At 45.9% G+C, this 270,000-nt stretch overlaps 10 protein-coding genes across 18 annotated transcripts in view; 6 read left to right on the top strand and 4 right to left on the bottom strand.

Moving 5' to 3' along the window:
- The window catches only part of rtf1 (RTF1 homolog, Paf1/RNA polymerase II complex component), a 66,093-nt gene extending 31,460 nt beyond the window's left edge, over positions 1–34,633 (top strand). The window contains exons 4-18 of one of the 2 annotated variants that reach the window (XM_055640921.1): positions 6,726–6,930; positions 9,180–9,291; positions 12,124–12,235; positions 14,955–15,090; positions 17,487–17,664; positions 18,421–18,503; positions 20,260–20,347; positions 20,585–20,692; positions 22,754–22,831; positions 25,297–25,418; positions 27,712–27,769; positions 28,338–28,415; positions 28,765–28,863; positions 29,905–30,022; positions 33,038–34,633. In XM_055640921.1, the coding sequence (XP_055496896.1) occupies positions 6,726–6,930; positions 9,180–9,291; positions 12,124–12,235; positions 14,955–15,090; positions 17,487–17,664; positions 18,421–18,503; positions 20,260–20,347; positions 20,585–20,692; positions 22,754–22,831; positions 25,297–25,418; positions 27,712–27,769; positions 28,338–28,415; positions 28,765–28,863; positions 29,905–30,022; positions 33,038–33,144 (1,682 nt within the window). In that variant the 3' untranslated portion in view covers positions 33,145–34,633. Of the gene's footprint in view, positions 1–6,725; positions 6,931–9,179; positions 9,292–12,123; positions 12,236–14,954; positions 15,091–17,486; positions 17,665–18,420; positions 18,504–20,259; positions 20,348–20,584; positions 20,693–22,753; positions 22,832–25,296; positions 25,419–27,711; positions 27,770–28,337; positions 28,416–28,764; positions 28,864–29,901; positions 30,023–33,037 lie in introns of both variants that reach the window. The other variant, XM_055640920.1, reaches the window with a different exon arrangement.
- Positions 34,634–37,788: 3,155 nt separating this feature from the next.
- Positions 37,789–77,235, top strand: heatr4 (HEAT repeat containing 4). Its single transcript, XM_055640918.1, has 17 exons — positions 37,789–37,990; positions 42,675–43,536; positions 45,588–45,769; positions 50,485–50,646; positions 51,880–52,074; positions 54,368–54,502; positions 56,947–57,135; positions 58,270–58,430; positions 61,859–61,963; positions 63,478–63,596; positions 65,477–65,657; positions 67,986–68,055; positions 70,466–70,655; positions 72,111–72,189; positions 72,406–72,571; positions 75,068–75,132; positions 76,227–77,235. Exons 1-17 carry the CDS (start codon positions 37,804–37,806, stop codon positions 76,374–76,376), a joined length of 3,198 nt encoding a protein of 1,065 aa, XP_055496893.1. The 5' UTR covers positions 37,789–37,803; the 3' UTR covers positions 76,377–77,235.
- A 131-nt stretch (positions 77,236–77,366) lies between these two features.
- On the bottom strand, positions 77,367–130,317 carry znf106a (zinc finger protein 106a). Of its 2 annotated transcripts, none has more exons than XM_055640915.1 (22): positions 130,143–130,317; positions 122,938–123,022; positions 118,825–118,886; positions 112,490–112,690; positions 103,136–105,340; positions 101,085–101,760; positions 100,617–100,686; positions 98,099–98,253; positions 97,029–97,089; positions 95,796–96,140; positions 92,651–93,425; positions 91,625–91,680; positions 90,914–91,059; positions 88,828–88,962; positions 87,712–87,828; positions 84,884–85,075; positions 84,497–84,559; positions 82,053–82,172; positions 81,717–81,788; positions 79,541–79,612; positions 79,192–79,338; positions 77,367–78,541 (listed from the first exon to the last, which is right to left on the bottom strand). In XM_055640915.1, exons 1-22 carry the CDS (start codon positions 130,292–130,294, stop codon positions 78,485–78,487), a joined length of 5,964 nt encoding a protein of 1,987 aa, XP_055496890.1. In that variant the 5' UTR covers positions 130,295–130,317; the 3' UTR covers positions 77,367–78,484. The 2 variants fall into 2 exon arrangements, with proteins under 2 accessions (XP_055496890.1, XP_055496891.1); XM_055640916.1 differs by having other exon boundaries at positions 90,914–91,056.
- Positions 130,318–130,345: 28 nt separating this feature from the next.
- On the top strand, positions 130,346–154,710 carry LOC129700439 (synaptosomal-associated protein 23-like). The gene is made up of 8 exons (XM_055640928.1): positions 130,346–130,430; positions 139,788–139,858; positions 141,337–141,378; positions 142,664–142,712; positions 143,179–143,296; positions 148,096–148,251; positions 148,533–148,677; positions 153,625–154,710. The coding sequence occupies exons 2-8, from the start codon at positions 139,802–139,804 to the stop codon at positions 153,688–153,690; spliced, it is 633 nt and encodes a 210-aa protein (XP_055496903.1). The 5' UTR covers positions 130,346–130,430; positions 139,788–139,801; the 3' UTR covers positions 153,691–154,710.
- On the bottom strand, positions 154,627–161,843 carry lrrc57 (leucine rich repeat containing 57). 3 transcript variants are annotated; one of them, XM_055640923.1, is made up of 6 exons: positions 161,707–161,843; positions 160,711–160,896; positions 158,956–159,091; positions 157,739–158,007; positions 156,077–156,262; positions 154,627–155,426 (listed from the first exon to the last, which is right to left on the bottom strand). In XM_055640923.1, exons 2-6 carry the CDS (start codon positions 160,843–160,845, stop codon positions 155,385–155,387), a joined length of 768 nt encoding a protein of 255 aa, XP_055496898.1. In that variant the 5' UTR covers positions 160,846–160,896; positions 161,707–161,843; the 3' UTR covers positions 154,627–155,384. The 3 variants fall into 3 exon arrangements, with proteins under 3 accessions (XP_055496898.1, XP_055496897.1, XP_055496899.1); XM_055640922.1 differs by having other exon boundaries at positions 161,634–161,785; XM_055640924.1 differs by having other exon boundaries at positions 154,627–156,262; positions 161,634–161,786.
- Positions 161,844–161,953: 110 nt separating this feature from the next.
- haus2 (HAUS augmin like complex subunit 2) lies at positions 161,954–173,563 on the top strand. 2 transcript variants are annotated; one of them, XM_055640927.1, is made up of 7 exons: positions 161,954–162,100; positions 162,437–162,544; positions 164,284–164,388; positions 167,278–167,347; positions 169,660–169,792; positions 171,427–171,535; positions 172,723–173,563. In XM_055640927.1, exons 2-7 carry the CDS (start codon positions 162,455–162,457, stop codon positions 172,834–172,836), a joined length of 621 nt encoding a protein of 206 aa, XP_055496902.1. In that variant the 5' UTR covers positions 161,954–162,100; positions 162,437–162,454; the 3' UTR covers positions 172,837–173,563. The 2 variants fall into 2 exon arrangements, with proteins under 2 accessions (XP_055496902.1, XP_055496901.1); XM_055640926.1 differs by lacking the exon at positions 161,954–162,100 and having other exon boundaries at positions 162,386–162,544.
- Positions 173,564–174,921: 1,358 nt separating this feature from the next.
- vps18 (VPS18 core subunit of CORVET and HOPS complexes) lies at positions 174,922–182,618 on the bottom strand. Its single transcript, XM_055640919.1, has 5 exons — positions 182,449–182,618; positions 181,780–181,921; positions 180,953–181,044; positions 178,437–180,307; positions 174,922–176,081 (listed from the first exon to the last, which is right to left on the bottom strand). The coding sequence occupies exons 1-5, from the start codon at positions 182,558–182,560 to the stop codon at positions 175,362–175,364; spliced, it is 2,937 nt and encodes a 978-aa protein (XP_055496894.1). The 5' UTR covers positions 182,561–182,618; the 3' UTR covers positions 174,922–175,361.
- Positions 182,619–195,600: 12,982 nt separating this feature from the next.
- On the bottom strand, positions 195,601–202,540 carry LOC129700432 (EEF1A lysine methyltransferase 3-like). The gene is made up of 3 exons (XM_055640914.1): positions 202,044–202,540; positions 198,838–198,949; positions 195,601–197,076 (listed from the first exon to the last, which is right to left on the bottom strand). Exons 1-3 carry the CDS (start codon positions 202,209–202,211, stop codon positions 196,658–196,660), a joined length of 699 nt encoding a protein of 232 aa, XP_055496889.1. The 5' UTR covers positions 202,212–202,540; the 3' UTR covers positions 195,601–196,657.
- psen1 (presenilin 1) lies at positions 196,716–254,126 on the top strand. Of its 4 annotated transcripts, none has more exons than XM_055640913.1 (11): positions 196,716–196,828; positions 220,063–220,209; positions 229,404–229,636; positions 233,362–233,503; positions 238,623–238,690; positions 238,953–239,173; positions 245,444–245,542; positions 245,625–245,711; positions 248,820–248,999; positions 250,001–250,119; positions 253,121–254,126. In XM_055640913.1, the coding sequence occupies exons 2-11, from the start codon at positions 220,123–220,125 to the stop codon at positions 253,274–253,276; spliced, it is 1,392 nt and encodes a 463-aa protein (XP_055496888.1). In that variant the 5' UTR covers positions 196,716–196,828; positions 220,063–220,122; the 3' UTR covers positions 253,277–254,126. The 4 variants fall into 4 exon arrangements, with proteins under 4 accessions (XP_055496888.1, XP_055496886.1, XP_055496887.1 ...); XM_055640911.1 differs by lacking the exon at positions 196,716–196,828 and adding an exon at positions 214,596–214,719; XM_055640912.1 differs by lacking the exon at positions 196,716–196,828 and adding an exon at positions 214,612–214,727.
- Positions 254,127–263,760: 9,634 nt separating this feature from the next.
- The window catches only part of LOC129700429 (papilin-like), a 56,488-nt gene continuing 50,248 nt past the window's right edge, over positions 263,761–270,000 (top strand). The window contains 1 exon segment of the mRNA XM_055640902.1: positions 263,761–263,912. Within this exon segment, the coding sequence (XP_055496877.1) occupies positions 263,850–263,912 (63 nt within the window). The 5' untranslated portion in view covers positions 263,761–263,849.

The following is a 270,000-nucleotide window of genomic DNA, read 5'->3' as shown; positions in this document are numbered from 1 at the left end:
TCTCCGACATTTTATATCTGTGCCGTCCACTCCCCTGACATCAGTCTGAAAAAGGATCTCGACTCAAAAAGTCACCCTTTCCTTCTCTCCAGAGATGCTGCCTATCCTGCTGAGTTACTCCAGCATTTTGTGTCTATATTTGGTATAAATGGGGCTTAGCGCCCCCGGTTTCAGTTGTAAGTCCTCAATTATTTATGATTTCCATAAATGACCTGGGAAAGGACACAAGTTGCAAGGATCCAAGCGTCTCGAGATGTGAAAAAGAGAGGAGCGGGTATATTGAGGTGATCATATGCCATAATGGAGGCAGATATAGTTACAGGTGTTTGGATAGGTACTTGGATGGGGAAGGCATAGTGGCATACAGTCCTTGTGGGAAAAAGATTTGCATGATGATCTTCATGGATGTGGTGAGCTCCATGATCTCAGAACATATACTGTCTTTCTGGTATTAACAGGGCCGACGTCCTTTTTATTCCAATTACTTTAATAATATACTAAAGTATTTTGGGATTTTCTTTAGTGATATTTAATGCTTTCTCATTTAGTACCCCTCTTCATTTTATAGATTCCTAAAGTGCTGCGTTTCTCTGAACCTGCCAAGTGGCTTTTCTCTTTATCCAGCCCCTGACATTCGGGGTTTCTTGCAGTTGGTGTCCATACTTTTCACTCGTATGAGAATATATTTGCCCTAACCTAACCTGCCATTCTTTCACTTTTCAATGACTTCCATTTGTCCAGAGTGAACATTTTTCCTTATTTACTAAGGGATATAGTAGAGTTTAGAATGAACCAGCATTCAAGTGCCTGTCCCTGATTGCCCTTGAGCAGGGAGGACTTTGTTGAACCACTGCAGTTCTGAGTTATAGGTAGACACAATGCTGCCGGGAGGGAATTCCAAGATTTTGCCATAATGATAGTGAAGGATTGACAATATATTTCCAGGTCAGGATAGCGTGTGACTTCCAGTGATAGTGTTCCTATTCTTTTGCTGCCTTTGTCCTTCTGGCTGGCAGAGGTGCTAGGTTTTGATGCTGGTGTCCAAGGATCCTCTGGGATGGTACATACTGCTACAACTGTCGGTGTTGGAGTGAGTGAATAGTTGTGGATACGGTGCCTATCAAATGAGCTACACTATTCTGTATGGTGTTGAGCTTCTTTAGCATTGAAGCTGTACTCATTCGGGCAGGTGGTGAGTTACTCCCTGCTGGATGCGTAGCCTCTGATCTGCTCTGGTGTTCAGTTTCTTGATAGTTACCACAAGAATATTACTCATAGGGATTCAGTGGTAATAATCCCATTCAATTACCTAGAACCATTGCAATCATCTTTCATGTGCTGGTTTTGATTCCAAGCAGAAGAGGTCTTTTTACCAGTTTTTGACTGATTGACCTGTTTAGCCAGGGCACCTTGGTGTCATATTCGATCGAATGCTGTCTTTATATCGAGGGAAGTAACTCTCACTTTACCTCTGGAGTTCGGTCTTTTTGTCATGTTTGGGGGTTGGACAAGCTAGATACAGGAAGATTGTTCCCGATGTTGGGGAAGTCCAGAACAAGGGGTCACAGTTTAAGTATAAGGGGGAAATCTTTTAGGACCGAGATGAGAAAAACATTTTTCACACAGAGAGTGGTGAATCTCTGGAATTCTCTGCCACAGAATGTAGTTGAGGCCGGTTCATTGGCTATATTTAAGAGAGAGTTCGATGTGGCCCTTGTGGCTAAAGGGATCAGGGGGTATGGAGAGAAGGCAGGTACAGGATACTGAGTTGGATGATCAGCCATGATCATATTGAATGACGGTGCAGGCTCGAAGGGCTGAATGGCCTACTCCTTCACCTATTTTCTATGTTTCATATCCCTCCATTCCCTCCGTATCCATGTGCCTATCTAAAACCTATTGCTAAGCAAGTGCTGCTTGAAAGCTTTGTCAATGGTCCCTTCCATCACTTGGATGATGATTGAGAGCAGACTATTGAGGCAGTAGTTGGTATGGTTGGATTTGTCCTGCTTGTGGACAGGAGATATCTGGGCAATGTTTCACATTTTCTGGTAAATGTCGGTGTTATAGTTGTAGTGGAGCATTTGATGACGGGTGAGGCAGGTTCTGGAGCACAAGTCTTCAGTACGATTCCCAGAATTTTGTCAGGGCCAGCAGCCTTTTCTGTATTCCATGTCTTCTATTGTGCTGGGGACCACTTAGGAAGCCAGGATGGATCATCCATGTGGCAATTCTGTCTGAAAATATTTGCTAATGCTTCAATTTTACGACTGAATATGGCAGGACTGCAGAGCTTGGATCGGATCTGTTGGTGAAAGGATTGTCTAGGTCTTTCTCTTGCAAGCTGGTTATGTTGTTAACATGCACGTCATCCTGTCCTTCACCAGATTGATCCCTCATTCTGGGGTATGCCTGGTGCTTGCATGCTATGTTCATTACACTAGGATTGTTCTCCTGTTTTAATGGGGATGGTAGAGATGGGAGATAGGCCACGAGGTTACAGATTGTGCTTGAGCACTAATGGCCTGTGGCCCCTAATGAATGCTCAGTCCTGAGTTGCTAGGTCTGTTCATAGCAATAGCGTAGTTTTTGTATGTGTTGTTTCTGATGCTTGGTTGATTCCAGGCGATCCATTCATTTTTTGTTTCTTCAAGAATCAAGAGTATTTTACTGTGATATGTCCCGGATGGGACAATGAAAACCTTACTTGCTGCAGCATAACAGAATATGTGAATATGTAAACATAGTACATAACGGGGGAAGAGAAAAAAAAAGTTCAATAAATAACAAATATAGTGCAGTTCTTTTGCAGTTCGGAGCTTGTTTGTTGGTGTGTTTAATAGCCTGATGAATGTAGGGAAGAAGCTGTTCCTGAACCTGGATGTTACAGTTTTCAGGTTCCTGGACCTTCTTCCTGATGGCAATTGATGAAATGATGGTGTGACCAGGATGGTGTGGGTATTTGATGATTTTGACTGCCGATTTTGAGGCAGACACTACATTAGATCCCTTCGACGATGGGGAGGTCAAAGCCGGTGATGGACTGGGCAGTGGTCACAACTTTTTGTAGTCTTTTCCACTCTAGGAAGTTCAAGTTGCCAAACCAGGCCACGATGCAACTAGTCAGAATGCTCTCTACCGTGCACCTGTGGAAGTTTAGAAGAATCCTCTTCGACATGCCAAATTTCCGTAATATTCTCAGGAAGTAGAGTTGCTGATGTGCCTTCTTTTTAAGTGTGCTGGGTCCAGGAAAGATCTTCGGAAATATGCACGCCCAAGAATTTGAAGTTTTTGAGCCACTCCACTATCGTCCCATTGATGTGAACAGGATTGTGAGTCCTCATCCTTCCCCTGCCAAAGTCCACAATCAGTTCCTTGGTCTTACTGATGTTGAGAGGCAGGTTGTTGTTCTGGCACCATTTGGTCAGTCGGTCAATCTCACTTCTATACTCTGACTGGTCCCCATCTGTGATTCGTCCAACAACAGTTGTGTCATCGGCGAACTTGATGATGGAGTTCGCACAATGTATGGTTATGCAGTCATGGGTATAGATTGAGTGAAGCAGGGAGGCTGAGCACGCATCCTTGAGGTGCTCCAATACTATTTATTACTGAGGATGAAGTGTGATGCGCAGAGATCCAGTTCCGTGAGCTTGGTAACCAGCTTGGAAGGGATGATGGTATTGAACGCCGAGCTGTAGTCTATAAACAACAGCCTGACGTAAGTGTTTTAATTGTCCAAGTGGTCCAATGCAGAGTGGAGAGCCAATGAAATTGCATCCTCCGTTGACCTGTTGTGGTGGTATGCGAACTGTAGTGGGTCAATGTTCTTGTCGACGTAGGAGTTGATGTGCACCATAACCAACCTCTCAAAGCACTTCCTCGCCACAGACGTTAGTGCCGCTGGTCGATAGTCATTGAGGCACGTCACCTTATTCTTCTTTGGCACCGGTATTATTGATGCCCTCTTAAAGCAGGTGGGAACTTCAGACCTCTGAAGTGAGAGGTTGAAAATATCCACAAAAGCTCTGCGCAGTTGATCTGCGCAGGTCTTGAAAACTCGACCGGGTATACCATCAGGTCCAGGCGCTTTCCGATGGTTCACCCCCCTGAAGGGTCATCAGACGTTGGCCTCTGTGACTAACACCGTCAGGGCGAAAGGGGCTCGGGAAGGCACATCAGTGTTCTCCCTATTGAACCGTGCATAGAACGCAAAGACATCGTCAGGGAGTGATGCATCGCTGTCGTTTGAGCTGCCTCCTTATTTCGCCTTGTAGGAGGTAATGGCATTCAAGTCCTGCCACAGTTGCCGAACATTCGTCTCATCCTCCAGCTTGAAGCGGAAGTCCCTTTTGGTCTTTTTGATGGCCTTACCTAGGTCGTATCTGGACTTGACTGTACTGCCAGACCTGAATGCCCGGGATCTGGTCTTCAGAAGCATGCAGATCTCATGGTTCATCCAAGGCTTCTGGTTAGGATACACTCGGAAGGTTTTTGTTGGGATGCAGTCCTCCACACATTTCCTTATGAAGTCTGTAACCACTGTGGCGTATTCATCCAGGTCTGTTGCCGAGTCCTTGAACATTGCCCAGTCTACCGACTCCAAGCAGTCCTGGAGTTGTTTCTCTGCCTCCCCCGACCAGCTCTGTACAGTCCTCACCTCTGGGGGTGCTTTCTTCAATTGCTGCCTGTAGGCAGGAAGAAGCAGCACCGCTGAATGGTCGGATTTTCCGAAGTGAGGACGAGGGATAGAGCGATAGGCATCTTTGATGGTCGTGTAGCAGTGGTCAAGGGTGTTTGATCCTCTGGTGCTGCAGGAGACATGTTGGTGGAAGTTAGGGAGCGATTTCTTCAGGTTGGCTTTTTAACGTCCCCAGCAATGGTGGTAAACTCCTCGGGGTAAGACGTCTGGTGCTTGTTCACCATGGCGTGCAGCTCCTCCAGTGCCAAAGGACTTCTGCCTGGGGTGGGATGTAGACTGCGGTCAGGATGATGGAGGTGAATTCCCTCGGTAGGTAGAAGGGGCGGCACTTCACCGTCAGATGTTCGAGGTGCGGAGAGCAGGAGTTAGATAGGACTGCCACGTCTGAGCACCACACATAGTTGACCATGAGGCAGACGCCACCTCCTCTCCCTTTCCCAGTTACCAGTGAACGGTCCATGCGATGGATGGAGAAACCTTCAGGCTGGACTGCCGAGTCTGGGGAGCTGAGGGAGAGCCATGTCTCTGTGAAACAGAACACAGAGCATTCCCTCAGCTCCCTTTGGTAAAGCAGCCTTGGCTTTAAGTCTTCCACTTTATTTTTAAGGGATTGTGCATTGGTTACTAGGATGGTAAGGAGAGTGTGTCGTAGTTCACTGCGCTTCAGTCTTGGCGTGTAGTCCTGCCCGACGGCCACGCTTCCGGACACCATGGAAGTCTCCTCGGTGTTTCCAGGTACTGTATTTACTGTACCTGCTGTTTCTGCGAGCCTGCGCTGGGACGGGGATTCCCTCACAGTCGGCAGCTCCAGCTCCGTTGCGATCGGGAGTTCCTTCACAGTCGGCAGCTCCAGCTCCGTTGCTACTGGAAGATCCTGCCCGTCGGCTCCGGAGGTCTCCCCTGTGTTTCCAGATACAGTACCTGTGATCCTCAGCCGGGTTGGGTATTCTCCAGTGATCGAGGGAGCTCTTACAGCTGGCACCTCCCGCACCTGCAGGAGATCGCGATCGCCATTAGATGCACTAGCAGCTTGTCCGTTACAGCGCTGATTTCCGCCGTTTCTTTGATCCAGGCAAGCTGTGAAAAACTGTATTTTATTCTGTTCTGTTGCGCTGCTGGCAAAATGTCACCACAGGCAGGTGCCACCTTAAGGTAGGATTTCTTTGTGGCTTTCTAATGGTTTATTACAACTGAAAGGCTTGCTGGGGCATTTCAGGGGCCGGTTAAGAGTCAGCAGGTTGTGGTTGTTCTGGAGTTGCATGTAGTTCCAATAAAGATTCTGTACACTTAAAATTTCCCTTTTAAATGTCCTCCATTTCTCTTCTACATCCTTCCCATAAAACAAAATGTCCTAGTTCACTCCTTTTAAATCATTTCGCATCTCATCAAAGTTAGCCTTTCTCCAATCAAAAATCTCAACCCTAGGTCCAGTTCTGACCCTCTCCATAATTATATTGAAACTAATGGTATTGTGATCACTGGACCCGAAGTGCTCCCCAACGCATACCTCCGCTACCTGTCCCGTCTCATTTCCTAACAGGAGGTCCAGCACTGCCCCTCCTCTAGTAGGTACCTCTATGTATTGCTGCAAAAAACTATCCTGTAGAACTATTGAGGGCACTGTATTATTTTCATGGTCGTAATTAGATTTTTTAATTCCGTAGTTCAAATTTATCTCCATCTACTATAGTGGTATTTACAATATTTTGTATATGTAATCGTATGCAGGACTTTGCCCTGGGTATCTATATTTTTAATCCACTGGTAATATCTCTGTGCCATTAGTTGCTCTAAGTCTACTTTTGCCAAGTCCTATTTTATGATATTGAAATCATCTTTTCTGCACCCCAATCCATGCTCTGAAGCACCTGAACAAATCTCTTTGGGCCTTTTAACGCCAGGAGATAAAAATTGTGTTTTTATTCATTAATGGAATGATTTTAAAAAATACCAGCCAGCACACCCTTGTTGCCCTTGTATGGCTAATATACTTTGTGAATAACTAACATGTTTACATTTTCAGGTGAAGTTTCAGACTCTGAAAGGAGTAGCTCATCTTCAAGTTCCGAGTCTTCATCCTCATCGGAAGAGGAGGAGTTCCATGATGGCTATGATGATGACCTAATGGGCGATGAGGAGGACAGAGCAAGGTTGGAGCAAATGACAGAGAAGGAACGGGAGCAAGAACTCTACAACCGGATAGAGAAGAGAGAGGTACTGAGGAGGAGGTAAGATGCTGAACTGAGGATATATTGGCTGAAGCATATTAGAGGCAGCTTTAATCCATGGTCGAGTCACTACCTTCCACAGGTAGCAGTTAGACACTCAAGTTTTTTTAAATGCCCCCGAGCCAAGGAAGTAACATTTGAAGAATTACAGAATTACAGATTGAAGATGTATGTCAAAATGTTCAAAATAACTGCTTTCTTTCGTGTGTCGTCAGTTGTAATTTGGAGTGGTACAATGGCTCGCTAGTTAAACTGCTGTACATCTCCAGCGACCAGTGTCTGAACCTCTAGTAAATTATCCCAAGTGTCTAGCTGAGTGAGAGAATCTGGGGGAGTGTGAAGAAAATATAATGGGTTAGGCAAGAATTTGTGTAAATGGCTGGGTGGTGGTCGATGCGGGTCCGGTGAGCCATAGGCCTGTTTCGGTGCTATTTCACTCTTTGACTCTATCCAAATGCTTCACAGGAGTTTTGTCAATCAAAATTTGTTATTTTCAGAAGCAGGGCAGTTGACCCAAATCTCAGCAAGAAGTAGGTTTTAAAATGCTACAGAGTAAGAAAGGCAGATATTTAGAACATAAATTCTAGAGCTGGGTGTCATGTGGGTGAATGTATAACCAACATTAGTGTGCAGGGAATTTAAGGTGCAGGGATTGTCTGAGAGTAGTAGACTTGGAGGAGGTTAGGTACTTTTAGTGATTCATGCACCAGAACAACTAGATCTCTCTATCCTTCATTCATTTGCAGTTTCCCTTCATTTAGATAATTTGTTGTTTCATTTCTCTTGTCAAATTGCATGACACCTCTCCACATTAATCTCTATTTCCCAGTATTTTGTTGATTCACTCAATCTATTCCATTATAATATCATTGACAAACTTGAATAAGACTAATTAATTCACCCTATCTATTCCTCCCAATATTCTACACACCTCTATACGATCAGCCCTTAGCCTCCTTTGCCCCAAGGAAGAAAGTCGTGCCTAACAGCTCTCCTTAGCTTAACATCATAAATCTTCTCCGCACTCTTTCCAGTTTAATGTCATTTTTTACATAGCAGGGTGACCAAAATTGAACACAATACTCCCAAGTGCAGCCTCAGCAAATTGGCCACTAGCCCACTTTGTATGCTCTGCTTTTTGATTTAATGTTATCTTTGATTTCCTTTTGTCGACTGCAAATTGTGTTTCTTTCTCATGGAGTCTCATAGTTGGGATAATCTTTTGCTCAGCAATACAGACCTGTGGTTTGAATATCTTCCACTGTCTTTATGACCGAGCTTATTTATATTGTACAATCATCCCATGTACAATTAGAGTTGCCCTTATTTAAATTGAAGACACTGATTATGGACCTATTGTGTTCATCCTCAAGCTACTTTTAGTATTCCATCATATTGTCACTAACTCCTATGGGGATCTTTAACAAGATCCCTTATAAATGTTACCACATTATGTAGAGACCAAATCTCAAATAGATCTCTGAGTAGATTGTTGTAAAAGCTGTAAATTTAACAACTGCAATGTACAGTTCTAAAAAGTCATCTATAGCACTGCACAAATTCCTCTATACTCTTGCCGGTTTGGTTTATCCAATCAACTGTATTATATGTTCAAATTCAAAGCATGGCAGGTTCAGCTCTGCTATGTAAACTTGCAATGATGATGTTGTGAAAAGCATAATGTTGGTTCTGGTATGCAAGCAGTATTTTAAGTGACACCGTTTTGTGGAAGAAATTGGCGGGGGGGGAAGACAGACCGGGAGAATAAGTCAACAGGTAACAACACAAGTTCAGTAACAAACACAACCCAACAGGTAACAACACACTGAATATTTCAGTCTAGATGAGGCAGGGGCAGTTGTGCATTGTCAGGATGGTGGAGGGGGGTGTCTAGAGTTGGTACCAGTACAGCGTTTACAACAAACTTTACAAAGTAGGAACCTGCCAAGTTAACTTGACTCAGTTATATACATAATGATGCGACCCAAGGGTCAATGGTGAACTACCTTTGACAAGGTGTGTTAGCTTATAAATAACAATGTAAAATGTGGCTAAAGATTAACAATGTCAGAATGAAACTGCAAGGGAGAGGGGAAAGTGTGGGAGAGCATTGCCATGTTGACTGCCGTTGAGATCAGTATCTTTCTGTGCAGTGTGTAGTGCAGAATTATTTGATTCGCCTCAGGGTGAATTTGAAAATTGAGCTGAATTTCAGGTGCTACTCAAAGGATTTCTCTGATCTTTGGCAGATTTGAAATTGAAAAGAAGCTAAAGGCAGCAAAGAAAAAGGAAAAGAAAGAGAAGAAGAAGAAACTGGTGGAAGAACGTGAGAAGAAGATGCAACAGGTTCAGGAGTTGCCGGTATACTGTTTTTCCTCTTTTGAGGGTGTGCTTCCTACCAGCTGTTGCAGAGTCAGTTTGGCATTTACACCGAGATTTATTTTATAATAATCTGGTCTTTAGCTGAGCAGTGTTAAAATTCTCAATAGTGTGTAATTGTGCTACATGAAAGAGCACTTTCTTCCCTGTCTCCTCCGAACTGAAATAGAAAAGAGATTGCAGTAAACCATCGTTATTATGGATCTCTTTGTAACTGATTTCAGTCATAGCGGATGGATCTACCGACCTTCATCGCTGGGCTGCCGACCCCACCGGCCCTCACCACCTCCCCAGCTACTTCCAGGCTGGACCTATTGCCACCACTGCCCACACAGCACCCTTGGCTTCCTCTAGACTGTGCTTGCCATCGCCGACCCTTACCTCCCACGGCACGCAACCAATGACTGCTGATCCTTGCCTCCACCAGCTGCCAACAGATTAGGGTCATCAACTTGCCTTCATTCCAGGCCCAGTTCCAGATCGAAAATCTGAAGAAGGTTCTCGACCCAACACGTCACCTATCCGTGTTTTCCAGAGATGCTGCCTGACCTGCTGAGTTACTCCAGCACTTTGTGTCTTTTTGTGTATTAGCCAACAAATTAAGTTCTTTGTTTCTGTTACTTATACAATGATACTGTATTGCTTGGTAATCCCTTAATCGGTTATAGCGGACAATCTGCAATAACGGACACCGTTCCCTCTATTACCCATTTTAACGAGGGTTTACAGTCCTCTATCTAATGATCTAGAGATACGTTCAAATACAAAATATAGAAAATCAGGAGCATGACTATGCTAATTGATCCTGGGTGCCCAGCCATTCAATATGATCATGGCTGACCATCTAAACTCAGGAACCTGTTCCAGTTTGCTCCATACATCCATTGATTCATCTCGCCTTAGAAAAATGTCCAGCTCTCTCTTGGATATCTTTAATGATTTGACTTCAGCTTCATTTTGTGGTAGAAAATTCCGCAGGTTCACTGCTCCGCAGAAGAATTTTCTCACCTGAGCCTTAAATGGTTTTGGTCCTGAGACTCCTGGTCCTGGACTACCTGCCAATGGGAACATCTCACTGACATGTTCCCATTGACCAGTTGCCTACATGGAGCTAGTCCTGCCCCTTCTTCGATCTATGTACTGACATAAAAATGTCATCCCTCTACACCATTCACACAAAAATAATCCTAGTTAATATTTGACAAGTTGAAATCCCTACTACTGTAAACTGTTCTAAACTGTCCTGCTATAACACGTATTTCAATCACATGTTGGATATAATGTAAGTGACATGTTAGATAATGCTATTTTCATTGTGGGGGCTGATCAGGTAAAGTGATTTCGGTCAAGAACTAGAGAACCACTGAAAAGTTACTTTGGGAATCGAGCTGAAAACAAAAGCTGTCTTACCAAAGAAAACTGTTTCCCTTAGTGACCAGGTACCATTATCTCTTCAGAGCACAGCTGCTAGTTTAACTTCCAGTGGCCATTGAAAATGGACAAGCAATCACTTTTATCAACATTTGTGCAACAATAGTTGATTAAACAATGGACATGAGTTTAGTTTGTTGTCCCGTGTACCGAGGTACCGGGAACATAGAGCCTATGGTATGTTTAGCCTGCAATGACTAAAAAACAATAAGCATTTGAAAATACCTTTTTTTTTAAATCCTGCAGGTGAAATAACTTTTTTATTGTGAGTCAAAACATTTCTGGCCCTTTCCACTCATTTACACCATTGCTTTTATATTTTTCTTTAATTCAAGGTTTCTTGGGTACAGAACCATCAGTAGTACCAGTAGTCAAACTACACTCCCACTTAGACCCTGTACAATTTCCTGATTAGTAAGGGTGTCAAAGCTTACGGGGTGAAGGCAGTAGAATAAGGTTGAGAGGGAAAGATAGATCAGCCATGGTTGAATGGCAGAATAGACTTGATGGGCCGAAGGGCCTAATTCTGCTCCTCTGTCTTATGAACATGAATTGTACCTAAACACCCCACTCCTGACATTGGCCCAACCATATACAATAATGTTCAATGGCATTACTGTCACTGAGTCCTCCACCATTGACTTCCTGGAGGCTCACACTTGATCAATGATTTAGCTGGATGGGGACGATTTTTCTTCCATTTTTCAGTCACTAATGCCTCGACAAGAGCAGGACAGGAGCTAGGAAATCTAGCAGTGGGTAATGTGCCTCCTGAATGCCCAAAGCCTTTCCATCATCTGCAGGGTAAGTTAGGAGAGTAATGGAATGCTCTCCACTCACCTGGATGAGTACAACAAGAGTTAGGAAGCTGCACCTTCAAGGGCAAAGCAGGTGACGATGGGAGGAGCCTCCATAGACATGTTGAACTCCTTCAAACGTTTAAATAGCTGCTGCAAACCATGTAATCTTAACCTCATGTTATGTCCATGGCTTTGCTGCCTGGCTGGGAGTTGGTTTCAGGTGAATTTCATGTTGCTGTAGAGGTAGTAATGATGGTCTTCAGGGAGCAGAACACTAAAGCCTTGGCTCATACATTTGCTTGAGGCTCACACACCTCATGAGCTTTGCATAATGCAAGGCAGCGCAAGCCTGAAACATTTTTCTTTCATCGCAGATGCTGTGGCCTGCTGAATATTATTAACATTTTCTGAAAATATCCTAAGCAACCCTTAAAAATAACAAATGAATGCTGGCCTTTCTTTGTTTGGAATCAATTTGTTATTTTTTAGGGGTTGCTGTTGATATATAATTGGGTTTTAAAGTTATAACTGCTGGATTGAGTACAAATCCCTGGCCAGGCTGATATGTTTTGTCACTGTGCAGGTGATGTCTCACAACAAAGAGCGGCGATCAAGAAGGGATGAGAAACAGGACAAGAAGTCTCAGGCTATGGAGGAGTTGAAGGCTGAAAGGGAAAAGAAGAAAAACAAAACGGGTAAGAAACAAAGGTTGCGGGTGGACAGTTTTTGTTCCCAGGATGATATTTGTATGTCCTTAACTTTCATGAAAGTTAAACAGTTGTATCTTTTTGTAGTGACTTGGGAAGTGTTGTTGCAAATTAGTCATAGTGCTGTGCAACACTGAGCTAGTTACACTTGCCTGTGCCAGGCCCACATGCCACCAAGCCTTTCCTATCCACATACCTGTCCAAGTTATTGTCATATTGTACATGCCTCTACTACTTCCTCTTCAACTCAGTCCATGCAACTGCCACCCTCTGTGTGAAACGTCGCCTCTAGAATCCTTTCAGCAGTGGGTGATATGCTTTTCTGTCTTATGAACTTGAATTGCACCTAGACACCCTGCTCCTGACAAGATATTGTCCCTTTAGAATCTCTTTCCTTAAAACCTATGCCTTCTAGTTTTAGCGTCCCCATACCCTGGGGAAACAACTGGGTATTCGCCTTTTCTATGCCCCCTCATGATTTTGTATACCTCCAAGGTCACCCATCACCCCTCAGGCCTCCTATGCTCCAGGAATAAAAGATCCAGCCTCTCCTTATAGCTCCAACCCTCCACAGCCAGTAATATCCTGATAATTATTTTTGATTTAAAACAAAATTAAGCTACTTTCCAATTTAATGACGTGTTCGGCTGCACAGTCAGGGGTATGGAGTGGATGGACCAGAGGGCTGAGCACACAGTCTTGAGATACCCAAATGCTAATAATTATCAAACAGGCAGTGTTTTTGGCAATTTATACCAATTTCTTTTGATGAGGAAGTCGAGGATCCAGTTGCTAAAGTCCATGTGAACAATGTGTACTGCCTTGCCTTCAACCATCTTCTTGGTCGCTTCCTCAAAAAACAGAATCAAATTGTTAAGGCTTGACTTCTCATGCACAAAACCATGTTGACTATACCTAATTATTCTTGCTTTCCAAATGTGTGTAGTTTCTATCTCTCAAAACTCCCTCCATTATCTTGCCCATCACTGATGTACATCTCAAGGGACTGTAGTTTCTTGAGCAAAGGCACATCAATAGCCAAGCTCTAGTCTTCCAGTACCTCACCTATTTATGGCGCAGATTTCTGCTCTGGCCCCACAATTCCTGCTCTAGCTCCCCACAATGTCTTAGAATACTCTTGATCAGGTCCAGGTATTTATCCATCATTGTGTTTTAAGAAATCCAGTGCCACCTTTTCTTTAATGTGGACCACTATGATCTTCCCTGAGTTCCCTCGCATCCATGCCATTCTCCACAATAAATGCAGATGAATAATATACATGTAACACCTCACCCTTCTCCTGGGTCTTCATAATCTCTGATTAAGCAAGTCCTTCTCGTGTTTCCATCCTGCCCATTCTAATTGCTCATTTTCATGTGCCTAGTTTCCCTTAATTTTCAGGCTGTCAGTTCATCCGTTCCCCCACTCTCTACACGCTCTCCCTTTAGTTATTCACTTTTCTAAGCAGAGTGGAAGATGAGGGCAACAGATTGATATTTATCATCGAGAGTATGAGGTTTTGTTGTGTCGCAGTTGATAGAAAGCAACGCTGAAAATGTTGGTGTTGACAGGTGGTTGGGGCTAGGAGAGCAACTTGGAGGATGAAGTGCCAGATGAATAAGAATGAGACCATGGTGTATTGGGTACTACACTGCCTGCCGTCATCTTATGGGTGAGGGACATTGCATTATGATGCTCTGAGACTTTGTGGTATTTTTCTATAGCATGGTCACTGGCTTAAGATTCAAATGAAGAATACAAGGTTTGCCACTTTTCAATTATCTTTTAATCACACAAAGTGTATTGGTGCGAGAACCTATGTTGTGGCAGCATGTATATTAAGAGTGATCAGAAATGCAGAGAAAGCCAACTATCTTTGGTGTGGCTGAAAAGAAGACCAATAGAAACAGCGTTGGAAAATATAGATCCTTGCAAGTGTGATCAATGGCATGGTTGTGTGCAAGGAAAAGTAAATAACTTGAATGGATACAGAACATGCCAGCGTGGCATGGTCGCTAGTTGTATAGGTGGTGGTGATAAGCCTAAGAGGAGAGCAGGAAATTGTTATGTGACTGAGGAACATGTGATCACGAGGGGGAAAAACATTACATTTGAAGAGAATGTACAACACATAAACAGCCCTTAAGCTTACCAAGCACCTATTTATTGTCGGTTGACTATCGAGTATGATGATATCCATGAGGTGTTACACAGAACCTAGGTGATAGAGATTAAGGTGGAACAGCCCCACTTTCTTGGCTGTTGGCATGATGAGGTGTTACCATGGGTAACTTTGACTGCAGTGGGTGGCCAGTACTTTTTCCCTGCCTGGATGCAACCGTTGCATTCCACACTGCACTACAGGGCCGTCTTTCTGGTTGGTGATTTCCTCTGCATAATCTGTCGGAACAATCTTAACATGTTGGATGAGCAAGTCCCTATTTCATTGATGGTTTGAGTCCCATCAACTACACTCAGCTGGTTTAAGCCTTTGCCTGGGTGTGGGTGCTGTGTAATGCAAACAGCATCTTGAAGCTCAGGTGAGAGCTAAGTATCAGGTGGGGATCGATGGTAGACAAGCAGTCCTGATAAAGGAATGGTAAGCTTCTCAACTAAAGGTACTACCCTTACCTGAGTACCCCATTTGTTCCTATATATATCAACGTGCAAATAGCTAGTTTGGGAATTGAATGTTGTTTCTTTCAGCGGAACTATTGGCCAGAAAGCAGCCTCTAAAAGCCAGCGAAGTTTATTCTGATGATGAAGAGGAGGAAGAGGAGGAGCAGTCAAGTGTGAAGAGTGATCGATCGTCCAGGTCTTCATCTTCTGATGAAGAAGAAGAGTAAGTTCTTGGATGAATGCAGCTGTGACCTATCCACGTTGACTAGCTGGTGGTAATTAGGATTATGTTGTATTTAGCTTTAAAAAATTTGGCAAATAGAATAAATCTATGCTAAAATCTCAGCGACGTCGGCAGTGAGCGGCCATTGAGCGGGAACCCTCCGAGTAATATGGATTAGGAAAAGCTGCTAAATGCTTCCACAGATGTCTAGCAGCATGTTGAAATCTGCTCTCGATGAAAGGGAAGCAATGGTGAATTAGAGGGGGTGCGTTGTTGAACCTTTTAGAGGAGACTAGACCAAGTGCAGACCCGTTGGGTCTGCTCCCCCAATGGTGTGATCCCCCAACCCAATATTCCACCATGCACCCGTCTCCTCCAATGGAACTGAAGCCGTTCCCAAAAGTAAGATTCCAGCACTGCCCTGCCTCTTTAAAAAAAAATCCAATGGCACCTCCCCTGCCTGCTGCAGCAGTGAAAAGTTCAGTGTTCCTGTCTTGCAACTTTGTTTCGAAGTGTGTTGAAAGCTGACATGTAAATGGAGAAGCCAGTTTATTTTTGAAATACTTGGGGGTGGGGGGGAGAAGGATTTGATTAAAAACGTGTACTTCAACACGACGAAATGAAATGAGGAGTGGATACTTAGAAAGAAAAGCGAAATCTCTACCGAAATGGAAAAGATCTCGGAGATTGAGCGTCTGGATAGGGCGTGGCAATGAATCAAAAGAAGAAATGCAGCCGGCAGCCGTACATACAAATGAATCCATTCCGATTGGACATCTGCGAGCATCGGCCATTCCGATTGGACATCTGCGAGCATCGGGCACGAATCGAAAGGCAGGAAGGGCGCCGGATGGCAGTCGGTCGGATGGCCCCAGAGTTTTATAGATATATAGATAGATAGATAACAGTATATTGATGAGGGCAGTGTAGTAGAAGTGGTTGACATGGACGTCAAAGTCCCATATGGGAGATTGGCCCAAAACATTAGAGCTCCTGGGACCCAGGGCAGGTTAGCCAATTAGATCAATGATTGACTTGGCAATAGGAGACAGCCCTGCTACAGGGTTTTTTGTGATTGAAAAAGCTGTAATCATTGGTGCACTACACAGATTGGTGCTGGGACCCTTGTTGTTTGCAACGTGGATGTAGGAGGCGTGATCAATGAAATTGACTATTACATGCAGATTGGTGGAGATGTTAACAGTGTGGAGGGTGGTCTTGGGCTACAGAGTACTGGCTGCAGTTCTAGCACCACTAGAGAGGGCACAGTAAAGATTTGCCACAGTGTTACCTGGAATGGAATAGTTCATTTATGAGGAGAGACTGGAGAGGCTGTCTGTTCGCCTTGGATTGAAGATGAGGAGGGTCATGATTGAGTTGTATAAAATTGAAGACTGCAAGAACCATTTGCCTATATCAGAGGTAAATAAAACTAGAGGATGAATATTTTAGGGCAAGCGATTTAAGGAGGTCTGAGAGGGACTATTTTCACCAAGTACCTAAAATGCTTGAGTGAGTGGCGGAAACTAATGGCATTTAAGGAGCAAGCGCTTGAATTGCCTTGGCATAAAAATCTACAGGACAAGTGCAAGAAGATGGGATTAATATAGATGGGTGCCCACTGGTAAGAGTGGGCATGGTGGGCAGAATGGACTGTTTTCATGCTTCTGATTCTGCTTCTCGAGTGGAAGAAAGCATAGCAAATGCGACTTAAGCCTGTGTATTTTAAGAAATAACACAAGCAAGAGCAGGACTTTTACCCTTCTAATATTGCTCAGCATTCATTAAGATCGTGGATGGGACAGGTTTGGAGGGATAAGGACCAAATTTTGGCAGGTGGGACTAGTGTAGCTGGGACATATTGGCCTGCATGGGCAAGTTGAGCTGAAGGGCCTGTTTCCATGCTGTATCACTCTATGACTATCATGGTTGATCTTCTCAGTGTAATTTTTCTGTACTACACCTGTATCCCTTGATTCCGTTGATGTCTGGAAATCTATTGTCTGTTTCGAATGAACACAGCCTCCACGGTCCCATGGAACAGAGTTTGAAAGAGATACCACCTTCCACAGTCATTTCTCCTCAACTTAGTCCTAACTGACCTGACCTTTTTCTGTTAGAAAGAGCGCTAATCTTGTGTTAACATTGTTACAAACTTGGAGAAGTTATGATGATGATTTTAATCAAAGATTGTAGTTTTGTACATTGTCGATTGGCAATTACTGTTAGGTTAAGTTTGTTTGCAACAAATTGAAGATGAGTCCTAATACTGGTTTTGACTCATGCATTTAGTACATTTGTGGATTGCAATTAAAAGCGGCCCGTGGCTGTTTTGATATTGTTTGTTATCTTGTGCTTTATTGCAAGATTAATTTGGGCTATTTTTACTTGGACAGAAAAGAGGAAGTTCCAGCCAAGTCACTGCCTGTCACTTTGCCAGAGGACCTCAACAAAATCAGGCTTTCAAGGTATAAACTGGAGCGATGGTGTCACATGCCATTTTTTTCCAAAACGGCAGTCGGTTGCTTTGTCCGAATTGGCATTGGAAACAGCAATGGGAAGCCAGTGTACAGGGTAAGTGTGGAGCCATGATTGTAGATGTTTGGGGTTGGTGTGGAGGTGACCATCCATTGCTTATCATTAATGTCAGGGTGAATCGCTGAGAATTGATCATGGGTGATGTACTTCCTATCACTTGGATAATTAACACTTTGAAACAAATTCCTTACCTAAGGTCGATACACTTGCCATAGAGCGGTCATGTTCAAATTTATCCTGTCATTCATTGATACATTTCTGGGCATTAAGGGAATTGAGGAATAATGCAGGGAGATGGTGATGGGGCATAACATCTTCGTGAAGTATGATTGAGAAGGCTCAAAAGGAATCAAATGGTCTCCTCTTGCTTCCACAATGGTTGCAACTTAACCATGTTTCCATCTCTTGAAGCTCCTCTCTTAGTTTGCACCTCCCTCTTTGCTAGTTTGTTTGAATGGTCAATTCTTGTTTAACTCCACCTAAGACTTGGCCACTTCTGTAGGGAATGTGTTGGAATAGCCCTACAGCTTTCACCCTGCTGTGTGCCCATGATTGCTGTCCTTGTATCGGTGCTTCTCTGATTGCAGAGAATTTACTTCACTTTTGTAGAACTCAAAATTAAATAACTATAAAAAATGATTCCCTTGATGTCGATTCATGATGTTGTGTGTCTTACCGTTCCTAGATTTGGTGTCCCACACTGCAGCGCTTCCATGTTGTTGTCACTGTGCCTCTGAGATTCTATCCGATTTGTGTGGCTGGCTATTCTTAATAATTGCTCTTAACTTCCAGGTTGCAGAGATCACCGGTGTTGTAGAGACTGGAAAAGTTTATCAGCTGGGTACTTCCAGGACAAACAAAGGCCTGCAGTTACGGTAGGTAGCAGAGAATAAGGATTCTAGCATTGCATCCATCCGTCAAACAAGATAGTGCTACTGACTTCAGGAGAGCAAATTTAGGCAATCCTGAGAAATTAGCTGGTGAAATGAAAGTCTTCATGTGGTATTGCACTCAGCTGGAGAGGAGGAGATGGATTATTCTCTTTACAGCAGCATTTGGCAACCACTGTGAAAAGGTTATCTTTTAACTTAATGAACGGTTGACTTTTTAATAAACAGCCAACTCACAATACGGTTTGGTAGACAAATTCAAAACGTTACTAATTATCGGCCGATGGAAATGGCAAGGAAAACCCCAGCCAAGTGAGCAACACGGACTCTTGGCTGTCCTCTCTCCACTTCCCTGAACACAGAATTAAATGGTATTGTATACTGTTCTTTTGACACCTAAGCACATTCTAAAGATGTTAGTCATGGTCAGAGGTACAGTGAATACACATTACTAAGGATGCTTCTGACTTTGTCTCTTGTCAATCATCAGTCGCACCAAATGCATCCTGTCATTTGGTACATGGCTGTTGCATCAAAGGCATCGGTCATTTGGTTCAAGGCAGTCACATATCAAAGGCATCTTGTCACTACAAGCTTCAAAGGCATCGGACATTGTCTCAATACACAGCAACCTGGGGCAAGTCTGGGCTTACCTTTCTGTATCAATCTACTGGAGAAAAGCCTGCTTTGAGACTAAATAGAAGTGTAATCTAGCCCAGGAATCCATTTAATATTTTTAACATCATTCAGCCTTATCAACTGTGCTGCGAATGACTGATATTTATGCAGTGGAGTTGTATGCGACTGGTCTCCACACTGCATTTTACAAGTAAAATTGCCCTTCGCATGTTAGAAGTTGCAGCAGTTTTGCTATTCCCTGAACAGGTTTGTTTGCTAAATCTTTTAAAAGCCATATTTGACCTCCTTTCTTTCTCGTACACTACTTTCTCCTTGAATGCATCTGTGTTGTCTACCCAAGTGAAATGAGAGTGCACTTCACACAAACAAGCCTCTGAGTTCTCATTCCTTTGTTGCAAAGCACATCTTGCATTGAAAGGGGAAAGGAGAGGAAGGTGCCTGTGTGGTTTGTGGAAAAACCCAGTCGGAAGCGAGCTCTCCATTTTAGGTACTCTCTGGACAAGTTTCTCCAAATTCCCCACTAGAATAATTAGTGGCAATTTTGTATTCAGTCTGAAGAAGGGTTTCGACCCGAAACGTTGCCTATTTCCTTCGCTCCATAGATGCTGCCTCACACGATGAGTTTCTCCAGCATTTTTGTCTACCTTTGTATTTATGACCCTAGTTTTGGTGTTTGTGTAGAAAATTCATTGTTTTTCTCCATGAAAACGATGATCCTTCCAGTGATATAACATCTTTGAGATAAGGGGGGATTTTAGTACTTTTTTTGTAATATGTGATTGGAGTGGGAGTCAAATCATATGCAGCAAGCAGGTGTGTTATGGTGCAGCAGTCAAGAATTGGTTTCACCCTTTCCTTTCACTTGTCTTTGGAGGTCAATGTGATGCATCTGTGGCCTTGGGCTCCATCCAAGAATCTGAACTTGGGGCTTGTTCATTTCTCTGGATGATTGGCTAATGCTCATGAGAGAGAATTGAAAAAAAATGGACTTTGGGATATGCAGCGCTCAAACATTTCTGGAATTAAATATATATATTTAGTTTCATTTTTATATCTTACATTGTTGTTTTTGAAAACTTTAATACATTTACCTTTTTTTCAGTCATGGTTCAGATGAGCGTGTGTTTCGACTTGAGTTTGTGTCGAACCAGGAGTTCACAGAAACCGAGTTCATGAAGTGGAGAGAAACCGTGAGTTCTGTGGTGAAGCTGTTTTGTCTTTCGAAAAACTGCAAGAAATGTGTTTGCCATCTGGCATCGATGATCTGCAGCCTGGTGTTTTAATCTATGCTCTGCACCTGAAGGATCTGAATACTGAATGTAAATATTTCTAATGTTCCATTGTCACTGCTGAACAGACCAAATGCAAAGTGGCATTAAATTCTTCAGTGTTGTAGATAGTCTAACCCCTGGCTTTCATTGTTTCAGATAATGTTGGGAGGAATGCCGTTACCGACAATGGATGAAGTTAACAAGAAGGAGCAGCAGATCAAGCAGGCACTGGAGTATAAATTCAATGATCGTGACATTGAAGAGGTAAACGATAGAAAGAGTTATATCCCCTTTTTCTTTTCTATATTATGTGGTTTATTTTGTATCTAAACATTCCACTCGGGTGAACACAACAAATCTGTCCTTTATCCCTTTGGAAGAGGCAGAAAGTTATTTCATGAATTCTGCAACACTTACAACTGTGGTAGAGCAGCTGCCTCAGAGCTAGGGGCCAGGACGCAATCCTGACTACGAGTGTTACCTGTGCAGAGTTGGTACATTCTCCCTGTGATTGCGTGGGTTTCCTCCAGGTGCTCCCAGGTGCTCTGGTTTCCTTACACATTCCAAAGACTTGTAGGTTTATTGGTATCTATGAATTGACCCTAGTGTGTAGGATGTAAAAGTGGGATGACACGGAACCATCGTACAGGTGATCGATGGTCGGCATGGAGTTGGTGTGTCGATGAACCTTTTTCCACTCTGTATCTCTAACCTAAATTAAACTGGATAAGAAGCAGAATCTAAAACTGGAGCACATTGCCAGTCCAGAAAAACCTTGTGCCATATTCTGCACCTTCTGCCTTGAGTTAAAGATTTAATTGCCAGTTAGTGGCATTTTCATTGTTTGGACATATCTCTGTGAGCAATTTATTTAATGTTGGTACAGTGTAGCTGTGAACAGTAAATTTTTGCTTTAACCAATTCCATAAGTGAACGGTCTGATACGTAGCCTGATGCCAGGAATAATTTTATAACTCCTTAAATTATGTGTTTTCTTTGCAAGGTTGCCAGTGTTGGGTCAAAATTGAGTAATTCACTGACCATTGCAAAATGTTTAATTTCATTCGGAGCTCAATGAAGATTTCCATGCCTGAATGTGACAATTCCACACAATATTCAGGCATGGGCTACAAAGTGGCAGATAACATCTGTCGCAAATGAGCCATCCAATGACCACCTCCAGTAGGAGCATCTAAACCATGCACTCCACATTCAACGATTTAACTATTGCTGAATCCCCCACCATCACATTCCTGCCAATCGCCATTGACTGTCAAACTGTGGAAAAAGAGCAAATTGAAGTCTGGGTGTCTTGTTGAAAGTGACTCACCACCTGCATAAGTTTATAATGCACAAATCCACTCAAGCTTGCATCAATCTGAGCAAACCAATTTGCTTTATTCCAAAACAACACTGTGCTGGAGTAACTCAGTGGGCCAGCCAGCATCTCTGGAGCACATGGATAGGTTCCAGCAATCTACAGCTCCGTGTATCTACAACTCACTTTAACGTCATCCCATTATAATCATTCACATTCCCTGCCATCTCATTCACAGTTTGCACAGCAGTTACTCACCTAGGCCAGTCCTGTAACCTCCCCCCAAGCCGAGGACCCATGCCACAAGGTTCACCTCCTTCATTAGAATTTTCAAATTAATTCATCAAGTAGAATTGCCATGTGCACAAGTACGATGAGGCACACGTACAAAGAAAATCTTGCGTGTAACAGTGTCATAGATTATGTAGACACAAATAACACACAATACCAAATTAAAGACAAGTTTGACAATTCTGAGAAAAGTGAAAGATCTTGCAAAAATCCAAGACAGTAGTGCAATTAGAGAACAAGTCCTTGCTGAGTGTAAATCATGGAGTTCCTGCCCTAAAGCATTATGAGTGAATCCTTATCAGATGTATTGCAGATGTTCAGGATGAAACTCTCGTCCCAAACAATAGCCTGGAGGGTGGTGGTGGTGGTGGATAAAAATGTTATTTAGGTATGATGCTGAATTATTAAAATACTGGGGAATAAAGATGAAAATACACAGACTACAAACTAGACATGTTACAATGTTGTTGGTCAGCACAAGCACTTCAAAGATGCTAGGTACAAAAACCAAACTGAGGATCAAACATGGGGCCATTCATCTACCTGTGCTGTTGGAGATAAGAGTCCAAATGACATCTGTTCAACATCGTGGGTGCATGTTCATGGCGATTGAGCTGTTTTGTAAAAACTGAACACATTCTCACTTTAAAAGAGTATGTCACCTTAGAATAAAATCTTTGTCATCAATGTTGAGCCGTGCTGTCGTCTTATTGCAGATTGTGAAAGAAAAGGATCGATTCAGGAAAGCACCCTCCAATTACGCCATGAAAAAGACTCAACTCATGAAAGAAAAGGTGGGTGGAAATGTGTGGGTGGTATTCAATTATTAATTTTTGCTTCAGTGCAATTTATTTTTAAGGTGCATGCTATTTTATTTTAAAATGCTTTCACGTTCAATTGTAGACTCATCGGGTTATAGCATAGAATTGGGCCCTTCAGCCCAAATTGTTCACTCTGACCAGGTTGGCATTTTGGGCTGATCATGTTTAACTTTATTTGATCCATACCCTTATAACTCTTCCTATCCATATTTTTGTCCAAATGTCTCATCCTTGAGTTTATCCTCCAGAGAGAACAGATAGTCATTTGTTACAGTTAATTGGAGCCATTAATAATAAAGAACAGGAGCCTTCAATGAATTGTATCCTTTATTAAAATTGCATGATCCTGCAATTTACCTCTAATATAAATACAAGGAATCACAGTGTGCAGTGTCCAGGAGACCTCTATATGGAGTTGTGCCTTATTGACACATGCACTTGGAACAGATCGGTGACTTGCCATAATGGGTTCAAGTTATTTCAGACTGGTCAGCAAAGCTATCCACGGTATTTTCACAGACCACTTTTGATTAGACTAAAAATAATGGAAGTGGATCCCTCTGAAGGTAACAGTGGAGGAAATCTTGATCTATGTACTCAAAAGTGGAGGAGAAGTGTTTGAGATGTTATTGAGGACCTCCATGCCATGTATCTGGCATAGTGGTGGTTGCATGCCAAACCGCACCATAATTGTGGTCTGTTGTTGTTACATTAACATTGAAGTCATCCATAATCAAGAGGGAATGAAAGTCTAAAAGACCTGCAGAAAAAAGAATGTTAACATAATAGGTTGAAGCTGCTTTGTCTGATCTAGTCTCTGGTTTGAAATGTTAACTATTTCTCTTAGGACTGCCTCAAAAAAGGGTTTTGCCCTCGAGGTTGATAATGATGTAGGTAAAGTGAGGTTGTAATGGCATGACTTGAAAAGAAAGTGAAACGGGTGAAAGTTCCGATGCATTCAAGGCAAGGCAGAGTTGGTTTGAACATTTCAAGAAATGTGCACACCTGCAGGAGAGGCAGAAAGAGCAGATGCCATGATGGGAGAACATTTTGCAAGTAAGGTGAAATAAATCGAGGAAGGAAACTAATGTGATAATAAACAAGAATTCAATGTGGACAAGGTGGACTCTTGCACTCAGTTATCGCAAGGTTACAAAACGCTGATTAGACTGCATTTGGAGTATTGTGTGCAGTTCTGGTCACCACTCTGTCAGATGGGCGAGGTTGTGCTGAAGAGAGTGCCGAGAAGATTCACCAGGATACTGCCCCTATGGGAGGACCTTAGTTATGGGAGATCAGATAGGCTGGGCTTGTTTCATTGGAGCAAAGGAGGCTGAATCTTGACCTGGTAGAATTTTTTAAAGATAGAGAGGTGCAGATAAAGTAGATGATTAGAATGTTTTTCCCAAAGTAGAGGCATCAAAAATGAGGGGAAATGTTTAAGGCGAGAAGATAGAACAGGTAAGCACAGGAACAGACCCATTGGCCCACAATATCTTTGCTGACCATGATGCCAAATTAAACTAACTCTATCTTCCTGCACATGATCCATATCCCTCCAACCCTTGCATATTTCTGAGTGTCTAAATGCTGCTTTAATGTCACTAATGTCTGCTTCAACCATTCCCTCGAGTAGCGCTTTCCATCTATCACTCTCTGGAAAAGGAAAGCTTGCCTTGCACATTACCCTGAAACCATCCCTTTGCCCCCCCTTCACCATAAAGGTATGCTTTCTTGTATTTTGCATTTTCACCCTGAGAAAAATACTGTCTGACCTGACTGTGCCTTTCAAAAATACACGTACTTCTGTCATGTCCCCCATCAGCTGCCAACACTACAGAGAAAACAAATCAAGTTTGTTCAACCTCTCCTTCTAGCTAGTACTCTGTAAACTAGGAAAAATGCTGATGAACCCCAACTGCGCCCTCTACAAAGCCTTTACATCCTTTTTGTAATGTGGCGATCAGAACTGCACACTGAAACGAAGGAGTTTTAAAGTGGAGGGGAAAATTGTGGTTGATAATTGGAATGCACTGCCAGACGAGGTGGTGAAATCAGGCACATTTACTAAGTTTGAGACATTGAGACACTTAAATAGGCAAGGCATGGAAGTGTAAGCTAATGGGATTGGTGTAGAATGGTAAACAGATTGTGGTGGGCTGAAGATGCGTTTCAGAATGCAAAAACTTCAGGCTTTGAGGCAATGTGCCAACATTGAATGTAAACTTAACCCTCTGTTACACTGCTACCTGGAAAACCTGAGGGTTTCAAAGAGATATTCAAAAGTTAATCTTGCGACCCTTTAGTCACAGGCTTCCAGTCACTAAAACAACCCTCGGAAACCAATCTTAGATGCAATTTACCAGCATTTGTGTTGCAGAACCCTGTGTCCAATATCTTCTCTCCAGGAATGACTCATTCCCTCTCTTTCCGCTCAGGCAATGGCAGAAGAAGCAGGTGAGCCAGAGAAAGCACGGCAAATCCAGGAACAGCTGAATGAGCTGGAGGAACGGGCAGAGGCCCTGGACAGGCTTCGTACAAAAAACATCTCTGCCATCAGGTGAGGAAAGAAGAGTCTTGCTTTTATATGCAACTTCATTTTAGGATTTCATAGGTGGAAAACTGCAGGCAATTTCTATACAGAAGACCCACAAACAACAACATAAATAAATGGCCAGATAGTCTGATTAAGTGAAAGTTGAGAACTATTGGCTGGAGGCTGGAAGGACCCTTCACATTGCCCTGGAATATTTTACATTGCTCAGAACCAAGAGATGTGGCACCTCAGTTTTATATACACTTTGAAGCATATCTGCCTCAGGAATGTATCTCCTTGCATTGCAGTGACATTTTAGGCAGAATAGACTCTGGAGTATAACTAAGTCACTGGGAGACGTAAGGTACTACAGGTGCTGGAATCTTGAGCAAAACAAGTAATGCTGGGGGAACTTAGCGGATCAGGCGGCATCTGTGGAGGGAATGGCAGAGTTTTGGGTCGGGACTCTTCTTCTGACTGATTCTCTGAGGAGTCAAAAGAGAAGTTGTAATGGCTGAAAACAAGTTCTACCAGGTGGAGGAAAGTGAGTTGAGGGGATCTGATTGCTCTCTGTCCAAGGAAGATCCAGAGGGCCCTGAGACCTTCCTGATGGGGAATGGAGCTGTAAAGGGGCATCTATGTTAAAAATGAAGCAACTAGGTACTACGAATTGAAAGTTACTGAAGTGTTTAAGAGCACGTGAGATTCTGGACTAGGGGGGACTAGAATTGAAGTATGTGTGCAGTAGAACAGGCAGAAACGATGGGTATGCCAGGGTAGTCCTGCTTGTGGATTTGATAAAACAGTGCAGCAGAGGAACAGTCTCCTCAGGAATGAATGAATGAGGTTTGGAGTGAGTAAGGAGACGCTAGGTGAGAGGGAATATATGGAGCAGTTTTTCACACAGTAGCATCTGGAATGATATGCCAGAAAGATGGTAGAGCCAAGAACAATAACGACATTGAAGAGACATTTAACAGGCACTTGAATGAACTGGATATCAAGGGCTGCAGCAACGTAGATTGGAAGCGGGAATTGATCCCTAGCATATGAGGGTTTGTTCTGCATTCTGATAACAGAAGGGAAGGAGTTGTTAGACTACACTTAGAGTATTGTGCTCAATTCTGGTTGCCACACTACAGAAAGGATGTTGTAATATGCAGAATAACATCACAAGGATAGGGCCTTGAAATTAAAGGATGTAGTTAAAGGGAGAATTTGAATAGGCTGGGTTTATTCTCACTGGAACATAGGAGGCTGCGGAGTTTCTTTCAAAGTTTATATAATTATGAGGGGCATTGATAGGATAGAATCTTTCTTCCAGGGCAGCAGTGTCTGGAATTGCACACATGAAAGGTGAGGGGGAACAAGTTTAAAACGATCTGAGAGATAAGGTTGTTTCCCCACTGAGGGTGATGGTTACTTGCCTCTTCCACTTCTGTTGGAGAAAGGGATTGGGGCAAATTGAATTAGTGTAGATAGGCAGCACGGTTGAGCCCAGAGGGTAAACTCTACGACCTCTGATTTGCCAGCCAGGGGTAGAGGTAACAATGGCATGGATGATCTGAGCAGCCATAGTGCTTTCAGACTTGGAGATTTATGAGCTGGTTGTGGCAGGAATGCAATTTTTGAAACCAAAGATCAGCTTGTGATGCTGGTGGTGAAATCTGGCTCTGGATCAAACATCTGCCAGGAGAAAGGAAGAGATTTGTGGATGGAGAATGAAGTTTATGACACTGGTCTTTCAGTTAATTTAGGAAGTGTTTGTCCATCGTTGGTTGGTAAACCAGTATTTCATCTATCACATAACACACATTCATTGTTGAGGTGGATAGCACACTGTGATAGTTAGATGAAGTTGCCCTGGAATTATAAATATAGTGGCATGCAAATACAGAGCATTGGCCATCATAAACACCCCATTTTGAGACTTTAGTTTTTTTTAATGTCTTCAATGAATGATGTAGCCGAGAAGGAACACTTTCAATCATTTCCCTGTTGTGATATTATAATGTATTTTTGTAAAGTACAAAATGCACGATTAGGATGGGAAAGTTCAGCATGTTTTATTTTCCCAAGGTTGGCAGATACTTGAGCATGCAGAATAGCGAAGCAGTTACTTGCTAGACCTGAAGCTCGACAACTGCAGAGACGTTCAGCCCCGTATTTTTGAGGTTGTGTTTGTCATAGGTTGCAAAATCATCTTTCAATCCAACAGAAACATGGCCTGGAAGATGATTGCACTTGCCACAGAGCAGTCAAGTGCATTTTGTTATACAAGTATCTCTACTAAAACCCCATTGTTCCTGTCATTTAGCTACATCAACCAGAGGAACAGGGAATGGAACATTGTTGAGTCCGAGAAGGCTTTACTGGTAAGTATTGTTGCTGGATGGTATTGTTGATTAAATGCATTGAATTGAAATACATTACAGTGTGAGTTCTCAGTAACCACCATGTGCTGAGTTAGTTTATTTTGCAATAGGCATTGATGCCAGTGGGTTGTGAAGAGAAATCAGGAGAGTTCACTTGATTACCTCCAGGGACATGCAGCGTGACTGCCTTCATAACTATTAGTCCTCCGTGGTTTACAGACTTCCCACTCAGAATGAACTGAGGAGAAATTAATATCTGCCATTACCACTCCCGCTGGTAGCTTGTTTCATATAACCATGATCCTCTGTGTGGAAAAATGTGTCCCTCGGATTCTTATTTTGAATCATCCGCCACTCCATCCCCCTTCACCAGCAGTCCGTGCCCTCTAGTGGAGATTCCCCTATGTCCTCTGGAGATTCCAGGAAACCCAACAGGCTTTTGGCTGCACAGACTCCAGCTTTGTAAGCAACTCGCAGTTTATTGCAGTGGAAACATTTTTGAGCATTCCTGGTGCTGCAAAGAAGCTAATATTGCTCATGCTTTTTAAATACAATCTTTTCTTTTTAGGCCGAGGTCCAGAGTGAGAGGACCAAGCAGATGGACCCCTTCACCCGGCGTCAGTGTCAGCCCACCATCGTCTCAAATGTAAGGCCTAGTTAAGGAGCCATCTGTGGTCGAAATTCATAATGCCATTAGTCACATCTTGCAATGCAAAGTCTTTGTCTAAATTCACAACATTCTGACTGCAGTGCCATTCTGTACATGTCTAGCACTTACAATGTGGGTGTTGGGTTTATGTTGCTTTGTCAAGCATACGAAGGAGGATTTGATTTGTAGTTCTGTCTGGGGTGGAGAACTGTTTGTGGTGCTGCACTCTGAGATGGATGGAGGTGTGGATTTTGATCCTGCTGTTGATGTATTTGTTTCTCAGTGGTTTGTACTGACCAAGCGGAGTAGTGTGAGCTGACAATCCTGTCTCTACTTGTCATTTCAGTCCCGGGACCCTGCAGTCCAGGCTGCAATCATCGCTCATCTGAATGCCAAGTATGGATCTGGGTCACAGACAGAGCTACCCCTGGAACTAAGCAAGCAGGTAAGAAATGGCTTTCTAACATGGAACAGTCCAACACAAGAACAATGCCTTCAGCCCATGATGCCCATGCCGATCACGATGCCAAATAACACTAATTTTGTTTGCCTGGACGTGACCCATATCTCTCCAATCCTTGCATATCCATGTGCCTGTCTAAAAACCTCTTAAATGTCACTATCCTATCTGCCTTCACCACCACCCTTGGCAGCATATTCCAGGCATACTCTGATAATATAAAAGTTGCCCTGCACATCTTTAAATGTTGCCCCTTTCACATTAGCCTATGAGATTTCCATCCTGGGAAAAGGTTCTGATAGTCTACGTTATCTCTGCCTATTTTTATATACTTCTCACAGGTTGCCCCATATCCTCCGAAACTCCAGAGGAAACATTCCAAGATTGTACAACCTCTCCGTACAGCTAATAACCTCTAATCCAGGCAGCATTTTGGTAAACCTCTTCTGCACCCTCTCCCAAGCCACCAGCTTCCTTCCTGTAATGGGTAAAGGGGAGTGACAGGAGAACGGAGATTATCACCAAGCACAACTTTGCTCACTATTCTCTGGTATATGTGGTTGCAGCTATAGTAGCCATTTAATCTGCCACTACAGCAGCTGTTATCAGGCCAGTTCTGCTAGTGATTTTGGAGTCAGCGTTTTTCGAGCCTGCTCCAGCATCCCATAAAGTTGTGCTCATGGACAACGTCTGGATTTTCCTGCTATCTCTTTCCTCTTTCCTTCCCGAACCTTCCCAAAAACTTTGTTATCAGGAATATTTTACCCCTTTATGAGCAAAGTTTCTGTTATCACCACCACATTACATTTTGTGGAGGTAGTTCACTCGGATCTATTGGTTTGTATCACTGAAGTTTTCTTCATCTCCTGTGTGGATCTATTGTGGACTAATTTGCTGTGATTAGCTAGTAATTCCGTTTTACTGTAACGTGCCGTTCCCAGAATGGCCAAAGGTGACCTAAATGAGCAGTCTGTTAATTGTTCACTGTTCCTATATTGTAACTATGTGTGTTATTCTTATTAGCAGGAACTGATCAACAGTAAAAAGGAGGACGCCAATAATAAATCTAATTCTGACCTCTCTGAGGATCTTTTCAAGGCTCATGACTTTGATATCAAGATAGATCTGCAAGTGCCCAATGCAGGTAAGTCCTGTGAAACTTGTATATGACGTGGTTGTTCAGTTTAACCCTTCAGTAAGATAGAAATTGTTTAGGTCCATCCCATGCTCCAAATCCTACAACAGTGTGTTGTCATATCATATGACATCTTTCAAATCCGTCTGAGATATGCCATGTCTTAGGTGAAAGACAACACCTCTGACACTACAACAGTCCCCTGGAGCTGAAGTGCTCACTCAGTATTCCAGCTTGGGGTGAAAATATAACGCAGGGCCTGACAAAACTATTTGAATCTTTAAGATTGGGATGTTGAGATGCAACTTAATTGTCTCGTTCATTAGTCTAGTTACATGAATGCTACGTTACTGAGGGTTCAGAAGTCTGTCCTCAATGTCAGATACGGTCAATATGCAGAGCTGCCAAGTCGTACGGGTTTTCTGTATTTTGTACAGAAATGCGCTAAGAATACGTATGTACGGTTTTGCTTTGTTAAATATGGGTGGGGTGGGTTCCCGACTTCCTGTTTCATCTTGCTGCTTAAAAAATGCAAGGATATAAAAAGTCGTACTGTGCCTCTAAAAATTATAGCAGATTAAATCTATTAGTATTTTAAATTTCAAGATCTGGATGATTATTTTTGTTCGCTTTGATCTGCCTGTCCCGCTCCAGGTTTAAACAGCGCTGTCAGTTTAGCGCGTGGGAATTTAAACGAAGAGCTGTCAGCATTTCTAAATATAGTGCTACCAGCTGGAGTTCTATGGCCACAGCGCAATGGGTCACAGACTGTTCGGGGAGGGAGTGAGGGAGAGGGAGGGAATAAGAGAGAGGGAGGGAGAAAAAAGGAAGGAGAGAGGAAGGGAAAGAGAGAGGGAAGGAGGGGAGAGAGGGAGGGAAAGCTTCCAAAATGGCTTCTACATCATAATCTGGTGCTAAAATCAGGAAGCAGCTGTTCAAACAGCAGTATACAATGTGATGGCAATGAATACACTGTCAAGTAAGGTGCGTAGAAGACATGTCAATTGGTAGCAAAGTTATGCATTCTTGTACTCTTAAATGCGGATGACAGCACATAAAAAAATTTCAGCAAAATGGCATTGCGTAAAAATACTGATTTCCTCAGCAAGATATTGATTTTCAGGTACTAGAATACTGAAATGCTCTGACTAAACTTGGCAGCTCTGAATATGGCCCTTAAGGCCTGTGTTTTAGATGTAAAGACTGAGACTCCACAGCCTCGAGGATAGGGTATTCCTAAGATTTCCTACTCTTTAAATGTATGATGACGCTGCAGATGGTGCTAATGAGATTCATCAGATGTCGTTGCGGTGGAGGATTTGTTATGGGGAAAGGCTGTGTCTGTTTTTCGTGGACTGATGAGAGGGATTGTGAAGAGACATATAAAATGGAGGGGTATGTACAAAGTAGATTGCAAGAAACTTTTCTTCTTATCAGAGGTGGTAGATAAAACTAGATATCAAAGGACATTTGGACAGATACAGTTTGGGACATAGATTCATCATTAATTTATTTGCCTCTATACTTCACAATTTGAGATTTGTAATGGAAAAAATCACATGTGGTTAAAGTGCACATTGTCAGATTCTATTAAAGGCCATTTTTATACATTTTGGTTTCATCATGTAGAAATTACAGCTGTGTTTATACATAGTACCCCCATTTGAGGGCACCATAATATTTGGGACGCATAGCTTCACAGGCGTGTTAAAATGCCTCATTAATGCAGGTATAAGAGAGCTCTCAGCACCTGGTCTTCCCATCACCTTTGGAAACTTTTATTGCCGTTTATCAACATGAGGACCAAAGTTGTGCCAATTAAAGTCAAAGACGCCATTATGAGACTGAGAAACAAGAATAAAATCGATAGAGAAATCAGCCACACATTAGGCTTACCAAAATCAACTGTTTAGAACATAATTAAGAAGAAAGAGTGCACTGGTGAGCTTACTAATCGCAAAGGGACCAGTAGGCCAAGGAAGACCTCTACAGCTGATGACAGAAGAATTCTTGCTATAATAAAGAAAAATCCCTAAACACCTGTCTGACAGATCAGAAACATTCTTCGGGAGTCGGGTGTGGATTTGTCAATGACCACTGTCCACTGAAGACTTCATGAACAGAAATACAGAGGCTACACTGCAAGATGCAAATCAGTGGTTGGCCGCAAAAATAGGATGGTCGGATTACAGTTTGCCAAGAAGTACTTAAAAGCAACGACAGTTCTGGAAAAAGGTCTTGTGGACAGATGAGACAAAGAATAACTTATATCAGAGTGATGGCAAGAGCAAAGTATGGAGGAGAGAAGGAACTGCCCAAGATCCAAAGTATACCACATCATCTGTGAAACACGGTGGTGGGGGTGTTATGGCCTGGGCATGTGTGGCTGCTGAAGGTACTGGCTCACTTATCTTCATTGATGATACAGCAGCTGATGGCAGTAGCATAATGAATTCTGAAGTGTATAGACACATCCTTTCTGCTCAAGTTCAAACAAATGCCTCAAAACTAATTGGCCGGCGGTTCATTCTACAGCAAGACAATGATCCCAAACATACTGCTAAAGCAACAAAGGAGTTTTTCAAAACTAAAAAAAGGTCAATTCTTGAGTGGCCAATTCAGCCTTTTATATGCTGAAGAGAAAACTGAAGGGGACTAGCCCCCAAAACAGGCATAAGCAAGAGATGGCTGCAATACAGGCCTGGCAGAGCATCACCAGCGAAGACACCCAGCAACTGGTGATGTCCATGAATCGCAGACTTCAAGCAGTCGTTGCATGCAAAGGATATGTGACAAAATACTAAACATGACTACTTTCATTTACATGACATTGCTGTGTCTCAAACATTATGGTGCCCTGAAATGGGGGGGGGGGGGGGGGAACTATGTATAAACACTGCTGTAATTTCTACATGGTGAAAACAAAATGTATAAAAATGCTTTCATTTATGGAAAGAGTTGATGGAAATAGCTTGCCTGTAGTTGATGCTCAGTCACCACCTCCTCTTTGCCCTTTTGACGCAGAATCCAAGTCGTTGTCAGTGAGCTCGAAAACGCCATCTGTTAAAGACGGAACCCCAAGACGATCCCTAAATCTGGAGGACTACAAAAAGCGCCGGGGATTGATCTGAAGGGTACCACAGTGCTGCTGCAGGTCGTTGCATGTGTTTCACTCACAGTGGACAAGTGCAGCAAGCGGACATTTAAAAGACTGAGTCTGGCCGGCTGTCTCTGTTCAGGCAGGGTGGCTATTGTATAAAAAAAACAATGCCTGGTGATTTTTTTTTTTTTTCCTTTAGTAAAAATAACTTGAGTGCTGCTTTCTGTCATTCTTTAGTGCTTGGCTGCAAAGTGATCCCACTCACTAAGCCTACCGTCTTTTTAAAAAATCTTAACTGGAGATTGAGACAATTTCATTTGAGTGGACAGTTTGATTTATGCATTCAATGAGCCTACTTTGATGCTCTTTCATGAGATCTTGAATACAGGAAACACTTTTTTTCTACGGCTGTGTTTTGTACATGTACACTGTAGTTTAAATGGATAGCAGAAGCAAATGTCTGGTGACCAGCAATGTTGGTGAACAAAGAGCAGGCTGGCCACATCATACCTGTTCTGGCTGTTAGGGTTAGTTCTTCTGGCCTGTTGGCCACTCAAAATGGTGAGTAATTTGTTTTCCGTGTCAAATTCCCTGTCGCCTGGGAAGAGACCCAACTCTATAAGTTACCTGAAAGTTTTCTTTGAGTCGTCTCACTCATTTGGTAAATAAACGTTGATTACGCAGCAGCTAAGGCTCCGAGCAGCAGTCACTGTGGCAGTTTCTGACAAATTGAGAGGACTGGGTGGAACAAGTCGTAAGTTTTACTAGCTACATCTCTTGGCGGTTGACTGTCCTTATCATGCTTCGAAGGTTCAGACTCTGACACCATAACAGCCAAGGGTAGATACACTGTGGGTGTATTTTTTTGTGCTGGTGGTCCAGAGAGAGTTCTCAAAGTTTCACAGATCTGTCTAAGTACTGATCACTTGAGCCGTGTACATATCTCTTTTTTGGTGTAATCAGAGTATCTCAAGCATTAACCCCAACACCGTCCCCGTCTGCTTAAACCCGAAAGGCGTTTTATTTACTTCTGGCCTCTTTTTTTTAAAGAAAACCAAAAGCAGAACTTTTTTTTTTTTAAACTTATCAGCATCTTAAAGAGAAACCCAGAAGTGTGTTTCCAAATGGAGTGAGCGTGGTCCTGCCCAAATCATTATAGCCTTTTCCCCAAGTTATCCACCATTTCCATCAGCATTTCTATTTTTAATTCTACAGCAAACTTCCTCCTTGTGTTTAAACCCCACTGGACTGGAGCTACATTGGTTACTGTAATGGTTGGGGCCGGATGAAGACTGCACTAGGCTCAAGCAGTCCTGGATTAAAAAGCGAGGCCTACTTTCTACTGTTTCAATTTCAGTTGAGGGTAGAGTGTGATCGCTCAATGTTTGCAGGGCAATTGTATTGTGAACGTGCTCCCATCGATTTAACAAACGGCAAGATTTGAAACCGAAACCAGTGTACTCTTGTAGTACTGTATTCCTGCCACTACATGGTAGTGTTGTAATAAAGTGCTAATCCAACATCTGGCTGGTGATTTTACATGAATGTTCGGTCAAATTTTAGCATCACTATGATATCTTTAAATATCAGTTTCCTAAATGAATGGCAAAAATGAATTCTATTTCCACTTTCTTCATTCTAAGAACTGGATGTTTGAGCAAGGCTGACATTCATTAACTATCCTCCGCAGCCATGAGGACAACGGAGTTCTTGAGTTGCTGAAAGGGCTGCTTTTGTTGCAAATCAGTGGAGAGCTTGGCCACTTCGGAAGAGAGTTGATTCAATCAAGTGGGATGGGAACGTAAAAACCAGACCAGGTAATGGCAACTAATTCCCTCAACTGATTCACTATGGTTACTTTCTGGAATTTTTTAAACGGTCTAATAGTTTAATATCCTCTTTTAATCAGTTATTTAAACTAAAGTTTATTCCTTTAATGTTAATAATCGAGCTTTCTGAATTGCAAGTCTAACAATAGAACCTCTGTCACACATTTTGTTTCCTGCAAAATGATACTCCGACCAAGTGAGTTGATTCTCCACAGTTTACCTCACTTGCATATTCTTTCCTGTTTTCAATCCCATGCTTAGTTTTCCTGTAAAAACATCACTGCTATTTGCTTGAAGCACTCAACAAATTCTCGCCGGGCAAAGAAATTTAACCGCAATTGGATTTATTAGATTTGGTTTTACAAACCTCTTTTAAATTCTCTGCACTTAAATATGCAACTTCTAAGTCTCTTGTACAGAAATGTTAATTTTTTTTTAACATCAGTCTTCACAGAAAACACATCAACTACTCCAACGACAACATGTGGGCTGGTTTCAAATTGAATGGGGGAAAAATCTCAATCACAAGAATTGGGGACTTTTGGAATTAGTTGGACTGAAGGCAGACAAGCTATTCAAGGGTTTTAAGGAAATTTGTTCTAGATATGATGGGCTTGTTGGTTTAAACATTTCTAAACTAGCTAAAATCCATGTGCATCTTTGGGATTTGGGAGGAAGCATCCAGAGCACCCAGCAGGTCAGAGTGCGAACATGCCAGGGGTCAGCACTCCCCACAGTAAGGGTTGAACGCAGGTCGCCAAGGAATTCGGCCCTTGTTGTGATTTCATATTTGCATCAGTGCGTTCATTGAAATAATGTTATCTTTTGATGAAAAAGTTCCCTGATGCAGCCCTGGAAATCAAAAGTGTACGAAATGGAAACAGGAGTGGATCTGCTCTACCATTCAAGAAGATCGTCTTGGTATTGGTATAATGTCATGTGCGCCAAGATACAGTGAAAAACTTTGTTTTGCCTGTTATACAGACAGCTTGTTCAATACATCGGGTAGTGCAAAGGAAAGAATAGAATGTAGAATATCTACATCCTTTCCCTGCACTAACCCCATAACCCAGGGAATAGTGAAACAAGTTATTTATAATATTTTGCGGGCCACCAGGTAGTAATAGTGAGTGTGGTAAGAGTTGTGAAATCACAAGTGCAATATAATGCTGATGAAAATCTTCAATCTTTATATAAACTGGCGTGTGGTAAGAATGTAAGAATGAATTTATGAAATGGATAAACGTTGATTTTCTATACACTGGACAAATCAACGGGTGAAAGAGTGACTGCATAGCTGGTCATAGTGCAAACTCCATCATCAAGTTCGCTGACGACACCACTGTTGTGGGACCTATCACTGATGGGGACGAGTCATAGAAAGAGAGACTGACCAAATGGTGCCAGGACAATAACCTGGCCCTCAACACCAGCAAAACCAAGGAACTGATTGTGGGCTTTTAGAAGAGGTAGGATGGGGACCCACAGTCCTGTTTATATCAATGATGGTGGAAAGGGTCAAGAGCTTCAAATTCCTGGGCGTGCACATCTCTGAAGATCTCTCCTGGTCCGAGAAAACTGATGCAATCATAAAGAAAGCACATCAGCGCCTCTATTTCCTGAGAAGATTACGGAGAGTTGGTATATTAAGGAGGACTCTCTCTAACTTCTACGGGTGCACAGTAGAGAGCATGCTGACCGGTTGCATCATGGCTTGATTCGGCAACTTGAGCGCCCAGGAGCGGAAAAGACTACAAAATGTAGTAAACACTGCCCAGTCCATCATCGGCTCTGATCTCCTTACCATCGAGGGGATCCATTGCAGTCGCTGCCTCAAAGGCTGGCAGTATCATCAAGGACCCACACCATCCTGGCCACACACTCATCTCCCCGCTACCTTCAGGTACAGGAGCCTGAAGACTGCAACGTCCAGGTTCAGAAACAGCTACTTCCCCACAGCCATCAGGCTATTGAACTCAACTCAAAGTAAACTCTGAACATTAATAGCCCATTATCTGTTTATTTGTACTTTATCTGTTTTATTTATTGATGCGTGTATATATTTATACAACGGTATATGGACACACTGATCTGTTCTGAATTCATGCCTTCTATATTCTGTTGTGCTGAAGCAAAGCAACAATTTTATTGTCCTATCTGGGACACATGACAATAAACTCTTGAATCTTGATTGATAATCTTATGTCAGAGTAATCGTCATTGCTCACCCAGTTGTAGGGAAGAGGCATAGAAAAATAAGAAAGCATATGTCAGGTATAGGCAGCTTAGATTAAGCGAATCCCGTGACTCTTCAGATCTGATTCAATTTTAATTGTCATTGTCAGTGTACAGTACAGAGACAACGAAATGCATTGTACAGAGACAACGAAATGCATTAGAGACAACGACTCTTTAATATCTGCTAGAATTCATTTAGACGGAAAGTAAAATTATCTGTAAACACAAGGAAGTTACAGAAGTGAGAGGAGTGAGTCGGCTGGGGAGATTAGAGCGCTTCATTAAATGGCCTGATGGGGGAAGACAAGGGCCACATTTTAAACCGTGAATGCAGGAGTTGCAAGAGGTATAGCGAAAACAGAAGGGGGAAGCAATACAAACGCGTCTCACCAGTAATGTGCAACATGTTCCGTCACGGGGTCGATGGGTTATATTTGACAAGTCCTATAAAGTAAGCGCGGAGTGAGTGAGGCTTGGTTGCAGATTGTGAGTGGATGGGTGGTATCGGACTTGGGTGTAGTTGACAATATGTGTATATATATAAATATTAATGATTTAGATGTCCAGGATCAGCCGCCCGTGACTCTACACCGATCCGGTGCTGTTCTTGCACATTCCCACCGATGCCCCGACTCGACCTCTGGTTGCCCGGTGACCATTGCCGGGTCTGTGGTCTGTGTTGCCCGGTGACCATTGCCCAGAGGGTCCGTGTTGCCCGGTCACCGTTGCCGGGATACGCGGCCTGTTTGTCAGCCGGGAAGCCGCCGTCGATTTCGATCCTAATCCCGGTTGTGCCGCACCGGGACCGGGGTGAGAGAGCGGGAAAGGATGAGGGCGGCGGGGAGAGGGGGTGAGGTATAGGGGTGAGGTGATGGGTGGGGGAAGGAGTGATGGGTGGGGGGAGTGTGCAACTGATAGCAGCAGGGGAAGGGAATAGAGAGGGGAGAAGGAGAAAGTGAGGGACATAAAGACAGAGAGGTTGAGAGAGAGAGGGAGCAGGAAGGAAAGAGTGAGGGATAGACGGGGCAAGGGAGAGAGAATATTGGAGGAGAATGAGGGATGAGCTGAGGGGAAAGAGAATGAAGGATAGATGGAGAGATAATGCTAGTTGTATGAGGGGTGGGTGAGGAGAGAGAAAATGCCTCAGGATGGACACTGCCTCTTCTGTAATGTGGATGTGTTTCAGAACATCACTGTTTTTGGCCTAGAATTTCCTAGATTCCATGACCTCCACAGTGAATTCAGACAAGAAGTATTCATTTAAGACCTGACTCATTTCCGGTGGCTCCACACACAGATAACCATGTTAAATCTCAGGGGGGTTTATTTTCTTCCTACTTACCATTTTGCTCTTAATATAATCTCTTATTATTCTCCTTTACCATATCTTCCAAAAAAGCTAATACTTTCTTTTTGCCTTCCTGATTTCCTACTTAAGCAACTCCTTCATACCTTAAACTCCTCATGAGGACTTGCTTGATCCCAGCCGTCTATACCTGACATGTGCCTCCATCGCCCTAACTAGACATTCAGTAATCCTCATCAACCGCGGTTACCTAATCCTGCCAGATTTCCCCTTCACTCTAACAGGATTATACTGGCCTTAAAGTCTCTAAATCTCACTTTTAAAATCTGCCACTTGCCCCTTTATCTCATACCTTTACCTACAAACAGGCTCTCAGAATCGACCTTTGCACTCCACATTGTCTATGTACTTTTTGCAAGGATTTGGACGATGCCCTGAATGGTAGGATAGTCTAGAAACATCAGAGATAGACACTAAATGGTGGGGTAACTCAGCAGGTTAAGTAGCCTCTCAGGTCGAGGCCCTTCTTTAGACTGAGTCAGGGGAGAGTGAAACTAGTGGTATGAAAAGGTACGAAGAACAAACAAATGCAAGGCATGAAAACAACAAATCAAAGCCAGCAATGATAATCATGGAAAGATGGAGCCCACAATGGTCCATTGTTGGCTGTGGTAATGGTGATAACGGGTAGATGCAAATAGGGAAACTAAGCAGGACGACAGTGAAACTAGTCATCACATCAGGGTAAACGACCCAATTGAATACAAAATTAGCTTGGTGGACCAGAGGCAGAGTGTGAGGAGTTGGTTTTCAGATTGGAGGCCTGTGACCAGTGGTGTACCACAGAGATCGGTGTGGGATCCCCTATAGTATGTCATATTAAAGATTTGAATGAGAATGTAGGTGGCATAATTTTGTAAGTTTGCAGAGTACACCAAAATTTGTTATATGATGGACAGCAAAGAAGGTTATCTAAGGTTGTCTATCTCAGTCAAGTTCGAAGTTATACATTTTGGCAGTACCTAAACAGCAAATGTCAAAGCCCTGGGGAGTGTTGTAGACCAGAGCCACCCGGGGGGTACAAGTACATTGTTCCCTGAAAGTGACAACACACATAGACAGGGTAGTGAAGAACATATACAACGTGCTCACTTTCATCGATTGGGTCTTATGCCCCTGTCCCACTTAGGAAACCTGAACGCAAACCTCTGGAGACTTTGTGCCCCACCCAAGGTTTCCGTGAGGTTCCCAGAGGTTTTTGTCAGTCTCCCTACCTGCTTCCATTACCTGCAACCTCCGGGAACCGCACGGAAACCTTGGGTTGGGCGCAAAGTCTCCAGAGGTTTCCGTTCAGGTTTCCTAAATGGGACAGGGGCATAAGTGTTACAACTAAGACTTTGAGACTGCACTGGCAATATTGTGAGCAGATCTGGTTGCAATACAATAGAAAGAATGTGATTAAGCCAGATAGGATGCACAAAAATTTCACAAGGATGCTGTCTGGACTGGAGGGCTAAGGAGTTATAAAGAGAGTCATAGAGCCATAGAATCATACAGAATGGCAACAGGCCCTTCAGTCCAACTTGTCCATACCAACCAGGATGCTGTTCCGATTTGCCCCATACACGTTTACCCATTTCCTGTTCATGTATCTGTCCAAATGTCTTTCGAATGTTATTGTACCTGTCTCAACCACGTAGTGTCATAGAGTGATACAGTGTGGAAACAGGCCCTTTGACCCAACTTGCCCACACCAGCCAACATGTCCCAGCTACATTAGTCCCACCTGCCTGCGCTTGGTCCATATCCCTCCAAATCTGTCCTATCCATGTACCAGTCTAACTGTTTCTTAAACGTTGGGATAGTCCCAGCCTCATCTACACCCTCTGGCAGCTTATTCCATACGGCGACCACCTTTTGTGTGAAAAAGTTGCCCCTCAGATTTATATTAAATGTTTTCCCCTTCACCTCGAACCTATGTCCTCTGGTTTATCCACCTGGATAGGTTGGGAGTGGTTCTGCTGGAGCATTGGAGACTGAAGGGTGAAGATCAGGTGGATGGTTACCATCTTTCTCCAAGGATAGGGGTGACTTAAACAAGAGGGTGGGTGGAAGATTGCAACCTTCATGTGGTCCGCCCTGTTTCGACGAATGCAATCACTGATCAAATAAGATCAAATAGAACAAATTGTCCTACAACTTTAGGCTGTGCACGCCATACGCAAGAAGAAGAAGAAATGAGGGTGCAAGGGAAAAGTGGGGACCTGAGCAACTGATATTTTAGACACAGGGTGGTGGGCACAGGGAGTGAAGTGCAAGAGCAAGATAGAAGTGGATGCAGTAATAACATTTAAAATGTGTTTGGATAAGAAGGTTTAAAGGGACACGGGGAGAGTTGAGGGATGGATAGATAAAGAGAGAGGAACGTGATAGATAGGAGGGGAGTGAGAGAGAGAAGAAAAGTGGTAAATACCGTAGTAACCTGCACCCTTACCCACTCCTACCTGTTCAACTGGATTCCTTCTCCCTTTGTTCAGTTTTCCCATTTCCGTTCAGCCCTTCACCGCACACCTATCCAATGGGGTTTCTTCTCCTGGCTTACCCTCTCCCTCACCTTCACTATCCCTCCGCCACCTACTTTCATAATTATCTCACCCTTATCTGTTTCTACAGCACCTCACTGCTTGTCTCTCTCTACCTTACCCCTCCCTGAGCCTGGCTCTGTCTACCCTTTGTTATTTTAATCTTATCTGCTCCTATCACCCACCAGATTCCTGTCTCTAACCTCTCTCCACCCTCCCTCACCTGACACCATCTCCTCTCTTCAACCCACACCTCACCTGTTCTCATCTATAGAAACATAGAAATTAGGTGCAGGAGTAGGCCATTTGGCCCTTCGAGCCTGCACCGCCATTCAATATGATCATGGCTGATCATCCAACTCAGTATCCCGTACCTGCCTTCTCTCCATACCCCCTGATCCCCTTAGCCACAAGAGCCATATCTAACTCCCTCTTAAATATAGCCAATGAACTGGCCTCAACTACCCTCTGTGGCAGAGTGTTCCAGAGATTCACCACCACTATCACCTATCAGCTCCTGCCACACCTCTCCCTCTCACCTCTATATATCAGCTATCTCCTCTCTACATTCTCAGTCCTGACATAGGGTCTTGACTCGGTCAACAGCCCCCGCCCACTATGAGCATTGTTTAACATGCTGAGCCCCTTCAGTAGCTAGTTTGTTGTTCCATCAGTCTCTTGTGTGCAGGACACAAACTGCTGGAGTAACTCAGCAGGACAGGTAACATCTCTGGAGTTTCTTCTGCAGTATCAATAGATTATGGGCGCGAGGTATTGGTATCATGGGATAGGTATTGGTTTATTATTGTTATATGTACCGGGATACAGTTAAAAGTAGAGTATGCGAAGGAGAAAATGAAAGGAAGAATAGGTGGAGGAATATAGCGAGGAATGGACATGGTGATTTCAGTGGGATAGACCGAGAGACAGAGGGGGAGGGCCTGGGCAAGTGATGGGAGGCATTAGGAACAGTGCAGGAGGGATGGGTAGGTGAGAGAGGGGGATAGATGGAGGAATAAAAAAGGGGAGAGAAGGTGAGCATTGATGAAAGGAGTGTGGGTGTAAGATAGAGCTAAGTGAGGAGAGAGTGCAAGGGATAGATGGAGAAGTAACATACGTTATATGGGGGAGCAAGTGTGATAGAAGAAGGGGTGGTGTTAGAGAGCATGAGAGATAAACAGGGAGATAGTGGTTGGGGGTTGGAGAGGGGGATGAGAGAGAATGAGAAAGAGAGGGGGGAGAATGAGAGAGCTTAATACAAGCAAAAAATAATAATAATTATATATATTTAGGGCAAGAGGGTAACCAGAAAAAAAGAGGGCCCATTGGGAAGTGAAAGGGTCTGTAGGTGAGTCTTCATTACTGTAGGAACAGCACCTCATATTCCGCATGGGTAGTCTACAATCCATCAGCATGAACACCAAATTCTCCAGTTTCAAATGACCCTTCTGTCCTTTTCTCTCTTTTTCTCTCTTTTCCTATCTGCCCAGTGCCAGGAATTGAATGCTGAACATAGGATTAGTGTGGATACAAAAGCAGGAAGGCCCGTGTCCCAATTCACTCCCTGTGCCACAACTTACACCTGTTATCGTCTCTTCTCTTGCAGGGCTGACAGCGATGGACGAGTCGCAAGATGAATCCCACCCGAGCTCCCAGTGCCCCACAACAGATGAACCTGCCGTTCAACCCCTGGAAGCGGAGGCCACTGATCCCAGCCAAGGTCGGGAGACCATCACCCCTCTGACGGACGAAGAGCTTCCGCCCCCCAAGTACAGGCAGCTGCTGCATGAGAGATACGTGAAGAGTGTGGCGCTGAACCTACGCTTCGCCAAAGATGTTGTCAATTCCATGCCGCTTTATGGGCTGCCGCTCAAGGAGAGGAGCGACGGCAACATCTTTGATCTCTTCAAGGCCGTCACACCCCCGGGATCAGTCGCGCCCAGCCAACTAGACCGGAGATCTCACCGCCCAAGGGTCACCAGGCGAAAGTTCAAGCAAGGCGCAGCGAGTGACAGGAACGTGCAGGTTTGCTGTGAGTCGCACAGGGGTTCCGGAGGCAAGCTCAAGGCAGCTGTGCCGTCCACCACACCGGCCCCTTCGGTGAGCAGCAGAAGCCTTGCACTGCCCGACCAAGCAGTGGCTCAGGATCGGGCCTCACCCCTGAAGGCAGCGGAGAGTCCCCTCGGCTCCCAGAAGCAGCCCGAGCAATGGGACGAGTACCTGATGAAGAAGCTGAGCAAGAGGACAGCACAGTGGCTGGTGACCAAGCAGATGCCCGAGGGGCAATCGAAAGCCAGGTTGGAGGGGCTTCTGCACGATCACTATGGCGCTGCCCACGTCTACGCTCTCATAAAAGACGAGACCATGACACCAGACGACTTCAGTCGTTACGAACAAGTCAGACCCCAGGAATCCCAGGCAGCTGTGGTGAGAAAGGTGACCAGAACCCCACTGACCACCTACTACAGGTACTAATGCCACGCTACATGTGTCCAGCTAAAGACAGACCCGTTCTGTACTGCCTTTATCAGGGCACTGAAATCCCCCACAGCTCGTTCAGCAATGGAGGACCAAGAAATTGAGAAAGTGAACTAGGTGATTGTTTTGCTGAGTACCTTTGCTCAGTCCGCCTGGACCTACCCGATCTCCCGGTTGCCAACCACTTTAATTCCCCTTCCCATTCCCACACTGACATTTATGTCCTAGGCCTGCTCTATTGTCAGAGTGAGGCTAATCCCAAATTGGAGGAACAGCATCTTATATTTTGCTTCTCATATTTCAACTAACCCTTGCATCCCCCCCCCCTCTCTCCATCCCTCCCCCACCCGTCACACCAGGTTCCCGTTCTCACCTAGCAAATAGCTAACAATGGCCTGTTTCCATTATCATCATTACTTTCATTCATTTGTTCTATATATCTCTAGATCACAGTCTATATCTCTCGTTTCACTTTCCCCTAACTAGTTTGAAGAAGGGTCTCGACCCAAAACGTTACCCATTCATTCTCTCCAGAGATGCTGCCTGTCCTGCTGAGTTACTCCAGCATTTTGTGTCTATCCAAGGCAAAATAGAATATTGGGTATTGGTGTACTATTGTCACATGTCCTGAGATACAGTGAAAGATGTTAGTTTTTTTAGTGCTTTCTAGGCAGATCATACCACACATGTATTAGGGCAGCGCCAAACATGGGGCAAAATGTGATGTTACAGCTGCAGCGAAAAATGCAAGGGCCGCAATGAGGTTGATTGGAACATCAGGAATTCATCCCTAGCACTTGGGAGGAACACGAGAGGAAACTGACTAGAAACATAAAAATGAAAAGGGGACACCGTTAGGCCCCTTACAATCAGAGAAAGAAGAATTAATGAAGAGGATTAAATAATTTAGTTTTCATAGATGAAGATCACACAAAAAAAACTGATGATCGCACTGGAGGACCAGAGAACAAGTGTGAGGGATTGAAAGGATTCAGTATTAATAAAATTAGACAACTTGATGAGATTAACTGTTGATAAATCCCAACAACCCAATGATGAAACTCCCTGAGTTCTGGATGAGGTGACCACAGAGGTGAACCCTCTTAGAATCTTCCAAAGATCTATGGATTCTGGAATTGTTACTGTAGATTATAGTATAGTATAGTATATCTTTATTGTCATTTTCCTGAGTACTCACATACCCAGAGGAAACAAAAAAACATTGCTCAACCAGTGTCCATTCAGTGTGCAGTAAAAAATAAATAGAAATAAGAATACATATATCATGAACAATCTCTACTAAACATCAACAGGCGTTCCGATCGGCAGCGGCACGACAGTGGCTCTGCTGCAGTGTGTCCAGTTTGGTGGTTGGTGCCCGATACTTTGGCAGGGGGAAAAGTCCGTTTATCAGTCTTATAGCCTGATTAGAGTTCAGCAATTGTGATTCCAGTATTTACGAAAAGAGGGAGAGAAAAATCAGGGAAGAACTGTCCTGAAATGTAAGATTATAACAAAAAATTGAAAATAACACGAGGATTGAGTCGCTAGCTGTCCTTCCTTGTCCTGCAGAGCACATGGCCTCTTGTTTACAGCGTGGTGTGTAGCTGCTGGCCATCTCTCCTCTGTAGTTACTCCTCTGTTAGGAGTATGTGGACGAGAATGGTGGAACCATGGCACCACTCCTCTGCATAACTATCTCTGCCAACCTCACCCCCAGCCCTCAGTCATAACATTTTTGGCCATATGCTAGCACTGCGGGGGAAATTCTGGAGAGTATCTCAGGCACATGGGTCCTTGATGGTCTGGCCAGGAGGGGTGGTAGTCGGACAGTGGTGAGGAATGAGGCAATGCTGAAATGAGTTCAGTGGAGGCAACAGGAGGTCAGCATGGACTCAATGGCACATCTGTTTCATCTGTATGACTAAACTGAAATGGGCACTTGGTGTCAGTGGGTGGGAGCATTTACTCTCATGCAGCAGAACAAAATATTGATTGTCAGCACGTGTTGTTTCACGTCTTTGTCCGATTGTCTCTGCAGGGTTCCGGGACATGAACTGCACAAGGACATTGTGCAGGAGCCTGGAGCAGTAAACTGGACAGCAGCCAACCTGACAGTGAAGCACATGACACCTCCTCCAAAGCCGAAGACCATGCTGACCTCAAAGCTTGGGAAATACGTCTATTACACAGAGAACGTCTTTGAGCAGGAACTTTATGCTGGTAACCAGAGAGGGCAGGCACAGTGCTTATACACCCATTCATAATCTGAAGCACTGCAGGCCCAAACTAGAAATATCAAATTCCCCTTGCAATAGATGATCCAATCCAGTGTGGCCTGTTGGTTATCGTGACCTCATGCCATTTAATGTCTGCAATCCATAATTTAACTGGCCCGTTCTCTCCGTCTACCACTTATGTATTGTTCCACCAGAGGTGTACACCACTTGAGGTGCCTGCAGGCTTGTGTTGGTTGTGTAACAAGGGCTTCCTTCACCAACACTGATTTGGTTGGTTTGAATGTACACAGACAACAGGCTAAAATCTGCAACCTACTTGCACTTCGATTGGAGTGTTGGATTTGTAATCCTGAATTTTGGACTCAAATTCCCAGGACCCATGTTCAAATCTCATTGTACAGTTTAAATGCAGTTAATAATCTGGAGGGGTGCATTACCCATGGTCAGTCATGACCGAGAGGGGCCTACTACATTGGTATGGAGCATTACAGCTACGAGAAAAGACTTCCAATAACAGAGGTAGAAAAAAGGGGATGGGCTGCTGCAATGTTAATATAGGCAGTTAAGAAGAAGGTTAAAACGCAGGACATCAATGGTGGTTATAATCTATGGACTATTCCTGGTGCCACTTGCTAGTGAGGGTGGATAGGGCAGGTGAATGTGTGGATAGATCAGGTGCATGCATGACTGAGGAGCTGGTGCAGGAGGGAGAAATGCAGATTCTTGAATTACTTTGGATCTCTTCTGGAGCAGAGATGACCTGTACAAGAAGGATGGGTTGCTCCTGAACTGAAGGGGGATCAATATCCTGGCAAAGATTTGCAGAAGATGCTCAAAAAGGTTTAATCTCGTCTGATAGTGGAGAGTAATCCAATTCAGCTGTGTGGCAAGTATAGAACTTAAAGCAAGCAAGTTCAGTCGACCTGACAGGCAGGTGCAGGACAGAGAGCAAGGAAGGTCTGGAAGACTAAAAAGCATTGATTTCAATGTGATAAGCTTGACAAGCAGGGCAGAACTCAGGACCTGGATAGATACATGTGACGTATATAGTAGCCAAAACAGAAATATGTCTGAGGAAAGGTTCAGGACTGGCAGCTCAGTGTTCCAGGGTATAGATGCTGCAAGATCGATAGAGGTCACGGTTGCTCAGCGATAGAGTTGCTGCCTTAGAGCAAATGCAGCACCGGAGACCCTGGTGCAATCCCAACTACTAGTGTTATCTGTACATCCCCCCGTGATCTGCGTGACTTTTCCCCGAGATCTTCAGTTTCCTCCCACACTCCAAAGACGTACAGGTTTGTACGTTAATTGGCTTGGTAAATGTAAAAATTGTCCCTAGTGTGTGTCAGATAGTGTTAGTGTGCGGGGATCGTTGGTCGGCATGGACCCAGTGGGCCGAAGGGCCTGTTTCAGCGCTGTATCTCTAAACTAAACTAAAGGTGGAGGTGGGAGAAGACGGGAGTTGGGTGTTTGATTAGGGAAACCATCACGGCCGTACTTAGAGAGGATATTCCTGGGGGTTTGTCCATGGGTGGAACTCGGGGGAAAAAAGCAGGTGATCACCTTGATGGGATTGTACGATGGGCCTCTAACAATCAATGGGAATTATTGGAACAATCACAAATAGTATTGTACAAATAGGTTGTAATAGTATTCTATTTTAATTTCCCAAATATTTCCTGGGACTGCTGTAGTGCTAAGTGCTTGGGTGCGGTTGAATTTGATATGTGTATCCAACAAAGATTTCTCATGTCATCAGTGACAAGAGCAGAATTAAGCCATTCGGCCAATCAAGTCTACTCCACCATCCAATCATGGCTGATCTATCTCTCCTTCTTAACCCCATTTGCCTTCTCCCCATAACCCCTGTCATCCGTACCAATCAAGAATCTATCTATGCCTTAAAAATATCTATGGCAAAGCCTTCTATGGCAAAGAATTCTACGGATTCATCACCCTCTGACTAAAGAAATTCCTCATCTCCTTCCTAACGGAACATCCTTTAATTCTAAGGCTATGACCTCTAGTCCTAGACTCTCCCACTACTGCAAACAACCTCTCCACATCCATTCTATCCAAGCCTTTCACTATTCGGTAAGTTTAAATGAGGTCCCCCGTCATCCATCTAAACTCCAGAGAGTAGATGCCCAGTGCCATGAAATGCTCATCATATGTTAACCCACTCTTTCCTGGCATTATTCTTGTAAACCTCCCCTGGACCCTCTCCGGACCCAGACCATCCTTCCTCAGATATGGTGCCCACAATTGCTCACAATGCTCCATGCAGCCTGACCAGTACCTTTTAGTGCCTCAGCATTATATTTCTGTTTTTGTATTCTAGCCTGCATGAATTAAATGCTAGCATTGCGTTTGCTTACCTTCTCAAGCAATATATGGCTAGCCCCACAGAGGGGAGGTGACACTGGACCTCCTCTTCAGAGGTGAGGCCAGGCAAGTGACTGAAGTGTCAGTGGGAGAGCATTTTGGGACCAGCAACCTATAATAGTATTAGTTTTAAAGTAATTATAGTCAAAAATAGGACAAATCCATAAGGTAAAGGAAATGGGCCCTTTGGGCAAATTCAGCCATGCTGACGGGGTGAAGGAAAGAGTGTCCCCATTCACGGCCCTGTTTCCACCAATATTTCCATCACCACGCACAAGAAGTACAAGAAGCACAAGACAGGCACCATTGTGCAGATGCCGAGAAGTGTGTTTTGCTCTGGCTGAACAACTTCTAATCTTGTGTGTGGACTCGATAAGAAGAAGATCCAGGCTGACCAAGTTGCCTATCTGAGCTGGTCTCATTTGCCGCACATGTCCCATGTCCCTCTAAACCTTTCCTATCCTTGCACCTGTCTAAATGTCTTCTGGAATTGATCATTGCACACAACCTGACCACTTCCATTGGCCGCTCACTCCATGTACCCACCAAACTCTGTGTGAAAAAATTGATCCTCGGGTCTCTCTTCATTTTTTCCCCTTCTCACCTTAAACCAGTGCCCTCTAGTTTAAGACTTCCCAACCCTGGGGAAGTCTAGTTTAAGACTTTATGAATTTGTAAACCTCTATAAGGTCACTGCTCAGCCTCCTGTGCTCCATGGAAACAGCCCCAGCATAATCTTTTTCCCGTGACAGAGTTGGGAGCAAAGTGTCCATTTCACGAGTTTGGTGCCCAGCATGCGAGCAGCATAGCCTGTCCAACGGATATAACCAGGTGGCGTTGTTGCATTTTTTTGGGAAGCATGCTCACCACCAGACTCCTGAAACAAACATTTTATTCCAAGCTCTGCCATGGCAGTACAGCAGGTTGGCTGAAGGAAAGGCTCCCTAAAAAACACAGCGAACCCACCAACTCCAACCTGAAGGTAATTAAAGATTAGATTAGATTCGTTTATTGTCATTCAGACCATTCGGTCTGAACGAAATTCTGTTTCCCTGCAGTCATACATATAATTTAAAAAAAATGACAAAACACATAGTCAACACAAATTTAACATCCACCACAGTGAGTTCACCAAACACCTCCTCACTGTGGTGGAAGGCAAAAACTTAAAGTCTCTGACTCTTCCCTCTATGTTCTCCCTCTGCGCCGAGTTCAGAGGACATTGGGCTGTGGGAATTCTGTGTGCAGTTGGACAGTTGACATATTTTGTCCCATCTAAGCCAGACTGGTCATAGAGTCATACAGCAGTCAAGTCAAAATTGCAATATTTTACAATTGTAGTTTTTATAGTATTCACCATATCTGTGTTTTCTTTTCTTGTTGTCCACTATGGGGGCAGTGGGCAGGTGCTATAGACCTGCACGGGAAGGTAGACGCTCCCACCCCCACAAATCTCAGGCAGATGGGACTTGTCAGCCTGGGAAAGCAGTCCTTCTAGGAGAGGGAAAACTCTGATTTAAAACCTCCGCTGCCTTGTGGCCATATCCAGTCATGGAAAAGGCTCCAGGAGTAAACCTCAAGAAAATCCAGAGTCGGAGCCCCTAAGGCAGTTCGTCGTTGTGTACAACCTCACTCTGGCCGCTCCAACGATGGCGCTGGTGCCAAACTGTAACGGCCCTGCTGTTCCTTTGGATCGATCAGCGACATGGGGAGGGGGGGACGTGTTGCATGGGCAACAGCCTGTCCTCCATATGACATCACCCAGGCTTGCATCCGGCCAGGATGCATCACCCATGATCAATCATGACCGAGAGGGGCCTGCTATGTCCACTATCACCAGTACTGGACCTGTTCCTCTTTCCTTTTTTTGTATTGGAACAGAGCTGGGTTCAAAGTTATGGGTCTGGCCTCATTGACACAGGGAGGACCATTGTGGGGAGATTTTTCAAAGGAAAATGTGAGCTACCAGTGTGGAATGGTTTGGTGTTGTATTGCCTCACTCATCTTGCGTGGATTTCACTGACGTGACCATCGTCATTGAATGAGAGAAAGCTTCACATACTGGGACACCAAGAAATCCTGAACTCCCCAGAGTGCCATGAAGCTGTAGAATGAGGTTAGTGGGTATTGGGGAGAGGGAAAGGACAATGTTAGGGAAGAAGTAGGAACATAGATCTGACTTATTGAACCAGAGTGAATGTACATCGTGTCTTTGTCCCATTCTATTTGAGTGACTAAAGGCAGGAAGGGTTTGGAGAATTGAATTATAGCTGTTCCAATGACTAAATTCGAATCTCTTTTCTTTCATTTTAGGGTCATCAGGAATTGTTCACCACCACGGCGAGAAATACAAAGAGCGAATCATCTTGGACAACCTGTCAGAGTATCAGAAGCAACTCCAGGATCAATTCCCTCCGCTGCCCGGGAAATGGTCAGAGTGCAAAGAGAACCAAGACCAACAGCTCCCACCTCCAGGTTCAAACTACCTCATGTTTAGTCATTCAGAGTATCGGAGTGGCAAAAGGTTCTCAGCTCAATGCTGGAGGACTGAGCAGATAGATCACTTCCGCAGCCTCCATTTTCCAGATGGACTATCCGTAATTGTGTTTATGGACAGACAACATTTTGGGTCGGGACCCTTCTTCAGGTCCATTCCATCCACACATGCTGCTCGACCCACTGAGTTCCTCCAGCACTTTGTTTTACTCAATTCTAGCATCTGCAGTCCCTTGTGTTTCTAGTTCTTTAATGTTATTTAATTAGCCATGATTAGTCCTAATTCCCTTCTCTCTCTCCAGTGTCCTGAATATGTTTCCCCACCATTGCCCCTCCCCCCCTCACCCACCTGTAACTATGTTTAAATTCCCTTTTCAAAGCTCGTGCAGTGCTTTCAATTATAACTTCACCAACCTTTCAACAGGAAGCAAGTCTTCCCTAAAACTTGGTCTCCTTCTTCTTGTGTATGGCGTGCACAGCCTAACGTTGTAGGGCAACTTGTTCTATTTCATCTTACGTGATTGTGCACGCCAGGTTGATTGCATTCATCGAAACAGGGAGGACCACGTGAAGGTTGCAATCTCCCACCCCCCTAAAACATGGTCCTGTGAATTGGACTCGATGTCCGCTGCCTACCTGTGAACAACCCAGTCATTTATGCAGGTTTACATCTCCCATGTAATAATGATGATGGTAGAGTTGCTGTGTTGTCCAGCTTAAGTTAGCAGCAAAGAAGAAGCCAAACTCTATGAGTTACCACAAACCAGGAAAGAAATAAAGGGGATAGGCACAATTAGAAGGGATAGAAGAAGGTCCCGACCCAAAATGTCACCTGTCCCTTCCTTCCACAGATGCTGCCCGAGCCGCTGAGTTCTTCCAGCAGTTAAAGAACTGGCAAGTCGCCTGTGGTTAGACATAAAGTGCTGGAGTAACTCAGCGGGTCAGGCAGCATCTCTGGAGAAAAAGGAACGGGTGACGTTTCGGGTTTGGGCCTTTGTTCAGGTTCGGGTTCATTCAGCACTTTGTGTTTTGCTTGATTCCAGCATCTGCAGTTCCTTGTAATGGGGCTCAGGGTGGTTAGATGGAAGGTTAGTGGTGGAAGGGTTAAAGATATGGAGCAATCTTTGATAAAATGCAACAAAATGTAAATCTTGCCCACTTGTTGCAACCAGAAAGCCAGTACAAACAGCGACTCCATCTTTATCCATGTAGAACCTGCAAAGTTGTTCCGAGGCCTGAGGAGGTGGACAGCCCTGCCCACTATGGCTGATTATACCATGGAGAAAGGACTGAGACCACCAGACTACGGACTCATCGACAAACCAATGAGAAAATCTTTCAAGAAGCATGAAAACCTGCAAATAATACGCAACATGGTCACGGAGTGGATTAAAACTTCACGCATATGTGAGTTTAATGTTCAGAAGGAAGTTGGTGAATTAGCCGACTAATTTACCCCCTTTCATTCACCCCATAGTGTTCATGAGGGAATTAGATATCATACATCCAACAGGCTCCGACTGTTGCTTGGGCTTCACTTCCATTCACCTAGTGTGTGACTGCACCACACAAAATGATGAGAGTGCCCTCAGTGTAATGAAAGTACTGTGGGCCTGGGGTCAGGTATCAGACAGCAAGAATCGGTCTCCAGAGCAAGGGAACCCATTAGATTGTGGCCGTCTCAGTAGCTTCATGGTCTAATGTACTTCACATGGTTCATTTCATTTTAATCCAGATTTATTTAGCTTTTAAATCTAGTTCTGACGTAATCTTCTGGATTAGTAAACTTGAATGTAGGAAATGTTTCAACCCGACTCGTCACCCATTCCTTCCCTCCCGAGATGCTGCCTGTCCCGCTGAGTTACTCCAGCATTTTGTATCTATCTTTGGTTTAAACCAGCATCTGCAGTTCCTTCCTACACAGAACATAATGAGGCTCAGGTTCCTGGAAGGAGGAGGTGAAAGAAGAATGATGGAAATGTTTGCAATGACAGGGGACAACAAGCGAGAGCGTGGGTGATTGAGAGCTCTCTCAACTGTGGTGAAGTCAGGATTAAAAAAGATCATTGTTGGAGTAGAAACGATGGAGAAATGGGGAGAATAGGATGGAGTCCTTAAGAATGAGAGCAGTTGCAGTCAAGGTTGACGGGAAACTCTTGGGCTGACAATGATTTTGGCCACTAAAGGGCCTGTCCCACTTGGGCGTCATTTGAGCGTCACGCAGATGGCGCCCGAAGATTTTGTACATCCCAAAAGTCCTGGGGCGCCGCGCGTGACCGTGCGTCACTGCCTACGTCACCACGCACCATGCACGCATAATGCACACCATGCACGCATAATGCACACCATGCACGCATAATGCACACCATGCACGCATAATGCACACCATGCGCACATCACGTGCGTGTCATGACGCGCGCGTTGTGTGTCGTGACGCATAAATTATGTCGCATAAATGACCCACAAATTACACCCAAGTGGGACAGGCCCTTAAACGTTAATACGGAGACAGAGAAGTCAAGAAAGTCACAGATTCTTGTTGGGGAATAAACTCTAGTGTCCTCAGGAATTAGCATTTGTAAGTATTGAATAACTGGAGTACACTTAGCAGGCCTGACTACTAAACTACAGGTTACCCCAAAAGTCAATTCTCAAGAGGCTGGACAATCCTGGGGCGGGAGGGGGGCATAGATTGTTGAGGGGGGGGTCCCTGGTTAGCACAACCGAAGGTAGACGCAAAATACTGGAGTAACTCAGTGGGACAGGCAGCATCTCTGGAGAGAAGAAGTGGGTGACGTTTCGGGTCGAGATCCTTCTTCAGGATAGCAATTGGCTTAAGAAACATAGGCATTCGGCCTTTCGAGCCAGTACCGCCATTCAACGTGATCATGGCTGATCATCCACTTAGTACCCCTTTCCTGCCTTCTCCTCGTATCCCTTGATTTCTCTCGCCCTAAGAGCTTTATCTAACTCTATTTTGAATGCATCCTTCTGAGGCACAGAATTCCACAAATTCACAACTCTCTGGGTGAAAAAGTTTTTCCTCGCCTCAATTCTAAATGGCCTACCCCTTATTCTTAAACTGTGGCCCCTGGTTCTGGACTCCCCCAACATCAGGATTTGTTTCCTGCATCTAATCCCTTAATAATTTTATATGTCTCTATAATATACCCTCCCATCCTTCTAAATTCCAGTGAATACAAGCCCAGTCATTCCATTCTTTCATCATATGACAGTCCCGCCATTCCGGGAATTAACCTTGGGAGTTAGCCTATGCTGCACTCCCTCAATAGCAAGAATGTCCTTCCACAAATTAGGAGACCAAAACTGCACACAATACTCCAGATGTGGTCTCACCAGGACCATGTACAACTGCAGAAGGACTTCTTTGCTCCTATACTCATACTTTGAGGACTGGTGAAATGCTGAGGTGAAAAACCCACACTCCAGTAAAGATCAATACCCAAGGAACAAATGGTGAAAGTCGGGATACCTGTCCATCAGTAGGGAGTTAGTTAGCTCCTCAGGAATTTATAACCTGATGCAAACCAATACCCATGAAACATGTGAATCTGGATATATTTCTTTCTGTCTTGCTTCTTGACCTTGCTGAGCGTATAACCCCATCACACATGATATGGTGCTAAGGTTCAAGGGTTGTTTTGTAATGTACACTTGTAATATGTGTTCCTGTTCCTAGATTCTCATTGGCGGGACATCACTGTGGAAGAACTGGAAAGAGACCTGAGAGCAATACACAGTCAAGTTCAGCTCAATGCCCTGGCAACGTGTGCATCAGGAGCACTTGAGCGACCAAATCTGGAGCAAGATCCAGGTTTTATTTCACTTGTATATCTAAAAAACTCAAACCATCTAAATTCCATTGCTGTGTTGCATTGTTATAGATGTTTAATGTGTGCCTGTTGATATCCTTGTCTGAGACAACTAACTTGCAATCCTTGGTGTCAATGAGAATGGTAGTTCTGGAATAGGATAAAGTTGGTCCTTGTCCTAAATTGGTGGGGAAGGCTGATCTCAGCATAAGAGAGGACCTGACAAAGTAAATTAGGAGCAGATACTCGCCAATGAAACAGCTGGCAGTGATAGTCTCTTCAAAGTGAATTCTGTAAGAGCTCAGAGCCAGGATATTCTCTAAAAGGTGAAAGGAAAAGAGATTAGGCAACTTTGGATGACAAAGGTTATTGAAGGATTGAATAGGAAAAACAAAGCAAACATATGACATGTGTTGGCCACTAGAATTGAGTGAGTCTCGTGAGAAATAGAAAACATGTGGAAGAGAACTTAAGACAAGATTAGGAAAGCAAAACTGGGCCATGAAATATCTCTCACAGGTAAAAAGATTAAGGAGAATCCCATAATATTGTGCAGAGATTATAGGAAGAAAACGGTAGCTCGGGAAGAGTGGCCCTCTATGTGTGTAGCCGGGAGATATGGTGAGACCCAAATTAATACTTTGTGTATGTATTCAACAAGGAAGTAGAAGGGAGTGGGGGGGGGGGGTTATAAGTCCCAGGGCTAGGTGTGGTTGGTACCAAGTTGCTATGGAAAACAAGGAGAAGGTAACTGAGGGCCTGACAAAGATTTTTGCAGCTTTCTTAGCCACAGCTGATGTACCAGAAAACCGGAGGATAGCTAATGTTGTTGTTTTATTTAAGAAGGGCAGCAGGGATTAGCCAAGTAACTACAGGTCAGTGAACCTTACATCAACGGTAGGGAGATTATTGGAGAAAATGCTGAGATTTGGATTTACGTACATTTGGAAAGCCAGGGATTGATTAAGGAGAGCCAGCAAAACAGTGTAGGGAAAATCCTCTCAATAATTCTAATTGAGTTATTCGAGGCAGTAACTAAGATTGGTGGCATAATCCATGTGGACTTTAGTAAAGCATTTAACAACATCTTGTATGGCAGGCTGGCCCAGATGGATAAGGCATGTTACAGAATCTCTAAGTCCTATTCAATACCATGTGCTCTGTAGGAATAATAGATGGAGCCACTGTGTGACCAAGAGATGCTCAGATGAGCTGGAGTCAACATCAGGGCCTAAGCGTTCTTCAAATAGAAATAGAAAAGGCTGGAAATACTTAGCAGACCAGGCAGCATCTATGGAGAGAGAAACTGACCATTTCTGGTCAATTATATTTCTTCAGATAAAAAGACAATTGCCCTGAAACCTAAACTTGTTTCTCTCTCCACGGATGCTGCTTGACATGTTGAGTGTTTCCAGCATTTCTGCTTTTATTTCAGATTTCCAGCATCTGTAATCTTTTGCTTTCAGATTATTTTGAAATTCTTTAGTGCCAGAGAGTAGATGTGAAAGGGATGGCATCAATAAAGTAGATATCAGTTTACATTCTCCATATTCTGATTCAGAATGTATCATTCGGAAACTTTTAGCTTGTGCCAGATGTCTTCCCAAAGAATCCTTGCCAAAATTGAACCAGTGATTAAAAAAAACCCCAGAACATTTAACTTGTAAAGTTGTGTGCAGCAATTGGAAAGAAAGAAAAAAAAGAACTGCAGAGAATGAGAGATACAAAGCACACTTCAATGTTAATTACATTCCAAAGGGAAAATAAGTGTTCACACTTATAACAATTAAACTTTTGGGAATAGAGAGGTGATTATTAAGGTTTAAGAAACTATTTAAACAATCATTTTGACCTGAGTGTAGCACCCTTAACTTCATTTAAGGGTAATAGAATCATAGAAACATAGAAAATAGGTGCAGGAGGAGGCCATTCGGTCCTTTGAGCCAGCACCGCCATTCATTGTGATCATGGCTGATCGTCCCCTATCAATAACCCGTGCCTGCCTTCTCCCCATATTCCTTGACTCCACTCGCCCCTAGAGCTCTATCTAACTCTCTCTTAAATCAATCCAGTGATTTGGCCTCCACTGCCCTCTGTGGCAGGGAATTCCATAAATTCACAACTCTCTGGGAGAAAAAGTTTTTTTTCTCACCTCAGTCTTAAATGACCTCCCCTTTATTCTAAGGTAAGTAATGAAGCAACCAGGAACTGAAGGCCAAGAGCAACAAAACTATGTATTTCAGTTATTCCCTTATGTATCGATACACTGTAAATGGCATGTTTGTAATCATGTATTGTCTTTCTGCTGACTGGATAGATAGCACGTGACAGAAGCCTTTCACTGTACCTCGGTACACAAGACAATAAATGAAACTAAACTAAACTAAACTAAACGGTGAAAATTTCCAGGCGAACAATTTCTAAAATGCCAATAATTTAATCGTAGATTCTATCCGTCTTTACTCAAGAGTTGATGCTGAAATTAAAGCAGTCCCGGAGAATCTACAGCCACTCATCATTGAAGCTCTCAATAGTGAAAACCAACGTGTGAGGCTGGCTGCAGCAATTTGCCACATCACGATGGAGAGAATGAATGAAACGGTCAAAGAGATTCTTCAGGATGCCCTCCTTCATGGTAAAAAAAACACTATTGCTGTCTGATTTATTATAGGGGGCTATGGGCCAAACGTGGCTTGGTGAGGCTAGTGCAGATGGGGCATCGTGTTCGATATGGTTAAGTTAGGCTGAAGGGCCTGTTTCCACGCTGTTTGTAGACTGTCAGAGACTGTATGTAGACGGTATAACTCCAATAGAGTGTTCGAATTTATCTAGTGCCTTTCCCATCCACTGGTTGTTCAAAAATGACCAACGGCCGATGAAATAGCTCTGACATTTATTGTTGAGAAGGGAATGGGAGGCAGCAGAGCAGAATAAAATCCCACGCAATGCAGGGAATTATAAGCAGATGATTCTTCTGCTAGTATTTGAACTTTTAGGGTATAAATCTAGCCAGGACAGGGGTAGGGACACTGTTGCTCTTTGTCAATGGTGCTGCCTGATCTTCTACATTCACTGAGAGGGGAGATGAGGATTCAGCTGAACAATTCCACCGAATAGTGAAAGGTTTGGATAGAGTGGATGTGGACAGGATGTTTCCACTAGTGGGAGAGTCTAGGACCAGAGGTCGTAGCCTCAGAATTAAAGGGTGTTTGTTTAGGAAGGAGATTATGAGACAATTCTTTAGCCAGAGGGTGGTGAATCTGTGGAATTCATTGCTACAGAAGGCTGTAGAGGCCGTCAATGGATATTTTTAAGGCAGAGATAGATCGATTCTTGATTTATACAGGTGGGGACAGGGCAGGAGAAGGGGGTTAAGAGGGAGAGATAAATCAGCCATGATTGAATGGCGGAGTAGTCTTGATGGGTCGTATGGCCTCATTCTGCTCCTATCATTTATGAACTTCTGACTTTTGGTGTTTCCCCTCTCACTGCACCAGGGGAGGGGCTTGAATTTCTATCCAAGTCCATGGACTGGTCCATCATCTTCCTGACTCTGAGGCTGTCACTGAGTGGAGACTGATGGATGGATGACTGATCGATTCTATCGCCACTCATCCCGTCCACTTCCATGCAGTCCTGGTGGCATAGTGACAGGCTCCACCTCTTCACACACTCGAAGTGGCAAGGTGCTGATCATTGGTTGGCATTGGGTGGGCAGAATTGGGCAGGAGGAGTCTCCAGCCATTCACCTTTTCCTTTTGCATTCCAGGAAGTGAGGTTGACAGCTGGATTGCAGCACAAAGTCTGGCTCTCCATGGCGATGTTAGTTATCCTGTGGTCCACAGAATCATCCAGCATCTTTTCGACAAGCCTGATGCGCAGACCATGAAGCAAGTCTGCCTGATCCTGGGCCCACTCAGTGAGAGGACAGTATGTAAACGTGCCGCCCAGACCATGCTTGCTCCCACTAACATGCTGCTTAACAACCACCCACCCACCAAAGATGCAGAATCTGGGACTAGCTCAATTTTAGAAACTCCCAAGTGGAAAGGTTTGCCTTGTAGGCTGGGAGTTTTTGAAAAAGAGTTAGCAATGAAACATGTTAATGTGAGGATGATTGGACCTGCCACTGAGAGTTTTAGATCCAGAGATGTTAACAGAAGGTAGGGTGGACCTCCAACAAGAGTGTTCGGTCCATTGTTAGAGAAATGGTGAACTAGTACATTCTGGAAAGTAGGTAATAGAGACATGTACGGTTACAATGTTTAACCTGTTCAGTGCCACCCCTGAGTGTACTCGAGTCATGGCCAATAGACTTGGCAGTGAACTGGTTAAAAGACATTTGGACAGGAACTAAGATAGGAAAGAAGTGGAGAGATATAGGCTAATTGTGCAGGGCCGAGAGAGGCACCGTGGCCAGCATGGAAGGTTGGCCTGATAGGACCCATTTATGTGCTGTATAATTCCATGACTCCAGGAACCTACATGGGATATCAAACTACCAACAAGAGTTGTGTTGGAAGGGACTGCAGGCGCTGGTTTACACCAAAGATGGACACAAAATGCTGGAGTAACTCAGCAGGCCAGGCAGCATCTCTGGAGAAAAGGAATAGGTGAAATGTTGGGGTCGAGACCCTTCTTCAGACTGGATAAGAGTTTGTGTGGATTTATCAAGGGTAGGTGCAGGAGCCTGAAAGAACACGGCTGGTGAATAATAAACTAAAGAAACAGCAGATATGTTCAATCAATGTTCACCGTTGAGGACATTGCAGATAACCAGAAGATAACAGATGGGCTAATTTAAAATACAAGGTGGATCTTGTGAAGTCCCAATGACAAGGGATAAAGTATTAAAGAAACTCAGGATTGCTAAGGATGGACAAATCACTGGTACGCATTGGCCTGCTCCTCAGGGCTTCAAAGGAAGTGGCTGCAGGGGTGGTGGAAATTGCTCGAAATATGTTCAGTACTCTCTAAATTCCTGGAGGGTACCAGAAGATTGAAAAATGGCCAAGGTGACTCCCTCGTTCAAAAGAAGAAGCAGATTTAGATTTCCTGAATACATTTGACGTGCCGCCATGTTAGAGCTGGTGCATAAATTAAGAGAACAAGGGTCTTGGAAGAGGTGTTGGCAGTGGACTGAAACTGGCTGTCACATAGAAAACATCTGTGTAGGAAGGAACTGCAGATGCTGGTTTACACCAAAGATAGACACAAAATGCTGGAGCAACTCAGCGGGACAGGGAGCATCTGGAGAAAAGGAATCAATAGACAATAGGTGCAGGAGTAGGCCATTCGACCCATCGAGCCAGCACTGCCATTCAATGTGATCATGGCTGATCATCCCCAATCAGTACCCCATTCCTGCCTTCTCCCCATATCCCCTGACTCCACTATCTTTAAGAGTCCTATCTAGCTCTCTCTTTAAAATATACAGAGAACTGGCCTCCGCCACCCTCTGGGGCAGAGAATTCCACAGATCACAGATTCACAACTCTCTGTGAGAAAAAGTGTTTCCTCGACTCCGTTCTAAATGGCTTACCCCTTATTCTTAAACTGTGGCCCGTGGTTCTGGACTCTCCCAACATCGAAAACATGTTTCCTGCCTCTAGCGTGTCCAAACCCTTAAGAATCTTATATGTTTCAATAAGATTTCCTCTCATCCTTCTAAACTCCAGAGTGTACAACCCCAGCCGCTCCATTCTCTCAGTATATGACTGTCCTGCCATCCCAGGAATTAATCTTGTAAGTCTACGCTGCACTCCCTCAATAGCAAGAATGTCCTTCCTCAAATTAGGGGACCAAAACTGCACACAATACTCCAGGTGATGTTTCAGGTCGAGACCCTTCTTCAGACCAGAGTCGTTGAGTTACTACAGCATTTTGTGTCTAACATAGAAGACAGTTGAAATAAATGGGTCCGTTTCATGTTGTACGCCGGGGATCTCAATTGTTTACCATTTATATTAATGACCTTGGGAAACGAACAAAATATAAGGTTTTTTTGATAATACAATTTTTTTGATGATACAAAAATAGGTGGAAGGTTATGTTATGATGAGAACATTCTGTTTGAGTGAGTGGCCGGATACACGGTAAATGGAGTTTATAGTAGAGAAATCGTACTTCAGTAAGAGGTATCAAAAGGTGATTATTATCTAATTGGAGAGCGATTACCAAAGAGGGATCTAGGCAGCTCCACCAAGTAGCGAAGAAGACAAATGCCATGTTTGGCCTTCATTGTAAAGGGGTTGAAGTTTAATAATAGGGTGGTTTTGTTACAGTCATACAGTGTGATGGTGAGGCCTCTGCGCCTGTTTTGTTCCTCTTACCTGAAACAGAATACAATGGGATTGGGGGTAGTCCAAATGAGATTCACCAACCTAGCACCTGGGATGAGATGGGTGTCTCAGTGGCTGGAACTTGTTTTCCTTGAAGTTTAGAAGAATAGGAGGTATACCCTTCCCTTTCCTGGGACACTTTCCCTTATAACTGTCGGCAAAGCAACACCTGTTCTTTTACCCCTTCCCTTCCCACTATCCAGGGACCCAAATAGTCTTTGCAAGTAAAGCAGCGATTCACTTGAGCTTCTTCTCATGCAGTGTGTTAAATTCAAAATGTGATCACCTCTACATTGGAGAAACTAAACACAGGTTGAGCGATCACTTTGCAGAGCACCTGTGTTCAGTCTGCAAGGATGACCCTGGGGTTTCACTTTGTGGCCTCCTGCACAGTTGCAGTGAGGCCCATTGCAAGCTTGAGGAACAAAACCTAATTTTCCATCTGGACATGTTGCAGCTTTATGGAATTATTATTGAATCCCACAGCTTCTGCTAATTTGATTTCTCGGTCTGTATTGGTCAAACCCTTGTGATATTGGCTCAGCTGTCTGTTTTCTTGTCTTTTTTCACTTCTTTCCAATTTTTCTCCCGGGATTGGATTTAATGCTCAGCCTGACCTGCCGGGCACATTTTCCTCCCCGTATTCCGCAACTCCTATATATTTTTTTTGTCCATATTTTCTCTCTTTAACTGCTACCATTCTTTCGCAGACCAGGTAATCTCATTCACAACTTATCCCCATAGTCAGCTCGGTTTTACCCTGTCAGAGATCTCTCCCTCCCCACCTTCCCTGCATCTTAGCCCTCTTGTGTCTCCTTTCCAATTGTGATGAAGGGTCTTCGACCAGAATCGTTAGCTCTCTTATCTTCCACCAGATGCACCAAGACCTGCTGAGTATTTACAGAGTTCTCTGTTTTTTATTCAAAAACGTTAGCTCGTGCCTTGGTAACATTAGAGAGATCTATCTGCGAAGTGTTTCCTGCTGATGTTTGGATGATGTGCTCTCTCTTTAAACAGACTCTGGTGCACTTTACGGTGGCCGGCCAGCTGAACAGTCGTAATTGGAAGAAAAAGGTGCTGGCGTGCAAGGTCCTGTCCTGCCTGCGTGGATCACTTAACATAGTAGGCTCGAAATCCTATTATAGATTCCAACCTCTTTATTTGTGTTACCTATTTGTATTATCTTGGTTCCGCTCTGAACAGATGCAAGACTGGTTTGTAATGCCTGGTACAACTGGGGTTCCAGGTGCATGAGCAGCATGTTCCAGGTACATATACAGCAGCAATGGTTAAACAACAATCTTGACGGCTTTAATTTGCAAGAAGATGGGACCAAGAAAATTAGCAGGAATAGTGTGAAGAATGAGTTCACAGAATATTTGGGAGATGATTTTCCAAGGCAACAGATTATTTTAATTAGTACTGTATAATGAGAAAGGGTTAATTCAAGATCTGGAAATGAATGGGCCTCAAGGGAACAATGATCGTAATGGGATGATCAAATGTTATATAAAGAATAAAAGTATCAGAAACTGGGATTACGAAGCAAACTAGAAAGATATGAGATTGGAGTTGATCACGGAGGATTGAGAAACTAAAAGTTATCAGGGTCAATCAGAAATAGTTAATATTTAAGGAAGTGAGATTTGGCTTTCAAGCCTTTTAATGAAACAACAAGAAAAGTGATGCAGTTATTGTCAATCAAGAAAAGAAAAATAATATCAAACCAAAGGAAAAGACATAGCATTGCCTTAGATTGGAAACATTTCTAAATTCAGAAGAGGAGGCTCAAGGTGAGGGAAATAAACCGAGCAATAATCTTGCTACCACAACTTTCTGGGGCAGGGAAATACAGTGGCTCACTCACCCTCAGCAAGCAGAAATGTTTACATAGCTCAGATTTAAATGACGGGGTCCCTGATCTTGGAATTTAGACCCCTTGTTTGTGACTCTCCAACCAGTGGAAGCATCTCCACATCTTCCCAGCCACATCTACCCAACAAGCCCCCTCAGGATCTGACATGTTTGAACAAGGTCACCACTGATTCTTCTAAACACCAAGGAATACAGACCTAAACTGCCCAGTCTCTCTTGAAAAGACAATCCTCTCATTCCCAGAGTTAGCCTCGTGAATCTCCGTTGGATTGGCCCTAATGCTACCATATCCTTTCTTAGGTAAGGGGATTAAAACTGTGCAGTTTTCTAGCATGGCCTCACCAACTCCCTGTACACCTGGAACAAACCTTCCCTGTTCTTAAACTGCAACGTCTTGGGCCAGAGATGCGAGCTGATGTATCGCTGGGAAACAAGATTACAATCAGTGTCTGTCCCTTCCACTGAAAGGACAATTGAAGTGCATCCCATTCACACAAGTTCTGAGAGTAGCAATGATCTGTTGATCAGTTTCTGTGCTACACTATACTATTTCCCAGGTTTTTATTGTTTCTTTGAGCACTCTGCTATTTATTTAGACAATGTCCCTGCATTGAATAAGATTTCCCCAGAGCCCGGCTGCCTTTCCAAATGTCTATTTTGCACTGCATTCGGCAGAAATGTCCAGGCTGATGTAAGAGTTTCCTGTGCCATTCCATCTGCAGCAGTGGAATAAAAACGTTTGCCTCTGTCTTGGTGTCCAGGATCTGACCCAGAAGATTGTCAACCTGATGTGGAACGACTGGAACAGCAATGTCCGCCAAGCAGCCACACAATCACTGGGATCCCTGGGGCTGGGGAAGAAAGTCCACGATGAGCTGCGGTGAGTGGTGTTGGGTTGGGTGAGTCTTCAAATGGCCAGAGAGATAATTCCATCTGCCCAGAGGGCAGCGGGCATCCTCTGATCAGCATCTCTGCTCTGCTGCAGCATTGCTGAATTAGTGTGGATTGGTTTTTAGCACCTGGGCTTTTTAAAGCCATTTATTACAACCCATGTTGGCACAGCTCAGTAACTTCATAAAAGCTATGATGGGCAAAGGACAAAGTTCTCTCCTCGTAAGTGTCCCCATAAACCCACAGAGCGGATGGGGTAGGAGGTGGGTGACCAGGGTAAGGGATGGTTGGGAGGTCGGGGGCGGGGAGTGGGTGAGGGGGAGGAGGTTTGTGATGGTGGGTGTGAGGGTAGGGAGTGGGTGTGAGGGTAGGGGGGGTGACAGTGTAGGGGGAGGTGTAGAGAGTGGGTATGAGGGTAGGGGGGGTGACAGTGTAGGGGGTGGGAGTGGCTGGTGGGTGAGGAATGAGGGGTGTGGAGGGGGGTGAATGAGGAGTGGGAGTGGTGCTTGAGGAGTGGCGGGTGGGGGAGGGGTGGATGAGGAGTGCGGGCGGGTGGGGAGGAGTGAGGGGAGGGGGTGGGTTTTGAGGTGGATGGGAAGCCTGTGAACTGTTCCCACACTGACACAGAGCTCCGTGTGCTCCTGATGACATCCTCCTAACTGAGGTATTCCGCTTGAGCTTTCTAAACTGTGCAGCTTAATATCACATCTCCAGTGTGCTTTGTCCTGTTTGCATGCCCAACATCACAGTTGTGTCATGGTCTGTCACGGGAGGAGATCACCACGTGGACAGACAGACAGATTCAAGGATGTGCTCAATGCCTCCTTGAAGGGACAGTTTCATCCCAGCTGCTATAATGCAACTGAATCATCCCACCACAACCAGAGAGCAGTGCTGAACTACCATCTACCTCATTGTTGACTCTCGGACTATCCTTGATCGGTCTTCACTGGCTTTATGTTGCACTTAACGTCATTTCCTTATCATGTATCTGTACACTGTGAATTGCTTGTTTGTAATCTTGTATTGGCCTTCCGCTGACTGCTTCGCATGCAACCAAAGTTTTGCCCTGTACCTCGGTGTACGTTTCACGAAACTGAAACTGAACTGAATACATAAAAGGCACCTCGCCGGCAGTCTGCTGAAAAATCGCCTGTGGGACAGACCCATAAAGGAGGCGTGTGAGAAGTGAAACCAGGGTGTGCCAGGACAGAGTGCGAGTGTTCACACACACACACACACACACACACACACACACACACACACACACACACACACACACACACACACACACACACACACACACACACACACACACACACACACACACACACACACACACACACACACACACACACACACACACACACACACACACACACACACACACACACACACACACACACACACACACACACACACACACACACAGGATTAACAAAGGGACCTGTCTACATTTTGGGAAAATTGTGAGGCCATGGTAAGGTTCATAAGTTCTAGGAGCAGAATCAAGCCATTCGGCCCATCAAGTCTATTCCGCCATTCAATTATGGCTGATCTATCCTTCTTTCTCAACCCCATTCTCCTGCTTTCTCCCCATAACCCCTAACACCCTTACTAATCAAGAATCTGTCAATCTCCATCTTAAAAATATCCACTGACATGGCCTCCACAGCTGTCTGTGGCAATGAATTCCACAGATTCACCACCCCCTGACTAAAGAAATGTTTCCTCATCTCCTTTCTAAAGGTACATCCTTTTATTCTGAGGCTATGGCCTGTGGTCCTAGACTCTCCCACTAGAGGAAACATTTTCATCACATCGACTTTATCCAGGCCTTTCACTGTTCGGGTTGCACTTGTTTTGCAGGAAGAGGCTGGATAAGGGCAACAGCAGAACACGGATTGAAGCGTTGTCGTGCATTGGTCAGCTGGGGGTGATGACAGGAAAGCTAATGCCCAGCTTCCTCAACTGCTTCCAGGATGACTTCATTGGCGTGCGGAGGGAGGCATGTCTCACTGCCGGTTTGCTGAAGTTAAAAGATGAGAAGGTACAGGGAACAAAACTGTGGCACTCTTATTCTGTCCCCACAAAACATTGAGACAGGGAGCAGGAAAATGTGTGGGAAGGAACTGCAGATGCTGGTTTAAACTGAAGATAGACACAAAAAGCTGGAGTAACTCAGCGGGGCAGGCAGCATCTCTGGAGAGAAGTAATAGGTGAAGTCTTGACCCGAAACGTCACCTATTTCTTTTCTACAGAGATGCCGTCTGATCTTCGGGTGCAGGAAACTGTTCTGATGTAATTTTTCTCTCTCCTGCCTGAAAAGAACAGGACAGAACACAAGTTTCACTATTTTGACCTGGTTCAATAGCATATCCCAACTGCCCTATTTGCCATCCCAAATATCCCATCCTAAATTACATACCTAATTTCCTGCATGTACAAGGAGTTGTGAACAGACTTTAAATATGTTAACGTATTGAACTTAAAATCTCATACATAACTCCACATCACAAATTGCCTGTCCTTAATTCCTAGCGAATTGTTGGAAACAAATCCACAAAATCTAAATTTAAAAAAAAAAAGCAAAATTTGAGGCAGTACTGAGATGTTCAATAAACATCAACTGTTTCTTAAATGATGGGATAGTCCCCGCCTCAACTACCTCCTCTTGCAACTTGTTCCATACAACCACCACCCTTTGTGTGAAGAAAGTTACCCCTCTGATTCCTATTAAATCTTCACCAAAGCCTCGCCCCTCCCCGGCCCCATTTGCTGTAGCAGAGTTACTGTGAACGAGGTGGCTTCAAGGCAACTGTGTGACCTAATTGTCACATCAGCCCAAAACCTGGATGTGTTGAGGATCTGGCAGCCTGCGGGCAGGATGATGCAGCTGTGAATTGAATGAAACTCATTACCAATGAAGGGTGATGGACACAAAAAGATGGAGTAACTCAGTGGGACAGAAAGGTCTTGACCCGAAACATCACCCATTCCTTCTCTCCAGAGATGCTGCCTGCCCCGCTGAGTTACTCCAGCTTTTTGTGTCTTATCTTTGGTTTAAACCAGCATCTGCAGTTCCTTCTTGCACACCAGGTTGGGTGGTTGGGAGCTTTGAGGAACTACTCATGCAGTCTGAGGCTTCCAGCAACCACAGCCTTTTTCCTTTGACTGCAATCTCATTCCAACTGATTACATTTTAGCAGTGCTGGTTTCTCAAGTGCTGTTGTCAAATAACACATGAAAGTGGACACAGTTTGTGTCGAAGGTGATCCCACACACGGTAGATTTTCCCGAGTGAACCATGACCTCTGCCTGACACCACTCAGTCCTTATATAGTTGCCCTGCCCGCACCAGTAGCCCAGCCCCCTCAGCTGTACTTTTCATCCCTGTGTTGACGATGGACAAAGGACCAGTCTTTCCAATCAATAGACAATAGGTGCAGAGTAGGCCATTCAGCCCTTCAAACCAGCACCGCCATTCAATGTGATCATGGCTGATCATCCCCAATCAGTACCCCGTTCCTGCCTTCTCCCCATATCCCCTGACTCCGCTTTCTTCAAGAGCCCTATCTAGCTCTCTCTTGAATGTTTCCAGAGAACCGGCCTCCACCTCCCTCTGAGGCAGAGAATTCCACAGACTCACCACTCTGTGTGGAAAAAGTGTTTCATCATCTCTGTTCTAAATGGCTTACCCCTTATTCTTAAACTTCTGGACTCCCACAACATCGGGAACATGTTTCCTGCCTCTAGCGTGTCCAAACCCTTAATAATCTTATGTTTCAATAAGATATCCTCTCATCCTTCTAAATTCCAGAGTATACAAGCCCAGTCGCTCCATTCTATCAACATATGACAGTCCAGCCATCCCGGGAATTAACCATGCAAACCTACGCTGCATTCCCTCAATAGCAAGAATGTCCTTCCTGAAATTTGGAGACTAAAACTGCACACAATGCACCAGGTGTGGTCTCACTAGGGCCCTGTACAACTGCAGAAGGACCTCTGCTCCTATACTCAACTCCTCTTGTAATGAAGACCAATATGCCATTTGCTTTCTTCACTGCCTGCTGTACCTGCATGCTTACTTTCATTGACTGATGTACTGGGACACCCAGATCCTGTTGGACTTCCCCTTTTCCCAACTTGACAACATTTAGATAATAATCTGCCTTCCTGTCAGTGAGGAGCATGACTTCCCACTAGATCCAACTCCACTTATTCCAGCTGGGCAGTTGGAGAGCATACCGTTCCTTGATGGATGTCGGCCAACTTCCACGCTGGCCAGTGGGCCAGAGTCGGTGAGGAAGGTTCGTTGTTTGAGAAAGCTGGGACTGGAGCAGTGAAGTCTGAGTAACCCCTGTGTCACCTCTAGGTTCTTGGTCACCTGCTGCGCCTGATGCAGTCTGACCACATCTGGAAGGTGAGAGCCCACGCCATCAAGGGTAGGTGTAACTGCATCACTCACTATCTATCAACCCAGCTATGCACCAATGCAGCGGCTCCACTTCCCCAGAATGATGGAGCCCAGCCCAGGCTTGTTCCAAACGGAGCGCAGTTCTGGGAGTGGGGAGAGGGGTGGGGCGCAACCTCAGGACAGTGTGTCTCTGAGGGTGAGTGTCTCCAATATATGGACTCGTCTCAATGAGTCTGGATGGCTTGTCAAGAAGACACGTCTGTTGCAATTTTGGTCACCTGGCTGTTGGAAAGATGGCATTCAGCCGGAAAGAATGCAAGGAACATTCACAAGGTTGCTGCCAGGACTCGTGGGTCTGAAATACAGGGAGAGGTTGGGCAGGCTAGGACTTTATTCCTAGGAATGCATGAGGCTGAGAGATGACGTTATAGAGGCGTATAACGTCATGAGATGTATAGATATGGTGAATTCAGAGTATTTTACCCAGAGTAGGGGAATCAAGTAGGGGAACTAGAGGATATAGGTTTAAGGTGGAATGGGAAAGATTTAATAGCAACCTGTGGGGCAAATTCTTCAAACAGAGGCTGGTGTGCATATGGAATGAGCTGCCAAAGTATGTAGAGTGTTCAAGAAGGAACTGCAGATGCTGGAAAATCGAAGGTACACAAAAATGCTGGAGAAACTCAGCGGGTGCAGCAGCATCTATGGAGTGAAGGAGATAGGTATCGTTTCGGGCCGAAACCCTTCTTCAGATGGATCAGTCTGAAGAAGGGTTTCGGCCCGAAACGTTACCTATCTCCTTCGCTCCATAGGTGCTGCTGCACCTGCTGAGTTCCTCCAGCATTTTTGTGTGTCAAAGTATGTAGTTGAGTAAGGTAGTATAACATCTAAAAGACACTTGGAACGTACATGGATAGGAAAGATTAGGGGGATGTGGGTCAAATGCAAGCAAATGGGACTAGCATGAGCATCTTGGTCATCAAGGGTGAGTTGGCAGTGAGGTCTGTTTCTGTGCTGTTTGGCTCTAGGGAAGGGGGTTTGGAAAATGTCACATTAGAGGCTGTTTATTCTTGGGAAGGACAAGCACTCATGTTCAAGGAGCGCAGCTGTAGAGAGAGATGCCACGAGACTCTGGTACACTGGCCTGGCTAAAGGTGTAACACCAGAGCACCTTTGTCTCCACCCACCGGTTAAAACTTGCAGGGACCTCGTATGCACAACATTACTTTGTGCCATGACATCAAATGTACCTGCTTGGGCCCAGCAAAATCTTCTGGTTCAGCGGCCTCCCAGCACAGGCATATACGGCAATATTTACCTGCACACTTCCACCTTGCTCTGACCATGGTCCTGCAGCGCAAGAGCTCCTCTCAGAATCCTATCTCGTAGAGTCATAGAGCATGGAAACAGGTCAATCAGCCCAACTTATCCATCCCAGTCAACATGTCCCATCTACACTAGTCCCACCTACCTGTGTTTGGCCCATATCCCTCTAAATCTGTCTAAACTCCATATCCCTCTAAACGTGTGATAGCCCCTGCCTCAACTACCTCCTCTGGCAGCTAGGTCCATACACATACCACCCATTTTGTGTAAAAGTTACCCTCGGATTCCTATTAAATGTCTCCCACCTCACCTTAAACCTATGTTCTCTGGTTCTCGATTCCCCTACTCTGAGCAGGAGACTCTGCGTTTACCCGATCTATTCAGCTCATGATTTCATACAGCTTTATTTGATCACCCCTCATCCTCCTACACTCCAAGGAGTACAATCCTAGCCTGCTCAATCTCTCCCTATAGCTCAAGCCCTCCATTCCTGGCAACATCATCGTAAATCTTCTCTGTACCCATTCCAGCTTGACAACATCTTTCCAATAACATGGTGCCCGGAAACTGGACACAATACACTAGATGCGACCTCACCAATGTCTTATAGAACTGCAACATGACCTCCCAACTTTGATGTGTAGGAAAGAGCTGCAGATGAAGGTTGACACAAAATGCTGGAGTCACCCAGACTGATCAATCTGAAGAAGGGTCTCTACCTGAAACATCTCCCATTCCTTCTCTCCAGAAATGCTGGCTGTCCCGCTGAGTTACTCCAGCATTTTGTGTCTATCTCCCGACTTCTATATTCAATGCTCTGACCTATGCTCTACAACACTCCCCAGAGCTGTACTGTGCCCTGCCCATATTAATGCACTGAAAATGAAACGGCACCAAATAATTTGTTCCATTTGGTTTACTATTCACACAAAAGTCTTCCACTAACCCTGCCAGTACATCCTCCTATTCCTTTCTACGATAACTATCTTGTGTCCTACTGTCAATTTCTGCAGTGTCTGCATGTTTTCTGGGTGTGCTTTTACTCTGTACTGAAGTCTAGGGTCTGATAATGTTCCATGCTGATTTTGATTACTTGGACGTTGACGGAGAAGCTTTAGGTGCCATTGGACACGTGACTGCGAATCTGAGGGACTTGCTGCTTTGGGCACTTCATTACGAGAACGAGCCTGGGATCCGAATGGAAGCCTGCAACACCATCATGTCCTTGAAGCTTCAGGATCCGAAGGTGCTGGCCCTTTTAAGACAGCAGCTCCTGGTGGAGAACAACCCACAGGTGCAGAAGTAAGTGCGGATGCGGTGTGATCTCAGTCTTAGCAGGGCTCAGCACTCAGTGAGACAGGAACCTTCCAGGGAACTTGCTGATCCAACACAGTCACATTCAGATACACTAGCATTGCTCTACAGCAAGTTAGTTAGTCTGTGTATCTCTCGGCTTGTTCAAGCTGCCATATCTGATGTGCATGTGTGCTTGCATGCCAATGCACTTATGCCTTTGTGGCTTTGGGACCATGTTTGAGTACGGTGTGTTTGTTGTATTAGAACATGATACAGCACCAGATCATTTGATACATTTGGTTTATGAGGGGTGGAAACAGGCTCTTTGGCCCAACTCATCCAACTCAATATTTCCCACACTCCTCGTTTTCTCCTGAAATTGTACTTTAGGCTAGGTCATTCACAAACTGTTTCCCTTCAATACAATCTTCCAAAACCACATTCCCCTCTGGCCCCATCCAGTGATCGAAAGAGGATTTCCTAGTTTACCAAACTAAATGTCCCATTTGGTTCCTCTGCACCTTATTATCTTCCTTCTGAGATGCTCGTCAATCTGAATCAACTCCCACTTTCTTGGCATTATTCGTACCAAACCATTGACAAATTCCATTCCTGAACCCACACCAGCTGATAATTTTAACTTTGCTCTCTTCTTAGTCATTGTCCAACTTCACCAACCAACCATTTTTATTCATTTCAACCCAGACCAGCTACCACAGCCACATTTGTGTTCTTGGTGTTCGTCTGCTCTCCATCTTCTACCTCAATGATTCCGGCTCCGGTTCCTTTTTTTATAACCCAGTTGCTCAACACTTTAACTCCCCCTCCCATTCCCACACTGACGTTTCTGTCCTGGGTCTCCTCCATTGTCAGAGTGAGGCCCAGTGCCAATTGGAGGAACAGCACCTCATATTTCACTTGGGCAGCTTACACCCCAGCGGCATGAACATTGATGTCTCTAACTTCAAGTAAACCTTGTTTTCCCTCTCCCTTCCCAGTTTTCCAACCAGTCTTACTGTCTGACTACATTTTATCTGCTTTGTTGTTACCTTCTCTCAACTAACAATGATCTATTCTACATTCTCCTTGATCTCCATTCCCTTTGTCCTGTTTTCACATCATACACTTCCTTATCTAAATCCTGCCCACTCCCTTGATTCTCAGTCTGAAGGGTCTCGACCCGAAACATCCCCCATTCCTTCTCTCCAGAGATGCTGCCTGACCCGCTGAGTTACTCCAGCATTGTGTCTTTATCTTTATTCCTTTCTGCTCGTGAAGATTACTGTCCTATCTTCGGTCCAAAGTTGATGACCACATTGCCGAATGGGCCCTAAATACTGGAGTAACTAAGCGGGTCAGGCAGCATCTGTGGAGAACATGGACAGGTGACAGGGACAGTGCGAGGGTACTTCATTCAAAGTAATAGCGAGATGTTGACAGCTTTTGTTTCTCTCCCATCAGAGATGTGGCACAAGCACTGCAGAGATTAGGAGACAGTACTGCCGTGGAAGAAGGAATGCTACACAAAATAAAAGAACAGGTAGACTTGCACTTCAGTCAATGGTGCTCTGCCACCCCCACTGCCCTCTGTACTGTATCTGCTTCTGTTAATGGTAGTGCCTGCCACCCCCCACTACCCCTATGCTGCTCCTGTGCGTACAACCGTGTTAAACCTGCTCTGAGTGTTTGAAACTCAGAGCAGGTAAGTACTTGAAATACCCAGCTGACGGCATGTCCTGTTCTTTGCCATGAACAGGTCTGTACACTGTGTGAGAAAAATACTGTGATCTGGAAGCTGTTGCGGTTGGAGAAGTTGAAGACTAACATCGCCCAGCAGATGGAGTGGATCAACCTGAAGACACAGCCGCTGCATCTGAAAGCTCTGACCGAACAGATGCAGCAGCTGCACCAAACCCTGACGGGTGGGGATGAGCAACCGTGGTGCCACGGGTGGGGGTGGCGAGAGAAGACTGGGGGAGGTGGGGGGTTAGGTAGGTGAGACGGAGACGTGGGGGTTGTGGGCGGGTCAGACTATCGGCATGGTAATATCGGCATTAGTAATAATCTTTCAAAACTATTTAGATTCTGGAGTAGTTCCTGAGGATTGGCGGGTAGCAAACGTAACCCCACTTTTTAAGAAGGGAGGGAGAGAGAAAACGGGGAATTACAGACCAGTTAGTCTAACATCGGTAGTGGGGAAACTGCTAGAGTCAGTTATTAAAGATGGGATAGCAGCACATTTGGAAAGTGGTGAAATCATTGGACAAAGTCAGCATGGATTTATGAAAGGTAAATCATGTCTGACGAATCTTATAGAATTTTTCGAGGATGTAACTAGTAGCGTGGATAGGGGAGAACCAGTGGATGTGGTGTATCTGGACTTCCAGAAGGCTTTCGACAAGGTCCCACATGAGATTAGTATGCAAACTTAAAGCACACGGCATTGGGGGTTCAGTATTGTTCTGGATAGAGAACTGGCTGGCAAACAGGAAGCAAAGAGTGGGAGTAAACGGGTCCTTTTCACAATGGCAGGCAGTGACTAGTGGGGTACCGCAAGGCTCAGTGCTAGGACCCCAGCTATTTACAATATATATTAATGATCTGGATGAGGGAATTGAAGGCAATATCTCCAAGTTTGCGGATGACACGAAGCTGGGGGGCAGTGTTAGCTGTGAGGAGGATGCTAGGAGACTGCAAGGTGACTTGGATAGGCTGGGTGAGTGGGCAAATGTTTGGCAGATGCAGTATAATGTGGATAAGTGTGAGGTTATGCATTTTGGTGGCAAAAACAGGAAAGCAGACTATTATCTAAATGGTGGCTGATTGGGAAAGGGGGAGATGCAGCGAGACCTGGGTGTCATGGTACACCAGTCATTGAAAGTAGGCATGCAGGTGCAGCAGGCAGTGAAGAAAGCGAATGGTATGTTAGCTTTCATTGCAAAAGGATTTGAGTATAGGAGCAGGGAGGTTCTACTGCAGTTGTACAGGGTCTTGGTGAGACCACACCTGGAGTATTGCGTACAGTTTTGGTCTCCAAATCTGAGGAAGGACATTATTGCCATAGAGGGAGTGCAGAGAAGGTTCACCAGACTGATTCCTGGGATGTCAGGACTGTCTTAAAAGACAGACTGGATAGACTTGATTTATACTCTCTAGAATTTAGGAGACTGAGAGGGGATCTTATAGAAACTTACAAAATTCTTAAGGGGTTGGGCAGGCTAGATGCAGGAAGATTGCTCCCGATGTTGGGGAAGTCCAGGACAAGGGGTCACAGCTTAAGGATAAGGGGGAAATCCTTTAAAACTGAGATGAGAAGAACTTTTTTCACACAGAGAGTGGTGAATCTCTGGAACTCTCTGCCACAGAGGGTAGTCGAGGCCAGTTCATTGGCTATATTTAAGAGGGAGTTAGATGTGGCCCTTGTGGCTAAGGGGATCAGAGGGTATGGAGAGAAGGCAGGTACGGGATACTGAGTTGGATGAGCAGCCATGATCATATTGAATGGCGGTGCAGGCTCGAAGGGCCGAATGGCCTACTCCTGCACCTAATTTCTATGTTTCTATGTTTCATGGGACGTAGTTTCAAGAGAGTTATAACCATATAACAGTTACAGCACGGAAACAGGCCATCTCGGCCCTACAAGTCCGTGCCGAACAATTATTTTCCCTTAGTCCCACCTGCCTGCACTCATACCATAACCCTCCATTCTCTTCTCATCCATATGCCTATCCAATTTATTTTGAAATGATACCAACGAACCTGCCTCCACCACTTCCACTGGAAGCTCATTCCACACCGCTACCACTCTCTGAGTAAAGAAGTTCCCCCTCATGTTACCCCTAAACTTCTGTCCCTTAATTCTGAAGTTATGTCCTCTTGTTTGAATCTTCCCTATTCTCAAAGGGAAAAAAGCTGGTCCACGTCAACTCTGTCTATCCCTCTCATCATTTTAAAGACCCCTATCAAGTCCCCCTTTAACCTTCTGCGCTCCAGAGAATAAAGACCTAACTTATTCAACCTTTCTCTGTAACTTAGTTGTTGAAACCCAGGCAACATTCTAGTAAATCTCCTCTGTACTCTCTCTATTTTGTTGACATCCTTCCTATAATTGGGCGACCAAAATTGTACACCATACTCCAGATTTGGTCTCACCAATGCCTTATACAATTTTAACATTACATCCCAGCTTCTATACTCAAAGTTAGATTTAGCTCTTAGGGCTAAAGGAATCAAGGGATATGGGTAAAGCCAGGAATAGGGTACTGATTTTAGATGATCAGCCACGATCATATTGAATGGCGGTGCTGGCTCGAAGGGCCGAATGGCCTACTCCTGCACCTATTTTTCTATGTTTCTGGTTAGTGCAGTGAGGGGTGCCTGGCTGAATCAGGCATCAAGATATTTATTCTCTCTTTCAGCTGCCAGTTTCCATCGGATGCAGGGTGATGTGGAGGACGGGCCGGTATGCGGGGCTATGGACCAGGTAACTGGCAGTTATGGTGGTATTCTCTCCAGCCCACGTGGTCCCCGCTGCACACTCCAGCCTGGCACGTCTCATTACTGCCTCTCCAGCATTGCTCTCTGCTCTCCTCCATCTAGGCGTTGCTCATTTCACCAGCGACTTCCCTGATTCTTAGATCAGACGATGCCAGCTGTTAGACCCATGTCTGAGAAAAGGTCCTGAGCCAAAACGTTGCCTAGCCATTCCCTCCACAGATGTTGCCTGAACGAGCTTCTTCAACACTCCTTTGCTGAAGATTCCAGCATCTGCAGTTCCTAGTGTCTCCATTTTACTGCTCCATTGTGAAATCTCAAAGTATGGCCACTTTGAAGATGTTCTCCTCTCTCAGAGGGGAATTCTGAAACCTCTCCTCACTTCTCTTCCTTTGTGACATGTTCTGACCCAGACTACTACTGCCAACATTGTTCATCCTCTTCTCATCTGCCTGGCCCCACGCATTCTAGCCTCTTCCAGCATTTTCTCCCTCTTACCACAATCAGTCTGAAGAAGGGTGCCAGCCCAAAACGTCACCTGGCGAGATGCTGCCTGACCTGCTGAGTTACTCCCACATTGAGGTTTGCAGCTGAAACTCCTGCCGATGTTTACCTTTACCGTGCTGCCTACTGCATTGCCGATCCCTTGATCCCAGCCCAGTTTCTCCTGGCAGTGGCTGTCCCAATCAGTGATCCAGTCTCCCCCTGATGTGGGATGGAATGAAGATTGAGTGGGGGGGTAGGCACTCTTACCATGGACCACCACACCACTGCCTCCTGCCTCCTGCCAACAGGGGCGGCACAGTGGTGCAGCGGGATAGTTGCTGCCTAACAGCACTCGCAGCACTGAGGAACCGGGTAGGATCCCGTCTGTGGGTGCTGTGTACACGGAGCTTGTATGTTCTCCCCGTGACCCGCGGGGTATTCTCTGAGATCATCGGTTTCCGCCCACACTCCAAAGACGTACAGGTCTGTAGGTTAATTAGCCTGGCATAAATGTAAAATTGTCTCTAGTGTGAGGGCCGAAGGGCCTGTTTCCGCGCGGTATCTCTAAGCAAAACAAAATAGTTTCTCGTGTTGCAGCCGGTGGAACGCAGCTCCGGCCCGGCGCAGACCGCCAGGTGTGACAAGCCCCTCAGCGGAGAAGATCTACGTTATTCCAGGATGCTCAGGACAGGCAGCAAGAAGGCCCCGACTCACCAGCAGCCTGGGAGAACCACATTCCCATCTTGACATGGCAAGTGAGGTTTCATCGCTGTACCTGAAATAAAAGCTGATACAAGAAAGGTGCAGAGTGGGGGCAGTTTGTGAACTGAAGGGAGCCCCGCGAGGGCTTCTCTCCACCAGAGTGAATGGAAGACATTGCTTCAGTAATGAGGCGATGCAGTGTCTTGACCTCACTCTGTGGTTGTAGGATTAAAGTGGTCTCTGAAACTGGACCTGCTCAGGATCAAAATCCACAAAGCAAATCGCTTCATGCATACTTTGACTCCATCATGGATATGGGTCAAACAGGATGAGTGTATGTGAACATCGTGCTTGGCATTGGTCAAGTTAGGCCAAAGGGTTTGTTTCCGTGTTGCGTGGTTTTATGAGGGTGGCTGCCATGAATGACTCTTGGCTCTTAATGAAATGGAAGATCTAGATAGTGTACATGAGGGAAGTAACAATGGCAGAGTGTACTGTATACAAGGAAGTTGTTTCCACAAATGCAGCATGGAATTCCTCAGAGACATGTACACAACCCACTCGCCACAGTTACAGGCACAATGCAGAGCAGCAACTCCTAACTCATCAATTAGAGAAGGCACAACATGCCACTGTTGGGAAAGTGAGTTATTTTTAGTTGTGCATTCAGTGAATTGCTGCGTACAGCCTGGTCCCTCCACATGCCACCACTTCACGGCCTCAGGGAAGGACAATGAACAGACATTTTAGTGAGCTTGGCATGTAAGCATTGCAGTACTGAGACTGTGCCCCTCCAATCTGAGGATGAACACAGACTCCCTGGATCTGCTCTGCTGGACAAGACAATGAAGAAGAACGGAGAAATTATTCTCATTCCCCCGTTGTTTGCAGTCACCCACCATCAAGAGTGTGGGAGAGCCAGGCTTTCTGGCTGGAACAGGACTGGTGGACTTTTCCAGTCTATTTATATTAATAAGTTCAGAAAGAAGGGTGAGTGAGGATGTTTGAGAAAAAGACAACATTACGCACCAAATCAACTGTAGAAATACATCCTCTCGGAGTTGCGTTTATTTAGTTCCTTGATTTTTAATTGCTGTAAAATCACTTACTGTAAACAGACTCATTCCATCGCGTTCTCACCCTTTGCAGCCTGATTGCAGATAAAAGATGCCATCTCACAGCTAAGTGTGCTGACAGCCCACACTCTGAATGCTGTACATGAAGCTGCCACAGGCTGCACTGTACATTGTTTCTCTGGCTCACACTCACAACACACAACACACAGAACAGGGCAGGGCCTACAGAACACACACCTCACACCACCAAGCCCGACCCCAAACATTCCTTGTCCACTTTTCTATTTTGAGACATTTTGGCTTAAAAATCTTGAAAATAGAAATCAAACTTTACCTAAAACAAAACTGGGGCACACTCTGGTGAGACTCGCCAATCCACTTCCAATATCAAACCATATTTGTAGTCAAGACCTCAACTTACATCAAGTCGCAAAGCTAGCGGTGGTAATACGCAGCAAACATCACACAGTGAGAGAGAAGCTGAAGGCAATCCAGCCACTGAGGCCGACGAGGCAATCTTACATCGCAGCACTCGGCTTTCAAACTCTTTCCCCTGGAGAGTGTGGCCTTCAACACTGACTCCTACTGCCTCAGCCCCAAATGCACACACACATTTCATCCCAGCCATTAAAAAACACTCAGGACAGAATTAGAAACCACAAGTTTGTTTGCAGCTTGATGTTGAGTTATCAAGTCAACCCAACCCAACACAGAGAAACAAACAGCAGGTGAAATAGTGAAGCAGCCCTTTGCTATCCAGGAATCAGAGGGAAATTCCACAGTCAACTCATCGAACCGGGAAGACCACAATAAGAGTGCTTCATTTAGAAAACCTGGAATTAACACAGACACAGGCTGGGCCCTGCCCACAGGCATGCAGTGACTGCGGTCAGCATCCCCATCAATTTGCTTCTTTCAATCAGCAGACCCGGGCCAGCTGTAGACAATGGCTCAATCCAGAAGTGAACTGCGACGCTGTATTGTCACAGAAACTGTCAATTCAGAATGATGGAATCGCTTCAGGTAAAGACCATCGTGTCGTATTAAACTGCTTCCCAATTTGGGAGGTCACTCATCTCATGGGTCCAGGTGGCTATTCTCCTCGGCATGTTGGCAGAGATGCTTGGGAAAATCCTGGGGAGAGTCGACAGACAAACATCACCACCACACAGACGGGGAACAAGGGAGAATGACAATCCCTCTCGACACACCCCTGACACCATCTTCCACCATGGAATCTCAACTGGTACCAGAGTGCCAGCTGGATAATTTCAGCAGGAAAAAAACACGACGATCTTTCACACACCTCCCCCTGGCCATCCGCACACACCCCACCCCCTCATCCCCTTACCATTACCAACTCCAACACCCAGCCAACCCTAAACCATGCTGCCCCACGAACACCTGGCACATCCACCCCTCCCTCCCTCCCCAATCCCCTCTCCCTTTACTGCTCACTCCCTCAACGCCCCCCCTTCCTGCCCTCACACCCTCCATTTCTCACAGTCCACTACCCTCCTCCATCCCCTTATCCCTCAGCTCTCCGTCTCCCCCCATCGTCTCATTCCCCTCGTAGCTACCATCACTTCCCAACTCCACTCCCTCAATCATGCCTTCCTTCACTCTCCCACCTCCTCCCTGTCCTCACTTCCCCTATACCCACAAATTATCCTTCCTCACCATCTCCCCTCACACTCTCCTCCTTCCCCCTCAGTCCCATCCCCGCACCTTCTTCATTAACTCCCCGTCTCCAACCTCCTCACTCCCCCGTCCCTACCTCTCACCTGTTTGGACCTGTTTCTCACAGTGAAGAACGCATCACAGTTGCGCCAGCGACACTTCTGGGTCTGGGCGGAGGTGCTGTTGTGCTCCATCAGCAAGTGATGCTTCAGGTGGTTCATGACACCGAAGATCAAGGTGCAGCCAGTCCACTGCAGGAGAAGCAGGGGCAGAGTTAGGGTGGGCAGGAGGAGGTGGGTGACAAGCAGACTCATCCTTGAGGTGTGATATTCACTAACATCCGATTCTCATCTCCCTGCACTCAAACATCTGTGAAACACATGACTGGGAGCTGGCAGTGTGAGAAAACGATGCTGATCCCAATGCCTGTGTGGGAGCTCCGTTGTCACTTACCCAGCAGCGATAGTTTTGCAATAGGTTTAGCCGCACTGCCTGGATGCTCCCATCGTAACAGCCCGTGTAGATCTGCAGGAAACAACAGTGACTTCTCAAAAACAAAACCAATTTTAACTTGCTGTGATTCTGGGGGATAAAAAATAATTGAGTCATCCCGCTCAGAGCAAGCCCTTCGACCCATTGCCCATCATAACCATCAACTACCCATCTGTATTAATCCCATTTACCAGTTCTTGGTCCGTGGCTTAGCATGACGCAGCCATTCAAGTGCTCGTCTCGATGCTACTTAAACACGAGTTTCTGCCTCCACCCTCCCACTCAGCTTCTTTACAACTTATTCCACTTTCAGGGAGTTTTAAACTTGGACTCCATGATCCCTCTGTACATCAATTATGTTAAGGGTCTTACCGTCAATTGTATATTTTCCCCTTACATTCCACCTTCAAAAGTGTAGCATCTCATGCTTGCTTGGATTATGCTCTACCTGCCATTATTCCACCCTTCTCTGTAGCGGATTTATATCCCATCTTCCTCACTGTCCACGACCCCAGCAATCTTGGTGTCATCTGCAAACTTAATAACCAATCCATTTATGTTTAAGTTCAAGTATTTTATATATATTAGAAACAGAGGCCCTAGCACAGATCCCTGCGGAACTCCACTGGTAACAGACTTACTATCACAATGTTCTTCCAGCACAACCCTCTATCCTCTATCAGTGAGCCAGTTTTGGATCCATATGACTAGGTCACTGTTAATCATGTGAATCAATGTTCTGGGTCAGCCTAAGATACACAAAATGCTGGAGTAACTCAGCGGGATAGGCAGCATCTCTGGATAGAAGGAATGGGCAATGTTTTGGGTCGAGACTCCAGCCTACTATCCTGCTGGATCAGCCTACCATGAGGGACTTTATCAAATGCGTTACTAAAATCCACGTGGACAACATCCACCGCCCTACCCTCATCGATCACCTTCATCACTTCCTCAAAAAGCTCAATCAATTTAATTATCCTGCTGTAGGAAAATGTCATTAAACTGGGTGTAAAGAAGATATACAAAGAATTAGCTGGTCTGATTGAGTTATAAGGTGACTGGATAGGCTGGGTCTGTGTTCCCCTGGAGTGTACGAAGCTGAGGGGTGACCTTAAAAGGTTTATAAAATTATGAGAAGCGTGAATAAGTTGAAGGGGAGGAGAGTCTAATTTTAGAGGGCTTAGGGTTAAGGTGAGAAGTGAATGATTTAAAGGGGACCTAAGAGAGAACTTTAAAAACACAGGGTGGAGCATACATGGAATGAACTGCCAGAGGAAGTGGAAGAGGTGGGTACAATTACTACATTTAAAAGGCATTTGGACCGGTACATGGATAGGAAAGATTTGGAGAGATATGGAACTACCTTGGTTTGGTGATTTAGCCTGAAGGCCGTCTCCTTGCAATATAATTCCCAGACTATTGCCCAGAATTTCATGCAATAACATTTTAAACATCTTTGTCACCAGAGGTCAGATGATTGAAAGGCAGCAAATATGAATTAAACAGGGCAGCAGAGATAAGCCAGGTAATCAGAGATAGTCAACATGGATTTGTTAGGGGCGATACTGTGACCCATTGGAGTGAATTCTTCAAAGTGTTGATGAGGGTTGAGTGCAGTGTGATAAATGCAACAGTCTACATGGACTTCAACAAGGTGCCAAATGAGAGCTGGTTCTAAAGGTTAGATCCCACAGTATCTAGGATGAATTGGTGAAGTGAATCTAAAACAGGTAACAGGAGACAGAGGTTGATTGTGGAGGGTTGTTTTTGTGATTGGACCTTGTGACCAGTGTGAAACTCCACTGTTTGCCCACAAGGCATTTGAACATGAATGTCAGAGGTATGATTAGTAAGTTTTCAAACGACGTGAAAATCAATGATGTTGATCATGAGGAAGATATAGGTTTAATGGCCAGAACAGATTTTAATCCTAGTTATCAAAAGGTGCTGTACTTTGGTAGGACCATAGGGGGAGCTAAGCATCTGGATGAGCACCTAAATTGCCAAGGTAAACAAGGTTGAAAGATGAGGTTAGTATAGATGGGCTCTTGATGGCCGGCATCGACATGGAGGGTCAAAGGTCTTATGTCTGTGCGGTATGACTCTGGCCTCCTTCTTGAAGTTGTTGCTCACTCACCATGCTGTTGTGTATGACCATACACATCACCATGTCCTTGTGTCCACCGTACACCTGCAAACGATCATGGGACTAGGCAGAACAGAAATGAAATCCCATTAGTCTACCTGTTCCGTAGTTTTCCTAATTACATTAAATATCCGCAGAACACCATCACACGGAAGTGCTCCACAGCAGCAGAGCCACCAGCACAGTAGAGTGCTCACGACTACCTGCCCTGTTAGAGCATCACTGTATATAGGGAGGGCTGGACTGCTGGTTTTGAGTCAGACAAAGATGCCGTCCAGCCCACACATCTGGACACATCTTCACGCTGCAGACACCAGCCGTCCTTACCTGCAGCTCGTAGACGCGCACCAGCTTGTCGAGGCAGGCCGTCACCATCACCTTCCCCAGGATGTTTACCACCGTGACTGCGTGACTGTGACCTTTGTAGATGCGCACCAACTCTCCGGTCTGCAACGGAAGGAAGAGCGATGGGTGGTCACTTCATATCGGATGCACACTAAACCAATTCCTGCAAATCCTTAGAAGTATTGAAAACCATGAGGGGCAGAGATCAGGTGACTGGTCACAGTCTTCCGCAGGGCAGCGGTGTGTAAAACTAGGGGGCATAAGTTTAAGGTGAGGATGAAAGATTTAAAGGGATCCTGAGGGGAAAATCTTTTCACACAGCTGGTGGTGGATATGCGGAAGGAGCTGCCAGATGACGTAGATGAGATGGGTGCAATAACAATATTTAAAATGCATTTGAATAGCTTTAGACTGTTATAGAGATACAGTCCGGAAACAGGCCCTTTGGCCCACCAAGTCCCTGCCGACCAGCCATTACCCGTATGCTAGCATTATCCTACACACTAGAGACAATCGACAACTTTTTACCGAAGCCATTTAACCTACGAAAAACATAGAAACATAGAAATTAGGTGCAGGAGTAGGCCATTCGGCCCTTCAAGCCTGCACCGCCATTCAATATGATCATGGCTGATCATCCAACTCAGTATCCCGTACCTGCCTTCTCTCCATACCCCCTGATTCCCTTAGCCACAAGGGCCACATCTAACTCCCTCTTAAATATAGCCAATGAACTGGCCTCGACTACCCTCTGTGGCAGAGAGTTCCAGAGATTCACCACTCTCTGTGTGAAAAAGGTTCTTCTCATCTCGGTTTTAAAGGATTTTCCCCTTATCCTTAAGCTGTGACCCCTTGTCCTGGACTTCCACAACATCGGGAACAATCTTCCTGCATCTAGCCTGTCCAACCCCTTAAGAATTTTGTAAGTTTCTATAAGATCCCCTCTCAATCTCCTAAATTCTAGAGAGTATAAACCAAGTCTATCCAGTCTTTCTTCATAAGACAGTCCTGCCATCCCAGGAATCAGTCTGGTGAACCGTCTCTGCACTCCCTCTATGGCAATAATGTCCTTCCTCAGATTTGGAGACCAAAACTGTACGCAATATTCCAGGTGTGGTCTCACCAAGACCCTGTACAACTGCAGTAGAACCTCCCTGCTCCTATACTCAAATCCTTTTGCAATGAAAGCTAACATACCATTCGCTTTCTTTACTGCCTGCTGCACCTGCATGCTTACCTTCAATGACTGGTGTACCATGACACCCAGGTCTCGCTGCATCTCCCCCTTTCCCAATCGGCCACCATTTAGATAATAGTCTGCTTTTCCCGTTTTTGCCACCAAAATGGATAACCTCCCATTTATCCACATTATACTGCATCTGCCAAACATTTGCCCACTCACCCAGCCTATCCAAGTCACCTTGCAGTCTCCTAGCATCCTCCTCACAGCTAACACTGCCCCCCAGCTTAGTGTCATCCGCAAACTTGGAGATATTGCCTTCAATTCCCTCATCCAGATCATTAATATATATTGTAAATAGCTGGGGTCTCAGAACTGAGCCTTGCGGTACCCCACTAGTCACTGCCTGCCATTGTGAAAAGGACCCGTTTACTCCTACTCTTTGCTTCCTGTTTGCCAGCCAGTTCTCTATCCACATCAATGCTGAACCCCCAATGCCTTGTGCTTTAAGTTTGTATACTAAAACTGTAAACCTGTACATCTTTGGAGTGAACCCACCAGGTCACAGGTAGAACGTACAAACGCCATACAGACTGCACCTGTAGTCAGGATTGAACCTAGGTCTCTGGTGCTGTAAGGCAGCAACTTTTCCACTGCGCCACTAAGCGTCCTGAAGCATGGATATGCAAGGTTGAGGGAAATGAGCCAAACGCATGTAAATGGGTCTAGCTCAGGCACGGTTAGCATGGATGAGTTGGGCTAAAGGCCCTGTTTCCGTGTTGTAGAACTCTGACTCGATGACCTCATGCCAGAGTTCAATGAGCTCCATTCCACTAGAACAAGTTTATGCCTGGAAGAGGGTGAACAGAGAGAAGCAGCTTTAATTGGATGTTTCAGGCACGAGGGGACGATGGCCACCAGAGCAAAGTGATGACAATTTGGTTGGGTGGCTGCCTTTCCAAGTTGACTTGCAGTAACGTTCCCAGTGCCGGGCTGGGGACACCCACCTGGGTACAAGCTGGTATTACTGTAGCCTCTGCCAGCCATTCCCACCCTACTGCTTCTGACCACAGGCAGGACCCAGACACCAGGTTTGAAAACAGCAGGAACAAGGCTCGAGTTTAAAGGAGAGATCTTGAGGAAATAAAACAGCTAATAATTTATAATAATTCTAGTGAGCCTGACTGAGATCCACTGAGCAGGGAGGGGCAGCTCGGGGAGTTGTGTTCACAGCGGCAACACTCACGTGGATGTTATGTGCGTGCACAGACTGATCACTCGATCCGCTGAAAACCAAGTCGTTTATCACCTGAAAACACAAGGCAACGTCAGCAGCTCCACCCAGACAGACTCCAGACACCCTGCAGGTCCCCCACGATGCACCATGCTGTGTCCACTATCCCTCATCCTCCCCCCCCCGTACAGCTTAGCATCCTCCCCCCCCCCCCCCGTACGCTTAGCATCTCTCTCACCCCCTCCCCCCCCTCTCTCTCCTATCCCCCCGCGCGCCCTCACTCTCCCCCCTCGCTCCCTATCCCCCGCGCGCCCAAGCTCACATTCCCTTCCACCCCCCCACACTCCCGCGCGATCTCTCACACAGCAGGCCTCGCTGGATGCCAGCCCCCGGACGTACCTTCATGCACAGCACGGTCTTGGTGTGTCCCTCCAGTGTTCGGAGCAGGAGGCCGTTCCTGGCGTCGCGCACACTGATGGTGCAGTCGTAGGAGCCCACCAGCAGCAGCCTGCGGGCTCCCTCCTGCGCTGTGGCCAGGCAGCTGACTGCCCGCGGCCCGTGACAGTCAAACACCTCCAGCTGCTTGTTGCTCTGTGACCAGCGGGACATAACACGAGGATCATACCCAGAGTCCACGCTCTCCTGTGCAACCAGCCAGGCAGACCGTCCATCCCACCCCACCCCTCCTCTCTTGGGGCACACAAACCCCACCAACATACCGCTTCATTACCGAGGCAACACCGATTAAGGAGAAGGGACAGGAGCTCAATAGCTTGTTGGCAGGAAGAAAGGTTATTGGGTGACAGGAGGGGAACACAGAGGGCCACATGTACATTGTTTAACGTTGCATTCTGAAAGTGCCTACACAGGTAGACTGCATGGTGTAGGTGGTGGTTGGCATGCTTGCTTTCATCATTCAGGGCATTGAGTATAGGTTGGGATGTCAAATGTACAAGTCACTGGTGAATCCCTGATCACCCTGCTGCAGAGATAATGTCATTACTCTTCCAGCTTCCCCCACACCAACAATCAGTTTGTAGGGTCCTGACCCTAAACAATGATCTATGCATGTTCTCCAGAGACGTTGCCTGACCCACTGAGTTATTCCAGCACACCATGCCCTTGTCCTTTGTAAACCAGCATATGTAGTTCCTTAAATTAACACAGACAAAGGGGATTAATTCAAGTAGACGCCTTGGTTGGCATGGAGGAATAGTTTTTGTGACTCTCTGGGCGAACAGAGGATATAGGTTTATGGTGAGAGGGGAAAGTTACCAGAGGGGTAACTTTTTGACACAAAGGGCGGAGGATGTGTGGTACGAGCTGTTGGAGGAAGTAGTAGTGGCGGGCACTATCACACGTTTAAGAAGCATTTAGATAAATACATGGATAGGACAGGTTTGGAGGGATATGGGCCAACGCCGGCAGGTTGGATGAGTGTAGCTGGGACATGGTGGTCGGTGAGGGCAAGTTGGGCTGAAGAGCCTATTTCCGCGGTGTATGACTTTTGTAATGGTGCATGACAATTGTAGTGGGCACACTTGCTTCTGGTTTACATGTAATCATCCCAGCTCCACAATTACACTCCAGGGCAGTGGAATATCCCTCTGATCCTTTCCTTTCCGTGCACCAGAACGCGTGCCTTTTAAACTCTGTTATTGTAACCATCTCTACCACTTCCTCTGGCAGCTCTTTCCACAAATCCACCATCCTATGTGTGAAAAAGTTGCCCCTCAGGCCCCCTTTAAATCGTCCCCCTCTCACCCTAAACCCAAGCCCTTTCGTTAATAAATGCCATTTCATTCTCCCCATATTCCCTTCAACCTGCTCCAGATTCTACCACTCATCCACACGAGGGGCAGTGTACAGCAGCTAATTAACTGGAGCCACCAGGGGAAACCCAGTCTTGGAGAACGTGCAAATTCCACACAGGCACCACCAGAGGTCAGGATTGAACCCAGGCCTCTGGTGCTGTCAGGCAGTGACTCTACGAGCTGTGACATTGTGTTGCCTCAGGCAGTATTTGATGAAAGGAGGAAGGAAGACCTATTGCAACAGCAGGGGACTGGGTGAGAGCATAATTGGAGTATTGTCTAAAGTTTTAGTCTCCATTACATGCTAAAGGGAATAACCTGGTGCCAGGATGGTGGATCTACTACATGACAAGAGCTGAGTTGTCTGGCTTGTATTCTTGACTTTACAAAAATGAGAGAGGATCTCCTTAAAACCTGCGAAAGAGTGGAGAGGCTCGATGCAGGGAGGATATTTCCTCTCTGAGAGCCAGGGACTAGGAGTACAGTTTGAGAGTAAGGCACTTATTGCACAGCTCCTGCCTTGGTGCAAATCTTCAATGCATTACTTCATGCTTCCCCAGATTACATTCTATTTGTACCCCCTCTGCTGAACAGACTATCAGCACCTGAAGGAACGATCAAGGGGATCAACCTGAAGGAATAGTAGAAGGAGAGGCATGGCTACAGTGTACGGATTAAATAAGTAACCAAAGACCAGTGCCTTACAGAGAGCCAATGTGGGCCAGTGTGGATGAGGAGGCGGGTACAAGAGTTCACAGTACAGTTCTCTTCGCCCAGTTTGCAAATCCTAATAGTTCAGCTTCGAGCCCAGGGCCCCATTCCACATGTTCCCTGTAATCCCATCAATATCCTGCTCTGCACTGTCCATTGAAACTCACTGAGATCCCATTCTTAGCTGTGAGCTCATCAGGACCGTTCCTCACTCTCCCTCTGAATACACGGGGGTTCTGTTCCCATGCTCTCTGTAGATTTAAGACAGACACAAAAAGCTGGAGTAACTCAGCGGGTTCAGGCAGCATCTTTGCAGAAAATAGGTGACGTTTCGGGTTGAGACCCTTCTTCAGATCTGAAATATCACTTTTCTCCAGAGATGCTGCCTGACCCGCTGAATTACTCCAGCTTTCTGTGTCTATCTTTAGTATAATCCAGCACCTGCGGTTCCTTCCTACACTCCCTGCAAACGTATCTGGTTCACTGGAAACTTTATTATACTATACAGGAACATCTGATAAAGCATGAGATTTCAAATAGTGTTGGGCTAAATAATATTTGAGTCTCTGGCAAATCTGCCAGCGTTGCACTAAGGTCCCAAGGTAATGGATTATTGGAGCTCTACCTGTGAATATACCAAGCGGAAGTAAATGACTGTGAGAGTACAGGGGGAGATGCCAGCTCACATACGCAGCAACTGACCTTAACATTGAAGGTGGCCACCATGCCATTCGCGAGCCCAACGTACAGGATTCGCCATCGACAATGCAGGCACAGCACCCGGTCGCTCAGCGTGAACTGGTCCAGGCGTACTTTGCTCTGTTCAAATTGAAAAGTTTGGATGTGATCATGGCAAAATCCAGCAGTTACAGCAGGCCAGGCCACACAAGCAATCCATTACAGGGCAGGTAATATGTCCCTTTCACACCCTCCCGAACATGTCATACAACATAGCCTGAGTCCCATGGTGCCTAGGAGGAAGATGAGCTATGCCTGGAGCAGACTGATTCCTTAAGGCTCCAAAGATAGACACAAAATGCTGTCACTCTACTAAACAACGTAACTCGGTGACTGCCAATCACCCCACCCGGACACTTATTATTTATTTTTTATTCAAATCGTTTGCTATGTCGCTCTTCAAGGGAGATGCTAAATGCATTTCGTTGTCTCTGTACTGTACACTGACAATGACAATTAAAATTGAATCTGAATCTGACTCAGTAGGACAGGCAGCATCTCTGGATAGAAGGTAAAGACCCGAAATGTCACCCATTCCTTCTATCCAGAGATGCTGCCTGACCCCCTGAGTTACTCCAGCCTATTTTCGGTGTAAACCAGCATCTACAGTTCCTTCCTACACATTGCTTATGGTTCCCCTCTCCCTCAGTGCTGGCGCCGTGATTAACCACAGGCTGGACAGACTGTGGGTTGAACTTGCTCGTCTACTCTACAAACGGCAGGAAGGTAGCAGCTTTAGTTCGCTTGGCACGCGGCGAGAGGACAAAACACTGTCTCCTGGCTCACGTGGTTCACGGACCAAGGAGCACTGTTGCTTCTGACACCGTGACTGTGATGCAGTACAACACAGGTCTCACAGTGTTTGCAATCACCACTGCTCTGCAATCACTCCTTTTGAGGGTGCTCTAAATGTGGGTGCCCAAGGAGGAAATTAATTCCTTTGGGACTTCAGAACAGAACAGAGCCTGAAAGCTGGAGCCATGCCACATGTGTAGATTATTTAACTGACTGAGGGGCAGTGCTGAAGGTTAATTATGACTGTAATTCCATTGGCGTTAATGAGATACTGTTACAACCCACCTTGACATCATAACGCCGGACGATATGGTCGCTGGATCCCGTGTACAGGCATGCATTCTTGCCTTGCATTTGTATGATCAGTAGGCAATTCACCTTCGTATTGTTAGCCTCGAAAGTGCCCACACACTGTCGACTCTGAAGTAGTGCAAACACAAAGTCTGGGATCAATCTTGCAATTCGCAAAGTGTTTAGGTGGTGAAGATACCAAGGGCTTCATTTCGACAGTGCAATTCAAAGCCATAACTGGTTCAAGACTGTTGTCAGCCATTTTATCTAAAGCTTTCTGAAATCCCTTCAATCCATTGGGCTACAGTCAAATTTGAGGAAACTGGAGAGTGATACAAGAACAATTGAGATAATGGGTATGAATTGTCTAAAATCTTTTAAAACTTAGATAAGTCCATTCCAGAGGGCGCAGAAGATTCACCAAGGTGTTGCCTGGGATAGGGTGCTTCAGTAAAACAGAAAGACTAAAGAGGTTAGGGTTGTTTTTGTCAGAGTGCAGGTGATGAGGCAACCTGATTGAGGTGTATAAAGTTATGAGGGTTATAGATAGAGGAGATAGTTGAAACATTTTCCCAGAGCACTTCCACTTAAAAATAGAAGGAACAGATGTAGGGCAAAGGATATGAGGTTTAGAAGGGATCAGAGAAATATTTCTGGCACACAGGAGCTGGTTGGAGTTTGGAACACACTGCCTGAGGGGGTGGTGGAAGCACAGACATAGGACAGCACAAGACCAGGCACTTTGGGCAACAATGTCTGTGCTGAACATGATGCCAAATTAAACTAATGCCATCTTCCTACGCTCAGTCTATATCTCTCCATTCCCTGCCTGTTCATGTACCTGTCTAAATGCCTCAAACATTGATGTAGTATATGTTTCCACCAGCTCTGATGGCAGCGTATTGCATGCACCTCTGTGTGAAAAGACGTGCTATGTACATCTCCTTTAAACTTTTCCCGTCCCACCTTAAACCTATGCACTCTACTATTTGACTCTAAGAACATTTAAGTATCTAGACCATCAACTGAATTACCATGGCAAAGGCAACTACGGAGCAGTGCTGGTTTAGTATTAATCCTATTAGGGGGCAACACAGTGGTGGAGCTGGTAGGGCTGACGCATCATAACTTCAGGAACCCGGGTTCAATCCCGACATTGGGTGCTGTCTGTGCGGAGTTTGCACGTTCTCCCTGTGACTGCGTTAGTTTCCTCCGCACATTGGATTTTTACCACATCCCAAAGACGTGCGGGTTTCTATGTTAATACTGCCACTAATGTGGATGCAAACGTGTGATAACATAGCACTATTTGTTTGTATGTATGCGTGTGTGTGTGTGTGTGTGTGTGTGTGTGTGTGTGTGTGTGTATATCTGCGTGTGTGTGTGTGTGTGTGCGTGTGTGTGTGTGTGTGTGTACACACACTGAACCTTTTTTTTCCTTATTTATTATATTGTTTACAGTGTACTATGTTTACATATTCTGTTGTGCTGCTGCAAGTAAGGATTTCATTGTTCTATCCGGGACACATGACAATAAAACACTCTTGACTTGAACTAGTACAAGAACTAGTGTATTCGATGGTCGGCATGTACTCAGCAGAACAAAGGGCCTGCTCAAATGCTGTATCTCTATTTCTAAAAGGTCTTTGACAATGGATTAAGGAGTCTGTTTCAATGCTCTTTGACCCAGACTTGAAACAACACAAATGATGAGACTCTTGAAGATGCACACATTAATTCTTAATAGCAAGGGAATCAGGAGAAGGGGAAGGGGGAAGCTGGAGATGGAGAGCAGTGTGAAGGACTGGATCGATCCATTAATGTAATGGGTACAGGGGGGTGGAACATATGGCTTTTTCCTCAAACCAGCCAACACAACCAATTGCTTCTAGACCCCCCCCCCCCCCCCCCCCCCCACATTAAAATTAATCCTCTGTGTCTTCCATATGTAGTAAACTGTCGGCAGCGCTGAAATTAATCCCCACACAGACAGCAACACAAGTCCTCTTGTGGTCACACCAAGTCTACTGACTTCCAATAAAGCGACAAGTGAACTGGAGTCCTAGTGGCTGTTGCTCACCGTCAGATTGTACACACGCACGGTTTTATCAGCAGAGCAGGTGTAGAGCTGGCCACCATAGATCTGCATGGCATTCACAGCCGCCTGGTGGCCTGTAAACGTGCCCTCAGTCGGATCCTCCTCCTCCCCTTCATCAGAGGACACTTCTAGGAGAGAGGCACATGTCAGCAGCTTGTCACCAAGTTCCCACCTTCCCATTTCTGAAGCCAGTCTGGTCATACGCTTGTCCCTGGAAAGGCGTGTGTCATCCTGATCTGGGGAACTGGGAGCGGCAGTCCCTTGCCACATGCCGCTGGCTATTTCTGGCAGGAATTTAAAGTGGGAGGCTGGAGGCGAGGTATAAGAGGTGACCAGCTCTTAACCTGTTAGGCAGGACGCAGTTATACCTTTGGAGAACTGTCACATCTTTACACAGGTTGATGCTGCTTGGCCGTATATAATACAGTCCCTGGATTTTTACCTGCAGGCAACGCTGAGGTGTAGGATAACCTGCAGATTATGATCAGGCACATGCCTGATGAACAAGTACTATCCCAGCTCTGACACCCACGGGATCCACTGAGCCGGGGATGGATGGAGGTGGGAAGTGGAGGCCGACTATTGTCCTGCTTTAATCCCAGTCCATGTCCATACGATTGAGGAACAGAGGGAAGGAAGGGAATAGTTAGTCACTGTGTGCAGAACAAAGGCAGGGCAGTGATTTGTTGATACCTGACGTATTCCTCGATCCTCTCTGTGAAGACACTGGAGTTTGAGTTTCAGCCACACTAGAAGAGGACAGAAAAGAAACTGTGCATGAGTTTGCCAAGCACTTGGTGAAAGACTTGACCCCACAGCTCACCCTGCCATCAGTGACCATGACAGACATCAGCATGAACGCCCTGCACTGCCCAGCTCACCCCCAACTGTGGGCCGGAGGGGAGGGAGCGGGGCAGGTGGGTTGTGGCGTCGGGGGTGGGGGGGGGGGAAGGGACAGGAGGGTGGGCTTCTGTTGGTGGTGAGGGTTCCAGGGCCTTAAGCCGCAGCTGCTGACAGCTCCACTGCCAGGCCCATTGTCTCCAGTGGTGAGGATGACCGATACTGAAGGAGCGTGGGTGGGCATCGGCAAGGATGGTCAGGGGTACAGCGGGTCACATAGAAACATAGACAATAGGTGCAGGAGTAGGCCATTAGTCCCTTCGAGCCTGCACCGCCATTCAATATGATCATGGCTGATCATCCAACTCAGTATCCTGTACCTGCCTTCTCTCCATACCCCCTGATCCCTTTAGCCACAAGGGCCACATCTAACTCCCTCTTAAATATAGCCAATGAACTGGCCTCAACTACCCTCTGCGGCAGAGTTTCAGAGATTCACCACTCTCTGTGTGAAAAATGTTTTTCTCATCTCAGTCCTAAAGGATTTCCCCTTTATCCTTAAACTGTGACCCCTTGTCCTGGACTTCCCCAACATCGGGAACAATCTTCCTGCATCTAGCCTGTCTAACCCTTTAAGAATTTTGTACGTTTCTATAAGATTTCCCGTCAATCTTCTAAATTCTAGCGGGGTGGGCAGGGATGGAGTGGGTCGGGGTGGGCAGGGGTGGAGTGGGTCTGGGTGGGCAGGGATCGATTGGGGCACGGGGTGGGCAGGGATGGAGTGGGTCTGGGTGGGCATGGAAGGAATGAACGTTGAACAGTCTGCAGTGTGTCCACGTGGGACGCCCCCCTCCACCCTCTCATGGAGCCCGCACTCACCCCCTGGCCGCAGGTTTGGCACAGCTTGTACCGATCTCGCTGGTCGACGTCACCTCGTCGTATGTTGCCTTCAGCAGGTCGGTGACGTTGCCTCGTGCTGCCACCGCCCGCTGCCCCTTGGGCGGGCTGTCGGGCTGCTCGCCAGCCGGTTCCAGCAACTCAGCGGCAACCAGATCACGGTCGGCCTTGTTGACCTGCAGAAGCTGGACGGTGGAGTCGCTGTCCGTGGTGGCACTTCGCATCTCGCTCTCTCCGCGCTGGCAGCCTTTCACCCTGGGCACCAGGGCCCCGTCTGACCCCTGGTGGGTTGAGGTCGTGACCTTTGCCCTGGCCACCTTCTTTGTCCTCAGCTTGCGCTGGGGTCGGACAAGCTCCGTGTCCTGCTCTGTGTCGCTGTTCTCACCCGACCCCGTCACGCGGGGGGTCTTCTTCTTCCTGAACTTTTTCTTCTTCTTGGAGCTGCGACTCTCTGAGGGGGTGATGGAGGACTCCACCTCCTGCTGCAGCTCGCTGCCCTGGCTCTTGACCTCCCTCTGCCCCTTCTGCCTCTTGTCTGCTGGCAGGGAGCCACGCTTCTCTGGCACGGCGAACAGCTCTGGTTGATGAGGCCGCCCGGACTGGCCGGGTGCGGGTGCCCCCATTCTGGCAGCCTTGTCCCCCTTGAGGTCCGGCAACACACCCTGCCCTGCGTGCCCCGCGGAAATAAAGCCCTTGGCCATGGGCTGCAGGCACGGAGGCAGACTGATTAGCGGGTATCCTGTGGGTGTGACTTGGCCTGCAGAAAAGAGATGGATGGGAGACGTCAGGCTGTGAGGAAGCACCAACAGCAACAACCTTCAATCCCCGAGCTGCATTGCACAAATGCCACCTCTCTCTTTCCCATCAGCATTGCATGTTAGGCCGTCATTAGCTGATTCAATGAGCCAGCTCCCTTGGAGCATTACCAGGACACAGATCAGGCAGATTTTAAGGCAATTCTTAGAGTCATATCATGTGGAAACAGGCGCTTCAGCCCAACCTGCCCACACCAGCCAACATGTCCCATCTTCACAAGTCCCACCTGCCCATATCCCTCCAAACCTGTCCTATCCGTGTACCTGTCTAACTGCTTCTTACACGTTGCGGTTGTACCTGCCTCAACTATCTCATATGGTAGCTCCTTCCATACACCCACCACTCTTTGTGTGAAAAAGTTAACCCCTCAGATTCCTATTAAATCTTTTCCACTTCACCTTAAACCCATGTCCTCTGGTCCTCGGCCCCCCTACTCTGTGCAAGAGACTGTGTGCATGTAAAGGACGATCAGGTTCAGGGAGGGAGCCCTTCAGCTCCAGGAGCCACTGCCTCAAAAAGGCAGCCAGTGAAAGACCCCTGGCCATGGTCTCATTTCATACCTGGCATCAGGAAGGTGTAGGAGTGAAAACTGTGGCCACGAGGTTCAAGAATAGCTACTTCCCAACATCAGGCTCTTCAACAAGACGAACCTCAACGTATGAACCTCTATGGTTGCTCCAAGGACTACAGGTTTTTTGCACTACTATTGTGGTTATTAATTAACTGTTTATTTTTAGTTATATATTTTCTGTGTATTGTGTTGACGGACCTATCATGCTGCTACAAGTAGGAGTTCCATTGTCCTGTTGTCAGCTTGCGATGACAATTAACACTCTTGACTCGACTCGTGAGCAAGCTACCACAGCAGCTTAAGACACCTCTGCAATGGGAGCACTGAAACTTGGAACCTCAAACTCAGCCTCATCGTTGCTCCCAGCCACTTGTTTGGGAGATGTGGACATATCTGGGGGGGGGGGGTGCCGCATTTATTGCCCACCGTTAGCTCTCCCTGAGCTGAGGAGATGGCGAAGGGTCGATCGCACAGGCTTGTCATGTCAAGACCGCAACAGGTGCGGGCAGATTTCCTCCCAGGGCACAACAGTAAACTGGTGGGTTTTATGAAAGTCTTGTGCCTCATGGTTGATGGCATTGGCGCAAGCTTATTTTTAGCTTTTTGAATTTTAATCCTCTAAATACTGTAAATGCATTTGCCTTCCTTACCACTGATTCGACTTGCAAATTCACCAGCACTCCCCAGTTGCTTTGCACCTCCGATTTCTGAATTTGCTTCCCATTTAGAAAATAGTCTGCGCCTTTACTGCTACTGCCAAAATGCACGACTCCACACTTTGCTACACTGCATTCCATCTGCCACTTCTCAGCCCATTCTCTCAGCCTGTCCAAATCCTTCTGCAGAGGTCCTGCTTTCTCCACACTACCTGCCCCTCCACCTATCTTTGCAAGGTTATGGGGAAAGCTCATGTGGAAAGGGATGTGGTTTAATTAGGGCTTATCGCCTTTGTTCAGTTCAAAGGCAGCCCTGAGCTTCCAACCACCCTGTCGTTTTAATTCCCCATTCAAGTCTCTGTCTTCAGCTTCCCACATGCTCCATTGATGTCAGGCAAAGTTAAAATAATACTGTAAATGCTGTAAATTTTAAATACAGAAAATGCCGGAAACGCTCAGCATGACAGGCTGTATTGTTGGAAAGAAAAAACGTTGGCATGATCTGTTTCTCTCCCCTGATGCTGCCCAACCCATCGAGCATTTTGATTTCAGATGTCCAATGTAACTATGAGGTAGGTTGAGCTCATTGAAACCCCTGCCATTTCACAGCAAATGTAACTACCCCTCTACTTTTCTCTCCACAGATGTGCCTATACCAGTCTCTGGCTGTTTATTTCCATCCTGTATTTTAAGTAATCGTCACATGGGCTTTGGTCTGCACGTTACCTGCTCCCCCACCTCTTCACAACTTGAAACTCTTCCAGTTCTGATGAAGGATCATTAACCTGGACCTTGATATCTCTCCCCATGGCTGCTGCCTGAATTGCTGAGTGCTTCCAGCATTGCCAGTCTTTGTCAGGGAATGGGACTGACCAAGTTGCTGCAAAGGGCTGGCACGGACTCAATGGGCTGAATGGCTTTGGTCTCACCGTTGACACACATTGCTCATGTAACATTACATTTTCATTGTCATTGAATGTGGAACGCGAGTACAAACTGACTCTCTTGTAAAGTGAGGAAACAACAATAAACTACATCTGAAGTGTGATTGTGGAAGATACTGTATCAAATCTCTGAGAAATACCTTTACAGTGGGAGAGGGCCGATTTGTGACAGTCAGCCAGCATCCGTCCAGTGAAGGGCAGTGGTTCAGAACTCTTCACACCCTTCTCTGTCCTCTTCGGGGAGGTGGGCTCTTGCTTTATAGAGGCGTTTGACACAGCAGGCAGGGACATCGCTGCAGTGGACTGGAATCCTGGAACAGCTTCTGGTCGAGGGCGCAGGTCTGAGCTGGAGCCAGAGCAGGGAACTGGGCTCAGTAATGGTGAGAAGGGGATGTGGAAGTTGAGATCACACGCACCTCTGTGCAGACTGCTGATTTCTGTTGCCGGGCTCTGCATCGATCGCTCTCCAGAAGGATCGTTGGACTCTGGAGAAGACCAAGTGGACACCGTTAACGGAATTCAGAAGATACAGTTGCCAGCTTTCTTTACATACAGTACAAGTAAACGGCAGTAACATCCAAAACAGTTGCATCTAGCCACACCGTTCCGCCCCTGCTTGACCGCATTATCCAGAAGACACTGCCCCAGGATCTTTACTGGGGCAAGAGGAAGCTCAGCGCCTCCTGGCTGAGGAGTGTAGTCAGTCGCTGATCAACTTTCGAACCTCGGCGACTCTCGGCTTTTGGGCTGTGTACAGATTCCTGTCGGTACGGCATCCTCCCAGATGGCATGGCATGGCAAACGGGTACCCTTTCCTTCTAGGTACCACACAAACCCCACAGCTGGCATCAGCTGCAGCACTCTGAGGGAGCTGCCCGCCTTTTACTGGGACATTCTCAGAGCCCAGGAGTAGCCGGGGCAGCCAGAGAGTGGGTGCAGTCACTAGGGTTCATGGGGAAGCAACCAGCAGGCCGGCACGGTGAGCATCGATGGGCTGGTGGAGGAGTATCACTCAGCAGACCCAGCCCCCTAAACCCACTCCAGGAGTTGGTGCCACACTATGGGCTGTGTCTCAGAAATTCCCACGTTGCCACTCAGCGCAGGGCAGAGACCCTTCCCGTACAGGCACTTCACCATTTCCTTATCCTGTCCGTAGTCCAGGCCTGCCTCAGGAACTCTAGGTACCTGTCTGGGACACAAGCTAATGTTCCAGAGTATGATTTGTATTTTTCGATCACTGGACCCAGAGATAGATAGAGTGCTCCTCAATGAAAGCACTCCGCTCTAATGCTGAAGACTGCAACAGATAGCACCTGTAGAATTTTGACCAGATTCTCTGAAAGAAGGGAAACCGGCCTCGAACTGTGACTGACCTTGCAGGCCTTGAAGAATTTCAATTCTCTTGGTCCTTAGTGTGCTCATTTCCAGGGTGATCTGTGTGGAAGACAAAATGGATGGAATGACCACGGCACAGCAACGTTTGCAGATAGCTGTTCTCACAGGAAACCTAACTTCCCCTGGGGAGCGTGGATAATAACTACATTCAAATACATTTAAAGGCTTTTAAATTGAGTAAGGCATTTTTTTAAAGTCATTATCAGATTGGGGGGGGGGGGGGGGGGGGGGGGGGGGGGGGGGGGGGGGGGGGGGGGGGGGGGGGGGAGGGGGTTGGTCATCTCCCTAGCTGATGTTCCCTTTCTACAACAAATGCCACTATACACGGCATTTAAAACCCACTGCGTAGTGGGCGATAGTGTTATATGCAGGCAGACCGTGCAGGGTTGATTGGTGAGCAGGTATGGAGAGACGATAAGACAGATCTTCAAAGAGCGGAGACGGTTTAAAAAAACAAACCACTGGAAGAAAGCGGAACAGGAGCATCTGTGGAGAGAAATGGACAGACAATGTTTCAGGTTAAGAACCTTTCTTCAGACTGATGGGAGAGGAGGGAAGATCGATGGTAGAGAGGTGAGGGGAAGGAGTCCAGCAGGAGCTGGAAAGTGTAGCGAGGAGGGGTTATTTGGCAAATGAGTCAGATGGGGAAGAGAAGGGGAGGGGAATAGCCACAAGGCTGGTGGTTAAGTGGTGAAGACAAAAGGGTGCAGATGGTATAATGTGAGAAGGGAGATGGGGAATGAATCATAGAATGAACCAGAGGGAGGAATGGAACAAGTGGAGGGGGGAGAGGGGTTACGGAAAGTGGGGGACCCAGAGCAGGGAGAGATAAGAGATGAGAAGAGAGGGAAAGGAAAACGGATGATGGGGGCAGAGGGAGTAGAAAGACAGATGTGCACATATCTCATCCAGACCTCATCCCTGTGATGTTATACTCGGATGGCATTTTGGTCAGGCAAATGGGACTAGCTTAGACGGGCAGTTTGGTCAGCATGCACGAGATGGGACAAAGGGCCGGTCTCTGTGCTGTATGACAATGACTCAGTACCTGTTGTTTAAGAAGCAGTAACTTCTGAACCTCCATATATGCAGCTTGGAGAGTAGCACGAGCCTGCAGCAGGTTTCCATCTAACCCTTGGCTTGTTTTATTCAGCTCGTCCTCCCGCAGTGAGATGCTCAGCAACTGGTCCAGCTGGTTCCTTTCTGGAATCAGAGGCAGTACACGATGAGGATACTGGTGTAGCTGAACATTGCACACAGCTTGTCGAGGACACACAAGTAACACTGGCACATAATGAACATCATTTAGCTCAACCCTTCCCCAGTGCCCAGCCCTTCCCCAGTCCCCAGTGCCCAGCCCTTGCCCAGCCCTTCCCCAGTGCCCAGCCCTCCCCAGTGCCCAGCCCTTCCCCAGTGCCCAGCCCTTCCCCAGTGCCCAGCCCTTCCGCAGTGCCCAGCACTTCCCCAGTGCCCAGCCCTTCCCCAGTGCCCAGCCCTTGCCCAGTGCCCAGCCCTTGCCCAGCCCTTCCCCAGTGCCCAGCCCTTCCCCCTTCCCCAGTGCCCAGCCCTTCCCCAGTGCCCAATAGCCCAATGCATAAACAAAGTGAAATATCATTCCCTCTGAACTATTTCTAGTTCTTTAACCAGATCTGCGAGCAATACTCAACTTTCATTCTCCATCCACCAGTAAAGGAATACCATGAAGGTTTGGATATGGACTCCAATGTGTTGCCACTTGTCACTTTCCTGTCATTTATTGTGTTTTACTTCATTGAGCAGGTTTTGGATATTTCCAGCCATTTCTATGGATTGTGAACATAACTCATGTGGAGACAATGGCGAGGGAAGGCAGAACGGGTGATCATTTCTAAAGGCCGGGTTGGAGGTCTTTTTTTGGTAGCGAATAGTTTAAAATCCAGTTTAAATTCCATTTGGAATATTTTGGAGGATCAAGAAACCAAGAATAGAATGCTAAAGACTGGAGGGTGACTAAAGCTGTGCCTTTATTTAAGGGCTGCAAGGATGATCCAGGGGACCTTTGACAAGGTAGGCAGGTATGGAAGGTTAGATCACATGGGATCCAGGGTGAGCTCTCCTGAAGGAGGCAAAATTGGCCCGATGGAAGGAGTCAGAGGGTGGAAGTGGAAAGTGGTTATTTAGATTGGAGTCTTTGACCAGCGGTGTGCTGCAAGGATTGGTGTTGCATCCTCTGTTGCCTCTCATTTATGGATGACAATGCTGTTAACACAATTTGTAAGTTTGTGGAATACACCAAGGCTATCCAAGATTAAAACAAGATACAGATGAACTGGAGAAGTGAGCCAATTAATGGATTTAATTTGGCCAAGTGGGGTGGTTTGCCAAGTTAAATCAGGGCAGGAGTTGCACAGCAAATGGTAGGGTCCTGGAGAGACATGGGGGTGCTGTATATATTTCCCTGAGAGTTGCAACACAGGTAGTCAAGGTGGCGAAGAAAGTGATAGTACACTTGCCTTCAGCTAAGTTCAGCTACATTGGAGCAGGAGCTGACTCTGTCCCTCCCAGTCTGTTCATGTTAAACGTTAGCAGTCGGGATATTGAGTGCAGGAAGTGGGAAGTTGAATTACAGCTGCACAAGACATTGGTGAAACTACATGTGGAATATGGTGTGCAGTTCTGGTTGTCCACCTATAGGAGGCACGTCATTAAGCTGGAAAGGGTATAGAAAAGATTCAAGCGGATGTTGCTGGGAACTTGAGTTAAAATGAGAGGCCTGTTACTCTGGGACTATTTCCGTGGAGTAAAGAAGGTCGAAGGGTGATGTTAGAGATATATAAAATGAAGGGCATAGATAAGGTGCAAAGTCGCAGTCTTTTTCGCAGGATAGGAGAGTTTAAAACAAAAGGGCACAGACTTAAAGTGAGAGGGTAAAGAATTAAAAGGGACCCGAGGGGCAACATTGTCCACACAGAGGATGGTGGATATATGGAACGAGCTGCCAGCAGAAGCTGTAGTGGGTAGAATTACAATAATTAAGTATCACTAAACTAAACTAAAATGACATTTGGACAAGTACATGGTTAGGGAAGGTTTAGAGATCTATGGGTCTAAAGCAGGCAAACAGGACGAGCTCAGATAGATATCTTGGTCAGCATGGGCAAATTTCCATGCTGCATAACTCTATGAAAGCTGGTGGTTCTAAATGCAGAGAATAGCCATTTAAAAGTGGGTAATAATCTAAGCTGGTACAAGGGTCAGGAATGGAAAATGGTTGGTCAGGTCTTTAGTGGAAATGTTCCCAAGGGAGCAAACACTCCTGGCAGATCATTGCGGTGAATGGGAAAGGAAGGATTTACCATAGGAGAAGCTCACGAGTGCGGTCTCACCATTAACAAGATGCACACTGCAAAAGTGCCAGAAGGAGCAGGTGGAGGGGCTGGGAAAAGGGCAAGGATAATATGTATCCCTCACCGTCCGCTCACCTGAGGGGAGGTAAGAGGTGAAAGTCTTGTCATGGGCTCAGGGATCAGATGGCACAGTGGTTGCTGCAACCAAATTGCTGAAACTTGCACTAATAGTCCACTCACCTCTTTTACTTTTGATCTTCCTCCTCTTATTCTTTCTCTCCAAACCAGGGAGCTCTGGAGACAGACCATCCTAGAGAGAGAGACGGGTTGTACAATGATGGAAAAGTTATGTAGCGTCAATCGCTATTTGAGGAAAGAAAACTCGCAAAGAATGGTCTTCCATCAAATGACTGGAAGGATATCTAAATTGGTAATTGGGTGAGAATGCATTTGATACGAAACCCCAAAGTGATTTTACAAATGGGGTGGCACAGGAGAAACAACTTTAGCCAGAGAGTAACCATAAAGTGGAATTTGATGTAATTTAGAACAGAAAGAAAGAACAGCATATTTGCATTTAAGTTTGCGAACACAGACTCTTTGACAGATCCTTGTATCCCTCCTCATGACGTTCTATCAATGTTTATGTGATAGCCGGGCAGTACTGTGTACTGGAAGTGGTGACACAGCATTGAATTAGTTACTTACAGGTGTTGCTCTTCTTTTCTTGCCCAGCACTTGGGTGTCATTGAGTTCACCGCCAGACGTGTAGCTGCTATCGGTGGCACCGTCTGCTGCAACAGGGTCTTGCACAGCTCGGCAGGAACTCTGCTGGGCGTGCGTCTCGCTAGCCCCCTCTGCCTCATGGTTGCCCTGCGGACGAGAGCCCTCGCTGGCAGAGAGGAGGGATGCCTTTCCTCGCCGGCTGCTCTCCACAGGAGTGCTGTCGAATCCAAGGGGCGAGCCGGAGCTTCCTTCTTGCTTCACTGCGGGCAGCGCCTGGGTCGAAGTGTTGTCACCACTGCCGCCAACCTGGAACCTCTCTGCCAGGGCGGTGCTATCGCGTGAAACTCCCTTCACCGGGCAGCTCGACCCGTTTGATCCTAGAGATAATGGAAGCAGCTTGCTGCTTGGAATGGTGGGAGCACGCTCTTTAGCTCTATCCTCCTCCTCGGTCTTCACATCATTGCCAAACAGGTTGTAAATCGACCGCTTGTCCGTGACCACGCTGCTTTCCGAGAGGCTGCGCTTCCGAATGGTTCCAGTGGGAGCATTGGAGATTCCCTCCCACTGGAAGCCTTCCAGAGAAGACAGATTTTCATCTTCATCCAGCTCCGGAGCATCCGAGCTGGTTTGCACTGAGGGAACCATCTCAATCCCAAACCTGGAAAACAGAACCATGGATGCGTCAGGAGAAAGCACAGCCAACTCCACAAGCAGTCTGGTCGGCAGCACCTTTTAACCACGAAAAAAACCCAATCCATCACGGCAATCAATGGCCACATGTAGAGGCACTCTGCTGCGCTGACTAGTCTGGCTTTAACCCAGCAAAAGATCCTCATCACTTACTCTAGACTGGGGCGGGGAAGAAACGGTGGACCCAGCAAGGGGACAGATCAAGAAAGTGAAGGTCAGTGTCCAGTTGGACATCAGCTCACCAAGGTAAAAGCACATCCAAGCTTCCATCGTCCATGCTATCCAGAAACTAGCTGCCCCAACAATAGACAATAGTGTGCAGCTGTAGGCCATGTGGCCCTTCGAGCCAGCAACGCCATTCAATGTGATCATAGCTGATCATGGCACAATCAGTACCCCGTTCCTGCCTTCTCCCCATATCCCCTGACTCCGCTATCTTTAAGAGCCCTATCTAGCTCTCTATGGAAAGTTTCCAGAGAACCGGCCTTCTGTGGAATTTTCTGAGGCAGAGAATTCCACAGACTCACAACTCCCTGTGTGAAAAAGTGTTTCCTCATCTCCGTTCTAAACGGCTTACCCCTTATTCTTAAACTATGGCCCCTGGCTCTGGACTTCCCCAACATCAGGAACATGTTTCCTGCCTCTAGCGTGTCCAAACCCTTAATAATCTAATATGTTTCCATAAGAAGCCCCCTCATCCTTCTAAACTCCAGAATATACAAGCCCAGCTGCTCCATTCTCTCAGCATATGACAGTCCCGCCATCCCAGGAACTAACCTTGTGAACCTACGTTGCACTCCTTCAATAGCAAGAATGTCCTTCCAACCACACTTCTGAACCCTAAATCACTTCCCCCCCACACCGCCACATGCCAAGGGGTCAACGAGTTGGCTTGTCACCTCATCCACATACTTCACGCCTCCTCTTTCTCCATGGGTGTGCAGACAGCATTGACATCTCGTTGTCATCTGCTGCAGCTAATGGCCAGCCAGAGCTCACTTTAGTTGATCTCACTGCACTCAACCAGCAAGCAGTACACTTCACCCTCCCCACATCCACGCCTGGTGTCAATGGAGCTAAACAAGGGATTGCTACCTTGTGGATTATGAGTGTGTCATAGTCGCCCCCAACTCAGAAGACCATGGGTTCAATTCTATTCCAGAGGCCCAACACAAACTTTTCTGCTCACATTCCAATGGAAGGAGGCAGTGGGTGGGAAGAGACGATCCTCAGTAAAATGGTGACAGATTTTAACCCAAGAGCCTAGCTACTCTCAGAGCTGCATAGGAAAGATTCCACGGCACTCTCTCACAAAAAGAAAAATAATTTGTCTCCTTACTGACCTTGGTAAACCCTTTCCAAGTTCCTGCTTCTTTCTAGCAACTTGCTGTATGACTTGATCCCAGTTGACGTGATGACGAGACACATTTAGCAACTGACGCACGGTTGGTTTCAGACCCGATTCCTTTTCCGATTCGCTTTTCCTCTGGTCTCCTATGCTGCGGATCCGCCGAGCAATGTTGAGATTGGGCTCAGGGGCGTGAGTCCCGGGCCTGGACTTGGAGTTGATGTGGCGGGTTAGGTCTCTCTGTACCGAGGTGGGGAGCCCAAGCTTGTTGAGTTCAGACAGGAGATGGTTGCAGCCCTGGGCCCCTCCGTTCTGCAGCTCGGGGTCAGAGGAACAATGATCAAAAGCTTCGGTCATGCTTGGGACCACATTTGGATTTTTGGTTTCCGACAACACAAAGGGGAAGGTGGATGGCAACTGATCGCCTGCTCCTGAAGTCAAGTAGGCCTTTAAATCACATTTTGTTTTGCCGACATCAGCAGCTTCGTCATGCTGAGCATCTAACACAGCTGCTTGCTCTTTTACTGTTTTTGCACTCGGTTGCTTCTGATTTGAATCTGAGTTGGCACAATCTACAACTGTATCTGGGTCCAATTCCTTCTTTGTTGCTTTTGAAGAAGGTTGCCTCTGGCCAGAATGTGTTCCCGCTGAATCTACAACCATCGCTGGGTCTAATTCTTCTGCAATGTCAGTAAGTTCTTGGCTTATTTTCCTGGAGTCCCCTGGTGCAAGCTTTTCATTAGCTTTCTGAATTTTGTTTGTGTTTTTCCAGTTTTCCTTGTTACCTTCCCCGGACTCTTCACCACTCCCTGGCTGACTCTCTTGTCCACATTCAGACTGACTCTGCCTCAGAGCTTCCCTCGCCAGTCTCAGCATCTCGCCCAGACTATTATCCAACTGTGATTTATTGACACCACCTGGCACAGCGAGTGAGGGCTGCAGCGTTGGGTCTGCGGTAGCTTCTGTCGAAAGGCGAGCCTTTGATGCATTCGGTGCATTGTTCAACTGTTGCATGCTCTCAGGCGGTGAAAATCTGTGTGGTTTCAAATTGGATGAGCGCAAACACTTGCCACTTTCCCTACCAAACGAGGGGTCACCTTTCTTGGTGAAGGAATCTGAAGCAGAGGACACACGTTCGTGTGGAGGATGAGGGAACAATTTGGTGTGAGTTGTGGCTGGGAACGGGCTCTTTTCTTCATCTTTACTTTCATCTTCGGCAGAGCAACTAGGTTGGGTGAGAGGTCTTGTGCTGTTATTTCGTTCCTCAGCCACCTTCCCAGAAATGAAACCACTGCCTTTTTGCTGGGCCTTGACGTCTTTCGCTTGCGCAGACTTGCAACTGCTCTCGGAATCGTTGCCGCTCTTGCTTCTCAGGCCAGGGTCCAGGGCCCCTGTGGACTTCTGAGACCGGTAAGGAGTCCAGCGGTGCCTCTTATCCCTTGGGGGGCTGACACTCTTGCCTCCAGTCTGATCACCTTTACTCTGGCCATTGTTGAAGATCAACATCCCTTCGCCCGGGACGTCATCGCTGGTGAAATCCATGCCGTATTCCTGCAAGGCGTAATCGCCCGCGTTCCACCGATCCGATGGAATTCTCCCCATCGCCCCTCGACCGGTGACCGGCCGTCTCCAGCCTTGCATTTTGTTCCAGGAGTATCGATCTCTCAGACCCTCCATTTTATTCAACTTCTGCATTTTCCCCTTACTCCACTGCCTATCGGCCTCCTCCATTGGATCCATCGTGTTGCCAGGTTGGAGCTTGCCGTTCGACCTGCTGCTCTTGTAGTGAGGCATGTTGTCGCCACCGCTGCCGGAATTAGTGCCCCAGTTGGACGGGCCTCCTTTGTTTTTGTAATGACGACTAGCTGCCCCCCCTGGGCCACTGGGATGCCAGCTGCGATTCAAATTCCAGTTAGGTGCTCCTCCTTTGTCTTCGGGCTGCCAGCTCTGAGAGGCCCACAAACCCGTTGAATGCCGGTTTGGGGCACCACCTGAATTGGCCTTCCAGTGGTAAGCATTCGATCTGGAACCTGCATACTCTCGTGGCGCCCAATCCCTCTCTCCTGCACTTCCGTGGTGCCATGCTGCCTGTTTGTATTGGCTCATATGCTCACAGGCCTGCAGATCTTCTCTCATCTTCCGGTACCTCCTGCCCTCACCGTCTGTTGCTCGGTTTCCTTGTTTGGGCACGTCATTCTTTCTACACAAAGAGAAACAAAAGAATCCAACAGAATTTTTAAGAAGGAACTGCAGATGCTGTAAAATCAAAGGTAGACAAAAATACTGGAGAAACTCAGCGGGTGAGGCAGCATCTATGGAACAAGAAGAAGGGTTTTGGCCTGAAACGTTGCCTATTTCCTTCCCTCCATAGATGCTGCCTCAACTGCTGAGTTTCTACAGCATTTTTGTCTACAATCCAACAGAATTATTGAATTTACAGTACAGAAAGGTGCTGTTGGCCATTGTGGTAGTCTAGAGAATAGAAAATCCAAATGACTGCAGGTACAGGAAACCTGAAATGAATAAAGAATGCTGGAGAGACTCAGGAGGTCCGTGGGGACAGGCAATGATTCAAACCTAAAAGGTTCGCTCCACATATGGTGCCTGATCATTTTCTGTTTTATTTTATCTATGCCCGGTCAGCGGCAGCGAGACTCTCAATCGAACTTCCATTCTTTCACTAATATTCAATATATTCTTCAGTATTGGCTACCATCAAATTGCCTTCATATACAAGATGTTGGCAAGGCTGCACCTGGAGTACAGTGTTCAGTTATGCTCACCCTGCTATAGGAAAGATGAACTGAAAAGGGTGCAGAAAAGAATTGAGGGGACCAGAGGGACTGAGTTCTAGGGAGAGGTTTGGTATGCTAGGATAATATTTATTGGGAGAGTAGGCAACTGAGGGGTGATCTTATACAAGTGTAAAAAAATCATCATGGGATAGATAGGGAGAAAGCACATTGCCCTTTCCCAAGGTTTTTGGAATCAAGAAACAGATAGTATAGGTGTAAGTTGAGAAGAGAAATATTTAATAGGAACTCAAGGGATGACGTTTCTCACACAAAAATAGTAGTAGATATGTGGACTGAGCTGCAAGTGGAAGCAGTTGAGGCAGGCCCAATAGTAACATTGAAAAGGCATGTGTACAGGTACATGGATTGGAAAGGAACAGAGGGATATTGCTCAAACGCAGTCCATAGGACTGGCTTAGATGGGTTATGGACAACTTGAGCCTAAAACCATGTTTCTATACTTTTATAGAAAGCATTTCTGAAACCACCTCTTTTGATCCCCATCCACACTCATCGCACTTTCACTCTCACACTTTGGAAACCCTTTGTGGTCCTTTACTCCCCGCTTGCACTCTACTTCTCCTGGATCCATGCATTGATGGTAGAGTCAGCAGTTTAGGCCCAGCCTCTTCCTTTCTCAAAGCACTTGCATTGTTCTAACACCTTTCACATTCATTTCAGCCTTTGCAGATAGTAAACTACTTTAAGTTACCATTTAAAAGGGAGACATTAAAAGGAAGAAATTTAATTGACAGCAAATAAAATTGTAATTTAGGCCAGATGATGTTTTGCTAATTCTGAAAGAGGGATAAATATTTGCAGGACACTGAAGAAGAAATATATCCTGCAATTCAAGAGCATCATGAGGCATCTTACATTCGCCTGTTAATACAGACAGTCACTTGGCTTCATGTTTCTCTCATTAAATGTGATGATATAGTTGGGCCACCATTGTAGGTCAGATTGCTGAACCCATGGAAAGCGACTGGCCCAGATGGCATCCCCAGGTGCATCTTCAAAGCCTGTGCAGGCTAGCTGGCAGGAGTGTTTGCGGACATTTTCAGTGTAACAAAGTATGCAATCATGCACTTTGGCAATCGGAATAAAGGCGTAGACTATTTTCTAAATGGGGAGAGGATTCAGAAATCGGAGATACAAAGGGACTTGGCAGTGCTGGTGCAGGAATCGTAGTAAGCTTGGTTGTAAGGCAGGCAAATGCAATGTTAGCATTTATTTCAAGAGGACTCTAATATAAACTCGGGGATGTAATACTGAGGCTTTATAAGGCACTGGCCAAACCGCATTTGGAGTAATGTGAGCACTTTTGGGCCCCATATCTGAGGACGGAAATGCTGGCATCGGAGAGGGTCCAGAGGAGGTTTATGAGATTTATCCTGGGAAAGATTGGGTGAACAAACGTATGATGAGCGGATGATGGCATTGGGCCTATACTCGCTGGAGTTCAGAAGAATGATTGAAACATCCACCATAATTAATTGCGTTGAGTGTCTGTTCATGGTACACTTTAACTCTAGCCTCTCAGACAGACTTGATCCACTGCAATTCAAATACCACCGCAACAAATCCACAGCAAACGGCATCTCTTTGACCCTACTCTCATTCCTAGAACATCTGAATATCAAGAACACCTACTTATTGACTATAACTTTGCCTTCAACACCACGTTTCCAACAAAATTCATCTCTAATCCCCTTGACCTAAGAGTCAGCAGCTCCTTCTGCCACTGGATCAATGATTTCCTGACCCATAGACAACAGTGAGGACAGGCAGCACATCCTCCACGATGATTCTCAGCACCAATACCATGTAAAGATGCATTCTTAGACCTTTGCTATATTCTTTATGTACTCATGATTATGTGGGCAAATTCTGCTCTAACTCTGTTTACAACGTTGCAGAAGACACCTATAGGCTGTGGGCCGAGGAGCTTTATTCTGCAGTTTCGTGACCCAAGTCACCAAACTACATGAAATTTTCACATATTGCGTAAAATAAAATATATATAAATCACCCCTGAAACTCGATATGAAGAAGACTTGCACATTTTTATTAAATTAGAGAAAAAAAACGGAAAAAATCTTGTCCAATCAAAGCACGTTTAACCTGTCTAGTTGGCCTTTGCGCTATTTATAGGCTTCCATTGCAGTGAGAAATGGTCAGATATCCCTCCGTTTTTCCCCCGTTGTCGGGGTCTGAAACGGCCGCTATAGACAACACCACGCCGCTTATTAATTCCACAAATTCATCTCTAATCCCCTTGACCTAAGAGTCAGCAGCTCCTTCTGCCACTGGATCTATGATTTCCTGACCCATAGACAACAGTGAGGACAGGCAGCACATCCTCCACGATAATTCTCAGCACCAATACCATGTAAAGATGCATTCTTAGACCTTTGCTATATTCTTTATGTACTCATGATTATGTGGGCAAATTCTGCTCTAACTCTGTTTACAATGTTGCAGAAGACACCTATAGGCTGTGGGCCGAGGAGCTTTATTCTGCAGTTTCGTGACCCAAGTCACCAAACTACATGAAATTATAGTGTCCACAGATGGGCTGTAAAATATTTTTCCTTCAATGCATGGATTTTAAACAATATTATATTAAAATTAATACAATAAAATCAATTGTGTAAATGAAAAGATGTCCGAGTCGTTCAGTTTTATTTACAGATGTATTGGTCCGCTTCCAGATCCAATCACCGTCTCTAACTTTTCACAGGAATCGATTCAGTGAGGGTAGACTGAACTCCCGCTCTCCACTCCATCCCCCTCCCGCCCCCATCCCTCCATCTCCACCCCCCCCCACCCTTCTCCCCTCCCCTACTTCTTGCCCCCGCTCCACTCTTCTCCCCCCTGCTCCACTCCCCTCACATCCCTTTTTCCCCCTCTCTCTCCCTTCTCCCAATCTCCAACCCCCACCTTCCCCGACGCCCCCCATTTGTGGCCCCAGCCTGCGACCAGCGATCCCCGCACACTATCCCACACACGCTAGGGACAATTTATACAAACCTGTGCGCCTGGAGTGCGGGAGGAAACCCTAACCCTAACTCTAGGTTGATAAGCTTGGTTTAAGTATAAATTGTCCCTAGCGTGTGTGGGATAGTGTGCGGGGGATCGCTGGTCGGTGCGGACTCGGTGGGCCGAAGGGCACTGTATCTCTGAACTAAATGTGATACAGTGGTTGGACTCGAACCCCCAATGTTCTGCATGGGAACTAAACTGTTGGCCACGAGTTGTCCCAGAGGCAGATATCTCTTCCAATGATCTCTTCAAACCCCCAGAGGCAGCGGGATTTTCAACTGGGTACAGGCAATGTTGTCAATGTACAAGTGCCACCCACCTGCTCTGGCCACTGAGTCTAAATACCCACCACACATTTTGAAGCCAGGCGAGGGGGCGGGGGTGTTCCCAAAGTCTGCATTCATCCAATTGTCAATGTTACTAAAACAGATGATGTGGGCTTTGTGCAGTACTATTAGTGGGATCTAGCTGTCACTGGCTGGGTCCACAAATGGGGGGCGTCAGGGAAAGTAGGGGGGGTTGGAGAGTGGGTGAAGGGATGGAGAGGGAGAGAAGGAAATGTGAGGTATGGGGGGGGGGGGGGGTGGAGAAGGGGGAGAAGAATGGGGCAGGGAGAAGGGAGGTAGAGGGGGGAAGGGAAGAAGGGGGGGGGGGGAAGTGGAGGGGAGAAGGGTGGGGGGGGAATGGAGAAGGAGTGAGGGGGGAAGGGGAGTTCATGGAGGGGAGAGGGGAGTTCAGTCTACACTCACTGAATCCATCCCTGTGAAAAGTTAGAGACGGTGATTGGATCTGGAAGCGGACTAATACATCTGTAAATAAAACTGAACGACTCAGACATCTTTTCATTTGCATAATTGATTTTATTGTATTCATTTTAATATATGAATGTTTAAAATTCATCCATTGAAGGAAGAATATTTTACAGCCCATCTGCAGCCCCTAACCCTAACTCTAACCAGGCATCACCCGCAGGACAGCATACGTCAGCGTGTGACAGGGCGCACGGTATGATGAGACACCCAGGAGTTGCCCCTGGATTTTGAACATTTCAAAATCCTGGTTCGGCAGGGAGACACCGCGCATCACTACATGCGTCACGACCTAACCATGACGCGACCTCTTTTCAGGCTGTCGCCTAAAATGTCGCCCGAGTGGGACAGGCCCTTAAGGCTCTGGAAAATGATTAAGGAAAGTGAGGCATAGAGAGGTGGAGCACACCGAAAGGGGGCGAGTGTGCGTGAATGTGCATGAGAGAGCGTGAGCGCGGCGTGGGCGCAGGGAGCGAGTGCAAGGTTTATTTTGCTAGTGTCACCATGATTTCTCTCTGACCAATCCCCCTTGCATACCACAGGCAACTGTCAAAGGAATGTCACACGACAGTGAGTTTGACATAGTCGAGGCAGGTTTTAGCAAACTAACATATTCCCAAAGGGCAGGCGCTCAGAGAAAGCCAGTCCCATGTGATCCAAGATAGACACAAAATGCTGGAGTAACTCAGTAGGACAGGCAGCATCTCAGGAGAGAAGGAATGGATGACGTTTCGGGTCGAGATCCTTCTCCAGACTCTTGTGCCTTTTATGTCTATCTTCGATTTAACCAGCATCTGCAGTTCTTTCCTACACACCTATGCGATCCATGGGCTGGATCTAAAATGGAGGCGGTAAGAAGCCAAGTTTAGTTTAGAGACACAGACCAAAAGAACCGCCATGTCCATGCCAACCATCAATCACCCGTTTACACTAGTTCTGTGTTACCCCACTGTCTCATCCACTCGCTACAGTAGTAATAATAGTAAAGACTATTCACAGAGGCCAATTAACCTACAAACCCATACATCACGGGGATGGGACTGGAAAATTGTCATTATTAAGTAAGATAGGATGAGCTGGGGTCGACTTCCTTGGAACAAAGGTGCCTGAAGTGCGATTAAATACAGGTGTAAGAGACAAATGACAGAACTACATTTTAAGTAGGAAGGATCCATTTGCCTTAGCAGTGACTTCAAATACTGGGGGAAGGAGGCATTGATGTAAAATAATTGACAGATGGATTAGAAGGATGAGGGAAAGGGAGGGCGATAGCCGTCTGGGCCTCCTGCCCGAGGCCGAGGCTGACAGATAGAAACACTCCTCACATAGCATCAGTCCCTGCCATGTATTTGAAGCATGATCTGCAGGCTGCAGACCAAGTGCCGGGAGGTGGAAGTGAGCAGGTCAGCTCTTATTCTCCAGCAGAGAAAATGGTAAAAACAGTGGATCAAATGGCCAAGTTTCCAATTATTTGCATGTTATCCAGGCAAATCAAAGGTTTTTCAGTGTCTCAACAATGTGACTAATAAACCGATACCAGTCCAGCACCATGTTTCCTCTAAACCCCAGTGGACTGAAAGTTTTTTTACTCGTATTACCACTATCTGAAAGTCATGTGATGAGCAATGAATTTCAGCACGCAATAAACACACCCTGAGAATGAAACAAAATTAGCTGGTAGTTCAGCAAGATCAAAGAAAGGGTGCAAATCTACCTATGGAGAAACTGGTGCTGCAGAGCCATAGGGAAATCTCAGTTCCCACCGGAGCAGTAGCATTTGATTTCTGGACATCAGGCAATGGAACCTAGACTTTGTTTCACCAATGCTGCAGTGCCCTTACTGCATCTGTGGAGGGAAATGGCCATAAGACCTTTCAGGTCAGGATCTTTGTTCTGAAGACCTGAAACATTGGCGACAAGACACAAAAAGCTGGAGTAACTCAGCGGGACAGTTAGCATCTCTGGAGACAAGGAATGGGTGATGTTTCGGGTCAAGACCCTTCTTGAAACATCAGTCGTCCTTTTCTCTCCTCAAATGCTGCCTGACCTGCTGAGTTCCTCCGCCAGTTTGGTTTTTGCTCGGGATTCCAGCATCTGCAGTCTCTCCCCTCTCCACTGTTGCTGCACTGCATGAGACCAGCTAAGGAATGATCCAGAGCTTTCCATGGCTTCAATGCTCATTCCTCAAACCTGCTGAGCCATCAGCAGATATTAAAATGCAGCTCAAAGGAATTCCTCTGGCGGGGGTGGAGAGTGAGACAAGGGTGAGTTCTGATAAGGGGTCCTCGATCTGAAATGTCCCTTTTTACACAGATGCTGCATGACCTGCTGAGCATTTTCTGTTATTTCAGTTTTCCATCATCTGCAGTTGTTTTTTTTAATTCCACTCTCACTTTAACTATTAGGCTCTAATACATAAGCTATATTTTTGTTTATTCTTGCAACAGTTATACCACAGTGACCACAATGAACGCAGAAGTCAATTACAGTTGAGAATTGAATGGCAAATTGGTGGTACAGGTACTTTAACACCAATCAAGCAATGACAACCACCCACTGATCAATTTTTACTGATCTCCAATCCCACCACATCAGAGATAGACATACACCAGCAAAGTTTCAGTAAGACTGTTCCTCAGTCACTCAGCCCCAAGCCATTCTCGTGACAATTCCCACTCTGGTATTCAAGTGCGCTCTTACCTTTTCTGTTCTTTCCGTTGACCAATCAGTTGAATAAGTTCCTTGTCAAAGTATTCTTCTTCTTTGCCGTCATCCTTGCGGTTCTCCTCACTCTCCCCGGTCTCCACCTTCTCTTTGTGGTGCTGGCTGGAGATGTGCTTGGCGTAAGCCGAAAGGCCCACCACTGTCACCCTGCAGACGTTGCATTCGTGCTTGCAGTCCCTGTCGAAGGAGGGAGATAGCGGTGGTTGCACGGTGCTGACAGGCATTTTAGAGGGGGCTCATGCTCAGCATGGAAGAGAGAAGGAAGAGTGGGGGAGGGTGGGGGGGTACGGGGTGGTGTTTACACCATCCCCGGTTCCTTCAGCTTAACATTTATCTGGTGTAGCTGTGGCAGCCCATGCTTCTGCCACTTTCGCCTGCCCTGAGCTCAGTGCACTCCCTTGACTGGGAGCAGAGCAGTGAAAGTCACCTCGGACTCAAGCACATTCTCCACAGGCGGCCTCAGTGGATAATGTTAAGTCAGGTGCTGTGTGGCAGCCCTGGCAACAACGTCCTTATTTAATCACATCTCCTGCTAATTCTGACGGCAGGGATTTGCTACCAATGGCAGGCCTGTAAAAACAGCCAGCCCAGTTTAGCAGCGCTGATCGGAATTTCGAGAGGGTGGATCTGGTGGCAGCTGTCAGGATATGCTCCACGAAGCAATGCTTTATTAGGAGACACCACAGATTTCATTTTTTCTTGCTGATCTTATCCACCAAACGCAGTTGTTGCAGTGTTAACATCTGTTGTACCCCATATGTTCTTTTCCATAGAGCAGCTTCACTTTTTATTGCCTTCTGCAGCTTAGGCATTGTTCATGGCAATTCTAACTGCAAAATAGCAGGCAGCTCGGATAATATGAACAAATCCAATTCATCTCTCAACAAGTATGGGAGGCTGTGTTTGACAAATCTACTGGAGTGCTTTGAGGGTGTATCTAACAGAGTGGATGAGGGGGAACTAGTAGACGTGTTGCTTTTGGATTTTCAGGCAGCTTTCAAACATGTTCCATGTGTAAGATGGGTAAAAGAGGTTGGAGCATGTGGAATTAGGGCGAGTGAGGGGAGAGCTGGCAACAGCGAAGGTGAGGAGCAACGCTGGCAGGAATGTAAACAGGTAGGTCCTTGTGTTTACATTCAAGGTCGGCTTGAGGGTAAACACGGGAGGCACCATCGCGGCACAATGGTGGACAGGCGAGGAGAGGTACGCTGGCTCACCAGGCGATGGAGGCCCGCAGCAGACTGGGGCTCGGCTGGATTGGGCTCTGCTCCATAACACCTAGACTTTGGAAGGGCGCTTAAACCTGGGACCTCTTGCATCTGGTCTCAGTCGACTACTTTTGTACACTTTGCTAATCAGACATTGTGCCTAGGTACGGCAATACTATACTGAACTGTATACAAAAAAATAATTTCACCGTGCATTTACAGATGTGACAATAAAACACCATTGACCATTGAAGTGTAGCCTCACGTTTATAGTAAAATCATTAATCTAATAACTTATCATCTGTGCAACTAGATACATTGGGACAACTTATCTGCTCTTCAAATAACACATTTAACATCAATTTGAGAAGCAGCTCACCTGAAGGAGAGTGCCACGCTATCTCAGTATTTACACCAGTCTCACAGACAGGACTTGGGCTGACAACTCTCTGTATTAAAATCACCTCTACTATTCAATGAGTTGTGCTGTATAAAATAAACACTGAGCATCTATTCCATTGATGTATCTTAGACATTCTTTGCGCTACAGATTCAGCTCCCTTCTACACTATCAAGGTCAGAACTGTTCAATGCTGATCAACTGCAGAATCTAACTGGAGAAAGTAACTACTGCTGGAAGTTTAAAAATACACCACAAAATAATGCAAAGCATAGCAAGTCTTTTTAAGTGTTTGGAATTCTTTGACACAGTGACAAAAAAAAAAATGATTTAATACTATGCTGTAGATGCAAGGGCATTTTTAAGCAGGCAGTCAAATTAAGGATACACAATAGGCTGACAAAATGTAACCATGAAAGTATGTAGTACAGCAGACGGACCTGAGGATTGAATTAAATCACCAACAGGAAGGCCACCAATGGATTAATATGTTTTTCAGACCGGAAGAATGTTTGCAATGATGTTACCCACTGATCATTTTTGTGCGTATCATTCTTTCTTTTTTTTTTTTCAAATCAATCTATTCTTAGGTACAGGAAAAGCAATGCAAAGTTTACAGATGTAGAGCATGTTAGAAAGGGACAAGGATAGTCAAGTATCAAGGATTGTAGGATCACATGGCACAAAAGCAGGCCCTTCAGCCCACTATGTCCATGCTAACCATCAAGTACCCGTCCACATTAATTACATTTCACAGCACTTGGTCTGTAGCCTTCTGGACCTTGGTGTTTCATGTGCTCACCGACATACATTGTGAGCTTTGTGAGTCTCTGATTCCAGCACCTACTCAGGCAGTGTGTTTCAGACGCCAGCCACCCTCTGGGGGAAATGGTTATTCCTCAGATCTCCTCTGTAATGAGGCCTAAAACTATGCCCTCTAATTTCAGACACTTATGCTATGCGGAAAAGCCTCCTATCTGCTCTCTTTATGCCCTTCCTAATTGTGTCCACTTCTCTCAGGTCCTCTCTCAACCTCCTTCGTTCCACACCAAACAAACACAGTCTCTCCTCATAACTGAAACACTTCATCCCAGGCAACATCCTGGGGAATTTCCTCTGCAACCTTTCCAGTGCAATTATGGCCTTCCAACAGTATTGACCTGAACTGCACATGGTACTCCAACCGTGCCCTAACCGAGGTTTCATATAGCTGTACCATGCTCTCCATTCTTCTATATTCTATGCTCCCTATGCCTTGGTCACCATCTTAGTTATCCATAAGACTTCAGATATCCCTATCCCTGTACGTCAAGATCTCGGCACCTCAATACTCCATAGAGTCCAACCATACATCATTGTACGTGTCCTATCTTTATTAGTACAGGTGCACAACCTTTTATCCGACGATCCAAATAACGAAAACCTCCGAATAGCGGCCATTTTTTCGGTCCTTGAAGAAAGGTCCTTGAAAACGTTCACCGAGGGCGACCCGCAGAGGTGACAGCGGAACCTCCAGTCGGTCCTCGAAGAAAGGGGAACTAAATCCCCATTCATAAAAGAGGTGAGGGTATATTGCGCGGGAGGGTTAATAATTGACAATATGCTGCTACCTGCCCGCTGAGTTAAAAAGTTCCCACGGTAGACACGATACACAGTGTATCGTGAGTCTTGCGTGGGAACTTTTTAACTCAGCGTGCAGGCAGCAGCAAATTGTCGCTCCCTTCAGTTTCACCCCACCTACACCCCTCTGCTTCCCGGCCATGTGTGTGACCCCTTCCCTCCCCTCTCCAGCTCCCCGCTCATTGCACCGGCGCGGGGGCTTTGCACTGTCTTCACGTCGCCGATTCTAGCAGCGCAGTGCAGTCACCGGAGACGTCAGGACCAACGGGACACCGACCCCCAGGCCCACCGCAAGCACGGAGATCCCAGAGACCCACAGCCAGCAGCAGCCCAGCCCCGTTCCAACTCCAGAGGAAAACTGCAAACTGGCCGGAGACGTCAGGACCACCAGAAGCCGCTCCCCGATAGGCCGCTACGGCGACAAGTGGCAGTTCGCCCACAGCCCGAGCTGCGCCCTCTCATCAGGACACCGACCCCCAGGCCCACTGCAAGCACGGAGATCCCAGATCAGCAACTCCAGCCCAGCCCCGCTCCACCTTCAGAGGAACACGCAGTGTATGGGCTGAAGCTGATAGTGTGGAAGGTACTTCTTGTTCTTGGGGTCGCGCAGCTCGGGCTGTGGGCGAACTGCCACTTGTCGCCGTAGCGGCCCATCGGGGAGCGGATTCCTCTGGAGTTGGAGGGGGAGGGGGGTATTGTGCTGTTTGATCGCCCCCTACCGAGGGCGGCCCGCAGAAGTGACAGCGGAACCTCCAGTCGGTCCTCGAAGAAAGGGGGACTAAATCCCCATTCATAAAAGAGGTGAGAGTATATTGCGCGGGAGGGTTAATAATTGACAATCTGCTGCTACCTGCCCGCTGAGTTAAAAAGTTCCCACGGTAGACACGATACACAGTGTATCGTGAGTCTTGCGTGGGAACTTTTAAACTCAGCGTGCAGGCAGCAGCAGATTGTCGCTCCCTTCAATTTCACCCCACCTACACCCCTCTGCTTCCCGGCCATGTGTGTGACCCCTTCCCTCCCCTCTCCAGCTCCCCGCTCATTGCACCGGCGTGGGGGCTTTGTACTGTCTTCACGACAGTGATGGCTGCAGGTCAGTGCAGTCACCGGAGACGTCAGGACCAATTGGACGTTGACCACCAGGCCCACCGCAAGCACAGAGATCTCAGAGACCCACAGCCAGCAGCAGCCCAGCCCAGCCCCGCTCCAACTTCTTCTGCCGGGATCAAGGCGCAAACTCGCGACCTTGCGGATATGAGCCGAGCACTCTACCACTGAGCCAGCCATTAAAATCTACGCAAAAAAATTTCCATTCCGAAGACCAACAAATTCTGAATTGCGAAAGGTGTCTGGTCCCAAGGCTTTCGGATAAAAGGTTGTGCACCTGTACTCCCAAAATGCATCACTTTTCACGAGCCGGTATCAATTTTCTTTCTGCCAGTTCTTCACCTATTGTTCCAACTCAATAATTTCATCCGTTAGCCCAACACTATCCTCCTCATTATCAGCACCACTAATATTTGTATCATCGGCATACTCACTAATTATAGCTCTTACATTAAGAGTCAGTGATATACAGCCTGGATACAAACCATTTAACCCAACTTGTCTATGCTGGCCGGGTTTTATAACTGAGCTAGTCCTAAAAACGCCCTCCCTCTCCCCAAGCGTCTTTCCTCTCCCCATGTGCCTATCCAAATGTCTTTTAAATTCCACATTTTTGCCGTGTAGAGAAAACCACAAAGATCCAGCTTGTGGAACTGATCACAAGCTTCCAATCACAAAACCGTCCACCTTCACCCGCTGTCACCTATTACCAGGGCAAGTTTGGATCCAATTTGACAACTTGCATGGGGATCCCATAGGCTTTAAAAAATAATAATAATAATTCAAGGGATGTGGGCTTCTTTGGCTGAGTCAACATTTAATTTCCCATCCCATGAGAAGATAGAGATGAGCTGGAGTATTCAATCGCAGTGGTCCTTGAGGTGCGGATCTACAACAATGCCGTCAGGGAGGCAGTTGCAGGACTCTTTTTATTTATTTATTTATTTATTTTTTTTGTTTATTTTATTAGAAGTTAATACAGTGCAAAACAGTACAGTGGAACCTAATTTTAGGTGCCAACTATGTCATACCGTAATCCATTCTATGTACAACCTCTAGTTTTATGTTATGAGAAGGTAGTAAGTAAGACAAGAAAAAGAAAACAATAGAAAGAGGAAAAAGTGGAAAAATAGATGGTAGAGAGTAGAAAAACGTGAAGTGTATATAAAAAAAAAAATAATAAAAAAATAAAAAGTGGAAAGTAGAAATAGAAGAGAAGGCCTCTTAAAAGAGAATTTTTCAAATCTGTATTCGGAGATGTATATCTATCCATGTCATGAACTGAAATCAGCAATCTTTACGGTACCGCTGCATCACATGACAAAAAGTCGATGAAAGGAGACCAACTCCTTAAGAATTGGTCATATTTATCTATTAGTCAGAGTCTCATTTCTTCAAGGCGTGCTATGTCCAGGACTTTAACCCAACAATGGTGAAGGAACCTTTTGGAGCAGTCTCACACTTGGAAAAGTATGTTGATCTGATGACTTGTGGTTTACAGAGGAGCAGAATACAACAACAAAGTGATTGTAATGAAGCTTCAATGATCACTAGCTTTCCCTCAGCTGAGTCAATGGACAATTCTGGGCACTAACCTTTGATGAAAGATGCAAAGGACTTTGGAATGGTCCAATGGAGATTTACGAGAAAGCTACTAGCAAAAAGAGAAAATGGTGGTGGAATTACATGCCATGAGGAAGAAATGTCCTAATATAAAATTTCAAATGATGGGCTTCGATAGAATAGACAGAAGAAGGTTATTCTGACGAGTGTGAATAAATTAACCAGGGATATAGATTTATAAATCATTGTAGAGAGATTTAGAACAGGGATATGTAACCAGCACTGGCACAGTGGGCCAAATGGCATCTTTCTGAGTTTCTGTGATTAAACGATGTGGATCCTCTGTTCCAGCCACTTTGCTTTCCAGAGTCAGTGCATTACACAAGCTGTGGCCTGCAACATGAAGCATTTACCTTCCTTTAAGGTTCTCAAGCTCCCTGTGGTGCAGCATGCTCCTCATGTGTTCATCCATTTCCTACAATAAACACAAACCAATTATTACTCTCCGTGGCTGTAATTTTTTTTAAATTACAAAGTCTTACAGTTGGGAGGACAAGAGTTTACGCACAAATTAGGCACAAACAAACAACTGACCTCAGATTAACTCCCGGCCAGTGCTGAGTTAACCCATCTCAAAATCACTAAACTCGGAGAAAAAATAAAACCTATCACTTTCTAAAAACTATCTCTGGAAGAGTGTTGGGTGAGGGCAAACTGAGATTCAGTACTGGTAACTCACCAATCTATATCACTAAATGTCTGATCTTGACCACTTCCTGTTGTTCTGTATATTGATTTTAGAAAAAAACGTTGCCACTTACGGCTGTGATTTTTGGCCATCTTACTCAGTCCCCTAAAAGAGTTATTAGTGTTTAAAAAATGTTGAGATTCTCTCTCCTGAAGGCCGCGCCCCTTCCGGAGGGACTATAAAACCCGGAAGTGTTGAGTGCCTCAGTCAGTCTCTGCAAGATGGGGGAAGCGAGAGGGCCACGTCTCTCAGTGAGCTGTGAATAACACTGAACACATGTCTACTAAACTGTGAGTGGTTTTACTGACCTGTCAGTGCCCTTAATGTGGTTTGAAAATATAGTTTGGAAATGCTAAAGCTGTGTTGGCCTTGGTTTGAAAAATGCTAAAGCTGTGTTGCCCTTGGTTTGGATATGCTAAAGCTGTGTTGCCTAATTAAAGTTGCCATGCCTAATTAAAGTTGCCTTGCCCAATTAAAGTTGCCTTGCCCAATTAAAGTTGCCTTGCCCAATTAAAGTTGCCTTGCCCAATTAAAGTTGCCTTGCCCAATTAAAGTTGCCTTGCCTAATTAAAGTTGCCATGTCCTAATTAAAGTTGCCCAGCCTAATTAAAAAGTTGGTTTGAGAATGCCTTGCCTAATTAAAAAGTTGGTTTGAGAATGCTAAAATTGCCTTGCCTAATTGAAAAGTTGATTTGAGAATGCCTTGCCTAATTGAAAAGTTGGTTTGTGAAATGCTAAAGTTGCCTTGCTTAATTGAAAAGTTGGGTTGAGAATACTTTGCCTAATTGAATACTTTGCCTAATTGAAAAGTTGATTTGAGAATGCCTTGCTTAATTGAAAAGTTGGTTTGAGAATGCTAAAGTTGCCTTGCCGTCTATATAATAAAAAATCTAATAGGGAAAAACGCTACCACGTACGGCTGTGATTTTTGGCCCTCTTACTCAGATACCCCCCTCCGCTTATCGGGTGTCGAGGATTTTCCCCATCGATTAAAAATTAAACAGTTATTAGTGTTTAAAAAATGTTGAGATTCTCTCTCCTGTCAATCATGCCATGAAGGCCATGCCCCTTCTGGTGGGAGGGACTATAAAACCCAGAAGTGTGGGCGTGGCTTCTGCAAGATGGAGAGGTCACGACTCGCTGTCTTTAGTGGCCTTGCACCCTGCTTGAAATGGTATGAAACTGCACTTGAATTTGGTGGCCTTGCACCCTGCTTGAAATGGTATGAAACTGCACTTGAATTTGGTGGCCTTGCACCCTGCTTGAAGTGGTAAGAAACTGCACTTGAATTTGGTGGCCTTGCACCCTGCTTGAAATGGAATTTCAAGGAATAGCCGTGTCAACTGCCAGCCCACCAGCCGTGAGTGAGTGAGCTGCCAGCACAACAGGCTTGAGTGACTGAGCGGCGAGCACAAGAATCTATTCGGCCCACAATGTCCATACTAGCCCTCTGGAAACCAGTCCCTTCAGCTCACACCTATACTAGCGCTCCAGAAAGCGCCCCCCCCCCCACCTCACCTCCACTAGCCACCAATATTGGAATTGGTGGAGAGGTGGAATATTGTATTGCGGGACCAACCCTCCCGTGTGATGCTGGGACCCAACGGGTCCCACTTAGTCTAGTAATACCTAAACCCTTTCCAGAAACTACCATAACTACTCCATAACACTGTGAAAGCACTTTTTACAGACCTCTGTTCATTGAGGCAGTTATAAAACACGGAAACATGCTCTTTGGCTCAACTCGTCCATGTCAACTGAGACCTGAGCTAGTCCCATTTACCTGCACGTAGCCTATGTCCCCCTCAACTACTCGTATCCATGTATCTGTCAAAATGTAATAAAAAGTCGTAATTGCACGCACCTCCACCATTTCCTCTGGTAGTTCATTCAACTTTAAGAAAGGCGATGGAAAAGGTAGAAACTGGGAATTGACAGCAGAAACTGCAAGAATTAAGCTCTAAGGCTCAGGGAATCAACCCCTCAGATTTAGATTTCCAATTGAAAGGAATGGTTTCTGAGCTTCCAAACTTGAGGATAGACACAAAAAAAAAGGACGGTCACAGAACTCATCCTATCTCAACAATAAGCGAGTTTGGTATTCTGACTGCACATGCCCGGGTCATAGGTCACTAGCTATAAAACAATCTTGGCAACGGTGGTGCTGCATTGTGTGCAGGCTTGCGTTTTGTCCGTAGACGGGGTTGGCTCTCCATCGCTGCGGATGCTGTTGAGTTGCTATTGGGCTTTCCCCGGCCCCATCCCCTACCCTGTCCCTGTCCGGAGGTGTCCGGTGTGGCCCTGGGTTGGCAGAGCGGCCCAGGACTTGCCTCCGCTGGCTCCAGCTCGGCTCTGCCTGTCCCGCTATGTGGGTCGGCAGCCCTCCACCTCCACCCCCCTCTCCTCAGTCCGACACCAAATTCCTGCTGAAGATGGGCACCCGCCAGGCGACTCGGAGCCGCTGCTGCTGGAGTCGTCCTGGTCAGAGAGAGAGTCTGTGGACGGGCTCCTGCCAGCCATGGGCAGGCCGGGCGACCGCTCGAGCTGCGGGTACTGTTGGTGCTGAAGGCTCAGGGAATCAACCCCTCAGATTCAGATCCCCTTCCCTTGCCCAGCCGCAAGTCCAAAGTCTGGGCCAGCTCCAACTCCAGGTCGGGGCGGGAGAGGTGGAGGTGAGCTGGGGTTGCCGCTTCTCCGCACTGGGCCTGGGAGCCGCTGTCCCTTCAACCGGACGTCTCCGGCCGCACCCCCCGGGCGGGGATGGGACACTCGAGACTGGTGGCGGTTCGGCAGCGCTTGCGGGTCTCCCCCCCACCGCACCTCCCCTGGTCTCCCACTGAAAAAGGGCAAAGAATCAGACCCAAACTATACTCACTGAATCAACAGCACTTAATTCCATTTTTATTAATTGCGTTCTGCCTTTGACAAATCCCATGATTCCTTACGAATTCCGAACTCGCTTATTGCCAGTATGTTTCGCAATCTGGGGTCATGACCTTGGATGAATTTTTCTAAGATTTTTTTCAATTTTAAGCAATGTTTGTTGTTTACCAATTTAAGCTGTATCTATATTAGTGTCGTACAGCACGGAAACCAGCCCTTCGGTCCAACCTAAATAAAAATAGTTTCTTGCAATTTTCAGATCTATTATTTTCATACCATCTGTCTCATACACCATTCTGCATGAACATCCTCTTAACTTGTTCGAAAAGCCCAAGCATCTCAATTCACTTAATATAGCACCACATGTGGCTCTTGTTTGAATCACAACCAATGCCTGAATATATTGATTAGCCAATGAGATGATTTCATCTAAATTGTACCTACTCCTTCGACTTTGAAGTTGAACATTGAAATCTTTGTTGAGTACTATCTATATTGGTTAGGCATGTTGAGTCATTTCCTTAGCCATTTATTGAAAACACATTGGGTTTTTTTTCTAGTATGCTATACTTCATACTTTATCAGCATTAAACTTGCCACTGCTCTGCCCACGTCAGTATTTTGCCACTTATTCTGGGTGCTTTGCTGTCTCTTCATGCTACATGCTGCCAAGTTGAGCATATTCCGCAAATGTGTGGAAATCCACACCTAACCACAGAACTAAAATAAAACACAAATTACTTTTCACATTTCCACCCCCACCGCCATCCCAATTTAGCCTGGAATCACCCCATATCAAATTCTCATCCGTGGACCAAATGTCCCAGTTATGGAAGGAAATAAAAAGTAGATTTTTAGAAAGTGAGTGGCTGCCAAGAAATAGTTTGAAAATTACCCCTTTTGAACTGTAAATGATGTTACACAAGATGCACTTCCTCTCTCTTCCCATGGTGGAGAACTGGACAGCCGTGGATGTACACCTATAAAAACAAGACAAGTTCAATGATACTTCATTGTCACATGTACCTAGGTACAGTGAACATTTTTTTTGCATACTGTTCAGTAACAATTTTACTATACATTAGGCAATATCATACTCGAGTACAAGAGAGTAAGATACTAGATGTCAGAGCTTGTATGCACACTACGGCCAATTCAAATGCTCTTGAAATATAATCCATTATTGTCAAATGTCTCAGCAAAATTGATATACATTAAGTGTACAAAAAAAACATTTTATGGAAAGGAGGTACCTTCACCGATGGACAGAACGCACAGCAAGAGATCTGTAGGTTAATAATCTTCTCCAAATCCTTTTCACACTTCCCTTTCACTGACAAATAATCTTCACCAAGAACCCTCTCGCCAATTCTCCAATTACTGTGCATATCCTCACAAAATTGGGCATAAAATGGAAATTTCTCAATACATGCACGAGCAAATTAAAACAGACCCAAGTGGAGACTGATTACAAAGCTCCACGTGAGTCCTTCGAAGAATCCAAATATCAGCTTGCGTACCAAACTTGCTGTCATTAACGTTTCTTTGGAGTTGTGAAGCCAACAAAGGCTTTATTTTTATATATCTGCCATAAGGGTTAATGCTAGCAATTTTCTGTCAACACTAACTAACAAACATTACACAATGTGAGGAGGCCTTGGTAATGAGCGTTTATAACGAGAGAGAACAATTGTAATTCTATTCATCTAGGTAGATGCCTGCAACCTTGAAGATCACGAGAAAAGAGCTGCAGTTCCATGAAGTTAAAAGGCTAGACTGAAGCAAATAACTTCCTGCCATCAGCTATGTCTCCTTGGCTTTTATTCTTAACTGATTTAATTAATCAATCAAGGTGCAATCAGTAAAGGCAAATGCCCAAACAGAGACAAACAATAGAGACATGTATTGTGGTCTGACAGGCAAGGGCTCATGAGGACAATAAAGAGCGATGGGTTCAAACTATCGTTCTTTGGGGTTAGAAAATATAATTAAAGGAAACATTCAGCCATTAATTTCGTTATGTTTGTGGCACACTTGGAATGAGATTACCAAAAGGAAAAAATTGTTAATAAATCAAGTAAATCAAATCAATTTGGCAGAGTAGACCTTTCTGTGAGTGCAGCGCATGATACCTCACAATCCCAATTCTTTATTACTAGTTTATGTATATGCCTGGTGCTTAAGATTGCAAGATAAAGCATATGAACAAAGCCATCCAACACTGTTATATGAATCTTAAATCTTACATCGTCTCTTGGTTCACATCTGGGGCTCACCGTGCAAGGGTGTTTGTCGGCACTCCCACCACAACAGGAAAATGCACTTTGTGATACTTTCATGGTTACAGGAGTCGGAAAATACAACAAGGATTTAATGTTACAATTCACATGTTTTACCATTGTCTTCACCTGTACTGGTCAGCAAAAAATGCATTCTGGCCTGAGGAGTCTGGAGATAAGCTAAGGAGCGACTGAGGCAGCCCAAACTAAAAGTAATCTACCACTACTATTGCTCTGATCTGTCCACCTGGCCTCCAAGACATTTCCCAACATACCAATGTACACGGAGGGAGGAGGAACAAACAGAAAGAGGTAGGTAAAAGAGGAAGGCAAGATGGTGGGTTACGTATTTGGGATGTAGGAGGAAACTGGAGCACCGGGGGGGGGGGTCTCTTCAGTCTCAGGGGTAACATGCAAACTCCAAACGGACAGCAGGAGAGGTCAGGATTGAAACCGTATCAATGGAACTGCACCACCTGAGTGGCAATAAATACATGCAGAAGAACCACTACACCTTTTCTGTCCAAAGCTGTGAGAGTACACTGCTATTTCACGTGGAGATCAAGATGTGTTCTTGGGACAGCTGGGTACATTATCTGCAGACAGCATTGTCGGATACGTGCTATACAGGCAGACTTACTAGCAGCATAGCCGGGTACATTATATACAACAACACTGCCGGATACATTATTCTAGACAAGCAGACTCACTAACAACACAGTTGGGTACAATCAATATACAGCCAGCATTCTGGATACATAATATACGGGCAGATTCACTGACAGCACTGCCGGGTACATTATATACATACAGTGTCACTAAGTGTGTAGGAAAGAAGGTAAACACAAATCGAAGGTAGACACAAAATGCTGGAGTAACTTAGCAGGACAAGCAGCATCTCCAGAGAGAAGGCATGGGTGATGTTTTGGGGCAAGACCCTTCCTCAGATTTCAGTCTGAAGATGTCCCGCTGAGTTACTCCAGCATGTTGTGTCTACCTGCAGTGTCACTAACATCAGTGCGGGTACATTATATGCAGACTGTTACCGACAGCATTGCCGGGTACATCATATACAGACAATGTCACTGGCAGGGACATTGTACACACATTATGTCATTGACCGCAGTGCAAGTTACATTATATACACATAGTGTTACTGCCAGGGACATTATATACAGACAGTCACTGATAGCATTGCCCGGTACATTATATACAATCAATGTAATGGAGAAAGAGTTTCGGAATAGTGCCCGGGTACATTTGAAACAAGTAATGTTCAATATAATCAACAAAAAGACCCGGCGTAGCCAGGGCATATACTAGTGCCCATGACTATACCTTTGACTTGAAGAAAGTAGGAGTCAAAAGAGATGGTCACGATGAGGATAAGTGATATTAGAGGGAATTGATTGGACAAAAAGATATTATACCTTATAATTAGCTATACTATACCTAATACGATACTGAAGCTCAGAGCTGGCCTTCCCTCCAGCTTTCCACATCTCTAACAAGGAAAACTTCTTTGAATGATCGCAATCAGAATCCTTCAAAGTCATTACATCAACAATCACTTTAAATTTCACTGATATTGCCTTTGCACCATGCATGTTATGCTCTTTGTTCATTTTCTCCCTCTATCTCCATTATCCATGGACCAGAGAGCCTCTATAACTTACCCCCACATCAACACTCTCAGTTCTGATAGAGGGTCCTCAATATAAGATGTTAACAGTTGCTCTTCACACAGATGTTACCTGTCCAGGTAGGCATTTCTAGCATTTTCTCTTTTAGTTATAGCAGCATTGGTACAAAAGAAAAACTCATTGAATGTACAAGAGGCAGCCACCGAGAACAGTACAGGTAGTTCTGCTATATTGTGACAGCTGGATTTCTAAGAAACCTTGTGTTGTAGAAAATCATGTTATAAAGACAACTATATCAATGATGGAAAGGGGGTTAGGGGATGGACAGCTTCAGACATACATTAGTATTTCCCACAGTTTAAAAAAAATATAGGTCTTTTCAATTTTAATTGGTTTAATTTTGTTTCTGCAAGCTAAAAATACTGACGGCTGTATGTTATGTTGCTCAATAGAATATTATTGCACAAGTGCAACAGAAGCGACTGCTTGTCAATTTCCTGGCCGCTCACAATGAAACTTACAGAATGCATTTTTGGGAGACAATGGTGGCTGATTACAGTAGATAGTTACATTTTTGTTCTTTGACTTAAACCAACTCATTGCAAGAATATATCCATCTGCCAGGTCATTACCTATTGCTGGAAGATATGTAGGTGTACAATCACACCAATACCACCATAAACCCAACTACAATGCATGTCACATACTTTCTAATATTTATGTTATCTTCACCTCTAACCAGACATTCACTTACAAAGCTTACTGCTTGCAACCACGGCCTAGCTCTAAGTTCAATTCCACCCATCGTGAGTTGCATCAACTAGATGGATTCAGTCTCAGTATAAAAGGACGTGCCTTTATTACGGAGATGAGGAGGAATTTCTTTTGCTGGAGGGTGGTGAATCTTTGGAATTCTTTGTGACAGACAGCGCTATTGGGTATTTTTAAGCAGAGATTGATAGGTTAGTAAGGGTGTTAAAGATTATGGGGGAAGGCAGAAGAATGGGGTTGTAAAGGAAAAATCGATCAGCCTGATTGAATGATGGAGGGCTTTCTATGGGCCAAATGACCTAATTCTACTCCGATGTATTATGATCTTAAGGACTTCTGATTCTTTACGTAGCACTTCCTCAAGTGGGAGTCAAGGCAATAAGAATCAGCAGACAACAGATCAAGATGTTCATGCCAATTAAGTCCAATTCCATAAGCCCAGAAACTCACTTGGATCAATCACAAGATCTTGTAGCAGCAAGTCAAGGCACCTCAAGCTCAGCCCAGATTCACTCAGCAGAAAAAAAGGAATGCTCCTGGAGGAACACAACTGGGTGTGTTTAAACTGGCTGCTTCCTCTCGACTCCTTCAGTTAAGATGTACTCAACCTGAAATGTCAACTCTCCATTTCTCTCCAAAGATGTTGCCTGACCCACTGAGTTCCTTCAGCAGCTCTTCATTATGCTTAGTGAATTTGGGCTGGTCATAAATGATAGGAGCAGAATTAGGCCATACGGCCCATCAAGTTTACTCCGCCATTCAATCATGGCTGATCTATCTCTCCCTCCTAACCCCATTCTCCTGCCTTCTCCCCATAATATTGGACACCCGTTGAGGTGCCCCTGACTTTGTTTTTCGAGCCGTTTAACTCCTGCAGCTACAAGATCATGTGGTTGCTGGTGTCCAGCATCTGCAGACTCTTGTGCCACCAGATCCACCCAGACCACACCCACACCCTGAGCAGCGTGTCCGGACAAAGTCCAAAGTCCAAATTTTAAAACCATACTATTAATAAAATACTTCCGTACAGGAAGAACTATTTCAGGCCTTTGCAATCTCCAAGCCCAGGCGCTTAAAAATAAAAAAAATCTAAAATGAACCAAGTACCAGAATCAAAGCTCTTCACAAATCGCCTCATTTCTACACCAGTCAGATTGAGCTGCACACAAAGACACACAACCAATCCATTCTGATGGCCTTGTCAACAAGCGAGCACTCGAACTGCGTGGGCTGATCGCATTTAGGTTCTCTCAGACCTGGATGTTCATAAGTTCTGGGAGCAGAATTAGGCCATTTGGCCCATCGTCTAATCTGCCAATCAATCATGGCTGATCTATCTTTCCCTCTCAAACCCATTCTCCTGCCTTCTCCACATAACCTGTTACTCTGACTGATCAAAAATCTGTCCGTCTCTGCCTTAAAAATATCCATTGATTTGGCATCCACAGCCGTCCAACCAAGACACAAGATCAAAGTTGTGGATTGTGTGTAGTTAATATAAGACAGTGCAAGGGAGATTCACAAAGATACACAACATTTTGCTGTCAAGCTTCCAAAATGCCCTCATTCTTCCTGAAGCATGGCTTCCCCTACACCATCCTTGATGAACCCTCACATGCAATTCCTCCATTTCCCACACACCCGCTCTGACACCTTTGATCTACCCAAGAGAATGTCAACGGAGTTCCCTGGTCCTCATTTGGTTTCAACCCTAACCAACTTCCACAGATTCGCCGTAGAAAGCATTTTATTGGGATACATCACAGCACGGTTTGGGAACAGTTCCATCGAAAATCACAAGAAATTGCAGAGTTGTGGACGTAGCCCAGACCATAACGCAAACTAAACTCCCTTCCATTTACTCATCTACATTTCATGCTGCCTTGGCAAGGCCACCAGCGCAATCAAGGACCAGTCTCACCCTGGTCACACCCTCTTCTCCCATCAGGCAAGAGGTACAGATGTTTGAAAATACATACCTTCAAATTCAGGGAATTTCTTCCCAGCTGTTATCAGGCAACTCAACAGTCCTCTCTTCAGCTAGAGTGTGGTCCTGACCTTCCATCTACCTCATTAGAGATCTTTGAACTATCTTTAATCGGACTTTATCTTGCACTTTTGTACCCGATTGTAATCATGTGTAGTCTTTTCTTTGACTGGATGGCATGCAACAGGAGGCTTTTCACTGTGGCTCAGTACATGTGACAATAATAAACAAACTAAACTGGTCCGACCAGCCTCTGTATCCAGTACACTACCCTTCATTATTTTTACCAACTCCAATGTGATCCCATCACCAGTCACAGCTTCCCCTCTCCCTTTCTTTTAAAACACTCTGGTTCGCTCATCCCTCCGTCTCTTGTCTCTGCAATCATTTAACCTGTAACTCTTGCCCCTTTGTCTCCACCCTTACCTCCATCCATCCCAGTCTGGCTGAGAGGGGGGGGGGGAGGAGATGAGGGGGGGGGGGGAGATGATGGGGGGGGGCTGAGGGGGAGGAGATGATGATGGGGGGGGGGGGGGGTGGGATGATGATGGGGGGGAGGAGAGGAGGAGATGATGGGGGGGGGATGGGGGGGGGAGGAGAGATGGGGGGGAAGGAGGAGGAGATGGGGGGGGAGGGGGGGGGAGGAGAGAGGGGGGGGGGGGGGGGGGGGGGGGGGGGGGGGGGGGGGATGGGGGGAGGGAGAGACGGGGGGTAGGGAGAGAGGGGGAGGGAAGGGGGGAGGGGGGGAGGACAGGGGAAAGAAGAGGGAGGGGGAGGAGGAGGGGGAAGGAGGAGATGATGGGGGGAGGAGAGGGGGGGGGGGAGGAGGGGGGAGGAGAGGGGGAAGGAAGGATGATGGGGGGGAGAGGAGATGAGGGGGAAGGAGGAGATGATGGGGGGGGGGAGGAGAGGGGGAGGAGAAGGAGATGATGGGGGGGGGGATGGGGGAGGAGGAGATGGGGGGGAGGAGAGGGGGAAGGAGGAGATGATGGGGGGAGGAGAGGGGGGAAGGAGAGAGATGATGGGGGGGGAGGGGGGAAGGAGGAGACGATGGGGGGGAGGAGAGGGGGAAGGAGACGATGGGGGGAGGAGAGGGGGAGGAGGAGATGATGGGGGGAGGAGAGGGGGAAGAGGAGATGATGGGGGGACGGAGAGGGGGAAGGAGGAGATGTGGGGGGGGGGGAGGAGAGGAGGGATGATGGGGGGAGGAGATGGGAAGGGGGATGGGGGGGGGGGGAGGGGGGAAGGAGATGATGGGGGGGGGGGGACGGAGAGGGGGAGATGGGGAAGAGTCGGATCGGGGGTGGCGCAGAGAGGGACGGTGTCCAGTTGTGGAGAAGGGCAGGAGCGAGGAGTACATGTGCTGGATGTGTTGGGGAGGAGGACTGCGCCTGTGTGAGGGCGCCGTACGGCTGCTCACCTGCGGTGTGGGTGTGGGCCCGGGCCGGCCCCAGACCCAGACCCCGCTCTCAGCCGGGACCGCTCCGCGCCATCATGGCCCGCGCCGGCGTGGGAGGAGCGGCGGGCCCGGGCCAACCGCGCCTGCGCAGTGCGTGCCTGCTCCCGGCACATGACGCCACCACACGCCTGCGCAGTGCGTGCCTGCTCCCGGCACGAACGTCACTGCTCGCAGGACCGACGTCACGGCGCGGTACTGGGCATGCGCAGACGGCGGGGAGCGCTTGACGAGTCGCAGGAAGGATCCACGGTGAGAGCCGGGCCGGGCGCGGTCGGCTGGGAAGGGGAGAGGATAGTGGGGGCACTGGCGGAAGAAAGGGGCACTGGGGAGGAGAGGTAGAAAGGCGCTGTCGGAGTGTGGGCATAGGGGCAAGGAGGGACACTGGGGATAGTGGAGGGTCGGAACGTACCAGCAATGCAGGCACAGATGGAGGAGGGGTAAAGGGGAATTGGGAAAAGGGGGTAGGAAGAAACAAGGAGTGTGGACACGGTGGCGAAGGGGCAGAGGGAAGAGGTGATAGGAAGACATTGTAGGAGTTGGGGACGAGGAGGCAATAGAGACTGAGGGTAGGAGTTGGAAGTGTTGCTAATACAAACTTGAGGAGGTCCCACGATCACCTCCAGGGATCTGTAGGAATACCTAGTGTACAGTGTACTTTGGTAACTATGATAACAATTCCATAAATGTTAAGGTAGCTATGAATAAGGATACATTTGAACCTTGAGGGTATGTACTAAATTGAGGCGTGATTGATTGCGGCACTGTTGGGCAGGAGCTTGTGAGAGTAAATTTGGAGTAGTTGATATTGTGTAAGTCCGCATCTGATGTGGAAGTTGTTTAAAGGCCATCTGATCAGCATTCAAGACTAGTTTGTTCTACCTAGGAGGACGGATAGGAAACCTTGGATAACCAAAGGGATTGTAAATTTGGACCAAATATGAAAGCCGATGTAAGCTTTTGAAATAAATCAGACACCTTTGATGAATATAAAGCGAGCAGTAAAGAACTCAAGTGAGCCAATTAGAAGGATCCAAGGGGACCATGAAATATCACTGACAAGTTGGATCAAAGACAATCCCAAGGTTTTTTATACATGTATTCAAAACAAGAAGGTAATCAAGGAGCAGGTAGGACTGCTCAAAGATCAAGAGGAAAATTTATGCTGCAGTCAGGATATAGGCAAAGTACTAAATTAGTACTCTGCATCTGTATTCACCCAGGAGAAGGACATGGAACATTGAGATCAGTGTGGGGAGTGATGATATGCTTGTGAAAAAGCTACTTTTATTAACTACTAAACCAGGTTCGCTTCTTAATAAACAGACACCACACAAACTGTTTGGTAGACCAGTTCAAAACTTTACTTAACATCGGCCGATGGAAGGGAGCGAGAATTCCAGCTAAGTGACCAATATTGAACAACAGAATGACATTGCATTAAATAGGGTTTTTTTGGCCCCTTAGCACATTCCACAGACATTAGTCATGGTCAGAGGTACAGGAAAAGGTTTCCACAGAATGCATCACATCAAAGGCCTTTTGTTTACATGGTACAAGATATACTAAAAACATTGGCCATTTGCTTTAGGTTATTTTATCTCCAAAGAGATCACCCTAGCTCTTTTCGCTGCTTCCTCTCTGTCACTTGGTCCCTCATAAACATAGACCATTTGTTTACAAAGATGTGACTAGTTATGTCTCTCTTCCTCTCTGTCACTTCCTCACTTGGGAGACAATGTTATAGGATTTATTATCTCACACACACCGCAACCTAAGGCAAGCCTAATTTGACACTAAATATAAGCTGTAAGCTAGCCCAGAAGCCAATTTAATATCTTCTTATATTTTTAACTAAAATTCGGCTTCATCACTTGGGCTGTTGGAGATCGAGAATAGGTGGTGTTGGATCTCTTGAAAAGCATTAAGGTGGATAAATTCCCAGGGCATGATGGGTTCTATCCCAGGTTATTAAAATGAGATTTCAGGGGCTGTGACAAATATCTGTATCTTCTCCATCCACAGATGTGTCCTTGAATATTGGAAAGTAACCAACTTTTCTTTGTTCTTTTCTTTGCCGCTGAGCCTCTCAATGGCAGGGATGCTACTGGGGAGAAGTCTTCAGGATAGGATCTTCTTGCATTTAGGAGAGAATGGGCTAAATAGAACAGTCATAGCCTGGGGTGGTGGTGGGGGAAGATACTTTACTGGTGTTTAAGAGGCTTTTAGATAGGCACATGGATATGCAGGGAAAAGAGAGGGATATGGTTTGTGTGCAATCAGTGGAAATTAGTTCAGCCTGGCATCATGTTCGACACCCGTCGTAGCCCGAAGTTCCTATTCTGAACTGGTCTATAGAAACATAGAAAAATAGGTGCAGGAGTAGGCCATTCGGCCCTTTGAGCCAGCACCACCATTCAATATGATCATGGCTGATCATCTAAAATCAGTCTGAAGAAGGGTTTCGGCCTGAAACGTTGCCTATTTCCTTCGCTCCATAGATGCTGCCGCACCCGCTGAGTTTCTCCAGCATTTTTGTGCACCTTCGATCTTCCAGCATCTGCAGTTCCTTCTTGAACACATCTAAAATCAGTATCCCATTCCTGCTTTTTCCCCATATCCCTTGATTCCTTTAGCCCTAGGAGCTAAATCTAACTCCCTCGTGATAACAGGTTCCATATGTAGAGCCCTGCTTCTCCTTTTCTAATGAATAGAAATGAAACTCGTCCAAAGGAATCTTTTGTTTGGGATATTGCGGATTGTGATTGTTTGGGAATGTAAATATTTTTTAATACATGTTCTGGTGTATTTTGTTTAAAAATCTTCCAGGGTAAATTTCCCCAGCAATGCTGTAAATGTGGTTAGAATTCTTGCTTCACAAAGTCTTTTCTCACCAAAGTAAAATAAGGCCAGTCAAATGTTAATTGCTTGGTAGCAATGTGACAGCTCACAGTTCCTTCCCTGTTACTGTCTGACTGTCCCCTGTCCTGTGTAGACCCTCTTTTGTTGCAAAAGTCATTGATTTTGTAACTGAGCAAAGGGGACAATTCTCCACTTGCATCCAGGGGGGGCATTCGGAAGCCTGCCAGTGATCCGCTCCGGGAAAAGCTTGGAAGTGCAGTGTGACCACTGTTGAAGGAAACAATAGCCAATGTGCAGGAAACAAGCTGTCACAAATAGCAGCGTTTGTGGTGTTGTTGAAGGGTTTAACGTTTGTGGTGTTGTTGACACCCATGTTAGTTCTCCTATTTTTTCTCCAGTCGTCAAGGTGTATAAATTGGCATGTGGCCCTGTAATGTAAAACGCAGTACTTTTGACTGCCAGACCTGGACTGCAGATTGAACCTGCTACCAACTTGCCCTGCAGAAAGTGCGAATTTGAAATGATAGCACACTAGAGAAAATTACAGGGTTCCAGAAAGAGAGCAGGGTGAAATTGTTAACTTTGCAACATTCTAGTGAAGAGTCAGGTTAAAATGTCCGGGGTCTCCTCCATTGCCAGAGTGAGCAACACCGGAAATTGGAGGAACAGCACCTCATATTCCGCCTGGGTTGCTTGCGTCCGGATGGCATGAACGTTGAATTCTCCCAATTTTGCTAGCCCTTGCTGTCTCCTCCCCTTCCTTAACCCTCGAGCTGTCTCCTCCCATCCCCCCGCCCTCGGGCTCCTCCTCCTCCCTTTTTCCTTCCTTCTCCCCCCCACCCCCCATCAGTCTGCAGAAGGGTTTCAGCCCGAAACGTTGCCTATTTCCTTCGCTCAATAGATGCTGCTGCACCCGCTGAGTTTCTCCAGCATTTTTGTGTACCTTCAGGTTAAAATAACTCCTGGTTGTAAACCTTTATCTTCAACCAGCTGCTGTGCATGGCTCCATATGCCTCTCTGTAAATGTGCCCATTCCCAGTGTGAGGGGGAATGGGCAGCATAAAGAGGTGTGGGGCAAGAGCCAGCACGCGATAGGTGAATGCAGGTGAGGCGGGGTTGATTAGTAGACAATGGTCAGTTGCGGAGGAAAGGGTGCAGTCTGCGACTGAGGCCGGGAAGTGATGAGTGGAGAAGAAAAAGGTAACGGATTCTGGAATAGGGTGGGAAAGGAAAGTGAAGAATGTAACTGAATGATGAGGAGTAGTGGCAGGTGAGAACAGCAGAGGGACGGGAAGGGAGAGCATTAGAGGATCCGTTGGGAGGAGTGGGTTTTTATTTGCCGGTGGGGATAAGGAAACATGGTGAGAGCTGGAGTAGACAAATTGTGTCGGAAGAAACTGCACCAGAGAATGGTGAGAGCTGGGTGATGTAAGATTGGAAGAAAGGAATGCGAGGGGAAACCAGGGTAGTTATGGAGAGGAAACGGGCACAAAGGGGCTGATTGCTGTGAGGTGCCGGCTTTGTTTGGTTTGTATGTAACAAGTAGTGCTTATGTAACAGTTGAAAAAAGGCTCTTGAGATTAAACTATATATTAATGCAATTATTGATAGATGAATGTTTTAGCCCCATGCATCTGAACTGTTCCTGTTTATAATTTTGCATGAGGACAGGTTATGCAGCATGAGAAATATTTAAAGCTGCACACCGTCAATCTTGTCTGCAGTCACCTAATATACAAATCAGTAAAAGCCTGCAGCACAAGAAAACATGACCAATTCTTATACAAAACGCCAAGTTGGCTCCGAGGTTTATTTCGTATGGGGCAGAGTTTAAAAAAGGATGTTAAATGACAAAATAGACTTCAGATGCCGGCAAATTGAAATGAAGGAAGCAACGCTGAGAGTTCTCAGCAGATAGAAAGAGAAGCGGTTAGCGTTTCAGGGCAAATGCTGTTCGTCGGTACTGAGAGAGAAAACAAGTTAGTCAAGGTAGCGGAGAAACTGGTGGGGGATGGGTAGGACAAAGAGAATATATTTTGGCATGGGGGGGGGGGGGGGGAACCCAATGCCCTAATATGAATGATCAAGTTATACAGATTGCCAAGCAGGAAGATAGTGTAAAAAAAACCCTGCAAAATCTGAATAAATGGAGACCGGGAGAAATGGCTGGTTGTGGTACAGAGAGTGAGATACGGAAAGTTGGAGAACTCTGTACTCTGGAGGCTCGGCAGACTGCAACATACCCAGGTTAATGACAAAGTGCCATGCCTCAAGCTTATGTTGGGCCTTCTTGCAACAGTGCAGGAGGGGATCACGCAAACTGTGTTTGGTTTCTCCAATGTTCACGGCCTGCACTGTGAACACAGGATGTAGTACACGAGTGCATTGGAATCACTCCTTTGCCTGGAAAGACTGTATGGGTCCCTGGTCTCTTGTGGTTGCATGGGAAACTGCCCTACAATGGTGGGCAGTAGGAAGCACTGGGTGCATCTCAAACTATGTGTAGGAAGGAAATGCAGATGCTGGTTTAAATCAAAGATAGACACAAAATGCTGGAGTAACTCAGCAGGACAGGCAGCATCTCTGGAGAGAAGGAATGGGTAACATTTTGGGTCTAGATCTTTCTTCAGACTGATGTCAGGAGAGTGGGAGAGTATCTCCAGCTACCTTTTTCCCTGCTCCATCCTTGACCCTTTCACAGTGGGAACACTTCACATGCTCTTCGCCACTTCGGTAGTTTCCATTCCCTGGCACAAACCTGTTCGTCTTCACCATGGATGTATAATCTGTCCACACACCAGAGCCTTGGGCAACACCTCATCTACTTCCGATACCTCTGCTCTCGCCATCTTTCCTCCTGGAGAGAGCAAGAGCAGAATTCCACGGATCCTTACATTCCACTCTATTAGCCTCGGCATTCAACAGATCATTTGCAATTTCTCCCAGCTCCAACAAGATTCCTCCAGACTCGTCGTCCTCTCTCCAGCACATCCAGCATTTTCAAGGGATTGCTTTCTTTGCAATTCACTGGATTGCTCTTCTGTTCCCACTTACTTTCCCTTGCAACTGCAAGCAATTCAACACATTGCACCTCTTTCCCCACCCACCATAAAGGGATCCAAACAATCTTGGCTGTTGAACCAGCAATTCATAGTCATACAGCATAGAAACAGACCCTTTGTTCCGACTTGAACATGCCGACCAAGGTGGCTCCATCTAAGCTAGGCCCATTTCCCTCAACCTTTCCCTCAATCTTTCCTATCCACATACCTGTCCAAATGTTTTTGAAATGTTATTATAGTACATGCCTCAGCTACTTCCTCCGACAGCTTGTTCCATGTACCACTACTCTCAACATGAAAAAGTTGCCCCTTGCGTTTCTATTAAATCTATCTCCTCTCACCACAAACCTAAGTCCTCTGAATTTTTTTATTTCCCCTGTGAAAAAGACTGTGCATTCGTCCTATCAATTCCCCTCTTGATTTTATACACCTCTATAAGCTGGTCATAAACATTTCCCTTTTCTCTCCACCCTTCAACAAAAAACATGTTTGTTTTCTTATCTAAGTGGTTGCGATTAAAAAGTCCTTGACCCAAAGCGTGACCTTGTTTCTACCCGAAACGTCACCCATTCCTTCTCTCCAGAGATGCTCTTTCAAGAAGGGTGTCTGTCCCGCTGAGCTACTCCAGCATTTTATGTTTATCTTGTTTCTCTCCACAGATTTCCCACCCCCATCCCACCTTTGCCAGTGTCCACCTATTACCAGGGCTTGTCCCACCTCTATTTTGCAACTTTCTCTCCCCTCCTCCAATCAGTCGGAAGAAGGGTCCTGACCCTGAAATGTCATCAATCCAGTTTCTCCACAGGCCCACTGAGTTCCTGTGTTACTTTGATTTTTACTCAAGATTCCAGCATCTGCAATACCTTTTGTATCCATGTAAAGATAACTTTGTTACATGTCATACAGTAGCAAAATGTCTCAATGATACAGGTATTTCAAATTTGATCTACATGTAATCCCAAATTTCACACAATTTGAGTATAACTGCTTGAGATAATAAGGTATTTTACTTAATCATGTAAGAAATGCCCCTTTGATTTGGTTATCTGATAAAGCATCTGAATCCTACAATGGATTGTGCACCAAAAGAACAATGTGCTCCCATAATCTGCTCAAAGAAGATCAGCCCTGCAGTAACCATGGTGTGTGAAGGACTGCACCATGGCATCGTCATCATCAGTCCCTATCTCACCCCTTGCAAGGGACTGAATTTAATCCCTCACCAACAGAGCTACCCCACCTCCTCTGCCCACCTGCCTGTCCTTTCTATAGGATGTATAACCTTGAATATTCAGTTCCCAACCCCCATCCTCCTGCAGCCGTGTATATGTTATCCCCACAATATCATATCTACCAATCTCGAACTGAGCCTCAAGCTCATCCACTTTATTTCTTATACTTTGCACAAACATATATAATACTTTCAATCCTTTAATCACCTCACCTTTCACATTGATTGCTATTTAACTTGGCCCTACTCTCCTATCCCTTTGTGAGCTTTCTGTCCCGTTAATTCTAGTGTCTTTCTTAACTTTTCTTATACTCTCTTTCCCTTTAACTCCATCCTTGTATTTCTAATTTGTCTCCCCCCTCCCCATTTAGTTTAAACCCACCCGTGTAGCAGTGGCAAACCTACCTGCCAGAATGCTGGTCCCCCGCCTGATAAGGTGCAACCCGTTGATTTTGTACAATTCACCCTTACCCCAAAACAGATCCCAGTGGTCTAATAAGCTAAATCCCTGTCTCTTGCACCAGCTCCTCAGCCACACATTCAGATCGGTGTCTCCCTGTTCCTTCCCTTGAAAGACTGAGGTATTGAAAGCCAAAAGCTAATTGCGGGTAAATGAGATGAGTGTAAACTTGTACCTGATGGGTTACAATGACTAGTAATGAAAAAGTTACTTTTATAACTACTAAACCAGGTTCGCTTCTTAATAAACAGACACCACACAAACTGTTTGGTAGACCAGTTCAAAACTTTACTTAACATCGGCCGATGGAAGGGAGCGAGAATTCCAGCTAAGTGACCAATGTAGACACTTAACTGTGCTCAGCCACCTTCCCCGAACAACAGAATTACATTGCCTTAAATAGGGTTTTTTTTTGTCCCCTTAGCACATTCCACAGACATTAGTCATGGTCAGAGGTACAGGAAAAGGTTTCCACAGAATGCATCACATCAAAGGCCTTTTGTTTACATGGTACAAGATATACTAAAAACATTGGCCATTTGCTTTAGGTCATTTTATCTCCAAAGAGATCACCCTAGCTCTTTTCGCTGCTTCCTCTCTGTCACTTGGTCCCTCATAAACATAGGCCATTTGTTTACAAAGATGTGACTAGCTATGTCTCTCTTCCTCTCCGTCACTTCCTCACTTGGGAGACAATGCTATAGGATTTATTATCTCACACACCTGCAACCTAAGGCAAGCCTAATTTGACCCTACATATAAGCTGTAAGCTAGCCCAGAAGCCAATTTAATATCTTCTTATATTTTTAACTAAAATTCAGCTTCATCAGTAATGCTAAAGGGCCTGTTTTTGCACTATCTGATTCTGATTCCCTCAGTATCAGTCGGATGTATTTTCCCTGAAATTTGTGTTCAGAGTAAAGGACCTGTCCCACTTGGGCGTTATTTGCGCGTCATTTACGCAACATCATTTACGCGTCACAACACACGACGCGCTCATGGCATGCATTACGCGCGTGTGGTGAGACGTGGTGGCGTAGGCAGTAGCGCGCAAATCACGCCCAAGTAATGACGCCCAAGTAGGACAGGCCCTTAAGGGTGAATGAAAACTTCTCATGGCTGGTGAGTTTTAAATTGGTTGTGTTCCTCACATCAGCATTAGCATGACAAAAGTCTTTAGCTCATCAATGTTAGGCTTTGATTAGTCCAACCATTCCACCTAAACCTTTTAAGGATGTATTTACCAAAGGTCTCAACTGCAAAAGTGTGAAGGACTAATTAAGGATAATTAGGGATAGTCGACATTACTTTGTGGGTGGGAAATTGTAGCTCATGAATTTGAGTTTCTTGAAGTGGTGACCAAGATGTCAGGGCAGTGGACATTGTCTACATGGGCTTGAGCAAGGCCTTTGGGAGGTGTCCAAATGTAGGCTAATCTGGAAAGTCAAATGTCATCGGATCTGCCATTGAGGAACTGGATTTTGGAGATTTCTCTAGATTGAAGATATGTGACCAGTGATATTACACAAAGATCCATGCTTGGTCCACTGTTTTTTAGTCATATTTAGTAATGATTTGAATGAGAATGTAGATGGAATGATTAGCAAATTTGCACTGTAAGGCGGCAGCTCTACCGTTGCGCCACTGTGCCGCCTCGTAAGGTGAGAGCGGAGATATTTAAAGGGGACCTGAAGGTCATGTTTTTCATGCTGGTGGTGGGGTATCTGGAGTGAGCTGCCAGATGAACTGGTAGAGACAGGTACAATTACAACATTTAAAATACAATTGGGTAGGTTCATGGAGAGGAAAGGTGTAGAGGGAGAGAGAGAGATGGGCCAAATGCAGGCAGGACAAGCTCAGGAAGGCACCCTGCATGAGTTGAGCTGAAGGGCCTGTTTCTGTGCTGTTTATCTCTAACCTTCCCAGACATCAGGAATCGACAAATAACAGGTTTGTTTCTGATCCCATTTCATCCTCCTTTCTATTTCTGACAGGCTTGGCGATCAACATGGCAGAAATGTCTGCTGAAGACTTGCAACTCCGGGCCAACAACGTGACGGATGAGGTGAGTCCTAACTGTGGGATTTCTGTTGCCTGTTGAATCATTGCGGAGGAACAAAAGTAGATGTTTTTCTTTTTACTAAAGCATTCCCATTTTTAAGCCCCCAGGACAGGGAAAAGGTTGTGCAATTCTCCCTGTTGGAACTGAATGGCAGCTGATTGTTCATTGTACATCACAACAGACCTTGCCCAAGACGCATACTTGCCAATTGAATTCATTGGAAGCTCCAGTTTCACTTTACCAGCAGCAAAACTGATATCATTTTATCTTTTCGTTTCGACCCGAAACGCTGCCTATTTCCTTCGCCCCGTAAATGCTGCCCCGCCCGCTGAGTTTCGTTTACCTTCATTTTATTTATTTACTTATTTTCACGATTTGGGCATTTCTGAGACGGTTATTATTTGTTGACCATTTCTTAACTGCCCTTCAGACGATGCGATGAGTTGTCTTCTTGAACTGCAGCAGTCCTTCTGATAAAGGTACTCCCACGGTGCTGAGGGATAGAGAGTTCTAGATTTTGACTCGTAACAATGAAGGGGAAGGATAATGCGTGGGACCTGGAGGGGAATCTCAAGTGGAAATCTGTTTGAAGTATCGCCGGGGTAGTCGTGAGCGAGTAACTGCAGTGCCTTTTGTGGATGGTACTCACTGTGCAGTTGGTAAAGAGAATGAATGTTTAGGGTGAAGAATAAGGGCGCCATTTAAATGGCTGCTTTTCCTGGATGGTGCTGAGATGGGAAATTGTTCATACAGGCAAGTGAGAATGTTGCATCACACAATAATGGGGAAGATTTAATGTGGCGTATATTGCGTACATGGACTGACTTTTAGTTTAGTTGTTGAGTTTATAGGTACAACACGGAAACAGGCAGTTTGGCCCACCGACTCTGTGCCGACCATGATCCCCGTACACTAACACTATCCTACACATTAGGGACCATTTACAATCTTTGCCTAAGCCAATTAACCCACAAACCTGTACGTCTTTGGAGTGCGGGAGGAAACCGGAGCACCCGGAGAAAACCCAAGTTGTTATGGAGAGAGTGTACAAACTCTGTACAGACAACGCCCGTAGTCAGGATCGAACCTGGGTCTCTGGCGCTGTAAGGCAGCAACTCTACCCTGCCGCCCACCCAGGCAAGTGGAGAATATTACAATGATTTGTGCGTTGCAAGGCTGTTAGGAGGTACGTTGCTCACAGCAACTGCCCAAATTATTTTATGATAGTCACTGTCCAGCAGTTTAGTGATGCAAAAATTCCTACCTGCTTTCAACCAATGTTGCCCAGGTCTTGTTGCATGCAGGCAAGGGCTGCTTCCTTTGCTGTCGAATGGACAGCACATGGTATTTGAAGGGCCTGACTGCCAGATGATCAGTGCTGACTCGGCTAGTACTTACTGTCTCTTATTGACTTGTGGGGGGTGGATGGTTGGTTTGTGCAGGTGTCCACTATTCATAACTACTTCTGTTTTTGTTCACAGTCACTGGAGAGCACCCGGAGGATGCTACAGTTGGCAGAGGAGGTACAGTAAATCTTCTGCAGTGGGCACTGATGATTGCAGGCGACCTGGGTCTACCATCAGAACTTATTGCAGTGCAGAAGCAGATATTTGATTTGGGTTCACTGGAACGAGCGGTTGTGCAATGTACACAGGATTGTTGCAGAGACTCTGGGAATATCTAAGGTGTAGGTTGAGAAATGACAGAGACTGGAGGGAGGCACTTGTAACACTGGCTGCTTAATGGTGATACCCAAACAGGTCACCAGGCCCAAAGAAAACTCATCTTATGCAAGATATCCAGGACACAATCTGTTCAACCTTGAACCTGCAATGGAAGTTCTTTTGCAAACCGTTCTGTCCCTTCCATGAGTAGCTCGAGCTCCTCTGTTATTGGGAGGTATTCTCTATCGCACACCAATTAGGAGCAGAAGTGGTCGCTTGAGCCTGTTCCACTGTGGACGGGCCATCTACAGACATTCAGATCCCACTACCACTGCCTCTTGAAGCAGAGCATTACAAAGGCTCACAACCCACCTCTTTCATATCTTAAATGAGCAATCGTTATATCACTGCAGTAATTAACCCCTCTCCTCGTTATACAGGGGCTATCACCCCTCTCAATCCTGATCAGCGTTGGATTTTAACAACAATCATAACTAGGACACCATAGTGTGTCAGGTTGAAGTTATTGTCATATGCACAAGAATGACGAGATACAGGTATCATGAAAATCTTGCTTGCGGCAGTATCGCCGGCACGGAGACTCAGACAACACCCAAAAACATAAATTATATGTAAATTACACACAAATTCTGCAACAACATGGAGTAATACACCACAGGAACAGGCCCGTCGACTCAAAATGTCCATTACAAACACGATGCCAGGCTAAACTCATCTCAACGGCTGCATATGATCCACATCCCTCCATTCCCCAATATTCAAGTGCAAAATATCCATAATAGCCGCTTAAATGTGACTATCGTATCTGCCTCCACCACGCTGCATTAACAAAAATCTTGCCCCTCACATCTCCTTTAAACTTTGCCCTGTCACCTTAAAGCTATGCCCTCTAGTCTTTGACATTTCCTCCCGGGGGGGAAAATAAACTGAAAGACTGCAAAAAGAAAACGACTGCAGAAAGCAAACCATTAGTACCATTCCTTTGGATGGCAAAGAGGAATGATGCTTATACAGATCCTTGGGGAGACCCCACTATTTGCCATGCTTGCTGCAGAAGAAGTAAGTGTGTCTGCCCCGTCCCGTGACTGATCGGTCAGGCCACTGACTCTTCCTTTCTTTGCAGAGCAGGGATGCTGGTGGTAAAACCCTGATCATGTTGGATGAACAGGGAGGTAAGTGTACTGCCACTCTTGGTAACGATTGGTTTGGACCCGGGGGAGGGTGGGGGAGGGAGGGTTCCTCTCAAGGATGTGGGCAGGTGGGAGCGACAGCCTCGCCTGTGCTGTGGGCGTCCCCAGGGGTGTGCGTGAGTTTTCCTGTATAGCCCCCAAACATCTGGGCAAGAGCAGTGGGGACGAGGAGGATGTTGCCAATTAGACCACAGGATGTCTGCACATATAGTGTACAAAGCAAGATTAATCGTGCTGGGTTGTTGCCCCCATGGGAGAGCAGATGTGTCCCCTGGCAGGACTGTTGCCCCTTAGGGTTCTTGGGCAATTCCTGAGACATGAGGGGTAAGTGTCAGACTGCATTGGGTGGATTGAGGTGGGCTTCAAACAACACCTCTCTGAAGATTTCCACTGAGCTTTGTCCGCATCATAACACATGACCGGTGGCTTTCTGCTGTTCTTTGTGTAGAACAACTGAAGCGCATTGATGAAGGACTGGATCAGATCAACCAGGACATGAAGGAAGCAGAGAAGAACCTGACTGACCTCAGCAAATGCTGTGGCCTGTGCGTCTGTCCCTGCAGCAGGTAAGCATCTGTACACCTCCGCCTAGTCACAACTAGCCTGGACTCCACTGCATTTGCATTGTATACTCGGGATGTTACTGCCGTCCTGCTGAAGGGCCCAGCAACCACGTGCACAGTGAGATCCAGTACACAGCAATGGAATACTAACCACAGAAACTACTGTTGACAAAACACAAACACTCAGCGGGTCGGGCAACGTCCGTGGTGAAAGAAATAGTTAGCATTTCATGTCCAGGACCATACGCACACCTGGAAAACAGGAAACGTTAGTTGGCTTTCAGCAGGGGGGGAGAAAAGGGAGGGATGGGTGGAACCAAGGGATTATCTTGGGTACAGTGAGGCCAGGTTATGTTACTGATTTAATGATTAGTTCATGATTTGAGTTTAATCCTTCTCGTAGCTCTGTTCCTTATCAGTGATCTGAAGGCACTCGCCTCTCCTTGCACCACTTGAGTCCACCATCACATTCCTCTCTGACGTCAGTCTGGCGCCTCCTGCACTGTTACAATGAGGTCCAACACCAGCTTGAGGAACAGAACCTCATCTACTGTCTCGGCCCATACTAGCTGCCTGGCTTGATATCGAATTCTCCGACTTCAGATAATTTGCTGTCTTTCAGAAGTGGCCATTTCTCCCCGTCATTGCTCTGTCCCGGTTTACCTTGTTCTGTTCGTATAATTTGGCAGGCTGGGCAAGTCCCACAGTCTTACCTTCAACATCATGTTACCCAGATACAGAAACTTAATGTGCTTATAACTGCACTATGTGGTCTCAACCTATTGCAGATAATTCCTTTCCCTCTCTCCTATTCAAAACGGACTTGTTTTCTTTCTAAGTTTTCACGAAGAGGTTCCGACCTGAAAACACCAAGTTTCTTCCCACAGGTGCGGCCTGCCCTGCTGAGTGTTTCCTGCATTTCCCACCATTATTTCAGATTTCCAGCGTCGGCTGTTGTTCAGTTTTGTATGTTGGGAGATGACTATTGGCTAGAGCACCAGGTGTAACCCCCACTGTCCACTGCCATGATGGATAAATTCCTATTGCATCAAAAAAAAAAACCAGTCAAGCTGTTGGTTTAAATTGATGCCACTCTGACAGTGTAGGAGGGGAGCCTGATCTCCGGAGTGTGACAGTTCTGCTAGAGGTCAGAGATGTACTGATGTACAGCTGTTAATAGCGCAGCGGCTCCTCACAGCGCCAGAGAACCAGGTTCGACCCTGACCTCAGCTGCTGCCCTCTATGCCACAAGATGTGCTTCCTTTGGGTGCTCGGGTTTCCTCCCACATCGCAAAGAGGTGCATATTCATGGGTTTATTGTGCACTGACTTGTGTCCCCAGTGTGTAGGGAATGGATGCAGAAGTGGGGAAACATATGACTAGTGTAAACGAGTGATCAATGGTCCATATGGACTCAGTGGGCTGAAGGGCCTGTTTCCATGCTGTGTCTTTCAATCAATCTAGCACAAGACCAACCCATCAGTCCACACTGGATGCAGCCATTCAAAGCATGTCCCAGCTTTAAAACGATTGGAATAAGTCAAAAAAGGGCATTGGAGAATTAAATACAAATGGTGCTGGCTCTGGGTTTATAACATTGTTGTCGGCACAGTGTAGAGGGGTTTACAGGTTGCCGCGGGTAATAGATGAGTTCTGGTTTTACAGGTCCATAAGTCGAGATGTTCAGTTTGGCCATGTTTAAATAAAAATACAAAGATCACTCATTATGGAAACCTTCCATCCACAGTGTTGTCACAAGTGTCATGAAAAACACATCCGACTGATAAGAAAATAACAATTATTTGAATTTCAGAGTGAGCGAGGAAACTAGTTTGTATGTACATCAGGCATTTGAATTTGACATTCTGTGAGCTTGTTCCCATGTAGGGGTGTCCATACGTTTGACTTTGGAGACCTGGGGACGGCCTGTACTCAATATCGCACCCATGCTGCGCTTGCCAATGGATTTGCTTCATTCTCATTTTAATATGTAAAAAGTCTTTGCAAATGTGAGATGGGGAAGAAAAAAACAAGTTCAAAAGTGAGAGGGTGTGGTCAGAGTTTGAGCTCGGAGCGCAGTTGTGGCTAATGTGTGTGAGGGACTGAGCACAATGGGTGAGGTTTGAACTGTGTCAGCACTAACTGCTTTCCGCTGGTCTCCAATGATCAGTCTTCCCAACGTTTGGCTCTTGCTCTGCACTCATGGTCTAATCAATTCGACCTGCCACTGACCACATTAACTCCGGTTAGCAGCTTAAGAGGAACTATTTCCTGTAACACTAGACTCCCCACTAATACTGCACTGAGAATGTCGCCTTTGAGTTCATTTTCTTGCTGTCTCTTTTACTCTTTCCTCACCCCTCTACCCTGCCTCCTTTGTTCTCTACCCTGTGCTTCATTCGATGGAGATTAACCCTCATGTAATCCTGAGTGGAAAGAGAGCCAGACAGTGGTGTACACAGTGGAATCTGCATGAAAAACATGGACGATTTGGGATCAGCCTGTGCTGTCCTCGAACTGAGTAGGTGATATGTTTAACTGCACGCTGCATGAGCCGGTGTCTGCCTGTTTGTTTGTGTAATAAGCTTGCAATCCTGACCCTGTAAGCCTTTATGTACTTCCTCCCGCACCTTTGGGATGTTCCAAAGGCTTGGTAGATGACGAGCTGTATTTGAGCCATGAGCATGTGATGTCGTTGAGTTTATGACCATCTGCACAAGTACGATGAGGTAAAATGGAAATCATGCGTGCACCACAGGCATAGAGACTCAGACAACAGAGCTAAGCATAAAAACTCGGACAACACGAGTTAAACAAATTACTGGAACATTCGCAAAATATTTTTTAGAACAAGACATTGGTGCAAAAAAAATGTAATTAAAAAAATCTATGGTAGTGCAAGAATTGGTCTGTTGTGTTCTGTTGGTGAGGTAGGACTAGGGTTGTGCGGGTGGGTTCAAGAATCTGATGGTTATCAGTAAGTAGCTGTTCCTGAACTTGGTGGTGGGGGATTTCAGGCTTCTGTACCTCTTGCCTGATGATAGCAGTGAGAAGAGGGCATGGCCCGGGTGGTGGCGATCCTTGATAGATGCCAGTTTCTTGTGGTGCCACCCTATGCAGATGCTTTTGATGGAGGGGTGGGATGTACCCATGGTGGAGTGGTCGAGTCCACCACTCTCTGCAGCCTCTTGTTTTCCTGTACGTTGGAATTGCTGTACCAGGCCAAATATCCAGTGGTCTGTAGAGGTTTGTTATAGTATCCAGTGACATGCTGAATACTCGCGACAAACAAACACAGCAGTCTCCTGCAATCAATCACGTGGTGGAGGGTAAATATTTAACACACAAGATACTACTTTTGTTCGGTTTCGAGAAGTATCTACAACCACCTCAGAAAGCCAGGGGGTCTTGTATTTGCCATGTGATCACCTCAGCGCAGAACTGGAAATAGTGTTAAAGGTGTAAAGAGATGGAAAGGGAATTGGTAGCAGAAAACATGACTGTATTGATTACACTAGTAGCCCTGGTTAAGGTCTTTTCGGCACTGGACAAAGGTTTGAAGTTCAGTGGGAGATGGAGAAGAGGATATTGATCATCTTAGTCCACATCTTGGTCCCACAGCTGTGTACAGGTTGGTCTAGGGTCACTAAGCTCAGATACGTTACGGTAAATGGGATTGATATAGATAGGTACGCTGATATACTGTGGTGGTCCCCAGGACCTGTTTCTGTTCTGTGACTGTTGGACTACAAGATGATGAATGATCACCCGTCTCAATATCTGTCAGTACTTTGCAGGCTGTTCTGTGTGTGTTAGGGGACGGGAGTGTGCATGGAAGCGGTGTGAAGGCAGGTCTCCACAGTGTTCTATTTTGAGGTGTTATTCAGTGCTGCGGTGCAGAGCACTGTGGGAACACCTCTCTCTCCATTGCAACACACAAGGAGTGGTGTGCCACACTGATCAGCACATCAACCTTTCACCATGTATTTCATGACCTGGGTGAAGCCAGTGCAAATGTGGCTGCCAAATGTGTTGATGACGCAGAGGTTGTAAAGCAAGTTGTGAAGAGGTCAAAAAAGGACAACAGGATTTGGATAATATTGATCTGTTAAGTGTACAGGTTAGGATTTTGGAACGTAATTATAGTGTGGGGAAAATGTGATTATTCTGTTCGGCATAAAAAAGTAAGAGCATTATCAAACTGATTGGGAGATGGAAGAGACCAGGTAGCCTGGTGTTCGATTTGCAAAAGACAAGTAAGTTTGAAGAAAAGTAGTTGGGGAAAAATGACCAATGTTATCACATTCTTGCTGGCGTAATTGAAGTAGGAATGTTTAGTGTCTAATTTATAGGTGAGACTCCTGCCGAGCCACCCATGGTACAAGTGTAACAAGTCCCCAAAGGGCAGACCGTGGGCTTTGGCTATGTAAAGCCTGACCCCCCCCCCCCACAGTCTGTGACACCCTAGGGAAGGAAGTGAGTTACAAGTAAGGGAGAGCTGTGGGAACCTTTCTGCAGGTTGTAATACAGAGCATGGGAGAGGAGCAGCAAGACCGATCAGAGATCTACCTGCTGCAAGTTTGATTCATTGTTCCATGAGGTGTAGAAGGGAGAAACTATCTGTACTCGACATGTGAAAACAGACCTCCGTCTCCACAAACATTCTTGCCTTGGGACATCCCAATAACTATGCACTAGTTTTTTGAGTACAGTCGCTGTTGCAATGTGGTCAGGAACACTCTCCTTCATCCTGGTTGCGGATACTCAACTCACAATGTGTCGCTGCTTACTCTCTCCCTCAGGGTGAGGAATTTCGAGATGGGAGACAAGTACAAAAAAGCCTGGGCCAGCAATTCCGACGGAAACACGGGCAAGGTCGTCTCCAATCAGCCCAGCAAGTCACAGAACAGCCATGAGATGGCCAAGCAGGGCGGTGGAGGAGGAGCTTACATCAACAGGTAGGTGGGTCTGGAACTCTGACTTGATCCCAAAACCACTCAGTACTGCCCATCCCCTGCAGAAGACCATGTGACCCCCCCCCCCCCCCCCCCCCCCCCCCCCCCCCGTGTAGCTCTGCATCACTGTTTCCTCTTGTCCTGCCATATCCACTGGCAAGGGGAGCAAGAGTTCTTCATCTCTCACCCTGGCACAGAATTGGACCGTGTCCCTACAGCTGAACCTTTGGTAATCTACATTCACTTTGCCAGGAGGAGTAATGTAAGAACTCTACTTCCCTCAGGGTCACCAACGACGCACGAGAAGACGAGATGGAGGAAAACCTCGAACAAGTGGGCAGCATCATCGGAAACCTGAAGAACATGGCCATCGACATGGGCAACGAGATCGATTCGCACAACAAGAAGATTGATGGCATTGCCGAGAAGGTAACTGTGTTTCTCCCTTCTTGCAGTGCCATGACTACAATAACATGGGTGACTCTAACAGTGTGAGTCTAATGGGCCTGTCCCACTTATGTGATTTTTCAGGCGACTGTCAGAGTGGAACGCACACAGACAGACACGCACACAGACAGACAGACACACACACACACAGACACGCACGCAGACAGGCGCACACACGTGCACACACGCAGACACACACGCACACACACACACACACACACACACACTCCTTCACCAGCCCGTTATGCAGGCGGGGGACAGGGCAAGTGGGGGAAGCGCTGTCTGAGTGAAATTCACACGGTGCAAAGCCAAGGTGATACAGATACAGACACACAATGCAATGAACTCGAAGGTTGTAATTAAGACGGCTAAAGCACAGTGTATGGTAAGTCCTTTAAAAGAGGGGGGCAGAAGGAGTGGAGACATCTTTTAAGAAGCCTGAGATATACGGCCGTGAAGCTTAGCAGACATTTAACATTACCTGTTGGTTATCCTTCGTTCTGAAAACTACTGCTTGCGGTTTTTCCCCCCCCCAATGAGCCATTGAAATTCACCGGGCAGCACTGGCTACAACCTACGAGAACCGTCGACCTGGCAACCCACCAGGACCTCCTGGCAACCCACCTACGGCACGAGAATTCTCGCTACTCTCCACAGCGGTTTCATTCTCGTCGCCACAAATTTTTCAACATGTTGAAAAATTCACGGTGACCATAATGAGGCCTCAACTAGTTCCCAGAATGCGTGAACTACTCACGACCATGAAGGCGACTCCCCGGCAACCACCCGCGAACATGTGGCGACTGCATAGTTTCCTGCAGTCGCCTAAGTGGGACAGGCCCATTGGCTCTTTAAGAACTCGGGTATATGCTACTAAGAGCAAGTTTGATGCTGGCTAGCGAGCAAAGTGTTTCTTATAACTTGAGCCATAGACAATGAAGTAGAATTATGGCAAGTCATGTACATCGAGAAGCAGTGCCATCGGATTCACAAGTCATAGCCATTCGGCCCATCGAGTCTACTCCGCCATTCAGTCATGGCTGATCTATATTTCCCTCTCAACCCAATTCTCCTGCATTCTCCCCTTGGACACCCTTACTAATCAAGAACCTGTCAATCCTTGCTTTAAAAATAACCAAAGACTTGGCTCCCACAACTGTCTCTGGCAATGAATTCCACAGTTTCACCACCCTCTGGCTAAATCATTCCACCTCATCTCCTTTCTGAAGGTATTATTCTGAAGCTGTACCCTCTGGTCCGAGACTCTCCCACTAGTGGAAACATCCTTCCCACATCAACTATAAATAGGCCTTTCACTATTCGGTAGGATTCAATTAGGTCCCCTTTGATCATTCTGAACTCCAGTGAGTACAGGCCCAGAGCTGTCTAACACTTATGTGTTAACCCAACAATCATCCCCAGGATTATTCTCGTAATAGACCTACTCCTTCACCAGCACATCCTTCCCCAGATATGGAGCCCAAAACTGCACCTAATACTCCAAATGCGACCTGTCCAGCACCTTAAGCATTTAGCATTACATCTCTGCTTTTATATTCTAGTCCTCTCAAAGTGAATTCAAACATTGCATTTGCCTTCCTTACTACCGATATTCATCCTGCAAATTAACCTATTGGGAATCCTTCTGCGGAACACCAGTAGCCACTGGCAGCCGACTGAAATGCTCCCTTTATTCCCATTCTTTGCCTTCTGCCAGTCAGACAATCTTCTATCCATGCTAGTATCTTCCCTCTCATACCATGGGCTCTCACCAAGGGTTCGGGCCATGAGCATAGGCAGTTTTCATACATCTTTGTCTTGCTATGTTCTGTGCTGGGTCTTTTGTCTCCCTGAAAGCTGGAAAACATTCCTTCTCGCCCAAAAAGCACCATAGTGGTTAAAATACTTTATTAACTTAATAGAGCAAATAGTCCCCGGATTTGTTTATAGCAGTAATGTACACAGGGCTTGCTTCTTTAAACAATGGGGATTGGAGTAGTGGTATTTGGATTGCTGCAGAGAGTCGAATGACTCCAAAGTTGAACATTATCCTGCTCAGACCTCGTTTCCTGTGTTCCGTAAAGGGTGAGGGATTTCAGTAATAATACATTGGTCATGCTGGAAACGCAGGGGAAATTTACCAGACTGCCGTAGGTCTCAAACTAGTGTTAAATCTGCCTCCACTCCCCTTGAAAGTGCTCTCCATACCTGAAATACTCACTGTCGTACAGTCATTGAACAATATAGCACGGAAACGGGCCCTTCAGCCCAACTCGTCCATGCCACCCAAGATGCCCCATGCAAGCTAGTCCTTTTTGTATTGTATTGTATTGTATTGTATATCTTTATTGTCATTTTCCTGAGTATTCACATACCCAGAGGAAACAAAAAAACGTTTGCCTGCCTTTGGTCCATTTTCCTCTCGACATTTCCAATCCACATATCTGTCCAAGTTTTTTTTTTGAAATGTTGTTCTAGTACCTGACTCTGGCAGCTCATTCCATATGCCCACCGCCCTCCGAGTGAAAAGGTAATCCTTTGGCTTCCTATTAAAGCTTCGCCCTCTCACATGAAACCTATGCCCTCTAGTTCTCAATACCCCGACCCTAGGTAAAAGATTCTGTGCATTTGTCCTATCTATTCCTTCTTCACTTTTGGTTCTTTGTTGTTAAATTTTGTTCTTTGTCCCTTTCTTCTTGACCACTCTGCCAGTGGGAATCGTTTTCACTCACCCAGTCCAAACCCACGTGATCAAAAATATCTCTTTTGGATCTCTTGCCATCTGCCCCTCTGTTCCCGAGAGACCATTCCAGCTTCTCCAGTCTAATCATATCCCTCACTCCTGTGAAATATTTTGGTAAATCTACTGTCCAAATCCTTTGCCATGTTTCCAAACGTGTGGTGCCCAGAAGCCTTGAACAAACTGTTGTTCGGCCAAAGATCTGTTTTCAATGCTGAATAACGCTAACTCTGGTACTGATTGGGAATGATCAACCATGATCATATTGAATGGCGGTGCTGGCTCGAAGGGCCGAATGACCTACTCCTGCACCTATTGTCTTGACTCAAATGCAATACATCACACCATCCCTGGACTCTAGAATAAGGGGTAATCTGTTTGAGATGGTCAGAGGATAAAATCAATGGAACTGGAGATATTAGACAACAAATATGCCACAGAATTGAAAAGTTAATCTGTGTTACATCACTATGTCTAGATTTATTATTGTCACATGCTCCGAGGTACAGTAAAATACTTTGCATGTAATGCGATCAAATTAGATAATACTACATGTCAATACAATCAAGCCAAACTTGTACAAAAGAGCAAAGAGAAGGTTACAGAGCGCATAATAGTTCTCAGCATTGTAGCATTATTTGTTCCTTAGAGTTGTACAGTATAGAAATGGACCCTTTAACCCATCGTGTTAACCATTATGCCCATTACACCAATCACATTTGCCCACATTAGATCTGGGGCTTCTTTCCCCTGGTGATTCAGGTTTTGTCCAGATGCTGTTCAATGTCAAAGAGTCTCTGCCTCTCCCACCTCTTCAAGCAATAAATCTCAATTTCCAACCACATTCTAGGTTGAAAAAGTTCTCCCTCCGATCCTCTCGAGGCCACCTACCTCTCACCTTAAACCTATGTTCTCTTGTCTTGAACCCCTCCACCCTAGGAGAAAATCTTCTCCATCTCTTCCCCCTCCTACTTTTATATATTTTTCTAGTTCTCCCCCACCCCCTTCCTCCACTCCCAGTCTCCTCCATTCCAGGGCAAACAAACCCAGTATCTCCTCACATTTGAGCGCTCTATCCCTGGTGAATCTCCTCTGCACATTCGCCAGTGTAATCACACCCTTCCTGCAGCGCAGGGACCAGAACTGCACAGTACTCCACGGGTGTGATCCATGTTTTGATAAAGTAGCTAATCTTAAATTGTTTAAAATTGAGTGAGGAATCACTACTTCACTCGGAGGTCGTAGAAATTGCTCCTCCAAAACCTTGACGATGTTAAAAGGTAGGACACAGATCAAGCATTGAACTGGTTACAGTCCTGCCTGAGAAGGACCCCGACCTGAAGGATTGTCTGCCCATTTCCCTCCATTTTTGTTGCCTGACGTGCTGAGTTCCCACGGCAGTTTGCATTTTGCTCAGGATGTAAATTAAGCATAATGCGGAAAAAATGTTACTGGATTTCAGAAGGAAAAATTAGAGGCTGTTTGGAACAAAGAACACTGTTGAAAAATAAATGAAGGCTCAGAGCACACAAGTGACAGGACGGCATGCAGTTAGTGAGACACTTCATTAGAATAAAAGCAGACAATTTTTGTCAGATCTTTACAAAACACTGGGCCAGGATCAACTGGAATATTGTGTTCAATTCAATTGAAGGGAAGTGAAGCCTGAGAGTTACAAGGATATATTGGAGAGGTGCGACTGGTTTCTTTTCAGATAAATGTATTAATGACGACACTGGACAAAATGGAGACTACTGTTGGAGTCAGACTAGAGGTCACTGGTTCAAAATAAACTCCCAAGACAATTGAGAGACGCGAGGAAAAGCTTTTATGCAGTTTATGTTATCTGGAGAATACCACCTGCATATGTGGTGGAGGAGGTTCAATCGTGGCCTCCCAAGAGGGAATGATTATATGGTGAGGAACATTTGTGAGATTACGGGGGTGGAACTGGACTGTGCCTCTGGTAGCTGGTATAATGTGTTGAATGGCCTCTCCTGCTCAAACAATTCATATCAGATGAGAAGGCAGAGCAGTCCAAACTGCAGCTGTTGTGAATTTACAAACTGAGTTTAAAAACTGGCCCCACCCAATGTTATCCTTGTTGAATCGGGTGCTGTTAGATTGGTTTTGCGTGCGTGTGTGTGTCGAGTACAGTGAGCTGAGACTGACTGACTTGTTTTCAACAGGCGGAAACTAACAAAGCTCGGATTGATGATGCCAACGTGAGAGCAAACAAACTCATGAACAAGTAACGTGGAGCCAAGACTTGCCTCTGAATTACAGCTTCAACTTCAAGTCTGATTTCTGCGCCAATCACCGTGCTGCCTTCCTGTGTCTCTGTTTCTCCCACCAACCTCTCCCTGAATTAGTGTAAGATGTGCTGAGTGGTCTTGGGTTTTTATGACCTGTGCATGTGTCGCCAGTCGGACTTGAGCCACCCTTGGAGACCTGTCTAGATGAGTGACTGATTCGTGCAATGCTAGTGTGACTTCTTGCAGCTATTCGTTCCTGTCCAGAACCAGCAAGCACCGACGTGCTGTTGGAGAACTGGCTGGAAAGGGAACCTTGGGCAGGATACTGATTCATACCTCCAATACTTGTGACATATTGTTTCTGACTACTTTCTCTTTCTCTGCCCTGGGTGTATTTACTCTTGTTACTTATGTTCTCAATCCCCATGTTCAGTGGTCATTTTATATTCCCTACCCCCACTCCCAGTGTGTAGACCACTGAACTCCAAGCTGAGGAGATCATTGCCTACCACCAATTCTCCCTTCATAATTCATGTCCTTGTTCCTGTGACACCAAACCCTTGGTTGTCTTTTAATATAATGAGGGACTGTTCTCCACAGTACAAAACCCCGTCTGCCCTTCACAATTAAAGGATAGTCCAGGCCCTGACCCTTTGCCCGTGTAGTGGCCTGGATTTATGGTGGCTGTTTTTACCTCTCCCTTTCTGTGCCCATTGAGTCTTCTGATCACTGGCTTTAGAGTTAATGCTCTGTCATCTTAGATGGGGCAAGGGCCAAACATGCTCTGCTGGTTGGGTGAAGCTGGCTTTCCCCTTGGGCAAAATTCTCGGCACAAGGCTTGTCTTTATCAGGGACCTTTTGTGTGAATCTTCCTCCGGTTTCATTACACATACATGAAGTGTGTACAGAAAGTAAAATATATATTGTACATTTAATCATTTGTTTCCAACTGAGTACATTGGGAAATAATGTTTAATGCGAAATGTGATCACAACTTTAAAGCTTTCATCTTTAACAGCCTCATTTCTTTTTATTTTTAATTAAGATGTCTATTCTCGAAATGTAGTCATGGTAATTGAAATATAGTTAAGGATTGTCGCGTCCCAATCCCAAAGTGGGGGATTGGGCTCGGATTGGTTCAGGAGAAACTTCTACCTTATTTCCCTTATTACATCAAATCACAGCAAAATAGATGAACAGAACATTTTATATGCAAAATATGTTATACAAACTGCTCTTCTAAATAACACAAGCAGTGGCCTATCTCATCAGCAAAAGTTTAGACCAGTGAATATGGTTGCAATTATAGCTTAAAACAGCTGTGACAGCACAGAAACTGCTACAACCAGATTTCTGCCGAGGTTAAACCCCAACAGTTAGAGTAAGGACTATTGTATGATTCCACCCCGCAATGTAGTGTGCAAAAATGTTGAAGAGATCAATTGTGCAACAGCAGTAGCTTATTTGGAGTGAGTAGAGCTCAGGCCCTCATTGAACAGCAGCTTAAACTAGAGCATTTAGTACTGCATAAGACTATCAGCTTCAAACAGGCAAGGAAATGTTCATTTCTCCTCCAGTCCATCAGGGGTACGTCCGCTTATGGACTAACAAGTACTACCGCTGTATAGCCAGCCATTCCTAGGCTAGTCTGCCTGCTGACCAACGGACAAAGCATTCTTTCACCAGCATGGTCATTATGCAAATTTCTTCTTTGTTGCTGTAAAACGTTCCATGTACTGAAAGGAGAAAAGAACAATCATGGGTCAGATGGCAGCAGTACCACAACTACCTCATCAGGACAGTGCAGCACTCCCCAGCTCCCGACCTGATGCAACACCACCATGCTCGTTCAGTGCCTGCTCACGGGGGTGGGATACTGGAGGGAAAATGGAATGTTAGGAGGTAGAAAGTAAAAGCAAGTTGTGGAATTGGTGAGAAATTGAAGGGTACAAGAAAGGGATTATAATGGGAAGGTACACAAAAATGCTGGAGAAATTCAGCGGGTGCAGCAGCATCTATGGAGCGAAGGAAATGGGCAACGTTTCGGGCCAAAACCCTTCTTCAGATTATAATGGGAATATGTGTGTGAAAAAGTAGGATAAACATGCTTGGGATATAAATGCATTTAGGGAGTATTTAGAAGAATGGATGTGGAAGTACACGGAGAGGTTAGGGTAATGCAATTCTTAGTATAGAACAAATCAATCGAGCAAACAATATTCCGACTGATGTTTTCAAGTTCTCCAAATGCAGAGAGTGACTGGTGAATTCTTGGTCTCATCTCTCTGTCTCCACTTCTTGCAACCACTGGGAACACCGGCCTCAAGCAGCAGTTCCTCCTGCTTCACATGGCCATTACAACTTTGTCTGCGTCACCCTGACCAACCTTGTCGTAACCCTCCAAGTCTTGCAGTTTCCTGATTTCAAAAAGATTTCCCTCAACAGCCAGCACGGAGATCTGGGAATCGGCCAGGATGCTGTTGGGGATCATGGAGATTTCCAAACAGTTCTCCTCCAACCGCAGCACCTTCAGTCGCGGACAGCGGGAGATGTGTGGCGAGATCTGAGAAACCTGCAAGTATAAACCGGTTACTAAAACACAAAGCAATCATCAAACCAGCAGTTTGCCCTTTGGAATTGACACAGGATTATTGACCCAAAACAGTAACTACTGCCATAGATGTTGCCTGACCCGAGTATCCTGTATTTGTAACAGTTTACAGCATCTGTAACTATTTGCTTTGGTGACTTCATCTATTAATAAAATTAGTTTAATTTTGTTTTGCCCTTCTTCTGAATTTCCATTGAAAAGAAATAATTCCTCCATATCAATTGGATTACACAATCTCCCACCTTCAAAGGGATACTAATCTAGTGTATGCAGCCTATCTTTATAATATAATTGTGCCAATGCAACAAATGGGACCAATTGGAACAGTAGTCCATCCCTTTCAAGGCAAAGGAGGCATGCCATTACTTTTTGTACCATTAGCTATTGATTACTCTCCCATAAACTTGCTCTCCCTCTGTCCAAGGTAGACAAAAGTGCTGGAGAAACTCAGCGGGTGTGGCAGCATCTATGGAGCGAAGGAAATAGGCAACGTTTCGGGCCGAAACTCTTCTTCGGCCCGAATCATTGCCTATTCCCTTCGCTCCATAGATGCTGCCGCACCCGCTGAGTTTCTCCAGCACTTTTGTCTACCTTTGATTCTTCAGCATCTGCAGTTCCTTCTTAAACACTCCCCTCTGTCCATGCTAGTTTAATAATACCTCACCTATATTCAACAGTTGACCTCACTTCAAACAATAATTAACTGCTAAAACAAAAACTTGTAGCTGTGATTTGGTCTTTACAGATCCGTGCTGGCTTCCACTGCTCACATTGGGATGCTGAAAACTAAAGATGGTATAATACAGACTGTGGAGTAAATAGCATCTGAGAAACCCTACAATGTAGAAAATCACATCATAAAAACTATGCCAGTGGGGAAAGGGAGTTTAGGGACCAGAGACCTTTCATAATAGTTTTTTTAATTACTACAAGCTAAAAATACTGAAGGGTGGAGGTTACATTGTTTATTAGAGTATTGTTGCACGTGGCAATAGTAGCGATTACCAATTTCAATGGTCACCTGCAGTGACTCTGCAAGGCTGTTCTTAAGAGACAACGGTCTCCGTTAACAGGAGAGAGGTTACACAAAAACAGCAAAAAGCACTGTTGAAGGAACCCAGCAGGCCAGGCAGCATCTATGGGGGAAAATGGATAGATGGAGCACCCACACAGTTACAGGGAGAACATAAATTCTGTACAGACAGTACCCGTAGCAGGATCGAACCCAGGTCTCTGGCGCTGCCCCCCCCCCCCCCCCCCCCCCCCCCATCATATTATAGCAGAACTATTGTATGCTGCTCCTGTTGTGCATAACTAATGTTAACAGCTCAATGTACACCATGAAGATTGAAGCAAAGGACTGTCACTGAACAACCAATGCTCAGAGTGCACACAACCTTTCTTGCCCATCCTCCAGTGCTGGAGCTAGAGACTGACCTGGTTCTGGTTGACATTGAGCTCAATGGCCTGCAGCTGCTCCACTTCATCTGGGAGACGTTGGATTTTGTTCTTGGACAGATCCACCACATCCAGGTGTCGGAGTTGACATAGCTGGAGTGGAAACTCCTTCAGCCGGTTCCCAGAGAGACTCAGGGTCTTCAGGGCTGCCAGCTGCCCGAAGCTGGAAGGGAGATTTTTCAGTGAGTTACCATTGAGGTGAAGATTCTCCAGTTTCTTCAGCTTGCCCAAATCCTCAGGAAGAACAGCTGACAGGAAGGGAAACAGAGTAAAATCTCAGGCCAACAAAGGCAAACTTGTTCAGTGGGCAAGATTGAGAATTAGCGAGGTCCCGTGCCAACATCTGATTGCTGGTCACTGAGGCTAGAGATGTTGCAGGAGGGAAGGATTCCTTTTTCTGGAACTGTAGTGGCAGGGAATGGCATGGATAGTTTGCACAGTGGGCTGGACACACAGTGACTGCAGCTGCTGGAAATTTGAGTTAAATACCAATGCTGGGGGAACTTATTAGATCATCTGGGGAGGGAATGGACCAGTGACATTTTGAGACAGGCCCCTTTCTTCAGACTGTGGAGGAAGGGGAGAACGATGAGGAAAAAGAGGTGGTGGCAGGTCAAAGCATGGCAACTGATAGGTGTGTTTACAGGTGAGGAGGAGTTTATTGGCAAATGGGTGGAGTTAGACAAAGGCTGTGATGTGGAGACAAAATGATGTCAGATAAGGAGAGATAGGAGTGAAATGCCAAGGATGTGTGTGGACGGGGGACGTAGGCGAGAGTGTGGGATTTGGAGATGGGATCAAGGTTTTTTTAAGCAGGGAAAGGAGCAGCATGACTTCTGGGATTAAGATCAGTCAACAGTAGCCTGCAGGAGAGGTGGGAGCTTCAATTAAAACAAGACTAGAGCCAGAGATATTATTAAATGTAAGTGTCTGAATACTGCCATTGGGCTGGTTATATCTAAAGCAGCACGGAAATAAATAATTTGAAAAAAAAATTAACCAAAATATAGAAGGAATGTAGAAAAATATTGCAGCAAAAAGAACCGGTGGATGGGGGGGGGGGGGGGGGGTAAGAAAATGCAGCAGGAAGTGGGAGGTCATTTTGCATTTGCAATTGGATGAAGTGAAAGTGTTAGGGCTGGATCTGAAGTGACAACAACAACAGGACACCACAGCATTGGGTTACTCAGTCTTACCCAATCTATTGCCGTTGAGAGTCAGGCTCTTCAGTACTGAAAACTGCCCAATGACAGAAGGCAAGGTCTCCATCTTGTTTCCCGAAAGATCCATCATTCTCAAATTTGTTGACAGTCTCTGCAGGTCCATGGGGAACTAAACATTTAGAAACAAATTTTAAAAGATCTGTGTTGATTACAAGGGTGATCTTACATCAAGCACTGCCCATGTGTTTCTGGGCCAAACGCCAACTTTCACCTCACCCCCCCCTCAATTAACTACTATCACCATTGTCATTTCTTGCCTCCAAGGGTGGTGGAGGCCAGATCAGTAGATGTATAGATATGGCGAAGAGAGATAAATGTTTGATAAATAAATAGGTTATGGGGAACTGGCACAGAAAAGGGGTAGAGGTCTGCATAGATCAGTCAATTAGGACGACCGCCCTAACCCATCTAAGACAACTGTCACTGCCTTTCATCTCAACAATCGGCTGGCCAACGCAAAGCTCCGAGTGTCTCTTTGTGGTAACCCGGTGAAGAATGAAGAATTCCCCAAGTACCTCGGAGTCATCCTGGATCGCACCCTCACCTATACTGAACACCTGAAGAGGGTGGCTGATAAACTGAAAACAAGGGTCAACATTATCAGGAAACTTGCAGGCAACAGCTGGAGATCCAATGCACACACCCTCTGTACCGCAAGCTTAGCCCTAGTCTACTCAACAGCCGAGTTTTGCTCAACAGCTTGGGCTAATAGCTGCCACACCAAACGAGTTGACATTGTCCTTAACTCTGCAATGCGGGTCATCACAGGGACCCTTAAGTCAACACCTTTGCAGTGGCTCCCTGTCCTCTCTCATATTGCCCCTCCCAGAAGGGCGAGGATGTTGAAAGATTGGTGCACCATCGAGACTAACCCTGACCTTCCCATCCATGCTGACTTGAACGATCTCCCCAACATGCGCCTAAAGTCCCGCAAATCCTTCTGGTCTTCCGTTAAATCCCTGGAAGACTTTGACTCCAAGACTGTGGCGCAGAGGCTAGAAACACCAACAACGGAGAGGTCATCAGAGACCCCTTAGTGAAACCACCGGGTTTTGACCTCCATCACAAGCAATGGCTAACCCTGAACAGAATCCACACCCTCCATGCAAGAACAGCCCATCACCTGCATAAGTGGGGGACGACAGACAGCCCTGCTTGCGACTGTGGACATCCAGACCAGATCATCCCAGATTGTGAATGACTGCTCACTGAGGCTTTTCCCTGGGGGCATCAAAGCCATCAACTGATGCTGTCCTGGCCTGGACGTCTACCCTTGATCTACAACTTTAGGCTTTGCACGCCATACGCAAAAAGAAGATTGAATAACCGAATGGGCTTGAGGGGCCGAGTAGCTTATTCCTGTTTTCTTGTGTTTTTGAGGTGACTGGTAACATCAGGCTCATTTTATTGTGAGGAGCCATTGACAAACTCGTAAATTTCGGAGCCACAGAACTAAACTTTTGAAACAGGAACAAACTGCTATGCTTCACTTTGATGGGTCCGAGCAGCTGGCACTTTGTGAGGGGGTTCATCAGACAGGATCCCTGCTCCTGCTCACTCTAGTAACCAATGCGGTGAAACACCAAAGGAAGAGGAGATCAGGTCAGATTCTCTGAAGTTTCCCAGAGCAGCTTCAGCAGGTGCCCACTACTTGGACAAGACATCAAAGCATGCTGGCTGAGTCAACTCTGCTGCAACAGGATTCACTACAACAGTGACGCTGCCTACCTCGTTCAGGCCTTTCCCTGTGAGCTGGAACACGCCCGTCTTCTGTGCAGTTTCCAGGTGAGCTTTCAGCGCACTGTTCCCCATGGTAAAACCGCTACAATCCGAGAAAATAAATAATTTTTTCTCAATGGCCATTCACATCCAGTTCTGCTTAAGGTGAGAACTCTGTCCAACACTAGATCAAATCTAAAGAAAGAGAAAAGATGATCAATGAGGAACTCATGCAATATCCACCTCCTGACTGGGACCATACCCTCATCCCCCATTCACAGGTCATTATCAACACCCAGACCAGTCAATGTATCAATGTTTGGCCTCTTCTAGATCAATGGATTACCAGAACTGTGCAAAAGAACCATTGAAACATCCAGTACTGGATCGATTGATTGCCAGGACTCTGGTACACCTAATACTTGATCAATGCACCAAGACTGGTAGTAACACCTAATACCGGATCAACGGATCACGAGTACAGGTGGTGCACCTAATACTACCATATTACTACCATTGTGGGCAAAATGTAATCCATTGGCATTTGTTTCCAATCTTGTGTACTGCATCGGTGTCCACCTCCTTCGCAGTGAAGGAACCAAACACAAGTTGTGGAGCCCGGTGGGTTCCACCTGCATCCTGTAAATCACGGGGGGTGGGACAACCCGAGAACCTCACTCACACGTCTGATAGTGGCTGCAGAGATGGTGGGGGGGCGGAGGTTTGAGGGCTTCCCTCCCATCCACTCCGGGTGCTCGCAAACCGCCCTCTATTCCCTCCTACCCCTCCTCTCCCTCCCATTCATCCGCTACCCACACCCGGGGGGCTGGGGCTGGGGCAACCCACCCACCCACCCGGAGACAGCGCTTGCCTCCCTCCCTCCACCCGGGAGACGGACAACAGGTACAAGACGGCTGGAAAGTGGACAGTACCGGTGCTCGGAGACATCCCCGCGGTGAGCCAGTGCCTGGGCTCACAGTCACTACCCGGGCCGGCGGTCGTTACCTGGACCCGCGGCCGCTCCTCCCGTCTCCAGGGCCAAGGCCCGAGCGCCGTCCGGAAGCCCGTTGACGCCACGTCCGGCGGGCGCTGTGGGCCGGTTGCCCGGGCAACGGCTGCAAGGGAACGGGGTCAGGCGACCTTCCCAACATGGGCAGGAAGGATCTGCAGATTCTGGTTTAAACCGGAGATAGATGCACAAAATGCTGGCGTCACCCCATTCCTTCTCTCCTGTAAATTCCGGCTGCATTGACCCGCTTAGTGACGCCGGCATTTTGTGTCGGTCTTCGACCTTCCCAACATGGCGGCCTACACTACGTCATCGGCGCGCGACTGACACTGACGTCGCCGCCATAAAAGCCAAAGATTGAAGCGGGCGCCGGCGCCAAAGCGGCAAACGGTTAGTAACGGTCATCGACCCCCCCCCCCCCCCCCCCCCCAAAAGCATCTCCCCCCCTCTCTCCCAAAAGCAACTCCTCTCTCCCCCCCCCTGCCCCTCTCCCCCCCGTCCCCCTCCCCCTCCCGTCCCCTCCTCCTCCCCACTCCCGTCCCCCTCCTCACCCCCCCCCCCTCTCCTCTCACCCCTAGTCCCCTTGTTCACCACCCCCCCCCCCCCCCCCCACCCCTGTCCACCCTCTCCTCCCCCCGTCTCTTCAGTGTGTGAGGTTCTCGTGGGTTAAACTCTGCGTTGACTCCACGAATGATGACCTTTCATTCCCCACAACTTGTTTTCCAGCCAAGAGTTGCGGCGAGGATGCAGGCCGGTAATCCCTGGGATCCAGCAGCGCCCAACCCAGCCGCCCGCTTCCTGCAGAGGTGCCTGACATCTGGGGCGTTGTCGCAGGTATGGCTGGCTCACCTATCTCCAAGGTGGGGTTAATGCCTCTCCTACAGTGGGGGAATCAGCACACATTGTTAACACTGAAATAGTGAGAGTACAGGGTGTGATGTTGTGGTACGTTATGTAATACATGTAATATGTATATAGTGTAAATACCAGTGCCTGTAATGTCTTTAAAGTAAAGGGGGAGATGTGATGTCTTTGTAATGTAATATATGTAACTGAAACTCGTGACTGAGGTCAAGTGACCTTCAAGATAAAAGGCAGTGATTGCAGATTAAACGGGCTCTTGAACTCTAACTCGGTGTGGACGTGTCCTCTTGTGCTAGTCACAACAGAGCCTTGCCTCCGACAAGAAACCTTTACACAGGGGTTAACATGTCCCTGTAAGGGCAAAATATAAGGAAGGCAACTACAGGAAATCCTTAGTGTAGGAAGGAACTGCAGATGCTGGTCTAAACTGCAGACGGACACAGTAAATTGGAGTAACTCAGCGGGACAGGCAGCATCTAAGGAGAAAAGAATAGGTGGCGTTTCGGGTCAAAACCCTGGCTCTCAGTATGAAGAAGGGTCTCGGCCTGAAACGTCACCTTTTCCTTTTCTCCAGGGATGGTGTCTGATCTGCTGAGTTACTCCAGCTTTTTGTGTATCCAGGGAGTCCTGGATGTAAAGTGGTATTAACTAAACAGAAGGAAGTATAGAACACTTTAAACATGGAAGACTTCAGATGTGTGAAGAGTATGAGAGGGGGGTTATTCAGAAATAATGTCAACCAGGAATAGACCTTGATCCATCAGGGGGTCAAAAGAGCAATATGTATGTGAATCCAGATGACATGATTGAAATCCACCGATTCCAAACTGAGACTTAATTCCCTCATTGAAAAGATTTGGCAGGTCACTCACTTCATGAGATCATTCGCGGAGGACAAAGAATGGTGGCTATAAACATTTTTTTTTAAAGAGCCAGGAATAAACTACTGGAGGAACTCAGCATGTCAGTCAGCATCTGTGGAAGGAATGTACAGGTGATGTTTTGTGTCAGGACCCATTTTCAGACTGATGTTGATGGGGGAGATAGCTGGAAAAGAGAGGTTGGGGTGAGACAAAGCCTGACGACTGAAAGGTGGAGGGAGAAACTGCTGATGCTGGTTTAAACCGAAGACAGACACTAAAGGCTGGAGTAACTCAGTGGGTCAGGCAGCATCTCTGGAGAAAATAAATAGGTGGTTTCGGGTCTATGCAGGTGAGGGGTATAGATTGGTAAATGGATAGAGCAAGTGGCAAAGGCTAGACGTGAAAAGGAGACAAAAGGAGTCCAATACGGAAAGAAGAAATGTAAAGCTGGAGGCATGGATATTGGTGGAAGGGGAAGGGGGTGTAAATAAAATGGGAACGGGGAACTCGTGGATGGCAGATGAGTGTACAAAGGCGGGAAAAGGAGTTTCATATGTCTGCTTTTATTTAAAAGCCCTGGTGCACCAGCTATCCTTTGACTAATGATTCATCCCACACTGGACTGGCTTTTACAAAAACACGGTGTTACATAACAAGCTTCCTACCATCAACCTTTGATCTTGCTGATTCTGTTCCATTTACTGCTTCTATGATCCTTTTCTGTCCCATTCCATTTTAAAATGGAGCACCACGGTCCACAGCTATGCAGGGACACAGTAGATGAACGATTTATACGGTCCACTGTGGCTTCAACTAACATTACTGTGTTTTTCTCTATATAAACAGGAAGATTTGGACTGGAATAACTTGCAGTTTGAAAATTCAGTGCCATTTATCCAGCGCTTCAAACTGCTGGATGCGGTTTCACACGCCAGGGCAGACCTTCAGCAGGTACAGGCATTTATACTCCAGATGATAAACTGATTTGCTCTTCTTCTTCTTCTTCTTCTTCTTGCATATGGCGTGCACAGCCTTAAGTTGTAGGACAACTTGTTCTATTTGATCTTATTTGATTGTGCATGCCAGGTTGATTGCACTAGTTGAAACAGGGCGGACCATGTGAAGGTTGCAATCTCCCACCCCAACTGATTTGCTCTGAAGTAGCAATGTTACAAAATTTTGAGATTTTAAATATCAAGTCTGCAATTTATCCCATCAGATAAAGCATAAAAAAGAAGTTTAATTTGACACCTAATTCATTTTCATATCTTCAGTATTAAAAAGGTTATGGCCATTTTCATACACGGAAATTAGCATCTTGTTCCCTATTGCTTTTCCATTGACTTAACACAAAAGCTGTGATCGAGGACAGTCAAATGCCCATAACTTTCTTAAAAATTAAGAGAACTGAAATACATTTTCAGTTATTATAGATTGAAGCATTCTGAAAAAAAAAGTGAAACAATCTTACTTGGATGACCTGAAATTCAAGCATATAAATACTTGGCTACCTAATTGTAGCTAATTACAAAATGCAATTACTAGATCTAAACATCTATCCATTTCTTCAGAAAAGATTAACATTTTTAAATAGCCTAATTGTCCAAATAACACTCACACAAGAATTCATAATATAACATGATTTTAAAATCTCATTGTCATGAATTTATAGGTCAAATGGAAGGAATTTAGTGTTTAATTCCCGTAAATTAATGGCCATTTAAATCATCTTGCGAGTGGGATTTTGTGGAACGCGATCGTTTGGAACGTTACGGTTTGCGGTGAATTTAAACCCCATATCGGCAGGAAAAACACTGCCGGTTCGTATGGGGCCTAAATCACCTTTTCGCAACATAAAATTTGGATTAAGGTAATCCTAAGAAGCACGTTTATATGTAAAATAAACGGTTTACCTTTACTGTCCCATACGTGAGATCCGTTCCGTTGTCGGCGTTGACGGCATTAGAAGTCAATTTTTATTTTATTCCAGCGCTGAAATTGTCCCAGCTGTTTATAAAACAAAATTAACATAACGGCAGTCGAAACAATTCTTCATTCGCTGTCAATGCAGAAACGTAAAGAATTGCAGTAACCAAAAATGCAACCGATTATTTGTCATGGGTTGAGGGCTAAACTATGATGAGAACACAAGAAAGAACTTTGCTGCTCTACTGATTCATGACAGAAAATCTTTTATCTGAAAGGACGTCCATGTTTAATCTTTGAAAGGCCACCTCGGGAAGGGTAACAGTGTCATCGCTGCATGGGGCTGTTAGCAGGATCACACCCTCAGTCTCCAAAATGGGAATCAAATACACAACCTTCACATTACAGACAGGGTTACACTCTATAGCTCTGCTGAGGGAGAGAGGGGAGTATTATTAAAGGTGAGCTTGTTCTCAGTTAAATGCAATGTGTGTGGTCAAGTTAAGGACACTAATATATAATCAGTGACTCATACTGGAAATTTCACCCCTTAAGCTTGAAAATAATCCTTCACTTTTGCAAAAGCTTTTTGTCAGTTTTCTATCCAAACAGCTACACTTCCCTCACCATCACCTATCCCCAGCCCGCTCCCCTTTTAAAAAAAAAGCTTTCCAGCCCACCGCGGACGGAGGACCCGCCTTGAGTGGAAGGAGTCGCTCGGTGGGCCAGTAAGCAGACCAATTGCAGGAGGCAGTGCACTGCCTCGGCGATGGCGTGGGCAGCTGGAGGTCCTGCACCTGTCTGAGGCTCGGCTGGACTGGGCGCCACCCCAAGAAGCCGAGCACGAGGACCAGACTAGGCCTGCCGTGGCGGAGGACACCATGACTATGCTTGGTCAGGCCGACCCTGCAACGCCGCCAAGACAATGTTCGAGTCAAGAATCTTGCACTTACAACACTGGGACTTGAAAATGGCGTCAAACTGTCTCAGTGTATTTGTTGCTGCAGACATGTACTGTATCTGAGATGTTTATAGAATAGAAACATAGAAATTAGGTGCAGGAGTAGGCCATTCGGCCCTTCGAGCCTGCACCACCATTCAATATGATCATGGCTGATCATCCAACTCAGTATCCCGTACCTGCCTTCTCTCCATACCCCCTGATCCCCTTAGCCACAAGGGCCACATCTAACTCCCTCTTAAATATAGCCAATGAACTGGCCTCAACTACCCTCTGTGGCAGAGAGTTCCAGAGATTCACCACTCTCTGTGTGAAAAAAGGTTCTTCTCATCTCGGTTTTAAAGGATTCCCCCCTTATCCTTAAGAAGTATCTGTGTTTATCTAAGAAGTATCTGTGCTTTTTCACACAGAGTTGTGAGTCTGGAATTCTCTGCCTCAGAGGGCGGTGGAGGCCGGTTCTCTGGATACTTTCAAGAGAAAGCGAGATGGGGCTCTTAAAGATAGCAGAGTCAGGTGATATGAGGAGAAGGCAGGAACGGGGTACTGATTGGAGTGATCAGCCATGATCACATTGAATGGCGGTGCTGGCTCGAAGGGCCGAATGGCCTACTCCTGCACCTATTATCTATTGTCTTATGTAATACTTGTACTGAACTACATACAAAAATGAATGTCACTGTACCTCAGTACATGTGATAAGTAAAGTGCCATACCATACCAGCTGTGTGTACTTCACAAAGTGGATTCTGGGAGAGTGAAGTGGTAAAAGGTGCTGTAGAAAGCAGCAGACCAGGCAGCATCTCCACACTGCAATCATTTTAGTCAGTCTACGTTCCCATCCTGTTTCATTAACTGGTGATGCATTGGTGAATCAAACTTCCGTAACTTAGCCCAGTTGGATTGGACCTTCGGCGATGTTCTGTTAATGTTTGTTCATTTTGTTTGGCCATCAGAAATCTCTGGATATGAAGTTGCTACAGTTGCAGACGGACACAGCAGATATTGCCCACCCTGAGTATCTTGGTAAGTTTGACACATTTAGTTCTCAGTCTGTGAAGCATGTACAGAACTAGATACTTTGAGCCAGCCTTTGAGGTGATTGGGATGCCATATAGATGGAGGGAATATCAGGCTCTCTTCCAATACATCTGTTTCAATGACACGTTGCTGTTTTTCATGTCATTTTACCACCTCTCAAATTACCTGATTGAGTAAATTAAATTTAACTGGGATTTGAACTTGGTTGCTTTCCCAAAATGATAAGCAATAGGTTAAAGCACCTTCATCTGCTTAAAAATCTGTTTCTAGTTGACAAGAAAATTGGACTATTTATTATCAGAAAACAGAAAATGTTGGAAGCACTCAGCAGATTAAATGGTATGTGTAGTGAGAGAAACAGTTGATTTTAACGTTTGGGATTTGTCAGTGGCCCAGTTGTCAGAGCCACTGCATCGCAGCTCCAGAGACCCAGGTTCGATCCTGACCTCGGAGGCTGTCTGTAAGGCATCTGCACGTTCTTCCTGTGACTGCGTAGGTTTCCTCCATGTACTCCGGTTTCCTCCCACATCAAACATAGAACTAATGATCGATGGTTGCCATGGACTCAATGGGCCTAAGGGCCTGTTTCCATGCTGTATCTTTACATCAAACAATCAATCATAACGGGGAAAGAGAAAATACGTCAGTTCAGAGGCAGAGAAGATGGAAGGGGATGGGATTGGTAGAACACGGAATGTATCTGAAAAGGTGGGACCAAGTAAATAAATGAAATGGTTAGAATGGCAGATTAAGCTCTTTGCCTGTATAATGTGTTGCTGATAGTAATCCTTCAGACACGCGAACAGTATATCGGAAGAAGTGCAAGCAGGAAAGACAATTGTGGGCCCTGGTTGGGAAGACAAGAGATGAAAGGACAGGTATTGCATCTCCTGCTTTTGATGTTCCCAATGTGACTCTCTCTATTGAACATCCTGCTAACAACATGTAAAGACATTTTGACAGGTACATGGATAGGACAGTTTTAGAGGGATTTGGGTCAAATGCACGTAATGGACTAGGTTAGGTGGGGCATATTGGCCAGTATGGATGAGTTGGGTGAAGGGCCAACATTGGTTGTATGTCAATATAACCATTCACTATCCTACTCGCTCTCTGACCTTGCACTGATACCAAGAGGCTCAAATACTTGAGGAGCAGCACCTCATTATCTGCCTGAGTCCGTTTCACCTTCTGTTTATCTTTATCTATTTGTATAATCTGACCTGCTGGGCATGTCTGCCGGCTTCAGAAAGGATGCCTTCTCAACCCCTTACTATACTCCCAATAGGCTCACGAATATGCGGCCAAATTATGTTTTAATTTTGCCTACATTTTGCAGAGGACACCATCATAATCTCAAACAATGACAAAATAGAGTACAGGAAAGAGATAGAGAGCTTAGAAACATGGTGTCACGGTGTCTCTCCCTCATTAGAAGCAAGACAAAGGAGCTATTCACTGACCAGGAAACAAAGGGATGTACATGCCTCAATCAGCATCAAAGGTGCCGAAGTAGAGATGGTTGAGAGCTTCAAGGTCCTAGGTGTAAATGCCACCAATAATTTGTCCTGGACCAACCACATTGAAGCTACATCCAAGAAAGCACACCAATGTCTCTACTTCCTCAGAATACTCAGGAAGTTCAATCTGTCTCCAACGACTGTTACATGGATACGTGCAGAAATGCACATTGGGATGTATCATAGGTTGGTTTGGCAACAGCTCTGCCCTAAACTGTACGAAATTGCTGAGAGTTGTGGATGTACACACAAAGCATACTTTCCCCCTCTGTCCCTTCTCCCATCGGCCCATCTACTCCATGCTGCCTCAGGAAAGCAGTCAATATAAACAAGAACCATTTTAATCTGAAGAAGGGTTTCGGCCCGAAACGTCGCCTATTTCCTTCGCTCCATAGATGCTGCTGCACCCGTTGAGTTTCTCCAGCAATTTTGTGTACCCAAAAACCATTTTAACCCCGGTTATTCCATCTTTCCTCTCCCATCAGCAGAAGGTACATAATCTTGAAAGCACGCACCACCAAACGACTGAACGGTCATCCCATAAGTAATGGTGTATTCCTGATTTCCCAACCTACCTCAATGCAGACACAAACCAACCTACCCTTCATGCTGCCAATGCGGACACAAACCAACCTACACTTCATGCTGCCTTGGCAAGGGCACCAGCATAATCAAGGACCCATCTCACCCCAAATACTTCCTCTTCTCCCCTCTACCATCAGGCAAGAGGTACAGAAGTGTGCAGATTTTTGACATACTGTTTTATTGTATTGTCAGCCAAGAAATACAGAAATCTCCAGCTGATGAACAGCCACCTGGAGAGGATCGTACAGGAGAAGACAATGCTGAAACAGCGATTGGTGAAGCCTATTTGTCATCAGTGCCTGCCTGTTGAAGCCAACTGTCACAGGTGAGCTGAAAGTCTTGTGTACTGGTGCTTGGAGCATCTTTAGGACACTTTGGAGCACCTTGCACACAAAATGTGCAACAGGATTGCTGACCATCTGAAGACATTTCACTCTGCTTTTACTGTAACGTCTTGAGCAGCATTACACCTTTCTGTCTGAGTCCACAAGAGAGTTTGGCTGAGAGTAGTATAGTTCTCTGCTGCAATCATAGCATCATTCAGTCCCGCAGTAGGGCCACTCAATCTCACATCTGTTCCCCAGCTCCTCATGTCCAGGCCTACGTAATACATAAACCAGACCCTTTTTCAATCATTTTCACAGATGTTGTTGTCGGCGATGATGTCTTTGAGATAAGACATTAAACTTTGGTCTTGCCTGCCACCTTAATTAAAAAGCCAAGCAGTAATACCAAAAAAGTGTGCGGCAGGATGTAATTATGTGGGAAGGATAGGATTTGTTAAGGGCAGGATGATTGAATTTTTTGAGGGGCTAAAAATCCCTAGAGTACATCCTCCAAAGATGCTGCCTGACCCACTGGGTGACTGTGCTTGACACATGATTTCAGCATCGACAGCTCCTCCTGTTGCTCTCTCCTTCTTAAAAATGATAATCCTGTCGCTCAATTTTTATTTTTGCCATATTCCTCAAAGTTCTGCTGACTGATATGTATATATTCAGTTTATGTCCTTCCTTTTTTTTTTAAAACAAAGAGCCACACTTGAAGTTGTCTGACACCACTCTTATAACCAGATCGGACTGGAAAACGATGAGGTGAACCTCCACCAGTTCCTTCCTTCCTCATAGCGTTCTGCGAAACATTTCACTCATTCCTGCCTGCAACTAAGTTTAAATGCAGCAGACTTTTATTTGTGGTCATCTGATTCAATATATTGCCATTAACTACAATGAGCTTATTGCTGCACTCATCTGTAAAGACAGGTGCAAGGTTTATATTCTTGATCGACCTGAACATGCCTAATCTTACCTCAACAGCACAACACACCACCTCTTGCACTACCACTGACTTTCATGTTGTTTTGCACTGTCTTTTTGGCAAACTTTTTCTTTTCACTGTCTGATAGAATATTCCTGAGTCTGTGCCTTCGATCCTGCTGCAACAGGTTTTCATTTTACCTCTAGCTCGGTGTATTTGTGCATATGAGAATAAACTCGACTCAACTTGATGCATGTAATTTATTTTTTTTAGTCTTGAACAGGACCTAATCCATTCTCAATTGGTCTTTTGTACGTTTACACAACCTGTGTAGTTTCACCTTGATCGTGTTGCTGATATCTTTTCTCGCTTTCTCTTTTTTGCCATAAAACTTGCTTCTTCCTGGTGCCATTCAGCTGCGTCACTCCTTGAGGCAACCTGCCAACTTAAGTGCTCTGCATCTGACATCAGAGTTCCTGTTTACTCCACACTGTTTTGTATTTTCCTAAACAGCTGATGGGCAACAGATTGGAGCACCCTAGGTTTTCTCTTAGTGGGCACATTTTAAAATATCAACGCTCGCTCTCCGTTCCTGTGGGGTTTGGGTTAACACGGAGACAATAATTAATGTCAAGCTTTCACAGGAATCAGCCCTTCCGCTGCTGTCCTGCCTTCTTCCTCACCATATTCGTTGTCCTCCAGATACGTCTGCGAGCTGCTGACAATCACAGTTCAAGTTATCGAGAAACTTGACACTTATCTGCAATTTATGAAATCCATCCCACTGTTGCCGCTGAAAGTTAAGCTGATGGTAAGTGACTCAAAGACATTTCCAAGCATATTTGCAATTTTTTCCCCCTCTTAGTTTTCCTTTTCCATACCCAATTTAACAGCACAACTGGGATGCAACCCTGTGTGCCCACCTCTTCCTTTTCCCCGTCACTTTATCATGCAGGGTAAAGCGAGAGTCTGAAGTGTAAAGGGACTTAGTCTGACACACTGTAACCTTTACTAGAGTCTTTATTATAGCACATGGCACACACGTCCCAGCACTGGCTGCACCCAGCCTTCAGGCGTACCAGGACAAAAATGGGAGGAGGGGAGGGGAGGAGATCATAGTTATACTGATATGAGAGGGCGTGTTAATGGTGATGAGGTAGCTACATTATAGGTTTCATGCATAAACCATCTACAGGGAGCTTCAACAATCCTTGGAGGATGCGGGCCAGTGTAGCGGAAGCTTTATTCAGTAACTAACCCATGCAGCATCTATCTGAGGAGTATTTGGGCAGAGGGGAGTTTTACACTGTAACTAACCTGGGGGTATTTGGACTATTGTAGAGGTACCTTTGCACTGTAACTGACCTGGGTGTACTTGGGGCAGTGTAGTGGGTACAAGTGTACACTAAATAACCTTTGCACTGTGTGTTCTGAAAATGCTTGATGAAAGTATTCCATGTACTGTAGCTGCCCCAGAAATATTTAGCACAAACATTAGTACAATAAATAAATCACTTTTTCTACTTCCAGCATTGATATCCATCAGCGAGTGAATAATAGAGATGCAGTAAACAAATATATATATATAGATATATATATGATGATGTAGGGGTGAACTGCAGATGCTGGTTTAAATCAAAGATAGGCACAAAATTCTGGAGTAACTCAGCGGAACAGCCAGCATCTCTGGGGAGAAGGAATGGGTGACGTTTTGGGTCAAGACCCTTCTTCAGACTGATGTCAGGGGAGTGGGAGGTACACAGATAAGGAAGTGTAAGGTGTGAAATGACTAAAGGGAATGGAGATCAAGGAGCATGTAGAACAGATCATTAGTTGGGAGAAGGTAACAATAAAGCAGAGATAAAATGCAGTCGGAGACAGCAAGACTGATCGGGGAACGAGGAAAGGGGAGGGGATGGAGAGAGGGGGAAAGCAAGGGTTACTTGAAGTATATATGATACATGAATTTTATATGATGATGATCTGTTGTATGTTTAGACAGATCTGGGGGACAAATTTACATCTGTGATACTGGAGCTGAAGCGAGTGCTGGAATTGATCCTGAAGTGGAGGGATCAGCAGAAGACTGTCAGTTTGGAATACATGCAATGAACGGGATAAACCACCTTTCTCGTCAGGAAGGCACTTCCACGCAGAGAAGCCGGCTGTTTGTAAAACGTGTCTTTGTATTTGAATTTACCAGCTCCCAATGGATGTCAACTGGTCCTTGTGACTGGCTGACCACTCAACTGTTTCCTTGAATGATGGTTGTGGAAATGTTGGACTCAACACTAGAAACCTTGGGTGCCTGTGAGGGGAGATGATCTGAGCATGGATCGTTCGCCCTTCCTTAAGCTGCCAGCGTGTTTTATTGTGCTGGCATTTGCCTCTTCTCACTTAGATGCAAGCTGGTTGGGGGAGATACGTCAGATAACCAGTGTCGGCCCAAACAGAGGCCAGACCAGAGCCACAAACACTCCACCTTTCCCATCATCCATTCGTGCAACATCTTGTAGAGTGGATGCCATAACAGCAAGCAAGTGCACTGATGAATGGCCTCCACCATCACACTAAGAATGCCAACACCTGTGAGCAGAAGAGGACACTGACCCTTCAGCTCTACCCCTTTCTCTCAACACCATCTACTGTTACTATGGACGAATCAGTGTGAGGCTATCAACACATCTCTATCGGACAAAGCCCAAAAAGTACAAAGTACCGTATATCCTTTATTTTTTTAATGTACCTTGCAGATCTCCAAGGAAAGTTTCTACACTTGCCCATTATCAGATATTGACCGGAGTGTCACTAATTTGTAAATAAAGATTGAAATGATGAACTAGTCTTGGAGTTTACTTTTGCAAACAGGTGGCAGGAAGGAGCACTAACTGGGAGCAGACGCCGGGTACTGTGGCTGCATGTACGGGCCCGACCCATGAAACATCCCCTGCATAATGAACTATTCCCCATTGGCTGCTGCAACAAGGCTCAATGCAATTGCTTTCCCCAAGATGGAGCAGTTCACTACAAGAAAGCCCCCACCATTGTAGGAATGCTACAATCTCCAAAGTCCTGTGTCAATGTTCTGGTTCCCCTGACTCTCATCAGCTCCAACATGTTCCCATGATAACTTCCAGGCCCAACTGCCCGTTTCTTTCCCTGCCCCACCTACCCTTCAACAACACACTCCTCCCACTGGACGCTGTGCTCCACTCCCTGTTGTTCCAATCTTCCACTGTCTCCTTATTTGGTTCCACTCTTCACCCTCCTTACCTATCAGATTTTTGTTATCTCTACATATCCCCACCTAGCCCCTATTCCTATTGACACCCTTCCCTCCTCCTCCTGAGTCTAACCTACCAGTCAACATCTCCTCACCTGGATTGATCTATTGCTTGCCAGCTCTTGACCCACCCCTTGTCCTCCACTTCTATACTGGCTACTTCCACTTTATTCTTTAGTCCATTTCACTACACCGATGCTGCCTGACCCACTGAGTTCCTCCAGCAGCTCTACCTTTTTATCCAGGCTCCAACACCTGCAGTCTCTTGTGTCTCCATCAGCGCATCACCTGCCCTGCCCTCCTTAATCCAGTCGATGTAACACCAGAGATTGGAAGAGAGAGTTGAAGCTTACACAATTATTGATCCAGCAAGGATGTTTCCATTGACCATGGAGCCCAACGCTCAGTGCAGTGTGGGCTTTGCCACGCGTATACTAGGCAACATTTATTATGATCACACAGGATCCGTGTCATTCTGATTAAAATACTGCTATGAAATTGTGAAACAGAGTAAGAATGATAGTGAGAAAGTGGTTTGGTCAGAGGGGAAGAAACTGATCCCGCTGACAAAGTTTGTAACCAGGGCGGATTTCAATTCCTGACGAAGGGGCAAAGGTACTTGTGGAATCTTGCGTTTGTGCAGATATCTGAATTGTATCCTAACTAATGAATGCACAGTTGAAAGAAGCTGTGGGGAAAGAGCAGAGACCGGCACTAATTGAAGAGTCATAGGGCAGTGTAGCACACAAACAGGCCCTTCGACCCACAATGTCTGTACCAGATATGATACCAAGATAAACTGCCTGCACATGATCCATATATCCTTCCATTTCCTGCATGATCATGTGTTCAGCTAAAAGTCATGCTGGGCCAGAGACCCATTTCACTCTTCAATGAATTGTGTTACACTGAACACCATTTTCAGAGTTAATTTATTTGTTAATTTATCTTGCTAAATGGTGTTGTATTAAAGAACATGTTACCAGTTACAGTTGTTTTAAAGAAAATATTAACAGTTACACGAGAGGCATCGAGGAAGTGTAAAGTCCTGTCCAGCTTTCTCCCCACATTCCTTGCTCTCTCCAACCCCCAAGAACAGCATCCAACTCCTGGAACAGTCCATTAACGCAAACATCGCCACCCCTTAAAGTTTCAGCTGCACAAGCGATAGAGAATGAGCACACAATCTTTCACAGTGCAACAAGCTCAGCTTTATTTGCTACTGGAGGCAGCCACACAAGCTGCAGAGCAGAAGCATAAATCACACTTGCATAGGACTGAACTCCTGGGACCTGAGGCACCCGGTAGGAAGCAGCCCGATAGAGAAGGACGTTAATGTACATCGGGGACACACTTACAACCAGCTGTTGTTCTCCTCCTCACATCTCTGTGGGTCAATAAATGGCTTGTCTATTGATTTAATCATCAGTTCTCCACAGTAGACACATTCAGCTGCCACCAGATCGTCGATGTCTGATTTGATCTGATCGCGGGACTGCTGGCCCCGGTCGCTGGTCTCTGCTTCCTTGCTGCGCTGTCGGGATTTTGCCTGCCCCACGGCTGCCAGTCTTCTCTGCAGCTCCTCCAGCCTGGCCTGTTTGAAGGGAGAGAAGTGCGGGACCACCTCCTGCTGCAGGCAGTCTGAGTGGAACATGTGGCCGCACAGGAACAGGTAGAAGGGACGGTTCAACAGCGGGAAGTCACAGGACGCACATTTCTCCTGCGACTCCACCACCCCGTATTTGTTCCTCATTTCCTGGATGTCTTCGCGGATGCGCTTGGCGCTCTCCGTCGCCTCCTCCATCTCCTGCTTGAGCTCGTCAATGTGCTTGTTGTACTCCTGCAGGGAGCTGCAGATGGCCTCCTTGAAATGGTCAATGGTGACAAAGTTGGGGAAGAACGGCAGAATGTCCTCTATCTTCAGCAGGTTGCAGCTGGACAGACACACCATGGCTTTCTTCACGTCCTTCTCCTCCTGGACCACATGCCGGGCGATCTTCAGCCACAGCTTCTTACGGAGCTCCTCATCATCCTCCGGCATGTCCGCACATGACTTGGCAAGATCCACGTCCATCTGTAACCAGAAATCCATCAGTAAGCCTTGGGCAGGCAGAACAGCGAGCATCCAGGCATACGGGCCAAGCAAGTAAACTCTTCAAACCATGCCCTACACACCAGGCCAATTAGACCCCAACCTGCCCATGAATCCAGTAAGTTTTCCTCTCCAACCGACTTCATGCAAAATTGTGTCCAACAATGACACACGTCATCACCCCAGTCAACTTGCCTTTCATTCGAACATTGCTGACCTGGATCTTTGTTTATCTTGACACAAGGAACTGCAGATGCTGCTTTCGAAATAAGAAACAACGTGCTGGAGTAATTCAGAGGATCAGGCAGCATCAGTATGAAGAAGGGTCCCAACCAAAAAGGGTCATTTATCTGTCCTTCACAAATGCTGCCTGACCTGCTGAGTTACTCTAGCACTGTGCGCTTTTTTTTCTGGGTTTGTCTACCTTGGTTGTGTGGGTTTTATAGCATTGCCGAATAAAGTTCAAAGTCTCACTTCAGAGGTTGTCAACTGACGGCCGGCCTCAGTATCAGTTTGAGAAAAAGTGTTCCAACTTCCCTCAAGATGAAGTGCTCACGAGCATCTGCCCTGAAACTGCCTCCTTCCCTTGCGAAGTATTTCCCACAGTGGAGGAAATGTTCCTCTGTACGGCAACAAATCCCTTGGGAAGGGGAATGGATCATTGGTCTTTATTGTAAAGAGGACGTGAAGTGGTAAAGAGAAAGTCTCAGCACAAATCCAACTCACAGCACCCCAGTCATGACCATATTTATGGAGGGATATGCATGCACTGTTAACAGGGAGGAAGGTGCGACAGGTGAAGATCTGGAACAAAGACGAATGAACCAGTGAAACCTGTGATTTGAGGGATGTGATGAAGTGGAAGTTGAAACATTGTTTAATCTTGTGGGGGAATCTAGAACTTGGGAGGACAGGCGAAGGGAGGGGGAGGGAATAGCAATCACCTGGAAGATAAGGGCTACCGACCTATCGCTGCAACTTAAACTGCAAGGTTACAAGAATTCAATTGTAAATAAACTAAACCAGCAAATGCCGAAGAGAAAATAAGCGCACGCACCTGCGATCCACAGTGTAGGAGAGGTGGACCCAACAAGCTGGCTCACTGCACCAGTTACGGCAGAAATTCTCTCCCAACTTTGACATTAAATGTAAGGCCAGAGGAATTGTTGCAGTTGTTAGCATTTGATACCTGGCCTCAACATGTACCAATCACCGTTGTTCCGTGCTCCCTGGCTCTTGACCCTCCATCAATGCGACTAGATTCTCCTCTCCCAGACCTACCTAGACTCCTAGCTACAGTCTGCAAATTCAAGATAGACACAAAATGCTCCGGGACAGGCAGCATTTCCGGAGAGAAGGAATGGCTTCGGGCCGAGACCCTTCTTTCAAAATCCTGGGCACTGTCGCAAATGATATTAGAACTGGAGGGTGCAAATTTATTTGCTGCATTGAGAACAGAGTTTGAAAGAAAATCTAGATTGTATCAGTACCTGGACAAGTCCTTAATCCTCAAAGGATTAATTAGCCTTGATAACTTTTTAAAATAATGTTTCCTCAATGTAATATAAACCTTTCTTGCACTAAACCAGCACATGGGAACCAGGCAGCAACAGCGATTTGTACATCCCTGCCCTGGGAAGTGAGTGTAGAAGATTTGACGGCACTATTCTGAAGAGCAGGGATGTCCTCCCAAGATACATCCCTCAGATGACATAATTACTGGTCTGGTCACTCGGAAATCTCAAGAAATACGCATAGGAAGTGTGTACATTTCCGGCTTTGCTTCCCACGTTATCATAACAAATATAGTCCAACATTATTTTCTAGACACTCCTCGGGTTGTGTCATAGTTCTGTCCCTGAGAACTTTCTACGAGTTGGAAATGAATAAAATCAGTGTGTGGTAGAGGACCAGAGACACAGGTCTGCTGGGAGAGCGAGCAGACGTGGGAACAGCGGCCACCAGCCGGCCGGCTTCATGGATTCAGTGAATGAGGGAGTGGGTCTGCTCAGCGCTCCCAACTCTGCTCAAGCCCACTCAGCCCCTGATTGTTGCAGCTTGGGAGAGGAGGAATGCGGAAATGCCCCCTATCCCATCCTGCACAAAATTCCTGCATCCCTATAGCGACCAGAGAATCCATCCCACACGCTGGTTTTGTTTATTTCCAGTCTCCCAAATGCCCGACTGTAGTGTCCGTAAGTCAGGCATCTGTACCCTGGGGAGCACCTGGTTGGCTACACTTGCTTTGTGACATGACAGGGTTGGTAAATGTGGTACATAATTGTAGACTGTGTAAAGAAATAAGCACAGTGGCCCGGCCAATCTCCCCGCCCATACCTGGAGCGCGTGGTCCACCGCCTCCTCGTACAGCTCCATGGTCTTGTAGATGTGCACACAGGCCTGGTTCTGGTTGTTCTCTGCGCACAAGCGCAGCGCATACTTGAGGTCGTAGTGAATGTGGTGGGCGCTGGAGCCGGCTTGCTCCAGGTACCAGAGCAGGGCCTTGGGCTTGTACTTGGCGTAGAGCGAGAGCAGGTAGTTGTGGATGGCCTGGTCCGTCACCTGCAGCTGGTGCACGCAGAACTCCAGGTAGCGGATGGCCTCGCTCACCTGGGCCGAGCTGCCCATCTGGCTGTAGTTGACCAGCGCCGGGATGAGGCTTTTGGGATCCAGCCTCCTCTTCATGTCGATCCAGGCGTCCACCACCTGCCTGGGAATGTGCTGCATGAGGATGGGCGAAAACTTGTAGAAGAGGTTGGGGTCCTGGCACTTGGCCATGACGGCCAAGGCAGCAGCATGGTCGTCGTGTTGGCAGTGGTGGGCCACCACCCGCTCGTAGTCCTGCATGACCACCGAGAAGAAGACCATGTCCTCCACGTTGCCGTGGCTGGCCAGCAGGTCGTAGATGATCGAGCGGTTGCTCAGCAGGCACTCCTTTATCTTGGAGCCGCTCAGGAACTTGCGGAACTCCTCCCGACTGGCGTCAAACTGGCCGCGCTTGCTCTTGTCATCCTCCAGCCTGCCCAACCGGTTCAGGTAGATCTCAGTCAGCCAGGTCACCAACAACGTCAGCTGCGTCCTGTCCTCCAACTTCAGGTTCTTCAGCTTCTTCAGCAGAAACTCCTTCAGGGCCTCCTCTTGCTTGGCCTCAATGAACTTCAGAGCAATCTCCTCAAAGTACTTCTGCGTCAGGGCGTAGTACTTGGCGCTCTCCACGTACTTCTTGTTTCGGAAGCAGTGGTCCGCCTCTCTGGCAAGGACAGTGTCAAGGCACTCGGGCCGGTCTTTGCAGTACTCCTTGGCCAGCTCAAACTTCCCCATGTTCATGTACATCTGCCACACATCCCGGGACTCCTTCTGAATGTGGTAGCGGAAGACTGCCCTCTCCGTGTAGACCCACACCAGCCCGGCCACCGAGTCCTTCACCATTCGCAGGACGCGGCCAAACTTGTCGGGGAAGGCGTCCTCGAAGACCAGCTGTCCATTCAGCGTGCAGACGGCCTTCACCCTGTCGGGCAGCAGCAGCAGGAAATGGAACTGGGTGAGGACGATGGACCGGGGAGGCTGAGTCTCGGGGGAGATGTCGGCCGAGTATTCCCACACCTGCACGTCACTCAGGAGGGAGTCAGGCCGGGTGAAGTCCACGGTGCCGTACAGCACGCCGTTGCCCATCATCCAAGCGAAGGACCGGGGGCTGGAGCGCAGCTTGGAGGTGTAGAAGGAGATCTCGCTGTAGCCCAGGCTGGCAGGGAACTCCTGGAAGCTGGGCAAGGTGTTGGTGTACTGGCTGAACATGGGCTGGAACATGAGTGGGTCGGAGCTCTCCGGGGCCTTGCCCACAAACTGGTACAGCCGCTTGCGGGTGGTGACGATGACGAAGAGGCGGGTATCAGTGCTGCGCTCGATCTCCAAGCAGCAGACCGGTGCCGGACACCCGTCCTCCTCCAGGGTGTAGACGTTCTTGAAGTACAGGTCTGGGCCGGAGGTGAACAGTCGCTCCTCTGACACCGCTATCTCCGCCTCGTACAGCTGCCCCTGGCTGGTCCCTGCCAGGATAGGGCCCGTGCTGCTCTCCGTGCCCAGGTGTTTGTTCCACCCAATGCTCTCGATCAGGTGTCCCTTCCAGCGGTTCAGGCTCTTCACCTTCTGGGAGTTTCTGCTGAGGTACAGGCACTCGTTGGAGGTGAGGCTGATCAGGAGATGGGAGCCTGCAGCAAGAGAAAACTGCTCTCAGTGAGGTCAGTCTGAAGAAGGGCCTCAACCCGAACCATCGCCTATTCCTTCACTCCAGAGATGCTGCCTGTCCCACAGAGTTACTCCAGTACTTTGTGTCTATCTAGGGCAGTTCAAGCAGCACATGCCTGGCTCTAATGTGGTACAGCTCACATTCGTGCCAAGTGTGACAGGTCAAAGTATATGCTAGCTTTGCAAATATACGCATTCCTGCCTATTTAGACCATTTGGGTCCAAGCAATATAAACCATGGTTGCTGCTCCAAGCAGCGACAAAGTGATTCACCTTGGATAAACCAAGATCTATCCTTGGTCAACCATGATATCCGGTAAACCGGAAATCCTCGCTCCCACAGGGCAGCTGAGACATGGGACAGACCAGGTGTGCGTACGCTTCAGCAAGACCTAGGAAGTGTGGGAGGAGGCCACACAGGGGGAAAGGGGAGGAAGGGGCGACCAGCGGGAGGAGGTTGGTACGGAGACTTGGAGTGGGGGATGGATGAGGGGGGGACTCGTCTCAGGCCGAACAGTGGACGAGCAGCTGGTAAACAGCATGCTGCTGGAGCAGGAGTGGCAGCAGTCCACATGCTCATCACGGCATCAAAACCAGCGGCCACTCACCCGAGGGATCCAAGAACAGTTTGTGGATCCGAGCGTCATCTTTGCGTCCCACTTCAATCTGGTTTGGCTGGTCCGGTTTTCCAAGATCAATCCTGGAGAGGGCAAGAGAAGAAGAGTTGAGCTGGGAAGAAGTCCCAGTTTGGAATCGGAAGCACATGCCTGCAGAACGACATGGCTACGCCTGGCCAGGCCAACTCTGCAAAGCCGCCAGGACAACAGACCTTCATGGTCAGATCAAGACCCCTGCACTTACAACTGGGACTTGAAACTGGTGACTCTGTATATTGTCTCAGTGTACTATTGCTATAGACTTGTACTGTATCTGAGAAGCTAATCTAATATGTATCCAAGTGCTTAGATGTACAGTGATACGTACTGAACTGTATACAAAAATGAGTTTCCTTGCACTACAAATAAAATATCCATCCAGTTCTGGGAGGCAGGATATGAGGAACACATGGCATTCATAGAACCACCATTCATTGTGATCATGGCTGATCGTTCCCAATCAATAACCCGTGCCTGCCTTCTCCCCATATCCCTTGATTCCACTAGCCCCTAGAGCTCTATCTAACTCTCTCTAAAATCCATCCAGTGACTTGGCCTCCACTGCCCTCTGTGGCAGAGAATTCCACAAATTCACAACTCTCTGGGTGAAAAAGTTTTTTCTCACCTCAGTCTGAAGTGGCTTCCCCTTTATTCTAAGACTGTGGCCCCTGGTTCTGGACTGGCCCAACATTCGGAATATTTTTCCTGCATCTAGCTTGTCCAGTCCTTTTATAATTTTACATGTTTCTATGGGGGAGGGAGGGAGGGGTGAGCCTCACCTTAGCAGTGTGTCCTTGCCCATGCTCATGCATAGCTGGTTGTTACACACCACGAGGTGGGTGATATCATTCGGAGGAGTGAAGTCAATTCTCTGCTTGGAAAAGATGGGCTTTTCCTCTTCCAGCCGGGCGCTGACATAGCCTGCAACAACCAGAAATAAGTGTTTGACCGACCGACACCATGGCCTGACAACCATCGTTATTACCCGCGTTTGGTGTCAATCCCCAGCGATCAGGAGCAGTAAGAATGGCTTCATCTGCTCAATCCCCATCCTGTCTCATCCCTAAACCCATGAGAAACAGCAAACCAGCCTTTTGACCCACCATGTTGCAGCTCACAGCCTAACCCCACTTCCCAGTTGTGCAGGTCAGTCAGGCCTCTCAAGTCCCTCTTCATTCTCTCTTAAACATAGAAACATAGAAATTAAGTGCAGGAGTAGGCCATTCGGCCCTTCGAGCCTGCACCGCCATTCAATGTGATCATGGCTGATCATCCAACTCAGTATCCCATACCTGCCTTCTCTCCTCTTCATTCCTCCTTTCTCCCCCCCCCCCCCTCCTCGCCTCCCTCTCACTCTCATTTCCCTCCTCCCCTTCCCCACCCACCCCTCCCTGCCCTCCTCCTCCTCCTCCTCCCTCCTGCCCTGTCCCCGTGTCCCGCTGCGCTACCGGACTGTCCGATGCCGCTGCCGCCGCGCTGTTGGTGCTGGTGGGAGAGGCCGGTGGGCCGCAGGCGGGCCCGAGCCTGCGAATCCTCGTAGTCGTCCAGGATGGAACTCATGGTCAAAGATCGTTGCTCATGGTGGAGCAGCGGCCCGACCGGAAACAGCGGCCCGACCCGACCGGAAACAGCGGCGGCCCGCGGTCACGCCCACCGACCAATCACCGCAGGCCGCAGGGGCAGGGGGAGGAGCTTGGGCTTGGCCCTGCCCCTCCCCCCTTGGCGAGTGACAGGTGGACACAGGTGAGTTCAAGTTCAAGTGAGTTTATTACAATACAATACAATACAATTTATTTGTGCCATTTCAACCTCATTGAAATTTGGTTTCTGCAGTTATACGCACAAGAAAAAGAACCAAGAAACAACACAATTTACACAAACATTGTCATGTGTCCCTGTATAGGACAATGATATTCTTGCTTTAATTCAGCACACAGAAAATAGTAGGCATTTACTACAAAATAGATAAATGTGTCCATATACCATAATGTTAATATATAAACACATGAATAAATAAACTGATAAAGTGCAAATAACAGAAAATGGGTTATTAATAATCAGAGTTTTGTCCGAGCCAGGTTTAATAGCCTGATGGCTGTGGGGAAGTAGCTATTCCTGAACCTGGTTGTTGCAGTCTTCAGGCTCCTGTACCTTCTACCTGAAGGTAGCTGGGAGATGAGTGTGTGGCCAGGATGGTGTGGGTCTTTGATGATACTGCCAGCCTTTTTGAGGCAGCGACTGCGATAAATCCCCTCGATGGAAGGGAGGTCAGAGCCGATGATGGACTGGGCAGTGTTTACTACTTTTTGTAGTCTTTTCCTCTCCAGGGCGCTCAAATTGCCGAACCAAGCCACGATGCAACCGGTCAGCATGCTCTCTACTGTGCACCTGTGGAAGTTAGAGAGAGTCTTCCTTGACAAACCGACTCTCCGTAATCTTCTCAGGAAGTAGAGGCGCTGGTGAGCTTTCTTGATAATTGCATTAGTGTTCTCGGACCAGGAAAGATCTTCAGAGATGTGCAAGCCCAGGAATTTGAAGCTCTTGACCCTTTCAACCATCGACCAGGTGAGGGGCAGGTTTTGGTGGTAGATTGCTGAAAATAATTCAAATTTATGTCAGATTTAAATCGTGTCAGATTTAAGTGGAGGGGATGTGAAATGTGAAGCCAGGGAAGGGAATGTGAGTGGAAGGGGAGGGGAGGAGAGGGGAGGGGTAGGATTGTGGGGGAAATGGTTTTGTACCCGGGTTGGGCACAGTTAAGGGGGGGGGGGGGGGAGGAGGCTGTTGCCTAAATTGGAGAATTCAATGTTTATCCAACTGGGTTGTAAGCTACCCAAGCAGAATACGAGGTGCTGTTTCTCCAGTTTGTGTGCGGTCTAAGTTGCAGTTTTAGAATTTAGAGATACAGCATGGAAACTGGCCCTCCAGCCCACCAAGTCCACGCCGACCAGCGATCACCCCCGCACACTAGCTCTATCTTAAACACTTAGGACAATTTTCAACCTATTGGCATCTCCCTATGTTCACTCTGCAGGATCCTATCCCTTTTCCTATTTATGTCATTTGTGTCAATGTGCACAATGACTTCTGGCTGCCCACCCTCCTCCTTGAGAGTGTTCTGCAGCTGCTCCAAGATATTCAGGACCCTGGCACCAGGGAGGCAACAGACCAGCCTCGAGTCCCATGTGCTGCCACAGAATCTCCTGTCTATCTCCCTAACTACTGAGTCTCTTTCACTATCACTCTGCCTGACATCACCCTACCTCTCTGTGCCTCAGAGTCAAGTCAGGTGCCACACACCTGGCTGCTGCTGCTCTCCCCTGAACGGTCGTCCCCACTTGTCTCTGCTAGCCCAGTGGAGTTTTATCGTGCAATGATCCAATGCCCCAAGTAATACAGTCAATACTGAGGAAGTTAAAGTCATCCACAATAACCCTGTGGTACTTGCATCCTTCTGTAATCTGTCTCCCACTGGCTATTGGATGGGCGATAATATAATCCCATTAGAGTAATTGCTCCTTTCATATTTTTGAGCTCAAACCATAATGCCTCATTAGACGTCTCGTCCTGTACATGCTCTCTGAATACCACCGTGATATTCTCCCTGATAACCAAACCAGCTCTTCCTCCTCTTTACCCCCGCTCTATCTCATCTGAAATATAGAAACCCAGACACATTGAGCTGCCAGTCGTGTCCCTCTCACAACCAAGTTTCCATAATGGACACAACATCATCATCACCATCAAGCCTGACTTCTTGAGGGTGCTTGGGGATCTGGTTCGGGGGGGCCTGAGCTGTGTGACAAGAATTGGCTGGAGGTGGGGAAGAAACTGGAGCTGTGGAAGTAATGCTCCCTCTCCATAACGGGAAAACATTTGGTCATCAGGTGTGAGGTGCTCTCGGGGCTGCTGTACTTGGTGCAAGTGTGGCCTGTCCCTCCCTCCTACGCCACAGGGATCACCCGGGCCGTCTTCCACTTCATCCGGGGGCCAAGGATAGACTGGGTGCGACGGGCCACAATGCACAAGTCGGCAGACAACGGGGGTAAAAGGGTGCCCAACGTCGCCCTCACCACGATGGCCACCTTCGTGTGTGGCTGCATCAGGTGGAGCATAGAGCCAAGGCACGTGGGCACCAAGTGTCACTACCTGCTGAGGTTCTACAAGCCCCCGGTGTTGCGAAAGATGGGCCTGGCGCAAATATCACGCAATGTGCCAGTCAGCTGGACATTGCCGCCCCATCTGTCGTACGTGGAAAGGTTCTTCCGGATGAACACGTTTGACCACAAGTCCATCGGGCACTGGTCAGCACGGAATGTCCTGCAGGGAAATGACTCCATGAATCCTGTGTCGTGGTTCCCAGAGCAGACTGCCCAGCTTGTCTGGCAAAATGCTTCATCGCCAGAACTCACCAACAAGCACCAAGACCTGGCTTGGCTGGCGATGACTGGAGCCCTCCCAGTCAGATCCTTCCTGTACCGTCGGAAACCTCACTACCAGTGCATGCCGCCCTCGGGACGGCTGCTATGGAGAGGGGACGGTTGCCCACCTCTTTGCAGAATGTGGAGAGGTTTGCAAAGGTCCCTGTCACGATTTATTCCGAACATCTCTGTCCCAGAGGACTGAGCGAGATGTCCGCCCAGGAATGTTGCTGACTGGCCCGCTTCAGATTGCAGGAGTACGTGCTGAGGGATGCACTGAAGCTCGGTGCAGCCAATGCCAAGGCTCATTGGGGGAGGACCACAATCTAAAGTCCTTCCACTGCTGGACATGGGGGACAGGGTGTGGTGGAGAAGCCCCTCAAAAATAAGGGAAGGGATTCCACGCCAGTGGGCCACATGAGTGGCAAGGGTGGGGGATAAATTTGTGTAAACAGTATTGAATGTTTGTATAGCCTCCGAGAATGTCCGATTAATTTTTTGCATGGTTCCTGTATTGTATATATTTATTACTTGAATAAAGTCTATTTTGAAATTAAAAAAAAAAAACCCAAGCACTAATCCAGGATCTAAGTGCATCAGCTTTACTCACAATACTCCTTGCATGGAAGTAAACACACTTCTGCCCTTCCTTATCCCCATATTCATGAATCTTTCCCTGCCTGTCCTTCCTTTGAGATTACCTTGTCATAACCTCAACTTTCTCATCACCCCTTCCATTTGTTGACCTGCCGCTCTGGATCCCACTCCCCTGCCATTACAGTTTAAACCCTCCCGAGTAGCACTATCAGACCTCCCAGCAAGGATGTTGGTGCCCCACCAGTTCAGGTGCAACTTTGTCCCTCTTGTGGAGGTCATCCCTGCCCCAGAAAAGACCCAAAAATCTGATTTGATTCCCTGTCCCCTGCACCAACTCCTCAGTCATGCATTCATCTGTCCTATTCTCCTATGGCTACCCTCACATTCATGAGGCAGTGATCCAGATCAGGTGAACAATTCCATGGGAATGTTGTCTGCCTCAAGATGTGCTATCTTCATCATTCCAATTTATTAATCCTCCTCTGTAGGTAGTAATCTAGGGGTACACCACCCTTGAGATCTGGCATCTCCCTATATTCACTCAGCAGGACATTTATCCCTTATCCTATCTATGTCATTTGTGTCAATGTGCACAATGGCTTCTGGCTGCCCACCCTCCCCCTTGAGAATGGTACACAAAATTGCTGCGGAAACTCAGCGGGTGCAGCAGCATCTATGGAGCGAAGGAAATAGGCGATGTTTCGGGCCGAAACCCTTCTTCAGACTGATGGGGGGTGGGGGGGAGAAGGAAGGAAAAAGGGAGGAGGAGGAGCCCGAGGGCGGGGGGATGGGAGGAGACAGCTCGAGGGTTAAGGAAGGGGAGGAGACAGCAAGGGCTAGCAGGACGCAAGCTGCCCAGGCGGAATATGAGGTGCTGCTCCTCCAATTTCCGGTGTTGGTGCAGTTAGAGAGGAGGAGAACTTCTTCAAAGTAGGCATACCTTGAGGAGATATCGCAGTGAAGTAGTCAAAGTGTTCAAGAAGGAACTGCAGATGCTGGAAGATCGAAGGTACACAAAATTGCTGGAGAAACTCAGCGAGTGCAGCAGCATCTCCCCCTTGAGAATGTTCTGCAGCTGCTCCAAGATATCTGGGACCCTGGCACCAGGAAGGCAACAGACCATCCTGGAGTCCCGTGTGCTGCCACAGAATCTCCTGTCTATCCCCTAAACTTTAGACTGTGGCCCTCCCCCACTGAGTCCTCTATCACTATCACTCTGCATGAATTCACCCTACCCCTCTGTGCCTCAGAGCCAGTCCCGGTGCCACACATCTGGCTGCTGCTACTCTCCCCTGAACGGTCATCCCCATTTGTCTCTGCTAGCCCAGTAGAATTTTATCTTCCAATGATCCAGATATTAGATAGCGACAATATTGCACTGGTGATACAACCAACTCTTTCTCAGTCTGCTGCTCGTGTGTGTGTGGCAAACACTCATCTCTTGTATATTCCATGTCGAGGGGCACAAGCTCACTCAGCTTGTAATACCCCTGGCAGCAATCAACAAACGGGCATCTGATGGGAAAGATGTAATTGATTCACCTCTACTTCTCCCGCCAAGGAACGCAGGGGCGATACATACTAAGGGACTGTGGTACACTGTGAAATCGACAGAAGGATGGAGGGTTGGGTGTTTATGCGTGCTATTTTCATGATATTTATTTTAGTTGTTTATCTTTTAATATTTTATCTTGTACGTATCGTTAGCTTTTAGAACCAAATGTGGTTGCCACCGGTATAGGGTGATTTCACTAAAGGTCACTGGCGTGGATCCGACCCACGTGACCAAAATTTTAAATTTCGTTGTACATGGTTCATGTTACAATGATGGGAAAAAGAAAAAACTATTCTATTCTAATGAGAGCCAATTTACTGGTGCAATCGGGGTGACTGTGGGCACAGCTCTGATTTACAGGGGAAAAAAAGATGATCAAGTAAGGTAAATTCAAGAGGGAACTGAAGGTGCCTCTCCACGGAAGTCCAGGAGCCGACAATTGCCGAGGTATTTAAAAGCCCCAAAGCAAATAGCGTCCAAACAACTTATGTCGCATGTGCAGGCTGGAAACATTGGAAGTTATCCTGGCAAAGCTAAAATGTCCTGCTCCAACACAGCATCATCTATTGCGACATCTGTGCATTGGTGTTCCATTTAAATGGTAAATGCAGCTTCAGAGGCTTGCGTCCAACCTCAGGACGGACGATTTTGAATAGCGAGGATTTTTCACTTTTAAAAAACATTAACAAATGAATAAAAATGATGGAACAGCGGGAAAACGCGAATTTCCCAATTTTGTACTGCATCCCCATTGTCGGCTCCTTCACCATGGATAGGCACCTTCAGTCCTCTTGAATTTACATTAGACTGTAAATCTAGGATCGGCTGTGCCTCACAGTGCTTTGCAAGTAAATTGCATTTGCGCGTTTTCAGTCCGCAGAGATGCGATTTTTCCCACCGGATGTGGACCTGAGAATTTTGGGGCACGTGGGTGGTCACCTGCCACCGGTGAAATCACCCCCTTCCCCACTTCCACTCTGACCTTTCTGTCTTGGTGTCCTGCAGCGCTACAATAAGACCCAACACCAGCTCTACGAACAACACTTTATCTTTTGTCTGGGCTTGTTGCAGCTGATATGAAATTTTCCAACATTAGATAACATGCCCTACCTTTAGTCTAGTTTAGAAATACAGCGCGGAAATAGGCCCTTCAGCCCACCAAGTCCACGCCGACCAAGACAAGAGAGACAAGAGACATGTATTGTCACATACACCAATTGGTACATACACCCATCCGTATGGTGACCCCAGACGAATAAAAAAAGCACAGAACACGATAGTCTTTAACATAAACATCCCCACACAGCGGAATCAAAGTTTCCCACTGTGAGGGAAGGCACCAAAGTTCAGTCATCCTCCTCTTGATGTTCTTTGATGTTCACCCATGGTCGGGGCCTATCGAGGCCTCCGCAGTCGCCGCTACGGGAGGCCCGATGTTCAGGCCCTCTCGCCGGGATGATGGAACTCCGACCTCGGAACGGAAGAACACCCTCAGCGGCTTGGCGTTCAGAATCGGCCACTTCCTACCGGAGACTGCGGCTCCCGAAGTCCACTCCGAGCTGGGCGGAGATTCACACTGGCGACCCTCGGCAGAGGGATCCCAGGACTCTGCGATGTTAAAGTCAGAGCTGCCCGCGGCTGAGCTCCGCAAACCACAGCTCCCCAATGTTGAAGCAGCAGGCTCAACACTCCGGAACTTCAAACGGCGATCCTAGGTAAGGCATCGCCCGCTCCGCGATGTATCCAGCGCTGCACCGCTGCTGAAGCTCTGGCCGGTCTCCGGTCTCCGGCAGGAAAGGCCTCGCCAATTCAAATGGTAGGCCGGGGGGGGGGGCGGGTGATGATGCAACTCGGGAAACAGTCGCATCCTCGCCAGGAAGTGCCTGGGAAACGGTTTCTCCTTTACCCTACCCACCTCCCCCACATAAAAATACTAGGAAACTGCAACACATACTTTTTAAACAAACTAAAAATTACTAAAAAGATGGAAAAACAGACGGAGGCTGCCATCAATGCAGCACCCCAGCAATCCCCATACACTAGTTCTAACCTCGACACTAGGGATAATTTACAGAAGCAAATTAACCCACAAAGCTCCCGGGGAAAACCCATGTGGGGGTACAGGGAGAATGTACAAACTCCATAATGTACAAACTCCATACAGTCAAGATTGAACCCTGGTCTCTGGCAACTCAATCGCTGAGCCCCCACTGGTGTGAGGCCATTTCTGCTCCTCTCAGTCTTTTCCTTTCATTTTGTATTTCCTAGCCAGCAGTGCGTGTTCCTGTTGGCCATGCTGCAACATAAAATAAATTCCCTTTGTCCCACCCACTGCTCCACCACTTTCTCCTTTACCTCAACAAACTTGTTTCTCTTCTACTTGGGTCTGATAGGGCTGCAGACATCTAAGGCACTGGAGATTTTTCCATCTATAAGTCTCTTGAGACATCTAATACTCACTTTTTGCTGATAACGTGTTCGAGAATGTCATCATCACCTTCTCTGAATTCTGCAACTACCATGTCCTTCTCCTCAGTAAACACACAACTATTCAGTGAGGTCCTCATCTACGTCCTCCAGCTCCACGCACAGATTGCGTCTTGGTCCTTAATGAGCCCTACCCTCTTTCTGCTTTCCATCTGGTTCTTAATATACATTAAAAACATTGGGATTTCCCTTAATTCTATCTACCAGTGATATTTTGTAGTGCCCTTTGCCCTGCTAATCTCTCTAAGTACCATCCCCCACGCTTTCCATACCTCTGAAGGTGTAGTCTCCCCTATTTTCAGTTCTCCAGAGCTGCTTCCATTCTTTTCTTTACCAAGTTCCTGATATCCCTCACATCCTAGATCATCGAGTGATACAATGTGGAAACAGGCCCTTCGGCCCTACTTGCCCACACAGGCCAACATGTCCCAGGTACACCAGTCCCACCTGCCCGCGCTTGGTCCATATCCATGTAACATGTCTGTTTCTTAAATGTTGGAATAGTCCCTGACTCAATTACTTCCTCTGGCAGCTTGTTCCATACCCCCACCAACCCTTGTGTAAAAAGATCCTTGAATTTACTGTTTAGTCCATTGATCCTTATGATGGCCTGAATTTTCACTCATTCTGTTTCGACTTGTTAGATGTGGGTTTACTGTCAGTCGTTGCCGCTGGTCTACTTTTATGGTCCTGTTTTGTGATATTGAAATCATCCTTACCCCAACTCAGAGAGTAATTTCTGTCCTCTCGTCATCATGGCATTTTGTGTTTATCCTTCAGCTGACAAGAGATACCCAGAGGATTGCACATTGATTGAAACATTTTGTGAACATCAGGTCTTGCACCTCACATTTCGGCTTTTTTCCTTCCTCCTCTCTACGTAATTCCTCTCTCCGCCTCGTGAGAAGCCTTCTTCCCGCAGGCTATAAGACTGATAAACGGACTTAGCCCCCTGCCAAAGTATCACGCACCAACCACCAACCTGGACACACTGCAGCAGCTGTCGATCGGAACGCCTGTTGATGTTTAGTAGAGAGTAGTGTTTAATTTAATTTGTTCATGATATATGTATTTTTATTTCTATTTACTTGTTGTTATTTGTACTGCACACTGAATGGACACTGGTTGAGCAACGTTTTTTTGTTTCCTCTGGGTATATGAGTACTCAGGAAATGACAATAAAGATATACTGATACTGATACTGATACTGAGCCTCCGCTTAGCTCGTCTCCTCGCTTACACTGACTCCAGACCACACTTTCTGCCCTCCTTCACCGTCACCACTTGTAATGCTGGTGCCTGCCCACATGCCATCTGATTATCAGTCATTGACACGCCCCTTGCCCTCTACTCCCCACACCACCTTTCACTGCAACTGAAAACTTGTTTCATTTCTGCTCCTTTCGGGGAAATGTCAGTGACCTGGAACCTCAACTGTGTACTGCTCCTTCTGCAGGCACCGTCTGACATGCCAAGTGCTTTCCCCTTTGTCTGTTTCTCCTCCCAGCCTCTGCCATTCGTTATTTGGACTTCCTTCCTCATGTCCATTTCCTCACCTCCCTCCTCTCTCTACCCCTCTTCCCCCTGTCTTCCAACTTCCTGTTCTCCTATGATAGACACAAAATGCTGGAATAACTCAGCGGGTCAGGCAGCATGTCTGGAAAAAAGGAAAAGGTGACAGTTTGGGTCGAGACCTATTCCTTTTCTAGATGCTGCCTGACCCGTTTGAGTTACTGCAGCATTTTGTGTCTATCTTCAGTGTAAACCAGCATCTGCAGTTTCTTCCTACACATTCCTGTTCTCCTTTGCTGTTCGATCTCCCAACCGTCTACTCCTATGCCCCTCCTTTGTTCACCTGAACTCTTTACGCTACCTGCAAAAATAAAATTTAAATGTTTCTACTTATTTATTATTGATCTTCAAAATAGGCCATTAAATAATTTATAGCACAGACTAAGAATAAATTTCTCAATATTGACAAATTTATTTGTCAAGCTATATTTAATTTTATTTCGAAGATAGGCACAAAATGCTGGAGTAACTCAGCAGGACAGGCAGCATCTGTGGATAGAAGGAATGGGTGACGTTTCGGGTTGAGACCCTTCTTCAGACCTCTTTTTATTTTCAGGATCTAGGCATCACCACCTATCCCTAATTGCCCTTGGGCAGGTGGTGGTGGTGACCCACTTTTTTGAACCACTGCCATCCATCCCTCTGGTGAAGGGACGTCCATGGTATTATCAGGGAGAGAGATCCAAAGTGTTGACCCACCAATGATGAAGCATGGTTTTACCTCCTACATGACTTGGAGGAGATCTCATTGAAACGTACAGAATAGTGAAAGGTTTGGATAAAGTGGATATGGAGAGGACATTTCCACTAGCGGAAGAGTCTAGGACTAGAGGTCATATCCACAGAATTAAAGGATGTTCTTTTAGGAAGGAGATGAGGAGAAATGTCTGTAGTTGGTGTTGAATCTGTGGAGTTTTTGCCACAGAAGGCTGTGGAAGCCAAGTCAGTTGGGTATTTTTACGGCAGAAATAGATAGATTCTTGATTAGTATCATACAGGGGTTATGGGGAGAAGGCAGGAGAATGGGGTTAGGAGGGAGATATATATCAGCCATGATTGAATGGTGGGGTGGAGTTGATGGGCCGAATGGCTTAATTCTACTCCTCTCACTTATGACCCTATGAACTTGCAGGTGGTGGCGATCCACTGCACCTTCTGCCTTCTCCTTAGTCCCATGGGGATGGCAATGGGAGTAACCTGGATGAGTAACTATTCATCATTTTGTAGTTGGTAGATAATGTTGCCACTGTGTGGAGGGATTGAATGTTTAGAATGCAGGATGGGGTGCCGAGCAAGCAGCAGCTTTGATCTGGATGGTGTAGATTCTCTTGAGTGTCGTTGGAGCTGCTGGAAGCGGACAATGTTTCATCACACTCCTGGATTGTGCCTTGCAGACACCCAATCTCTGGCCTGCTCTTGACGCCGCAGTACCATCCTTATCATGTATCTAATAGCAAATGGCTCGATTGTAATCATGTATTGTCTTTCCACTGACTGGATAGCACACAACAAAAGCTTGGACACTGTCCCTTAGTACACGTGACAATAAATGTAACTGAAACTGTATTTGTGTGTGCAGTCCAGTTGAGTTTCTGATCAGATAATGACAATGGGGGGGTCCAGGATGGTAACGGGAGACTCTACCCAGAAAGATGACGTTGTAGCAGTGCCTTGCTCTCGCCGTGCTATCTAATTAATTCTATTTCTACTCCTCATCCAGTAAATGTTTCCCTGTTTGAAAACTACTATTAAATCTGATTCCATCACGCTCTCAAGCAGTGGAGTCCAGATCATGGTGACTAGTATTAGGGTCATCAGGTGAAGTTGGCCCAAGGGTCTATGCGATCCTGTAATTCATACGTGGAGAGAATATTTCCATCTCTCCTTGGATCCCATGCGATCTAACCTTCCAGAGCAGACTACCATGCGGAACCTTGTCGAACGCATTACTGAAATGAAGTCCATGTATACAATATCTACAGCTCTGCCCTCATCAACCTTTTTGGTCACATCTTCAAAACAATCAATCAGATTTGTGAGACATGACCTCCCACATACAAAACCATGCTGACTGTCCTTAATTAGCCCTTGCCCATCCAAATGCCTGTATAACCTATCTGTCAGAATACTCTCCAGTAATTTATCAGCTACAGATGTTAAGCTCACCGGCCTATAGTTCCCAGCATTTTTCCTGCAGCCCTTCTTGAAATGAGGCACAACATTTGCCACCCTCCAGTCTTCCGGCACCTCTCCTGTATTTAAGGACGACTCGTAAATTTCAACCAGGGCTCCCTCAATTTCCTCTAGTTTATCGCAATGTCCTCGGATATATCTGATCAGGCCGTGGAGATTTGTCTTCCTTCATACACGACAGTACCTTCAGTACTTCTTTGACGGTAACCCTGACTGCTCTCAAGACACTTCCAGTGACTGCTCCAATTTCCTCCATCCTATTGTCTTTTTCCTGGGTAAATATCAATCAATCAATCAATCAACCTTTATTGTCATCTTGCAAAGCAACAGTTGTACAGTGCAAAATGAGAAGACGTTTCCCAGGGAATACCGGAGCATCGCACATGAAACTTAAAACATTTCACACATAATAACAGTAAAAACAATCCAGTCCCTGATGAAACAGTATAAATAGTTAAAAGCAGGTAAAAAGAGCAACATTAAAATACAGTAAAAACAATCATTAAAATGTCCAGGGCAGCTGATTTGAGTGGCCAGTGCCAGAGTTATTAGAATGTCAGTGCAAAGCTGCAGAATCAGGTGACTATGAGTACAGAGTGACTGTGGCAGGAAAACAGTCACAGGAAATACAGAGGAGGAATACTCATTTAGGACCTTTGCCCATCTCCTGTGGCTCCACACAGAGGTGATTGCTTTGATTCTTGAGAGGTCCCACGCTCTCTCTAGTTAAACTTTTTCTCCTTATGTATTTATAAAATATTTTGGGACTGTCCTTGGAAAGTCAACCTTCTAAACATCTTGCAAGGTCTAGGGAGAGAGGCCAGGCTTCATGCTGCCCCCTTAACAACACAACGATTGAGAGACATGGCCAATCAGAAGGCAAGAAGGCAAAAAAAGGGAGAAAATGGTGAAGAGACATTAGTAAAGAGCGCAAAAAAGGGAGAAATTGGTGAAGCTAAAAAATAAATAAATGTGGTTTTCTTACACAATTACAACTATCAAAACTGAAAGATAAGGTCCAACACTTGTAAGGGTTAATCTTTAAACACATGTGGCTGACTGGCAAATCTGGAATTGTTGAAGTGGAACAGAGCGTAAAATGGACAATAGTAATTTTTTTGCGGAGAACTTAGCTAACTTAGAACTTCCGGAAGTGGCGGCGCTGTTAACAGCTGCGGCTCGCCTGCAGTCCGGCTGTCTTTACGTTTTTTTGTTGTTGTTGTTTTGTTTTTTTGTCTTGTTTTGGCTAAGTTTTAGTTTATTTGGTTGTGTTAGAGGGGGGGGGGGGTGAAACATGTTTTTTCGTATCCCCCTTCTCTGCCTCTGTCTGCGCTGAGGCCTAATGGCGGAGCTGGCGGTCTCCAACCTGCGACCGACCTCGAGGCTCCGGAGGCAGAGCCAGCCAGGACTTACCAACGCGAGGCTGGCGGTCTTTGGGGACGAGGCTGCGGTGGCCTGACTCGCTGATGCGGCGTTCCAGCTTTCGGCAGCGGCCCGGAGCTGAGATTGCGGGACTTGGAGCTGATGCAGCGGGACTTGGAGCTGATGCAGCGGCCCGGAGCTGAGGCTGCGGGACTCGGAGCTGGGGCAGCGGGACTCGGAGCTGTTGCAGCAGGACTCGGAGCTGGGGCTGCGGGACTCGGAGCTGGGGCAGCGGGACTCGGAGCTGAGGCTGCGGGACTCGGAGCTGTGGCTGCGGGACTCGGAGCTGATGCAGCGGGGCTCGGAGCTGAGGCTGCGGGACTCGGAGCTGTGGCTGCAGTGGGACTCGGAGCTGATGCAGCGGGACTCGGAGCTGAGGCAGGGGCCCGGAGCTGAGGCTGTGGGACTCGGAGCTGATGCAGCGGGATTCGGAGCTGAAGCTGCGGGACTCGGAGCTGTGGTTGCGGGACTCGGAGCTGATGCAGCAGGGCTCGGAGCTGATGCAGCGGGACTCGGAGCTGATGCAGCGGGACTCGGAGCTGAGGCTGTGGCGGGCCGACTCAGAGCGGAGACAGCGTTCCGGCTTTTGACAGCGGCGACATCACCACGGAGGTCGCTGGACAGGAGAGCGGCATCTTCGGCCTGGATCGATCGCCTCAGCGCAGAGGGAGAACAAGGAGGGAAGAGACAGAGACTAAGACTTTTGCCTCCATCACAGTGAGGAGGTGCTTGGTGAACTCACTGTGGTGGATGTTAATTTGTGTTTATTGTATGTTTTGTTATTTATTGTTACTGTGTATGACTGCAGGCAACGTAATTTCGTTCAGACTGAAAGGTCTGAATGACAATAAAGGAATCATCATCATCACCATCATCTTTGCCATGGAGATCTGCAGCTGGCATTGGTCAATAGAGCCTGTTCCTTAACACTCAGTGCCAGGCACAACCTGGACAGCAGCCTTTGGGTGTCGTATCTAATAGCAACCTTCCCTTGCATGATGTTCCTGAGCTACTCAAATGACGGGAAACATCAATGTTTTCACCCCGTTTCAAACAATATCACCCCGGACGTTTTCATGTGTGGAGTATTTATACTAATCAATCCATGAGGATCTCAAGGGAGTGTTGTTTACCAGAGAAAGGTGGAATTTGCTTGAAAGGGGAGTTATTCAGACAAATAGTATGGTGTCTTTCTGGGGAAGTCAGTTAAGGAGAAAGCAATTGTAGTATTTGCTGATGATGTTGGGGGGAGGGGGGAGGGGGGGAAAGGCTGCTGCACTGCATAAACATGTGGTCTGAATTCTGTGTTTGTTTGCAGAATACTTCAGTGTAATTTTAGAAGTCCTCGTGTGCATTCCTGATAAATTGTTACCAGAGGCTGCTCCTCCTGCCTGAGTCTGGAGATGTAGATTACTCTGGCTTCGGCCGTTCTGCACAAGCTTCCTCGCTGCGCAATGTCAACTTGTAGACGTTGATATTGGAAATGTCATTTCTGTGCACGATTTCACAGTTGAAGTACTGGGGGATAAGCTCATCGTGGAACCTCCGAGTTGCATTGCATCCCCTCAGCTCCGACGACAGGTAAATGGCCGTTGTCTTCTTGCTGAGGTGCCGCAGCGTCTGCAGCAGGTGGGGGTAATCATTTGGGTAGTAGACTATATCTGAACCCAGAATCACGTCATAGTCATCGAGGAAGAGCGTGTGGTCAACGCCCCATAAAAGGGCTCTGACTGTGGTAGAGTATCCTCCCGAAGCAGCAAGATTGATGGACAGGTTGTGTTTGATTTGCTTCAAAATATGGGGCTGGTCAGTCAGAGTTACTCGGCCACCTGACAGAGAGAGAGAAAGAGTGAGGTATTTTTCCACAGCAACCCAGTCTCCTGGTGGTGAGGGTCAGTACAATGACATGTTTATTCCTCTCACTGTCCTGAATGTGGACAATAACATGTCGCATCGCTACAATAACATAAGAATCTTCCTTATCTGGTTTTTAATATCATCTCTGAAGGCTCGCACCAGTAGTTTCTAAAATAGTTTCTACCCATGTGCGATAAAATAACTTATTTCTAACAGAGAACACTGGGGAAGCACAATATAATTCGGGGTGCAAGATAATGCGCAATACTCTTTTAAAATATTTTTAATATCTATTTATTATGCATATATGTTATGTGGATTTTGTGTATATGTGAGTCAATGGATGTTGTGTTTTGTTCTTTTTAAACGAAGGAGATGCAATAGAATTTTGTTGGACAGTGTTGTGCAATGGCAATAAACGTATTCTAATTCTAATCTGAGAGGCGGGGGCTTTGAGCAAGAAGAAATTCTCCCCTCCCCTGAAATTATTTAAAAATCTGAAAGTGATTTTTTTTTTTTGTTAAATAACCCAAAGGTGTTTATGGATGGGGTGAAATGCCAGTTGCAGAATGGTTTCACCAGAAATCTGCCTGGCTTAGAGGGTATTACCTATAAAGAGAGGTCAGACATGCTTGGATTCTTTTCTCTTAAAAATCAGGTTGAGGGGAGACCTGATGGAAATACATAAACATTTTGAGAAGCTTAGATAGGGTAGACAGTCTGAAGAGTGAAAATGCCAAAGACGAGAGGGCATAATTTTACGGTGAGAGGGGCAAATGTATAAAAGATGTCTGGGGCCATTATTTTTACACAGTGGTGGGTTCCTGGAACGTGCTGGTATGGGTGGCGATGAAGACAGAATAGTGATGTTTGAGAGGCTTTTAGATAGGCACGTGGATATGTAGGGATTGGAGGGATAGGCATTATGTGTGGGCAGAGGACATTAGTTTAGCGTGCATCATGTTCAGGATGGACATTTCTGTGCTGAAGGGTTGTTATATTCTATACTGTTCTATGTTACAAAACATTAGTTCTAAGGTCGTTACAGCAGAGAATTGAGGGGCTGAATGGCCTGCTCCTGTTTTGATGCTTTTCAAATAATGCGGCGGCTTCTGTTAGCAGAGTAGGTGGAGCTTTAACTCCCTGGCACACCTCTCTCCGAGTCTACATGTCGGCTCGCAAGGATTTCCAATCTCTGGAATGCGGGTTTGAACCCCCAACCTCCCGAACAAAGGGGGTCTTGAACATAAGAGATAGCGTTATAGCTGTGGCTGGATGTAAGCACAGCATGGCTAATGCATAAAGTGTGAAGTGTGGGCCGGACCATGACGTTTGCCCCTGGGCCTTGACCTCTCGTTGTCCATTTTCCCTCTTTCAGGTTAACAAAGGGCAGCATGTGTGGCGTAGTCGGCAGTGCTGCTGGGTCACAGCACCAGAGAGCTGGGTTCAATCCTGACCTCGGGTGTTGCTTGTGTGGAGTTTGCATGCCCTACCTGTGACGCATGGGTTTCCTCTGGATACTCCGATTTCCTCCTACATCTGAAAGATGTGCAGATTTGTAGGCTAATTGCTATTTGTAAATTGCCCCTAGTATGTAGGAAGTGGATGAGAAAGCGGGATAATGTAGAACTTGTGCGAACAGGTGATGGATGGTGGGTTAAAGTATATAGTATTTTGGATTTTTTGGCCTTTTAACAAGCCAGTTGAATCTTGTTGATGTCCTGTGAACTCACCCAGCAGGGTTGCCAGAATCCCCACGATCCCAGTGCCTGATCCCAGCTCTATCACGCTCTGTCCCGAGAAACTCATCTTCTCTTGCTCAAAGTACTGGCAGAGTGTGCGGGCCTGAGGAAAGAGCAAACAGCAAACAGCAGGCATTGATCAGGATCAACAAGGCCAACGCACTGAAGCAGCAGGAATTGCAGGAGTGGAGGAGAGGAGGCCAGGCCATCTCACTCACCTCCCTTTTCTTCAGCACTCTCTGTCCCATTCACTCACACTTCTGAAATAATCAGTGTCCCACATTTTGCCATCATCTCTTGCACAACGGGTCAGCTTCTTCCCGCTGTCATCAGACAGTCCTCTAATAAACAAAGAGTGTAGTCCCGATCTCCCAACCTACCTCATTAGAACAGTACAGCATGAATAAGTCCTTCGGCACACAATTTCTGTGCCAAACATAATGGCAAGTTAAACTAATGTCACTTGCCTGCATATGATCCACATCTCTCCATTCCCTGTATATCAATGTACCCACCTAAGAGTCTTTTAAATGCCACTATTGTATTTGCCTCCACCACCACTGCCAGCAGCACGTTCCAGGCACCCACCATTCAATGCGTAAAAAAACTTGCCCCACCCAACTCCTTTAAACTTTGCCCCTTACACCTTTTACCAAACCTATCTTTCAGCAGTTGATAATCATGGCAATTAAGTTTGCAGATTGCACAGTATTCCCCAGGTTATGCAGAGTTTTGACACAGAGCAGAAATATCCTCAATGGAGACGCAAGAGACTGCAGATGCAAAAAATAAAGTTTTGGAGGAATCAGTGGGTCAAGCAAGATCATGGAGCAAAATTATCAGCAGGCTATTGAGGGAGTGCAGTGTAGGTTCACAAGGTTAATTCCCGCGATGGCTGGACTGTCATATGTTGAAAGAATGGAGCGACTGGGCTTGCATACACTGGAATTTAGAAGGATCTTATTGATATAAGATTATTAAGGGATTAGACACGCTAGAGGCAGGAAACATGTTCTCGATGTTGGGGGAGTCCAGAACCAGGGGCCACAGTTTAAGAATAAGGGGTAAGCGATCCAAATGGATGAGATGTTGTTCTTGAATGGACCAGGTGGTGGTCCCTTCAGAAAGCAGAAAGGGGGGGAAGTGGTGAAGATGTGGCTGGAGGTGGAAATGACAAAGGATGACGTGCTAGATGTGATGGGTGGCAAGGTGAACAGTAGAGACAGAGGAGCTTCATTGCTATTCTGAATCAAGTGGAGGAGGATTGGTGAGAATGGATATAGAGGAATTATGGCAGAGGGGAAGCTGCATTTCGGGAAGAAGGACATTTCGGAAGCTCTGGAGCAGAAGGCCTCATCTTGAGGAAGGAGAAAGGGAAAAGAAGGGGAGGGGCAAAAGTGACAATGTGTAAGAGGCATAGAGGGAAACGGACAAGTGGATTAGTGTATGGACGCATGGTGGTCATTGTAGACAAGGTAGGCTGAAGGGGTAATGTTTACACTGTGCAACTGATTCTGTGAATGAAAATCAAAAAACTGCAGGTGCTAGGAAGTCGGAAATAAAAAAAGCAAATGATGGAACTACTCAGCTGGTCAGGCAGCATCTGGAAAGAGAAACAGAGTTAACGTTTCGGATCAAAGCACCTTCATCTGAACTGTGAGAGACAGAAAAACAAGTTAGTTTTAAGTTGCAAGGAGGGTGGGAAGGGATGGGTTGAACAAAAGGAATATCTCTGATAGGATGAGGGCAGGGTTGCCAAGGGGATGTGTGTGGCAAATTAGGTCATTTAGTTGACATGTTTATGGTGGCTGTTGAGAGTGGACTTGGTACTTTCTTCAATTAAGATAAGGCTAGAGAGTGAGGAAAAGGAATGGAGGCATTGTGGACTGTGGGACTATGGAATAATTCCAGCAGGAGGGAGATAAACTGAGCCAGTACTTGGATGGATGACTTACAACAAAGATTATGGGCTCAGATAGAGATAGAAACATAGAAAATAGGTACAGGAGTAGGCCATCCAACTCAGTATCCTGTGCCTGCCTTCTCGTCATGCCCCCTGATCCCTTTAGCCACAAGGGCCACATCTAACTCCCTCTTAAATATAGCCAATGAACTGGCCTCAACTACCTTCTGTGGCAGAGAATTCCACAGATTCACCACTCTGTGTAAAAAATGATTTTCTCATCTCGGTCCTAAAAGACTTCCCCCCTTATCCTTAAACTGTGACCCCTTGTTATGGACTTCCCCAACATCGGGAATAATCTTCCTGCATCTAGCCTGTCCAACCCCATAGAGAACATGAGTTTCCTGAAGTCAGAAAATTCAGAAGGCAGCGACTCACCCACATGGAAGATGGGGTGTTCTTCCTCAACCTTGTGTTGGGTTCATTATTACAACACAGGAGTCCACAGACAGAATGGGTCTGTGGCGGGGAATTAAAGTGGCAGGCAACAGAAGCTGAGGATCGCCCTGTGGATCTCACGTACTCCGCAATTCAATTTTCCAATCTGTGTTTAGTCTCTCCAACGTAGGTGAAGGGGGAAATGTCCAAGGAAGTTGGTGAAAGTCCAGTAGACATGTCAGGGCCTGAATAAGCTTGGTGCAGGATTTGGGAGGGAGGAGGGGGGAGGATGGAAGAGGGAGAGGATGATAGTGGAAGGTTCGCAAAGGGGTCTGTGGGCAAGAGGAAAGCGAAGGGGACCCAAAACCAGAGTGTTTCATTCCTAATGACAACCCCTTTGCATAGAGTGGAAGAGTGGAGAAGCCAGGGAAATTACTCTAGAGTGGAATTATGCTGGGTGTGGGGCTGTGATATGGAGGGCAGCAGGCTTGGCTGGAGCAGGGCTCCTGTAGGAAAACAGATCCACCATCACAAAGGCTGCAGACTGTGTCCCCCATTATGTACTGCATCATAAATTTGTTTTGGAACTAAATCTTTTCTAGACATGTACGTGTTCAAATGTCTTCTAAATATTGTTATTGTACCTGCCTCAATTACTCTTCTGGCAGCTCGTTCCATGGGGAAAAAAATGCCCCTCCTAAAAGGCTCATCAATCATTTCCTCAATCATTTTAAGCCTCTTCCCTCTAGTTCTTTATTCCCACACCCTGGGAAAAAAGACTGTGCCTTCACTTTATCTATTCCCCTCATGATTTTATACATTTCTCTAGATGTTTGCAAGAAGTATTTAGACTTACACAATCCCAAACAAAAGCCGAGACACCGAGATTGGCACCAATGCACCGACTGATCTTCACTTGATGGCCACAAAATGGAAAGGTCTTCGTCAGGTAGTGTGGAAAATGGCCCTCAGGGTCTTCCTCAGGGAGATCTTCACAGGGCCGCTCCTTGCTCTCAGCCATCATCCTGCTCCTCAAACTAATTCTCAACTTCCAACAGATTCTCAGTACCTCCAAGGAGATTCTTCCCAATGCTGGTCCTCTTTGTTTCTTCAGTTGTTTATCCAAGTCACCGTTTTACACCAAGAATAAGAGTTTAGCAATTTGTGATCTGGAAAGGTGAATTTATCAATTTAATGTTTGTGCGCAAAGACCAGCCAAAAGCTGGACAAAGACTGACCACGGAACGGACGGGACTTTCCTCGCTATTGGTATGAGTTGTATTGGATCTTACTAATTATTTTTTTGGAAAGATTTTTACTTTTTTAAAGTTCTGGGGAGGACAAGCAAACCTTCATTTGAGGTCCACCTTGGTCGAGGAGTAGAGGGCATAGTTTTAAAGTGAGAGGAAATAAAACATAAGGGAGATTTTTATACAGGCGCCTGCAATGTGCTGCCAGGGGTGGTGGTGGAGGCAGATGCGATAGTGGATTTTCAGAGGCTTTTTATTAGGCATATTGACATGGGGGGATATGGATCACATGCAGGCCGGGAATAATTTAACCTGGCATCATGTTTAGCACAGGGCCAGGCGTAGTGCGTTGCAGGGCCTGTGCTGTACACTTCTATGTTCTATGTTCTATGTTCTGTGTTTTATGCTTATCATTGCACCCCTGGTTTTTGGACCGTGCTCTGTGGTCCTTTGCGAAGTATTTCCTCAATTTTTGCGGTGACCTCACGTAGTTTACACCCCAGCAGTATGAACATTGACTTCTCCAATTTCAGGTAGTCCTTGCTTTCTCCCTCTTTCCCATCCCCTTCCCAGCTCTCCCACAGCCTACTGTCTCCGCCTCTTCCTTTCTTCTTCCCGCCACCCCCTCCACCCCCACATCAGTCTTGACCCGAAAACGTCACCTATTCCTTAGCTCCATAGATGCTGCCTCACCTGCTGAGTTTCTCCAGCATTTTTGTCTACCTTCACTGCAAAAGAATCGCTGGCTTCAAGTGCTTTGATCCATAATATACTTGTTAAAGAATTAAGTTCCAGGCGCCGAAAATTATATGGCAAGTCAGTAAATAAATGAATATGTTAATATAAAGAGCGGCACAGTGACTCAGCTAATAGACCAAATGTCTCACAGCTTCAAAGCCATTCAATACTAGCCCATGCTGCTGTCTGTGTGAAGTTTGCACATTCTCTCCGTGACTGGATGGATGTTCTCAATGTGCATTGATTTCCTCCTACATCTCACAGGTAGCGCTTGTTAGTTTAGTGTAGTTTAGTTTAGAGATACAATGCAGGAAACAGGCCCTTCGACCCCGAGTCCGTGCCGACCAGCGATCCCCGTACACTGGCCCTATCCTACACATTCTAGGGACAATTTACAATCTTTACCAATGCCAATTAACCTACAAACCTGTTCATCCTTGGAGTGTGGGAGGAAACCGGAGCACCAGGGGAAAACCCACGCGGTCACAGGAAGAACGCACAAACTCCGCACAGACAACACCTTGAGTCAGGATCGAACCCGGGTCTCTGGCGCTGTAAAACGGCAACTCTACTGCTGCGCCACCATGCAGATTAACTAACCAGTGTGAATTGCCCTTAGCTTGTACGTGAGGGGTGGAATTTGGGCAGAAAGGAAGTTGATGAGAATATGGAGTGAATAAAATGGGATGTGGGTGCTCGGTGGTCAGTGTGGACCAAGTGAGTTACTACAGCACTTTGTGTCTAACCATAAGTTTTAACATGGTTTGGATATTGGGGGAGTGTACTTAATTGTGGCAAGGCAGATCACAATGTCATTAAGCAGGAGCTAAAGAGGGTAGATTGGAAAAAGTTGTTATTGGGTAAGTCCACAGATGCCATGTGTGAGTCGTTGAAAGGTCAGCTGATCAAAGTGCATGATTAGCATGTTCCAATAAGGATGAGGGATAAGGACAGCAAGGTATGGAAATCATGGATAACCAGGAAGGCTGTACACTTGATCAGGAAGAAAAGGGAAGCAAATGTCAGGTTTAAGATGGTGGCATCAGGTGAGGTGTGTGAGTAGCTAAGAACACAAGCGGCCAATTAGAAGGGCCAAAAGGGGCCATGAAATGTAACTGGTGAATTGGATTAAGGAAAATCCCAAGGCTTTTTATACATACGTTAAAAACAAGAGGGTGACCAGGGAGAAGGTAGGATCGCTGAAGGATAAAGGAGGGAATTATGCTTGGAGGCAGAGGATGTAGGTGAGGTGCTAAATGAATACTTTGGATCCATATTCACCGAGTAGAGGACTTGGAGGACAAGGAGATTAGTGTGGGGAATACAAATATGTTAGGTAGACAAAAGTGCTGGAGAAACTAAGCGGGTGCAGCAGCATCTATGGAGCGAAGGAAATGGGCAACATTTTGGGACGAGGAAGAGGAGGAGCCCGAGGGTTGAGGGCAAAGATCCTATATCTGCTATAGGATCTTTGGTTGAGGGAGAGCTGAGAAGGGGAGGAGAAGTCAATGTTTATGTTGCTAGGGTGAAAGGAAGAGGATGTTAGGGTAGTTTGTTATATGTGTTAGGGCAGTTTGAGATCGAGAAGGAGGCGGTGCAGGGGCTCTTGATGAACATTTAAGTGGATAAGTCCACAGGGCCTGAGTGGATCTACCCCAGGTTATTGAGGGTGGCAGGAGAGGAGATTGTGGGGACCTTGACAAGGATCTTTGTTTCTTCTCCAGGCGAGGTCCTGAGGACTGGAGAGTGGTCAATGCTCCATAGTTTATGAAAGAAAGTAGAAATAATGCAGGGAACTATAGCCCGGTGAACCTCACATCAGTGGTAGTGAAACCATTGGAGAGAATTCTTCAAAGTAGGATTTACTCCCATTTGGAAGAGAATGGATTAATTAGGGATAGTCGGCAAGGCTTTGCATGCAGCAGGTCTCTGTCTCGGTCACTTGATTGTGGTGACAAAGGAGATTGATGAAGGTTGGGCGGTGGATGTTGTATATATCAATTTTAGTAAGGCTTTTGAGAAGGTCCCTCATGCTAGGCTGAGGCTGATGCAGAAGACTAAGATGTGCGGGATTCGCAATGACTTGGTCATGTGGATTGAGAACTGGCTTATTCATGGAAGACAGAGGGTTGTGATGTGGGGAAGATATTCTGGCTGGCACCGATATTCTGTGACTGGTGGAGTTTCACAGTGATCTGTGATGGGACCTCAGCTGTTTGTGATATATATAAATGACTTATATTTAAATATAATGTTAATGTATACAAATAGACTTAGTCTGAAGAAGGGTCTCGACCTGAAACGTCGCCTATTCCTTCGCTCCATAGATGCTGCCTTACCCTCTGAGTTTCTCCAGCATTTTTGTCTACCTTAGACATAAATGTAAGGTAGACACAAAATGCTGCAGTAACTCAGCGGGACAGGCAGCATCTCTGGAGAGAAGGAATGGGTGACGTTTCGGGTCAAAAGATAAGCAAGAGGATATAGGTTTAAACTGGGAACGGATTTGAGGAATACATTTTGTTTTATACAGAGAGTGGTTGAGGTCAAGAACACATTGCCAGAGGAGCTGGTAAGATACAACCATTACATTTAAGGGGTATTAAGACACTTCATTAGGCAAAACATACAAGGACATGGTTCGAATGTGGGCAAATGGGATTGATGTAGATTGACCTATTGGGCTCAAGGGCCCATTTCTGTGCTGTACAACTCTAAGATTGCAATGTTTCAGTGAACTTGTTGGGATGAACATCCGACTCTAGCTATGCCAATGTCCCATGAAATGTAGGACATAAGCAAAACTAGTTGTGAGACCTTTTGATATTGTGTGCAGTATTTATCACTATTTTAAAGAAATACCATTATGGCAGCGGGAGATATCTACTACTAGACAGGGTCCTAAGGATCCAACTATGAAAAGATAATTGAGGTCAAAATATTTTGGATAAGGCTTGAAAAGAATTCCACTGAATAATTTCATATATAGTCGTCAAGTAACGTTTAAAAGGCTGTTAGATAGGCATCTAGATTTGCAAGGAATGGGGGGGGTATGGATCATGTGCAGGCAGCTGGGATTAGTTTAGGAAGAAGCTGCAGTTGCTGGTTTAAGCCGAAGATCGACACAAAAAGCTGGAGTAACTCAGCAGACAGGCAGCATTTCTGGAGAGAAGGAATGGGTGACGTTTAGGGTCGAGACCCTTCTTCAGACACGTCACCAATTCCTTCTCTCCAGAGATGCTGCCTGTCCCACTGAGTTACTCCAGCTCTGTGTCTATCTTAGGATTAGTTTATCGTGGCATCACGATACATTGTGAGCCCAAGGGCCATTGTTCCAGTGCTGTACTTTTCAATGATCTATTTTCTATGTAAGCGACAGATCTTTACAAGAAAGATGGAAAGAATAACAAGAAATTCAAAATGATTACATTGAAGTTTGTAATGTGTCACTTTGTCACCACCAGTTATGTTCAGAGAGATATTAGCTGCGGAGGCATTGTAAATAGCACGGCACCATTTCAGTGGAAATACAAAGATAATGAAGATGAAAGACTCACTTGGATGCCCTGCGTTTAACACAGTCCAGTTCAGTGCAGGATCTCTGTCCAAACTCAGTTTCCAGTCACCCTTTAAACATCACCACTGGGCAAGATGCCAATCCATTCTTGCACCCGGATTGGCCATTCCCAGCGAGGGGGCAGTTCTGAGGCTGATTCACTCCTTGAAATAGCATTTCCAAAAAAGATAGCCAGTTCTGAACTCATTTAACACTGCGATCGAAGTCTGGTCTCAGGAAGCAATGCAACAAAGTCAGCACCACTGGGCTAAGATGCAGCAAAAACAGGCAGGAGAAGTCAGGAAAAAAATTACCTCAAAGCAAAAAAACATCACATCACATCTCGTCTTTTGGGAATCGAGGGCCAACATGTCCCAGGAATCTTGCAACAGTGGTGTATCCAATACACCCAACCTCTGGAGATCTGGGGCAACACGGTGTACAGCTTGTCCCTGATAAGTGGATGGACTAACAAGGCTAGGATATACATGATAAATAGTAGAGGCCTTGAGCTAGCAAGTAACAGAAGGAAGAGAGACACAAAATGCTGGAGTAACTCAGCAGGACAGGCAGTATCTCTGGAGAGAAAGAATTGGTGACGTTTCAGGTCAAGCCCTTCTTCAGACCCGAAATGTCATCCATTCCTTCTCTCCAGAGATGCTGCCTATCCCGCTGAGTTACACCAGCATTTTGTGTCTATCTTCAGTGTAAACCAGCACCTACAGTTCCTTCCTGCACAAGTAACAGAGGGACTTGGAGTACGTCCAGGGATCCCTGAAGGTAGTAGCACAGGTGGAAAAAATGTTAAAGACGGCATATGGGACACCTGCCTTCTTTAGCTGGGGAATAGATGTTTAGAGCATGATGGTCTTGGGACAACTTTATAAAACATAGGACCTGGAATATTGTCCATAGTTCTGGTCACTACTGTATTGGAAGCACGTGACTGAACTTGAGCGGGTGCAGAGGAGCTTCACCAGGATGTTGCCAGTGAGACTAGCATTTCAGTTATGAAAGGCTACATAGATGTAGAGTAAAGGGCCTGTACAACTGTACGAGCTAATTCAAGAGTTCTCCCAAGTTTCCCCTGATTCGAACTAGGAATTACGGTAATAGCCACTCGGTAATAGCTTCACGAGCTTCACGAGTCTTCACGAGCTTACTGCGTTTCCCGAGTACCTGCCGTTAGCGTTACGAGCCGCTAAGAGACGTCCCGAGCTCCGACGTACCCGCTATGTACATTCTACGTGCTTACCACGAGTTTGATTTTTTTTTTTTAACATGGGAGAGTTCTTGAATTTCCTCGTACAGTGGGACAGGGCTATAAGGGGGAGAGGTTTAGAGGGGATTTGAGGAAAATAAATTCCACCCAGATGGCATTTGGAATCTGGAACACTCTTCCTGGGCAGGTAACTCACAATAGTTAGGATGCCACACAATAGTGAATTGCCACGGTATCCAAGGCTACAACCAAGAGCTGGTAAATGGGATTAACACTGACGTATATTTGATACTCAGCACGGACATGGAATGCTGAAAGACCTGGTTCTCTGCAGTACAACAAAAAAAACCAAAGCAACATGAGACCTCGAGGGGTCTGGACAGAAGGATTTGAAGAGAAGGTTGCCTCTTGTCAGAGACTCTAGAATGTAGGTCACCCACTGCAGAAAATTATTATTTTTCTCTTTGAGGTGTCATGGGTCTTTAGAATTCTCTTACTTCAAGGATAGTATTATATTAAGGCAGATGTAGATGGATTCCCATAAGAACGAGAAGGAATGAGAGGTGAAAGCAGGAGATCATGGTTGAAATCCAATCTTCTAGGATCTTATTAACTGGAGGAGCCAAATGGTTTTCTCCTGCGCCTAATCTGTGAATTTGTACATAGAAAGCAAGGGTCAGGAAGAGACAACTCTGCCAGTTAACAATGCAGAACTCGCCCCCAGGGAAGATCCAGACTTGAACCTCGGGCCCAGGCAAAGTTCTTGGGCATGTTCGGACAGTGGAACCTACTGTCCTAGTATACCGGGACATTCTGTGCTAGAACAACAGTATGTTCCTCTGTCCGAGGGAAACCTTATATTTAGAATACCGAGGTTTTGGAGTTTGTACCCTTTGCCATGCACAGTGTGTGGTGACCTTGGAATACCTCGGGCTGTGGCTGAGCAGTTTCTGCAGGTCTGTGGCTTACCAGGTTCAAGCAACTATTAGTGGTGCCATGTAGTGACATCCGATGTAGTCACGAGGCAACTGTCGTAGAGTCCCGCGGCACAGAAACAGGCCCTTCCGCCCACCATCTGTGCTTGTACACATCTAGTACCCGTTGTGACGACACCCTCTCCCTCGTGTGCCACTCTGATCCTCGATAACGGCAGGCAGGCCAGGATGGGCTGAAGACCAGCACAGTGAGAGAACCTGCCTGCTGTGAAAAAACACCCTGCACTCTGGACAGCACTCTGGACGGAGCTGAGGACACACACACACACACATTCCAGTTTCTGCTTTACTTAAGCCATTCACCCCACAACGGAGCTGAGGCAACAGCCAGAGGAACAACAATTGCATCCAATTAATGGTGATTATATTAGCTCACCTGCACCGGCCAAACCCCACTCCTGAAAGACCAAGGCAAATTCAACTGGGGGGAAAAAAGGAAGGAGAGAGACGGGGAAGCAGGACAGGAAGGAAGAAAGAAAGAGGGAGAGGATGGGAGAGAAAGTGGGGCACAGACTTCGGGGAAGTCTGAGCCACCGGGATAACCCCAAGACAGACCAGACCTCCTTCGAGGCCAGGACTGGGCCACCAGGACAAACCCTAGAGAGGCAGTGCCTCCTTAGAGGCCAAGACTGAACTGCCAGGACGAGCCATAGACCGCCAGCACCTCCTCTCGAGGCCATGACTGAGCTGCAGGGAAAAGCCTGAGATTGCCAGCTACCTACTTCGAGGCCAAGACTGAACCACCAGACCAAGCCTCAAGACAAGCCAGCTCTGCCTTTGAGGTCAAGACTGAGCCACCGGGACAAGCCAGCGTCTCTTCTTCAAGGCCAAGGGGGGGGGGGACCTGCCATGTACGGCAGTGGATAAGAATTTTCCCTGAACATTTCTAATTTTATCAGTGCCAGACACGTGGCGACACATGTACTGCCGAGGTGAGGTCTGCTGTACAATTTTACCAGGTTGTATGCAAAACAAAGCATTTTACTGTACCTACATATCATTGAGATACAACATGGTAACAGGCCGTCAGCCCACCAAGTGTGGGCTGACCATATGCTAGTTCTATGTTATCCCAGTTCAGCATCCTACACACGAGGGGCAATGGACAGAAGCCAATTAACTGAGAAATCTGCATGTCGTTGGAATGTTGGAAGAAACTGGAGAACCCAGAAAAAAACAACAGGTCACGGAGAATGTACAAACTCTGTACAGACAGCATCCGTAGTCAGGATTGAATCCGTATCTCTGGCACTCTAATGCTATGCCATTGTGCCGCCCTATGTGTGTGCACATCTATATGTGTGTGTCATTATACATACATGTGTATGTGTACATGTGTGTTTGTGTACATGTGTGTTTGCTCCTCAACCCCGCGCTCCCCGTCCCGTCGCTCCTCATCCCCGCACTCCCTGTCCTGGCGTTCCCTTTCCCAGCACTCTTTCTCCTGGCACTCCCTGTCCCAGCTCTCTGCTGGTCTCTGCAGCTTGCAGCACTCCCTGAACTTGTTGGTATTATCTTTGGTTTACAACCATGTTTGATCAGAATGGAGTGGTTACTTTCCTTTCACTGTTACTGTTCCTGCCACTTGATGTTTCACCTTTTACCTTGCTGCTGACGATGTCCTGTGACAATCTGTAACCAAATTCTTTCTCAGTGGTGTGGTTTCATCATTAACAATGAACATTAATAGCTCACTAAAAGCATACAATGAATCCTTGTCCTGTACACAGTGATCTGTCGATGGCTGACAACGTGTTTATAACTATTTTGATGCACGACTTCTCCATATATTTTGCACGTGCAGTGCTGACTGTTAGAGGTTGTGGAAGGATCTTTGGACGTGGCACCTTTATTTAGTTGATGTAACAAAAACCCTATCGAATCGTCAATACAATAAATACCCTGCATTTCTGTTGACAATATCGGACACAGATAGGTACAGCACAGGAATAGGTGTAGGAAGGAACTGCAGGTGCTGGTTTAACCGAAGATAGACACAAAAGGCTGGAGTAACTCAGCAGGTCAGACAGCATCTCTGGAGAAAAGGAATGGGTGACGTTTCGGATCAAGACACTTCTTGACAGGAATAGGCCCTTTGGCCCACGTTGACTGTGCCAAATATGTCAAATTAAACTAACTTGCCTGCATGTGATCTATGTCCCTCCATTCCCTGCACAATCACATGCTTATCTCAAACTACCTTAAATCCCACTTTTGTATCCGCTTCCTCCACCAGCCTCAGCAGTACGTTCCAGTCACCCATCATACTCTATAAGGTACCCAATTTTCCTCAAGCATCTATTTGCCATAACCTTTTCCCCCTCGCCTTAAAGCTACGTGACATTTCCATCCTGGGAAAAAGGTTCTGACTATCTACCTTATCTGTGCCTCTCATAATTTTACATACTTCGATCAGGTCTTCCCTCAGTCTCTGGCACACCGAGGAAATCAATCCAAGTCTGTCCAACCTCTCCTTACAGCTAACACCTTCTTATGCAGGCAGCATTCTGGTAAAAAAAAACCACAAAGTGCAGAAATAATTTAGCGAGTCAGACATTCTGGTAAACCTCTACAACAACGTTTCCAAATCCTCCACATCCTTAAGGGCCTGTCCCACTTCACGACCTAATTCACGACCTCTGCCGAGTTTGCCCTTGACTCGTACTCGCAGCATGGTCGTCACAAAGTCGTAGGAGGTCGTAGCAAGTCGTGATGCTAGTCGTAGGTACTCGTGGCATCAAGTAGGTCGGGGGCGTTTTTCTACCATGATGGAAAATGTCCACGAGTAAAAAAGGTCACGAATTAGGTGGTGAAAGTGGGACAGGCCCTTAACTGTAATGTGACGACCAAAACTGTATACTCCAAAGGTAGCCGAAACAAAGTTTTATAAAGCTGCAAGCTGCAGACTTCTTGACTCTTATACTCAATGCCCTGACTAATGATGGTAAGTCAAAAGTGTTTTACTGTCATATGTCGCGAAACGGAACAATGAAATTCTTACTTGCAGCAGCACAAATGGTATATAAACATAATACACTGTAAACGCCATAATAATAAAAAAGGAAGAAACACCATTTGCTACCATTTTATCTACTTGTGTGACTAGTTTCAGACAGTTGTGGACTTGGACCCCAAGATCCCTCTGTACATCATTGTTGTTATGGGTCCTGTCAATAATTGTACACTCGCCCCATACATTCAACCTCCCAGAGTGCAACATCTCACACTTGTTCGGATTAAAATACATCTTCCATTTCTCCACCCATATCTGTAAATGATCTATCCTGCTGTATCCTTTGACATTCTTCCGCACTGCCCAAAATCCACCAACTTTAGTGTCGTCTGCAAAACCACAAACCAACCCATCTATATTTTTGTCCAAGTCATTGACATACATCACAAGCAATAGAAGTCCCAGCACTGATTCCTGCAGGATCCCACTGGTCACGAAACTTCAGCCAGAATAACACCTTTCCACCACGACCCGGTGTCTGCTATGGTAACGCAGAATCCAAACTATCACGAATGACTGTTAATATTCTGTATCAGCCTACCATGAGGGACCTTGTTCCAATTCCTTACTGTAGTCCATGTAGACAACACTCGCTGCCCCACCCTCTTAAATCACCTTAGTCACCTCTCTATAAAACTCAATAAAATTAGGAAGGCATGACCTATCCCGGACAAAGCCATGCTGACTGCCCCTAATTATCCCATTCTCTTCCAAACGTGAGGAAATTCTATCCCAAAGAAACATTGAAAATAGGTGCAGGAATAGGCCATTCGGCCCTCTGAGCCAGCACCGCCATTCAATATGATCCTTTTCTTGCATTTGAGGCAGCAGAGGTTATGTAATGCGCTGTAGCCAGTTCAATGTGCTGTTGAGGGCTGTGAGGTCTACCCCTCCACCAGGAGGGCGGAGGACAGTGCAGTCGAAAATGATGTGCTGCGCTGTTTGCTGGTCTGCTCCACACTCGCAGGCTGCTGATGAATGCTCATGTTGTCGACCTCCCCGTGGTGAGCCCTGTCAACTGACCTCATTCAGGCGAATGACAACAAACAGAGACAGCAGCAGAAAAACAATTCGATATGATCATGGCTGATCATCCAAAATCAGTACCTTGTTCTGGCTTTTTCCCCATATCCCTTGATTCCCTTAGCCCCAAGAGCAAAATCTAACTATCTTGAATCCTCTCTAATAGCTTCCCAACCACTGATATGAGGCTCACCGACCTATAATTTACTATGCTATCCTATTTCCCTTTTTAAACATAGGAACAACATAGGCTACTCTCCAGCCCTCTGGGGCTGTGGCTAGAGAGGATGTAAATAACTTTTTAAATGGCCCCAGTAATCTCCCATCTTGCCTCTTTCAGTTCAGTTTGCTATCATCCATATTATATCATTACAGGTAAACTCCAGGACTTGAGCATTGATGCAAGGTCAGGGTGGCTTTATCCCCTACCTGCCCCTTGACATGAGTCTTGCGGTGCGGTGCTGAGACTGGGCTGACAAATGGTGTATAGATTTCCCAGTCTGTCTGTGGACTGTGCAGTTTCTTGCTTGGAGTTCCCAAATCTAATACAGCAGGTTTGTAAGAGTCATTGGAGCCATGCAAATTTCCTCACCCCCTTGCTGTTCCTTGGCTGTCCTTATGGATGGGGGTACCGGATATGTGAAGAGAAGAAAATGGAAGTTGATTGAAGGGGATTCATGCGGAGCATGGGAAACACCGCAGTGAACATCTGACACAGTCAAATCATCACAGCCAGATAAGGGTGTCCATATGTTCAAAAGAGGGCAGAACTTTAAGGTAAGGAAGAAGTGGTTTAGAGGGACACCCAGGTTCCAGAAGGGCAATAGAGAGAGTTTACAAAGGGATGTGAATATGTTTTCAGGGTCTGGAGAAAGAGTGGGAATAAATTTTCTTGCTTAGTTGGGCAGGCTGCAACCAACTGGACACCATGCACAATTGATCTTGTTGAGCATGGCTTCCGCACACTCATAGATTCAGAGCTATACAGCATAGAAACTGGCCCTTTGTCCAAATTGTCCATGCTGACCAAGTTGGCATTCTGAACTAGTTCCATTTGCCTGCAATTGGTCCATAAACCCTTCCAATCTAAACATCTATCCAAATGCTTGTTGAAAGTCGTAATTGTATTCACTTCTATAATTTCCTCTGGCAGCTTGTTCCAAGTACGGATTACCTTCTGAATCTGAAGCAGTTGCTCCTGAGGTACAGGAGAGCCTGAGAACTGTGAGAGGGGACAGGGATGGGACTGATGCCAGGGGAGGGGCCCATGTCTCGGAGGGCGTCCAAGACCAAGAGAGTCAGGAGTGTTTTATTGTCGTATGTCCCAGATAGAACGATGAAATTCTTGCTTGCAGCAGCACAACAGAATATGTAAACATAGTACACTGTAAACAATATAATAAACGAGAGCTGGAACGGTGGAGGATATTTTGCCGGGGAGGGGAGGGGGGTCCATTGCCCGGTGTGGGGCTGTTGTTAGGGGGTGGATGTATTGTCCGCTGGGGGAGCGGGGAGGGGGGGGGGGGTCCATTGCAATCGCCCGTTGCCGGGGCGAGGGGGGTGAAGCCGGTGGGCGGGGTGTCTCTTTAGCCCCCATCACGGGGGGGGGGGGGTGTTCCTGTCACGTGAGGAGGGGCGGGCGGGGCGGGGCGCCGTCACGTGTCGGGCGTGACGCTACGCCGGGCGGTGAGTGGGTCGAGGAGGCGCTGATCGGCCGGAGCATCGGCGGCTCGTTGTGAGTGAGTGAGTGTGGGGCCGGGGCGGCGGGCAGGCGGGCAGGCGGGCTGGCTGGGCCTCGCTCGGTACCGCGGCGTCTCCCTGCCGTGATCGCTTCGCGCTTTGTGCTGCGGCTCAGACCCGGCGCGGGGCCTCTCCCGGCCGGCAGCTTGGTCGCCGCGGCCCGCGGGGAAGGCGCTCCACCTCCACCGCGCTGCAGTGGGACGTGAGCCGGTGGGCTCGCTGCTTCCCCACTACCCACACTCTCTCCCGCCCCCACCCCACACAACTCTCTCTCTCTCTCTCTCTGCCCCATAACGCACCGTCTCTCCGCCCCACCGCCCCTCTCCTTCCTCCCCCACCCCCTGCAACACCCTTCCTCTCTGCCCCACCGCCCCTCTCCTTCCTCCCCCACCTCTCCCTCTTGCGGAGAAGGCAGGAGAATGAGGAATAAGTGGAAACGTTAAATCACCATGATTGAAATGCGGAGTGGACTCACTGGGCCGAATGACCTAATTCTGCTCCAATGATTTATGAACTAAATCTTGCCTTGAATTTTTCATTCATTGACTATTCACCTCTGACTATAAACAAATAATCTCGGTAGATATGTTCTAAGTGTTTTGCATTGAGTGATCAAGCCTGTTGCGGGTGTAGGGACAGTGTTGTTATCTAGTTTTATGTCAACATGGAATGTAAACAATTGGATTTGGATATTGCAGATTGGCACCAATTTTGAATGATGCGTGTTGAGATTTAGTCATTATTTTAAGGGTGCAATTTTTGCACGGCTTTGCCCATGTCTTTTTTACACATGTTACTGGCTGGTGTGCTCAGGAAACAGAATAATGAAACATTGATTGTTTCTTTTGTTCCTGTTGTAGCAGGATGTTCTGAATTGATAAAGTGAAGCACTTGCTTTCACATAACCTGTGTTCCATATTCTGTTGTGTAGGAAGGAACTGCAGATGCTGTTTTAAACCGAAGATGGGAGCAAAAAACTGGAGTAACTTAGTAGGACAGACAGCATCTCTGGAGAAAAGGAATAGGTGATGTTTCGGGTCGAGACCCTTCTTCAGTCTCTGAGCCTGTTCTCCAGAGATGCTGTCTGACCAGCTGAGTTACTTCAGCTTTTTATGTTTATCTTACACACACTGTTGCCTGCCGTGTGCCTTTATTGTGCTCCAGGGAGACTGGAGGAAAACTGAAACCTTGTCTATCCATTCCCTCCATATATGTCCTGTGATCTGCATTTTGTTTTGATCAAGATTCCAGTATCTGCAGTTCCTTATGCCACTATTTCCCTCTTGGAGATATATCCTTGAGCATTCTGCCACTCCAAATTCCTGCCCCCTCCACAACTTCCTTTTCCTTAAACCCTTGGATTTAGTGCTTCCCAAAGACCCAGTCATCCTCTCCCATCTGGTTCAGTCATCCCCTTCATGTTGTTTCACCTGTCGCCTACCAACCTCTGCCCCCTGTCCAAACTGGTTCTGTCTTCCCATCATCCCTGCCCCATCAGTTTCCATGTATTGGCTAAGAGTCTCTGTTCCCCCACTTAATCCACATGCTGCCTCTTTTATTTCCTGTCCAGATGGGTCTTTACCTGAATGGAGAAAAACCATACACCTTTTTCCTCCATGGATGCTGCTTGATCTGCTAAGTTCCTCCAGCCTTCTGTTTTTATTCTAGATTCCAGCATCTATGGTCTCCCTTGCCTTCCCAAATCCATGCCAATCTATCACTGTTTCAATATTTGAATCCCCTTATTGCTTTACAACTCATACCACAGTCATGGTCAGAGTCATCCAGTCTCATCAATTTATCTCACAATTACAGACATGTAATTGTGATAAATTGATCTTGATTCATTTGCAATCATTTGGTGTAGTTCACTGTTGTCATTCTGCTGGATTGCCCTACCCTTGCTTAAATCTGATTTAGATTTGTTTATGGCCATACACCAGGGTGCAATGAAATTCCATGTTTGCATGAAGCTCTGAGTAAACAGAATACATACAATAATGATAAATGCATCAATAAAAAACAAGAATTAGTGCAAAACAGTAGAATTATGTAAGTCTGCATGTCTGTGCTCTCAAACTCCTGAATCTTCTACTAGAAGATAGCAGAGAAAAGGTAATAGTCAGGATGGCTGGCAGCCTTAATAATACTACCAGCCTTCCTGGGCAATACACTGAAGATGGACTGGATGGAAGGAAGTTACAAGCCTGTGATGGATAGAGCTGTGTTCCATGCTCTCTGTTAGAGCTGCTAGGTGGTAACCATCGAGATGGGTCATTTTATTTTTCTTTGGAACTGGAATGATGGACTTTTCCTTGAAGCAGATGGGGGACAGTATCAGGCTGAGATGCAACCTGTCAGAATACTTTCTATGTGTAGGAAGGAGCCGTGGATGCTGGTTTATACTGAAAATAGACACAAAATGCTGGAGTAATTCAGCGGGACAGTCAGCATCTCTGGAGAGAAGGAATGGGTGATGTTTCGGGATGAGACCCTTGTTCAGACTGAAAGTCAGAGTAGAGGGAGTCTAGAGATATGCTTTTTGCACCCTTCATTATCTCTAGTCTTTTTCCCTCTCCCCTGACTCAGTCTGAAGAAGGGTCTCGACCTGAAATGTTACCCATTCCTTCTCTCTAAGGAATATTTTCAATACTGCATCTGTAGAAGTACATGAGAATCCTTGTGAGCAAATATCATTGGTGAATTTAAAGATCAATTGATGCTCTGCATAGCTGCACAGTCATGGGTTTGTCATGCCATTAACAGTTCTTCAAAGCACTTTGTTCTGGTTATGTTAGAGCTACTGTAGTCATTGAGGCACCACCTCTTTTTGGAGACTGGAATGATGGATGTGGGTAAGTTCATGAGATGAATAGATCGGGTAGATGCACAGTCTCTTGCCCAGGGTGGGTGGATCAAGGACCAGAGGGCATAGTTTAAGGTGAAGGGGAAAAGATTTAATAGGAATCTGAGGGATAACTTTTTCACACAGAGGGTGGTGGATGTATGGAACAATCTGCTAGAGGAGGTAATTGGGGCAGGGACTATCCCAACATTTAAGAAACAGACAGGTACATGGATAGGACAAGTTTGGGGGGATATGGACCAAATGCTGACAGGTGGGACTAGTGTAGATGGGACATGTTGGCCGGTGTGGGCAAGTTGGGCCGAAGCACCTGTTTCCACACTGTATCACTGACAGGCAACATCTCTGGAGAGAAGGAATGAGTGAAGAAGGTCTGAAGAAAGGAATCGACCTGAAACGTCACCCATTCCTTCTCTCCAGAGTTGCTGCTTGTTGCTCCAGTTACTGAGTTACTCCAGCATTTTTGTGTCAATTTTCGGTTTAAACCAGCACCTGCAGTTCCTTCCTATGCATACAAGTTATTGCAGATACTTACAGTGGCTTGCAAAAGTATTCATACCACTTGAATTATTCCACATTTTGTCACGTTACAACCACAAACGTAAATGTATTTTATTGGGATTTTATGTGATAGACCAACACAAAGTGGCGCATAATTGTGAAGTGGAAGGAAAATGATGCATGGTTTTCAAATTTTTTTACAAATAAAAAACTGAAAAGTGTAGCGTGCAAAAGTATTCAGCCCCCTTCACTCTGATACCCCTAAATAAAATCCAGTGCAACCAATTGCCTTCAGAAGTCGCCTAATTAGCAAGTAGAGTCCACTTGTGTGTAATCTAATCTCAGTATAAATACAGCTGTTCTGTGAAGGCCTCAGAGGTTTGTTAGAGAACATTAGTGAACAAACAGCATCATGAAGCCCAAGGAACACACCAGACAGGTCAGGGATAAAGTTGTGGAGAAGTTTAAAGCAGGGTAAGGTTATAAAAAAAAATATCCCAAGCTTTGAACATCTCACGGAGCACTGTTCAATCCATCATCCGAAAATGGAAAGAGTATGGCACAACTGCAAACCTACCAAGACATGGCCGTCCACCTAAACTGACAGGCCGGGCAAGGAGAGCATTGATCAGAGAAGCAGCCAAGAGGCCCATGGTAACTCTGGAGGAGCTGCAGAGATCCACAGCTCGGGGGTGGGAGAATCTGTTCACAGGACAACTATTAGTCGTGTACTCCACAAATCGAGCCTTTATGGAAGAGTGGCAAGAAGAAAGCCATTGTTGAAAAAAAGCCATAAGAAGTCCTGTTTGCAGTTTGCCACAAGCCATGTGGGGAACACAGCAAACATGTGGAGGAAGGTGCTCTGGTCAGATGAGACCAAAATTGAAGTTTTTGGCCTAAATGCATAACGCTATGTGTGGCGGAAAACTAACACTGCACATCACCCTGAACACACCATCCCCACTGTGAAACATGGTGGTGGCAGCATCATGCTGTGGGGATGCTTTTCTTCAGCACGGACAGGGAAGCTGGTCAGAGTTGATGGGAAGATGGATGGAGCCAAATACAGGGCAATCTTGGAAGAAAACCTGTTAGTCTGCAAAAGACTTGAGACTGGGGCGGAGATTCACCTTCCAGCAGGACAACGACCCTAAACATACAGCCAGAGCTACAATGGAATGGTTTAGATCAATGCATTTTCATGTGTTAGAATGGCCCAGTCAAAGTCCAGACCTAAATCCAATTGAGAATCTCTGGCAAGACTTGAAAATTGCTGTTCACAGATGCTCTCCATCCAATCTGACTGAACTTGAGCTATTTTGCAAAGAAGAATGGGCAAAAATTTCAGTCTCTAGATGTGCAAAGCTGGTAGAGATATACCCCAAAATACCCCAAAAGATGCTGTTTGTTCACTAATGTTCTCTAACAAACCTCTGAGGCCTTCACAGAACAGCTGTATTTATACTGAGATTAGATTACACACAAGTGGACTCTACTTGCTAATTAGGCGACTTCTGAAGGCAATTGGTTGCACTGGATTTTATTTAGGGGTATCAGAGTGAAGGGGGCTGAATACTTTTGCACGCTACACTTTTCAGTTTTTTATTTGTAAAAAAATTTGAAAACCATGTATTATTTTCCTTTCACTTCACAATTATGCACCACTTTGTGTTGGTCTATCACATAAAATCCCAATAAAATACATTGCGTTTGTGGTTGTAACGTGACAAAATGTGGAAAAGTTCAAGGGGTATGAAAACGTTTGCAAGCCACTGTAAATCATTAGGAAAGGTTATATTTATTGTACATCTTAATGGTGGGTAGATAATTTATTGTATGATTTTCCTGGGTCTCATACAAACAAGGTTTTTCATTATCTGAGTGCATGTGACAATAATAAACCAATATCAATTTACAGATGAAGTAGTATTGATGGATAACTAATCATTGGTATTTTTCCATATGTTTCAGTGAGAAGGTGTTGTACACACTTTGACGCGGAAGACTGATTTGTTGCAAGGGATATCCTAAATGTCGGAACTATCTGCTCAAATTGTGCCTGCCTTTCAGGCTGGGCAACCAAAGGAAGCTACCTCAGAAAGCACTCAGAACAATTCGGTGAGATCTCTCCTTCCTGATTTAACGCTTTGTTTCCAGCAGTCGCCAGCTTAAGACAGTGAACAGAAAATGCTCTGTCACCCATTCCTTCTCTCCGGAGATTCTGCCTGTCTCACTGAGTTACTCCAGCATTTTCTTTCTATCTTTGGTGTAAACCAGCATTTGCAGTTCCTTCCTACACTAAACAGAAAATAGGTGGTCGAGGTGGGTGGTAACTGTGAAGATGAGAAGAACTTATATCTTCAATGATCTGGAATGCGCTGCCTTGCAAGTGTTAGAAGCTGATTCAGTGGAGGGTTACATAAATAATTGATGGACAAATATTTTAAATATTGTGTGGAAAGAGTGGGACAAGTGTTGCCCCAAATGCTTATTACTAGTGTGAATGGGTGGTTGGCATGAGCCAAAGGGCCTGTTTTCATGCTGTATCTTTCAATCAATCTATTATTTAATATTTCTACGTCCCAGTGCATGTGCTAAGATTTATTCCTCCACGCGCATTTACTTGCGTTATGTTGTGTATGGTTAAATTAATAGACTGCTTATTCAGAGACTCTAGTTTTAAATTCCAATGTGGCATCTGTCGATTTCACATTTTGTTAATAAGCTAGAATTTTTAAAGAAAAAAACATAAACACTGATGACACAAATACAGCTGACTGTTATAAAACCAGATGCAATTCACGAATGGCTTTCAGGAAATAAAATCTGACATCTTAAACCTGGTACATAGTAAGTCCAGACCTACCAGTGTGGTCAACTGTTAAGTACAGATAGTCTCCAAGTTACGACAGGGTTCTATTCCTGGGAACTGTTTGTAATCTGAACTGGTAGTAAATTGGACAGTAATAGTAAAAACAGCATGTTAGAAAGGATCACAGAAACTGCTATAGCTGACAAGGCGAGGGCAGCGGTCATATGTGATGGGAATGGAATTAGGCCATTCGGCTCAACAATTCTATTCCGCTATTCGATCGCGGCTGATCTACCTCTCCTTCCTAACCCCATTTCTCCTGCCTTCTCCCCATAACCTCTGACATCTGTACTAATCAAAAATCTATCTATCTTTGCCATAAAAAATATCCACTGACTTGGTTTCCACAGCCTTCTGTGGCCAAGAATTCCACTAGCTAGATGCAGGAAGATTGTTCCCGATGTTGGGGAAGTCCAGGACAAGGGGGGGTCACAGTATAAGGATAAAGGGGAAAGCGTTTAGGACCGAGATGAGAAAAACATTTTTCACACAGAGAGTGGTGAATCTCTGGAACTCTCTGCCACAGAAGGTAGTTGAGGCCAGTTCATTGGCTATATTTAAGAGGGAGTTAGATGGGGCCCTTGTGGCTAAAGGGATCAGGGGGTATGGAGAGAAGGCAGGTACAGGATACTGAGCTGGATGATCAGCCATGATCATATTGTAGGTGATGCAGGCTCGAAGGGCCGAATGGCCTACTCATGCACCTATTTTCTATGTTTCTATGTTAGCGGTGAGCCACTAGCCTGTCTCATTGACTTGGCGAGTCAGCTTAACACTCCCAGCTCTGCTCGGTTTGACCCAACCCTCGATTGTCCACGGGAGGGTGGAGAGAGAAGACGTACAAAAATGCTTTGTTCCCACCCGGCAGAAGATGCTCGCAGCCCCACAGCAACTGGCAAATCCATCCTGCTGGGCTCTCAAACGCTCACTTGTATATATGACTGTCTATAATTTGAGAGCTTGAAACTCTCCAAATTGACCTAGCAAACCACATGATTCAAGGGCTATTAGGGATGGGCAATAAATGCTGGCCTAGCCAGTAACACCCTTGTCAAAATAATGAATATATCAGTTGTAGCTTTACACAACAACAGAATTCCTGTGCGTGCATATTTTACCTGGATCTTACCTGGACCCAGCATGCTGATGCAATTATAAAGAAGGCACTCTACTTCCTGAAAAGATTACGGAGATTCGGCATGTGGAAGAGGATTCTTCTAAACTTCTACATGTGCACGGTTGAGAGCATTCTGACTGGTTGCATCGTGGTCTGGTTCGGCAACTTAAATGTCCAGGAGCGGAAAAGACGACAAAAGATTGTGACCCTTGCCCAGTCCATCACTGGCTTTGACCTCCCCACCGTAGAAGGGTCTCGACCCGAAACGTCGCCTATTCCTCCGCTCCGTAGATGCTGCCTCACCCGCTGAGTCTCCAGCATTTTTATCTACCTTCGATTTTTCCAGCATCTGTTGTTCTTTCTTAAATAAGGGATCTATCAAAGTCGCTGCGTCCAATGCAGCCAAAATCATCAAAGACCCACACCATCCTGGCCACACACTCATTGCACCATTGCCATCAGGAAGAAGGTACAGAAGACTGAAAACTGTAACGTCCATGTTCAGGAACAGCTTCTTCCCTACAGCCATCAGGCTATTAAACATGACAATAAATAAGCTCTGAGCTCTGAACTGCAAAATACTATTATTATTATTGCACTATATTTGTTATTTATTGACTTTTTTTCACTCTTCCCCCGTTATGTACTATGTTTACATATTCACATATTCTGTTGTGCTGCAGCAAGTAAGAATCTCATTGTCCCATCTGGGACATATGACAATAAAAACACTCTTGAAGGTACACAAAAATGCTGGAGAAACTCAGCGGGTGCAGCAGCATCTATGGAGATATTCTTCAGAAGGGTTTCGGCCCAAAACGTTGCCTATCTCCTTCGCTCCATAGATGCTGCTGCACCCTCTGAGTTTCTCCAGCATTTTTGTGTACCTTCGATTTTCCAGCACCTACAGTTCCTTCTTAAAAACACTCTTGACTTGACTTAACTGTGAAGCAGTTTAATCAAATGGATAGAAATGATGTGTACACCTCTCATATTACTGGTCTGGCTTTGCTCAATCTGCCTTTGCTTACATGATCTCCCAGTTGCAAACGCTTGAACTCCCCATCCCATTTCCATACTGACTTTTCTGTCCTGGGCTGCCTACATTGTCAAAGTGAGGCCAAATGTAAATTGGAAGAACAGCATTTCGTATTTTGCTTGGGGAGCTTCAAACCCAGCGGTATGAGATTTGATTTAACTTCAAGTAACCCATGCATCCCCTCTATCTTTGTCCCGCCCCTACCCTAGTCTTCATACTAGTTTTATTGTCGTCCTGTTGAGTTCCACTCTGTATAACTCGTTATCGCCTATCCAGCAACAAACAATGGACCATTGTGAGCTCCATATTTCCATTGTTATTGTTGCTTTTTGCACATTTTCCATTTGTTTGTCCTAAGTACCGTCTATATCTCTAGTTCCCCTTTCCCCTGACTCTCAGTCTGAAGAAAGGTCCTGACCCGAAATATCACCTATTCCTTTTCTCCAGAGATGCTGTCTGACCCGCTGAGTTACTGGAGCTTTTTGTGCCTGTTACTGGTATGGCAGTACTTTGCCAGTACTCAGTTCCACTGAGAGAACTTTGTGCTTGTTGTGCCACATCTGTGGTTGGTGTTATCAATTAATGGCTCTCCAGGTGATTGGGCTTGGAATGTTTGCTTTGATGAAGAATGGTTTTATGAAACAACCAGCTCGCTTCCTTGACTCCCTGATTATTTTTGGTTTCTCTGTTTATCGGATCTCTTCTCCAACCAACCTTTGACCCTTAGCGAAGTCTTGTTTAGTATGGTAAATAATGTCACATTCTGTCTCAGACTTCTCTGCACTAAACTCCACATTGGGAGTAGAACCCAGGAGTTTTTTGTTCAAGTCCTTTACATTTATAAAGACAGTAAACGAATCAAACAGCACAGCAACAGACCATTTGACACATTGAGTCTGTGCAGGTCATCAAACGCGCATTTCCACTAATCTCACTATATTCTCCCCACATTCCCATCCACTCTACCCAGATTCTGACATTTGCTCACACTAGGAGCAGCTCACAGTGGCCAATCAACACATCTCCGGTATGTGGGATGAAACGCATTTTTGTAAGGAGTGTGTGCAAACTCCACACAGATAGCAGCCAAGGTCAGGATTGAAAGCTGCATTGCTGGTGTTTGGGTAGCAGATTCACCAACTGCCCACTTACACATGGATTTACAAGGGAGCAGCAATGCTATCTGAAATGTTGCCACTTAAATTGAGACTTGGGGGTTGGGCAGCTTAATGCCAAAATGTAGTTTGAACCCTTGTCTTTTTTGGGAATGTTTGTACCGAATCGATTGTTGCGGAGAATCGGTGCAATGTTCTGGAGTGCTCTTAATGTGTAGGATTAAATTGCTTTTGTTTCCCAGTTAAGTGCTTGCTGTACTCCCGTGCCCTGTTTTGTTACCTGACTGATGAAATGGGGTCAGTTGTTGAGATCTCGCTCTAAATATATATCGAGAACTTGTCCCTGCAAGCTATTGTCTTCTGGCTCAGAACAGTTATCCCCAGTGTCTGGATTCAGTGAGAGATAAAAGCAAAACTAGGTTTTGTTTATGGAGCTGAGTGCACATCCTTGAGACATTGAATGCCCATGTAGTTGAAATTGACTCGATGACGCCAATAACTTTTCTGGGGCTTGCAGTGTGAACTTTCCTTGAAATGTCTGGGAGCTAGCTTTCTTCAAAAACTTGTGCTGAATGCTTACCTACATATTTAACACTTTTACACTTGTCTTCACTTTTCTCCATTATCCATGATTTCCATTCATTCTGAGCCCAGTTGTAAGTGCTGGCCCAGACTCTGGAAATAAGTGTTTTAACCTGCTTTCTCCTTTTCCCACCTCAGAATGTTGAGGTCTATGTTGGGTTGCAACTAATTGTATTACAAGGAATATCTCGTCAATCACAGTGTCTGTATTGCTGGCTGCTCAGGATAAACTGACAAGGATGCTTGCATCTTTCACCAGACCCTATGAACAAAGACTTTCTTCACAGAGGTAGGCAACCATCTCCTCTCTCTAGCAGCCACCCTGAGGGCAGTGTGCATTGTAAGTGAGATTCCAACAGTACTGAAAGGATCTGACTGGCTCCTCTCATCGCCAGCCAAACAAGGCCTTAGTGTTTGTTGGTGAGTTCTAGCGATGAGGCATTCTGCCAGATGATCTGGGCAGTCTGAGATGAGGGGAAAGGATGAGGTGAGGGGAAGAGGTGAGGGGAAAGGATGAGTCAAGAGCTGGAAAGTGATGAGTGAAACCGGGTGAGAAGGAGTTGATTGGTAGATGAATCAGTGGGGGGGGAGAGAGAAGGGTGGAGATGATAGCCAAGGCTGGAGGTGATAACTGGAGAAGACAAAGGGCTGTAGATGGTGGAAACATAGAAACATAAAAAATAGGCGCATGAGTAGGCCATTCGGCCCTTCGAGCCTGCACCGCCATTCGATATGATCATGGCTGATCATCCAACTCAGTATCCTGTACCTGCCTTCTCTCCATACCCCTGATCCCTTTAGCCACAAGGGCCACATCTAACTCCCTCTTAAATATAGCCAATGAACTGGCCTCAACTACCTTCTGTGGCAGAGAATTCCAGAGATTCACCACTCTCTGTGTGAAAAATGTTTTCCTCATCTCGGTCCTAAAAGATTTCCCCCTTATCCTTAAACTGTGACCCCTTGTTCTGGACTTCCCCAACATCGGGAACAATCTTCCTGCATCTAGCCTGTCCAACCCCTTAAGAATTTTGTAAGTTTCTATAAGATCCTCCCCTCAATCTTCTAAAATCTAGCAAGTACAAACCGAGTCTATCCAGTCTTCATATTAAAGTCCTGACATCCCAGGAATCAGTGTGGTGAACCTTCTCTGTACTCCCTCTATGGCAAGAATGTCCTTCCTCAGATTAGGAGACCAAAATATCTGAATACGAAATTAAGAGTAAAATATAGGATCTGAATACGAAATTAAGAGTAAAATGTAGAACCACCAGTCTGAAGAAGGGTCTCGACCCAAAATGTCACATTCCTTTTCTCCAGAGATGCAGGCTGACCCACTGAGTCACTCCAACCTTTTGGGCCTGTTCCTGTGTTATACTTTTCTATGGTAACGACCCAGAGGAGGGTCAGAGTGCAAGGTAGCCAAGTTTGACAAAAAATAGGTGGAAGAACATATTGTAATGAGGACATTATATTTCTACACAAGATATAGATTGAATGAGCAAGTGAAAACTTGAAGTGCTGATGTTTAGAAATAGGCTTTGTTACCATTGTACAAGACTACACATGGAGGCTGTGCATAGTTTTGGGTCCCTTAAGAACAGAGTTTATGTTGGTATTCTGGACAATCCAGAAGAGATTTGCTTGGCAAGTTCTTGGAATGAGAGGATTCTCCAATCACAAGTGGCTAACAAAATCGGATGTGAATTCTTTGGAGTGTAGAAGAATGCAGGGTGATCCTACTGTAACAGAAGAATCTTGGGGGCTTGATAACGTAAAGGTTGAGATTTCAATTTGTGGATGAGATATGAGTGAGCAGACATAGAAAATAAGTAACTTGTCATTTAAAACTGAAGTGTGGAGAAAAAACCTTGCAGAATGTAGTGATTCTCTGAAATTCTGTCCTTCCAAGGGTTGTAGAGATAGAGGTTTGTGTAAAGAGGGAGGAGATAAGTCTGAAGTAGGGCTTCGACCCGAAACGTTGCCTATTTCCTTCGCTCCATAGATGCTGACTCACCCGCTGAGATTCTCCAGCATTTTCGTCGACTGAAGATAAGTCTTAGAAAGGTCTGCACTAATTGAGGGCTCCAGGGAGCTGAAATAGAAGAGATGGAGCTGAGAGAGGTCAGCCATTGAATGGCGGCTCTGGCTTGTGCTCAACGGCATATTTTTGTTTTTGTGTGAGTCAACATCTATAAATATTACCAGCTACTTGGAGAGTTACCAGCTTCTGCCCTACCCAGAAAATACCTTTATTGTGCAGTTACACAATTGGAAGGGGGCAAGTCTACACTGGTCAGAAACTGAAGTTGTTCAGCTTGTAGAACGGAGAGCTTTTCTTTTGAAAGGTGTTCGCAGACTCTCCTTGATTGCCAATTTAATTCTATCAGTGCTAAATAGTGTAACAGCTAGCTAACATTGAACTTTGATATCTGTCTGTGCTGCAGGGGCAGTGCTTGGTCCACAGTGAACTGCGCTTGTTAATTTATGTCTTTTAAGTCTTTGTCAGAACAGTTTGTTTAATGCTCATCCAAAGGTTTGATGAATTTGATATAATTTGTGTTTATGTTCATGAAGTTTGCTTGATTTTGTCTTCTAATTCCAAACTCTTTCTGTGAACATGTTAATTATTATCCCTCTGTGCTGTGTTTTTGCAATAGGATGTTAAATACAAAATCCCAGTTGAAGTGCTAATTGCTTGCATTGCTTGTCTGAGCAAGAAATGTTAAACATGCAATTTTGATCTTGGTTCTATTTATGGTCATGTGTAAGGTTACTGGGGAGATTTCAGTTTTGAGTGACTTCATTCTGGATTACTGCCTACTACAGAACTAGAAACTTGCAAAGAACGTGTTGCTGGAAATGTTGTGTAACTCAACAAGTCTCTGATGGGAAACACTGGATTGTACGGGTGGGAAATTTATAACTGAGAGAGGTATTTGGTCCCGTGTATCAATGAGCTATCCAGCCTTTCCCCACTGTCCATCACTTGGTCCACAACCCCGCAGAGCACGGGACTTCCAGGTACATGCCCAGCGCAAGGTGTGGTGAGGTATCTGCACCACTGCTCATAAGGCAGCGAGATCCCGAACTTCCAGCATCTACTATGTGAAAATATATTTCCTTTTCTCTTTCCCCCCCCCTCAATCCACCAATTACTTTAAATCTATGCATCTGTTACTTTGATCCTCGGCTCGTGTCTCAGCCTTTCAACATTTTACACACCCATATCACGTCTCCTGTGCTCCACAGAAATCTACCCCAGTCTATCCAAATTTCCGTTGTATCTGCAATTTCCCAGTCCTGGCAGCAACCCCATAAATCTCCCCTGCAACATCTTGTGTGTGGTTATACCCTTTCCGTGATGTGACTGGAACTCAAGCACTAGCAGCTCTGGCATAACCTCCCTGTCCTTATATTCTGTACCTTGGTTAAAATGTAAAGCATCGCGTTTGCCTTTTAACCAACTAGTTGATTGACCTGTCATACCAGCAATGATTTGCGGATATACACTAAAAGGTTTGTTTGTTTCTTCTAGCCCTTCAGTATTATGTGTACCCCCTTGCATGGTACCTATTTAAATGCATTATCAGACACTTATCTGCCTTAACATCAGTTTGCCACATTCGGCCCAAGTAACTGGTATGTTGTCTTGCTGTCATCTTCATCTTCATTTTCAGCCACACCGCCAATTGTAGTATAATTTTCACACCGGTTTCTCACGCCTCCTACATTTGGATCTACATCACTCATTTGCACTGTAGAAAACAAGGGACCAAGTACTGGGTCCAAGTACAATGGATTTTACTGCTAATAGTTGTCCAGCCGAGAAACATCTGTAAGCTGCCATTCATTCTTCTCTTTCTGCTTTAGCCAGTTTTGGATCCGTCTAATTTAAATCTCATGGAGTTTTACTGCGCCCCAGCTGTCAAAACCCTTTTGTGGTATCGTGCCAAACTCTTTCATACTTTTCCAGTTCAGCTGCCAAAACTAGTACATGCTGTGTTTACATTTGTGCCCTGTATGAAATGGAAGAATAACACACCTTAATTAATGATTTGATCAGCCAAAATCCGCATGCTCATTCCTGGGCGATCGGACCCATGGGTCGAGAGGGTTTTGTGGAATCATGCACACTAGCCATGACAGAGTGAATCGCTGGGCACCAGGGCAGTGTTCCGCTGTGAGACTGAGATAGTCAGAAAAGTATTTTATTCCTGGGTTATATGCTGTAGGGGAATGTGGTTAAGATGGAATCATTAACCTCACCTCCTATCTTTCCTCCTCCTGTGATAGCTGTCTCCCCCCAGCCACCCCTTCTGCAGGTTTTCTATCCCCACCCTCCCCACTTCCCTTCCATCTCTGCCTCTTCTCCCCTCCCACTCCTCGCCCTTCTCACTTCCCAACCCTGCCAATTCTTGCAATCGCCCTTAATGAGCCCCTCTCTGCAGGCCCTCACCCCACTGTCCCCACCACCTCCACCTGCCATAAAGAAGCAGGCTGTCGTGCTAACTGGAAACTGTATTTTGTCATTTGAGGGTGAGTAATTGCCTGTTCACATTTCCTCCTTCCCCAAATCTCTTCCAGTCCAACCTGGCCCGCAGGGGTCTAGATGAAGATGATCGTTGTATGGAGAGTAACGGCCAGTCACAGAATGACACACGGCAGACCCAGGAGGAGTTTGGTGATGAAGAGGAGCTGTCCCTTAAATACGGAGCCAAGCACGTCATCATGCTCTTTGTTCCTGTCACTCTGTGCATGGTGGTGGTGGTGGCCACAATCAAGTCGGTCACTTTCTACACTCGGAAGGATGGACAATTGTAAGTATTTATTTGCTCTTCAATATCTAGCATTGTTCCTTTTGCAAAGTTTTCCTCACCTCTGCTCACAAACGCTTGGCAATGAAGTTGCAGAAGCAGCATCTTTAACTTTGTGAAGCACTGCAGAGTGTACAGACCCAAGCAGAAGCCTAGTGTTTTTTTAATCTCCTGGAGAAGTCCCCTCCCACTCCTCCACACCACCTAACATCCCTTTCCTATTTGTGTTTATCTTCACTTGACCTATCTATTAATAGACCTATACATGCTTCCTTTTCTTTCATAAACTTCCCGTCTAGCTACTGAATGAAGTTTCTCTTGAACCTGTCATTGGTCTTATTAATGTTGAAGTCAAGTACCTGACTTGATTTTGGAAACCAAGTAAAAAATCACAACTGTCTTTATAGGTGACTGCATGGCCCGGTGCATTGTGAAAATCATTCTTCTGCTCTTATTTTGCAAACACTGGCACCAAGCTGACTTCCAACATCACAGCCTTGTCTGGGGAAGTTGAACGAAGCGGTGAAATTGAATGTGAATTATGTTTGACTTCGAGGATTCATAAAGCTGCTTGCAGTGTGGGAATGGACCAAGTTGTGAAATGTGAACCTAGCTTTATTCCGAACATGCTTGGCATGTTAAATTAGATTAAAGACATCTGGAGATAGACACTAAAAGCTGGAGTAACTCAGCAGGACAGCCAGCTTTTCTGGAGGGAAGGAATGGGTGATATTTCGGGTCGAGGAGCATGTATTTTAAACTATGTGACACTCATCAAAACAAAGCAAAACACACACATACTCAATGTTTAATAAAGTGGAAAAATTATATTATGGGGACTCTGTTTTAAAATTACCATTAGATCAATCAGGCCTAATGATAGGAGTCGCCTCTAACTGCAAAGATTGTAGATTTTGTACCACCTCCACCTTTACCCAGTCCACCGAATAAAGCTGGAAATTTCCAACCTGATATGAGAATATTGCGTAAGGGTGGTGTGGGCGTCTATTGGTGGGGATAGCACCCATCAGGTAATGGAAATGAGAAGGTAATCAGATGTGGAGGCTGGTGAAAAACTCTTATTTACATACATACCGCAGTCCCCATCACAGATCTTCCTTTTTGTGCCGCGTCCATCTTTCTCCTGGCTTAGCAGTGATTACAATTCTCACCTGGCAACTTTGATGAAACCCATTAACTTGAAACATTTAAGCCATTAATCCCACTTAGGCCATTTTTTTTTTTGGGGCGACTACAGGCGACTGCCGCAAAAGTTTCAACTTTGAAATTTGTCCGGCGACAGTGGCGACAATTTTTGCTGTCGTAGGTGAATTCCATTGAAACTAATCCCTGGCAGTCGCCTAAAGAGTTGCCCAAGTGGGACATGCCCTTAACTTTGTTTATTTTTCGTCTCGATCACTGCTGGACACCTGAGTGCAACCATTTGTATTTCCGACACCCAAATACTTTTCATTCAGGTCGCGATTTAATCTATTAAATGAAATATAAAATAAAATGAAATATAAAAATAAAATAAAAACATGTAGTCTTCTGATCTATTGGATTTTTTGGTCCTTTGTTAGATAGCACAGGATATATTTTTACTCCCTTTCCAAATGCTACCAGGAGATGGCACACTTGTATCATGTAGAACTTGTAAGAGCAAGATAATTAAAGATAATTAATGAGGAATGGGAGAGATGAGAGCCAGGTGAAATAAACCAGAAACATGTACAGATGAAATAGAGTACAGTGGGAAGCTGTGAGGACAGTTCTAGTCCAGGAGAAATATATCCCATTTAAAAGCCAGAACAAGCTAGGCAGCAATAAATTAAGAGACTTCTTGTGGTGAAGCCTAAACTAATGAAAATACCATGCACCGAGTCCATTGGCAGTAAATAATTATCAAGAAAGGAGGGCGAGAGAAAATGGAGAACCATAAATGAGTTTGCCTGGCTTCAGTTAGTAACGGAATTGCTACATAGGCAGGATCAGAATATTTGGAAAGCAATAACATTTATTCACTTGTCAACATTTGTACCACTGACGCGGGAACCCTAACAAATCATTGGAATAGGAATGGTGCTGGCTGAGAAGGATTTATTTTAATACTTCAAAATAACGAAGAACAAGATAAGAATATCGTGCACCAGCTTGCTTAATGTGACGAGGAGGATAATGGAGAGACACAGTCAAGTTGTCAGGGCAAGGACTCTTCATAAGTACAAGGGGCAGCACGGTGGCGCAGTGGTAGAGTTGCAGCAGTTACACCCAGTCCTCATTCAGTTTTCCCCAATGCAGAGCAACCACATCTTGAGCACTGAATGCAATTCACTGAACCAATGAATGGCCCTTGTGCTCTGTCCCGAGTTAGTGTCAGCCAAAGATCTTTGGTGTCAGCTGCTTTAGCTCTTCAAACCACTCCCATTCTCATCCCTCTGGACTCATTTCAATGCTCCATTGATAGCCATTGTAAGCTCAGGAAATACTACCTCACCTTGTATCTGGGTGCATTTTTGGACTCATTGTCAACTTCAGGTCACCGTGCTTTTACCTCTATTTCATTCTGTTTCTTTTCCTTTATCATCTTTACCTGCTGGTTGTCATTGATTTGCACCTTATCAAAGACATGCAACTCTTTGCAACTTAAAACGCTTCTCACTTGCTTTCTCCGTAATTAACAAATTTTGTTCAACTGCTTATTGCCCAAGAAACTTAATTGACCTAATTTACCTCAAAAACTCTTTGGGGAAGTATGCTTCTGATTTATACCACCCTTCGTTTGGCAAAGGGGCTTCCAGCCACCACTTCTAAATGGAGCCTGAATTATAATGAATTCTCTTTCTGGACTTGCCCACCAAATGAGATAATTATTGCATATTTTGTGGTTCACTGCATGAACTTTCCACTTTGGCTAAATTAATTGGCAACAATACCAGGTAAAAAACTATGGTAATTGTTCAATTCAAAAGTTGTAAGATATACATTAGACTTAAGGAGTTTTAATTGAAGAATATTTTTGGAAGACTATCTCGAGGGGAAAAGACAAATAACTGGGAATATTTCATTTCCTGTATCCCATCATTACTCTTGAATTGAAAAAACTTTGTATAAATTCTACAAATTTGCGTTAAAAGCATGAAATAACCATGCACTTAAATTTAAATATTTCAGTTTAATATATAATGCTAGATGGAAAACTAGAGTTCTAGATCATAATTAAAGTGAGTGGTCTGGCCTCGCAGCTTTTGCTGCTTCAGGGTGAAGTACAGAGCACGTGATCTTTTCATCCAAAAGTACTCGTGCAAGGTAAGATCCTGAACGGTTTATAAAATCCATTGTACCCCAGCCTGGCATTGATTTTGTGTTGACGAAAGCAGGAAAACGCTCGGGTTGCAGGGAGAGTTGGAAGGGAATCTTGGGGTGTGGGTGGGCCTGGCAGAGTTCCAATCTTATGGTCAACTTTCCTGTCAAATATCTTTTGTAAGCTTGCTTAACATTGTTGAATAATGATGTCATAAATTGGAAAGTTAACGAGTCAGTTAAAACAGAGGGCGTAGTCAAAGTGGGGAAGTGATCGTAATTAGTACTGTGAAGATTTATCCTTGTCTATTGTGAAGTTTTGAAGAAATTTTGTCATTGATTACTTACTGTGCGAACAGGTGTTGAATCAGTTCATTATCCAGGTGGAAGTGGTCTGACATTTGTGGGGTGTTTTGTGCCTTCAGATTGTACACACCGTTTACAGAAGACACAGATAACATTGGACAGCGAGCTGTGAACTCCATTTTGAACACACTCATTATGATCAGTGTCATTGTGGTGATGACCCTGATTCTTGTGCTTCTCTACAAATACAGGTGCTACAAGGTATGTGCCACAGATTTTCTTGCTTCACAAGGCACACATTTTGATATCCTTTTCCAGAGAACAAATTTTTAACTGATTTAAAACATATCCGAAGTAAAATGCCAGCACATTTGGGGAAATTATACAAGTAGTTGTTTCAGAGGCACTATATCCAAATTTAATCTTATTTTCTAAGTTTATGTTGTTTCATAAGCTGTTTTTCCCTTTAGATGACCATGGATGAGATCCAAACCATTTCTGCTTGAAGAGTACTTGGTTGGTGCAGACAGGGTTAGGCCAAAATACCTGTTTTTATGCTCTTTAATTCACTGACTTTCCAAAGGGTGATTGCATTGGCGTCTAGCTCTTGCATGTCTAATCTTCATAGAACGTGTATGAAGCTGGTGAGGCCAGTTTACCTATTGTATTGTCTTGTGTTCAATTTCTTCTTTAGTCAATGGCTTGCATTTGTTCACATCAATGACCCCAGCTTATCTCTCCGACTTGCAGAACCTTTGTTCATGACCAATCGGTTATTGACATCCACCCCTTGCTCTGACAATGTCTCAATCTTTGCTTCATTCAATTTACTCTCCTCCATTAAGCACCATTTGACTTGTCCCAAAACTACATGTGGCTGAGCGTTACATTTATCCGATGTTCCTCATTCAATTTACTCTCCCATGAAGCACCTTTTGGACATTTTTTTTCGGATGGGGGTACAAACTAAATGCATGTCAGTATTTCTATGTTCAGTACTGCCACAATATCTACTGTCACTGCATGGGGAAAATTGGTGTTATCAGAAAATGTATATTTTTTCAACTCCCAATGATTTGTTTGCAAATTAGATTGCTCCAGTCCTTCTCCCAAGTGCACCTCCCTCCTGACAATTTTCTCTCTGCTCAATTCTGGCTTTTGTTGATGGGTTTAACTATCATTCTATCTGCTCAAAATCCTGTGTTTCTAGTTCATGTAGACTAATGAGATGCACTTGCTGAAACATTCATAGAAAAGTTTATGCAGAACTCTCATGGCTGTCGGGATCAGTCATTGGTCATTGAATGAGTCAAGATTGTGGCGAGGTTGACTTGTGCAAGGTGGGTAACCTGGAGTCAATGCCCACCAGGGAAAGGTTAACAAGCTGAATTTGGGGGAGGGGGGGGATTGGGGAAAAGCGTGCGATGGGATTCCGGGGTGAAACGAGGAGGAGAAAGAAGATGCACAGAACACACAGTGGTGCAGCATCTAGTCCTGTAGACTGAGCACCTGCAACCAGATTCAACTTTGGTGCTCTCCATGTGGCGTTTGCATGTTCTCCCTATGGCCACATGGGTTTCCACTGGCAGCTCCACTTTCCTCCCACATCCCATGTGGATTGTTGGCTTAATTGGTTGCTGTAAATTATTCCTGGTCAGGTGTGTGATAGGATCTGTGGGCTGTTGAGGGGAACATGTGAGGATTCCCCAAGATGTGACGGTTAGTTGGGTTAATTTGCTTCTTTAAATTGCCCCGGGTGTATCTGGATCGTGGGAGAAACAGAGTGGTATGTGGGAGAGCTTACAGTGAAACGGGCAATAATAGGATTGATGGGAATGCATTACAGTCATCATAGACTCTGGGCCTCCTTAGTTTAAAGAGAATATAAAAGTGCCCTGCCCATTTTCTTATCGTTGTCAGGAAAATTTGGTGGTGGGGGTAGGGCATGTGGGAGATCAAGTTTTGTGGAAATTTGTGTTTAATAGAGCAAGCGGGGGCTCTGGGTCAAATGGTTTGCTATGTTGTATGGAAATATGACTGATACTAAATGAGGACCTGGAAAGATAAAGAGCATTACAGGCCTGTGGTGTTTTAATATCTCATATACTCATGTACTTAGGCTCATATACTGTAAAAGGATGTAGTGACAGTAACAGTTTGGGAACTTTGTATTAGTTTAGTTTAGAGATACAGCGCGGAAATAGGCTCTACGGCCCACCGAGTCTGCGCTGACCAGCGATCCCCGCATATTAACACTATTCTACACACACTAGGGACAATTTTTACATTTACCAAGCCAATTAACCTACAACCTTTAGGTCTTTGGAGTGTGGGAGGAAACTGAAGATCTCGGAGAAAACCAACGCAGGTCAAGTATTTCTCTTGGCTGTAAAATATTCGGAATATTTTGGTGGGAATGACAGGTTTGATCAAATGTAGCTCCTGGTAAAGATGTTTTCAAAGTAAAACCGGATTCCGCTTGATAAGAATTCAGCAATGCTGATGATGCTGTTATGAATTGAGGATTCAGCATGGGTCAAAAATAGCGTAAAGAGAGAAAATCATTTGTGGGGAAAAACACCTCTGTTACAGGATTCACTGTTGCGATAATTGGGGAGGAGCTACAATTTTTCCCGTATTGAAGTATGAAAGTCATTAGCAGTTGGGTAGGAATTGAATGTCATAGAGCTTCATGCTTTGTCCTGATCCACTGAGGAAGCAAGTAGTGTCAAATCAGGTTTGAGGGGATAAGAATAGTTTCAATGGGACCATTTTGGGAATCTGATCATATTGTTTAAATAATCAAACCTAAAATTAGTTTGTTCAAATTAGTTCTGACCTAGGTTGTTTAAATTTAGGATGGCAGGTAATTGAGCAAATAGGAGCTGGCTCATACACAAGGAATACATTCCTTTGAGTGAGAAAGGAAGGCATCCCAAAGATATGATTCCACAAATCATGATTTAAAGAGGCAAAGTGATATAAAGACAGAAAGAATTATAACAAAGATCAAAAACACATAGGAGGGTCAAGTTGTACAAGTCTCAGAAAAATATGATGAGGAATCAAAGGATGCAACAAGGCGAGATTTGTGTAAAGTAGGATGGGTCGGAAGGAACTGCAGATGCTGGTTTGCCAAAATTCAGGTCTTATTGTGGAAGCATTGGGCACTGTGAAGTGCTACTGTGCAATTTCCATCCAACATCTTGGGAAATAGGAATGCTGCCAATTGAACAGATGAAGACAGTAACAATACCGGATAGAAAAATGCAACACTTCTCAAAAACAAAATCAACAAATCCAAATGGCATGCATCCAAGGTTATGAATGAAATTAATGTGTATAAAGCAGGGATTCTGGCCCCAATCTTCATACAACTGGAGGATGGTAAATATTGCTGCCTGTTTTAAAATTAGTGGTGAAGGATAAGACTTGCCATTGTAGGCCAGTCAATTCAATGTTGTTGGTACAAAAAAACACCATAATCTGGAACAAAATGGAAAAGTATTGGGTAATATGTGAACATTAGCATCAAAATTAAATTGTTAAAAAGCAAACTGCATGTAATCAATGTGATTGAAAGTACGTTAATGAGGGTGTTACAGCTGCTGTGCATGAAGATTTTTTAAAAAGGGTTTAACAGATGGAAATTATTACTTGTGGAATTATTGATGCAGTGGCAGCATGGATACAGACGTGGGTGAGGAACAAATATGAAGTGAGTTGACGGTTTTCCAGACTGGAGGGACAAAAACCATGGCATTCCCCAGGGTGGGGAGCTGGAGGGTCAGTGGGAGGCCACTGCATTCCTGCTTGGATAAATAGGATGTAACTTCAAGGTTTGCACCATGTCACAAAAACATGGTGCTGGCGTAGCTCAATGTCTCTGGAGGACATGGGTAGTCGATATTTGGGTCAGAAATCTGCCCTGATACGTTGCCTATCGATCTGAAGAAAGATCAACCTAAAGCGTTGCCTATCCATGTCCTCAAGAGATGCTGCCTAACCTGCTGAGTTACTCTAGCACTTTGTGTTCTACGTGAGATTTTAGCATCTGCAGTTACTGGTGCCTCCAAAGCACTGAAATGGGTGGTGATACACTTCAGGCGGACATGGGCAGAGAGGTGATAGGGCACTGGAGAAAGAATTACAATATAAACAATTAGAAACTGTAGAAGTAGTTTTGTAGAATAACATTATGGAAGAGTAACCCATTGAGTGGAGAGGCTGGGATTGTTTGTCTCAGCATTCAAGAGTGGAGATTGACTGGAGGCTCTGAGAAACTCTTTTGCAGAGTGAGGAAGGAGAAATGAATTGCAGATGGAACGATGAATAACTGGGTTTAAGGTGGTTCGTGGATTAGTTGCAGAACAGGTACACAAATGTTTTTATCCGTGTGATCTTGAGTCTGGTTAGGGAGCCAGATCAGTTTTAGTCTTCAATATATATTTGTTGGGGGGAAATTCTCAAGCCTATGGAGAGAGGAGAGTGTAGTGGAGTTGTGTGGCAGTCAAAGAGCTAGCACAGACAGGTATGTTGGGCAACACGACTCCTACATCAGTGCTTACCAACCTGGGCTGAAAGACTCCTTTGGGGTGGACCACTAATTAATAATGTTGAAATAATTAGAAAGGGGTGTAGCAGATCGATGGGGTGTGAAATTGTAGGGGTTTTCATTTCTAGTCATCTATTAACATTATTGTGTGCTGCCAGTAGAGCATCAAACTAATCCAGTACTTGTTCAGCATGATTGGACTGCAAGAAGCATGAGCATTGACCTAAACAGTTCTGTGGTGATGTATATCTGCAAAAAGATAGTTGCACTTCTATGCGTCATATTCTCGGGATGATCATCAGAAGGGCTTTCTAGCCAGTGTTTCTTCTGAAGTGTGGCTGTTACGATGCAAGGCACATGACACCCAATATTCACACAGCATGTGCCCCACAAGAAGCCACTGCATAATAAATGGGTAGTGCATGATGTTGGTTGAGGTGTATGTGTGACTAGGTCATTCGAGAAAATGGACTCTTCGCTAAAGGATCTTTTGCATTCAATTTAGGGGGCAGGTGGGCTGATCCAAAAGACAGCACTCCTGACAGCACAGTAGTCCCCACAGACCCCCATCACACTATTTAGCTGCTCAAGGCTCATGAAAACTGCTTTGAGGCCACAGCCTTTTGACACTGTCGAGCTTGCTACACACTGATTCATGGCCTGCAATCAGTAGGTATCTGAAAGGTGATCAGTACCTCAATGTGACAGTGAATAGTGTCCCGTTCCTAACTTTATATTATATTAATGTGTGTGTGCGCCTTTGGAGAAATAAAACACACCTCGTGACTGAAACCTTATGATTTTTCTTGTTTTTTTTTTTAATAGGTAATTCATGGATGGCTGATAATTTCATCGCTCTTGCTCCTTTTCTTTTTCTCCTTCATCTATTTGGGGTAAGTAACTTTTTTGAAAATGATGCTAGTATTATTTAACAATCTGTCTGGTATAAAGGGTCAGCTGACATTCACCTGGTAGGTAGCAAGTCAGAACAACCAGTCTAGAAACTGATACTGATGTAATAGTCCCAGTGGTTTCTGACTGAGCACGATGGGAGATGACAGAGACAGAAGCCTGGCTGAATGAATGTAATAAGGAGTTGTACAGGGACTGTTTCAGCCAGCAAACCAAAGTCCTGTGTATATTTTTTTCCCGCAGGGAAGTCTTTAAAACTTATAATGTTGCCATGGATTACTTCACATTAGCAATCTTGATCTGGAACTTTGGAGTGGTCGGAATGATATGTATTCACTGGAAGGGGCCACTTCGATTACAACAGGCCTACCTGATCATGATCAGTGCTCTGATGGCCCTGGTTTTCATCAAGTACCTTCCGGAATGGACTGCATGGCTCATCCTGGCTGTGATTTCTATATACGGTAAGATCTCATTTTGCTTTGATTCAAATAGCATTCTGAAGTTGAGACTCGGTAGTGGGTTCGGTAAGTAAGCAGGTGTGATGCTTTTTTTGCTTGTTCAATGGAGGTTCTGATATTAGTGCATCATGAAGCCATGCCTTTTAAAAAGTGTGCAGGCATTATAATGGTTCAGGCTCGCAACAAGGGAGGAATAGAATAATTGTGGGGACATACAAGTCCAAAAGACAGGTATTTAACAGTTTACAAATAAATTCTGCTGATTGCCCATTAGGATAAATCAATTCACGAAACATTCTGAGCAATGAGGAATCTGAGGAAGGACATTCTTGCCATAGAGGGAGTACAGAGAAGGTTCACCAGACTGATTCCTGGGATGTCAGGACTTTCATATGAAGAAAGACTGGATAGACTTGGCTTGTACTCGCTAGAATTTAGAAGATTGAGGGGGGATCTTATAGAAACTTACAAAATTTTTAAGGGGTTGTACAGGCTAGATGCAGGAAGATTGTTCCCGATGTTGGGGAAGTCCAGAACAAGGGGTCACAGTTTAAGGATAAGGGGGAAGTCTTAGGACCGAGATGAGAAAAACATTTTTCACACAGGTGGTGAATCTCTGGAATTCTCTGCCACAGAAGGTAGTTGAGGCCAGTTCATTGGTTATATTTAAGACGGTTAGATGTGGCCCTTGTGGCTAAAGGGATCAGGGGGTATGGAGAGAAGGCTGGTACGGGATACTGAGTTGGATGATCAGCCATGATCATATTGAATGGTGGTGTAGACTCGAAGGGCCGAATGGCCTACTGCTGCACGCCAAAGACGTACAGGTTTGTAGGTTAATTGGCTTGGTAAATGTAAAAATTGTCCCTAGTGGTGTGCAGGGATCGCTGGTCGGCGCAGACCCGGTGGGCCAAAGGGCCTGTTTCCGCACTATCTCTAAAAAAAAGAATGGAAGCTGAATCCGACAGGTCAGCCAGATAATCCTTCCCGCAGTTGATGATTAAACCCTCCGCAGTCACTTCCCTCTTTACTTTATTGTTATCGTTAGATGCCGAGCTTCAAAGCAAAGTCTGAACATTTACATTTTACAGTTTGCCTCTTCCCCATCCCTAGGGATATGCTGGGATTTTCATGAGGAATTTTTGACAGCCACATAAAAGACTGCATAGAAATTCTAATTCGGGATGCATAAGATTCTGAACAGCAGGTCCCATGCATCAGGAAATGCTGATTTTGTGTAATTAATTGTGTATGGTTAGCTGCTATGACTGGGTTCAAAGGGGGCCAGAGTTGGGGTGTATATTTTAATCTTGCAGCCATTGTTAATGACAGCTGTTGTCGGAAAATTAAACCAAAGTAACGGCCAGACTTGTCTAATAACAAGAGGGAATCATGCAACAATTTCTGGTATACTTGAAGTACACTGCTGAGGTGATCAAGGAACATGGGGAGGTTGGGAGAAGGAAGGAACTGAAGTGAATGATCAGCCCCAATCACATTAAATGGTGGAAGAGGGCCAAGTGATCCACTCCTACATTTTCACGCATTTTCTGTCCCAGATTGTGAAAACAAATCTTAACATTGATTCAAAGGTGCAGCATGGAACGGGCCCTTCAGCCCACCGAGTCCATGCCCACCACTAGTTCTATTATCCCACTTTCTCTCCTACTCCCTACACACCAGGTACAATTTACAGAGGCAAATTAAACTACAAACCTGCACGTCTTTGGGATGTGGAAGGAACTCCACAGTCACAGAGAGAACATGCAAACTCCACACGGACAGCGGCCGAGGGCAGGATCCAATCCTGGTGTCTGGCTATGAGGCAGCATCTCTACCAGCTGTGGCTGTGCTGCCCCATGTAGAGTGTATTCCTGCTTTTTTGTTCAGGCACAGGTTGTTATGAAGAGCTCCTTCTGTGATTGGGACTCTGATTTTTTTTCTATTACAAATCTCAAATTGTGGAGTACAGAGGCAAATAAATAAATGACGGGTCTTTGTCCCAAACATTATGGAGGGCTCTTTATAATTGACCATATGAGTAATGAAGGATTGATATGGGATGCAGTGGTTAAAATTCCCATGGTGGATATAGAATTCTAGTTGCAGCTTGACGGGGAACACCACGGGACCAAAACCATTATCTTAAACTTAAGTAGGAACAGTTACAGTGGTATGAAGGTGGAATTTTAAGGGTGGACTGGGAAAATAAGCTCAGAGACAGGTCATGAGATGGAAATGGAAGATATTCAAACAGCTGGTCAAACACTTGGTAGGAATTTGTCCCAATTACCTGGATTTCATGAGAGGGATGCATGAGAAGGAGCAACGATGATGTTAAATAGAAAAGTAGAACATGGAAGTAGAAGCTGGGAGGTCATGTTGCAGTTGTATATGACGTTGGTGAGACCGCATTTGGAATATTGTGTTCAGTTCTGGGCACCATGTTATAGGAAAGATATTGTCAAGCTTGAAAGGGTGCAGGAAAGATTTACAAGGATGTTGTCAGGACTAGAGGGTGTGAGCTATAGGGAGAGGTTGAGTAGGCTGGATCTCTATTCCATGGCGCGCAAGAGGATGAGGGGAGATCTTATAGTGTACAAAATCATGAGAGGAATAGATCGGGTTGATGCAGAGTCTTTTTGCCCAGAGTAAGGGAATCTAGGACCAGAGGACAAAGGTTCAAGGTGAAGGGGAAAAGATTTAATAGGAATTCGAGGGGTAACTTTTTCACACAAAGGGTGGTGGGTGTATGGAACAAGCTGCCAGAGGTAGTTGAGGCTGGGACTATCCCATTGTTTAAGAAACAGTTAGGTACATGAATAGGACAGGTTTGGAGGGATAGGGACCAAGCGCACGCAAGTGGTACATTGTTGGCCGTGTGGGCAAGTTGGGCTGAAGGGCCTGTTTCCACACTGTATCACTCTATTACAAAGTGCCAAGGCCAGGTGGTAGGGCAGGTGGGAAGTTTTGGGGATTCAGAGCGAAAGTTTGAAAAGCTCATTTTAAATAAAAAGGGAGAAAGGTGCTTTTGAGAGAAAATGTGTAATATCAAAATAAACAGTGAGAGCTTTTATGGATCAACTTACCATCAGCTATGGTAAGTGTGGGACCTGTCGAGACCAAGGGCTGGTGATTTAATCAATAGGAAACAAACAAGTTGTATTTTCTTGCATCATGGAAACAAACCCTACTCCCCATCACCCAACGCTGACCATTGGGCACCCATCTGTATTATGGTATACTCCTATTTATCGACTAGCACCGACTTCGAAACTATAATCCCATCCAAACTCGTTGGACCTAGGAATATGCATCTACCTCTGCCTCAAGATTTTTGACTTTCTGTCCCACAGACCACAGTCAGTGAGATATAGGTGACAATGCCCCCACAATAACTCTCAACAATGCCCCGCCCCGCCCCTCCCGTAAGAATGGGTTCAGTCCCCTACTATTCTCCCTGTGCACTCGTGACTGCTGCCAAATGCAGCTCTAACTGCATCTGCAAGTTTGCATATGACACCACGGTGGTGGGCTGGATCACGAATAATGGCAAAGTTAAGTACGAGAGAGGGAGAGAGAGAGAGAGAACCGTATCATGATGACAGGATAACGTATTCCTCAATGTCAGCAAGGCGAAGGAGCTAGTTATTGACCCAAGGAAGGCTGGTGGAGTACAGTGAACCTTCGCAATAACGGATCTAGATATAGCGGATTTTGGTATATAGCGGTGGTTCGTTGCCCCCCCCCCCACTTCCGGCAGTTACCCAAAGAGCTGGCGCCACGTGGTGTTGTTCTGGTGGTGGGAGTGGAGAGAGCGAGCAGCATGAAGGTGGCATTAGTTCCAGACATGTCTGTAGTGCAACGCATGTGGGGCTCTGCACCTCCCCAGCCTCTGGGTTCCTACTTGTTTAACCACCTCCATGCCGCACGCTGCTGGCCCTACCCCCTCACTCGGTTATAGCAGACAATCGGCAATAACAGACATTATCCCCCCCCCCCCCCCCACCCCTGGCCCGTTATTCTAAGGGTTTGCTATGCATGTCACAATCAGAATTAATGGTGCCAAAGTGGAAATGGTTGAGTATATCAACATTAATATTAGCAATGATCTGTTGTGAACTAAATACGTTGAAGTGACTGCCAAGAAAGGTTCACCAACACCTCTACGTCCTCAGGAGACTGAGGACATTTGGCATGTCTCCAATGACTTACAAACGTTTGCAAGAAATTGCAGAGAATTCTTTAGGTAGCCCAGTCAATCATGCATGCAAAACTGCCCCCACCATTGACTCCATTTACACTTCATGCTGCCTTGGAAAAGCCATCAACATAATCAAAGACTTGACCTGCCCCAATCATTCCTTCTCCCTGCTCCCGTCGGGCAGAAAGTACAGAAGCTTGGGAGCATGCACCACAGGAATGCTGATGAATGGTCTTTTCATAAGCTAGGGTATGGTCTAATTCATCACTACCCCATTGTGGACATTGGACTTTGTCTCTGGAACTATTCTGCTCTAATGCTCAGAACTATATTCTGCACTTTGTACCTTCCTCTTTGCTCGACGTTTTGTACTTGAGTTTGATTGTATTGTATTTTATTATCTGATCTGATTGGGTAGCAAGCAGAACAAAGCTTTCCACTGCATCCCGTTACACTTAATAAATTAATAAACATGACATTAATAAACTTAAACCATTCCCAAGGTCTTCTGATCTCTCTTCTGCATCTTTAAACTCATTAGACCTCCCTTTTTGCTCTTCCTAGGCTTGCTGTTGCTTAATTTATAAAAGCCTGTCCATCTCCCAACAATTCAAATACTAATGCCTCTTTATATTCTACAAAATGTAACCATGGTTGCAGCTCATATTGGTGCATTTATCCTTGAATATGAAATCTCTGGTGGGGTAGCTCATTAGCTTTGTCCAGCGACTGAATTGAAGCAAATATTTTAATATAGCCCGTGTGTTCAAAGAGTGCATTTCTTTCAGTAAGATGACTGCAATTTTGTAAATCTGAGGATTGTTTGTTACTCTCCAATCTGTGTTTGAGTACCTCTTTCATAGGAAAAGAATTGGAAAAAGTGGGTCAGATGATCTATTTTAGTTATGGTCCTCCAGTTCTGTGTGATAGTTTGTCTAAATCCCCTTAAGGCCTTGTCTGTCCTCACCTTTGCAGCCAGCTCTCCATTCACCACTGCTGTGACTAAAATGATCATTCATAGTCGCGTCCCTCTCTGTAATCTCCTTCAGTCTTGTAACCTTCCTGAGGTCAGACTCCCTCCAGTCCTAACCTCTTTAACCTCTCCCTAATCTCCAGAATTTCTTCAACTCTGTCTGACTCTTTCCTCTAAGATCATGCTTCCTCGTTGAGGTAAGCTTTAGCTTATGCACTATAGTATCTCCTTCAGCCTCAATTTCCTGGCTGATAATACTTCTATGAAGCAATGTCACGTGCTTGCCAAGTTAAAAGTGCCGCGTACATTATTTAACCTTGCCTCTTGTATGTTCGCCCCTCATCCTGAGTCTGAAGAAGGGTCCTGATCCAAAAACGTCACCTATCCATGTTCCCGATGGATGCTACCTAACCTACTTAGTTACTCCTTATCATTTGTCTTTACTGCATACTTGTGTTCATTCCTTCAAATGGGAGAACTAGTTTCCTTTCTCTATCTCTCTCTTCCTCTACTAATTATTCTTGCCAGTCTTGCTATGTTTTTGATGCCATATCGAATAAGACTTGTGGACAAAGTTGCCTTCAGGGTGTCTGTAAAAGCTGAATCCACTCCTTACCTGGGGATAAGCCTGTACTTGCATTTAGGGAATTAAAAAAAACAAAACACGTTTTACATTCAAACAACAGTTGGAGTGCAGCAAGTCAAAATAAAGAACTATCCATGGAAATGTAGGTCAAGTGGAGTTAAGATATGGATTAGCTGTGATCTGATTGAACATTGTAATGAGTTAAGTAGCTGCCTGGGCTGCTCTCCTACGCCATCTGCAATTCATTGGGCTGTTCTGCCATCTGTAGCCACAGTCACATTGTCAATGCTGCATTCAATGTGATGTTAACATAGAAAGGAACAGCAATATTCTGAGAATGTCACCAAGGTATTAATGTATTTCAATTTTACTTTACTAGTGATGGTCACTTACATGGTGCATTGTCAGTGTGTTCTGACTGTAAAATCTATTGAATTTGCTTTTTTTTTTTTTTTAGAACTTTCGATTGATGATGCAAAGTTTATAATGAGTGATTGTTATTATTTTCAGATCTGGTGGCGGTTCTGTGCCCAAAAGGCCCCTTGCGTATTCTAGTGGAAACTGCCCAAGAAAGAAATGAACCGATATTTCCAGCTCTGATCTATTCCTGTAAGTTGAGTGGTTAATTTTTGGTTCCTTAGCTGACAGTCGCTGTGCACCCGATTTAACTCTTGTATTTGGTCTGATGTAGCAACGATGGTCTGGCTGGTTAACATGGCGGATGTCGATCCAGAGGCCAGGTTACCCCCAGCAAATGACTCTGGTTCTGAAGCAAACAGTGAGTACATTTTATTTGTTGATCTTTATAGAAAATTTTAAAGTAAAGTAAAAATATTCATTCTGTAAGGAGCGCAACTGGAGTAGCCATGACTGTGGTTAGCAGTTCGGATCAGAAGCTGGATGAGGGTACAGTGAGTGACTGACTGACTTCCTGATGCCCCAAGGGCTTTCAGCATCTGCTAGGCATGAGTCAGGAATGTGATGGAACAGTGTAGGAAGGAACTGCAGATGCTGGTTTAAACCAAAGATAGACACAAAAAGCTGGAGTAACTCAGCGGGACAGGCAGCATCTCTGGAGAGAAGGAATGGGTGACGTTTTGGGTTGAGACCCTTCTTTAGGAAAAAAGGTCTCGACCTGAAACGTCACCAATTCCTTCTCTCTAGAGATGCTGCCTGTCCCGCTGAGTTTGTGTGATGGAATAGTTTTCACTTGCATTAACAAGTGTTGCTCCAGCAACTCTCAAAGCCTGATGCTATCCAGGATAAAGCTGGATTAAACCAAGAAAACTGGATCCAGTTTGCTTGGTGCCCCATCCACCTCACTATATCTTTGTTCCCGCCTGGTTGGGCCTGAAAATATTTTTTGCAAAGACTAGTCTTTGACACTTCCACCCTAGTTCTGACAATCCACCCTATCTATGCCCCTTAAGTCTCCCTCAACTTCCAGTACTCCAGAGAAAATTGTCCAAGTCTAATCTCCCCGTGTAGCTAATATCCCCTAATCCAGGCAGCATTCTGATAAACCTTTTCTACACCCTCTCGAAAGCCTCCACATCCTTCCTGTAATGAGGCGACTAGAACTGCATACAATACTCCAAATGCTGCCTAACCAAAGTCTTATCGAGATCCAGTTCAACGTTAATTGATGTTTTTATAAACCGAGTACATAAATTCCACGTGAAATAACATAGACATTTTATTTTAAAATAATAGAATAGAATAGGATGCCTTTTATTGTCATTCAAACAGACGAGTTTTGAACGAAAATTCATTCCTACAGACATGACATTACAAAAAAAAAACCCAAGACACACTTAACACAATTTACACAAACATCCATCACAGTGAATCTCCAACACCTTCTCACTGTGATGGAAGGCAAAGTCTTATCTTTTCCCTTTGTTCTTCTCCCGCGGTCCAGCAGTCCAACTGCAGCGTCGAGATGTCTTACCACCCCAGCGGGTGATGGTAAGTCCCGCGGCCGTTTAAGCCGCGCGGGGCGATGTTAGGCCCCGCTCCGGGTCATTTAAACCCAGCGATTCTGGCGGGAGAAGTTGCCGTTGTGGGATCTCCTAAAAGAGGTCTCCCATCAGACACCTGCGAGCTCCCGATGTTCCTGTCCACCGGGCCTGCGGCCAGAGCCTCCGAAGCTCCGAAGTCGGGTTGTAGCCGCCCGCCACAACAGCACTCCGCGCCCTGAAGTCAGCCAGCTCCGTGATGGGGAGTCTGCAGGCTCCGCGACTGGAGCCCTCGCGTTGGTTCCGGTTGGAGGCCGCCGCCGGCTCCACGATGTTAGGCCCAACGACACTGGAGACCTGACAGGGAAAAAGTTGGGTCCCCGTACAGGGAAGAGATTAAATGGTTTCCCCCACATATATACTGCTAAAAAATAATAAAAATTAGAACCAAAAACATACATCTAACGGGACAACATTTAAAAAAAAAAGACAGACGGACTGAAGTCGAGCCGCTGCTGTTGGGCACCGTCACTCCAAAATAACTGCTAGATTCAGATGCTGGTAATTAAATGACTGTTTTGAAAAGAAATTATTTATTCCGTGACTTGCTATTTGTTTTCCCTTTAAATGATTGTAGGCTTGTGATGTTTTTTTTAACTCTTATTGGGTGATAAATACCCCAAAGGCACAGCTGGTTCTGAATCACTCCAACTTTTTCACCAAAAAGTTTGAGTATAGGAGCAGGGAGGTTCTACTGCATTTGTACAGGGTCTTGGTGAGACCACACCTGGAGTATTGCGTACAGTTTTGGTCTCCAAATCTGAGGAAGGACATTATTGCCATAGAGGGAGTGCAGAGAAGGTTCACCAGACTGATTCCTGGGATGTCAGGACTGTCTTATGAAGAAAGACTGGATAGACTTGGTTTATACTCTCTAGAATTTAGGAGATTGAGAGGGGATCTTATAGAAACTTCAAAATTCTTAAGGGGTTGGACAGGCTAGATCCAGGAAGATTGCTCCCGATGTTGGGAAAGTCCAGGATAAGGGGTCACAACTTAAGGATAAGGGGGAAATCCTTTAAAACCGAGATGAGAAGAACTTTTTTTACACAGAGAGTGGTGAATCTCTGGAACTCTCTGCCACAGAGGGTAGTTGAGGCCAGTTGATTGGCTATATTTAAGAGGGAGTTAGATGTGGCCCTTGTGGCTAAGGGGATCAGAGGGTATGGAGAGAAGGCAGGTACGGGATACTGAGTTGGATGATCAGCCATGATCATATTGAATGGCAGTGCAGGCTCGAAGGGCCGAATGGCCTACTCCTGCACCTAATTTCTATGTTTCTATGTTAAAAGCAAAAAAAATCCCTCCGGATATTAGAAATCTCAAGTAAAAACAACTGTAGGTCAGGCAGTATCTGGCACTGTAAGGCAGCAACTCTACCACTGTGTTGCCCAAGGTTAACTAAGTGAGGAATTGAATCATTGGATTTTGCAACTGAGAAGGTCATGCTTTGGCCTCACGGAATAACCAGTCCCTCAGTCTCATTCCCTTGCTCTTTTTGCAAAGCTCTGCAGATTTTCCTTTCCGATCATTTACGAACATTTACTGTTGAATCTGCTTCCACCATCTTTCCACCTGTGCCTTCCAGTTCACTGGGCAGAGCGGTTGTCAGATTGGTCCGTTGCACAGGGCGTGCAAAATCTAGGTTACAAGGAAACTGGGAACGGACATTGCTCTGGGAGGCAGCATAGACTCAACGAATGGATACAAATGTATGAAATATGAATATAAAATGCTCTTTTAAAATAAAATACACTTCCAAAGTTTGTTGTCTTGAAACTAAAAGTAGTGTGCTTCGTGTTGTAACTCATTGCTCAGCCAAGTATTCACTGAGTGATAATTCAGCTCCTTTCCGTAACTTCATCCAGCCGTTGCACTGACCCAGTGTCCTGATGACGGTGTTGTAGAAACAGATGATGGAGGCTTCAGCCAGGAGTGGAGAGAGACCAGAGACGCCAGGTTGGGCCCGATGGAGTCGACGCAGGAAACCCGGGCCAACGTGCAGGCCTTGCCGAGCCCCCCAGTGGCAACGGAAGATCCAGAGGAGAGTAAGTTACACATGGCCAGCCTCCTTCACCCATCACTCCTGTGTCTGTTGACCACCTGGTCCAGCGACTCTGTGTTTAAAATTGTTTTCAAACGGCTTATTCTCTGTAAGCACCAGTGAGTAACACAGAGCTCAGTGCTGCTCCAATTCTGACCCCTTGGGCAACCACTGCTCACGTATCAAGGATATTAAGGCATCACATCTAGTCGTTATCCAGGACAGATGACTCCCTGCTGAGCACGTTAATGGTGCGGGATTTGCTTACCACATTGTGTAGTTGAGACCAATTGTACTGGGTTTGTTTGAGACGAGTGGAAAGGGGAGAAAGCAGGAAGTGGGTGCATGTGGAAGATTAATACCTGTGTGGGCAAGGTGGGTTGTTTTTGAGCTGGGCCATGGCCATTCAGCATGGAGACAGGCCCATCAGCCCACCAATTTCACATTGGCCAGCGAGTACCAATTTTGTACCCGTGCCACACTAACCCGTTTTATTCCCACAGCACTCCCATCAACTCCCCCCCAGATTCTATCACTCGCATATGTCCTGAGGGCAATTTATAGCAGCTGATTAGTTAACCATCCACCTGCCAATCTTTGACAGCAGACTCACCAAAGGAAATGCACGCATTTCATTAGCAAACTCCACACAGTACTCATCAGGATTGAACCACCTGTAATTGTGCAGCTGTTTTACTCATAACATTTGCACTTACTGCAGATTACATTGGCACTGAGTGCATAAAAACTGCACTGAGTCTCTGATTAGTCTTTCCGTTAATGCACAGTTTCCAAACATTTTATATTTGTGATTAAGGCATTAAGAGAGGGAGTGTTGCAGTTAAATGTCTACCGTGATCGCCAAACTCCCCCCCCCCCCCCCCCCCCCCCCCCCCCCCCCCCTTCCTCCTCCCCCTCCTCCTCCCCCTCTCCCCCTCTGGTCCCCATTTCCGTTTGCATGGGGTCGCTGTTCTATTCACTGCTGTCGATCTGTTTCCATTTCAGGGGGTGTGAAACTTGGTTTAGGCGACTTCATATTCTACAGCGTTCTTGTTGGAAAAGCATCAGCAGCGGCAAGCGGGGACTGGAATACAACTCTGGCCTGCTTCGTGGCAATACTAATTGTGAGTATGTTGCGGCAGTTTAGCAGTGCAGCCTGGGAGTACACTGTGTAGTCTCTCCCATCCTATTTATAGTGCACGATGCAGAGGGTCCTGACCTCGCTGAGCTGCATCACTGCATCTTATCCTCATTGAGTGTGTTGGGTGAATGATTTGACCTGTGAGGGTGCCTGAGCTGGAGATACTTGCACTCTGACCTGCTTTCTCATATGATCAGCAGATGCCATGTCCAACTAACAGTTTGGCAGCAATCGGTTGTGAGAAGTTGGTAGACACAAGGCTGCAGTAACTCTGGGTCAGACAGCATCTCTGGAGACAAGGAATAGGTGACGTTTCGGGTCGAGACTCTTCTTCAGCTTGGTGTCAGCTTTAAACTTTGAGCCCATGTTGTTTCCATTGGTGACAGTTCTGGGAAGGTCAGGTCTCTGGCATTTATGTAACTGGAGGTATTGTTAGTTGTTTGAATGTGCACACAACCCTCCGACAATGGCAACATTGAGGCTTTTCTTTGCTTCCATTTAACTCCATCTGGAACTTTAGGCACCCTTCTGCCCCTTGGTGCTCAGCCATCTGAGCCAACTAGTGGCACAGCGGTAGAGTTGCTGCCTTACAGCGGCAGAGACCCATGTTCGATCCTGACCATGGGTGCTGTCTGTACAGAGTTTGTATGTTCTCCACATGACCACGTGGCTTCTTCGATGCACAGGTTTCCTCCCGCACTCCAGAGCAAATCCATTAATTTGCTTTGGTAACGCTTGTAAATTATCCCTAGTGTTGGCGTACGAGGATTGCTGGACAGCACGGACTCGGTTGGCCAAAGGGCCTGTTTCCGCACAGTATCTCAAAACTAAAAACGAAATCTCTGCAGTGGCGAATCGTTGGAGGAAGAAGCCTGTCATCTGCTGCATGTCCCCAAGTAGCTGATTGTCATTGCCCAACGTGTGTTGTGGTTCCAGCGCCACTCCTTGGGAGGACAATCACACAGGAAAGGTTTCTTCCATGTGGTGTTCAGCACTCGGGTTGCATGGACGTGCATCTCTGTTTCTACCAAGAGTTTATCTGACAATTTCCTTCACCAAGGATAAAAATGTTTAATTTCTCACTCCCGATTATTATTATTTCACCTCTCTTACATTTTTTCCAATATTTTTTCAAGTACAGTAAAAATTTAGTGTAGTGTCAAGTCAAGTTTATTTGTCACATACACATACAAGATGTGCACAAGTACAGTGAGATACCAGTACAATGTAAATCTGGCTTGCAGCTGTATGATGGGCATATAGCCTCAGACAAAACACAAATATGAATTCTAGATAAATTACACAATCACAGTAAAAAGAGACTGCAAATAAAGAATGGTGTAATACACACGTAAGATTGCTCTGAGGACATGATTTTTTTTTTGCAGCAGACACAGGTTTAATGTGGGAATGGCTTCCTTTTGAGATGCCTTTAGAAGATTTTTAGTTTGGTTTCCAGCAATTTTACGTACCCATTCCTTATTTATTGCTTCTCCTTTGATGAGGTTCGAAACTTTAACTTGCAGACCAGCTTACCGTGTGGTACTCTGTTAAAAAGACCTTGCTAAAGTCTAACATACTCTGTGTCCAATTGAAATATTGATGCACATTTTTAGTAAAGTATCTAGTGCTCTCTGCTGTGGCCATACTCTGGTGAAAGGAACAATGGTCTGTCATTCACAGAAGTATTTGTTTTTGAGCCCCTTCTGAGATTCTAAGGCGTAACAAAATAGAATGGAAGTGGTTACTATGTGCATGCCTATTTGCTTTCTACAGATTGGTATCTGATCATATCACAAATCATTCATTTATGTTAGAATGGCACAAGTCAAGCCCAGGAATAATTGTAAAGCTTGGCTTTATAATCTCAAGATGAATATAATTAAACTGTTAAGCACATGGTAACCTGCTGTTCTATAATGATTTAGTATAAATGTTTGATCCAAATATAAATTAGGTTTAAAGTCTTTGAGGCATATTGTGATTATGTCTGCTGTGTTCTCTGACTTGTTCAGGAAATGAAAAGGTTAACGTGGTCTGAGTTTTACTTTTTTGGCACTGAATACTGTTCTCATCGTCCTTTTGCTCATCTCTTCAAAGATGTATTCAAGTCAAATTGGCGAGATACCATTTCTCAGGCACAAAACCATGCTGACTGCATCTAATCCGACCTTGCCTTTCCAACTGCTGGTAGATTGCCTCTCAGAATCCACCTACCCGTATCTTTACCTGGCCTGGAACTCCCTGGCTTATTCCTGCTGCCCTTTGCAAATAAAGCTGCATTATTAGTCATCCTCCAGTTTTCTGATATCTCATGGCCATATAAAAGATTCTGCCTGAGCTCTAATTTCTTTCCTCCTCTTAACAGACTTGATCAGGCCCTGGGGTTTTATTCCCCCTCTTGTGCTTCAGGACCACTGACATCTCGTTCTTCGTAATGTTGATGCTCTCTCGGATATCACCGGCCTCTCCCTAGAACTCACCAGCTTCCATGTCCTTCTCCATGTTAAATACAGATTTAAGACCCCTCCCATTTCCTGGAGCTCCACACATATATCACCTCACTGATCCCTTAAGAGGAATCACTTTCTCCAGCTACCGTTTTGCTCTTAATAAATTTGTAGCATCTTTTAGAATTACCTGCCAAAGATAACTCTGGTCTTATTTTTGCGTCATAATTTCCTTGAGTGTACTCCTACTCTTCAAAGGACACACTTGATCCCAGCTGCCTGTCCCTAACATATGCCTCCTTTTTCATTACCATACCTTCTATATCCCTCGTCAGTCAAGGATCCTCCCTTCACTCTGACAGTACTCGTGGGCCCCGAACTCCCCCAATCTTACTCGAAGCTGTGCAATAGCTTGGAGACAGCCTGTAGTTGTGAAAAGCACCTTTTGATCGCAAGTATAATCCATTGTCTTCTCGGTGTCTATTGGAGGGACTGAGCTGCAAGGGAGTAACAAGTCTTTTCTTTATATTTCAGGGTTTGTGCCTTACTCTCCTGCTGCTTGCCATCTTTAAGAAGGCTTTACCAGCTCTTCCGATCTCCATCACATTTGGGCTCGTTTTCTACTTTGCTACAGACAACCTGGTGCGTCCATTCATGGACCAGCTTGCCCTCTATCAGTTTTATATATAGGACTGACTGCCCTTTCCACCGAGGAGATTGCAGATGTACTGTAAGTCGTGTTCAGAACTGGAATAGAGACATCTTGTAATTTGTATAAACATCCCAGATTAGGGAAAGTAAAGCTTTATGGAACTTGGTGTGGATTATCATTTTCTACCCAATTCATCATCTTTTTAACCAGTGACATCTGAGGAAAATCCACCTGGTGTGATTTGGACAGGAAAAAAAATTGGCATCTCGCAACAGAGTGGTGGCGGGACTAGGGAAAGGTTCCTGTCTGCGCTGTGCTTGTAAATAGCCTCACAGTGCAAAGACAGCAAATGGGCTCCAAACACACTCCTCCAAATGTGGATTTGAAATGTTGCTTCACTGAGCTACTTTATGACTCTGTAAAAGGTTCTTGCACTTCAGAAAGGTGGTGGCCTCTTCTATGTAAACAAGCCTCTGATAGATGCACCATAAACTTTACTTCACCCTGAATTGAACTTTTTCTTTCAAATTTAACAAAAAGATTAGTTTTGAAATGGAAACAGGAAATGCCAGGGCAGAGCAGGTCAGCATGCAGCTCATGGAGGGAGGGGGCAGGGGTAATGTTCCCAGTCATTGACCCTTGTGTGTCCTGCAGCAACTTCATGTTTTTATTGCAGACCCCCAGCAGCTTGTACTGATGCTTTTTGTACTGATGTACTTTATTTTTTTAAAGTTATTATAAATACGGCACTGTGGAATTTGTGATGTTTTGAAAGAATGCCTACAAATGTATTGAACTTTTTTTAACAAAATAATTGGGTTCTTAATGACCAACTGGCTTCTGTCTGGTCCCTGATTCAGAGTGATTAAAGATTAGTGATACACTGGAGTTTCGCTGGTGGTTTCCTTTTGTTGATCAAGGCGCATGTGGTTTGAGGGAGTTGGCAGGAAACTCTGCAAGCTCCCAGCTGCCTGCTCACCCCCTGGGACATTTGGCATTTTCCTGCCAGAGATGTTCGACGATAAGTGTTAGAAGAAACTACTTCCTCTGGAGGAAGAGTCTAGGCCAAGCCTGGAATAATTAGAGCCAGGATATTTGCGGGGACGTTTGGAGTTTGGAAAGCCCTCAGTGAACTCCCATAATGCATGGAGCAAGGACTTGGATCATCTGGTAAAAAGGAAGACTTGTGGTACAGAGGACTCGAGAATTCTTTGCCCCTGTGAAGAATCTTTTGAAGTGTAGTTATTATTATAATCTCTATTTCCTTGCAACATTCCGTGTATGCTGGTTTTCAGAGCAATCCCATCACTGCACTTTCCTGCAACTTGCCCTTTCTCTCATGTCTGTTAAATCTTTCCCCAACCCCCCCCACCATTTTCCTCCCACCCTCTAGGTTTGGATTGCTGGCGCACAGCTGCCTTGCATCTGAGCTTTGATGCTGAATGTGTGACTTCCACATATTTCTTTGACTTTCCAGGCCAAGGGGGGCACAAGCATCGGAGGTGAGATTGGAGTGGGTAAGGGGAGTGGAGCAGTCAAGGCTGTTCATGTCGTGCCGGCAGTCGGAAGAGAAGGTTCCAGAGAGAGTAGGCGGAGTCCGTGAGGAGGAGGAATGCTGGAGATGGGTGAAGGGGTCATTGCTGGTAGGCAAGGACTCCTGACCAGAGAAAAGGCCCCGGTGACGGAGACGATACAATAGGAGCTCAACATCGTGACGGGCCAAGAAATCATTAAGGTCTCCTATCACCAAATGTCCAAACATTAACTTGGGTCGCTCGACTGATTGGTCTCTAATGGCAACCGTTCAACACAATCCCTCTGTCGTCTAGGCCCACAATCTCACCCAGAGTTGGGTTGTTGAGTTGCTGGGTGCAAAGTGCAAACAACACAAAACCCTTTTAAATCATTTGCTCAACCCCATCTGGAGTCTGTTTTCTGTTCAGGATCCCGAGCTTCACGAAGAATCTCGAGGTCTTGCAGAGGAAGTGATTTAAGGGCCTGTCCCACTTTCACAACCTAATTCGCGACCTTTTTTACTCGTGGACATTTTTTCATCAGGCTAGAAAAACGCCCCGACCTACTTGATGTCACGAGTGCCCACGACTAGCATCACAACCTGCTACGACCTCGTGATGACCATGCTGCGAGGTCTTGAATTAGGTCGTGAAAGTGGGACAGGCCCTTTACCAGCATGGGAATTGGATTTGAGGAACCATGGTGTGGGAAATGTGGAGGAGGGTCTCTGCATCTCCACAGGGAATGTGGCATGGATTAGGGTGTTCCAGTCACTGGATAGATTTGGTACTGCAATGTGGAACTGTGAGGCTGCAGCAGAATATAGATCAGCTGGGTAGATGGAATGTAATCCTGACAAGACTTTAGAGAAGTCTGAAGAAGGGTTTCGGCCCGAAACGTTACCTATTTCCTTCGCTCCATAGATGCTGCTGCACCCGCTGAGTTTCTCCAGCATTTTTATGTACCTTCAATTTTCCAGCATCTGCAGTTCCTTCTTGAAGACTTTAGAGATACAGCATGGAATCGGGCACATCAGCCCACAGAGTTCGTGTCCACCAGCGATCACCCCCGTACATTCGCACTATCTTGCTCATCAGGTACAATTTACAATTTTACCGAAGCCAATTAACTTGCAAGCCTGCACGTCTTTGGGATGTGGGAAGAAACCGGAGCACCCAGAGTAAACCCACGCAGTCTCAGGGAGAACGTTCAAACTCCATAGAGACAGCACTCATGATCAGGATCGAACCCAGGTCTCTGGCGCTTTAAGACAGCAGCTTTACCGTTGCGCCACTGTGCCACCCCTGCCCGACAAGTGTGAGGGCATGTATTTTCGCAATTCAAATAGGCATGACATTTCTAGTAATTAGGGCACTAAGGAATGCTGGTGAACAGAGCAACCTTGGGGATTGAGTCCATAGTTCCTGGAAAGGGGCAATAGGATGTGAAGATGGTGTGTGGTGTACTTGGCCTCGTAGGTCACGGCATAGAATATGAAAGTTAGGACTTTATGTTGCATCTTTACAAAACTGAAAAAGACACACAGTCCGTGGGCCAGGCAGCATATCTGGATAACGTGGATAGGTGACATATCAGGTGCGGCCCCTTCAGACAAGACACTAGTTCGGCTGAACTTGGAGCACTGTGTGCATTTCTGTTCTCCACACTACAGGAAGGATATGGTTGTAATGGAGAGAGTGCGGAGGAGATTCACCAGGAGGTTTGGTGGATTGGAAGACTTTAGTTACATGGACATTGGATAAGCTGGGGCTGACGTGAAAGAATTCTATAAGTTTGAGTGGCATAGATTGGATAGGTAGTCAATATCTTTTCCTATGTGGGGGCATCAAAAACAAGTGGACTGGGGTTTAAAGTGTGAGGAAGGAGTTTAAAAGGGATCTGAGGGGTAAGTTTATTTGTAAAGAGTGGGTGTTAACCTGATGTTTTTTTTTTTAAATCGCTGTTTGAGGCACTTAGACACTTAAATAGGTGAAGTGTAGAAGGATTTGGTCCTAATGCGGTGAAATAGCATTAGTGTGTATGTGCAAAAAGCCCAGCATGGTGGTCTGAAGGGCCTGATTCTACCCTGTGCAAGCCTGAGGGGGGGTGATCAAAAGGCATAATTTAAATACATTGGCAACAATACCAAGCTGAAGGACTTTTTGCAGCAGTTTTACTGCATGCCCGCCTTAAAAGGTGGTTAAACCAGATTTAGCTGTAACAATCAGAAGGGAATTGGGAGTGAAGTACTTGCAGGTGTGACTGCGGCTGGGATGTTGGTAAAGTGCGGAGGTAGGAAGCGGGTCGCTCATTGAAAACCCTTTCCTGTCGATGAAACGGACCAACTTCTAAATGCTGCTGTACTGTTGAAGTCCCACGCCCAGCTCAGTCCCTCCCACTCCTTGCCTCCCTTTCTTCACCTCTCATTGAACCGGGCAAGGTCATGGATGATCCTCCTTAAAGCAGATTAAAGTGCAATGTCCTCGCACTGTTGGTAAGCGCCACCAGCAAGACTGAAGCTGTGTTACTGTCTCCCACGTATTAAACATATGTTTAACAAAACGTAATCTTCAATTACAGAAATTTATAAAGCTAATCTTGTTAATTAGGATATATTGCAATGTTACTAAAGTCATAAAAAGGAGGAACCAAAGTAACAAAAGAGAAGGATACAACTGAAATTAACAGTGGTTTAAAATTAGACGGTACCACAGATAATTTAGTTTTAAGTAAACTCAATGGTAGTTTTAGTTCCTGTGTCAGATCCTCCCAAGGTTTGGTTACTCTTAGTGCAATGTGTTTGGGATAATTTGGAATTTAAATTACAATCAGGAACTGCCCTGCAAATTTACAACCACTATCACAGGTCACAGAGTCAGAGTGAGGTACAGCCCAAAATGTAGCCTTTGGCCCACTGAGTCCGTACCAACCAGCAACCATCCATTTGCACTCAACCCACCCAAACCTATTTTATTCTCTCCAGATTCTACCAATCCGCTTTACACTCGGGGTCGCATATAGCAACCAATTAACTAACTAAGCTACAAGTCTTTGGGATGTGGGAGGAAACCGGAGCATCTGGAGGAATCCAGGGAGACCATGCAAACTCCACATGCACAGACAGTACCAGAGGTCAGGATTGCTGGCGCTGTGAGGCAGCTGTGCAGAGCACAGCCCGTCACACAAACCTACCTCCTGGCCATTGGCTCCATTTACACTTTGCGCTGTCATGGCAAGGCCACCAGCATGATCAAGGATGAGTCGCACCCCAGTCACTCCCTCTTCTCCCCTCAAGCAAGAGGTACAGAAGTGTGAAAACGCACACTTCCAGATTCAGGGACAGTTTCTTCCCAGTTGTTATCGGGATGTTGATAACCATCCAATCAACAGCTAGAGAACAGTCCTGAATTACTATCTACCTCATTGGGGACCTTTGGACTTTCTTTGATTGGACTTTACTGGCTTTATCTTGCACTAAACATTATTCCCTTCATCATGTATCTGTACACTGTGGGCGGCTCAATTGTGATCATGTATTGTCTTTCCGCTGACTGGTTAGCACGCAACAAAAGCTTTTCACTGTACCTCGGTACACGGGACAATAAATTAAACTCAAACTCGGCTGTGCCACCTGCACTACTGTCCCCAAGGGTTTATGGGGGGGCCTACACCATCTTTGCTACAACTAGAGGTCACGTGCTGTACAGTGGCCCCGAGTGCTGCAGACCAATTCTGAATACCTTAAGCTGATTAAGCAGGAAAGGAGATGGTTTTGCTTTATTGGTTTATAGAGATAGACGTCAGTTGAAGGTATTATCAAACGCGTTGGCTGGAACGTTCAGATTTGTGCTGCTGTTGGAATCGATTGGGAAACTGTCACCATGTCCGACGAGAAACTGGAATTCTTAGTGAAGAACATGGAGATTATGTTGTCTGAACTGGAACAGATGAAGGCTCAATGCTCCAAGCGAACCCTGGAGCTGCAGCAGGCAGTTCAGGAACTACGTCGAGAGAACAAAGACCTATCAGAAAAATACATTCAACTCTCTCTGGAGCTCAGCACGGCCAAGGAGGTCATAAGTCAGCTGCAGGACACCAAGTCTGCTTTTGAAGCCAAAGAGCGTCAAGCCCAGAAACTCAACCGGCAGCTGTAGACAAGGAGAAGATGGGAGCCTGTGATTCTGACGGTCTAACATAGCAAAGTGTCTGCACCATGAACCAGAATCAACTCAAGAAACCGCTGGAAATTACAGAGGACCTTTGAGAGTCAAGTGTTCTTACGAATGCGAACTTCCCACAGATTTGGTTTTGAACAATGATTCCCAGAGCTGTATCTGTAGTCTCAGACTCTGCTCACACCATCACTGTACACAGAGGCTTTGATGTCTGTTTCTGCTGCTGAAGCCTCCGCCTGTTACAAGCAGCTGGTCTTTGTAAATCAGGTAATCTGCGCGAAACTTGCTGCATGTTCCAACATCATGTTTTGTGCACGTAAATGTATTAAATATGGTTGGAAAAAAAATGCGAATGTTTTGTTATTTATTGCTTCACGGGATGCGGACGTCACTGGGTGTGTTTATTTAGTTTATTGTCCATCCCTGATACTCCTGCACTGAGGACACAGTTCAGAAACAACCACCTTGATGGGCATGGAGTTACCGACAGATCAAATTGAGTAAGGATGGCAGATTACAACCCCTAAAAGAACCAGATGGTCCTGGCTCTGGGTCAGACCCCATCACGGGCAGACCGTTCCCTGGGTCAGACACCTCACTGCAGATTGATGGACCCATCTCTGGGTCAGACACTCCACTGCAGACGGACATGTCTAGGTCAGACACTCCACTGTAGACTGACATGTCTCTGGGTCAGACATTCCACTGCAGATGGACCCATGTCTGGGTCAGACACCCCACTGCAGATGGACCCATCTCTGGGTCAGACACTCCACTGCAGACAAACACGTTTCTGGGTCAGACACCACTGCAGACGGACATGTCTCTAGGTCAGACACCCCACTGTAGACTGACATGTCTCTGGGTCAGACACTCCACTGTAGACGGACCCATCTCTATACAGACAACCCACTGTAGACAAACATGTCTTAGGGTTAGACACTCCACTGCAGACTAACTTGTTGGGCCTCTTGCATTGAAGTAAATGCAAGTTAATCCAGTAGTCATTCCTCACCCCCACTCCCATGCTCCTGCCTGTCTCATTTATTGAATTTACTGTCATTGATGGTCCTGACCCGCTGAGTTACTCCAGCACTTTGTGTCTATCTTGCTGTCATTGACTTCTGTTTCCAGCTTCCCACCAGCCTCACTGCTGCTTGCCTCCTGGCACCTTGCCAATCTAGTTTAAACCCTGCCCTACTCACACTTGCTTATCTGCCCACCAGGATAACGGTGCTCCACTGGGATATGCAGGGAATGAAGGGATTATGGATATGGATCATGCACAGGGAGAGTTTATCTTGGCATTTTGACAGGAAGCAAAGAGTAGGTGTAAACGGGTCCTTTTCAGAATGGCAGGCAGTGACTAGTGGGGTACCGCAAGGCTCAGTGCTGGGACCCCAGCTATTTACAATATATATTAATGATTTGGACGAGGGAATTGAATGCAGCATCTCCAAGTTTACAGATGGCACAGCCATGATCACATTGAATGGCAGTGAAGGGCCGAATGGCCTACTCCACCTATTTTCTATGTTTCTACACCAGTAATGGAACAATTAATTTCTTACTGCAGATTTACAGGCCCAGTAACATAACAAATAAATAATTGAATCTGAAGAAGGGTCCTGACTCGAAACATCACCTGTTCATTCCATCCCCAGATGCTGCCTTACCTGCTGAGTTCCTCCAGCATTTGTGTTTTGCAAATATACACGAATCAATAATACAATATATTATCAATTATACAAGGTAACCTGACCATAGTAGTGCAAACCAAAGTATACAGTGCAATCTATACAAACTCCATAGTGCATCGCTGTTGAGGTAGGTAGGGTAGTGGTTAGGGTTGTGCAGTGTGGTTCAAGAGCCTGGTGGTTGTTGATAAGAAGCTGCTCTTGAACCTGGAGGTCACAGTTCTCAGGCACCTGAATCTTCTTCCTGATGCTAGCAGCAAGATAACAACTTGGTCAGAGTGGTGCGAGTCTTTGATGATATTAGTTGTCTTATTGAGGCAGCACTTCCAGTAGATCCCTTCATTGGTCGTGAAGTCAATACCCCTGATGGACCAGGGAGTGTCCACCTTCTGCAGCCTCCTTCATTCCAGGGCATTTGATCCAGGCCGAGATGCACCAGTCAGTGTGGGACTAGCTTAGATGGGACATCTTGAGTGGCCTAGACAAGTTGGGCCGAAGGCAGTATGTTCTCTGGCAGTACGTTCCATACACCTACCACTCTGTAAAAACGTGCCCCTTTAAATTCACTCCCCATGAGCTTAAACCTTGACTTTAATTTCCACCCTGGGGAAAGATATTCAGTCTATACCCCCATCAATACCTCATAATTATATAAACTTCGTCTTCCTTCAAACTCCAATACTCCTGAGAAAATAATTCAAGTTATCAAACCTCTCCTTATAACTCATGCCGTTTAATCCAGGCAACATTCTGGTGAACTTCTTCTGCACATTTTCCACAGCCTCTGCATCCTTCCTGCTATGGGGGCGACCAGAACTGTATGCAATATTTCAAATGCAGCCTAAATAAAAGTTTGTGAAACTGCAACGTGACTTCATGACTCTGATGCTCAGTGCCCCGTCGCTGTAGGCAAGCTGGGAATGATGGGGGGAGCAGCTGAAGCAGGGTGTGGCGGGAATGGGAGGGGCAACTCCCCGGCTAATACTGTCGCAACCTTTCATGATCAAAAGACAAAGCAAGGCAAGTGCGCAGCATCTGTACAAGAAGGAACACGCTGGCAGTCGCCGAGATCCAGGCAATTTTACACACCAAGGTGAACCAGACTTTCCACAGATCCCCAGCACACACTGGTTATCGTCTCCTTAACAGACCGCTCGCTGTCTGGTCAGCCACTGTAATGGTCCAAGTTACCACAGGAGGCTTTGCAGCCAAACACAGCAGTTCAACTGGGGAAGGTGATGCCTGCAGCCCCAGCTAATCATGTTCCTCCCCGCGTGTCCGAGCAACTTACACTGAGGAGATTGAAGCAGGAAGCTTTATATAGTCAAGAGTGTTTGATTGTCATGTCCCAGATGGAACTCTTATGTGCAGCAGCACAACAGAATATGTTTGAAGACGGGCCTCAACCCGAAACTTCACTCGCTCCTTCTCTCCAGGGATGCTGCTTGTTCCGCTGAGTTACTTCAGCTTTTTGCTTAAACCAGCATCTGCAGTTCCTACCCACAGAATATGTAAACATAGCACTCTGTAAACAATATAACATACACCGTAAATGGCTCAAATGTAATGATGTATTGTTTTTTCTGCTGACTGGATAGCACACAACAAAAGCTTTTCACTGTACCTCAGTACACGTGACAATTAACTAAACTGAAGTATTCTCCCCACAATCACCCCCACCCACCCACCACAGATTCTAGCATTAAATTTATAACAGCCGAATCACTTCCTCTGGCATGTGGGGCTGTGGAACTACTCATAGTCATACAGCATGGAAACAGGTCATTTCGATCAATACTTCTGTGCTGATCAGGTTGCCGATTTAAGCTAGTTCCATTAGCCCATATCCCTCTAAACCTTTCCAATCGACGTACCTGTTCAAGTGTATTTTAGATGTCAACTACTTCATCTGGCAGCTCGTTCCATATACCCACCAGCTCCTGAGTGAGAAAGTTCCTATTAAATCTTTCTCTTCTCTTCTTAAACCTTTGCCCTCTTCTTCTCGAATCGTCAACCCTGGGTAAAAGACTCCGTGCATTCACCCCTTCTACTCCCCTCATGATTTTATACACTTCTGCAAGATAACCCTCAACCTCTTGTGCTCCAGGCCAACCTCTTGTCCCTGCCTGGCCAACCTCTCCCTCTCACTAGGCCACTGCACCCACAGCTCCCACACTGAGCAAACCCTGCTGCAGTACTTCCTGGAGTCGAGTCAGGAGCAGGGATCACTCCCACAAGTGCAAACAACGGATGATAAAAGATGGGGAAAGGAGGGGCTGGGAGCTCGTTAGCACAATCACAATAATACTTTATTAGCCAAGTATGTTTGGCTACATATGAGGAACTTCATTTGCCAAGTCAGTTAGACAAATAAAAAACAGCGGGACACACAAAATACATTTTAACATGAACATCCACCACAGTGACTCCTCCACATTCCTCAGTGTGATGGAAAGTGAAAAAAAGTTCAGCCTTCCCTTTGCTCTCCCCCGGTCTCAGCTCCCCCGCGCCCAGCGATCGGACCCCGGATCGGATCAGGATTATTCATAAATTACAGTAGAATAGGCCATTTGGCCCATCGAATCTACTCCGCCATTCAATCGTGGCTGATCTCTGCCTCCTAATCCCATTTTCCTGCCTGCTCGCCATAACCCTTGATGCCAAGTTCGAATCAAGAATTTGTCTCTCTCTGCCTTCAAAATATCCATAGACTTGGCCTCCACAGCCTTCTTTGGCAATGAATTCCACAGATTAACTACCCTCTGACTGAAGAAGTTCCTCTGCACCTCCTTTCTAAAAGAGCAGCCTATAATTCTGAAGCTATGACCCCTGCCCACATATTCCATCTCTCACCTCACCCACTCACCTCCCCATCTAAAGTACCCCTCCCACAAACCTGTTTCTCACCCAGTTGCTCTCCTCTCCCTCCTCCCGCTCCCTCTACACACTCCCCATCCCCTCCCCCTCCATCCCCCCCCCCCCCCCCCCCCCCCCCCCCCCCCCCCCACAAACTTAATCCTCTCTCCTTAACTTTCCCCTCTACCAGCTCGCCTCCATCTGCCTCTCTCCCTCCCCACCACCTCTCCTCCCTCCCTCTGCCCCCGCGGCGCTGGGGACTGTGTGCTGCGCTGGGGCTGGGGCTGCGGCAGCGACGGGGCGGTGCCTGGACCGGGGAGCGTCGCCGCCCGGAGAGGGAGAGGGAGAGGGAGAGGGAGAGGGACAAGATGCTGCCTCTCCGGCCGCTGCCGCCGCTGCTGCTGCTGCTGACTTGTGTCGCCGTCTCGTCGGTGAGTGTTCAGCCCCGGGCTGTGGGACATGGGGACCCGGTGGGTGCGGGGAGAGGGTCCCGGGACCCCGGTGGCCGCCGGCTGGAGTTGTCTCCGCGATCAGGGCGGGAGGTGCCGGCGTTTGCGATCGTCGGAGTCGCGACCGCAACGCTGCGGATGCTGATCACTCCCCAAGACCGCTCGGCCCGTCGGGGATATGTTGCTCGACACAGCCCTTCCCTCTTTTCCTTCCCTTCTACCCGTCCCTCCATCCCCTTCTACATCTCCTTCCCCCCTTCTATCCCTCCTATCACCCCTCCTTTTATCCCCCTCCTCCTACCTTTCTCCACACCCCCCCCCCTTCTCTGCTGACAATGAGACTATGACATCCTTACTGAACAGACGTGTAAACAGAGAGAGATGTGGAATAATCAAAAATATAGTAAATGAATAACCATAATACCAGGTAACCATAAAGCTGCAAATGCCAAAGTCTATAGTGCATTCAAAGGCACAGTCCATGGATGATCATAGTTGCTGAAGTTAATGCTGTGTCCAATGAATCGGTTCAACTTGCTCAAGATGAAACTCAATTTGCCCCCTCTGCCCAGCGGACCAGACCCTTCTGTCTAGAGTAGACCCTTCTGTCTAGACAGACCCTTCTGTCTAGAGTAGACGCCTCTGTCTAGAGTAGACCCTTCTGTCTAGAGTAGACCCTTCTGTCTAGAGTAGACCCTTCTGTCTAGAGTAGACCCTTCTGTCTAGAGTAGACCCTTCTGTCTAGACCCTTCTGTCTAGAGTAGACCCCTCTGTCTAGATAGACCCTTCTGTCTAGACCCCTCTGTCTAGAGTAGACCCTTCTGTCTAGAGTAGACCCTTCTGTCTAGAGTAGACCCTTCTGTCTAGAGTAGACCCTTCCGTCTAGAGTAGACCCTTCCGTCTAGAGTAGACCCTTCTGTCTAGAGTAGACCCCTCTGTCTAGAGTAGACCCTTCTGTCTAGACAGACCCTTCTGTCTAGAGTAGACCCCTCTGTCTAGAGTAGACCCCTCTGTCTAGAGTAGACCCTTCTGTCTAGAGTAGACCCTTCTGTCTAGAGTAGACCCTTCTGTCTAGAGTATGTTTTTTCGAAAGGGCAGCCGGCCGGCTTAATTGAATGGCTGGACCAATTGTGCTGACTCACCTGACAAGTGAGGTGAGTCAGATCGATTGTGAGTCAGGTCTTTGAGGATCACGTGCTCACTGCCAGTGAAGGGAAGCAGAGTCACTACTGGTGGAAAATAGTGGAAGGCCTGGATAGAGTGGATGTGGAGAGAATGTTTCCACTAGTCGAGGACCAGAGGTCATAGCCTCAGATTCAAAGGACGCTCCTATAGAAAGGATAAGAGGAGGAATTTTTTGTCAGAGGGTGGTGAATCTGTGGAATTCTTTGTCACAGAAGGCTGTGGATATTTTTAAGGCAGTGAGAGATAGATCTTGATTAGTACCGGTGTCAGAGGTTATGGGGAGAAGGCAGGAGAATGTGGTTAGGAGGGAGAGATAGATCAGCCATGATTGAATGGCGGAGTAGACTTGATGGGCCGAATGGACTAATTCTGCTCCAGACATTTATGAACATGAAATATTCCCACACTACCAACATTAATCCAGCAGAGGGAAGCTTTGTTTGGGCATCTGGGATGTGCTTGGGATGTTAGGGCCAGGGGTTCAGGATCATGACTGTACTCCTGAAGGATCAGCACCATCTACCCATGCTGGAATAGAGTGCAGGTTGGAGTGGAACTTGAAGAGCCTGCTAGCCTTGACTTTCCGTGGAGCAAAGGTCACAAGATAAGTTCAGGTTAATTATTGTCACGTGTGCGACACTATCCAAACTAGATACACCACACGTGAACACAATCAAGTCAAACTCCAGTACAGTAGGTAGAGCAAAGGGGCACAGAATACAGGGTACAGAATATAGTTCTCAGCATTGTTCCAGAGACAGAGTCCAGTGTCCTTAATGCAGTAGAGTTGAATGGGACAGTGCCAAAACTTTTGAAAGGACCGTTCAGATATCCGATAGCAGGGGAAGAAGCTGTTCCTGAGTCTGGTGCTGCGTACTTTCAAGTTTCTGTACCCTCTGTCGGACGGGAGCAGGGAGAAGATGGAAAGACCAAAGTGGGATATGTCTTTGATAATGTTTAGTTTAGTTTAGTTCAGAGATACAGCACAGAAACAGGCCCTTCGGCCCACCGGGCCTGTGCCGACCAGCGATCCCCGCACATTAACACCCACTAGGGATAATTTTTACATTTACCAAGCCAATTAACCTACAAACCTGTACATCTATGGAATGTGGGAGGGAACCGAAGATCTCGGAGAAAACCCCCGCACAAACTCCGTACAGACAGCACCCGTAATCGGGATTGAACCTGGGTCTCCAGCGCTGCATTCGCTTTAAGGCAGCAACTCTACCGCTGTGCCACCGTGACTGTTGGCTGCTATTCCCAGGCACCGTAAAGTGTAGGTGGAATTGATGGTGGTAAATCTGCACGGTGAAGGATTGGGGTAGAACCACAACTCTCTGTAATTTCCCAAACCGAGCTGTAATGCACGCCGACAGTCTGCCTTCTAAGCTGCATCTATGAGGTGTTGTCACAAATCCTCCAGTGGGTTATCGCAGAGCATCCAGGGCAATGCACTCTGCAGCAGTGGTGGTGGGGGGAGGAAGATGGGGCTGCCAACTGTGCTCTGACTTAGATGGCGTTGAGCATCGTGACGAAATTTGGCACATTTAACATATAACCATATAACCATATAACAATTACAGCACGGAAACAGGCCATCTCGGCCCTACAAGTCCATGCCGAACAAATTTTTTTCCCCTTAGTCCCACCTGCCTGCACTCGTACCATAACCCTCCATTCCCTTCTCATCCATATGCCTATCCAATTTATTTTTAAATGATACCAATGAACCTGCCTCCACCACTTCCACTGGGAGCTCATTCCACACCGCCACCACTCTCTGCGTAAAGAAGTTCCCCCTCATATTACCCCTAAACTTCTGTCCCTTAATTCTGAAGTCATGTCCTCTTGTTTGAATCTTCCCTATTCTCAAAGGGAAAAGCTTGTCCACATTAACTCTGTCTATCCCTCTCATCATTTTAAAAACCTCTATCAGGTCCCCCCTTAACCTTCTGCGCTCCAGAGAATAAAGACCCAACTTATTCAACCTATCTCTGTAACTTAGTTGTTGAAACCCAGGCAACATTCTAGTAAATCACCTCTGTACTCTCTCTATTACATGGAACGAGCTGCCAGAGGAGGGAGTTGAGGCAGGTACTATAACAATATTTAAAAGACATTTCAACAGACATGTGAATAGGAAAGGGTTAGAGGGAATATAGAAACACAGAACTGCAGATGCTGCTCTATACCAAAGACACGGTGGCGCAGCGGTAGAGTTGCTGCCTTACAGCGCCAGAGACCCAGGTTCGAACCTGACTACAGGTGTTTGTCTGTCCAGAGTTTGTACCCTCTCCCCGTGACCTACATGGGTTTTCTCCAGGATGTACGGTTTCCTTCCACTCTCCAAAGACGTTCAGGTTTGTAGGTTAACTGGCTTGGTACGATTCTAAAGTGTGCCCGGTGTATGTAGGATAGTGCTCGTGTGTGGGGGTCGCTGGTTGGCACAGATGGTGGGCCAAAGGGCCTGTTCCCTTGGTTGTAAATACGAGATACACACGATATGTAATCCAAGATCATCTTTAATCTCCATATACAGACTTTAGCAGTACAGTAGATTGTTAGTTGCCACTGCATCCTGACTGCTACACAAACTGCCTAGTGTAGGAAGATGGTGTTAATATAAAAGCTACAGTAAGGTGGGGTTAGTGATGCTAACCTATATATGATTGGTCGTCATGCATAAACCAATCTACAGTGGTTTTTCTCTAAACTAAAACTACACTAAACTAACAGGCACGAAGTGCCGGAGTAGCTCAGCGGGTCAGGCAGCATCTCTGGATATAAAGGATAGGTGATGTTTTGGGTCGGGGCCCTGCTTCAGACTTGGAGGGATATGGGCCAAATGCAGGCAGATGGGATGTGTGTAGATGGGGCATCTTGGTCAACATGGGCAAGTTGGGCTGAAGGGCCTGTTTCAGTAACTCTATGAGTACGGCATTTGGACTTCCCTGTCAAGTGGCAGCTTATGCTGAGCTATCTTTGCAGTGAAAACATGCATTCTGTTGTAACCGATAGCAGACGTGCAGTCGTAATATTTCCTTTAATGACCTTGAGAATGTTAGTAGCCCCTCAGCCCCCCCCCCCCCCTCCTGAAGACAGGGACCTTAACCCTTCAGCTGCCCACGTTAGAGGAATTGTCCTTGCGAGCTGTGTGGGTGGAGCTGGTCTTGAGCTGTAGTGAGAGCCCACGGCGGGATTGTAAACATTACCCGTGCGATCCTGATAGATAAGCTGATTCCCAGTGGGTTTTCTGAGATGTTGTTAATAGTTGTGTCGGTTCCAAGGACAGTCTGTGAGCATTCCGTCCGCTCGGCAGAGCCAGCGAGCTCCACAGGGGCCAGATCCCACGCATCCCACGCACTGTACAGGGGGGGAGGACGGTGTAATCCCACCCCCGGTAAGTGCCCTAACCCTGGCACCGGTCCTCCCCGGTCATCTCTGGCGCTACCATGATCTCTGTGGCTCGGGTCTATTGTCAGAGACCCTCAAGGACAGTGAAGCACAGGTACTGTGTAGGAAGGAACTGCAGATGCTGGTTTAAACCAAAGACAGACACAAAATGCTGGAGTAACTCAGCGGGACAGGCAACATCCCTGGAGAGAAGGAAAGGAATCAGGCTGAAGAAGGGTCTCGACCCGAAACATCACCCATTCCTTCTCTCCAGAGATGCCGACTGTCCCGCTGAGTTACTCCAGCATTTTGTGTCTATCTACGGTGAAAGTCTTGCTCGCAGCAACATCACAGACGCACGGAGAGGTGTATAAATTCATGAGGGAGATGGTTAGGGTGAATGTGCAGAGTCTTTTACCCAACATCTACAATCTTTCTATGCAGTCATACAAGTTGTAGAGTCACACAGCAGGCCATTCGACCCAACTCCTCCATGCTGTCCAAGATGCCCCATCTAAGCTGGCCCCATTTGCCCACAAGTAACTACAGATGCTGGAACTCCGAGTTACACACACGATGCTGGAGGAAATCAGGGGCCAGGCTGGGGAGGGGATGAATGGGTGAAAGCCTGGGCCGGGATCCCTCCCAGACTAATGGAGGTGAAGGATTAGCTTTTATCCACATTGTACTAACACGCAAAATCAATTCAATTTCCGGGACTGATTAGTCTCCACTTATAGAGGACATGGGTTTGTGAAGGGGAAAAGATTTAATAGGAATCTGAGCGGTAACTTTTCCACACAAAGGGTGGTGGGTGTATGGAACGAGCTGCCAGAGGCGGTAGTTGAGGCTGGGACTATCCCAACGCTTAAGAAGCAGTGAGACAGGTACATGGATGGGACAGTTTTGGAAGGATATGGACCAAAATGCTGGCAGGTGGGGCTAGTGTAGCTGGGACATGTTGGCCCGTGTGGGCAAGTTGGGCCGAAGGGCCTGTTTCCGCATTGTATCACCAGATGATGCTTATCGCCCCCAGACATGGCCACTACCCCCACCCTTCTCTCCACTGCCTGACTCTTCACCCAATCAACCCCACCTCACATGGGCCCCCCTGTCACGTGCCAGCCCTCACCCCACCCCCACCTCTCGCCTCCCTCTCTACTTCCCCCTCCTGTTCCAACCCAAAAGGTCACCTGTCCATTTCCCTCCACAGATGCTGCCTGACCTGCTGAGCCCCCCCACCAGTTTGTATTTTGCTCCAGATTCCAGTATCCGCAGTCTCTCGTGTCCCGCAATCATCAATGTCAAGAATGTTTTATTGTCATAGGTCCAGGGTAGAACAATGAAATCCTTACTTGAAGCAGCACAACACAATATGTAAACACACTACACTGTAAAGAATTTAATAAATGGAAAAAAAATCATATATACACACACGTACACACATACAATATATATATAATATATATGTATGTGTGTGTATATGTAT

This window comes from Leucoraja erinacea, chromosome 9, assembly GCF_028641065.1.
Source record: "Leucoraja erinacea ecotype New England chromosome 9, Leri_hhj_1, whole genome shotgun sequence".
Classification (NCBI taxonomy): Eukaryota; Metazoa; Chordata; class Chondrichthyes; order Rajiformes; family Rajidae; genus Leucoraja; species Leucoraja erinaceus.
Note: the sequence above shows the minus strand (reverse complement) of the source record. Positions and strands in the feature narration are given on the sequence as shown.

Excerpts from the sequence above, each read along its gene's own strand:
- heatr4 (XM_055640918.1), top strand. The coding sequence starts at position 37,804 with ATGCCCCGACTCGACCTCTGGTTGCCCGGTGACCATTGCCGGGTCTGT. Across the intron at positions 61,964-63,477 it reads TGCGTGGATCACTTAACATA|GATCTGACCCAGAAGATTGT; the intron begins GTAGGCTCGAAA and ends CTTGGTGTCCAG. Across the intron at positions 65,658-67,985 it reads TGAAGTTAAAAGATGAGAAG|GTTCTTGGTCACCTGCTGCG; the intron begins GTACAGGGAACA and ends TGTCACCTCTAG.
- znf106a (XM_055640915.1), bottom strand. The coding sequence starts at position 130,294 with ATGTGCCGGGAGCAGGCACGCACTGCGCAGGCGCGGTTGGCCCGGGCC. Across the intron at positions 98,254-100,616 it reads GAAGATCAAAAGTAAAAGAG|AAAGGAACCAGCTGGACCAG; the intron begins GTGAGTGGACTA and ends CTCTGATTCCAG. Across the intron at positions 84,560-84,883 it reads AGACCGTGCTGTGCATGAAG|GTGATAAACGACTTGGTTTT; the intron begins GTACGTCCGGGG and ends TTGTGTTTTCAG.
- LOC129700439 (XM_055640928.1), top strand. The coding sequence starts at position 139,802 with ATGGCAGAAATGTCTGCTGAAGACTTGCAACTCCGGGCCAACAACGTG. Across the intron at positions 139,859-141,336 it reads CCAACAACGTGACGGATGAG|TCACTGGAGAGCACCCGGAG; the intron begins GTGAGTCCTAAC and ends TTTTGTTCACAG. Across the intron at positions 141,379-142,663 it reads TGCTACAGTTGGCAGAGGAG|AGCAGGGATGCTGGTGGTAA; the intron begins GTACAGTAAATC and ends CTTTCTTTGCAG.
- lrrc57 (XM_055640923.1), bottom strand. The coding sequence starts at position 160,845 with ATGGCCATTGAGAAAAAATTATTTATTTTCTCGGATTGTAGCGGTTTT. Across the intron at positions 159,092-160,710 it reads CAGGGAAAGGCCTGAACGAG|TTCCCCATGGACCTGCAGAG; the intron begins GTAGGCAGCGTC and ends CTAAATGTTTAG. Across the intron at positions 158,008-158,955 it reads TCTCAACGGCAATAGATTGG|CTGTTCTTCCTGAGGATTTG; the intron begins GTAAGACTGAGT and ends CCTTCCTGTCAG.
- haus2 (XM_055640926.1), top strand. The coding sequence starts at position 162,401 with ATGATGACCTTTCATTCCCCACAACTTGTTTTCCAGCCAAGAGTTGCG. Across the intron at positions 162,545-164,283 it reads CATCTGGGGCGTTGTCGCAG|GAAGATTTGGACTGGAATAA; the intron begins GTATGGCTGGCT and ends CTATATAAACAG. Across the intron at positions 167,348-169,659 it reads TGCCCACCCTGAGTATCTTG|CCAAGAAATACAGAAATCTC; the intron begins GTAAGTTTGACA and ends TTGTATTGTCAG.
- vps18 (XM_055640919.1), bottom strand. The coding sequence starts at position 182,560 with ATGAGTTCCATCCTGGACGACTACGAGGATTCGCAGGCTCGGGCCCGC. Across the intron at positions 181,922-182,448 it reads CAGCGGCATCGGACAGTCCG|GCTATGTCAGCGCCCGGCTG; the intron begins GTAGCGCAGCGG and ends TGGTTGTTGCAG. Across the intron at positions 180,308-180,952 it reads ACTGTTCTTGGATCCCTCGG|GCTCCCATCTCCTGATCAGC; the intron begins GTGAGTGGCCGC and ends CTCTTGCTGCAG.
- LOC129700432 (XM_055640914.1), bottom strand. The coding sequence starts at position 202,211 with ATGATGGCTGAGAGCAAGGAGCGGCCCTGTGAAGATCTCCCTGAGGAA. Across the intron at positions 198,950-202,043 it reads CGGCTTTTGTTTGGGATTGT|GCCCGCACACTCTGCCAGTA; the intron begins GTAAGTCTAAAT and ends CTCTTTCCTCAG. Across the intron at positions 197,077-198,837 it reads GATTCTGGCAACCCTGCTGG|GTGGCCGAGTAACTCTGACT; the intron begins GTGAGTTCACAG and ends TCTCTCTGTCAG.
- psen1 (XM_055640913.1), top strand. The coding sequence starts at position 220,123 with ATGTCGGAACTATCTGCTCAAATTGTGCCTGCCTTTCAGGCTGGGCAA. Across the intron at positions 245,712-248,819 it reads CTCTGGTTCTGAAGCAAACA|CCGTTGCACTGACCCAGTGT; the intron begins GTGAGTACATTT and ends AACTTCATCCAG. Across the intron at positions 250,120-253,120 it reads GCTTCGTGGCAATACTAATT|GGTTTGTGCCTTACTCTCCT; the intron begins GTGAGTATGTTG and ends TTTATATTTCAG.